This window comes from Cnephaeus nilssonii (genome assembly GCF_951640355.1).
Source record: "Cnephaeus nilssonii genome assembly, chromosome: 2".
Lineage (NCBI taxonomy): Eukaryota > Metazoa > Chordata > Mammalia > Chiroptera > Vespertilionidae > Cnephaeus > Cnephaeus nilssonii.
The window spans coordinates 76,977,461-77,200,983 of record NC_137073.1 but is presented as its reverse complement, the minus strand read 5'-3'; the positions used below and the strand labels follow the sequence as shown (position 1 = coordinate 77,200,983).

General features: G+C 41.7%; 3 protein-coding genes and 1 pseudogene across 4 annotated transcripts; all 4 read left to right on the top strand.

The window, feature by feature from the left end:
• Nucleotides 1–29,515: 29,515 nt before the first annotated feature.
• Nucleotides 29,516–149,692, top strand: FCHO2 (FCH and mu domain containing endocytic adaptor 2). The gene is made up of 26 exons (XM_079791560.1): nucleotides 29,516–29,652; nucleotides 48,827–48,918; nucleotides 57,296–57,370; nucleotides 60,705–60,846; nucleotides 60,930–61,082; nucleotides 68,818–68,922; nucleotides 77,439–77,537; nucleotides 78,503–78,599; nucleotides 93,924–93,968; nucleotides 96,714–96,786; nucleotides 102,148–102,172; nucleotides 109,212–109,272; nucleotides 109,733–109,905; nucleotides 111,790–111,801; nucleotides 112,168–112,192; nucleotides 113,913–113,955; nucleotides 118,754–118,845; nucleotides 123,671–123,774; nucleotides 125,727–125,856; nucleotides 130,280–130,391; nucleotides 133,839–133,994; nucleotides 134,353–134,485; nucleotides 137,801–138,000; nucleotides 138,734–138,798; nucleotides 146,854–147,018; nucleotides 147,296–149,692. The coding sequence occupies exons 1-26, from the start codon at nucleotides 29,620–29,622 to the stop codon at nucleotides 147,316–147,318; spliced, it is 2,433 nt and encodes an 810-aa protein (XP_079647686.1). The 5' UTR covers nucleotides 29,516–29,619; the 3' UTR covers nucleotides 147,319–149,692.
• A 12,537-nt stretch (nucleotides 149,693–162,229) lies between these two features.
• On the top strand, nucleotides 162,230–162,686 carry LOC307115321 (large ribosomal subunit protein uL23-like; annotated as a pseudogene). Its single transcript has one exon. The product of its transcript is annotated as a large ribosomal subunit protein uL23-like (transcript).
• A 16,767-nt stretch (nucleotides 162,687–179,453) lies between these two features.
• Nucleotides 179,454–189,841, top strand: TMEM171 (transmembrane protein 171; the record flags this gene model as incomplete). The annotated part of the gene is made up of 4 exons (XM_079780962.1): nucleotides 179,454–180,182; nucleotides 182,461–183,166; nucleotides 187,175–187,316; nucleotides 189,643–189,841. Exons 2-4 carry the CDS (start codon nucleotides 182,530–182,532, stop codon nucleotides 189,839–189,841), a joined length of 978 nt encoding a protein of 325 aa, XP_079637088.1. The 5' UTR covers nucleotides 179,454–180,182; nucleotides 182,461–182,529.
• A 22,681-nt stretch (nucleotides 189,842–212,522) lies between these two features.
• TMEM174 (transmembrane protein 174) lies at nucleotides 212,523–213,441 on the top strand (the record flags this gene model as incomplete). Its single annotated transcript, XM_079781068.1, has 2 exons — nucleotides 212,523–213,148; nucleotides 213,336–213,441. The coding sequence occupies 2 exons, from the start codon at nucleotides 212,523–212,525 to the stop codon at nucleotides 213,439–213,441; spliced, it is 732 nt and encodes a 243-aa protein (XP_079637194.1).
• Between the last annotated feature and the right edge of the window lie 10,082 nt (nucleotides 213,442–223,523).

Below are 223,523 nucleotides of genomic sequence, written 5' to 3'. Positions count from 1 at the left end.
GGGTCTCCAGGGGGCGTGGCCAGCCTGCAAACCACCACAGGCCCCTTGCCCACATTGCCCCACACCCTAAGGGAACCCCCACCCTGATCCGGGACACCCTTCAGGGCAAACCAGCTGGCCCCCACCCATGCACCAGGCCCTTATCCTATCTAATAAAAGAGTAATATGCAGATTGACCATCACTCCAACACACAAGATCAAGATAGCTGCCCCCATGTGGTCAAAGATCCTGCCCCCATGTGGACACAAGATGGCCAGCAGTGGAGGGCATTTGGGACGGACCAGGCCTGCAAGGGAGGGCAGTTGGGGGCAATCAAGTCTGCAGGGGAGGGCAGTTAGGGGTGACCAGGTCGGCAAAGGAGGGAAGTTGGGGGCAAACAGGCTGGCAGGGGAGCAGTTATACATCAATCAGGCTGGCAGGGCAGTGGTTAGGGCGTGATCAGGCTGGCAGGCAAAAGTGGTTAGGGGCAATCAGGAAGGCAGGCAGGTGAGCAGTTGGGAGCCAGCAGTCCTGGATTGTGAGAGGGATGTCCCACTGCCCTACAGGGGTCCCAGATTGGAGAGGGTGGAGGCTGGGCTGAGGGACACCCCCCCCATGCACGAATTTCACGCACCGGGCCTCTAGTATACTATATTCACCATTCTGGCATATTGACTGGTAAACTTCTCTAAGTATTTTTTACATTTTCACTTTGAAAGCAAATTTTTTCCATATATATATGTAATATATTTTTATTGCTTTTAGAGAGGAAGGGAGAGGGAAAGAGAGATAGAAACATCAATGATGAGAGAGCCCCCTACTGGGGATTGAGCCCCCAACCCAGGCATGTGCCCTTGATGGGAATCAAACCCAGGACCCTTCAGTCCACAGGCCGATGCTCTATCCACTGAGCCAAACCAGCTAGGGCCAAAAAAAATATTTAATATGTCTTCTTACTTATTTTCTTATCACAAGTGAGACATTCAGAAATTTAACTTGTGTTCAAAGGCCCACTCTTTATATGTAAAAAGGAAGGAATTGATGGTTACTAAACCTTTCTTCCATGTACACTAGGATTTTTACAAACACTTTTGTTTTTGTTAAGCTTCATCCTTTTTGTCAATTGTAGGCATACCCATTTTCTTTAAGATTCTTAGAATTTTCATTTTCTTGAGATCCTCTTAAGACTAATTTAAATTGTACTCGATGTACAAATCAAAATATTTCCACTAGATGGAGCCATTTACCTAGATTAACCCTGAAAGTATTTTTTAGTATTTTAGGAACATAAGGCATATGCATATAATGAACAGATTTCCACCGCTGAAGCTCAATTAACAACATTTTACATGAACATAACCTTGAAAATGTTTTTCTTTAGAGCAATTTTTAAATTTCAATGCCATTCTTCCTTAGAACACATGGTGTCTTCAAGATGTTTCCCTAAGTACAGGTACAGAGTTTATGATTTAAGCTGGACACCACAAACTTTAACGTGTACATGTCAGCTGACCATCTTGTTAAAATGCAGATGCTGATTCAGTCAGTCTGGTGGGGCCTAAATATGCATTTCTAACAGGTTCCCAGGTGATGTCATGCTGCCAGTTTATAGACTTGGAGTTAGCAAGACCTGGAGAACCTGAAGTGATATCAGGAATTAAATCATTTACATGTGTATTTTGCATTTTGTTTGCTTGAGTGTCTGCAGTGCCCTGAGCGATTCCTGAAACAAAAGTAGGTCTTAATAAATACTTGCTGAATGAATGAATGAATGAATGAGAACAATGTTTAAGTGCTTTATGTATATTAACTCATTGAACCTACCTGAGGACCTGTAAGGTCAGTTCTATTATTATGCTTGTTCATACAGGAAGAAACTAAAGTCACATGTAGTAGAATCAGGATTTGAACTCAAATAGTTGAACTTAGTCTGGCTCCAGAGATTATGCTTTTTTAAAAAGTCATTTTTAATTGTTCAATTACAGTTGACATACAATATTCTGTTCGTCTCAGATGTACACCCTAGTGAGCAGACACCATACAACTCTCCAAGTGATCATCCTGATAAACCCCACACTCATCTGACACCACCCATAGCTAACAGAACATCACTGGCCACATTCTCAATGCTGTGCTTTACATCCCCATGACTATTCAGTAACTACCAATTTGTACTTGTAAATCCCTTCACCTTTTTCACCCATGCCCCCAAGCCCTCTCCCATCTAAAAACGGTCAAAAGGTTCTATGAGTCTGTTTCTTTCTACTTGTTCCTTTATTTTGTTTCTTAGATTCAGTTGTTGATTGATCTGTATTTATTGCCATTTTATTGTTTATATTTTATCTTTTTCCTTCTTCTTCTAGAAGACCCTTAACATTTCATGTAATACTGGTTTGGTGGTGAGAACTCCTTTAGCTTATTCTTGTCTGGGAAGCTCTTTTGGGGGTGGGGGGAGGAAGTCCTTTATAAGTCCTTCGATTCTAAATGACAGCTTTGCTGAGTAGGGTAATCTTGGTTGTAGGTCCTTGCTTTCCATCACTGAATATTTCTTACCACTCTCTTCTGGCCTACAAAACTTGTGTTGAGAAATCAGTTATGAGACTATGGGAGCTCCTTTGTAGGTAACTAAGTGCTTTTCTCTTGCTGCTTTTAAGATTCTCTCTTTGTCGTTAACATTTTGCATTTAATTCTGATCTGACTTGGTGTGGGCCTCTTTGGTAAGGTGACCAGAGGTTCCGCTTTTGGCGGGACAGTCCCGATTTTTAACAATTTGTCCCGTGTCCCGCGGCGTTTTAAAAAAGTCCCGATTTTTGGAAAGAATGCACAACAAGCTAGGGAACGGCGGGAGAACGGGAAGGGAATATACGGTTTTCGGCGGCCGTGAGGCTATTTAGCCAGGATATGAGTTTTATATTATTTTTGTTAATTTTATAATGTTAAACTTTAATAATAACAAATAATTGTTGAGAACTGATTATCGAGAACTGCTTATCAAAGTTCGCATTGCTGATCAGTTGTTAGAATTCGACCACCATTGTTTGGACTTAATGAACAATGGCATTTTTTGGGATTGGCAACGACGAAAACATTTTGTAACTGTCTCTCAGACGATACACATCGTACTGCGTGCTAGTAAGCTAGTTAAACAAGTGATGTCATTACAAATCAGCTATTCAGATAATTTAGGTAAGTAATTTATGTATTTCATAAATACATAAATTTTCTTGAATTTAGCAGACAGTACTCGTATTATTTATATTTTATAGTGGCGGCAAAAAGTCTAGCGCCGGCCTTGAAAGTGACACGACTTACATTACGGCAAATTCATGACCTTTTAAACAACGACAGTAATCTACTAAAAAAAAATTCACTCAAATGAGAAATATGCCAAAGAATAAAATAATACTACACATAATTTTGTATTTATTATATTTGTAAATTGTACTTATGTTGAAATTTTAAAAATATATATTACAATACTATTTTTGCGTTCTATGAAAATTTTTGTTGCTCCATATAGACCAAATTTTTAATCAAGAAACGCCCCCCAACCCCCGGTCAATGGTGTCCCGCTTTACCAATGTTAAAATCTGGTCACCTTACTCTTTGGGTTCATCTCGTTTGAGATTCTCTGCACTTCCTGGACTTGTATGCCTATTTCCATCACCAAGTTAGAGAACTTTTTTGTCATTATTTTTTCAAATAGGTTTTTAATTTCTTGCTCGCTCTCTTTTCCTTCCGGCACCCCCATGATACCAATGTTGATACACTTGAAGTTGTCCCAAAGGTTTCCTACACTATCTTCAATTTTTGGATTTTTTTCCCTTTTTGCTCTTTGGTGTTTTTTGTTTCCTTATATTCAAATCACTGATTTGATTCTCAGATTCATCTAATCTACTGTTGATTGCCTGTAAATTATTCTTTATTTTGGTTAGTGTATTCTTAATTTCTGTTTGGTTCTTTTTAATGGTTTCTATGTCCTTTTTTATGCTGTTGTAGTTCTCACTAAGTTCCTTGAAGATATCACTAAGTTCTTGAGCATCCTTATAACCATTGTTTTGCACTTTGTGGACTCTGTGCGGGAAGAGGCACTCATAAAAGGAACAATGGGCTCTGCCAGCCCTTCTGTGTGAGAGAAAGCTGCCCCTCCAGCTCTTGCCCTAATTCCAAACAATTTAGTTCCTCCCCGTGTGTTCCTAAGGACTTCCATTCAGCTAGATTTCAGGCAGTTCTCAATAATGGTTGTTCTGCCAGGGCCGGTTTGGCTCAGTGGATAGAGCGTCGGCCTGCGGACTGAAAGGTCCCAGGTTTGATTCCGGTCAAGGGCATGTACCTTGGTTGCGGGCACATCCCCGGTGGGGGGTGTGCAGGAGGCAGCTGGTCGATGTTTCTCTCTCATCAATGTTTCTAGCTCTCTATCCCTCTCCTTTCCTCTCTGTAAGAAATCAATAAAATATATTTAAAAATAAAAATAAATAAAAAATAAATAAATATAGTTCAAAAAATAATAATAATAATGGTTGTTCTGTGGTTCAGTTTTGATGTGGTTGTGGGGGAAGTCTAGTACCACATTTACCTATGCTGACTTTGACCGGAAGTCTCCAGAGTTTATACTTTTAACCAAAAAACTATACTGTCACTCATTTTTAGGTAACTTGTCACCAACAATGAAACGAAGTCCAAGACTGATGCAGGCAGTTGTTTTCTAAAGGCCCATTGTATTTTATTTGTTTATTTGTTCCTGACAGATTGTGGGATTTTCTGTGCTACCATAGATAGTCCTGTTGATGGCAGTCAAGACTGCACATATCAGTGTGCAGTGCTTTTCTCCGCTTCCTGAGTTGGCTTACAGTTTGGGGTGGGAAGAAAATGAAAGACATTCAGCTAAGAGCTTATCAGGATTCTTGAAGGAACAATTAACCCCATTGTTTAATTGAGTTAAGTCTTGTAGCTTCATTGATCAAAGGAATGAATTGTCAGATCCCAAATTAGAGATGATCAATAAAGACAGAAGCTACTTAAGTGCTCCCTTGTCCTCTAGCCAAATGGAATTATTTAATATCTCTTATCTTGCAGGTCATTTGCTGGGTATCTCTGACTTCCTGTTCAGAATTTCAATTCCAGTTATATCATTACTAGAGGCCTGGTGCACGAAATTCGTGCACGGGGGGGGGAGTGTCCCTCAGCCCAGCCTGCACCCTCTCCAATTTGGGACCCCGTTTCGGGCAGTCGGACATCCCTCTCACAATCCAGGACTGCTGGCTCCCAACTGCTTGCCTGCTTGCCTTCCTGATTGCCCCTAACTGCTTCTGCCTGCCAGCCTGATCACCCGCTAACCACTCCACCGACAGCCTGATTGATGCCTAACTGCTCCCCTGCCAGTCTGGTCACCCCTAACTGCCCTCCCCTGCAGGCCTGGTCACCCCAACTTCCCTCCCCTGCAGGCCTGGTCCCCTCCAACTGCTCTCCCCTGCAGGCCCGGTCGCCCCCAACTTCCCTCCTCTGCTGGCCTGGTCCCTCCCAACTGCCCTACCCTGCTGGCCTGATTGCCCACAACTGCCCTCCCTTGCAGACCTGGTCCCTCCCAACTGCCCTCCCTGCTGGCCATCTTGGCGCAGCCATCTTGTGTCCACATGGGGGCAGCCATCTTTGACCACATGGGGGCAGCCATCTTGTGTGTTGGAGTGATGATCAATTTGCATATTACTTTTTTATTAGATAGGATAGAGGCCTGGTGCACTGGTGGGGGCCAGCTCGTTTGCCCTGAAGGGTGTTCCGGATCAGGGTGGGGGTTCCCTTGGGGCGTGAGGCAGCCTGGGCAAGGGGCCTGTGGTGGTTTGCAGGCCGGCCACACCCCCCAGCGACCCAAGCGGAGGCCCTGGTATCTGGGGTTTATTTATCTTCTATAATTGAAACTTTGTAGCCTTGAGCGGAGGCAAGCCTCCTGCTCACTCCGTGGCTGCCGCCATTTTTGTTGGGATTTATTTATCTTCTATAATTGAAACTTTGTAGCCTTGAGTGTAGGCCTGGGCTGGCCAGGGCAGCAGGGAAGCTTGGCTTCCTCCATTGCCGGGGAAACCCAAGCCTCCTGCTTGCTGCAGCTCCGTGGCCGCAGCCATCTTGGTTGGGTTAATTTGCATACTTGCTCCTGATTGGCTGGTGGGCGTGGCTTGTGGGTGTAGTGGAGGTATGGTCAACTTGCATATTACTCTTTTGTTAGATAGTATGTTGTCAGAAGAAAGTTTTAGTTTACTTTGTTTTTTCTAATCTTCTAGAACTAGCATTTGATCTTATTTACAAATCTGGTAAAAAGGAGATGGATCTATGAAATTTTTTTATCTACCAGAGTCCCTCAGAATTTAAATAGTGGTGGGAGGAGCTGCATTAATAAAGTTCACTTACTCTGACTTGAACAAACTTTATACAAGAAATTCTATCTTAGTTGCTTTCTGGATGAAACTTAAATTCTTATAGCTTTGCATTTAACATTGAATATTTCTTTTATTTTTTTAATTATTTTTTAATTTTTTAAATATGTTTTTATTGATTTTAGAGAGGAAGGGAGAGGGAGAGAGAGATAGAAACATCAATGATGAGAAATAATCATTGATCAGGTGCCTCCTGCATGCCCCCTACTGGGGACCGAGCTCACAACCTGGTCATATGCTCTTGACTGGAATCAAACAGAAACCCTTTAGTCTGCAGGCTGTCACTCTATCCACTGAGCCAAACCAGCTAGGGCATTTTGAATATTTCAGTAAAAAATATTTTTATTAAATAGTTTAGGAAGACCCATGGATATCTCAAAAGCTTCTATCTTAGGAAAAATAAAAGACAGGGCATGTATAAGTTCCAATTTGCATAAGACCTTTCCCCTTCCTTTTAGATGTTTTTTTCTCTGTGATCCCAAAGTCCCTGGAACATGTGTTCTCCAAACTCCTCTCCCATGATGAGTAATTAATTAGCTTACTCCAGTACTTTGAAGAAATACTTACATTTAAATTGCTTTCTTCCTATAGGTCTTTTGAGCCAAATCAAATTTTACAAGTTTTTGTGTCATCTGGCTTTTCCTACATCTCTCAGCTCACTTTCAACCTTTTTCTCAAAGCCATACTGAACCTCTTTGCTCCCCAAACACATGAAGTAGGGAAAGCCTTACAGTCTTTGCACACATGATTCAACGCCTGAACTATTCTCCCCATTTTATTCACTGGCTCCTTTTGGTTATTCAGATTTTAGTTTGAATATCACAGGGGCCCTTTGTCACCACCCAGCATAACCTACATGTAGTTTCCTGTCATATCTCAATTTCATTTTTGGGTATCACTCTTGTTTAGTCATCATGTCTCCTGAATCTCCTCCAATCTTTGACAGTTTTTCAGTCTTTCCTTGTTTTTGATAATCATGAGAATTTTGAAAAGTATTGTTCAGGTACTGTGTAGAATACTTACCCATTTCAAGGTGTCTGATGTTTTCTCATTATTAAACTGGAGTTATAGATTTTTTTGAAGCATACTACAGAGGTGAAGCATCCTTTTCACCGCATCGTATCAGGGGATACATGATATCAATGTACTTATCACGAGTGATATTAACTTTGGTCACTTTGTTAATGTGATATCAACTAGGTTTCTCTGTAGTAAAGTTACTATTTTTTTCCTTTCCATACTTTGTTCTTTGGAAGTGAGCCATTAATTCCAGCCCACAGTTAAGAGGAAAGGAATTAAACTTCACCTCCTGGAAGGAGAGTGCATACATATTATTATTTGGAAATACTCTCTAAAGAAGATGTGACCCTTCTCTCTTACTTATTTCTTTATTTAATCATTTGTATTCATATATTTGTGATATTTATATCAGTATATAACTCAGGATATTTGTTCTTTGGGTTATTGTTTATTTACTAGAAGATTCTTGCAAGAAGAGGCCTTCCTTCCCCTGGCTGCCGGCACCGCCTTTGCTCCAGCCCGGAGCCGCCTTTCCGCCTTCGCTCCACCCTGGAGCCGCCTTCCGCCTCTCGCCTTGTTGCATCAGTTTGCATATTCTCTCCTTATTGGCTGTGGGCACTGCCATCTTTGTCGTGGAGTTACGGTCATTTTGCATATTCCAGCTTTATTAGATAGGGTTTTATTTATTTATTTGTTTGTTTGTTTATTTGTTTATTTAAGAGTTATTTGTTATTCCACTTATTTATGCATTCATTGGTTGATAAAACCCAAGCCCTTGGTGTATCAAATTGGATGATGCTCTAACCATCTGAGCCACCCAGCCAGGGTCCTTGAGTTATAATCTAATACCATCACTATCTTGTTGCTCAAATTGTTCCAGCTTTGACCATTGGGAACACTTTCAGTTTGGTTTCTGTGTGCTTTTGACATGCCCCATCCTTTTCTATTTTTATTTTTAGCACTTCCTTACTTTCTGTCATTAAGTGATGCACCAGGCTCATCATCTATATCTCCTGCTCCAGTCCTAGAATCAGCTATTTCTCTAAGGAGCCCTGGTTCCTTTTTTGGAGAATGGCACTTCAAAACCAAGATCTGGGTGCTGGGTATGCTAACTGTTACTGGAATGTCACTGCTCCTGGCATCCTCCCGGACAGAGCAAGGAAATAAATGTTTGTATACTAACCCATGTTTTCCCACATATCTACATTTACAACTGAAGCAGTACATAAAAAGACGGCAGTTGGTGAGTTCAGAGTGACATCTCCAACTCTATGCTAGTCTTCGCCTCTGCCCCTGCCTTGCTTATTCATAACTTCTTTCTCTGAAAGGAATAAACCTGGCTCCAATGATCTTCAATGTATTTAATTGTTTGTTCAGCCCTTGTAAACATGTAATTTCAGAATTACTAATCCATACCCTATGAGAAGCAACTGACAGTGTTTATTAATGGTTCTCTTTGTCTCCTGCCTTACAATATCCCGTTAAAACATCATTTTACAAAGTTCACATAGGTCAACTTTTTTTTTTACCACCTCCTACAGTGAGGTTATGTCACACACTTGTCATACAATTAGAGTCACTTGTTTCCATTTTGCATTTCACACTTTGATCCCCACTCTCCTCCCCACCCCCCACCCTGACTTCCTGGTTCATTATTTTTTAAAGTTGCATACTGTAAAAGTTCTATGGGTTTTGACAAATGTAACAAATTATTTCTCCACCATTCCAGAACCATACAAAATAGTTCCATCACCCTAAAAAATTTTCATCATGGAAACCTTTGTAGTCCCTTCCTCCAACCTTTGACAACCATTGATCTATTTTCCATCCTTATGTTTTGCCTTTTCAATAATGTCATATAAATGGAATCATATAGCCTTTTGAGTCTGGCTTTTTTTCACTGAGCAAAATGCTTTTAAGACTCATTCATATTACATGAATCAATGGCTCATTCCTTTTTATTGCTATACTAGTGGCCCGGTGCATGAAATCCGTGCACATTAAAAGGGGATTAATTAGAGGAAATATTTTAATATTGCTATTTGCCCTTTCTCTATAATAGAAGTGTCAGAGATGAAAGAAAATTAGTAAAATGTATATGAAAATCTTCCTCCTGTCAGAGTCTGGGGCGCACCACGGGACCCAGAGTCAAGTCCCCGCCCACCCACATGTGCCTCGAAATCACGTGGGACCCAGACCCAGCCGGCCCCACCCCCATTGGGCTAGATCCAGTCCCGGCCAGTCCCACCCTTGTCAAGCCCAGCCGGGCAGGTGGTGCAGCCTCAGGTCCCTTGGCCCGGCGCCAGGCCAGGGGACCTCAGGCTGCGCCCCCGGCCCAACACCAGGGGGGGGGCCATACCTTGAGGACCCCTGTCAAGCCCTGTTGGGAGGGGGCCACAGCCTCAGGTCCCCCGGCCCAAGGTGGGGGGAGCAGCCTGAGGTCCCCCAGCCCAGCAACAGGGCAGGGGGCACATCTTGAGGTCCCCTGTCAAGCCCCGCCAGGCAGGGGGTGCGGCCTCAGTTCCCCCACCAAGCCCCACTGGGCGGGGGCGTACCTTGAGGTCCCCCGTCAAGCCCCGCCGGGTGGAGGGCGCAGCCTCAGTTTCCCTGTCAAGCCCTGCCGGGTGGGGGGCATGGCCCAGGTCCCCTGGCCTGGTGCTGGGGCGGGGGGTGCAGCCTCAGGTCCCCCATCAAGCCCCGCCGGGCTGGGGGTGCACTGTGAGGTCCCCCATCAAGCCCTGCCGGGCAGAGGGCAGGGCCTGAGGTCCCCTGTCAATCCCCGCCAGGCGGGGGAACGCAGCTTCAGGTCCCCCAGCCTGGCTCCAGGGTCGGGGGCACGGCCTCAGGTCCCCCGCCAAGCCCCATTGGGTGGGGGGTGCACCTTGAGGTCCCCTGTCAAGCCCTGCCGGGTGGGGTGCACCACCTCAGGTCCTCGGCCTAGCGCCAGGGCAGGGAGCGTGGCCTCAGGTCCCCTGTCAAGCCCCACGGGGGGGGGGTGGCGGGGGCTGCAGCCTCAGGTCCCTGCTGATTGCTCGTTAAGGTTCGTTACTGGAACTCGGCCTCTGCTGTGGGTGCAGCCATCTTGTGTTACGGAAATATGCCTCTGCTGTGGGCGCCGCCATCTTTGTGATGAGTACCGGTCAATTTGCATATTCCCTCTTTATTATATAGGATTGTATGGATATATAACGGTTTATCCTTTTACTTGTTGAAGAACTTCTTGGTTGTTGCCAGTTTTTGGAAATGATGAGTGAAGCTGCGGTGAACCTTGTGTGAACACCAGGTATTCATTTGGATAGAATTAATGGGTAAATGTTATTGTTGTTTAAGTCTCTAAGTTTGGGGGTAATTTATTACAGAGAAATAGGTAACATACTTTTTCCCCCTGAACCATTCGAGAGTAAGTTGCAGATGCCCTTTATCCATAAATACTTAAATATGTATGTCCTAAAATATTCTCTCATGTGACCATGGAAAAATATCAATATTAGGATCTAATTTGCATCTTTATTCAAATTTTACTCGTTGTTCCAATAATGTCGCTTATAGCTGAAGAAAACTCCCATATAACTCATTATGCTCAGGTGGCATGTCTCCCCTTCCTTAAAATCTGGTAAGATTCCGCCTGGCTGGCTTGGCTCAGTGGTTGAGCATCAACCTGTGAACCAGGAGATTGCAGTTTGATTCCCTATCAGGGCACAAGCCTGGGTTGCGGGCTCAATCCCCAATGAGGGGCATGCAGGAGACAGCCAATCAATGATTCTCTCTCATCATTGATGTTTCTCTCTCTCCCTCTCTCCTCCTCTCTGAAATCAATAAAAATACATAGATTTTAAAAATGTGATTAAGATTCCTCAGTCATTGTCTTTCATGACATCAACATTTTTAATAAACCAACTATTTTATAGAATGTCCCACATTTTGGGTTCATCTACTGTTTTCTTACTATTGGATTCAGAAATATGCATTTTTGGCAGAAATACTATTATATTAGGAGACACATTATACCAACTTGTACTGTTATTAGCTATGTCAATTTAATTAAGATGCTATCTACCATGTCTCTTAAATGTGTAGTTATTATTTCCCCCTTTGTAATTATGTAATAAGTATCTTATGGGCCAATACTTTGAAATTATGCAAATATCCTATTTCTCATTAAACTTTCATCCTCTAATTTTAGCATTTATTGATTATTCTTGCCTGAATCAACTATAACTATGTGGATTGCCAAATTGGTTTTTCTACATTTTTTGTTGGCATTGTAAGGAAGAGCTTTCTTTACCTACTTATTTATGTCAATATCAGTATGTGTATCCTTAAAGAATTCTGGCTTTATATACGTCAAATTAAAATTTGGTAATTTTAAGCATAGGTTTTTCTTTCATCCCCTTTTCTGCCTTTTTCCTCCCCATCTCTTCTCTCCCACCCATGGGCTTCAGAAGGCATTTATTTGCTTCAGAGGTGGGCTCAAAGAACTAAAGCAAATAAAAAATCCAGTTGTATTTCTGAATAATTTTTTTAACCTCTGATATCAACTGTACCTTGATACCTTGTATCCTAGGGATTTTTAAAGTATCTACCACTGATTTATCTTGTATTGATTAGCAACAGAAAGAGGTGAGAAAGAAAATTGGTTACTATATGTATTTTTTAAAAATATATTTTTATTGATTTCAGAGAGGAAGGGAGAGGGAGAGAGAGACAGAAACATCAATGATTAGAATCACTGATCAGTTGCCTCCTGCACGCCCCACACTGGGGATCAAGCCCACAACCCGCAGGCATGTGCCCTGACCCAGAATCAAACCATGACCTCCTGGTTCATAGGTCGATGTTCAACTACTGAGCCATGCCAGCTGGGCCTATATATATTAATAACAATGCAAAGAAAAGACCATGGGTGGCTGCTACAATAATTTTTCTTTTTTGCCACTTGTTAGAACACAAGTTCATATGTGTAACATCCTTCCTCCCCTACTCATCCGTGTTCTCTTTCAACTTGTACCTCGGCATGCTGGAGTTCTTCAGCTGGTAAGGTTAGCCATACTTCTTTTCCAAAGCTATATTCGGTAGTTGGTCAGTATAGCAAGGTACAGTTGGTGCCCACCCAGATCCTCTGCAAAACCAGTTAGCCATCCCCCAGCTGATGAAGTGTAGGCTGATGACAGCCCACGGTTGCATCCTTCTCCTGAGCATTGCCTTTGACTGATAAGCACTGCCTCACCCAGCACATGTCCCAAAAGAGCAGAATCCATGCAGCAGACCCCCACCCCATCACTCACAGTCACCCCACTTGGGGAAGGTGTGCTTCCTGTTCCAATTGTAGGCTCTGTGGATGTAGAGGTCTTGTTTCCCAGAGAGGAGTTACTTCCACAGGAAACCCAGGAAATTTCATTAAACTTAAAAGTGGCCACTGCTACTGAGTCACTTTAGGCTTTTCAGGCCAGTGGACCAGCAGGCAAGGGCACATGCCTTGGTTGCAGGCTCCATCCCCAATTTCTGGCCCTGGTGGGGGTGGAGGGCGGGAACATGAGGGAAGCAACCAATCCATGTGTCTCTCTCACATCAATGTTTCTGTCTCGCCCCCTCCCTTCCACTCTCTCTATAAATCAATGGAAAAAATATCCTCCGGTGAGGATTAGCAACAACAACAAGAAGTGTTATTTATTTGACTGGCCAATTGGTTCTGGCTGTTTGTTGCTGGGAGCTCAGCTGGGAACGTGTTCCTTGGGTCTCAGTTCCTGACTATATGAACCTCTCCATGGGCTACGGGCTACTTCCCAGCATGGTGGTTGGGTTTCAAGATCAAGTGTTCTGTTGTACTGCTTTTTATGAGCTAGCTTCTAACGTCACATAACATTATTTTTACTGTGGTCACAACCCTGCCCAGATTTAAGGAGGAAACACAGATCTCACCTCTCCTTGGGGAAAAATACATTCCATCACAAGGAAATAGGCTTGCTGTAAACTTGCCTCTTTCATATGACCTGCGACATAGTCTGCTGAGTTTACAGATGACCCTGCACACCTGGAAAGGACCTGGGGGCCATTGCCACCTGCTTGTTTTACGGTGCTTTGGGAATTTTCCATTAGAGGAGAAGTCATTGCATACCTGCCCACACACCTGCCTGGAAGTCACCACCACTACTGACTCATGACAACTGTCACCGAGTGTTCGGGTTTAAATCCTACCTCATGAACTTATGGACTGTGTGACCTTTCTGTGTCTCAGTTTCTTCAACTGTAAACTGAAGATAATAAAACCGGCTTGAGAAGACTGCATGAAGATTAAATGAGTTAATTCATGTAAAGGCTTAGAGCCTGCCACGTTGTGAACCTAAAGAGGATTCTACCCCAGGCACAGACTACTCTCCTTTGTGCCCATCTGCCCCTGTTTCTAGGAGGAAGTAAAATTGCTCCTGGCCAGAAAGGACCTTCCAAGTGTTAGGGTCCAAGTAGCATCAACCAAAGAGTCACATGGAGGGGATCTGGGGCTGACCATCCTCAACGAGGCAGCCCTCTCACTTGGCCTGTGAGACGGGAAAATGCTCACCTGGATCCTTCTGCCTCTGGCCACCTGCGGAAGACACGGGCTACGCCCTGCCACTCACTGTCCTCCATCCCGGAGGCAGGGAACCTGCTAGGCCAGTGGTCGGCAAACTGCGGCTCGTGAGCCACATGCGGCTCTTTGGCCCCTTGAGTGTGGCTCTTCCACAAAATACCACGGCCTGGGCGAGTCTATTTTGAAGAAGTGGTGTTAGAAGAAGTTTAAGTTTAAAAAATTTGGCTCTCGCCCTAGCCGGTTTGGTTCAGTGGATAGAGCATCAGCCTGCGGACCAAAGGGTCCCGGGTTCGATTCCGGTCAAGGGCATGTACCTTGGTTGCAGGCTCCTCCCTGGCCGGGGCCCCGGTCAGGGCTTGTATGATTGGCAACCAATCGATGTGTTTCTCTCCCATGGATGTTTCTCTCTGTCTTTCCCTCTCTTCCACTCTCAGCAGATCAATGGAAAAATATCCTTGGCTGAGGATTTAAAAAAAAAAATTGGCTCTCAAAAGAAATTTCAATCGTTGTACTATTGATATTTGGCTCTGTTGACTAATGAGTTTGCCGACCACTGTGCTAGGCTGCTCCTCTCTGGCCAGTGTGAATGGCCTCCATGAACAGAACAGCGTGATCCCCAAATGGAGCACGAGCAGAGAGGCAGACAGCCTCAATCAGTTATCCTCAGATGCCTCTCAGCAGCCAGGGACCCTGGTTAATCAAACCATCATTCAGGGCAATGAGCAAACCGGAAAACCACTGGCCAGAGGAGGAGCATCAACCCTGCAGATATAAGAGAAAGTGAATTCTAATGAAAACAAGGTATGGCCCTGACCGGTTTGGCTCAGTGGATAGAGCATCGGCCTGCAAACTGAAGGGTCCCAGGTTCGATTCCAGTCAAGGGCATGTACCTGGGTTGCAGGCACATCCTCAGTAGGGGGTGTGCAGGAGGCAGCTGATCGATGTTTCTCTCTCTCTCATCGATGTTTCTAAATCTCTATCCCTCTCCCTTCCTCTCTGTAAAAAAATCAATAAAATATATTTTAAAAAAAGAAAAGAAAACAAGGTATGAATAGGAGAGAGACGTCTGCTTTGCCCTTCTCCAAATCCCACTGATAGAGCCAAGCAATAGAACAATGAATTCAAAGCAGGAGAGGAAAACCAGAAAAGGTGCTTCCAGCAGACCAATATAGTAAGGAATTTTCAAAAAGATAAAAGAAATGGGAATCAACTGGCAGAGCAGAAGAACCTAAAAACCCTTATAGGGAATAGGGCACTTGAGCAGTTAACAAAAGAGAGAAACAATTGAGCCAAACCCCTAAAACCCTACCAACTTCCAACTCCTGGAGTTGCTTCTGCAGCAGCTGGCTCCGCTGTATGGGCTCCGATGACAGCCACAGGTACAGTGTTTGAATTAGTTGTTTATCACAGCAGACTCAGAGCCGTGGTGTGCTAAATCCAGGCTCCTGGGACTCTATGTGCACAACTCTTCCCAACTCCCATTCGGTGATGTTATGTTGCCAGCTTGAAACTGGCCAACGTAGGAGAATTTATACTACGAAATTCAGCAAACACTGCAAATCAAGGCTTCCTTCCGCCACTTCAGAGCTGGTTGTTAAATATTTACCAGCATATCACTGCTCCGGCGTTAGCTAAGATTAAAGAGAAAGGGCAATGCCCAAAGGGTCAGGGAAACCACGCGAAGAAGAGAAATTACCTACATAGTCTGCCTATCTCTCCACAATCCCATGAGGCAGATTCCTGTAACCAAAACATGCATTCACTGCCAGGTACACAGGAGTTCTCATCTGAAGTGAAGAAATGCATTCCAACTATGAACAAAGTCCAGTCTGGACTTGCACCTACAAATAGGAACAGAAAACGAAGAATCAACAAACATTTTTGGGAAACCAGGAGTATAGAAGGAAGCACCAAATTCAACAAACAGAACTAGCTCACACTAAAAACATATATAGAGTTAATAGAAACAGGTTAAACATAGCTAGTATCTTTATATTACTTAATATATTACAGAGTTACTTAAAAGCATATCACATCCAAAAAAATAGAGACAGCTGCTATGAAACAACCAGAATTGATGGAAATTTAAAAATGAGATTGGTAAACTGAATAGTTGGGCTGAATATGCAGTTATCGAGTTGGGAAACTGAGCTGAGAGATTCTTCCAAAATGGTATTTCACAAAAAGAGGAAGAAAGAAAAGAAAGGGAGAGAGAAGAGGTTAGGAAGAGAGGGAGGGAGGGAGAGAGGGAGGGGAAGAGAAAGAGAGAGAGAGAGAGAGAGAGAGAGAGAGAGAGAGAGAGAGAGAGAGAGAGAGAGAGAATATCAAGAGACCTGAAGGATAGATATAACTAAAATTGTAAATATAGAACTTATAAAGCTGTGAGACTAAAAGGGAGAAAAATTATCAAAGAACATTTCCCAGAACTAAAGAGGGACTTGGACTGAAAGGGCCTATTAAAGGCCAGGCAGAATTTGTGCAACATGATCTGCTGAACATATATAGATATTAACATGATCAACAAAAGTTAGGTCTTTCCTGCCTCTCCTTTTAGAAACCACCCATAAACAATAAGACTGAGAAACAGTAACGCCAGCTCCATAGCTGATGAACTAGAAGGTAACTGAAGCTCAAATAGGAAGGAGGACTGACAAAAGCAGTGAACGTCAGAGATACAGGGAAGCATGGAGCTCAGAGCTACAGGTCTGGGAAAAAGCCAGCAGAACCCATGACTTTAAAGTGCATGACTTAAGACAAAAATCAGTAATTTCTCTTTTGCAACAACAGAGTGACGTTCTGGTGGTGGAACTTCTCTGAACTTAGTTTAGAACTGAGAAAAAGCTGAGGAAGTCGATTTTAGCAAGAAATATCATAGACTAATCATTTTTTCAGGAAGTAGTCTGTTGTTCAGGGAGGGGGGAGGGGGAGGGAGACTGCATTGTGACATCCCTTCGAGCTGTCCTCAAGTGGGCTGCAGACAAGAAAAACAAAGGAACGGACACACACATAACCCTGGGTTCTGGGAGCCTTTCTGCTGACTGTGATTACAGTCCTGGCCTCTCCATACAAACTCAGTAGATAACAGTCTGGGGGTCGGGTGGGGTGGGGTGGAGGACTCACTTTATTTAAAGTTGAGTACCGGTAAGTAAACTTTTTTTTTTTTAATAGCTAGCCTAACTGTAAAAAAGAGACAAGAAGAATAAACGGGTTTAAAAAAAAAACAACAAGAGGCAAAACAAATGGCAGATGAAGAATGAAGAATTCTCACCACGGAGCAGATAAAAATTGAGACCAAACTGTCGTTAATTAAATATTTAAAAATTATCTCTGTAAAATTCATCTGTTTAAACAAGAGCACAAAGCAGAAATATAAGTGTTCAGGGATGGTAAGATAAAAATATGAAGACAGGTTTTTCTTCATGTGGATGAAACCTGAGACAGCAGGGCCCAGGGAGAAGTGATAAGGCAATAAAAATGGCAGATGTAAACATGATACTGCAAGCAGCACAAAGGAAAATAGGCATTGCTGAAAACACAGTGAGACAGGTGCTCAGAGGGCAGGTGATGAAAGAAAAAACAATAAAGTGAAAACATATTTTAAGCTAAAAAGGATCAGAGAGGAAAATTTTGAGAGACAAAAAATGAAAACTCTATTCAGGCCTGATTGGTGTCTTTTATTCTGAACACTAAAATAAGATATAAGCTATTCAAGTGAACATAAAAGAAATATTTAAAATCTAATTGAAATATTCCAGAAATAAAAGACTTGTAACAACTTATTGAAGAAACACAACATATCATTGACAAAATCGGCTTGTCCCATACCCAAATTTGTTCTTCCCTGCTTCCAAACAACCCAGACTAAGGCTAGAGTCCCTGAATCACTGTGTGGAGAAGTGTGTCCTATGATTTGGAATGTGCTATAGACTGTTACCCTAAAGAGAAATACATTCCTGTTTTGATGCTATCATTTCATTTGGGATCTATCATAATTGGCTATCCTGTCCTAACAGGGTCACAGAAAAAAATGGATGTGCGACATCCATAATAAGATATATTGTCATAAATTTATTTGACTTCAAAGAAAAACAAACAACATTTTTGGACAGGTGGGTTGAAAAAGTGATGTAAAAAAGGAAAAACCATTCAGGCTAGCTTAAGATTTCTCCACAGGTTATTTACTGTGAGGAGACAGTAGAACAATTCTATAAAATCAAGGAAATAAAGTATGACAATAATTACACACAATTGATACTAATCAAATAGTCATTGAAGTAAAAAAGACAACAGAAAAACATTTTATTTTATTTTATTTTATTTTATTAGTATACACATACTTTAATATCTTTGGTGCTGGCGTTTGTGTTTTCCCCAGTTCCACCACCATTTTTTTTTTTAATCCTCACCTGAGGATATTTTTCCATTTATTTTTAGAGAGAGAGGAGGGGAGGGGGAGAGATAGAGAGAGAGAAACATTGACATGAGAGAGACACAACAATTGGTTGCCTCCTGCACGCACCCCGAACAGGGCCAGGGATGGAGCCTGCAACCCAGGTACATGCCCTTGACCAGACTCAAACCTGGGACCCTTCAGTCCGTGGGCCAACACTCTACCCACTGAGCAAAACCGGCTAAGGCCCACCACCACTTTTTAATGTGTGGGTAAAATTCTGATTTATCCCATTTTAAATAGGTAGCACAATCACATGGAATGAAATTCAAAAAGTGGTAAAACCCATCTTTTTATTCCCATTATCTAGTTCCCCTATTCAAAGGCAATTGCACTCACTTCTCAAGATTAAATGCAAAGGCAGTCATAGTTAACAGTTTCTTACATATCTTTCCCAAGATAGCATATGCATACATAAGAAAATAAACATGTAATATACCTAGATTTATATATATATATATATATATATATATGTATAAAATATTTCTGTATCTATGTCAAATGTTTGTGACATATATGTTTGTATATATTCACAAACACACACAGATATAGTTTTACTAGAGGCCTGGTGCACGACATTCATGCACTGGGGGGTGGGGGGTGTGTGTTCACCTCAGCCCTGCCTGTGCCCTTTAGAAATCCGAGAGCCCCTGGACATCCTTAGCGCTGCTGTGGAGGCAGGAGAGGCTCCCGCCACCACCACTGCACTTGCCAGCCATCAGCCCAGCTTGTGGCTGAGAAGCACTCCCACTGTGGGAGCACACTGACCACCAGGGGGCAGCTCCTGCATTGAGCATCTGCCCCCTGGTGGTCAGTGAGTGTCATAGTGACTGGTCGTTCCACCATTCGGTCGATTTGCATATTACCCTTTTATTATATAGAATTTTTATGCAAATGGAAATATACCATACATTCTGTTCTATACCTTGCTTTCCCCCCTTATTAATATATTTTGAATGTCACATAGTAGTGTGCTGGTAAATATTTTATAACCAGCTGTCTTGCCCCTGTTATGTTCCACAGAGGAGCTAAGATGGTCCTTCTAAATATTATGCTATGACACCCTTCTACTGGGAACCCTCTGAGGGCCCCTTACTGCTCTTTGAACAACACCTGAAGGTTTCCTATGGCCTACAGGGAGGTGGCTGATCTGGCCCCTGACTTTTACCTTATTTCCTACAACTCTTACCCATTTGTTCTACTCAAGCCACGTCTACCTCATTGCTGCTTGATACTTCTTCCTCCAAACATCACATCATTTTCTCCTTTACTAGTACTTCATTCACCTTCTCAGATAGGCCGTCTTTGAACATTCTCTCTACAATAGCTCCTCACCCACCTGTCACTCCCTGTTCCTCCTAATAACATTAACAGCTTGCACTTATTGAATTTACTATATGCTAGGCACTATTCTAAGTGCTTACAATATTTTATATTTATTTTTGTATTTTAATATGTTTGTATTTATTTTAGAGAGAGAGAGGAAGGGGGAGAGAGAGAGAGAGCGAGAGAGCGAGGGAGAGAGAGAGAGAAAGAGAGAGAGAGAGAGAGAGAGAGAGAGAGAGAGAGAGAGAGAAACATTGATGTGAGAGGGAAATATTGATTGGTTGCCTCAGGAACTCACAACCTGGTATGTGCCCTGACCAGGAATGAAACAGGCAACCTTTCGGTGCATGGAACGACACTCAACCAACTGAGCCACACTGGCCAGGGCATAAGTGCTTTCCATATTTTTTTAATTTTTACTTTTTAAATTGATTTTAGTGAGAGAGAAAGAGGGGTGAGAGAGAAACATCGATGTGAGAGAGAAACACTGATCGGCTGCCTCCCATACACACCCTGACTGGGAATCCAACCAAAACCTGGGTATGTGCCCTGATCAGGAATCGAACCCAAGACCTTTCAGTGCCTGGGCAATGCTCCAACCAACCAAGTCACACTGGCCAGGGCGCTTTCCATATTTTACATTAGACAATCCTTACAACAACCCGTTGGGATAGGTGCTGTTATTATCCCCACTTTTCAGATGTACAAATGAGTCACACAAATTGTTAAGTAACTTCCCCAAAGGTCACAGAGCTCCTAAGTGTCAGAGCCAGGACTAAAACCCAGGCAGTTTAATACCAGAGCCATATTCTATATAATTTCTCATCTGCTATTTTTAAATACAATATTATACTGCCCTTCCCTGATTTTTTTTTAGTATAGTACTTATCAGTATACCATATTTCTACTGACATATATCAGACATTATACTATATATCTACTTATTTATTTTACAGTATTTTACTTTTGCCCATTATTCCTACTGGGCTGTAAGATTTCTTCTGAGGGCAAGACTTACCTGTTTTCTTCATTGCTCTATATCACACATCTAAAACAGTGCCAACACACAATATACAAGACACAATTATTGAATACGGTAAGTGAATGACGGTATGTATCTGTACATATCTACAGACACTTCCCCCCGAACCGCCCCCTCCCCCCAATATGGGAGCTCACGGATAAAGTGAAAAGTAGGAAATGATGTGATTTTAAGAATAAAGAAAGAATGAATTCCATCCTAACTACCAACCCAACCACATACACATGCAAAAATAAAAAATAAAACCAAGAAAGATGCTACAAAGAACAGTCTATAGCTTTTTATGGCAAAATAGAAACTTAATCTAAAGGATGGATCAGTGAATACAGAGGAAAAGAAATATAAGTGAGATTATGCAGAAGGTAACAGTGTAGCAGCTTTTGTTGTTGCTGTTGTTTTGGAGGAGATATATTTGGAGATAGCTTTGAATAAGGGAAAGGAGTGGTTTTAGTTGGCATGTGGGAAGTGGGAAGAAAAAAATAACATACAATTTTTTGGACCTAAATGAAAAAAAATAACTAACTGGTGACAGTTTGCTCTTGAAACACTTTTTAAAAATGTATATCAAGACAAATGTCATCCAGTGGAGTTGTAAGGCTAGAAATGAAGTTTTATTTCCTTACCTTTGGATCTGGCTAGTTTGGCCCAGTCCAATTGACTCCCTGCAAATAGTTCATCAGAATTTAGTAGTCTTTCTTTAGGATTTTGATAGAGAACATTGTAGTCATGTCTACAAGCTCACTTGGTTGTGTTTCCTTCTGCCTGTAAAAGGGGACTGGTTTTTAATACAATGACCAGATGTCCTGTTTAGGGTGGGACAGCCCTGGAATTTGATTAGAATCTGAGTTTTTAAACAATTATATTTCTAGCATGTTTCAGAACTGACAGTTAGGAGAAAGACTTTTTAAAACAGTAATATAAAAATTTTGCTTGAATTTTTTTTATAGGATCCTTATTAGTTAGGATTCATATCCATTTATAGCACCTGGCTTAACAGAGACAATAAACAAAGAAGGGACTTCTTTTGGAAAGAATGTGACAATTGATGAACACCAGACCACGTTTAAAAAACAACACACATAAATAAGAGCTCTGGGGTGGATGAATCTAACTTTCACCCTTGACCCTCATTTTCCTTTGACCTCCTCTCTTGCTAGAGTCCTCACTTACTTTCCTTTGTAACATTTTCCTCATGCCTTTGTTAACAGTTGTTTAATACTGTTAATGTTTACCACAAGTTAACAGTAGCTTAACAATTACTCGTTGTATGACCTTGGCAATTTACTTAATCTCCTGGAGCATGTTTTCTCATCTGCAAAAACTGGGATAATAATAGTAGTGACCTTATAGGGCTGTTGTGACGATTCACTGAGATAATACATAAAAGGTGCTTTTACCATGCAGAACTAAAATTATGCACGCAATTATAGTTATTTTTTCCAATGAATTGATCATCCTAGGGAGTTAGCTGGTCCTAGAAGTACTGAGCTTCAGAAATTGGTCTGTACTCCACTATACCTCATGGACTCCCAAACCACTGCACTAATTGAGGAAACTCCCAGTGAATCCAGGGTAATTTCCTGCAAAAAAAAAGAAAGAAAAGAAAAGAACACAAACTGTTTTGAGGTTATCGTTCAGAACAAACGATTCATTCATTTTTTGTGTGTAATAAATATTTATTGGTCACTAACTATATGTGAGTTATTCTTGTAGGTACATTATTTTTTAATTATCATCTCTACTATCTTCTTCATTATGGGTCCATATAGATTTTTAATTTATTTTTAAAAAATATGTTTTATTGGCGGGTGGGGGTAAAAGGGAGAGATCAACCAAAGGACTTGTGTGCATGCATATGAGCCTAACCAGTGGTTAAGGACAACAGGGGGGTGGGGGCATGCGTGGGGAGGGGTGTGGGATGGGAATGGGGGGATGAGGACAAATATGTGATACCTTAATAAATGAATTAATTAAAAAAATATATGTTTTATTGATTTCAGAGAGGAAGGGAGAGGGAGAGGGGGACAGAAACATCTATAATAATAAAAGCATAATATGCTAATTAGACCGGACATCCTTCTGGACGAAGCCGCTGTGGCGGGGAGCCAAGGCAGAGGCCAGACCGAGGTCCCTATTAAACTGGGCCCAGCCGAAACCAGTTTGGCTCAGTGGATAGAGCGTCGGCCTGCGGACTGAAGGGTCCCAGGTTCGATTCCGGTCAAGGGCATGTACCTTGGTTGCGGGCACATCTGTGCAGGAGGCAGCTGATCGATGTTTCTCTCACATCGATGTTTCTGACTATCTCTCTCCCTTCCTCTCTGTAAAAAATCAATAAAATATATTTAAAAAAAAAAAAATAAACTGGGCCCAAGATGCATGCTATAGCCCAGAGCCTTGGTCGGCAAACTACGGCTCGTGAGCCACATGCGGCTCTTTGGCCCCTTGGGTGTGGCTCTTCCACAAAATACCACGGCCTGGGTGAGTCTATTTTGAAGAAGTGGCGTTAGAAAAAGTTTAAGTTTAAAAAATTTGGCTCTCAAAAGAAATTTCAATTGTTGTACTGTTGATATTTGGCTCTGTTGACTAATGAGTTTGCCGACCACTGGCCCAGAGAATACCTGGACTGCTCAAGCATAACTTGATAAGAGGCAGCCACTGCAGCGGCGGGGCCGAGCCCCTTGCACAAATTTCGTGCATTGGGCCTCTAGTCAATGATAAGAGAGAATCATTGATCCGCACCTCCTGCACGCCCCACACTGGGGTTAGAACCTGAATCAAGCCTGCAACCAGGCATGTGCCCTGATGGATCGGGAATTGAACCATGGCCTCCTGGTTCATAGGTCAAAGCTCAACCACTGAGCCATGCCACCCAGGCAGATTTTTAATTTCTTAAGAGCAGAGACAATCTTTTCATTGTATTAAAGACTCAGTAATTGCCTATTGCTTGAATAAATGAAAAAGAGGAGAGAGTTAGTGAAAATCTTAAGGAAGATTTGGCTCAGTTATACTTATATTTAAACAAAAACAAAGAACAGTGATTGTTCTTTATATCTTACTATGTTATTACATTAAAATAAAATATAAATGTTTAATAATTGTCATACTCTCAATACTCTAACATATATAAATTTTCCCATGTTTCCTTTTCTCTATTTACATGCATATATTTACATATTTGTAATTTTAATGTATTTCCCATGCCACCCTCTGCCTTTCCACTTAATAGTAATGGCAGACATTATTGTAAGTTTTTACATTATCATCACCTTTATGACTTTCTGTAATTTAGAAATTTCTCTCTTCTGATTTTTGAACCCCATCTTGGGTTCCGTGCGATTACTAGCAGTGTAAACCCCTGAACATTTGTAGGTGTTTTTGTGCTTCCTCCATGGACAGAAAGGTAAGAGAGTCCCTGGTAAAGTACATCACATTCTGGAGGAAGAAATGATGCCACAACAGGGAACACACAGTCATTCCCAGGTGCTCCTAGGAGAGAAGAAAGGTGTGCCTAGCAAGCTGCTCTGAACCGAGAAGAGTGTGTGGAGAGTGGTCTTTAGCTCCATTCTGCAGTTTGATTAACTTGTTCCTCTCTCCCTCCCTGCCTGGATACCATCTGCTAAGCTTTTGCTTTTCTTTCTGTCTTGCATAAAGCTTTTGCTTTTAATATGCTGCTATTTGAGTAGGGAAAAACAAGAGAACACTAGACTTTAGGGATCTGCCTGTTTCTCTTCTGCCTTTCCACGGAGCTTAGGTCTTTTGCCATTTGTTATTGTCAATTGCAAGATGAGTACAGAGAACAACTACGGTGTCTGACACAGGATGCTGTACCTTGAAGAAATTAGCAGGGAGCAGAGGAGGTTTATAGGAGCATCTCCTCTGCCATATTCCTCTTGGAAACAAGTGGAAGTACATTTACAATGTTATGTTAAAAAGAATGGGAAAATGAGTTTTATTTTATTGCCAACTCTTCTGGAATAGAACTAGTTTTAAATGAAATAATGAGGAAATGACCTTTGTAACTAAATGTTCATTAATGTGTGGTGAGCTGTAAACCCAGAATTGGAAATGGGAGATCAAACTAAGGGATGAAAAGAGGGAAGTTCTCTGGGTGCTTTGCCCTCAATTCTTGGAGAAAAGCCATATTTTGTAAACTAGAGAATTTAGATTTAGGTTATGTTGTGTTAATGTCCCCTCTCTTATTTTGCTACCATTTATCAAGTTATGCTTGAGCAGTCCAGGTATGCTCTGGGCTATAACACACATCATGGGCCCAGTTTAATAGGGACCAACAGCATTCTCTGGAAGCCAACATGTTGATAGGTATAATTAGGGAGAGATTCTAAGAGGAAGATGAATCTGATGATGGAGGCACCCAAAATTTGGAGGCTAAATTGTTTAGGGACCCCTTCCAATAGAAGATCTGTGAGAGCCAATCTTGAATATTATTATTTCAATTTTATTTTTATTACAAAAGGTAGCTTATCCTTTACGAAGTATACTCAAGCCCAAAATAAATCTTTTGAAAATAGTTAAAGGAATGTAGAAAATTAAATCAAGTAGGATGCAAATAATAATATATATTTTAAAAATATTTTTCATTGCCAAAACCGGTTTGGCTCAGTGGATAGAGCATCGGTCTGCAGACTGAAGGGTCCCAGGTTCAATTCCGGTCAAGGGCATGTACATAGGTTGCGGGCACATCCCCAGTGGGGGGTGTGCAGGAGGCAGCTGGTCGATATTTCTCTCTCATCGATGTTTCTGGCTCTCTATCCCTCTCCCTTCCTCTCTGTAAAAAAATCAATAAAATATATATATATTTCATTGATTTTTTTACAGAGAGGAAGGGAGAGGGAGAGGGATAGAGAGTTAGAAATATCGATGAGAGAAACATCGATCAGCTGCCTCCTGCACACTCCCCACTGGGGATGTGCCCGCAACCAAGGTACATGACCTTGACCGGAATCGAACCTGGGACCCTTCAGTCCTGCAGGCCGATGCTCTATCCACTGAGCCAAACCAGCCAGGGCAATAATAATATTTTTATAGGTTTTAAGATCTAGCATCAATTAAAAGTATGAGTAAACAAAGAATGGATTTATTGTATATCTCAAGTGTCATGCACCTGGGCATTTCTATAATAGGCTCAATCATTCATCCATTCTTTCACTGGACATTTACTGAGTGACTGACTATTAAGTACTAGGTATTATAGGCAGTGAGTAGAACACTGCTGTTATCTATGTCAGTTTTTAATAATTTCAGAATCTCTTTGGATAAGCAAGGGTAAGTGTGTGTGGCACAAATACTTCAATGCAAATGAGTGAGCTACCCCTCAGGACCTTATCTATGCTCTGCCAGAGTATATGTGCATTCCTGGAAACCTTACTTGAGAGGACAGAAGGTGGCTGATACCACCCACATTCTTTTCCTACTGCTCCATCCTGTCTGAAGTTTAGTAACCTTAATAACTATCCTATATAATAAAAGCCTAACATGCTAAGTGTCCGGCCATCCAGTTGGCCGTTCAGCCAATCAAAGCGTAATATGCTAATGATATGCTAAGGCTGCTCAACTGCTTGCTGTGATGTGCACTGACCACCAGGGGGCAGACGCTCCGACCGGTAGGTTAGCTTGCTGCTGGGGTCTGGCTGATTGGGACTGAGCAAGCTGGGCTGGGCAAGCCCTGGAGCCCTCTCACAGACCCTTCCTGGCTGGCCAACCTCCCACGTCCCTCTTCGACCCTGATCCTGCACCTGTGGTGTCCCTTGGCCTGTCCTGCACCCTCTTGCAATCTGGGACCCCTCGGGGGATGTTGGAAAGCCGGTTTCAGCCTGATGACAGAACAACCGGTTGCTATGATGTGCACTGACCACCAGGGGGCAGACGCTCAACTCAGGAGCTGCCCCCTGGTGGTCAGTGTGCTCCCACAAGGGGAGTGCAACTCAGCCAGAAGCGGGGCTCATGGCTGGCAAGTGCAGTGGTGGTGACGGCAGCACTAAGGATATCTGACGGCTAAGGCCCACTCCCCGCGGTTTAGGCCCTAATTGGGGAGCGGGCCTAAGCCATCAGTTGGACATCCCCTGAGGGCTCCCAGACTGTGAGAGGGAGCAGGGACCCACCCCCCCCACACACACCCCAGTGCACAAATTTCGTGCACTGGGCCTCTGGTTTACCATAAAGTCCCACAATTTAAATACCAGGCAATTACAGCATATGGTGTTTTGGCCCCAATAAACCTTGTAAATAACCGAAATACACAGGATATTTGTCTTTGTGGCAGGCCTACCTGATATTTATGGGATCAGAGATAAGAGTACAAATGGAGGCCAGTGTACCACATGCAACTATTTGAATATGTACTACGGTAAATTGTTGGGAGCACAATTTGGAACACTAAGAGAAGGAAAATTTGTGCTTGACACAACTTTGCTTTGCAAAACAATCTTTTGCTATGGGAGAATCTATGGCATTCAAGCTGAGAGGAAGAATTTCACAAGTTAAATATTTGTCTTTTTTTTTTTTTTTTTTTACCTAAGCAAATTCTGCCTGAACTCCACAGCAGTTTATCTCTGAAATGGGCAGCTCTACCACCTACTAATTTTCAGTGCAGTTGGAGTCCCCTTTTTGATTTGAAGACACAAGGCAAGAGATACAAAGTTTTTCCCTGGGGCCAAATAGCTTTGGTTAGGGGAGAGGGTATTTATGGTTGTAGGCCAGTGTTCAACATTAGACCGGGAGTGGCAGAGGCACCCAAGTGTTTTTTAAATAAATATGCGCATTTGTGATATGTAAGGTTCTTGAAAGCATGGGTTCAGAATTAAGTGCTTAGTGATACAGGGAATTTAATGCCAACCTCATTTGCGTGGAGATCTAGATGGCTGTATTTTTTCTAGAATTTCTTCAGCATCATGAAGGATAGGGCTAGACTAATGGCTTAGAGAATTATAGCATATTTCTAAGTTTGACTTTCCCAAAAACTAGGTGTTAATGACAATATTATGAAGTCTTTCTAAAGGAAGGAAATAGCAAATATATTAAAAAAAGAGAACAGTATAGTAAACCACCATGTTTCCTTTACCTAGCTCCAACAATGGATAACTCATGGTCAGTCATATTTCATCTATACTCCTAGTCATCCCTCCCTCCCTCAATGAGTTTTTAAGCAAATTCTAGATGTCTTATATCATTATATCCTATATGTTTCTAAAAGATATTCTTTTAAAAAATTATTGGTTTTAGAGAGAGAGGAAGAAAAATGTGGATTTGTTGTTCCACTTAGTGGTGCGTTCATAGGTTGATTCTTGTATGTGCCCTGACTGGAGATGGGACCCGCAACGTTGGTGTATCTGGATGGCCTTCTAAGCAACGGAACTACCTGGCCAGGGCTAAAAGATATTCTTAAAAACAAATAGGCCCTGGCCGGGTAGCTCGGCTGGTTAGAACATCGTCTGGTTATGCCAAGTTTGCCCATTCCATCCCTGGTCAGGGCACACCAAGAATCCACCAATGAATGCATAAATAAGTGGAACAACAAATTGATGTTTCTCTCTCAAATTAATAGGAAAATTATATATATAAAAGATACAGTATCATTTTCCAATTATTCCCAATTCAACAAACACTTTATAGTTTCATCCATGTTACAGGCACCATGTGGTTTTTACTTTTACGGGTGAAAATAATTTCCAAAGAAGAAACAGCGTTGTGTTCATTCTGTTTGAAGTCACAAGATCTGAGGAGGTGTGACGTGTTTTTATGATTGAAGCTACACTAAATCTGTTTGTGGGGCTTGGCTTTAAGAGCTGCTGGCCTGGTGGTAGTGAATTAGAGACCTTTCTACAAAGGCTTAATTCACGCCCCCCCCCCCCCCCCCCCGCCCGCCCTTAACCTTTGGAAGCAAGGCGTGGGAAGGGGATTTAGTTTTCCTGTTATGCCGAGGCATGTTCAAACTTGTTTCTTTTTCCAAAATGTACAAGTTGCTAAGAGAGCCAGGGACTTAGACGAACAAGTCCTGGAAGAGATTTTTGGTGAAGCTGCCTGGGTCAGGGCACTGCGTGGCCTCTGGGTTTGTTCCTGCTGCCGGCCGCCCTGGCTGGCCAGCTCCGGGCGGGCTAGAGGCCGCGGACCTGGTGCCTGGGTCTCACTCAGCTCCAAAGGCTCTTTGGCGACGCTGGGCGTTTCCTCCCTTTCCGGCCACGGAAAGTTTTGTTTTGGTTCTCAGTTCCCGGTCAAGGAAAGGCACCCTGTGGACCAAAGGTTTCTCAGAGGCCCCTCCAGGTGGCTAACGGCCAAGTTTCCCCCATTCCGGCTTGCTCAGACTTGGCATCCACGGGGGGGTCCTCCGCGGTCCTCGAAGGCGGGGGAAGCGAGCCTTGGGGGGAGAAAGAGAGCGGGCAGCCAGGCTACCGGCTCTACTGCCGCCGGCCAGCCCCTCTCCCAGCTCAGTCGCTGGGCCAGTACCCATCGCACCGCAAAGGGTGCGGGCAGCCTCCCCGGTGACTCCGCACAGACCAGTTCTCCATTCCCAAGAGAATACTCCGGCGAGCCCCGCCCGCGCCAGGGCTAGACGAGGGGACTAAAACCCGGGAATGGGACGCGGGGCGCATGCGCGCCCTGGCAGCTGCGTCCCGGAGTTGGCCCCGCGTCGGCGGCTGCCGCTAGGTGGCGCATGCGCCCTGGAGGGTGCGGGCTGGGCTCTGGGAAGAAGGCGGTGGCGCTGAAAGGCGGGGGCGCCGTGGGGGCCGGGCCCGTGTTTACACAGCGGCGGGCGGGCGCGGACGCAGAACCCGGCGCGGCGGCTGCGGCACGATGGTCATGGCGCATTTCGTCGAGAATTTTTGGGTAAGAGAAGGATGCTGGAAATTGTGTGCGTTTCTGCGTCCAAGGCTTTCTGCGCCTGACCTCGGCGCGCTTCGGGCCGTGGCGGCGGCGGCGGCGGCGGCTCCGCGGGCAGGGCGAGTCCTCGGACCGCCGCCTGCTGGGTCCCGCCTGGATGAAGCCCGGCGGGCGACGAGTCGGCGGCTGCCCCGACTCGCAGGCTCGCAGCGCTAGCGGGGGCAGAGGGCTGTCAGCGCGGCCCCTCAGCCTGGGGCGGGGACGCCGACGAGCCGCCCGCGCTGGGACAAAGCGCCGGATGAGGCGGGAGACGGGAGCCGGCCCCGCCGGAGGCTCCGGGCGCCGGGCGTGCTCGCGGCTGGGAGGCGCACGACGGGCCCGCGGCGCGGCCGCTCCCAGCTGCGCGCGGAGGGCGAGCGCGGGCCCCAGCCGGGCGGAGGGAGCGCGCCTCCTTCCCGCACTGCAGGCCCCCGCCGGAGCCCTTTTGCCCGCCACCATTTCCACACGAAATCCCGTGCGGGCCGGGGCCGGCGCAGCACTTCCTCTAGGCTTCGCAGTTTGGCTCGTGGGTCTGCGCCCAGGACTTTGCCTCCGGGCCTGTTCACCAAGCGTATAAAAGTTGAATTTAATGTTACTGGATTCCTGGGGCTTAACTGCACCGAGACTTCCCCTTGCCCCGCGCTCCTTCCCTTTCCTCATTCTTTGCACACCCCTTCTTTTAGCTCAGGGTTAGCATTAGGTTCTTACTCGGGAAGGGCTTCCCCCTCCCTGTGGAGGGTGTTTGCTGCGGTTATTGTTTGCTGTCATGGGAAGTACATTCAGCCTTGTACAGGAAAGGAACATGTTTACTCCGGTATCTTGGGTGCATCTCACTGTATGTCTTGACAGTTGCAAGTATTTGCAATTCCATTTTAAGATTTAGAAATACTTAAAGGAGTAATCTTTCAGCGAATAAGGAATGTGCCTTAAATACTTAACTAGTATTTCTAAGCGTCTCAGGGGTGAACTTGCTTAGTAATCAAGTCAGTTCGTAGTTATTTGTTTTGTATGTACCTTGTTTTCCACAGCAACATAAATACTACACATAAGGTGTTTTTTTTCCCCCCTAAAACGTACCATACAATACACCCATTCAACTGTACAATTCAAGGATTTTTTTGTATGTTTATAGAGTTGTGCAGACATCACCACAGTCCATTTTAGAACAATTTTATCACCTCAGCAAGAATCCCTGTATCCATTAGCAGTCGCTACTCATTTTCCTCATACCTCAGCAACTAATCTATATATTTTTGCCTCTGCAGATTTGTCTATTCTGAACATATTAAATAAATGGGGTCATATATGTGGTCCTTTGTGACTGGCTTCTTTTACTTAGCTTGTTTCCAGATTCATCCATGATGTAGCATGCAGGTGTCAGTACTTGATTCCATTATATGGCTAAGTATTCCATTGCGTATATATATATATATATTATATGTAATACTTTATTTATCCATTACCAGTGATGGACATTTGGTTGTTTCTACTTTTTGACTATTATGAATAATGCTGATATAAACACTTCGGTACAAGTTTTTGTGTGCACATACATCTTCATTTCTTTTGGAAATGGGATTGCTGGTTCACATGGTAATTCTCTGTTTAATATTTCAAGGAGCCACCAAACTTCTCCAGAGTGGCAGCACTATTTTACAATTACACTATCAATGTCAGGGTTCCAATTTTTCCACATGCTGGACAATACTTGTTATCTGTCCTTTTCATTACAGTGGATGGATGTGAAGTAGTATCTCATTGTGGTTTTGATTTGCATTTCTCTGGTGGCTAATGATGTTGAACATCTTTTCATGTGCTTATTGCCCATTTATGTATTTCCTTTGGCAAAATGGTTAGATTCATTGCCCATTTTTAGATTGGTTTGTCTTTTTATTATTAAGTTGTAAGAGTCTTTTTTTATATTCTGGGTGCATGTCTCCTATTAGATATATGGCTTTGTAAATAGTTTCTCCCATTCTATGGGTTGCCTCTTTTTCATTTTCTTGATTGGTGTACTTTGAAGCACAGACATTTTTAATTTTGATGGTCTTGAAGTCCTAATTTTCTGTTATCAGTTATGCTTTTTAAAAAAATGTATTTTTATTGATTTCACAGAGGAAGGGAGAGGGATAGAGAGATAGAAACATCAATGATGAGAGAGAATCATTGATCTGCTGCCTCCCACACGCTCCTCATTGGGGATCAAGCCCGCAACCCAGGCATGTGCCCTTGACCAGAATCGAACCTGGGACCCTTCAGTCCCCAGGCCAATGCTCTACTCCCTGAGCCAAACCGGCCAGGGCCAGTTATGCTTTTGTTGTTTATCTAAGAAGTCTTTCCTAGACCAAGGTCACAAAGATTTGGGGGTAGGGGGTTTTTAATAAGAGTTTATTTCAGCCAAACTGGCAACATATGCTGTGGAGCAAGATCTCAAATACTCTCCAAGGTCACAAAGATTTAATTCTATTCTTCTGTGGGTTTTTATAGCTTTTGCTCTTATGTTTAGGTCTATGATCCATTTGAAGTTAATTTGTGTGTGTGTGGTAGGAGGAAGAAGTCCAATTTAATTCTTTGCATGTGAATATCTAGTTGTCCTAGCACCATTTGTTGAAAAGCATCTTCTTTTGCCCTAGCTGGTTTGGCTCAGTGGATAGAACGTTGGCCTGAGGACTGAAGGGTTTCCCGTCTCGATCCCCAGTAGGGCGTGCAGGAGGCAGCTGATCAATGATTCTCTTTCATCATTGATGTTTCTCTCTCTCTCTCTCTCTCTCTCTCTCTCTCTCTCTCTCTCTCTCTCTCTCTCTCCCCCCCTCTCCTTCCCTTCCTCCCTCCCTCCCTGAAATCAATACAAATATATTTTAAAAAAATGAAAGAAAAGCATCTTCTTTCTTCATTGAATAGTGTTGGCATCCTTGTCGAAAATTGTTGAGCATACATGTATGGGTTTATCTCCAGATTTTTAGTTGTATTCCATTGTCTTATGTTAGTACCACGTTGTTGTTGTTTTTTAAAAAATATTTTATTGATTTTTTACAGAGAGGAAGGGAGAGGGATAGAGAGTTAGAAACATCGATGAGAGAGAAACATCAGTCAGCTGCCTCCTGCACACCCCCTACTGGGGATGTGCCCACAACCAAGGTACATGACCCTAACCGGAATCGAACCTGGGACCCTTGAGTCCGCAGGCCGACGCTCTATCCACTGAGCCAAACCGGTGGGCAGTACCACGTTGTTTTGATTACTATAGCTCTGTAGTAAGTTTGGAATCAGGAGTATGAGTCCTCCAACTTTGTTCTTGTTCAGGATTATTTTGGCTACTCTGGATCCCTTGCATTTCCATATGAATTTTTTATTTAGCCTATCAGTTTTAGAATTTAGGTTTTACAATGGCAGTTAGTAATCATTTAAATTGACATTCTTAAAATGTTTTGCACATTTTTGATGCATGAATGTGTTTTGAAAGTTGAACTTAATTACAAATTGTATACTAGCATTTTAAAGTTATCTTTTGTTTTCTGTTAACTGAGATTTGAACATAGCCTTGTTTGATGTTCTTGGCTGTTATGAATACTTCTATAAACATTTTTGTACAAATTTGGTGTATGTACCCTTTTTGTCTCTCTTAATAGAGGAATACATTTCGCTATCTGAAACCTATAGCGAATCCCAAGTCTAATTTATGTTGCAGTCTTTGCCTTCATTTCACTATTGAGTACAAGTAGTTAAAATAGACTGTATTTTATTTTACTTTCAAGATTAGAATTGGGGCTGAAAAGCTCTAAATTAGAGCTTAAAAAGCTCCTAAGGAGGGGTAAATGAACTAAGAAAGTCTAGGAACTAAGTAACTTCTGATTATTTGATAGCTGTCTGTTTAAAACAACTTAAAGATTTACATATTTTAGGATCATTTATAAAATAATTTTCTAAAAATATTTTTTATTGATGAGAGAGAGAGAGAAATGTAGATTTGTTGTTCACTTATTTATTCATTCATTGGTTGATTCTTTTGTGTGCCCTGACTGGGAATGGAATGGGTAACTTGGGTGTATGGGAATGGTGCTCTAACCAACTGAGCTACTTGACCAGGGCTTAAAATAATTTCTTAAAATAGAGAACTTACAATTAACTTCACTTTTCTTTCCGAATGTTTAAAGTGACACTGTCAAAACAGAATAAAACTTGTCAGAATGAGAATCTTTAAAGTTTTAGATTTGTAACTAAACAACCTATTAATTGTTTTGTTTTGTTTTTTGTCCTACATGTAAAAAGACAAACCTTTTGTTGTGGCATTTTATTAGAGGAAAGTTTGAATCATTCAAGCTTTTTTGAAAGCAGCATATCCTGCCTTTAAGTCTTTAAAGTATGGTGTTTCTTAACTTAGAATATATGCTATGTTACAAATTCTTTTACTTAATATTATACTTTAAAGAGAAAAATATATTCGAACTTCCTACACAAACAGGTGTTTTGTTGCTGATAAGTCATTTTTTTGCCACAAAGTATAGTGCCATTGATAATCAAGCTGAAAATGTTTTTCTTTTCTATTAAAATTGGACAGCAAAAAATATTAATAGCAGATACTACACTATTGTCTTTAATATCAGTTGTTAGCTCATCAGAAGATTGTATGACTTAAAAAAGATATCGACAATTATTACAATTAGGAAGCGTCTTGATGTGCTGTTTCATTCTCTAAGAGTACCAGTTAATAATACTTTTGAGATTCTCTGTCAGCATTGTATTATAGTTATTAAATTAGCTTCATGTTTTTGTATAAATTAAGATTATTAAATTCAGGAGTTAAAAATTTTTTTAAGAAATGGATTTCATAGGTTATAATTATTTTCATATGTTTTTATTGATTTTTTTTAGAAAGGAAGGGAGAGGGAGAGATACAATCATTGATGAGAGAGAAACATTGATTGGCTGCCTCCTGCACGCCTCAATCCGGGCATATGCCCTGACCTGGAATGGAACTTGAGACCTCTTGAGGCATGGGTCTGAGCCATACCTACTGGGCATAGGTAATTGACAATTATTGAAGGGATAAAATAAGTAAGCACAACATACTTGATGAAATACCTTATAAATCTCATTTTACATAGTAAAACTATCCTATATAAGCTATGCCGTATTTTCTAAAAGACACCAAGTATTCTTTAGCATACATCACATTGTGGTAAACTGACATTTTTACTTAGTTAACTTTTTCCAAAGATTATCTCCAGTCAGCACATCGAGAATGAACAACAATTATCTTAGCCCTAACCGGTTTGGCACAGTGGATAGAGTGTCGGCCTTCGGACTGAAAGGTACCAAGTTCGATTCCGGTCAAGGGCATGTACCTTGGTTGCAGGCACATCCCCAGTAGGAGGTGTGCAGGAGGCAGCTGATCCATGTTTCTAACTCTCTCTCCCTCTCCCTTCCTCTCTGTAAAAAAATCAATAAAATATATTAGAAAAACATTATCTTAGGTATATTTATCCTGAAGTTTTTCCTTATTTCTTTTACTGATTAACCAGTACAAGAATTTCATTCCATTTGTCTGTTGATTTCACTAGTATTGTCATACTTAAGTTTTTAAATAAAATTGGAGCACTTGGTTACATATCTAAAATTTGATATGTGATTACATGGATAAACAGAGGATTAAAATGATTTTTAAAAACCTGGAATTGCGCCCTAACCGGTTTGGCTCAGTGAATAGAGTGTCAGCCTGCGGACTGAAGGGTCCCGGGTTCGATTCCGGTCGAGGGCATATACCTTGGTTGCGGGCACATTCCCAGTAGGGGGTGTGTAGGAGGCGGCTGATCAATGTTTCTCTCTCATCGATGTTTCTAACTCTCCCTCTCCCTTCCTCTCTGTAAAAAAAATCAATAAAATATATTTAAAAAAAAAACACGCCTGGAATTGCTATTAATAGGACATTGGAATGCAAACCATTGTTATATTTTTGCTTGATTATTTAATATAAATTTAGTATCTTAGATGGGAGACTAATAACCACATATATACACACACACATACACATTCTTTGGGGTTATTTAAAAATGTATGTCTTTAGAAAATTATTTGAAGTGACCATAGAAACCCAGGATATAGACTTTCTATTACTTGAACTTTCCAAATATTATAGTTTGGGGTACCTGCTTAGGATATGATCCCATCAGATGGTATATTAAAATTCAAAAAGTATATATGTATGTATATTTACATATCTACATTAACAGATTTGTGAAATTTATACAGTTTAGTATTCAAGTTACAAAAGGATATACAGTATTAAAAAAATGTCCTTTTCTTCTGTCATCAAGATCTCCCCAAAAACAATCACTGTTAACAATTTCTTATGTAGCTTTCCATAGATAACCTATGTATATGTAAGCAAGTAACATCCACTAAATTAAAATGTATAATTGTATAACAGCCAGTTAGCCATGTCCAAATTGTTTTCAACTGCAACAGGCTATGAAAATGCAAACTACAGATTTCATCTAACTAGGTTCAAGTAGACTTGACGGGCAAACATTATAAAATTACAGTATTTTAGATGGCACCAAATTTTGTGAGGCCCTTGGATTTTTGGTTCGGGATGGGGGTGGAGGGATGGTTATTTTGTAATTTTTTTTGCCTTAATCTAGGAGGAATTTGAAAGTAAGAAATTAATACTGATTTGGTCTGCATAAATTTAATTCAGGGGAAGGATTTTAGAGCACTGATACGGAAAGGATAAACATTTTCTGTCTGGGTTCTTTTCTAGCCCTGCACACTAAATCCTAAATGCTCTAATCCCTTCAGAACTACTTAAATTATTTAGGCAAAGGCGTGGGAGAACAGGTATGTTTTGTATCATCCTGCATATTTGGCTAGCATAAGTCCTTTGGAAGTAGTTTTTTTGAGTCATGGGGTATCTTTTGAAATGATGAAATCCATCCTGATTTCATAATTCTAGAACAATTAATCCTAAGAAATCCCTATAGAAATATGGTGTTATACAGGTTTATAAAGGAAAGGGAATAATGGATTGGCTTTCAATTTACCTACTATGGAAAAATTAAAAAATATTAAGAGTTTTAAGAATTTTAATAACAATTGGGTCCACAGAGTTAGCATACATTGGTCAGATATGGGGAGAAACAAAAATAGCAACTGAGATATATAGTTATATCTATTGATGAAAATACTAGAGAATGTTGCTGGAATGACCAGTCAGAGAAGATTATATTGGGAAGTGATTAGTGAACTGTGTGATGAAGATGAGGCACACAATTCCATCAGTTCATGAGGCACAAACATGTTTCTTGATGGAATTTCAGGATTAAAAATTATGGCTGGCGTGGCTCAGTGGTTGAGTGTCCACCTATGAACCAGGAGATCATGGTTCGATTCCTGTCAAGGCACATGCCTGGGTGTGGGCTAGATCCCTAGTGGGGTTGTGCAGGAAACAGCTGATGAATGATTCTCTCTCATTGATGTTTCTATCTCTCCCTAGCTCTCTGAAATCAATAAAAATATTTTAAAAAATATTATGGAAAATACTGACAAGTATGTTTGCTTGGCTTTAGGGAAGGAAGGTACAATATAAGTAAAGCAAATTGGTGGTACTGGGGTCTTAAAACTAAAAAATGTTAGTTTTTAGTTGGGTGAAACAACAGCCAGTGAAGATGGTTTTCCTTTTAATTATAACCATAATTATGATGTAACTAGAGGCCTGGTGCCTGAAATTTGTGCTCTGGGATGGGGTGTGGGGGGGTCCCTCAGCCTGGCCTGCACCCTCTTGCAGTCCGGTACCCCTCGCTCCTTAGCGCCTGCCTGCATGCTGCTATTTGCCACCGGCTTGCTGCTCCTTAGTGCTGCCGCCACTGCCGCTGCGCTCGCCAGCCATGAGCCTGGCTTCTGGCTGAGCGGCCCTCCCCCTGTGGGTGCGCACTGACCACCAGGGGCCAGCTCCTGCCTTGGTCATTGCTCATCATAGTGACCAGTCGTTCTGCGGACCCTTCTGCCATTTGGTCGATTTGCATATTAGGCTTTTATTATATAGGATAGGTAAAACAGAAGTAAAAATTACCTATAGCCTTTCCCTCTATCCTCTAAGGTACTTAGAAACATGAAATTTTAAATGGGTTCTACTATATACCATATTTTCCGGTGTATAAGACGACTTTTTAACCCAGGAAAATCTTCTCAAAAGTCGGGGGTCACCTTATACGCTGGGTGTCATCTTATAGGGCGGGTATATCCCAGACTCTATATTTTAACTGGAAAAGTTGTGGGTCGTCTTATACGCCCAGTCGTCTTATACGCTGGAAAATACGGTAGTTTTGTATCTTACAATTTCCAAATGATACCAAGCATTTTTCTCATGTGATTAAGTATTCTTGGATATGTTTTTAGTGACTCCATAGGTTTCCATGGAATAGAGTGGCCATAATTTTTTTTTTAAATCCCGCCCCTTTGGACATTTAGGTTTGTTTTTTCCACTTACGAATTATGAGGACTTGAAACTTAAGTATTAATGTATACAGCATGCCAGTTTAAGTGGTAGCCTTCAGTGTCTTTGTAAGTATAGCTTGAAGAGTTTTTGAGAAAGCTGAAATTGTTGTTTTATTATTTTCATTTTGAGAGTAATGAAAATTACATTTATTTACAGATTACAGAAAATTTGAAAGACATAAAAATGAAAATTATCTCACAACTGTTTGCATCTGCTATTTTTGTAGAATCCATATGTAATATTTATTAGATGACTTTAAGGATTTAACTGGGAAGAGGTAAGTTATAATTAAAACTCATCAGTCAACCAACAAATGTGTTTGAGTGACTTTTGCACCTGCACTGAGTAGTTTTGACTTCTGAGCAGTGCACATTCTACATACATTTTTAAAAATATATATTTTTATTGATTTCAGAGAGGAAGGGAGAGGGAAAGGGAGATAGAAACATTAGAGAATCATTGATCCGCTGCCTCCTGTATGCCCCTCACTGGGAACCGGAGCCAGCAACCTGGGCATGTGTCCCGACCAGGAATCAACCATGACCTCCTGGTTCATATGTCGATACCCAACCACTGAGCCACATTGGCCAGGTTCATTTTACATATTATAATCACGGGGGGTTTTTTTTGCTTTAGTGATATCTTGCCAATAGTTCTGCAGAATCCTTTTAGTGATTATGTGTGAAAAACTGCTTGAATATGTTTTTTTCTTTTTTTCCTAGCAGTTTTTAAGGCAAAAATGGTACTGGAAGGCTGTCATTGCATATTTGTTGAATTCCCATCAAAAGTGTCTAGAAGATTCTTCAGTAGAGGGGCCATTCTTCAAAGGAGAAAGAGTATCTTCAGAATTGGTTGAATGTTTTATTGTGTTTTTTCAGAGAAGTCAAATAAAGTGAGACCATCAGAAATGTATTAATGCTATACTTTGCAGTGACTTACCCAATGTTATCTAATAAATGTTGGTAAGAGTTAGAGTAAAAGGAGAATGTAGAAAGGTAGGAAGTGGTATTTATATTTAAACTGTCTGGAGGTCAAAGGAAGATTAGGCATGTTGTTATTCACATGACAGTAACTCCTGACCTTTCTCTTCCCTCCCCCAAAATACATATTTTTTTAATTGCAAAAGAAAATGGGTAAAATCAACTTTTTAATTCATACAGTCTACACTCTATCTTCTGCCTACTTTTCAGCTCTTGGACTCATCAAAATTGAAGTGTTTAATTTACTGTTGCCCTTAAAAGATTATTTGAAAGAGAAGTTTCACACCATTAACTAAAATCTGTGGGGTTTACTGTGGATGGTAGCTCATTTGGGTAGCTCAGTTGGTTAGAGCATCATCCTGATATGCAAATGTTGCAGGTTTGATCTCCGGGCAGGGCACACACAAGAAGCAACCAATGATTACATAAATACATAGAACAACAAATGGATGTTTCTCTCCCTTCCTTTCTCTCTAAAATCAGTAAATTAATCTGTGGGGTTTATAGCTTTATGCTTTTCTACTATTTTTGTGGTTCTTAAAACCTAGCTACTAGGTATACCAATTAATAATGCAGATTTTATAATCAAAGAAAACATGATAATTTCAAGAGAAACATCAATAGTGCTTTATGCAAAGTAATGTCCATCGCTAGCTACACATTTTCCCCATCTTTAGGTAATTTGTGGATACCATCCCAATAGAACTTTTCTTGTTTTGAGGCATCTGGTGAATACGGCGGGTGGGTTAATACTTCCCAGGCAAGATCTTTTAGCGTGTCTTTAACTGGCTTTGAAATGTGTGATGGTGCATCATCATGAAGCAAAATTACTTTGCCGTGTCTTCTGGCACATTCTGGTCATTTTACGATCAAAGTGTGGTTCAAATAGATTATTTGTTGTCGGTAGCGATCAGTATTAACGGTTTCACCTGGTTTTAGAAGCTCATAATACACCACACCTTCCTGATACCATCAAACGCAGAGCATTGTCTTCTTTCCAAAGCGATTTGGCCTTGCAGTTGATGTTGATGGTTGACCTGGATCAACCCATGATTTTGTGCATTTGGGATTCTCAAAATAAATCCACTTTTCATTGCCAGTCACAATTTGATGCAAAAAAGACTTTCTTTCCTGCCGTTGAAGCAACATTTTACTGATGACTTTTCGGTTTTCCATTTGTCTTTCGTTCAGTTAATGTGGCACCCATTTTCCTTTAAAATCTTTCCCATTGCTTGTAAACAACCAGAAATTGTTTGCTGAGCAATGTTTAATCTTTCTGCAAGCTGTTTTTGAGTTTGACATGCATCTTCACCCAATAATGCTTGTAATTGTTGGTCTTCAAACTTTTTCTGTTGACCTGGACGTTCTTTGTCTTTCACATCTAAATCATCACTTTTAAAGCATTTAAACTAGCGTTCACAAGTATCTTGAGATGGAGCATGTTCACCATAAGCTTCCCGAAGTATACGATAACTTTTTCTTCAAAATAAAGTAATGAATTATAACTTCCCGCAAATACTCTTTTTTTTGGCACGAAATTCGACATTTTTAAGTGTAAAAATATCTATGATGTTAACACCTTCAGCAAATTTGACATATGAAGTTTTGAAGCTTGTCAATACAACAAAATAGCACACATATCAAATCGCATATATATAAACATATGTGTAACTCCATCTAGTGAAAAAAATCCTCATTAATTGGTACACTTAGTATATGAGTTCCATTTTAGTTAAAATGGGAATTTCATAGCCTTTTAAATAGAGATACGCATTTCTCTTCAAGTGGAAATATGTTAGCTTGTATTTTATAATCTATTAAAAAACTTTAGGTATAAAGTTGTGCTATAAAATCAACCAGAAAAAGATAAAGGTGCCTTTGGGTTTCCAAAATAAGTTTGATGATTTATTTAAACTTTTTAATTTTATATTTCAAGGATGTCTTACTTGTAAACTGTATTAGGCTAGAAAAAAATCTGAACATGTTCAGTGACTTGGGACCTTACTTAGGTTATCTTTTCAGTTAAATTTCAGTTCAGATGATAATTTAGGTCTAAGACAATATGCATAGTAGACCTCATTTTCATATTAAAATGTAGCATGTTACTATATGTATGAGAAAAGGAATCTGGACTGATATACCTCAGACTGTTAACTGTAGTAGTCTTGGTTAAATTGGAGTGGTAAGAGGAAGTATGATTCTGGACTTTCATCTTCAAAGGATGGCAAAACTTTTTTTTTTACTTCATACTAGGAATAGTTATACAAACATTTAAAAAAAATAGGTTTTCATTGATTTCAGAGAGGAAGGGAGAGGGAGAGAGAGACAGAAACAATGATGAGAGAATCATTGATCCGCTGCCTCTTTCACACCCCCCTACTGGGGATCGAGCCCACAACCCAGGTATGTTCCCTGCCCTGGAAACAAACTCTGACCTCCTGGTTCATAGGTCAATGCTCAACCACTGATAACACTGGCCGGGCTATCCAAAGATTTTTAACACTTATTTATATTGGATTATAGGACAATTTTATTTGCCCCAGGTCGAAGGTAGGGGATGTTCTGTGAAAGTGATACCTCTTTGTAAAGTGCATTAAGATGAGCAGATAAAAGATCCTAGCCCTGGCTGGTTTGGCTCAGTGGATAGAGCATCGGCCTGGGGACTGAAGGGTCCCAGGTTCGATTCAGGTCAAGGGCATGTACTTTGGTTGCAGGCACATCCCCAGTAGGAGGGTGTGCAAGAGGCAGCTGGTTCTCTCACATCGATGTTTCTAACTCTCTATCCCTCTCCCTTCCTCTCTGTAAAAAATCAATAAAATATATTTATTAAAAAAAAAAAAGATCCCATCTTGTGCAAACGGTCTTAGCAATTGTTCTCCTTGGGCCAGCAATGGTGTTAATGTTTTTGTCGGTTAATACTGAAAAGTTTCTCTGCAAGAATTTATTGATTAAAGAAGATAAAAATGTTATTTACTGAACTTTTTGGATAATGTTATTGAGCTATATTTTACATGCCATGTGATCCACTCATTTAAAGTATACAATTCAGTGGTTGTTGGTAATATTCACAATTTTAATAATATTTACAACCATCATCACAGTCAATTTAAAAACATTTTCATTACCTCAAAAAGAAATCCTGTACCATTTATCATCCCCTACGTTACCCCCAACCCCCAAGCAACCTATTAATCTATTTTCTCTTTATTTTTTTTTTATTCTGGACTTTTAATATGAATGGAATCATTACAATATGTGGTCTTGTGTGACTGGCTTTTTTCTCTTAGCATAATGTTTTCGGGATTAATCAGTATTGTTGCATATATCAGTGCTTTATTCCTTTTATGGCTGAATAATATTCTAGTTCAGGGCTATATCACATTTTCTTTATTCATTTGTCAGGTAATGAACTTTTGGGTTGTTTCCATCTTTTGGCTATTATGATTAATGCTGCTATAAACATTCTTGTACAGATGTCTTTGTGGACATGTGTATTTACTTGTTAAACTAATGAATTAACCACCTGAAAAGAAGCTCATCACTGATTAGTAAATACCTACCGGTACTCTTAAAAATCTAGCCACAGGTGTACCTCATTTTGTGCTTTGCTTTATTGTGCTTCACAGATGTTGTGTTTTTTATAAATTGGAGGCAAGTCCCTCCACCAGCATAAAACTTACGACTTGCTTTTTTGCAATACTCAGTTTGTTGCGGTGGTCTGGGACTGAACACACAGTATCTCTGAGGTATGCCTGTATTTGGTTATGGGTTTTTTGTTTTGTTTGTGTGTTTGTTTGATTGGGTGGGTGACAATAATATTCTTTTTTTAAAAAAATATATTTTATTGATTTTTTTACAGAGAGGAAGAGAGAGGGACAGAGAGTTAGAAACATCGATGAGAGAGAAACATCGATCAGCTGCCTCTTGCACACCCCCCACTGGGGATGTGCCCACAACCAAGGCACATGCCCCCGACCGGAATCGAACCCGGGACCCTTGAGTCCGCTCTATCCATTGAACCAAACTGGTTTCAGCGACAATAATATTCTAACGATGATTGTGGTGATGGTTGCTCAACTCTATAAGTATCCTAAAAATTATTACAGTGTACAGATTTTAAATGGGTGAATTATATGGTGTGTGAATTATATCTAAGTAAAACTTGTAAAAAAAGAATAATTTAAAAATTTGAGCAGAAGGAAAAAAACAGTCATTTATAAGCAAGATTTGATATCAATAGTTGTGGTATACTTGGAAGAAAATTGCATTTTAAAAATGTCATGATACCTCTTAACTCTTCTATATTGAAGACTTGGTTTATTTATTTTTTATTGGAAAGTTAATCTATGCTCATTATTCCACTTTCCAGAAATAATTTGCTGTTAATAGTTTGTTGTATATGCCTTTGAGACTCCTTTTGTATAAGTATAAGGTGGGGCAGAGATTTACAGTTGTTCATATGGAAAATAATGTAATAATTAATAAATAATAATTTAAGATTAAACTGTGTTTTGCATACTCACAACTATAAACCTACTTTTGCCCCACCCTGTATATACAACATGTTATTTTTTTCAGAGAAAATGAAATTCGATTAGGGATACTGTTTTGCACCTTCCTTTTTAATTCAATTCAATTTACTTTTTTTACCTAAAAAAAGAAAAAGCAGTATCAGGCCTCCATAGAAGAATGGGTCATTATGATTTCTGCAGTCATCTGTTACCAATGAACATAAATAGCAACCATATCCAACTGTTAGGGAAAGCTGACTTTTCTAAGTGAATAAGATTTGACCAACTTAAAAAAAATCTTGCTTATATATAGAACCTTCCTGTCCATTTTCAGCCATTTCCTATAACTCTACAGATATTTCAAACTGAAATTTAAAAATATATTGCTCTTATTAGGAAGATACCAACTTTCAGAAATTGAGGTAGCAAGAACCAATTTGTTAAGAAAAGGTAAAACTACTCTCCAAGAGAAAAAGGGAATCTCCCAACTTCCCTTTTTCTTTCTTTCAAACAACATTGGGGATCGAGCCCACAACCTGGGCATGTGCCCTTGATCAGAATCAAACCTGGGACCCTTCAGTCCACAGGCTGACGTTCTGTCCACTGAGTTAAACCAGCTAGGTCTGTGTGCTGGTTTAAATAGCCCTTCACTCTCAGCTCTTCTCCATTTTGCCTTTAAATATGCATAATGCACTTTGGGAACTCAGGTAACCTGGGCTTGTTAGAATTATGTGCAAATGAGAAGTAGTAGGTATGTTAGGCAAGAAATTTGGGACATAAGAGCTTCAGACTTTGGATTTTAAGGTTTTAGATTTCAGGTTTGTTTCTTTCAGGGTTCATATTATGAGAGTTGGTAGGTCCTCTAATCATTTGTAATTTCTATATTATAGTCAAGTAATGGGATGAATCCATCAGAATCCATTTCAGGCCTGTTATTATTTATAATTTTATTTACTAATCTGCATGATGTTATTTTCACTTGCTATAGACTAGTGATAATGATTATTTCAAAAAATGTTCTTATTTTGGGTGGAATAAATTTGCATGCAAAAGCCAGGGAAAGTAAAAACTAGAATTAGATTATAAACTTTATCTTAAACATGAAAAAGTTGTAGAAGCCAAATGGATATGTTTGGACTCATAAGAGACTGTAGTTTATGACCAGGGCCAGGAATCGAGCCTGCCAACTGAGGTACGTGCCCTGTCCTTGAGCAGAATCGCACCTGGGACCCTTCAGTCTGCAGGCCCACATGCTATCCCTTGAGCCAAACCGATTAGGGCTAATGTTACATTCTTCCTGAAAAATGAAAATGGCTATTCATAATGTTAAGGATATTATCTCCTTACGAATATGACTTTTTTTTAAGCTTACAGCACCCGGTATTCGAATATGACGTTTTAATTGTATGTATGGCAAACTAATTACTTAGTATATTAGTTGACAAGTTTATTAGGGATCACGTCAACATAACTGGAAGTTCCTATAATATGTTTCCTGTTTTTGGCAAACTTTGGAAAAATTAGGTTTCAGGTTGCATAACACTTGCTTATGGTATTGCTTTTTATTTCCAGTAAATATATACTATTCTTTATTTTTCACTGAAGAAAAGTAACACTGACACTTGTGAAGAGAGTTGTTGAGCTTGGTTTATTGATAAAGTCTTTTATTTCACCTACTAGAGGCCCGATGCACAAAATTCGTGCAAGGGGGGTGTGTGTCCCTCAGCCCAGCCTGCACCCTCTCCAATCTGGTACCCCTCGAGGGATGTCCAACTGCCCATTTAGGCCTGATCCCGGTAGGATCGGGTCTAAACGGGCAGTCGGACATCCCTCTCACAATCCAGGACTGCTGGCTCCTAACTGCTCTGCTCACCTGCCTGCCTTCCTGATTGCCCCTAACTGCTTCTGCCTGCCAGCCTGATCACCGCCTAACCACTCCCCTGCCAGCCTGATTGATGCCTAACTGCTCCCCTGCCAGCCTGATTGCCCCTAACTGCCCTCCCCTGAAGGCCTGGTCACCTCTAACTGCCATCCCCTGCAGGCCTGGGTCCCCCTCAACTGCCCTTCCCTGCAGGCCCAGTCGTCCCCAACTTCCCTCCTCTGCTGGCCTGATCGCCCACAACTGCCCTCCCTTGCAGGCGTGGTCCCTCCCAACTGCCCTCTCCTGCTGGCTATCTTGTGGTGGCCATCTTGTGTCCACATGGGGGCAGCCATCTTTGACCACCTGGGGACAGTTGTGTGTTGGAGTGATGGTCAATCTGTATATTACTCTTTTATTAGATAGGATAGAGGCCTGGTGCATGGGTGGGGGCCGGATGGTTTGCCCTGAAGGGTGTCCCGGATCAGGGTGGGGGTTCCCTTGGTGCGTGGGGCGGCCTGGGTGAGGGGCCTGTGGTGGTTTGCAGGCTGGCCATGCCCCCCGGCAACCCAAATGGAGGCCCTGGTATCTGGGGTTTATTTATCTTCTATAATTGAAACTTTGTAGCCTTGAGTGGAGGCCAGGGCTGGCCAGAGCGGGCGGGAAGCTTGGCTTCCTCCATTGCTGGGGAAACCCAAGCCGCCTGCTCGCTACATGGCTGCAGCCATCTTGGTTAGGTTAATTTGCATACTCGCTACTGATTGGCTGGTGGGCGTGGCTTGTGGGCCTAGTGGAGGTACTGTTAATTTGCATGTTTCTCTTTTATTAGTGTAGATGACATTGGTATTTCTAATGTTTTCTTTGCTATGACTAGCTAAAACTTAACATTTATTAGATTAAATAACTAAAGGTTTTGTAGGATTGTGTAGTGGTCTGGTTCTGTTAATTTCCCATTAGTTGAGGACTAGCTAATAGACTGTTAATGCTCTTTTTAAAATTTTATCTACTTTCTCACTTCTCAAATTGCTTAAGTTTACTGAAAGACTCATATTAGCAATTATAAAGTATCTTGTGCATCGGGCTTCTAGTGATGTTATAAATATCCAAATGGCCCTTGGCAGAAAAAAGGTTCCCCACCTCTGTTGTAGTTTAATTATTATAACTTTTATTCATGTAATAAAAGTTATAATAATGACTTTTAAATTGTTATTATAACGTTTATTCATTAATCAATGCTTATATGATTAGTAATATGCTGTCTTGACTAAGATGTCAAGATTTAGTAATTTTAAAGTACAGACTTTTGAGTTAAATCAATGATTTTCAACCTTTTATCTGATGGCACACATAAACTAATTACTAAAATTCTGCAGCACACCAAAAAATAATTTTTTGCTGATCTGCCAAAAAATAGGTGTAATTTTGATTCATTCACACTGGATGGCTTTTGTTGTGTTGACTGTTGTCATTTTTTTAAATTTGATGATCTAAGGGAAAAGAGGGCAGTGCCCCTGACTAAATAGTCAAGTATTGTATGTTTTAGAAATTCTTGCAGCACACTGGTTGAAAATCACTGTGTTAAATAATTAGGGATCCCTTAATGCCTATTCAAGGAATTGAATTTTGGTAGTTAGTAATGTATTTAAAGAGGTCCATGGTTATCTTTTCTAAATTATACTACATATTATCCTACCTAATAAAAGGGTAATATGCAAATAACCATCACTCCGCTACGCCCACGATTGGGCCGGCAGGAGGCTGGGGGGCGGGACTCGGGGTGGCCTATCCTGCCGTTAAGAGGCGCAGGGGGCGGGCCTATCCGGCCGTTGAGAGGCACCGGAGGCTTTTGGCCTGGTGCACGAGCGGACACCCAGCTCCCCTGCCATCGAAAGCGGGGAGCTGGGTGTCCGCTCCGGCTCCAGGCCAAAAGCCTCCACTGGAGGTTTTGGCCTGGTGCACCAGTGGACCCCCTGCCATCGATTGCAGGGAGCTGGGGGTTTCTCCGGCCTGGTACACCAGCGGACCCCCTGCGATTGATCACCTGGGCAGGGAGCTGGGGGTCTGCTTTCAGCCTGGGCAGGAGCGGACCTCCTGCGATTGATTGTAGGGAGCTGGGGGTCCACTCCTGCCCAAGAGGCTTTTGGTCTGGGCAGGCCTGGGCAGGGGCTGAGCCGGTGATCAGAGGGAGCTGGAGAGGCCTGCCCAGGCCTAAAGCTTCGGCCAGAGGCTTTAGGCCTGGGCAGGGCCCAGCCCTCCATTGGTGTGAACTATAGAGGAAACACCTTTTCTGACTGCACATTGGCTAAGCTTCCTGTATGCCACTGGTAATATTCTTAGTAACTTGGGTAACAAGAATCCAAAAAGGTGATCTAGGGTTTTTCCACCACACTTCTGGAGAAAAAAAATGAAGGTCTGCTGCTGGAAGGCTAAGAAATGTCATATCCTGCCCTAGCCGGTTTGACTTAGTGGATAATGCCTCAGCCTGCAGACAGCAGGGTCTGGGATTGATTCTGATCAAGGGCATGTACCTAGGTTGCAGGCTCCTCCCTGGCCGGGGCCCAGATAAGGGCTCATGCAGGAGGCAACCAATCAAAGTGTTTCTCTCTGTCTTTCTCTTTCTCTTCCACATTCTCTAAAAGTCATTGGAAACATACCCTCAGGTGAGGATAAAAAATAAATAAAGAAATCCATATCCTATGAAAGACACATCTTGAAAATGCCTAAAGAAAGTTGTCATTTTTTCTTGGTGAATGGACTGGAGTCTGTGTTGATAAAAACTCCTTGGTGGCTGCGGTGACTGACAGTGGCTGCAGCAGTGGGGTGATGGGGCTGGTGCCTTCCCCTGACCAGCCCGGTTGCCTCCCACAAAGGGAGGCCAGACTGTGGCTTAGGTACGCTCCCTGTGGGGTGTGGGCCTAAGCCGTCAGTAGGACATCCCCTGAGGGCTCCCAGTATGTGAGAGGGGGCAGGTTGGGCTGAGGGACCCCGACCCCCCAGTACACGAATTTCGTGCACTGGGCCCCCAGTTCCTTAATATTTCAGACTTAATTTCATTAATGTACCTTTATGAGTGATTATAGAGTATGCATATATACATGATTGCATATATAATAAAAATAAACTTTATGAAACCTTACAATATTCATTTGATATAGTTTAAAGTCTTACAGTGAGCAACAATGGTTAAATTTAGGAAAGATAGCTTACCTGACTGTCAGAATTGCATATTTGTTAATGTTATTTTGATCTCTCTCTCTTTTTTTTTTTTTATTAAACTACAAATCTTTTTAAATTGTAGGGGGAAAAAAATAGTGGCTTTGATGTTCTTTACCATAATATGAAACATGGACAGATATCGACAAAAGAGCTAGCAGATTTTGTAAGAGAAAGGTATGTATTTTTTCATGTCATTTAACAATTTATTACAAGTTAAATTTTAGAATATAAATGAGAAAATTTTGATTGTATTCAAGTACAGTTGTTAAAAGTGTACTATAGTTATACTTTAAAGTAATATCTGTGATCTACTGAGGGCTAAATAGTGGCTCCAACTGGCATTGTTAAACTGATTTATGTATCACTGCCTGAAAATATTATCTACATATATTTCATTGAATGTGCTAGCAAGGTGATACAATAGAAAAATTGAGGAACTTTGAAGAATAAAATATTACAATTTCTTCTTTTTTAAAAAAAATATTTTATTGATTTTTTACAGAGAGGAAGGGAGAGGGATAGAGAGTTAGACACATCGATGAGAGAGAAACATCGATCAGCTGCCTCCTGCACACCCCCTACTGGGGATGTGCCCGCAACCAAGGTACATGCCCTGGACCGGAATCGAACCCGGGACCCTTCAGTCCGCAGGCCGACGCTCTATCCACTGAGCCAAACCGGTTTCGGCAACAATTTCTTTAAATAAACATGTCAGTAAAGAAAACGTACTAAAATAATTTGAAAAGACTAAGTTTTCTGAACTTGTAGTTAAGGGGTGGGGAATGTTCAGCCTGCGGGTTGTATAAGGCTTGTGAAATCATTTGGTCTGGCCCTGCCAAAGCATTGGGGGTGAGTTCATTAACCTTTTGCACTCGGATGTCGAGTGTGACTTGACACGGTTAGCATCGGTAGCAGCTCGTATGTCGAATTGTATTGAATGTATCAATAATTTCAAATATAAAAAAATCCAAATAAATAAGTTTGTATGAAAAGAAATTCCAGTTTTTTATTCTACTGCCGTGCTTTGTAAAATCTGGGGTATTTAAAAATTAAATCCCGAGTAGAATAAAGGAATTGAGAGAAAAGCAAGCGAATGCAAAGGGTTAAATGTTTGACCAAATATAGCAGGCTAATTTTTAAGTTGATAATTTGGCCTGCTAATCTTACCCAATAATAGACAAACATGTAAATTGACCATACCTCTGCTATGCCCACCAGCCAATCAGAGTGAGTATGCAAATTAACCCACCAAATATGGCGGTTAATTTGCATACACAGGTGCTGAGCGACAAGGGGGTAGGCGGGGGGGGGGGGGTGGGAATGGCGACGAAGCAGGGTTCCGCCCCAACCCTGTCTCTCAGGGCCTCTGGGCAGTGTGGGAAGGCAGGGCCGGAGTGGAAAGAGGCGGCTCCAGGGCCTGAGCGGAAAGGGGCTGGGCCTGAATGGAAAGGCAGTGCCGGCAGCCAGGGAAAGGAGGGCCCATTCTAGCACGAATCTTCATGCATTGGGCTTCTAGTCCTACCAAATAATAGACAAATATGCAAATTGACCATACCTCTGCCACACCCACAAGCCACGTCCACCATCCAATCAGAGCGAGTATGCAAATTAACTCAACCAAGATGGCTACAGCCACAGAGAGCAAGGTTTCCTAGGTAACAGAGGAAGCCAAGCTTTCTGCCTGCCCTTGCCAGGCCTAAGCCTCCACTCAAGCTACAAAGTTTCAATTATAGAAGGTAAACAAATTCAAACAGAAATGGCGGCAGAATGGAGCTTGAGAGAGCAGGCCAGGGTTGCTCCCGGCAACAGGGGAAGCAAAGCTTAAGGCTACAAAGTTTCAATTATAATCCCAACAGAAATGGCTGCCGGCTGCAGAGGGAGCCCCAGGCTTGGCTCCGCTCCAGGCTACAAAGTTTCAATTGTAGAAGGAAAATAAATTCCAGATACCAGGGCCTCCGCTGGGGTTGCCAGAGGGCGTGGCCGGCCTGCAAACCACCACAGGCCCCTCGCTCAGGCCGCCCCATGCCCCAAGGGAACCCCACCCTGATCCGGGACACCCTTCAGGGCAAACCAGCTGGCCCCCACCCCTGTACCATTATCTATCTAATAAAAGAGTAATATGCAGATTGACCATCATTCCAACACACAATATAGCTGCCCCCATGTGGTCAAAGATCCTGCCCCCATGTGGAAACAAGATGGCCACCACAAGATGGCCAGCAGGAGAGGGCAGTTGGGAGGCACCCGGCCTGCAAGGGAGGGCAGTTGAGAAGGACCAGGCCTGCAAGGGAGGGAAGTCGGAGGTGATCAACCCTGCAGGAGAGGGCAGTTAGGGGTGACCAGGCCGGCAGAGGAGGGAAGTTGGGGGCAAACAGGCTGGCAGCAGAGTGGTTAGGGGGTGATCAGGCTGGCAGGCAGAAGCGGTTAGGGACAATCAGGAAGGCAGGCAGGCAAGCAGTTGGGAGCCAGCAGTCCTGGATTGTGAGAGGGATGTTCGACTGCCCGTTTAGGCCCGATCCTACCGGGATCAGGCCTAAACGGGCAGTCGGACATCCCTTGAGGGGTTCTATATTGGAGAGGGTACAGGCTGGGCTGAGGGACAACCCCCCTCCATGCACGAATTTCATGCACCAGGCTTCTAGTAATAATAATAAAGTGGAACTCCATCTCTCTAAGTGTTGCTTGTTTTTTCTCCGGTCTTCTGTAACATTATGATTCCTGGTTAGGGTACATACCCAGGTTGCGGATTTATTCCCTATCCTCGGGGTGGGTATGGGAGGCAACCGATATTTCTCTCTCACATTGATGTTTCTCTCTCCTTCCCCCTCCCCTCCCTCCTCCACTCCCTCCCTCCCTTCCTCCTTCTCTCCCCAACCCCCTTTTTTCTCTAAAGCAATAAAAATATATTTAAAAAAGACGAGAACTGATAATTTATTTAACCAGCCCCCATTTTACTGGGGGCCCAGTAAAGGTTAAATAACTTCCTAAGTCAGCCATTCAGACTTTTTTCTTCCTTTCTTCCTCCTTTCTTTCTTTCAATAGCTTTATTGAAGTATAACTGACATACAGTATACTGTATATAGTTAAAGTATATAATCTGATACATTTTGACATATTCATACACTCATGAAGTTACCATAATCATGACAGTGAACATATTCATCATCCTCTTTGTAATCCCTCCCTCCTGTCCCTTCCCACCATCCCTAAGCAACCACTCATTTCCTTTTTTTTTTTTTTTAACCCCACATTTGCTTCTGAAATTTAGGTTAGTTTGTATTATCAGTATAAATTGAATCATGCAAAATATATTCTGTTGTCTGGTACTTTGACTCGGTATAATTATTTTGATCCCTACCCTTTTCAGTTCAGTGAAGAGAGCATTGGCCCACAGATCTGGTCCGGGTTTTATTCCAGTCAAGGGCACGTACTTCGGATACACATCTAGATACTCATATTTCTTGAAAGAGTTAATGAGAAAGAAAGTACAGGACTGGCCAGAGCCTGTGTGAGAGGCAACCAATACATCTGTCTCTCTCACATCGATGCTTCTCTCTCTCTGTCTCTCTCTCTCCCTTCCATTCTCTCAAAATCAATGAAAAAGTATCCTCACGTGAGGATTAACAAAAAAAGAAAAGAAAAAGAAAAAAATTATCTTGAGATTCATCCATGTTGTTGCATGTGTGTTAATAATTCATTCTTTTTGGCTGTAGAATAGTATTCCATGTATGGAAATAGCACAATTTGTTCATTCATCTGTCAAGGAAGTTGTACCTATTTTTTGAACTTTGTGTTAAGTATATCAATTTAATCATATATAGGTATTTTTTTGTCTGAGTCCTGTTACTCAGCAGTGTTTGTGAGATTCATTTGTATTGAGTTTAGTTTAATTCATTTACAGTACTGTTTAATAGCAAATTGTATAAATATGTCAAAATGTAATTGCCACTGTTTACAGAAATTTGGATTGTTTTAAGTTTTTTGCTCTTGTAGATAATATTGCTTTGAATATTCTTTTAAAAAATATATATGTATATTTATTGATTTTAGAGAGGAGAGAGAGATAGAAACATCAGTGATGAGAGAGAATCATTGATAGGCTGCCTCCTGCACGCCCTCCACTGGGGATTGAGCCCACAACCCGGGCATGTGCTCTTGGCTGGAATCGAACCCGGGACCCTTCAGTTCGCAGGCCAACGCTCTATTCACTGAGCCAAACCAGCTAGGGTGCTTTGAATATTCTTGCACATATGTCTTGGTGTATATATACACATATTCTATATAATAAAGAGGTAATATGCAAATTGACCATCACTCCAACACACAAGATGGCCGCCCCCATGTGGTCAAAGATGGCTGCCCCCATGTGGACACAAGATGGCCACCAAGGGGAGGGCAGTTGTGGGCGATCAGGCCTGCAGAGGAGGGCAGTTGGGAGGGACCAGGCCAACACGGGAGGGCAGTTGTGGGTGATCAGGCCTTCAGGGGAGGGCAGTTCGGAGGGACCAGGCCTGCAGGGGAAGGCAGTTAGGGGTGACCAGGCCTGCAGGGGAGGGCAGTTGGGGGTGACCAGGCCTGCAGAGGAGGGCAGTTAGGGGTGACTGGGCCAGCAGGGAGGACAGTTGGGGTGACCAGGCCTGCAGGGGAGGGCAGTTAGGGGCAATTGGGCCAGCAGGGGAGCAGTTAGGCGTCGATCAGGCTGGCAGGGGAGTGGTTAGGGGGTGATCAGGCTGGCAGCCAGAAGTGGTTAGGGGCAATCAAGCAGGCTGGCAGGCGAGCGTTTGGGAGCCAGCAGTCCTGGATTGTGAGGGATGTCCGACTGCCCATTTAGGCCCGATCCCACCAGGATCAGGCTTAAACGGGAAGTTGAACATCCCTCGAGGGGTCCCAGATTAGAGAGGGTGCAGGTTGGGCTGAGGGACACACACACACACACACACCCCATGCACGTGCACCAGGCCTCTAGTATATTTATATTAGTTATATGCCCTGCAGTAGAATTGCCAGGTCATAGAGTATGCATATGTATATTCTAGTAGATAAAGAATTTTCCAATGCTCTATATCCACTGAGCCAAACCAGCCAGGGCTCTTCTCATTTTCTTGACGTTATCTTTCTCAGAGTAGAAGTTTACATTTTAATGAAGTCCACCTTAATAATGATTTCTTTCACAGGTCATGTCTTTGGTGTTGTATCTAAAAAGACATCACTATGCCAAAACCGGTTTGGCTCAGTGGATAGAGCGTCGGCCTGCGGACTGAAAGGTCCCAGGCTCGATTCCGGTCAAGGGCATGTACCTTGGTTGCAGACACATCCCCAGTAGGGGGTGTGCAGGAGGCAGCTGATAGATGTTTCTCCCTCATCGATGTTTCTAACTCTCTATCCCTCTCCCTTCCTCTCTGTAAAAAAATCAATAAAATATATTAAAAAAAAAAAAAAAGACATCACTATATCCAAGGTCAGATAGGTTTTCTCCTGTGTTATCCTCTGAGAGTTTTATAGTTTTGCGGTTTACATTTTTGTCATTGATTTTCTGCAGTTTTACTAGGGTGTGACTAGGTGCAGATATTGTTTTATTTATCCTCTCAAGGTTTGTTGGGCTACATGGATCTATGGTTTGATATATCTTGTCAATTTTGGAAAATACTCCACATTTTATCTCTAGAGACATTTCTTCTGACACATCTGTTCCCTTTTTACACATGTTAGACTTTTGCTGTGTCCTTTTCCTTTATTTTTACATTCTTTTGTCTCTTTTAACTTTATTCCAGGAGATTATTCTCACCTCTCTTCTAGTTTACTAATTCTCCCTACCGTGTATTGAATTTGCTGTTGACATACGTTTTTCAGATACGGAATTTATATCTTTGTTCAAATTTGCTATGGTTTCCTCCACTTTTTTTTTTTTAAACAGCAGAAATTTATTTTCTCACAGTTCTGGAGTCTGGAATGTCCAAAGTCTATGTTATAACAGGGTTTGGTATCTGATGGGAGCTCTCTTCCCAGCTTGCAGATCACTACCTTCTCTCTGTATCTTTAGACGGCAGACAGAGCTGGTTTCCTCCACTTTTAAAAAATGATTTCTAGTTCTTTTTGGAAATTTTTGATTTAATCTACTGTCTCCTTAAACATAATACATAAATTCATAAGGTCTAATTTTTTTTAATCTCAGCTTTTAGAACATTGCCAGTTTGTTCCTGTTGGGTTTTGTTAATCATGCCTTGTCTCCTACTAGAGGCCCGATGCACAAAATTCGTGCAAGGGGCTCGGACTTTGCAGTCCCGGCTGCCTTGGCCGGCCCTCACAGCCCCTTGCAGCCTTGGCCGGCCCTCGCAGGCCTGGCTTCGTCCGGAAGGTTGTTTGGAAGGTCGTCCGGATGGTTGTTCTGCTGTTCGGTCTAATTAGCATATTAGCTCTTTATTATATAGGATATTATATAGGATGTGCCTGTGGTTTTATGAATGTGTATAAGCATCATGTAGGATCCAGTATCAGGATTTGAAAAGATATGGGTTGCAGTCCCTTTGCGGTTTTGTTTATTTATGGTTCATCCTTACTCTTGAAGTCTCAATTTTAAGGATTTGGGATTTCCCATAATTCCCCTTGACTGGTCTCAATCTATAGTTTTGTCTCCCGTGCCCTGTGAGGCTGTGAAAAGCGCTGTTCCACTTCTTAGTCTTAGCGGCCTCTTCTAGATGCCCCCAAGGGAAAAGCTGCCCTACATATCTGACTCAATTCTCTGGGTATTCTTCACTTGGATCTTGGCCTACTGATTCTTAACTGTCTCCTTAGTTCTCGGATGCCTTTTAGTCACACACCTCTTCCTCTGTGTTTTTCTAGTTTTCCTTATTGGGAGGTTTTTGTATCAATTCACTATTTCTGGAAATTGGACCACTTCTTATTTCTTGATGTTAAAACTTATCCATTAAGATATTAATTTTTTTTATGTATTAACTTTTTAGATGATCAAAGTACTACCTTTGTAATATAGTTTATTAAAAGGACAAAAAATTGAAGGAGCAGAAAAAAGTCACAGTGCCAGCAGTGAGAGGCAGATACTGTGAATAGTTCCTTTTTGTTGGCCTGTTAGGGGTGTGGGGTAAGGGAAGAGTTTGGAGATAAGCTTAGTTTGGATAATCTGAGTATGAGGTATTCAAGATATTTTAAGTAGAGTTATGCTTGAGGCATTTAGATATTAAACATGATTTGATGCAAGAGCAGTGTGGAGTTCTGGATTTGGATATTAAAAGCAGGAAGTTAGTTCAACCTATCAAAGTAAATGGAAGGGCAGTGGTGGTTATAGGCTGTTCCACTATTAAGGGTAGCACAGATTGAGAAGGGACAGGGTAATTACAGAGGTAAGATGGGACTTAAGTTTTGTAGTGTGAAGAAGGCCAATATATACAACAAATACTGTCTCATATGTTGTATATGTAGGTTATGTGTCTATGGGAAAAATTTTTTTACCTCATGCTTAATGGCTTTGGTTGATCTTTTTTTTAAAAAATATATTTTTATTGATTTCAGAGAGCACGGGAGAGGGAGAGAGAGAAACATCAATGATGAGAAAGAATCACTGATCAGCTGCCTCCTGCAGGCCCCACACCGGGGATCAAGCCCGCAACCCGTGCATGTGCCCGTGACCAGAATGAAACCTGCGACCCTTTAGTCCCCAGGCCAACGTTCTATCCACTGAGCCAAACCAGCTAGGGCTGATCTTTTTTTTAAAGCCTAAAATCCTATAAGCTGAACAGTAGTTATATAAGAAAGTATTACAGTAGGAAATACTTGTTTGTGTTTTAGATCTAATCACAAAACAGATTAAACCTTGAAGTTCAGGATTTCAGACATGCTAATAATTAATATTTAGTATTGTGCAAAAGACTGTTATTAATCTCTTGTTCTAGTAAATGTGTATAATAATGAAATCACAATGTTGGAAATAAACTATATTAAGTACACTAAGTAGGTATCCTATATAATAAAAGGCTAATATGCAAATTGTCCCCTCAACTAGGAGTTCGACTGGGAGTTTGACTAGCGGGCAGGGCCCACGGCGCCGGCCAACCACCCGCGGCCCCTCCCACTGGCCAGCTCCGCCCCCAATCGCCCCCCACACCCCGAATGGGGGCCGGGCAGGCCGGCCAATGATCGGGGTGGGCCAGCTGGACCCCACCCGTGCATGAATTCGTGCACCGGGCCTCTAGTTAAAAATAAATGACTTTCACACTGAATCAGTTTACAGAGAGAGAGAAAAATACAAGAAGCAGCACTCTTGCATTTCCTGTTTAAATAACCATTGGTACTAAAGGTAAAAAGAGTGATGACTTCATGTAAGTTTTGCTGGTGACCTAAATTATTTTATTTTATACCAGATTAGTTCTTTAAGTAGATGTGCACAAAGGGCCAGAAATTCATGACTACATACTTATCTTTAGCATATACTTGGAATTATCTTTTTGTTTCTACAGTTTTAATAGTATTTTGATAATTTTGCTAATGTGTTTGATAATTAAAGAAAATATTATAATATGGAAATTTTATTTAACAGAGCCACAATAGAAGAGGTGTACTTCAGGTCAATGACAAAACTAGCAAAATCTGCAAGCAATTATTCACAACTTGGGTGAGTTAATTTCTTTGGAGAACTCTTTTTTAATGCTGATTTAGGCAAAGTTCTTCAGAATATTAGATTTCATTGAGGCTATAATAGCTCATAAATGTAAAATATATAATGTACTTATTTATTGACTTGATTGAAAATATAATTGAGCTTGCTGAATTACTGAATACAGTCAAAGTATGTAAAACTTATTTTTTGCCCTTTATTAAATGACATAGTCATTCAGTAGTATAATTTGGAGATTATAAATATTAAGTGTAATGCATGTTATTCTAGTTTTCTGTAGGTTCATTTTTTCTCTAGCTTCATTTAAATTCTGCTAGATAGTGATCTTTAAAAACTCAAATGATTGAAATGTTAAAATTTGTTAAAAATGTTTATGATTTTTATAGACTAGCATTAAATCTTTTAAGGATTTGTATTGAAGAAGTGTATTTTTTGGAAAATGAATACTACTAATAAAAATATGTTTAAAATGAGATGGGTTCATAGCCATAACAACTCTGGGAAGAATAATTGTATAATTTGAAACATAACAATTCTGGAAGGAATACTTAGTCTGATTTAGTTATCTAAAGTTTGGGGAGAGGTATTTTAGCTCAGATGTGAAAATAATTTGTGGAACATTTATAAAGATTTTTATAGTGATATTTAGTAAAAGATTTCCTCTGTATATGGGTTTCTGATGCATCTGTGAATCCCCTGAAATTTAATGTAAAGTTTTGGGTAGGTATTATTAACTCATTTCTGATGAAGAGGGTCTATACCAGTTATCAGATTGACATATGGTTTTGCAATTCAAAAAACTGGTTAAGAACGATTATTTTATGAAAGTATTCTCTAGTGTCATTGAGTGAGTCTAAATAAAAGTCTCCCGACTTTGTGGCGTGGATAAAGAGGAGTTGTGCTTTTCAGTTCATCCAGATGGTAGTGACACTGTCCATTATATAAGTGCTGACATATGTATATAACTACTAGAGGCTCGGTGCACGAAATTCGTGCACGAAATTCATGCACGGGTAGGGTCACTAGGCCTGGCCGGTGATCAGGGCCGATCAGGGCCTTCCGACTGCCAGCCGGGCCTCCCTTTCCCGGCTGCTAGCTGCTGGCTGCTGGCCGGGACCTCCCTTCCCTGGCTGCTGGCTGCCGGCCTTTCTTCGTTCCATGCTGCGCCCTGGTGGTCAGTGCACATCATAGCAAGCGATAGAACTCCTGGTCTCCCGGGTGATTGGGCCTAAGCCAGCAGTTGGACATCCCCCTGCAATCCAGGATCCCTCGCTCCTTACTGCCCACCTGCTCGCTGCTCCTTGCCACTCGGCTCGCTGCTTCTTAGTACTGCAGCGGAGGCAGGAGAGGCTCCCATCACCGCCGCTGTGCTCGCCAGCTGTGAGCCCAGCTTCTGGCTGAGCGGCGCTCTCCCTGTGGGAGTGCACTGACCACCAGAGGTCAGCTCCTGCGTTGAGCGTCTGCACCCTGGTAGTCAGTGCGCATCATAACGACCGGTCATTCTGGTCGTTCTGCCGTAACAGTTGCTTAGGCTTTTGTTATATAGATTCATGTGTATTATTTAACCAGAAAAAAGTTGTATATATCAAGCTTTTGTAAATGGAATGATGTTTGAAATTCCTTAAAGAAACCTGTATTTAAAGAAATCTTATGTTGAACTGGTTTTCTCTGTAAAGAATCCTTTTGTAAAGTAAAGGGACACTTCTATCTTATCTGGTTTGTGAAATCTAGACTATCATCATGTATCAGGTTTACATGAAGTGATGCACAAGTCTTTTGATGCTGTTGTGAGTGGATACATTTTAGTGTCTTTTTTTTCTTTCGAAATTTTCCATCTACTTGCCAGCTTTAGGGCTGATGAGATTTTAAAGTGTGAAATGATATCTAATCAGAACAATCCTAAGTGTTTTCTTTTTAAAGTATATATTTATTGATTTCAGAGAGGAAGGGAAAGGGAGAGAGAGAGATTGAAACATCAGTGATGAGAGAGAATCATTGATCAGCTGCCTCCTGCATGCCCCCTACCGGCTATCAAGCCCGCAACCTGGGCATGTGCCCTTGACTGGAATTGAACCTGGGACCTTTTAGTTCACAGGCTGACACTCTAATCATTGAGCCAAATTGGCTAGTCCAATCCTAAGTATTTTAATAAGCCTCTTTGAACTTGTTTACTATTGCTTAAAATGAACATTGTTAGTTAGCTTTCCTACTGGGTAGGAAATGTAATAATTGGCACAGAGTATATATTAGGATAAGTAATTTCTTTTTCTGTTCTCTTGACTTAGTAATCATTGCTGCTATTTGCTTTGTGTGTTTTTTTATTAGAAATTTTGTCTTAAAGCAGATAATGTTGAAAATATCGTAGGGAGTACCTGAGGAAATTATAGGGTAAAATTATTCATAGATCATTCTCTATTAACCAAATTTAACATTGGCATTCTAAGTACTATCTAAGCTATTATAACATAGTAAGTAATTCTTGGAAGTACTTGAACCTGCTGAAAATATTAAACCCTCAATATTGAGAAAAGCTGGTAGGAAAGTATGTCATGCATCTTGAACTATGTAGTAAAAAGGGGACTCTCTTAGTGTTTGTTGAAGTACACAGATAGATAATTATAATGGCTCTCAAAAGGTTTCAGATAATAGTTTTAAAATAATCTTCTATATATATATATAAAAGCCTAATAAGCAAAGTGTCGCCTCAAGAGTTCGACCAGGAGACCGGGAGTTCGATCGCTCGCTATGATGTGCGCTGACCACCAGGGGGTGGTGCGGAATGAAGGAAGGCCCCAGCAGCCCTAGGGACCCTACCCGTGCACAAATTTCGTGCACTGGACTCTAGTTCTTATATAATTATTAATTAATGATGACACTAAAAAATCATGTGCAAGTTTTAACTTTTCCATGTTTAAATTCAAAGGAACTTTTATTTCTGATGAAGCATTTAAAAACTTTTTTGAATCCTCACCTGGAATTTTTTTTTTTTTTTTTTTTAGAGAAAGTAGAGGGGAAGAAGGAAAGGGGAGAGAGAGAGAAACATCAATTTGAGAGAGACACATTGATTATTGTCTCCTGCATGCGCCCTTGACCGGGGCTGGGGATGGAGCCTGCAACCGAGGTACATGCCCTTGATTGGAAATTGAACCTGAGACCCTTCAGTCTACAGGCCGACGCTCTAACCACTGAGAAACCAGCCAGGGCAGATGTTTAATTTTTTATCTTTTACCTAATTAAAATTGCTGAATGTAACATTATTAATTCCATTGGTTCTATTTTGGAGCCTTAAAATTTTTTTTAGTAAATTATTCCCATATTTTCTTTCCCTTAGAACATTTGCACCAGTGTGGGATGTGTTCAAAACATCTACAGAGAAATTAGCTAATTGTCACTTGGATCTTGTTAGAAAATTACAAGAATTAATAAAGGAAGTTCAGAAGTATGGAGAAGAACAAGTAAAGTCTCATAAAAAGGTATCAATTTTTTTTCGATAAAGGTCAGATATTGAGTGCTTTACAGCTTGATCATTTTTGATGAATCATTTCATACCAAACAGACTAAAGAAGAAGTTGCAGGAACTCTGGAAGCTGTTCAAACCATTCAGAGCATAACTCAGGCCCTCCAGAAATCCAAGGAAAATTATAATGCCAAGTGTGTAGAACAAGAACGTTTGAAAAAGGAAGGAGCTACACAAAGAGAAATAGAAAAGGTAATTGTAATAAAAATAAATCCTCTGTGATTTCAAAGTACTGTTAAATACAAGAATGCATTTAATAATCAAGAATGATCTCAGATTTAAGATGAAGACACTGTACCTCTGAGTATTAGTGATATACCTGAATGAAACAGATAGACTTATAAAATATGTTGTGTATGGTAAATAGATTAGCAAATACATAAAAAGGAATGATTTCTTTTTGTCTGTAGCAATTTACAGGATACTATCTAATAAAAGAGTAATATGCAAATTGACCGTCACTCCAACACACAAGATGGCCACCCCCATGTGGACACAAGATGGCCACCACAAGATGGTCGGCAGGGGAGGGCAGTTGGGGGGGACCAGGCCTACAAGGGAAGGCAGTTGGGGGCGATCAGGCCTGCAGGGGAGGGCAGTTAGGGGTGACCGGGCCGGCAGAGGAGGGCAGTTGGGGGCAACCAGGCCAGCAGGGAAGAGCAGTTAGGGGCAATTGGGCCAGCCGGGGAGCAGTTAGTCATCGATCAGGCTGGTAGGGGATTGGTTAGGAGGTGATCAGGCTGGCAGGAGAAGCAGTTAGGGGCGATCAAGCAGGCAGGCAGGCAGGCGAATGGTTGGGAGTCAGCAGTCCTGGATTGTGAGAGGGGTCCCAGATTGGAGAGGGTGCAGGCTGGGCTGATGGACACACACCCTCCCCTACCCACCCCCCTGTGCACCAATTTCGTGCACCGGGCCTCTAGTATATTTATAAAAGATAATTGATGAGATATTGCTTGGTATAAGATTTAACAATGAGGTAAAACTTTTTGAAGCAAGAAAGGCATAGATACTTGAAGATAAGCTTTAAATACAGGTTGTGGTCAATTTATTGCTGACTTTGAGTACATTTATGTAGTATTGTGGTAAACCACAACCCTTTCCCCACTTGTGTTTTAATTGAAAGTAGTTTTTTTTCCTCCTTTCAAAACAGTTTAACCATTCATTTGTTTGATGTGGTATAGTTTCTATTAGGAATGAGCCATAGGGAGTGACAGTTTTAAAAGCTTTGTAAAGTTTTGAAATATCTGTAAAAAAAGAAAACCAAATTTTAACCATATTACAATTATAATAATTATAAAAGTGTGCATACTTGGGCAGAAACTAGAAGAGAATATTGAAAAATCAAAAGAGTTGATAGAATTTGGGTTAATATATTTCCTTTATGTTGTGCAATAAATAAAAATTGGGAGAGGGAGAAAGATGAGGCATAGTAATTAACATAGGGATGCATGTAGTCTTTCAAATTAGTGTTTCAGGTTTTTTCATATAAATACCAGAAGTGGAATTGCTGGGTCATAAGGCAGTTCCATTTTAAATATTTTGAAGTAACTCCATACTGCTTTACACAGTGGCTGCACCAATCTGCATTCCCAACAGTGCAACAGTGCTCCCTTTTCTCCACATTCTCCCCAATACTTGTTGTTGGTTGATTTATTGATGATAGTCATTCTGACAGGTGTGAGGCTACATCTCATTGTGGTTTTAATTGTCATTTATCTGATGATCAGAGATGTTGAGAATCTTTTCATATGTCTATTGGCCATCTGTATGTCCTCATTGGAGAAGTGTCTATTCAGGCCCTTTGCCGCATTTTTTTAATTGGATTGTTTGTTTTTTTGGTGTTGCATTTTATAAGTTCTTGATATTAACCCTTTATCAGAGATATTATTGGTGAATATGTTACCCCATTCAGTGGGTTGTCTTTTCATTTTGTTGGTTTCCTTTGCTGTGGAAAAACTTTTTAGTTTGGTGTAGTTCCTTTTGTTTATTTTTTTTCCTTTGTTTCCCTTGCCTAAGGAGATCAGAAAAAATATTGTTATGAGAAATGTCTGAGATTTTACTGCCTATGTTTTCTTCTAGGATTTTTATGGTTTTGAGCCTGACATTTAAGTATTTCATGTTGAGTCTATTCTTGTATCTGGTATAAGAAGGTGGTCAAGTTCATTTTTTTTTTTGCATATATCTGTCCAGTTTTCCCAACACCATTTATTGAATACACTTATCTTTAGCCCATTGTATGTTTTTTCCTCCTTTGTCAAATACTAATTGACTAACAGCGTGGGTTTATTTCTGGGCTCTCTATTCTTTTCCATTGATCTATATGTCTGTTTTTATGCCATTACCATGATGTTTTGATTACTAGAGCCTTGTAGTATACTGGTAGTTTGATATCAGGCAGCGTGAGTCCTCCAACTTTGTTCTTCTTTCTAAAGATTGTTGTGGCTATTTGGGGTCCTTTGTGGTTCCACATCAGTTTTTGGAATATTCTAGATTTTTGAAATATGCCATAAACAACTATTTTTGAAAGAACATGATTACTTTCAAAACTAAGGTTGTCTAGTAGAAGAGACAATAAGCATTGCTATGGCAACAAAAGAAAATTATGACTTTACAGAGTAGAATGTTGTAGTAGATTCAGAGCAAAATGAACACTTTGACCAATCATTTTTCTGCTGTGAACAGCCTGGTCCAGCGAATCAACCTTTTGAATAGGTGAGACTCGCTCATCCTGGGTGGTGTTATTGGTGTCTATATTTTCCTATTACTGCTGAATGCTTTTCATTGATAGGACATCTCTAGGGACTTTAACGACTCTTACTTTCAGGCTGTGATCTGGAATAAGGAAAAGTAGGAAAGAGAAATTGACTGTCCTGATAATTAGCCTGACCATTAGGATTAATTCAAGACTGATAGTGATGGACTCTGACATGGTCAGGTTGAACTGAAGCCACAGTTTTTCTGTGCTGTTTTTTCTAACATACACTGTGTTCTGTTTTTAGTTTTGATCAAAGAAAGATCAGAAAAAAAAGATAATCACAAGAGTTCCACTCACTGTATCAAGCTATAGGTGGGGAAGAAAAAAGGCTCTTGGACTGCTAACTAGGGCTTTATTGGAAGTTGGGGTTTGGGGCATACAGTTTTGACTATGGTTCAGTCAAGCCAAGGAATCAATTCATGACTACTTTGGCCATATCCCCAGTATTCTTCTGGGGAAGTAATGAAAAACGACTTTCATAAGACTGATAGTAAACTGGGGCTTTGGAGGGCTGGCAGGAGATAACTTAAAAACTGCTGGATGGGAATGGGTGAGCGTAAGGATAGAACATAACACAATTCTAGGAGATATCATTTACATTGTATTCTATGGAGTTGTCCAGCAGGACTGATGGAGAGAGAAGAGGCGGGAAAAACAAGAAACCTCCCATTTGAAATGAGTAAACAACCAAATTTTAGAGCACATCTAAGAAATCTAATATTAAGACAGACACCAATAAATTTAACAGTTGGAATAAGAATGCACTCCAGATGATATTTAAATTTATAAGACAGATGAGCAAAAACATTTATGTGTGTCGAGATTCAAAGAGATAAGTCTATATAAACTTTCTAGAGGCCCGGTGCACAAATTCGTGCATGGGTGGGGTCTGGCCGGCCCACCCTGATAGGGGCATTGGGGTGGGCCAGTGGGGGGGCAGTGGCCGTGGGAGGTTGGCCAGCCCCGCCCCCAATGGGGGGAGCCGATCGGGGGCGGGGCCATCTGGGAGAGGGGTCACAGGCAGTTGGAGGGGCCAGTTGGGGCCCCCATTGGGCCAGCTGGCCGCTGCAGTGGGAGTCATAGCAACCGGTCGTTCCACCGTTCTGGTCGCTGGGCTTTTATATATATAGATGTTAAAGAAGATTAAAAAACTAAAAGAAGCATAATGAAATAAGATCTACTAGATAGGAAAATAGCTAATTATAAAACTTGGAACTGAAAAATGTGGTATTGAAATTTAAAAAAAAAAGGAATAAAGAAGACAAACTGGACTTGATATAGGCAAAGAGAATTTGGACGATATTACCAAGGGAATCCACCCAGCATAATACAGAGAAATAAAGATTACTAACATTCATCTAATAAATTCAAAAGGAAAAAATGGAGAGAATGGTGGGCAGATAGTATTTGAATTTAACAGCTGAGAATTTTTCAGAATTGGAAGAAATTCTAGAGGCCTCAGGTTTAAGTACATTTTTGGTATTGAGCATGTTAAAATAAAGATAAATTTAGACCTAGACACCAGAGGAAAAAGTTATTAAAAGCTACCAGATATTTCTTTTTTCCTCACATCTCTGAAATCAGAATGCATTTTCAGTCAGTGGTATCATATAACCACTGTTGTTAAGGTAGCCTTTGTGGTGTAGTTTTATTGCCCATGAGAACTTAGTTGTTATGCCAGGTGGCATGATTGGGCAACTGCATTACTTTGATGCCTCAGTTAACACATCATTTTAAGACCAGTTGAGGAAGGAATAATTCTGATTGTTGTGTGAAAACCTTTTGTTGAGACCTTTTGGTAAAATCAAGAAAATGTAAGCTCCAGTGTTTAAAAGAAAGTTTGGAGATATAGTGGAACACTTTTGCTCTTGATGATATAGAGGATAATATGTGGGAAAAAACAGATATCAGTGACCCCTGAATTGGAAAATAATTGAGGAGTCAGAACCTGAATATGAAGATTTAGGAGTATTTCAAATGATTCATTTTCCTTTCCTTCTTATTCTGTCATATAGGAGTGGTATAGAATAAAAATCTACCTCAAAGTAAGTCTAAAATAGCTCTTGGAATAAGTATAAAATAAAATTTTAAGTTATAAGAAAGCATTATTTCATGGTTTAATTGACATTTTTTATTTTATTTTAGTGGTACACAAGTAATGGTGTGCTTTACCGTTTTAGTAGTAGTCAAATATGTACATTAAGTGTAACTACTAAAATAAGTATAATAATACATCTCCTAAATCAACAAAGAGAAGAGGATATTAAAATTTATCAAGAAGAGAGAAAGGAAATAGAGAGCAAAGTAAAAGAATGGTACACCAAAAACTCTATAAGTTGTCAGAAATAAGTTTAAATATATAAGTAACCATATACATATAAAAATTAGATTTCTTTAATTATAAATAGGTTGATTGTCAGGTTGGGGAAAAATCTTATGTAAAACAACTTTAATGTTTGGCAGGAGGAGAATGTTTCATATAATGAGATTATTCAGCAGTTTAAATAAATGGGTAAAATAAATAAAAGGGTAAACTGATAGATATGGGAATTAAAATACTCTAGTAAAAGAAAAAATACTAGAGGGGGAGGAATGTATAGAATCTTAAAGTTAGGTTCATGGGAGTTATTACCCTTTATTTGTGTGTGTGTGTGTGTGTGTGTGTGTGTGTGCTAAAATTTCTATTACAAAAGTAAAAAAAAAAAAAAAAAAAAAAAAAAGCCAGAATGACCTGAATGGGTACATCTGAAAAGTATAATGTTGAGGGAAGAATATGTAGATTTTGATGCCTTTGACAGAGTCTTTAATGTAAGGGTTCTCTGTCAGAAAACCCTTTTTTATTTACTAGAGGCCCGATGCATGAAATTAGCGCAAGAGAAGGCCTTCCTTTCCCCAGCTGCTGGCACCGGCTTCCCTCTGGCACCCAGGACCCGGGCTTCCCTCACAGCCCCGGCTTCGTCCGGAAGATCGTCCGGAAGGACACTGGTCTAATTATCATATTACGCTTTTATTATTATAGATAAGCATGGGAACAGTAAACACTAAGCCACATGAATGGAATTACCTTTGCAGAACAAATGGAGGGAATGAGACTGGGAAAGAAATGGGACTGCATTTGTCTATGTAATATTTAATTTTTTCCAAAAATTTATAAAAGAATATGAACAAGATGTAATAAAAAGTTGGCATTTCAAAAAAAATTACTTAAAAAATTGTGAGCTACAGACCACCTGGTGTCACTCAGTGGTGGAGAGTTGAATTAGGAGGTTGCAGGTTTGATTCCCAGTCAGTGCACATGCTCGAGTTTTGGCTCGATCCCCAGTAGAGGGCTTGCAGGAGGCAGCCAATCATTGATTCTCATCATTGATGTTTCTGTCTCTCTATTCCTCTCTGAAATCAATAAAAAAAATTTAAAAAAGTGAACTATGGGAACATTTACCTATAGAATATTCTGTAACATACACATCAAACAGTGAATTGATATGATGTCCATGTCATTAATGCAAAAGTTTCCTAACTAAATTAGTTAAAACTTTTTGGAGGGTTAAAATACTTTGGGCTAAATACTGTTGTGTGTGTGTGTGTGTGTGTGTGTGTGTGTGTGTGTGTGTGTGTGTATGTATGTAGGGACCATTTGAAAAATATATGGTAACTAGGGATTATAAAAGAAATGATTGAGTCCTGGCTGGTTTGGCTCAATGGATAGAGTGTTGGCCTGCGGACTGAAGGGTCCCGGGTTCGATTCTGGTCAAGGGCACATGCCTAGATTGCGGGTTCGATCCTCAGTGGGGGTTGTGCAGGAGGCAGCCAATCGATGATTCTCTCTCATCATTGATGTTTCTGTCTCTCTCTCCCTCTCCTTTCCTCTCTGAAATCAATAAAAATATATTTAAAAAAAATGATTGAGCCTTGATATAAACCAGAAAAGGTTTAACATAAGGTAATAATTTAGATGAAATTAAGGGATTTATATTTGGTTAACATTTTGAACAAAGCTGTAGCATATAGTTGTGTCCAAAGGTTGTGAGTTCGTGGCTGAAATACAGCCTGTGGTTCACTTGCTTTGGTGGGGTCAACAGCTCAGAGGAAGGGTGCTTTTTTCTGATTGTTCTGCTCAGAGGTGATGTCATACTAGATGTGTAGTGGGTCTCTGATTTAGATATATTCAAATCCAAGTCTAAGTAAATAATTTATTTTGCCCTATAATAGATTATTATTATTTTAATCCTCACCTGAGGATATGCTTTCATTGATTTTGAGAGAGAGAGGAAGGTCGGGGGGAGAGAGAGAAACATGGATGTGAAAGAGACTCAGTGGGTTGTCTCCCACACAAACCCTGACCAGGAATTGAACCCCAAACCATTTTGGTATACAGGATGATGCTTCAGCAACTGAGCCACCCAGCCAGGGCTATAATATTATTATGAGCATGAATGTAGCTTAAAAAAAGTGTGCATAGATCTCTGAATCATTTTTCCTTTGGTAAATTTGAAAATAAATACTTACTATTATGACATAGTATGTGTCTTACCCTTACTCACAAACCTTTATTTTTATAAAAGACCATTTAGAAAGCACTCATATTTGTGAACTATGACTAAGTACTTATTTTATATGTCTATATTTGCTTCATAGGACTTTATTATAAAAATTATAGGCACTTAAGCAGAAATATTTTTGGTAGTATATCAGTAAATTTATTTACAATGCTCTAATGAATAAAATGAGTAAGATGTAAGATTTATTATCATAGGTAATCTGCTAAAACCCATCTTTTATTTATGAGAAGAAATGTAGCTTATTGCTTTTAAACAATAATTTCCTTATTTAAGAACAAATGCCCCAACTTCCCTTTTAGTAATGACTTTACAAAAGTGGTCAAGTATGTTACTACTAGGACATTTAGTTTCTGTAATTTTATTCTAAGAATTTATGGTATTTCTACGCATATGTACTATTTAGAAAGTTGTTTTTACTTAATATAGTATTGCTATTTGGTTGTTTCCTATGAAAGATGTTTCTTGCTTTAAAAAAAATAGATGTTCCCAGTACAATTATCTTCTAAAATTTGCCTCATCCCTTAACATGCATTAAATTGTTATTTCATTTTAACTTATATCAAGAAAGAAGAAAGTTAATTTTGTAGTTCAAAATGTTTTTGTTTTGTTACAGGCAGCTGTTAAATCTAAGAAAGCTACAGATACCTATAAACTCTACGTGGAAAAATATGCATTAGCAAAAGCTGATTTTGAACAGAAAATGACAGAAACAGCTCAGGTTGGTATTTTTAAGGCTTTAAATCTAAGATAGGATATTTATGTATATTGATTAAATACAATTTTTCTGTCATATACTTTTTTTAGTACTAGAAATGTTAAAATGCACATTGTCAATGTTTTAATAATGCTGTTTTAAAAATACACATTTTGTTTTGGAGATTGAGGACCAAGATGCAATAATTATAATATAATGGATTATTCAGAAGAGGCTATTTAAAGAGAATTGGGGAAAATGAGGACATTGATAAATGATGAATCCAGGCCTTATATATGGGTTTTAAAATTGACTCCTGCTTAAGAAGGAAACTGGAAATGACTCCATGCTGAGGATATAGCAGTTAACAAAACAAAACTCTCTGCTTTCGTAAAACTTCCATTTTAGCAAGAGAAGACAGACAATAAAAAAATGTCTGTTTTCCATAAGCTTGGGATAATTATATTTGATTTGTTGTTCTTAGAGCCTAATTAAAGCCTAGGTTTAAGATGGGTGCCTTTTATGAATCATTCCTAAAACTTCCATCCCCACCCTCTTGTCCTCTTGCGCCTCCCCCCACCGCCTTGCCCCATAGCACCTTTCATTATATAACATACCATGAATTTTATTTGTTGTATTAGTCAGGATAGGCTGGGTATGCTGAGGTAACAAAGAACCTCTCCCTCCAAATCTCAGTGACTTAGAGTAGCAAGGATTTATTTGTTATGCTACTTGTTCATCATGGTTCAGCTGCATCATCATCACTCTGATACTGAGGATGGTGGAAGAACCTCTTCTTAGAACATTATTCTTAGTCATCATGTCTGAGGGGCTAGAAACATGGTGAAGCACGCATACCTGCGTGTGTGTGTGTGTAAAAATATATATTTTTTAAATTTTGTCTTCCCCCACAAAAATGTAAGTTCTGTGAGAGCAGGTATTGACTTGTTCACTGCTATTTCCTCAGCACTTAAAACAGTTTTCAGATGATGCTAGGCACGCAGTAAGTGTGAAAGAAGGACTTACAAAATCTGACTTTTTGGACTCTAGGGAGTCTTCTCACTGGGAGTGGTGAAGGACTCACATATCAGAAACCAAAGGCTTGCTTGTGTGTAGGCATCCATCCATCCATCTTTACTTATCCTGTTGTGGGCACTGTGCTGGGTGTATACTGTATCTACTTAAATAAAACAAGTATCTCTCTGCTCTGGGAGTATAGAGGAGAGAGGCAGACATTAAATACATGCCTAAATATAAAGTTATAAATTATTACAGTGTTATAAGGGAAAAGAATAGGCTTCCATGAGATATAATAAAAGTGAACCTAATTTGGAGTAGGGAGTTAGGAAAGGCATTTTTTTGGGAAGTGACATTTAAAACTGAGATGAAGAATAAGTAAGAGACTCATTCTAGGGCCAGAGTGTTCCAGGCATTGGAGACCATATAGGTATGAAGACCCAGAGATGTAAAAGGGCTGTCACATTATAGAAAGTGTAAAATGCTTGCTAAAACTGAGTAAGGAGAGATGATGGTGAGGCATGAGGTTAAGGAGAACATAGGCAAGGACCAGGCTTAAGTAAGGGTTTGGTTTTCTTCTAAGAGTAATTTGAAGACATTGGAGGGTAGTATGCAAGTATGTGACATGGTCTGGTCCGAATTTTAAAAGATAATTCTGGCAGTTTTGTGAAGAATAGATTATAGTGAGGACAAAGGAGAATTAACTCTCCCTCTCCCTTCCTCTCTGAAAACAATAAAAATATTAAAAAGATAAAAGTCTGATCTTCTACATCCCTGCCTATGAATAAAAAATAATTGGGGAAAATAAAAAAGAGTCTGGTTTGGAAGGCAGTTAATAGTGAGGTGAAAAGAATGAGGGCCAATGTGGTGGCCTTGGAGAACGTGAGAAGTGAATGCATTTGGAGATGGCAGGAGTGGGGTGGATGGAAGAATTCTAGAGAGATCAAGATCTCTTCTGAAAAAAAAAAAAAAGATCTCTTCTGAGTGTTGGCTTGTAAGTCTGTATGGGTAGAGATGAATGGGAAAGACTAGATGAAGAACTATTGTTAGTTTGAGGAGTCAGAGGGGACCAGATGTTCAGTTTTGAACAGCCTATACCTAAGTGGAGACAACAAACGGGCAGTTTTGTAGGATCTAAGTAAGCTGGATTCCAAAAGCTCTGAAAACAAAAAGCGTTTTTCTATAATTCATTTTGCAGCAAAACTTGACTTAAACTGATGTGAGGCTGTTTCTATACTCTTTATTTATATTACTTAGACTAAATGTACATGTTTTCTTTTAGAAATACTGTTTTTGATAAATAGATGCCACTGCAGGTCCTGCTGGTAGTATTATGAAATATATGGTAATAGCATCATAATATCTTTATTTAAAAAATCCAAAATATTGAATTCCCAAACACCTGGTCCCAGAGGTTTTGAATAAAGGATTGTGAGCATGTATAAAATAGGGGCTTGTCAGCACACAAAGCCATAATGACATCACCTTTGGACAGAGTGTGGGGGAAAAAGGGCCACCCACACTCTGAGAGATTCATCATTGACAGTTTGATAGAGGAAGAGATGCTGAAACCCAAGTAGGAGAAGCCAGAGAAGGAAGAAAACTGGGAAGTATAATGTCAGGGCAGTTGGGAAATAATAATATTTCAAGGAGGGCTTATAGTTGTGTTAAGTTGAGGCTCTAATTCTGGTGAGATAAAAAGTTTTAATTTCTATAGCAACTAAGATCATTGTAGACTTCAGCAAGTGCCCTTTTGTCTTCTAAATCGGAACACTCATTTATAAGGCAATTATTGTTGACTAGTTAATTTTGTATTAAAATGACTAGTTCCTATCAGTGAAAGTATTTGCCTTTCCATTATTTGTTTGAAAAAACAGGAATTAGAATTTGCTAGAGTCAGGGTTTTTTGTTTATAGTACTTTATAAAAGTATTCCTTTCTTTTTTAAAAATATTTTTTTATTGATTTCAGAGAGGGAGAGATAGAAATATCTATGATGAGAGAGAATCATTGATCAGCTGCCTCCTGCACACCCCCTACTGGGTATCGAGCTGGCTGGCCTATAAAACTATTCTTAAAAGAATTGTTAGGCCGAAACCGGTTTGGCTCAGTGGATAGAGCGTCGGCCTGCGGACTGAGGGGTCCCAGGTTTGATTCCGGTCAAGGGCATGTGCCTTGGTTGCGGGCGCATCCCGAGTGGGGTGTGTGCAGGAGGCAGCTGATCGATGTTTCTCTCTCATCGATGTTTCTAGCTCTCTATCCCTCTCCCTTCCTCTCTGTGGGGAATCAATAAAATATATTTAAAAAAAAAAAAAGAATTGTTAGCATTCACTTTTTTCTTTCCTTATCTTTGTCTTTTGCTTTCTCATTATATTCCCCCCCCCCCCAAATTGGCATTTTAGTTGTTTATCCTGACATTTCCAAGATGGGAACATTAATTTATTTGATTAGATATATAAATAGCCATGCTGCTCTTAAATAAAGATGATGGTATACTGTGCTAATGTGTTCTCTCTCTCTCTCTTCTCCATCTCTCTCTCTGTCTCTTTCTCTCTGTCTCTTTCTCTCTTTCTCTTTCTTACACTGGCAGTATAGATTAACTATTGTTTGTTAATAGATAGTAGACTTTAATTTGGGTTATTTAGAGGTGAAAAGAATTATTGTACATCTCCAGTTTCCTTTTGTTCCAGCCTAAGCAGTTGACCTAAATCCCAATAGGAAGGAACCTGTCAGTCTAATGAGTATCAAATTTGGGTGGTAGGACCTATATTTACTAGTGGGGAAGGAAATTGAGTCCCTGGGGTGAAAAAGGTTAGAATGTACTTGGAGTATTTGTGATTTAATTTTTTTCATTTGGGGTGAGAATAAGCATGATTCAAATTGTGACTTTTCTTTGTGTTTATGCTTTTTACCACTATCAGTTAATGACACTTGAACAACTTGAAACAATATGGAGATTTTGTTCACTTTTAACAGTTTGATGGCTGCTAGTTCAAGAAGACTGAGATTTGTTTAAGCAGCACCCCCAGAGTAAGGTTTTAGAATTAGAGTGCTTCTCTGTAGATATCCTATATAATAAAAGGCCAGAGGCATCACAACCGAAACGACCAGAGACCAGACCACCATGGCCCCTTGCAGGCTGGCCCCGCCCCAAAGCAAGCAGTTAGGGGCAGGCAGGCAGACAGAGTGGTTAGGGGTGATCAGGTAGGCAGGCAAGTGGTTAGGTGTGATCAGGTAGGCAGGCCAGTGGTTAGGGGTGATCAGGTAGGCAGACGGCCCCTTGCAGGGCTGGTCCCGCCCCCCAGCAAAGAAAGAGGGAGGCCCAGGCCAGCCAAGCCATCGCACCCTAGCCTGTCGCCTGCAGAGGGAGGCCACCGGTGGCAGGAGAGGGGGGCAGTGCTGCACAGATGGCAAGCAGTGGCAGCGGCAGGGGTGGGGCCAGCTGCCTGCAGCCAGGGGAAGGAAAGCCCCGATAGACCCTGATCTCAGGCCAAGCCTAGGGACCCATCCTAGGCCAGGCCTAGGGACCCACTCGGGTCCCGGATTGTGAGAGGGTGCAGGCTGGGCTGAGGGACCCACCCGAATGCACCAATTTTCATGCACCAGGCCTCTAGTCTCTAGTATAACAGTACATAAAAACAGTGAATTTGAAAGGAGGAAAAAAATCTCATTTGTCCAAGAAAGTTCATTTATTTATATTCATTATTTAGTATATTCAAACACTTGAGAGTATATTTCCATTGCTGAATTGCTCTGAGTTTAGCAGTCACTAATTTTGAGGATATTTAGCAATGTCTACCCACCAAGAAAACGCAGCACAATTTCAGAATTGCATTTGAATCATGTGTTGAGTTTGTGTGTGGTTTCATGCTCAAGATTTTTCTAAATAATTAAGCATCTGCCTTATTCACTGTAGCTGTTTCAAAAGAGACTGAAAAGGTGGCACAATTTTCTTGGAATTAGGAGTCATCATACGCAGTTTTGACAAAGCTTTCCTGGATTTTGGTCTACCTACCTATGAGACAATCTCTGGTTCATTAAGTTACAGAAATTTAAGCTGAGGGTGACTTTTTATAATATGAACATAAAGTAGAATCATGCTCCTGCTGAATAGTCCTCAGTTCTTAAGACTAATTCAGGATCTTGCACTGTTGGTATTCTCATTGACTTGGTCAAAATTAGTCAAAACAAGCACTCTGTTTAATTCTGTTATTCCTCATGAATAAAATTGATTGAAGTGTTTTGATTATTGTTGTATTATTGCCAAAACTGTAATTGCACGTTTTTTAAGGTCAGAAGGTTAACACAAATATGGACATGATCATTTGGCTTAGTGATTTTTGATCATGGAATTCAATGTTGAAGAAAACTGGATATTAAATACTAGAGGCCTGGTGCACGAAATTTGTGCACGGGGGTGTGTGTGTGTGTGTCCCTCAGCCCAGCCTGCACCCTCTCCAATCTGGGACCCCTCGAGGGATGTCCGACTGCCCTACCAGGATCGGGCCTAAACAGGCAGTCGGACATCCCTCTTACAATCCAGGACTGCTGGCTCCCAACTGCTCGCCTGCCTGCCTTCCTGATTGCCCCTAACTGCTTCTGCCTGCCAGCCTGATCACCCCCTAACCACTCCCCTGCCAGCCTGATTGATGTCTAACTGCTTCCCTGCCAACCTGATTGCCCCTATCTGCCCTCCCCTGCAGGCCTGGTCACCCCTAACTGCCCTCCCCTGAAGGCCTGGTCACCCCCAACTGCCCTCCCCTGCAGGCCTGGTCACCCCCAACTGCCCTCCCCTGCAGGCTTGATTGCCCCCAACTGCCTTCCCTTGCAGGCCTGGTCCCTCCCAATTGCCCTCCCCTGCTGGCCTGATTGCCCACAACTGCCCTCCCTTGCAGGCCTGGTCCCTCTCAACTGCCCTCCCCTGCTGGCCATCTTGTGGTGGCCATCTTGTGTCCACATGGGGGCAGCCATCTTTGACCACCTGGGGGCAGTTGTGTGTTGAGTGACAGTCAATTTGCATATTACTCTTTTATTAGATAGGATAGAGGCCTGGTGCACGGGAGGGGGCCGGATGGTTTGCCCTGAAGGGTGTCCCGGATCAGGGTGGGGGTTCCCTTGGTGCGTGGGGCAGCCTGGGTGAGGGGCCTGTGGTGGTTTGCAGACTGGCCACACCGCCTGGCGACCCAAGTGGAGGCCCTGGTATCTGGGGTTTATTTATCTTCTATAATTGAAACTTTGTAGCCTTGAGTGGAGGCCAGGGCTGACCAGAGTGGGCGGGAAGCTTGGCTTCCTCCTTTGCCGGGGAAACCCAAGCCGCCTGCTCGCTCCGTGGCCGCAGCCATTTTGGTTGGGTTAATTTGCATACTTGCTACTGATTGGCTGGTGGGCGTGGCTTGTGGGCCTAGCGGAGGTACTGTTAATTTGCATGTTTCTCCTTTATTAGTGTAAATGGGGTGATGGAATTTAATTTGATAAACTAACCAGAGAAAAACCCCCAAAGCATTTAGACGTATTTCTTAGAACTGATTTAATTGGGGGGGGGGGGGGGGAGAGTAATCAGGCTTGTGCATGGAAATGACAAATGTATTTTTTAGTGTGTTTATTATTATTTTTAAAATTCATCTTTATTGTTGAAAGTATTACAGATGCTTCCCTTTTTGTTGTTGTTGTTTTCCCATTGACCCGATCCACTCCGCCCCCAAGCCTGATTCACCATATTATTGCTGTGTCCATGGGCTATGCATATATGCATATAAGTTCCCCAGTTAATCTCTCCCCTACCTCCCTTCCCTCTGAAATTTGTCAGTCTGTCCCATGGTTCTATGTCTCTGGACCTATTTTGTTCATCAGATTCCACATATAAATGTAATCATGTGATTTCTCTTTCTTATTTCGCTTAGTGCATAATATTTGACAAATGTATTTTGTTTGAAAATGGCTAGTTCGGCATTTCCCAAATCCTGTTTTGAGAAATATTGTTCTGTGAGATATTAATAGATATTCAGAGATGAAGAAAGACAAACAGGGTGGTTTGGTCAAAAAATTTTGGAAAACACTGGTTTAGGCAAAATAAAACAAATTTTGTTATGCAGTAATTTTCAGACTTTTTAATGTTTATTATGAAGCCAAGTCTAGCAATAGTTTTCTTACTGGGGAATAAATACAAGAATAACCTGGGAATTTTTTCCAAACAACATTCTCACCTCTTTTCACCCCCACCTCCAGGTAGTAGTGGAGGATCTGTGTGTTTTGTAGTTTGAAAACATTCCCCTGGTGATCTGATGTATCCTCACCTTCAGTTGAAAACTGCTAAGATAGAGTTTACAGACTTCCCAAATTTATTTGACCACAGAATATCTTTTGAAGACTACATATTAACATTTTGAGGATTAGAAAGACATTTTGAGAGCCTGTGGGCTAGATTGTAAAGTGTTTAGAAGTAAACTGCAGTTTTTCAGTTTTTGAAACACTTCTCCCTTGGTTTTTATGACAGGCACCCATATCTTCTGGGTCTCCTTATTTTCTGATCATGATAATAGGTTTTAATTTATGTTATGTTTAAACTGAAAAAGTTCATGTTTACCTGAGAAATGGCACAACAAAAAGTTAACTTTTCTCAGTGCTATATTTCAGTATTTTTCCTAAACCCATTTGTCTAGAAGCATTGCTAAATATTATATAACTAGAGGCCCAGTGCATGATTAAATCATGCACGTGTAGGGTCCCCTACACGCTTTCGCTTTCGATCACGGGGGGGAGCTGGGTGCCTGTCCGTTGGTGCACCAGGCCTTTCAGAAGCCTTCGGCGCGGTGGAGGCTTCTGAAAGGCCTGGTGCCTGAGCGGACAGGCACCCAGCTCCCACGCTTTCGCTTTTGCTTTCGATCGCGGGGGAGCCTGGTGCACCAGCAGATAGGCACCCAGCTCCCCTGCTTTTGATGGTCCGCGGCGGGACATGAGCTCGCTGCCCTAGAGGCCCCTTCTGTGCCACAGCACAGCCATGGCACAGACACTGAGCTCGAGCCGCCGCTGGCGACACGAGCTCAGCATCCCGCTGGCCCAATCGGCTACCTCGGCCACCCAGAGTCCTGCCCCCCTGCGCCTCCTGGCCAATCGTGGGCATAGCGAAGGTACGGTCAATTTGCATATTTGTCTATTATTAGGTAGGATGAGTAACTTGCTTAACCCTTTGCACTCGCTTTTTTCTCAATTCCTTTATTCTACGCGGGATTTAATTTTTTAAATACCCCAGATTTTACAAAGTGCGGCAGTAGAATAAAAAACTGGAGTTTCTTTTCATACAAACTTATTTATTTGGATTTTTTTATATTTCAAATTATTGATACATTCAAAGAGTATAAAAAGAGCTGCTACCGATGCTAACCGTGTCGAGTCACGCTCGACATCCGAGTGCAAAAGGTTAATTTGGTTAGCTGTACAGAGATAACTTCTAAAAGATCTTTTGATTTTAGTATATATGTGTGTATAAATATTTTATATATGTTACTTTTTGTATTTGTTACTCAGAAATTTCAAGACATTGAAGAAACTCATCTCATTCACATAAAGGAAATTATAGGATCCTTGTCAAATGCTGTAAAGGAAATTCATTTACAAATAGGCCAGGTAAGTTTTTACTTCATGAACTGATTCATGAACATTTTATGTTCATTTATGACTCTTTAAAAATCCCAAACTCATAACATGATACTGAATTATTTCAGATAAAAAATATGTATTTACAGCCCTAGCCAGTTTGGCTCAGTGGATAGAGCATCAGCCTGTGGACTGAAGGGTCCCAGGTTCAATTCTGGTCAAGGGCACATGCCCAGGTTGAGGGCTTGATTCCCCGTAGGGGGGCATACAGAAGGCAGCCTATCAATGATTCTCTCTCATCATTGATGTTTCTCTCTCTCTCTCCTTCTCCCTTCCTCTCTGAAATCAATAAAAATATATTTTAAAAAATATGTATTTACATGTATTAACTGTAAAATAAACTGAATTTTTTATTGGTCACCAGGGATGATAATTCAAATTAATTTTTAAAGTTAACTATGTTCAGTTCTCTTTACATTAAAATTCTGAAGTTACCAATTTTTTAATATATCTTTTTTGAAGTTTTACTATTTTAAAATTTACAACAGCAGCCGTAAGTTATAGAGCTTGTACTTAGAAATTTTCCAAAAATGTAAAGGCAGTTTAACAATCACAATTTCAGATGCATTGAAATATAGTAGAGAAAGATGAAGTCTGTTATACTTTATTATTAAAGATCTAAAATTTTAATTGTGCAATTTTTATTTATCATAAGGATTATGTTCCAGAACATTCCAAGAAACAAGAAGCTGCATTTACTTCTAAGGTTGTGCAGCCATATCTAAGGGGTTCATGTAAACAGTGATTGGTACCCATAGTTCTACTAACACTGTAAGATAGGCAACAGAGCATGTTTAGTAAATGAAAGTTCTTAAAGGCTCTGGCTCAAAAAATACACATTTGGTGTAATGAATTTTAATTGCTTTGTGGAAGTTTTGTCTGACAGTAAGAATATGTACAGAAAAAGAAAATTTATCTTTATCTCATTTTAATAGGTCCATGAAGAATTTATAAATAATATGGCTAACACTACAGTTGAAAGCTTGATACAAAAATTTGCTGAGTCAAAAGGCACTGGGAAGGAAAGACCTGGTAAGATGATAATCCCTGCAAGAAAATGTATTCACATTGCCCATCCAGCAACTAATGTGTTTGCCCTTAAATTTCAAAACTGCAAAATGGAGCTTGGGAGATAGCTGAAAATTTGTGTAAAATCTTAGGTATCATTTACTTTGTGTCTGATTATATATTAAAAATTTAAGATTTTTGTTTTAACCTTTAGTGGTTAACAATTTAGTATTACTTAAAATGTTTATTATAACATTTACTAAGTTAATATGTTGCAGTTTATATTTTTGAAAGTAAATTAGTAACAGAAGGCCATTTTAAAAACAGAGTAGAGTGCTAACAAGTATTCCCGGCACTGTTTACCGGTAGACACTGAGGATACAGCAGTGAACAAATGAATACAAGAATCCTGGTTCCTGTTTTATGAACAGATGTTTATAGGTATCCTGAATCTTACTTTTAATAAGCATGTTATGATATATCAAATATAATAAGTAGCTCATTCCCTTCTGCTGTTCATCATAGTCTTCCAGATTTCTTCAATCTGTTACTCTACCATATTGGTTTCACAGGTAAAAGTAATTCAGTCCAGTAAATAACTTAAAGTATGGTTTGGAATTCAGAAAAATAGACAAGTTATTTTTAGAGAAGTGCGGGAACTATTTTTCCTCAGTGCAGTTCACAGAACTAAGGTTTGAAACCTAAATTTTCTTTACTTTATTCTTCCCACATTTCATCAAGTTTCAAATCATATTAATTCAATTGTTAGTAGATTTTCCCTTCAGCCCTTCTTTCCATGCTCTCTCTACCTACCTGATTAATTGCAGCAGCAGGTTTCTTAATACTAGCACAGCAATCCACTTTACATGTTATAGCACATTCATGTTTTGACTCTACAATTTTGAACTCGTAATTGTGCTACTCATAAATCTTTGACTTTATTATAGACAGAATGAAACTTAGATTCTGGACTTGGATCCAAAGCCTTTCAGGATCAGGCCTTGACCAGTCTTCAGTCTTATTTTCCATTATTCCTTTTACAGACACCCTTTAGTGCAGCCAGCCTGAACTGTTTGCTGTTTCCTATACAAGCCCCTTCTTTTCTCTTGCCCTATGTCCTTACTCTAGAAAATGTTACATCCCACTCCTTTTCTACCCCATGTCTTCCCATTTATTTGTCTAAAGAAAAAAATTCTTAAAAAGTCAGGTCACATGTTACTTCCGCCATCAAAAGTGTCAGAGAACTTGAACAGTACTTTTTTTGGCATTGTTGCCATCACTTTAAATTTTATTTTATTAAATCTTTATTGTTCAGATTATTACAGTTGTTCCTCTTTTTTATCCCCATATCTCCCCTCCATCTGGTTCCCACCCTACCCCACCCCATGCCCTAACACACACACACACACACACACACACACACACACACACACACACACACACACACACACAACTGTCCTCATCTACAAGGGATCACCCATATGATTGTCAGCTGATTTCTCAACAGAAACTATGCAGGCCAGACGGGAGTGGCAAGAAATATTCAAAGTGATGAATCAACTTAAATTTTAATAGTTGTGTGCCCTAGCTCTTTGGCTCAGTGGGTTAGAGTGTTGGCCTCAACACCGAAGGGTTTAGATTTTGATTCTGGTCAAGTGTATACTAGTATATCTTGGTTGCAGGCTCGATCCCCGGCCCTGGTCAGGGCTTGTGCAGGAGGCAACCAATCGATGTGTCTCTTTCCCCCTCCCCCCTTCTCTCTCCCTCTCTCTCTTCTTCCCTTCCATTCTCTCTAAAAAATCAATTGAAAAAAATATCCTCGGGTGAGAATTAACAAAAAAAAATTTTACAATTGTGTGCTTGTGAAGAAAAGTTATATATTTGATTCATCTCTTTACCATATTTATGTGTAAATATTACTTTTTTTTATGAATTAATGACCAAATGGGTAAGTTTAGCATATTACAGAGGCTGAAATGAATGGATTTGCTGTTTGAAATGTCTTGGTGAACAAATAGTAAATTATGGTTAAAGTTTAGTGAGCACTTAACTCTGCTAAGTTAGCCAGGTACTGTGCTAACCACTTTGCAGGCAAACTGATCTGCAACAACTCTTTAAGGGTAGGTTAAGAGAAATGTTGAGAGGTTAAATGATTTACCTAAACTAGTACATGTCAGAGCTGGGATTAAATGCCAGGATTCTAGTTAGTTTACATATATAGAGAGAATAGGATGCTGAGATACATAACTATTAAACAATGAGAAACCCTAAAATTCCTTGAAAAGAGATTAAATTATAAGTGAAGACCAATTAAGAGAGTAAAAACAATTGGGGAACAAGTAGAATTTTATATAGAGCATTTAGAAGTGTTCATAGAATAAAAGCAAAGATGTATCAGCTGGTTAAAAATGCCTTAGACAGAAATCTAAACAAGATTGGTATCATTATCAGTATCTTATTTGCTACGTTATAGTGTAGTTTTGCAAAATGTTGTAGGAAACCAAGCAAAGGTGTACAGGGGATCGCCATGCATTTTTTTTTTTTTAAAACAACTGTATGTGAATCTACAATTACCTCAATAAAAATTTCAGTTTTCCTATTTGTGGTACAGCACAGTATTTAGCCCTGTAGTTTGTGGTCCACTCTTTACTAGCATTGAGATCTTTAAGCCTTAATGCCCTCATCTGTAAAGGGAGGATAATAATAGTACTTACCTCATGGGGTCATGAGGTTTACATGAGATAATGTTACATTTATTGAGTACTTAATAGCTGTTATTTTTAAAAAATTAATACATTCCTAATTAATAGGTAGCTAATAATGGATATTATTTCTTTATAAATTTAAATTTACTGGCCTCAAGATATACTAAGATGTAGAAAATTTCTGAAGCTAAATGGTGAGAGGGAGTCCAAGAATGGTGATGACATGGGCTTATCTAGAATCACTAGACCTAGAATTAGGTGACTATTTCAGGATGACTGTTGACATTGTGACTGACTTTCAAAAAGCTGGTCCTAATACTAACTTTAAAAAAGGAGGGAGAGTGTGGGATTTATTGGAAGGATAAATATCACTTCTCTAGTTGACTTGCTATGGGTGATTAGTTGCAGCTCTTACACATGTATTTGTTCAGTTTATGAACACATGAACAAACGAGTCTTGGAACCCATTGCAATGATGAAAATTTTGAGTTTCTCAAGAAAAATAGCAATCAATTTTACATGTGATTGTATGGAATTCATAGAGTTAAAGGATTTTGCTTTGTAATATGTATTCTAACCTTCAATTTGTATACTATTGATTGCTGTTAACATTTTTTTTTCTCCCTCTGGTGGATGAATTCCTTTTAAAATTAGTTTTAGTTCTGTGGATTACACATTTTAAAAAGAGGCCCAGTTCTTTTAAAATTTTGTAAGCCACCCTAGCTGGTTTTGTTCAGCGGTTAGAGTGTCAGCCCGTGGACTGAAGGGTCCTGGGTTGGATTCCGATCGGGGGCACACCTCGGTTGCAGGCTCAATCCCTGGCTCCGGTTGGGGTGTGTACAGGAGGCAACCAATCTAGGTGTCTCTCTCACAGTGATGTTTCTCTCTGTCTCTACCTCTCCCTTCCACTCTCTCTAAAAAAGAAAACGGTGGAAAAAATATCCTTGGGTGAGGATTAACAACAACGAAAAAGCTTTGTAAACCAAAATGTCATTTATCTTGTGCTGTAAAATGACTTTTTTTTTTTTTAGTCAGTTACCTGTTGAAAAATATAACTCCTAACTTTGTCTCCAGTTATCCTGTGTCAAACACTTTGAGAGCATTGACATTTTTTCCCTATTCGTTGAGACTATTTTATACTAATTATATGCAGTGACATTTTTGTCATTACTTTTTTTTATTGAGATATAATTGACATATAATATTGTATTAGTTTGTAATGATTTGATATATTGTACTTATTGCAAAATGATTACCAAAATAAATTTAGTTTAAATATCTATCCCCACACATAGTTATAATTTTTTTTCTCATGGTAAGAACTTTTAAGAACTACTTTCTTACCTTTCAAATATATGGTACAATATTGTTAAATGTAGTCACCATGCTTTGTATTTCATCTCCAGGACTTTTTGACTTTGTAACTGGAAGCTTTTTTACTACTTTCACCCATTTTTCTAATCCCCCACTTCCCACCTCTGACAACTACTAACCTGTTCTTTGTATTTCCTTTTAGATTCCACATATAAATAAGATTATACAGTATTTGTCTTTCTCTAACTTATTTCACTTAGCATAATACCCTCAAGTTCCATCTATATTGTCATAGAACAGACTTTTCTTCTTTGTTATGGCTGAATAATATTCCATTGTATATATACACCACATTTTTTTTGATTCATTCAGCTGTAAGTGAACATTTAGATTGTTTCTATGTCTTGGCTATTGTAAATAGAGCTGCAGTGAACATGGGGGGTGCAGATATCTTTTTGAGATAGTGATTTCATTTCTTTCAGATAAATACTCAGAATTGCTGGATCTTATGGTGATTCTATTTTTATATTTTTGAGAAACCTCCATATTGCTTTTGTCATTACTTTTTTTAGTATAGTACTGCCTGGCTCTTCTGGAATTTGAGTCATTGTAATTGGATGCTTGAAATATCAAAGCACCTCTTGTCTGAAAAGGTCATGAAAAAAACAGGTGTTTTCTAATTTTGAGTATCTTTTTATGTTCTAATAACATTATCCTAGTATTTCTACCTATTCTCATCTATGTTATTGCCAAAGGAGATTAAAATCCATATTTTGAAGTTTCCTGTTTTATAGTCATTCTGCTTCATTAATTAGTTAATTAATTAATGATTTTAAGAGTATGTTTATTAAAGCTGGGGACAGTGAAACAAGGAAGTGCCTAAGATAGAAGAAGCAACAGGAGAGAGCCTGGGCAGGGCTGCTTTGGCTCCCTAGAGACGTTATGGGAAAGAAGTGAGCCAACGTGGGCTGCTGTCAGCACACTGGAAAGTCAGAGAAAAGGGGGCCTTGGAGACAGGACCCAGGATGTTAGCCCAGACAAGCAGCCACTGCCCATTGCTCCCCTGGTTGCAAGTCTCATGGAGACCCTTAGAGTTTAGAAGAAAGAAAATTCACTTGAAAAGGAGATTTGTATGGGTGTGCCCCAAGGAGGGCGCGCCATCTTCCAGTAAAATTGTATATTGTTTATAATTCATAAAATTTAAGCAAGTTTTTATTTATAAGAAACAAAAGGGTAACTTAAAATGAAAAGTTGGTAGGCCAGTGCTTAATATGTTTAGAGAAAAGGTTATGTTGAAATGCTTATCGTATTTTCATTATATAGCAATATAGGTTTATAGCTTCAATTTTTTGACTTCCAGATATTATACTGTGTTTGAAGATATAAATAGGAAAAGCCCGAGAAAGATAGATATAAAAAATAATCAGCCACAAAGCAAAAGGGAAAAATGAGATTTCTGTGGTCAAACTGCTTAAATGAAATTGATTAGTTTAGATATTTGGAATATTTTTGCTTCTACATTAGGTGTATTAATTTTAAAGTATAGGGTAAAGCAAATAATTTTAAAAAAAAATCTAGTGATCATCTTTTTAGACCCATTAAGGATTTGGAATAATATCAAACCTGTAAATAGAACTTCTTACCACCTCCCTCACCATTTATTATTTTTTTAATCAGAGAAGCAGAAACCCTTGTATAGAAAGCAAAACTAAAAATAGCTAAGAGCCAGAGACCCATAAATTGTACCAGATATCCTGTGATTACTTGGTTTTTCTATTCGATAGTAAGGGGCAGTGACCAGGGAAAGAGGAAAGAAGAATGAATAATGATTAGGGGAGAGAATAATGTAGATTAGCACAAACAGGAGAGTAAAGGAGGAGAGCCCTCAAAGGAAATAAAATAGAAAAGCTCTACTCTGTGAAGGAGTACACTTCTACCTATTGTGTCCTAGCCACCTAGGGCAGAGGTGTAGAACTCCGCCCTGTGGGATATATGTGCCCTTTGATAATGATTCTTTTATATCTTTTAGAGCAGAAGTCGACAAACTATGGCCATGGAGCCATATTTAACTCTGCTTATTTTTGTAAGGCCTACAAGCAAAGAATGGTTTTATTTTTAAATGATTGGGGGGAAATTAAAAGAAGAGTAGCATTTGTGATATATAAAAATTAGAAAAAATCATATTTGAGTGTCCATAAAAGATTTTTTGAACACATTCACACTTGTTTGTGTATTGTCTGTGGCTGCTTTCACACTACATACAACAGTAGAGCTCAGTGGTTGTGACAGAGCTTATGGTTCACAGAGTCTAAAATATTTACTGTCTGACTCTACAGAAAGTGTTTGCCTACTTGTGTTAGAGAGAACATGTCTTGTGCAGTACAGTAGCAGAGATATTATAATACACTAGAGGCCCAGTGCACGAAATTTGTGCACTCGGGGGGGGGGGGGGCGTTTCTTCAGTCCAGCCTGCGCTCTCTTGCAGTCTGGGAGCCCTCGGAGGTTGTTCGACTGATGGCTTAGGCCCACTCCCTCCCTGTAGGGGAGAGGGCCTAACCTGGTAGTTGGACATCCTTAGCACTGTTGCGGAGGTGGGAGAGGCTCCTCCAGCCACTATGCTCGCCAGCCATGAGCCGACTCGGGGTTTCTTGCTGAGTGGCACTCCCCTTGTGGGAGTGCACTGACCACCAGAGGGCAGCTTCTGCATTGAGCGTCTGCTCCCTGGTGGTCAGTGCACGTCATAGTGACTGGTCTTCCCGCTGTTTGGTGGATTTGCATATTATCCTTTTATTAGATAGGATAGGATAGGATAGGATTAGAATTTTGTACCTCATAACTATACATAATCTTTCTTTAACAGCTGATTTTGCTGTTCTTTGGTTCAGAAACCATTTAATCTGACATTCTGCACCAGCTACATCTGCAGTCATATCACAGTAACTGAACCTCATAATAATAATCCGAAATTGTGAAGTAAAGATTAAACCGTTTTTGTGCAGGCTTTGTTTAAGGAAAGCTGAATTCTTGAATTTGAAATAGCTATTAACCTTTTGCACTCAGATGTCGAGTGTGACTCGACACGGTTAGCATTAGAATAAAGGAATCGAGAAAAAAGCAAGCGAGTGCAAAGGGTTAAAATGTTAAATATATAAACAGTGGCAACAAAATATTAAAAAGTAAGCTGATTATAATTTTTACATGTGCATAATAACAAGGACAGAGTTTTAGTTCTTTTTGCATTATGTAAAATAAGCTAACTCGAGCCAATTTGAACTTAAAAGGAAATTGATTGGAAACAAACCAAGGTATCCCAAGGATCCAAAATCAGGAATGGAGCCAGGCTGCAGAAAGAAACCCAGACCGATAGGCATACTAGGTGTCATTTTTCCTTTATTTACTAGTAATCGCTGCATTTCTATGGCTTTGTTTTTTTCTTTGCAGAATGGCTTTCTTTGCTTTTCCGGGCACCTCCCAATAATTTTTAGGTACTTTCACTTTTTGTTAATTGCAGCCACAGCTCAGAATTAATCCAGGTTTTTGATCCTTTCCAAATTTCTGGGAGAAAGAATCTGGTTCAAGAAATCTTGAGTCAGGTCATCTTTCTAGTCCAGTCAGTTCTGACTAGATCATGCAGTATAAGCATAGCTTCTGCAACACCTGTGGAGAAGGGGGAAGTGACTAGAGAAAAGTGAGTGAGTATAATTGCCCAAGGTTTTATCAGGATCATAGAGGGTGAAAACATGACTCAGTCTGGGGGTATGGAGGCATTGCCAGATTTTGGATATAAGAGGAGATTATATTTTAATACTAAGATTCTGTTTGGAGAACTAGATGAAAATTTGGAAGGTTTCACAGCGACTGAAATTCCATGGTTAAAATTCTGTTTCTTTGATTTAAGACCAGGGTTCTTAAGTTTGCTCATCACTGGTTCTTAAGCCTTGGGTACATATGAGAATCATTTATAGAAATATTTTCCCTTTTCATTTCTCTTTTCTTTCTTTTTAAAAAAAGTGCACTCTGGTTGGTGTGTTAAGTGGTTAGAGCATTGGCCCCATGCACTGAAGGGTTTGGGGTTGATTTCTCATCAAGGGCACATACCTGGGTGGTGGGTTCGCTCCCTATCCCCGATCTGGGTGGGAGTGTGCAGGAAGCAACCTTTCATTGTGTCTCTATAGCCTCTCTCTCTCTCTCTCTCTCTCTCTCTCTCTCTCTCTCTCTCTCTCTCTCTCTCTCTCTTTTCTCTCCTCCCCCTCCCCTTCCATCCTCCCATCCCACCTTCTCTTCCACTTTCTCTGAAAAGCAATGGAAAAAATATCATCATGTGAGGATTAACAACAACAAAATAAGTACAGACATACAGACAGTGCACTGTCCCAGAAATACTGATTTCATTGGTCTAGGATGGGCCTTGGTACCACTATATTTCTTAATTTCTCATCTGCTTGTAATATGCAGCCATTGTTGAGAACCTGGAGCATTACATCATTGGATGCTTGTTATAAATGTAGAATCTCAAACCCTACCCCAGTCCTACTGCATCAGAATCTGCATTTTAATAAGATTCCCCGGCAGTTTGTATTCACAGTAAAATTGGAGAAACACTTTCTAGATTTACTGAATATCTGGCAATGGACCCAGGGGTTCTCTAAGTCTGTAAATTTCAAAGTGTGATCCCAGGGCCATGGGAATTGGTTAAAAATGCATATTTCCAAGCACCAACCTAGACCTTCCAAATAGGACACTCTGGGGGTGGAGCCCAGCAGTTTGTGGTTGAACAAGACCTCCTGGTGATTCTGATGCAGGAAGCATTGTACTAGAAGGTTCAACTAGGAGTTGGGATTTGGAACCACTGGATTGAGGGAATTTTTTTACAAGCCCTTTATTAAAGTAAATACTCTTGAAATGAAGTGGCATTGATGTAACTTACTTGTAAATGACTTGGCAGGCAAAAAAAGAGAAAAAAAGTGTGTACTAGTAGGTATGTGTTGAGAGAAAGAGAAAGCAAATATGGCAAAAGGTATTATTATTATTCCTCATCATTTTTATAAATGATATGACTTAGGTTCCGAAAGGGGAGGTAACTAAACTAGTCCAAGGTAATCGACTAGTAAAACTAGAACTTGAGCCTCCATGCCCTTTGCATAACACCACAAGCTGGAGTTTGACGCTCCTTTTCATGTTAGCTTGCCCCATCATCCCAGGCATGTAGGAATGTGGCTGTGTTGAGTTGCACAGACCCAGGAGTAAGCCTGAGAACATGACTTTGACTCTCATAGTCACAGGTATCTTTCTCCTCCCTCTTTCCCTGCCCCCTTCACTGTCATTCTTTTTGTTAGATTTTGGGGTCTGTGCATGTTTGTTTTGCCTTCTAATTAGAACCAAGTGTTCTGTGGTTTTAGTTGGGGAATATGCAGGAACATGCTTGATTTGAGTAATCCAGATTTACTATTTGAGTTTTAAGGCTAGTTTTTAACTAGACAAAGTTGTAAACTTGCCCTGTTGGTGACCTGAGATTTAGAAATGATACCAAAACAATGGGAACTATTTTATAATTTTTTATACTTTCCATCATTCCACAGAATATTTGTCATGATTAAGGATTACTGTTAAATAAATTGTCTTTCTTCCTCTAGCATTTCTTAAAAGTTTTGATACAAGTTAGATTAGGATGAATTCTTTTTTTATTATAAGTACTTTATTTTTTTATTTAATTTAATTTTATTGTTTAAGGTATTACAAATAGTACATATGTCTCCTTTTTTTTTCCCCATTGACCTCCCCCCAGCCTCCCCTACCGCCCCGGCACTTGTACTCATTTCATTCCCCCCTCCCGCCCCGCAGTGTCTTGTGTCTGTTGGTTGTGCTTATATGCATGCATACAAGTCCTTCGTTTGATCTCTTACCGCCCCCCCCCCCCCCCCGCTTCCTTCCCGCTGTAGTTTGACAGTCTGTTCGATGCCTCTTTGCCTCTGTCTATTTTTGTTCAACAGTTTGTAATGTTCTTTGGTTGTTAACTTTTTTTATAGCAGTAATTTATTCCTACCTGGTTATTAAAGCATCATATGTAAGAATTGTTTTGCTTTAAATAGTTGACTTTTTGGAGGTCTGCCTTTAATTTTTTCTGACTTTAATTGATCTCATGATAGCATTTTTATTTTTTATTTTATTTATTTATTTATTTTTATTTTTATTTTTTAATTACTTTATTGATTAAGGTATCACATATTTGTCATCAACACCCCCCCCCCCGTTCCCTTCCCAAACCCCCCCACACGCATGCCCCCCTCCCCCGTGATAGCATTTTTAGATACTGTGTAAAAGAGGATCAGGAGACAGAGCCAAAATGGTCTTATTTGCTTTTATGCAAACTAAATTGCCCTTGTGGCCTAGCATAAAATCTAAGTGCTAAGAGCAGTTATTTATTTTGACAACAGAATTAATTGAGCCTAAAAGAGTTGAAATTCCAGTTATAGCAAATTATTCTTTCTGACTCTCAGTCTGGCTTTGGTACTGTCAAGAAGAGTAACTTGTTTTATGATTAAATAGCAGAATGATAGGCAGTGGACAGCATTTGAGGGAGGTGCTGAATAAATCGTCTATTTCTGAAACAGTTCAGAAGTGACATGCTGCAAGGGGGGTCAGAGCGTGTTCATTGATATCCAGCTGAGCTGTCAACTGGCACTGAGCCAGGCACGCAAAGCTTTGCCATGTGAAATAGCATGTGGAGCATATGCAATTTGAAAAGAAAATCTTTTTCATGCATGATTTAATGTATTTTTAAAGGAAGGGTATATTTAGTTTTATTAGACCACAAACTGTGTTAGTATTCGGATCTTTTATAGAAAACCTTATGTATACATGGTACTTATTTAAAATTTTTAATATTTTACAATTTGAGAGGATTTGGTATCTGATATTTTAAAAATGTCATTTTGAATAATTTATTTTATTGGACATTTTCGTATTTCAAATGAATTTGAAGGGATGTTTAGAAAAGATAAAGAGAAGAGCCATCAAGATATATCTGGTATAGGAAAAAGGTTTTGTGAAAAAATATATAGAATTTTGTTTAAAGGGATTAATTTTTATAGAGTTAAGGCATGTTTTTACTATTTTCACAAATGTAAAGCTATCCGAAGATTTTTTTTTAATCTTTATTGTTGAAAGTATTACATATGTTCACTTTTTTCTCCCATTGACCTCTTCTAGCCAGTCCCCACTCCCCACCACAGGCCTTCACCAACCCCCCCATATCTGTGTCTGTGGGTTATGCATGTATGCATACAAATTCTTTGGTTGATCTCTTTCCACCCACCCATCTTTTTCTGCCTTCCCTGAGATTCGACAGTCTGTTCCATGCTTCTGTGTCTCTGGATCTAATTTGTTCATCAGTTTATTTTGTTCATTAGATTCTATATATGAGTGAGATCATATGATACTTGTCTTTCTCTGACTGGCTTATTTCGTTTAGCATAATGCTCTCCAGGTCGCTCCATGCTGTCTTAAAGGGTAAGAGATCCTTCTTTTTTACTGCTGCATAGTATTCCATGGTATAAATGTGTACCACCGCTTTTTTATCCACTCATCTATTGATGGGCACTTGGGCTGTTTCCAGATCTTAGCTATTATAAATTGCACTGCTATGAACATAGGGGTGCATACATTCTTTCTGATTGGTGTTTCAGGTTTCTTAGGCTATAGTCCTAGAAGTGGAATTTACTGGGTCAAGTGGCAGTTCTATATTTAATTTTCTTAGGAAACTCCATATTGTTTTTCATGAAAATCTTAAAAGAACATCCTTATATAATAAAAGCCTAATATGCTAAGTGTCCGTTCGTCCGGTTGTCCGTTCAACTAATCAAAGCATAATATGCTAATGATATGCTTCGGCCGCTCAACCACTTGCTATGATGTGCACTGACCACCAGGGAGCAGATAGTAGACCAGTTGACTAGTCGCTATAACATGCACTGAGCGCTCAACCACTTGCTATGATGTGCACTGACCACCAGGGGGCAGACGCTCCGACTGATAGGTTAGCTTGCTGCTGGGGTCCGGCCCATCGGGACAGAGCGAGACAGGCTGGACACGCCCTGGAGCCCTCTCATGGTCCCTCCCTGGCTGGCCAACCTCCCACATCCCTCCCCGGCCCCAATCGTGCACCAGTGGGGTCCCTTGGCCTGGCCTGTGCCCTCTTGCAATCCAGGACACCTCGGGTGATGTCAGAGAGCCAGTTTTGGCCCGATCCCGCAGGCCAGGCCGAGGGATCCCACTAGTGCATGAATTCGTGCACTGGACCTCTAGTATACTATATTTGCAAAGGTGATATGGTAAAAGTCTTTCTAGACATATTTTTACATACTTGTAAATACTGCAATTTGTTTGGCATTCATGTTTTGTTCTTCTCTAGAGTAAGCCAATAGCCTAAGTATTAGAAATTCTGTAAATGGTTACTGGGCACAAATTATATGCTGTGTTGCTGTGTAGGAGAATTTTTGAGTAACCACATTTCTGGTTCTTCTTTTGTAAACTCTCAAATTTATTTGACAGGTGGTTATGTTCTCTCAAGTTTTATTAGTGAGTGATAAAGCTCATAATACATAATATAGCTGTTGGTAATTTAGGAGAGATTTTTTTGTTTTTATTTTTATTTTTTTAATATATTTTTACTGATTTCAGAGAGGAAGGGAGAGGGAGAGAGAAAGAAACATCAATGATGAGAGAGAATCATTGATCTGCTGCCTCCTGAATGCCCCACACTGGGATCGAGCCCACAACCTGGGCATGTGCCCTGATTGGGAATTGAACCCAACCTCCTGATTCATAGGTCAATGCTCAACCAGTGAGCCACCCTGGCCAGGTTTTTTTTGTTGTTGTTTGTTTGTTTTTTAAATCCTTACCAGAGGACATGCTTAGAGAGGGGTGGGGGTAGGGTGGGGGAAGGAAACATTAATGTGAGAGAGAAACATCTATCGGTTGCCTTCCATACATATGTGCCCTGACCAGGAATCAAACTGGCAACCTTCTGGTGCATGGAAAAATGCTCCAACCAACTGAACCACTCCAGCTGGGCAGATTTTTCATTCTTTATAATATTTACACCAAGTACAAAGTTGCTTATTATCAGATACACACACTAAAATTCTTTACATTTATTGATCTGCCAGTTCTTAACTCTTTATCAACCATTAACATAGGCCTTTAAAGGAATCTAAGAACAAGCTCATTACCCTTTCATTTAATGAAATCTTAGCTTTGCAGAGAGTGGATTTGTAATTCTTAAATTTTTAACTGGGCCATTTTCTGACTTGACTTAAGTTTATATCATAAGATACCCTAGTAAGGAAGGTATTGCTAATTAATTCATTAGGACCTTGTTTACCAGCTCACTTTTATGACTGTTTTATTCTGCTTATCACTAAATGTTAATCTGCTCTATTTGTATAGAGATGAACTGAAGAAGTAAACCTTAGATTGGGAGACATTTTAACCAATATTTTTAGATGCTCCTAGTTGCAGAGCAATGTTTCTTTCATAATGGAATGATCAATGAGAACTCTGATCATGAATTTGCACACAGTTATAGTTAAGCTTAATTTCTCAGAAGAAATAGTGGTGAAATCCTCTATTATCTAATCTTTACTTCAAACTCTATTTTTAAATATATTGTTATAACAGGTAATTCTTATAATAGAACCAGTCACCATTAATGAATTAAAAATTATTTCACAACAATGCTGGACTTGTATAAATGTATGTATTGTAAAACAGGGCTAAAATGATAACTTAATGGAAGATAATGTTTTAGTCTGATATTTAGCTTTGGGGATAGTTCAATAGAAGAGTAATTCATGCTTTTGCTACTTTCTCTACTACTTAACACGTTAAGCGCCCAGCCAGTTTTGTCTTTAGGACGGAAAGTATAGTGTCAGTCACCGGTGACTGACAGGGCGCTTAACGTGTTAAATAATTTGGTATTTATATATAAAATATACCGTATTCTATGGCATTTAAGGCTAGTCTCAGCAGACCTGTCATTTCAGGGCTATTTTAGTTGTTTTCTGATTTCTATTTTATCATCTCCCTTTCTACAATCTATCACTCATGCAACTACTAAATTAATTTTTCTATAAAACCTCTTTGCAGGGGTGTGTGTGTGTCTTCTCACATGAAAACTCTTCCTATTGCTTTCTAATTGCAGTTTAAATTCCTTGACCTGCTATGCAGTTAGACAAATGATTTTGAACCTTTTTCATCTCATGATATACAAACTAATTACTAACATTCTGTGGCACACCAAAGATATATTTTTGCCGATCTGACAAAAAATAAGTATAACTAATTCACACCAGACTGCACTAGCAGGGTCACATTCTATTGTTTTAATTTAACAATCTGAGGGGAAAGAGGTCAGGTTTTGCATTTAAAAAAAATCCCTGCGGCACACCAGTGTGCCTCTTACATATAGCACACCAGTTGGAAATAGCGGAGATAGAGAGATCTGGGTTGTAATCCCAGCATTACCACTTAGCTAGTATATAATTAATTAATTTGTTCAGTAAATATAGAAAACCTGTTATTTGCCTTTTACAGTGGTGAATGAGACAGACAAGGTCCCAAGCTTATATTCTAGTAGTAGTTTATCTTGGCCGCCTGTCCTTCCCATGAATACAACCGAGGATTCAGCAACTACCTCTTACTATGTTTTCTCTCAACTACGCTGCAAGCTCCTTGAAAGCAGAAACTGCATGTTAGATCTCTGTGTCTCCAGTTCTGTGATATCATATATAAAGGGCTTTCAGTAAATTGTCATCATCATAATAAACTAGTCACAATTATTTTCACTGTTAAGATTACTTGATTTTTAAAATCATTACTGATATTAACACTGAGATAACACTGGAACACATTTCAGAACATTTAAAAAGATACAGTTGACTCTAGAACAATGTGGGGGTTATGGGTGCTGACCTTCAGGCAGTCGAAGATCTGTATATAACTTGAGTACCCAAAAACTTAAGTTGTATCTTGGTATTCATGGGCGGATTGGTTCCCTGATCCCCACAAATACCAAAATCCACAGATACTCAAGTCCCCTATATAAAATGGAGTAGATCAGTACATGCAGCCAGCCCTCAGCATCTGCGAACTCCTGTGGATCAAAAACTATACAGGTATTTATTGAAAAATATCTGCATATAAGTGTACCTGCATAGTTTAAACCCATGTTGTTTAAGGGCCAACTTTTATTGTAATGTGATTTGATCTGATTGTTTTCTACCTTTTTCTAGCAGTTGTTTATATACATGCATATTCATATATTTTTTAGGCCTTATTGAATTTGAAGAATGTGACCCTGCTAGTGCAGTTGAAGGTAAGTTGACTAGTTGTAATGTGTGATAACTAGCTAATATCTTCTGTGTATTGAATAAATAAAGAGGGCTGCTGTCCATTGCCAGAGCTTGTTTATGGAATGATGTAAAAAATCTAATGTGGTTCGAAGGCTTGCAGAAACTCATTTTTACTTAATAAATAAACAGGTTAGTCAAAAGATGATTAGTGATTAGAATATATATTTTGAAAGATTAAATATAACATGTATTTCTTCAAATATACATTGAGATTGTTTTCTCCATTGACACCCATTTTTAAACATTCTATTGTCATAAATATGAAACTCATGTATAGTGCTTGTTCTGTAGTAGGTAATGTTTCAGTAATTAATGAGGTCATGCATTAATGTTAATATTAATCATTCAGAATGAGTAATGATTTGACTTGAGAGTCTACATATACTCTTTCTATTTAAATTGATCTTTTTCATAGTATGAAACCCAAGAGATGCCTGCTATTTTTGTCATGTTTTAGAAATCTTACTTTGTGAGGTACTAGAAATAATTTGAAAGCAAACTTCTATTTTTTCTAAGACCTGTGTAAGAATTTTGAGAAATGGTTTGCTGTCATGTGTAAGTTTACTATTGGAGCAGTCAGGAGCTCTGGGGCCTAGACTTCTTATGGTTACTACCTGTTTGTGAGCAGGAATGATTTAAATTCTCTGTGCTTCAGCTTTCTTTATTGTAAAATGTAGATAGTAAATACTACTCAGTGAGAATAAAACTGTAGTTGGTTTTAAAAATATAACATGATAAATGTATGGTTTAGGGAGTTCGTTTTGCTTGAATGCAAGTACATTATTCTAAGACGCCTGAATTCTAATCCTGGCTTTAGTATTTACTTAGTCATATAACACTGACTTAAAAAAACAAGAGCAAATAATACCCTTGAGTTTCTTCATCTATAAGATGAGAAGTTAGCTTAGGTGTGCTCAAGTTCTCAAAGAGGAAGCAGCTAAGCTTGAAGTGTTGAACTCCAACAATTTAATAGCACGACTGACCTTTAAAAATTAATTTGTCATGTAAGAAGAGGAGGAAGAACTGCCATATTAGTCAAAACAAAAATATTAGTTTCTCATTCATGGTAAGGTCCACTCATAACATTGTTTATATTAGAGATAACATATGGATGCCATATTATAAGCTTTCCATGTTATACTATTAATGGATATGTTGAATCATCTTTTTACTTAAAATAACACATTTATATTTTGTGACCTTCTATTTCCTTATATTTATAATAAAATCCAATATAGCAAATAATGTACTGACTTGGGGAATACTTAGAGAAGAAAAGAGAATTTCATTGATCAAGCGAATCTTCTAAAACCTTTTGGTGAATAATAGGCTACATTATCCTCTCTAATAAAATGGTAATATGCAAATTAACCATCACTCCGCTACATAAGCCACGCCCACCAGCCAAGCCACGCCCACCAGCCAATCAGGGCGAATATGCAAATTAACCCCAATCCAAGATGGCTACAGCCAGAGAGAGCAAGGTTTCCCAGGTAACAGAGGAAGCCAAGCTTTCCATAGCCGTTGCAGGCCTAAGCCTCCACTCAAGCTACAAAGTTTCAATTATAGAAGGTAAACAAATTGAAACAAATGGCGGCAGAATGGAGCTTGAGAGAGCAGGCCAGGGTTGCCGGCGGCAACAGGGGAAGCAAAGCTTTCCGCACACCCTGGCCGGGCTCACCCGCTTAAGGCTACAAAGTTTCAATTGTAGAAGGTGAATTAACTGCCACAGAAATGGCTGCTGGAGCCCCAGGCTTGGTTCCGCTCCAGGCTACAAAGTTTCAATTGTAGAAGGAAAATAAATTCCAGATACCAGGGCCTCTGCTTGGGTTGCCAGAGGGCGTGGCCGGCCTGCAAACCACCACAGGTCCCTCGCTCAGGCGGCCCCACACCCCAAGGGAACCCCCACCCTTATCTGTGATACCCTTCAGGGCAAACCAGCTGGCCCCCACCCGTGCACCAGGCCTCTATCCTATCTAATAAAAGAGTACTATACAGATTGATCATCACTGCAACACACAATATAGCTGCCCCCATGTGGTCAAAGATCCTGCCCCCATGTGGACACAAGATGGCCAGCAGGGGAGGGCAGTTGGGAGGCACCCAGCCTGCAAGGGAGGGCAGTTGGAGGTGATCAACCCTGTAGGAGAGGGCAGTTAGGGGTGACCAGGCTGGCAGAGGAGGGAAGTTGGGGGCAAACAGGCTGGCAGGGGAGCAGTTAAGCATCAACCAGGCTGGCTGTGGAGTGGTTAGGGGGTGATCAGGCTGGCAGGCAGAAGCGGTTAGGGGCAATCAGGAAGGCAGGCAGGCAAGCAGTTGGAGCCAGCAGTCCTGGATTGTGAGAGGGATGTCCGACTGCCCGTTTAGGCCCGATCCCACCAGGATCGGGCCTAAACGGGCAGTCGGACATCCCTCCAGGAGTCCCAGATTGGAGAGGGTACAGGCTGGGCTGAGGGACAACCCCCCGCCGTGCACGAATTTCGTGCACCGGGCTTCTAGTGTTAATATAAGTCTAAAGAGAATATAACTGATTTCAGTGTTAGGGTTTAGCAATAGATACATTCATTTCTATCATCCAAAATTAGTATCGACAGTTATGAGAAAATTATGTGTCTAGATATAAGATGCATTCATAAATTTAATATATTTATCAGGAACAGTTAATGTTTCTGTAACAATACACATTTTTAATACACATTTATTTTAAGGTATAAAACCAAGGAAAAGAAAGACTTTTGGCTTGCCAGGAATAATTAAAAAGGAAAAGGATGCAGAGTCTGTGTAAGTATAATAAATATTGTCAGAATACTTCTTTATTATAAATAAGACTTTTTTTGAATTTGAAAAGTAAAAATTCTTTTGTAAATAGCTCAAATTATATATGTCTAAGGGGTGAAAAATACTAACTTTTCTAAATGTATTTGCCAGCTCCTCTGGTTTCCTTTTTTTTTTTTTTTTTTTTTTAATATATATATTTTATTGATTTTTTTACAGAGAGGAAGGGAGAGGGATAGAGAGTCAGAAACATCGATGAGAGAGAGAAACATCAATCAGCTGCCTCCTGCACGCCCCCTACTGGAGATGTGCCCGCAACCAAGATACATGCCCTTGACCGGAATCGAACCTGGGACCCTTCAGTCCGCAGGCCGATGCTCTATCCACTGAGCCACACCGGTTAGGGCTCCTCTGGTTTCTTAAAAGTATTAAAAAGTATTCACTTATTTTAAAATTTAAGATGAAAGCTTTAGTGTCTTATAATTGAAATTTTAAAACTACTCTTATAAAATTAAATGCATATTTTATTTTTTAAAATATATTTTAAATGCATATTTAAAAAAATTAAAAATGCAGAGAAAACTATAAAATCTTCTAAGTCTTGATGCCTAAGAAAAACTTATAGTCAACAATTTGATGAAAATCCTTCTAGACAATTCTATGCATGTAGGGACATAGCAATTATGTACAGGTGCTACTCGACTTATAATGGGGTTATACACTGATAAACCTGTCATAACGAAAAATATCGTTAGTTGAAAATGCTTTTAATACTCCTACCAAACATAATAGCTTAGCCTTAAAGATGATACCTTAAACATGCTCAGAACACAATATCTGAAAAACACAGCAACACAGTACAGATGGACCCTGACTTAACAGTGGTTTAACTTAATGACTTTTCAACTTTACAATGATGCAAAAACAATATGCATTCAGTAGAAATTGTACTTCAAATTTTGAATTTTGGCCCTTTCCTCAGCTGGGGATGTGCAGTACGATTCTCTCTTGTGGTATTGGGCAGTGGCAGCCCCCATGATTATGAGGTTAAACAACTGGTAATCTACAGTGTACAATGTTGCCAGTGTTTTTTGGATATTGTGTTTTGTGTTTTTGCGTCCCATTATATCTGTAAAACTCCCATCTGTGTCTCCTGCTTCTGGTGAAAAGAGGAAGGCAAATATTCTTGAGATGAAACTCAAGACAATTGCACAGCTGTAAGCTAATGTAAATATTCTGAGCACATTTAAAGTAGGCTAGGGCTAGGCTAAGTAAACTATGATGTTTGGTCAGCTATTGCATTAAAAGCATTTTCAACTTACAGTGGGTTTATCAGGACATAACCTAATCGTGAATCAAGTAGCATCTCTGCCCTGTTAGGGTATCGGTCTACCATTAAGTCGAACCATTGTATGTGGGGACCATCTGTATGCATACATGGAAAATGTTAAATGTTGGAGAAAGAAAACCCTAACATGTTTCAAACATTTACACCAGTCATTATTTTTAGATGGAGATGGAGTATAAATTCAATTTACCTTTTTTAAAAATAAGAAATTAGTATGCAAAGAATATATAATTTAGCATGTAAGAATTTCAACTAGGTCCTGGCCAGTGTGGCTTAGTTGGTTGGACCATCTTCCCATGCACCAAAGAGTTGCGGGTTCGATTCTTGGTCAGGGCACATAACCAGATTGCAGGTATGATCCCTGGTCTGGAATGTGTATAGGAGGCAACCGATTGATGTCTGTGTCTGTCTGTCTCTCTCTCTCTCTCTCTCTCTCTCTCTCTCATCCCCCTCCCCCCTTCTCCTTCTCTCCCTCTCTCCCTTCCCTCTCCCTTCCTCTCTCTAAAATCAATACAAAAGTATATCCTCAGGTGAGGATTAAAAAAAAAAAAAGAATTTCAACTAGTATTAGCTAAGTGAAGTTTCTACCTTGACAGCACATTTGAACTACCTGGGAAATTTAAATATATCTGTGCCTGGCCTTATCTCAGACCAATTTAACCAGGTTCATGGTCAGGAGGCCCCAGTATAGTCTTTGTTTTGTTTTAAGCAGCCTATGTAATTGCTTATATATATCGGGGTTGAGAATCAGTGAGTTTTGATTAACCAGAGACAAAGTGGAATTAAAGAAATCCTTCTTTCGCTGAAACCGGTTTGGCTCAGTGGATAGAGCGTCGATCAGTGGATTGAGGGGTCCCAGGTTCGATTCTGGTCAAGGGCATGTACATTGGTTGCAGGCACATCCCCGGTGGGGGGTGTGCAGGAGGTAGCTGGTCGATGTTTCTCTCTCATCGATGTTTCTAGCTCTCTGTCCCTCTCCCTTCCTCTCTGTGAAAAATCAATAAAATATATTTTTAAAAAAACCAAAAGAAATCCTTCTTTCTGTAATTACTCAAACCATGTAGATTGAAGGACACTAATTAAAAGTCTTAAGTGGTTTGTTGACCCAGTGACATTGGCTGAAAATTTGTTTAAAATTCTTCTCTACCATAATCAGAACTCACACGAGATTTAATATTTTGATGGGCACTCATATTTGCGGTACAAGAGAACAATTTGTGCTTTGGGTGTTTTTGCCTACTAATTCTTATCATCTGAGTTTTTCAGAATTTCTGGCCATTCTAAATGTCTGTTTCATCCTCTCATCTAAGTGGTATTTGGTTAACAAATTAAGACAATTACAAAGTGCTTTATATCTATAGATGACATTTGCCATCTCTCCTACAAATGTCTTTTTTGAACATTTATGAAAGGGGTATTTTGCTAAGGGGATGGAACCTAATCTCTTTTTATAACATTGGAAATACATTTTGAAGTCTAAACAATTGATTTGTAAGTAAATTTTTAATGCAGCCAGTTCATCTGTTAGTGACTATATTATAAAAAGTAATGGCCATAGCCCTGGCTGGTTTGACTCAGTGATTGGAGCGTTGGCCTGAAGTGTTGCGAGTTCCATTCCGGTCAAGGGCCAAGGAGTAACAAACAAAAGTAATGGCCATAAATTAAATATTTTTATAATGTGTCCTTTTCACAGCAATTCATTCAGGGAGCTTACAATATTTTTGTATATCTGTGTTTTTATATATTTATTTACTTTTAGTTATTCATTTTTAATCCTCACCTGAGGAAATTTTCCTTTTCTTTTTTGTGTGTGTTTTTCTTAAATATTTTTATTGATTTCAGAGAAGGGAGAGGGAAAGATAGAAACATCAATGATGCGAGAGAATCATTGAGTGGCTGCCTCCTGCATGCCCCCTACTGGGGATCAAGCCTGCAACCCGGGCATGTGCCCTGACTGGAAATTGAACCCTGACATCCTGGTTCATAGGTCGATGAGCCACGGCAGCTGGGCCAAGGAAATTTTTTCCATTGTTTTTAGATAAAGTGGAAGGGAGGTAGGGGGAGAGAGAGAGAAATATCTATGTGAGAGAGAGACACATAGATTGGTTGCCTCCTGCTCATATACCTACTGGGCCTGGGATCAAGCCTGCGATCGAGTTACATGCCCTTGACTGGGAAGAGAACCCACCACCCTTTGGTGCTCAGGCCAACGCTCTAATCACTGAGCCAAACCAGCCAGGGCTATATGTGTGTTATTAAATACTTTTTCATGATGAGTAATTTCTCAGTATGATCAATAGGCCATTTGGATATTATAATATTTTTACTAATGAGAAGGCTAGAGCAGAAAATTATCCTCAAACCATTGTACCATGATTGCCTTCTTTCAACACTTCCTGGCAGAAAAAAATGTTAGAATTCGCTTTGCTTAAAATGCCCAAGGTTCTTGGCAGACTTATTCTCATAGCCTCAGGCTTTTGAAATGCCAGCAATTGTGGAAGAGGGTCCTGCTTAGAGTATGCTCTTCCTGGGGCTTCATCCGCAGGTCGCTTAGAGCCCACTGTGAAGGCAAGCAGATGAGTACTGTGACATAAACACCGAAGAGTTCTGCTTAAAGCCAGAGGATAAACTGTTTGGAAGTTGTACCCTTGCTTTTATATTTAAACTGTACTTTTTAAAAAAGGTAGAAAGTAGAAATGTTCTAACATCTTAATTGATTTGATTCTGTAGAGGGATTGAATTTATAATGACTGCCTTTTCTGGTGGAACATTTCCTCAGAGTATACTTAAGATTCCTCATTTACCAATAATAAGGAAGTTCTTTTCCAAAATTTGTGATTTTAAGTGGATATAAAGACATGAGATTTGTATTTACCCTGTCCCTTTGGTGCCTCAGTTTGGATTAAGAGCTGTGTAGTCATTCTACACTGTTTTCATTTATTCAATATATTCCACTATATCTTCCTGTAACAAAAATTTTTAATTTGTATATGTTTCTGATTTGTGCTTACTCTTTGGTTAGATAGAGATTATCTGTTTATCCTGTATGTTAATTTAGTGCTTTTTATTGTTCATTTGGTTCTTAAGGTGTACTTAATGCCTATATTTTCATTCTGTTAAAGTGGCACATCTTGATATTATGTGCATTATCTGTCTCAAGCCCAAGAATATGTAACTAATCCAAAAGCCTTTTAAATATGCACTCTAATTTTTATTTATGAATTTTTTAAAGAATGCATACATAGAAATTTTTCTAATCTTATTCCTCATGGCTTCAGTGTCTTTAATTTTACATTTTTAGGTTAATTGAGAAGATTGGTTTTTGTTTAGTTTTATATTTTAAGTAATAGTTTTTGCTTATTTATATCCAAAGTCATATTTGTATATCAGTTAAATGATAAAATATCAGTTCTGAACTACATACTACATTAGACTAGAAAGTTAATGGAAGTCTAACCACTCACTTAATGAATTGGGAGAAAAGTCGTTTTGAAACTTTTTATATAGACTAACTTATAGAAAGTACTGCACTTTGAAATGTCAGTTTTGAAAATATAGACTTTAAAAAAAGTTTTAAAATTTTATTTTAAAATGTTTTTTACCATTTACTAAGAAATATAAATGTGAACTTCTTTTTTAAAAGCCAGGCTTTTTTCTTCGAAGGAAACTTTGTTTTGCACTTTCTCTCCCTGAAGAATGAAATGCCACTACAAATCTTCGTAGGACTGACAGCTTACTTGATATGATTCATGTGTATGTTCAAGGAAAAGAAGTACTTTTGAAAGTAGTTTAAAACCACTTGTGTTGTTTTATTATGTCATAGGTTATGGGTACAGAAATGCCTTCTTTTGAATTTAAAAATCATTTTTAAAAATCTTCATGAGATAATTTCTCTAAGTATTTTTGTAGAGTTTAAATAAAAGTTATGCTTAAATACCACGGTAGACACTTTTAATATTGCATTATTAACAGATAGTTCTAATAGCTTAATGTTTCTAATCCTTCGTTTGTCTTAATAGGGAATGCCCTGATGCAGATTCACTTGTAAGTAGATTTTTACTTTGATATAAACAACTTAAATGAGCTTTTTTTTATTAGGAAATACCCAGCATATTTGGGTTAAGTTGTTTACAAATCTTTTCAAGAAAAATACTAATGTTATTATAAATCCACTATTAAAATGATTTTACAGATGCATATTTGGCTTTATATTGTCAGTTGCTTTCCTATCAAATTGAAGGTGTTTCTAATTACCTTTAAAAAATGCACATTTTACTTTTAAAATTGGAGTAGTAGCATAGCATATTGCTTTTTTGGGGGGAAGTATGTCAGAAATCAAATCTGCTTTATTTTAAAATATGGTACTGTTATTAATTTATTCTTAGATCTCTTAAAAATAGTACTTTATCGTTCATGTATTTAAGTTTTATTTAAGAGATTGTCATTTTAGAAAAAATAACCATGGTTCATATTTTTATGGTTTTTTTAAATTTGTTTTTATCTCTTATATTAGTATATTTCTTTAGATATCAAATGGAGCTCCCTGTGGTTACAGTGGGAGAGTAGATTTACCAAATGGTATATGTAGTATGTAAACAGACACATTTTTCAAATTGCTCTTTAAACTCTGGTTATGTTAAGTGTAGTAGAGCCAAGTTTTCCATCTCCTCTACTTATTGTTTTTGCTTGCATAACTATTGTTTCTTTTGGCCCAAAAACAGTTTGATCTGTTACAGCATAATGATATATCAAAATAAATAACTAGGTATTTTGTGAAACATTGTGTTTTATATTAAGATAAAATTAGTATTTTGTTTCATATTTCAGCTTTAAAATAAGAAAACTATCATTTGTTAATAAATTTATAGTGAAAATAATGAATAGACTCCTAATGAGCTCTAGGAATCATTAGTGTTTTTAGAGTTATAACATTTACCTTACCACTTACTATTTTGATAACCTTGGTTTATTAATTAATGGAAAAGCCAGCAGATGTTTGACATTTACTCATGCATTTTATTTCGGACTTAATTATGTATAGTATTTGATGATTGCAACATTGCATGAAATCCTTTAGTACTTAATGTTTTATTTTATATATATTCCCTTAAAACATTTTTATTTTTTAATACATTTTTAAAATATATTTTTATTGATTTCAGAGAGGAAGGAAGAGGAAGAGAGAGAGAGCAATATCAATGATGAGAGAATCATTGATTGGCTGCTTCCTGCACGCCCTCTACTGGGGATCGAGCCGCAACCTGGGCATGTGCCCTTAACCAGAATCAAACCTGGGACCCTTCAGTCCGCAGGCCGATGCTCTATTCACTGAGCCAAACCAGTTAGGGCAAAACATTTTTACTCATTGATACTATTCTATAATGATCACTATGAACCAATTTTGAACTTTAGTCAGTACTTGCCTGGAATTAGAAAAGGACTTTTAAAGAGGACACAAAATTCTTATGCCATATAAGAAATGATTGATAAATTTGATTGTGTAAAAAAAATGTTTTTAATTAGAAAAAAATACATCATAGAAGGATTTGAATAACTAAAGATAAATTGTTAATGTATTTGCAAGACATGTAAAAAGGGGCTAATTACTTTCCATTGTAAAGTTTTTATACAAATTCATATAAAAGGTAAGCAAGCACCCAGTAGGAAAAGGGCATTAAATAAAAACAGGCAATTTTCATAAGAAATAAAAATGGTGAGTAAACATAAGAAATGTTCGAAATAGTAGTCTCATTCTGATGCAAATTAGAATGAAATTACTGTGTTCACTATCATGTTGGCCAAAATAGGAATGCATTGGTGGTATTTCCCCAAATAAGAAATACATGTTCTTTTGACCTCGCAATTCTAGTGCTTGGGGTTTACTGTTATGACTATGTTCACAAACTTATATGTGATTCATCAAGATATGCATAAAAAGAGGGGGAGGTGCCCTAGCTGGTTTGGCTCAGTGGATAGAGCATCGGCCTGGGGACTGAAGGGTCCCTGGTTCGATTCCAGTCAAGGGCACATGCCAAGGTTGTGGGTTCGATCCCTAGTAGGGGGAGTGCAAGAAGCAACCGGTTGATGATGTTTGATCATTGTTTCTATCTCTCTCCCCCTCTCCCTTCCTCTCTGAAATCAATAAAAAATATATTTAAAAAAAGGGGGAGGGATAGAGGTAGAGATAATTGTTTATATTAGAAAAAAGTGGAAACAAACACATCCGTCAAGATGGAACTGGTTAAATAAATTATTAAACATTCACCTGATGAAGTAACATATTATAGTTACCTTGCTCTGTGTCTGCTGACATGGAATGAGTTTACTAAATAAATAAAAGCAAGTATGAACTTTTAAGTAATTGCTATTTTAAAATATGAATGTGTGGGTACAGAAGTCCTTCCCATCCATGATTTTGCTTTCTGCGGTTTGAGTTATGTAGTTAATTAAAGTCAGAAAATAATGGAAAATTCCAGAAATAAACAATTCATAAGTTTTAAATTGTGTGCCATTTGGAGTAGTGTGATGAAATCTCATGCTGTCCTGCTCCTTCCCACTTGGGATGTGAATCATCCCTTTGTCCAGCATATCTACGTTGTACACACTGTCCACCCTTTAGTCTTGGTTGTTATCAATTTGTAGCTGTCTTGTTTATCAGTTTGACTGTGATAGTATCACTGTGCTTGTGTTCAAGTAATCCTTATTTTACTTAGTAATGCCATATTCATATAACCTTTATTGCAGTATCTATCCATCTATATAAAAAGAGGTAATATGCAAATTAGCCAGGATGCTGTAACAGTCACAACCGGCTCAGGAGGAGGTTGCGCGTGCAGATGGGTGGGAGGGGACTGCTTGCACTGTGAGGCAAGCCATGGATGGCTCAGCCCCAGAGCAGAGAGGCAGGGGGGGGGGGGGTGCCCAAGCTGCGGTCGCTGCCTGGTCCCAGCTTAGGCCCGGGAGCAGAGAGGCAGGGGGGCTTTCCCAAGCTGTGGCCACTGCTCGGTCCCAGCTCAGGCCCAGGAGTGGAGAGGCTGGGGGGCTTGCCCAAGCCACGGCCGCCGCCTGGCCCCAGCACGCCCGCCTCTGCGTGTGAGCTGCAGAAGAAACACCTTTTCTGACCGCTCATTGGCTAAGCTCCTGGTATATCACTCACAGTGTTCTTGGTAACTTAGGTAATAAGAATCCAAGAAGGTGATCTAGGGTTTTTCCACCTCACTCCTGGAGGAAAAAACGAAGGTCTGCTGCTGGAGGGGCTAAGAAATGTCATATCCTGCCCTAGCCGGTTTGGCTCATTGGATAGAGCCTTGGCCTGCAGACCGCAGAGTCTGGGTTCGATTCTGATCAAGGGCATGTACCTAGGTTGCAGGCTCCTCCCTGGCCAGGGCCCAGGTCAGGGCTCTTGCAGGTGGCAACCAATCGAAGTGTCCCTCTCACATTGATGTTTCTCTCTGTCTTTCCCTCTCTCTTCCACGCTCTCTAAAAATCAATGGAAAAATGTCCTCAGGTGAGGATAAAAACAAAGAAAGAAAGGTCATCTCCTATGAAAGAGATATCTTGAAAATGCCTAAAGAAAGTTGTCATTTTTTCGTGGTGAAGGGACTGGAGTCCGTGTTGATGAAAACACCTTGGCAGCCGGCAGTGGCAGCAGCAGTGGGGTGATGGGGGTGGCGCCTTCCCCTGATCAGCCTGCAGAGGGAGGCCAGACTGTGGCCGTCAGTAGGACATCCCCTGAGGGCTCTCTCTTACTTTGCCTAAATTAAACTTTATCATCGTTGTTTATGTATAGGAAAAAAATGTGTACATAGTATTTGGTACTATCTATGGTTTCAGGCATCCACTGGGGATCTTGGGATGTACCCCCTAAGATTTATTTTTTGTGGGGGAACTAGTGTATATGTGTTCTCTTTTTAAAAGAGAATGAGTTACAAGACACTTAATTGTGATTATCTTTGGGGAGAAGGATTACAGTGGTGCTGAGCAGGGAAAGGAGGCTTTCTTTTTTGTTGTTTCCTATTATTTATAGCTAGTCTTACTAATTGCTTGTAAAAATATTAGTAGGCTACCTTGGAAGGGAAATTGTTTATTTTCTTTTTGGTTTAATGTCTATATAATTTAAAAAATTATTTTGAGGTCCTGTGTATTTTGAAAGTTGACCAAGGAAGTGTGACTTGCTCTTTTATTTTGTTCAATTGCCCCATTTCAGACAGAGAGATTGAGAAACATTCCATTGACTTGTGAGCTCTATCCAAATATATATAAATGTATTTTTTTAAAAAATGTTTTTATTGATTTTTAGAGAGAGAGAGAAGAAAGGAGAGAGAGAGAAACATCAATGAGAGATCCTGTGTGCCCCATTGGGGATTGAGTCCACAACCCCAAGCATGTGCCCTCACCAGGAATTGAACCAGTGACCTCTTGGTTCATGGGTCGACATTCTACCACTGAGGCACACCGGCCAGGCCCAATATATTTTTTTTAACTCACTACCATTATCAACAATCCACCAAAACTACCTTTAAGATTAGTGAGGGAAGTAAACTGCTCTTTTCTTCTTCATACTGCTTTTGATTTAGTGCTTTGCCTAAGCATTGTTGGGCCCTAATAGAGAAATTACGGGTTGAATGGACCAAGGTGCAAACAAGGAAAGTGTTAAGTTGTTGTTTTTTGTAATTGAATTTATTGGGGTGCAAAACATAGAAGTTTTATTGTGCAACTCAAAAAAACAAAACAAAACAAAAACACATCCTCTGCAAATCCCAGATAGAAGAACCTCTAGGAAATTAAATATCTGATATGTTTCTAGAGTACTTGGGATTAGAGATAAAGTATTTTGGAAAAAATATATATTTTGATTTCTAATGAATCGACATTTGGCCAAGTTTATTTTTAAAGTATTTTTAAGTGTTATTTGCATATTAGCAAGCAATATATAGAAATAAAGAAAGTGCTCTGTTTTTAGGGTCATAACTACATCACTGGTCATATTTTTATCTATGTAATCTGTTCTTTACCCTATATTAGATTTTTTACTTCTAGAGTTTATATCTAGCCTGTTAACTCACTACGGGCTACAGCAGAGTGTTTATTCTGCTTTTAGTTCTCCTTGATCTTATGCTATGCCTGACTCAGATTAGCAATCCTTTGTATTCCTCTTGCTGAGGTTTTAGCAAGTGATTGGAGAAAGAATGGCAAACTTTACCAATAGAAGGATATTGGCTGCCCAATGATATCTCATGTCCTGGCATTTCTTGACAGTCTTCTTTTTTTTCCCATTTTAAAAACTTTTATTTTGAAATAACTTCTAGTTTACAAAAAAATACAAGTCTGAATAGTACAAAGAACACTTGTATATCCTTAACTTTTTACTTACTAATTTGTTTTAACATTTGCATTCTCCCTACATATGTACATACATTTATGAATGTGAATATATTTTTCTGAAAGTAGAAATGTTCTTACCCAATTACAAAAGCATACTTAGAGAAGTGTCACTCCCTTCTGTATTCGTTCTACTCCATTGCTCTGCCTTGTAGATGACCAACTTTGTGTTTTGATTTATCCTTCTGGTGATTAAAAAAAAAAAGATTAGCAGGTATGCATGTTTTTTAATTTTCCTTTTTCTTACTTAGAATATATTACACTATATATATTCTTTTGTACTTTTTTTTTTTTAATTCTCACCCAAGGTGTGAGGATATTTTTTCCATTGATTTTTAGAGAGTGGAAGTGGGTAGCGGGAGAGAACCATCAATTGACCTGAGGGTGGGAGTGGGTGGGGTGGGGGTGAAGAGGAGGAGAAGGATGGAACCTGCAACCCACCTATGTGCCCTTGACTGGAATCTAACCTGCGGCCCTCCAGTGCGCAGTCTGACACACTAACCACTGAGCCACCATTGCCAGGGCTCTCTTTTTAAATAGCTGTATAGTACTGTTTTTGTGTATGTACCACAGTTTATTCAACTATGCTTTCCAATAATATTTGAGTTATAATCTTTGATGAATAATTTTGTTGTATATGTATTTTTAAATAGTTGGGGTGTATCTTTGGGGAAAATTCCTTGAAGTGGAATTCCTGAGTGGAAGAGTAAGCACATATGTATTTTTGTTAGATATTATTAAATTTCTCTTTATAGAGGTTGCAATACAGTAAGTACTCCATGTTGTTGATAGGTCCTGCGACCTTAAGTGAAACTATATAACTAAATCAGTTTCACCATAGGTTAATTGATATAAACAAGAGTTAAGTTCCCATGGCATCTAGTCATTGTTAAAACAAAATAATCTTATTCAAGGACCTGCAGTATTTTGTATTTATAACAGTAAAGTATAAGAGTACATTTTCCCACAGCTTTGCCAACTGTTTTGAAATTCAAAATTCAAACTTTTGAATTTTTGCCAGTCTCATAAGAAAGAGTAGTATTTTAATACAGTTTTACTTTTCTTGATAGTCTTTTATTTCTATTTTTTTGTTCTCTATTTTTCAATTAACTTAAGCTGTCAGTCCTCTGATTTTATCACTTCTCTTCCCCAGACACACACAGTCTTGTGCTTTATTTCCTTACTTTGAAAATTTGGGTGAATATTGGTTGTCTACAGAACTGCTAGCATTTTTACCTGAACACCTGTTTGATTCCTTTCAGTGTTCCTCCTGTTGGATTTTGCAGTGCTTTTCTGTTTCAGACATCTGAAGCATGGAGTGTGATTTGAAGCTAATTAAAAAGACATAATTTCCCCAGAGTGTTAGAATTTTGTTAACCTATTGACATTTGATATATGATATAGCACCTCAGTAATAGTTAAGACTATTTTGCTAATCCTATATAATAAAAGCCTAATATGCAAATTGTCCTCTGGACTGGAAGTTTGGCCAGGGGGCGGGGCCGACAGCGGCAGGGGGAAGGGAGGCGCCCCTGGCTGGCGGCGGCAGGCAGCCAGGGCAAGGGAGGTGCCCCGACCGGCAGTCAGCAGCTGCTAGGGACCCTACCTGTGCACAGATTTTGTGCACTGGGTCCCTAGTCTCTAATAATATTTTTGTAGTTGGAGTCATCATTACAGAGTTTTCTTTTTCTTCTTTCCATAGAACATTCCTGATGTAGATGAAGAAGGCTATAGTATAAAACCAGAAGCAAATCAGAATGATATCCTTTTATCATCTGGATATTTTTAATGGCTTATAAGTAGACAGTCAAAATAATCCTTATATAATAAAGAGGTAATATGCAAATGGTTGTTACGCCGTGACGCGTAATGACTGATCACCAGGAGGGCAGAGCAGCAAGCTACAAGTGGGGGAGAGCTACAGGAGGGCGGGGAAGAGAGCTACGTGCAGTGGAGAGGTACAGCGGTGGTGGGCGGGACGGCCAGCTGAGGCAAGTGGCAGTGAGGGGCCACTAGTCTATTTAATAAACAGTCTTCAAATTTTTAATTATAATAAAATGACTCCATATTCTTCATTTGACATGTTTTTATTAATAAAAGTTGTTATATTTCTGTTAAAGTCTATTTTATCTCTTAAAGGTTTTTGTTATTTTTAAAAATATGTAAATATGATTATGCATTAAGACAATTTAAAAACTAAATTTTTTAACTGATACTCACATACCAAAGAGAACCATTTCTACTCATCTAGTGATTCTGATTCTGAAGATGAAGAACCAAAGAAGTATCGGATAGAAATTAAACCTATGCATCCAAATAACTCACATCATACAATGGCTTCCTTGGATGAATTAAAAGTATCTATAGGAAATATAACGCTCTCTCCAGCAATATCTGTAAGTAAGAAAATGAGCAAGTTTATACTTATATAGAAGTCTTTTTTTTTTTTTTAAATACCTTGTCTACCTGCATCTGGTTAATTTTAGGAATAATAAAAAGTAAGACATCATTTAGCAGTATTTATGCATGTTGGATGAGGAAATATTTAATTTATATATTTTTTCTTTTTATTCATCTTTTTTGAGGAATATAGTCTATAATTTTTATACAGTCAAATGAACTGTGAGTTTTGCTTAGGTTAGCTTTCTTTTGAAAGTGTATTACAAAGGAAGCAAAAATGTAGAAAATCTATTTCTGCCATTTGTTTTATTTTGTAAATACTGCTGTGTGTCTCAGGCAGAATTTTGTGAACTAGCAGTATTAATCTTTTCCTCATTGAATTTTAAAGTTTTTGTCCATGTTTTGTGAACTTTATGTAGAAGGGACTTTTTTTTTTTTTAATATATATTTTATTGATTTTTTTACAGAGAGGAAGGGAGAGGGATAGAGAGCTAGAAACATCGATGAGAGAGGATCATCGACCAGCTGCCTCCTACACACCCCCTACCAGGGATGTGCCCGCAGCCAATGTACATGCCCTTGACCGGAATCGAACCCGGGACCCTTCAGTCCGCAGACCGACGCTCTATTCATTGAGCCAAACCGGTTTCGGCGAGAAGGGACTTTCGTAAAAATGAATTTAAAGAATAAATGATCTCTGCATTTTTTTGTCTATCACAATAACATTTGTTTTCTATACTTTTCATAGAAGGAAAGGGAAGATAAGAATTTTTCGTTATAATGATTTATTTCTCAGTTCTAAGATACCATAACTTAATATCTTTTGAGGGAGAAAAAAATTATAATACATCCTTCCATTGTTGTCTTACTCTAAATTTAAAAATGTTAAACTATGGGGGGGAAAGCATGTTTTGTTTTTTTTAGTATATTTGTAGTTATTCATAATTGTTTTTAATCTGTTCATCTTGATAATAGAGAATAAAAGTTCTATTTCATTTTGTTATTTAATTATATATTTTAAGTAGTCTGTATGCATTCGTTTAGCTAAAAGTTTTTTTCTCTCATTCACTTTTAGAATTTAATTTTAGAACCTTTTTCCCAACTAAAAGACAGATTTCTGAAGTGAAGTTTTATTCTACCGTTACTAGTGAACATTCAGATTAATGCCAAGGTTAACATATATATCTGAAATAGAAAGTTGTGCAACCATTCATCATTTTTTAAAATGTATTTTTATTGATTTCAGAGAAGAAAGGAGAGGGAGAGAGAGATAGAAACATCAATGATGAAAGAGAATCATTGATTGGCTGCCTCCTGCACGCCCCCCATTGGGGATTGAGCCTGCAGCATAGGCATATGTCCTTGATCAGAATTGAAGCCGGGACCCTTCAGTCTGCAGGCTAACGCTCTGTCCACTGAGCCAAACCAGCTAGGGAAACCATTAAAATTTTTTATTTTGTAAGAGCATAACTGATTTAAGATATATATATAAATAAATAAAATAAAAGCCTAGAGAAATATGTATCAAAATGTTAAGCATCTATCGCTGAGTTGTGAGCTCATTGATGATTTTAATTTTCTCTTTTGTGCTCTTCTTTCTTTTATATCTGTTATAAAACTGAGCACATTAATTTCATTCTCAAAATAATCATAAAGTTTTTAATTATTAATATTGATTGTGAAAAGAAGATATTGTATTTTTTTTTTGCCCAGTTTGCTCAGCTAGCCTAAGTATTTCCCCCCAAACAATGTATGTGTTTTAAATTGTATAGGTTTTAAGTATGCTTCAGAAAGGAAGAGACAAATTATTAGAGTTGGGAAATAGGATATTTTAAATTCTAAAATGATTGTCTTTTTTTTTTCTTTCCATGTACTACTAGAGACACAGCCCAGTAAGTACAAGATTTTACCTATTGACTTTAAAAATAAGCACAGCACATAGTAATGTTTGAACATTGATTTTCAAAATATGTGTTAAATTTTTTAAATTAGCAAGTCATAAGTTGTTTTAGATATTTAGTAGTATAATATTTTAAAATATTTTATTGAATGTTAAAAGTACATGTATAATTTTACTATAAAACAAAAACTACTGAAAGTTTTTCTGTATATCTTTTTATGTAAATACAGTTTACAATTGAGCAGATATACTAAAAACAATTTAAAATTTTAGGTTCCCAGTATTAACATTTTATGAAATACTTCATTGCCAAATTAAATTATTTAATGGCACTTGGTTTTTTTCATTTCTGTTTTAGGTACAGATGAATCGGAATTCGTCTAGTAAGTTTGACATTTTAAGTTGGTTATTTTATTTCTGTTAAAATTTATCAGGCAATTGCTAAGCTTGTAGCCTTATATATTTAATTACAGAAATAGTCTTTTCTCATCATGAGCCTTCACAACAGACTAAAAGGATACTTATTTTTAACAGAAGATAATTTATATTATCTCTTTTAGCTTTGAGACATGTCATAAACTTTAAAACCTGACTACAATGTGTTTTGGTGTTTGTTTTTTAAAAAAATATATATTTTTATTGATTTCAGAGAGGAAGGGAGAGAGATGGAGAGATAGAAACATCAAGGATGAGAGAGAATCATTGATTGGCTGCCTCCTGCATGTCCCTTGCTGGGGCTGGATCGAGCCCGCAACCCGGGCATGTGCCCTTGGCTAGAATCGAACCTGGGACCCTTTAATCTGCAGGCCAACCCTCTATCCACTGAGCCAAACTGGCTAGGGCAACGTTTTTTAGAAATCAGCAAAGCTAGAGAGTAGCTTCTGATTAAAAATGTTAAACTGTTTAATTGGTATAACTCTGCCTCATGAGCTGGAAAGCCTTTATAAGATGAGTAATCTGTAGTTTTACCTATTTTTAAGTCAGATCACAATTGCAATTTTTATTACATGGTTTTTAGGATAGCACTTTAATTATATTAAAAACATTTTGGGGGTGTTAATACCTTGTGCAGAACCATGCATAAAAATAAGGGTGTGGTGAAGAGTTTGGGCAGCACAATCAAAAGCTATGCAATTTTGTAAACACAATGCTTAATAAATACTTCAGCATCAATCCTAATAAAAATTCTAGCTCAATTAAAAATACCCACTAAATTTATAATACATACTAAACAGAAAGTAGGATTTTATTTTAAAAAAAAAGAAATGGCGAGTAGCTTGATGATAGGGGATTTGAAGAAAATGAGGATAAAAGGGGACTATCGCCTTAGAAAGATGAAGTCAGTTTGCAAAAGGATGGAGAATAACAGCACAATAAGCACTTTGAGGCAAAACAAACTCTAAACGGAGCCAAATGGGAGAAGGTGGCGTGAATGGGCATCATGTACAGTGAGTTGTTCCTCATAGTTTGTTGCAGTTTCCCATGTTGATGTATTTTGTAATCTTCTATTGTTTAATGATGCAAAACATTGAGGTGCACTGAAGGTTTCTTATGAACCAACATGACTTTTGCATTACTGATGCCTTTCCTCTATGTATTAGTTCTTATGAAATGATTCATGTTACAAAGGTAGCAAAACAGACTGTCTTACAGAGATTTTTGCTCTAGGTTGTTATACAAATTTTAGTTTTTAAAAATAGGATGTTTTTCAAAAGTTGGGAACTACTTTTGGCCAATAAAATCACTAATGATATTCTTAGAATTTGAAAAATGCTTTCATGATCCATCAATTAAAATTCTTGAGTGATATTTACATAAGTATTTAAACATTTGTTCTAATCTTTAAAGTTGCAGCCCATATTTTTCTTTTCAAAAGCCATTTTATTTTAATAATTACAAGAAGTTAGTTGATTTGACTTGTCATTTTTCATGAGATATTAGAAGAAATAAAGATTTAGCAGAAGCTCTAAGTCTTATTATTTTAATATTCTTTACAATAGAAAACTTGTTAAAGGTTTATTTTTTCTTTCTATAATTGTTTATATTTGTTATTAATTCCAGAATTTTTAAGTTGTTTATAGTAATGAGATAATTTTTAATTAGGTGAAGAGTTAACAAAATCGAAACCATCTGCTTCATCCAATGAGTAAGTCCCATGTTTAAATTTTTTTAAAAATCTTAATTTTTTTAGAGCAATTTTAGGTTCACAGCAAAATTGAATGAAAGGTACAGAGTTTTTGCATATACTCTGCCCCCACATAGGCTCAGCTTCCCCCATCAAATTACACATTATTATAACCCAAAATCCATGGTTTACACTAAAGTTTACTCTTGGTGTGATACATCCTTCGAGTTTTGACAAATGGATAATAGTATGTCCACCATTGTGGTATTCAGAATAGTATGACTGCCCTAAAAGTCCTATTTCCTCCACCTTTTTATTCTTTCCTTCCCACTACCTTTAAAGTATCCTTTGTCCTGTTTTCTAGAATTTTATTATCTCTGCAGTTTCAATTCCAGTATTGTGAATTACCTTGTTTCTTAAGCTGTCAGATGCCAGGTGGAGTTTTTCATTGTTTTAATTATTTCTCATTTGACAGTAATTTTTTATAATAATGTAAAAAATCCATTCAACTGTATTTGGCCTTGATGGCTTAATTGCTTCTAAATAATTGATAGTCTTCCAAGTTCATACATATTTGTATTTCAACTAGTTATTCTCATGAAAAATTTCTTACTTTTTCCCTTCAATTTTGGCTGTGACCTTGTAAAACAGACTGTATACTGCATGAGCTTCAAAGTAAGGAAGTGTCTCAAGTTGAAAAAGGAGAGGTTAGAAGGAATGTTGCCAGCTGTTAAAAAGAAAAAATAATTTAAGCCAATGTGGCATGGGTCTTTTTTCACTTCTGTATCTATAAATAAGAATACTTTCTTTTAATGCTTTTTGCATGAGTAAAAGTTAAATAATAAATGGATAGTTTAAAATTATTTTATACTTTTCAAGCTAAGCACTAGTTATATAAGTTTTCTAAACTGTGTTTTTAGGAATCATATGCAATTGTAATTCTAGGCTTCATCATGCAAGATGTAGTATGTCCATGTAGGTGCATGTTGAGATACAAGATATGTGGCTGTAGATCACTGTAATGTTTTTATTATATAGTGGGCCTGTTTTCTAAGATTTTAAAAAATATTTAAGAAAATAATGGCAGTTTGATACATTAAAATATTTTTTTATGGAGATTATTCTTTTTTTACACTTTAAATACATACAATTTTAATGTCAAGCGTACCTCAATAAAGCTGGAAAACATTTAAAAAGGAGGTAGTGGCTAAGTAGGGCTGCTTCAAGACTAGAGGCTAGGAGAAACCAAGATGGCGGCATAAGGTAAACACCTAATTGTTGCCTGCCACAACAATTTTGAAACTACAACTGGAAAACAGAGCGCACACCGTCCAGAACCACCGGAAAGTTGGCAGAGTGGAAAACCTACAACTAGAGAAAAAAAGAGACGGGGACACTGAGCCTCAGGAGCTGTGGAGGTGCGGAGATCCGTGAGCGCGGAAAGGGCGGGCGGCTGAATACACCACAGGCTTGCTCCAGCGGCGCGGAGAGGGAGGGCAGCAGACGCTACGTGGCTTTCTCATTTGGGAGAAAAACAAAACCTCCCTACTGCACTGAAATCCAGCTGCGGTCGGGGAGAAACTGGTCTGTTTGGCAGCGGAAGAGGCTCGAAAGCTGCCTTCTCTCAGAGGCGTGCAGCCATTGATTAGGGCACGGAGAAACCTGCCCTCTTAGGGCAGCGCGGACGGAAACCAAGTTTGTCTGCACCATTCTGAGACTCCGCCCCATCCAAGCTGAGCACAGCCCTCCCAGTGGCTGGATTTCACGTTCGGGAGAAAAACAAAACCTCTGGTCTGCACTGAAATCCAGCCCCAGCTGGGGAGAAATTGGTCTGTTAGGCAGCGGGAGAGGCTCGAAAGCTGCCTTCTCTCAGAGGCGCGCAGCCATTAATTCGGGCATGGAGAAACCGCCCCTCTTAGGGCGGAGCAGACGGGAAACCAAAGCTTGTCTGCGACACCCTGAGACTCCGCCCCATCCAAGCTGAGCACAGAAGCTCTCCCAGCGGAGACACTGCTGATCCTCACAGCCAACTGGCTTGGAGATCAACTCCTGCCAGTGATACCAACAATCCCAACCACTCTGAACTCCAGTTTCTGGGGACACGTGGGGGACTCAGACGCCTACGGGACTCTCGGCCATCGGTCGGAGAGTGAGAGTGACTTTTATGTCGGTGTGGACGACACCAGATTTCAACCACTCATAAGGGACACATTCAAGAGGCAGACTCAGTGAGCACCAAAGCCCTACTGTGTCTCCAGCACAGCAATTCTTCCGTTATAGACACAGCAGGCCCTCACAACCAATTGGACTGGAGGTCAATTCCTCCCAGTGTACCAACAGTAATCAGGGCTTTTAACTACACCAAGACTTTCCACTCAGCCCACAAAGGGGAGTACCAAGAGCGACCACCTAGGGTGATTGGGGAAGCTGAGCTACCGGCCCCTATAGGTCACCGACCACACAAAGCCACTCCATCAACACAGGGAGGCAGCCAAAATGTGGAGACATCGCAGTATGTCACAAGTAGGAGAGATAGATGAAAGCAAACTAATGGACAACACAGTGTTCAGAACCATATTTATAAGGTTACTCAAGAATCTTCTAAAAACCACTGAGAAACTTGAAGAGACCTTCAAGGACCTAAATGAGAATACCAAAAAAAATGGAAAAGGACCAGTCAGAAATTATGCATACACTGTCTGAAATAAAGAATATACAGAGTAGACCACCGCACCCAAAGAGTCAAACCAAAGATCTGGAATATGAGGAAGAAAAAAACACCCAACCAGAGAGGCAGAAAGAAAGAAGAATCCAAAAGTGTGAGGATAGCGTAAGTAGCCTCCGGGATGGCTTTAAACGTACCAATATCCGAATTTTTGGGGTGCCAGAAGAGAGAGAGCAAGATACTGAAAACCTATTTGAAGAAATAATGACAGAAAACTTCCCCCACCTGGTGAAAGAAATAGACTTACAGGTTCAGGAAGCGCATAGAACCCCAAACAAGAGGAATCCAAAGAGGACCACACCAAGACACATCATAATTAAAATGCCAAGGGCAAAAGACAAAGAGAGAATCTTACAAGCAGCAAGAGAAAAACAGTTAGTTACCTACAAGGGAGCACCCATACGACTGTCAGCTGATTTCTCAACAGAAACTATGCAGGCCAGACGGGAATGGCAAGAAATATTCAAAGTGATGAATAGCAAGAACCTACAACCAAGACTACTCTACCCAGCAAAGTTATCATTCAGAATTGAAGGGCAGATAAAGAGCTTCACAGATAAGAAAAAGCTAAAGGAGTTCATCACCACCAAACCAGTATTATATGAAATGCTGAAAGGTATTCTTTAAAAGGAGGAAAAAGAAGAAAACAGTAAAGATAAAAATTATGAACAAATACATAGCTATCAACAAGTGATTCTAAAAATCAAGTGAATTAAAAATCTGAGGAACAGAATAAACTGGTGAACATAATAGAATCAGAGGCATAGAATGGGAGTGGATTAATAATACTCAGGGGGAAAGGGGTGTCTGTGTGGGGGGTATGGGAAGAGACTGGACAAAAATCATACACCTATGGATAAGGACAACGGGGGGGGGGGAGGGAACCGGGTGATGGGGAGAAATGGGGGGAAAAAAGGAGAAACAATTGTAATAATCTGAACAATAAAGATTTATTAAAAATAAAAATAAAAAAAGACTAGAGGCTATCCTATATAATAAAAGGCTAATATGCAAATCAACTGAATGGTGGAACCGGTCACTATGATGTGCACTGACCACTGGGGGCAGATGCTCAACGCAGGAGCTTCCCCCTGTGGTCAGTGCGCTCCCACAGGGGGAGCACCGCTCAGCCAGAAGCCAGGCTCATGGCTGGCGAGCGCATTGGGGAATGGGCCTAAGCCATCAGTCAGACATCCCCTGAGGGCTCCCAGACTGTGAGAGGGTGCAGGCTGGGCTGAGGGACACCCTCCCTACCCCCGCCAAGTGCACGAATTTCGTGCACCAGGCTTCTAGTATTCATATAAAAGTTTGTATTAAAGAGCAAGGTGTTGAATCCAGAGAGTAACCAGTACAATGCATTGATTCCAAGAGGTCAGTGGAAGAAAACTTCGGTTATGCAGCACATAGTTTTTTGAAACTAGAATGTTGATTCCCTTGATGATTTTGTCCATGGTTTTGATTATGTCTCAAAAAGGCAGGTCTGCCCCAGATATTTCACCAGGCTGCTTTAGTGTCTCAGGCAGTGGCTTGTCCAGGGAGAAACCCTGCCCTTGCATGATCTACTGCAGTGATAAGATCTTTGAAGTTTATATCAAGTGTTGGGTTTACTTATGTACATGAGAAATACTTTTTAAAAAACCCTTTCCTCTTTTTCTTTGAAAATAAGTATGATCTTATAAAATTTCTGATTTCATATCACTTAAGACCTGACATTGTTATAGAATTAAGTAGCTGTGCGTCCTTAAGCAGCTTATTTAGAGACTCCATGCTGCTTTTTTCATTTGTAAAGCTGAAATCATTATTTCCATTCGGACAGCTCCTAAGATTGTTAAGAGTATAACAAGGTGCGATTGTTGGGGATTAATCTTCTATCTCTTTCTATCATCTTCACACAATGTTACTGTAGATCCTGCATATAATAGTTAACAAATTGGTTTATTACATTTTTAAAGTTTCTTCACATATTCCAGTGGCAGAACATTAAACTTTTTAATCATATATGTTGAACTATTATAATTCTGCAAAATGATATTGACTAAATTTTATATTAATAAAATATTCCTTTATTAAAATATTTTAAAAATATTATGGTAGGAAAGGAACCAGTGATTTACTTGCTTGGGATCCCCTGTTTGGTGGACTTTCTCTTGATTCATCTTCAGCTTCACTAACTTCATCAACATCAGGTAAATATATATACATACATATATATTTTAAACTGAGGAATTCAGTAATTTTTCTAATTGATTTATTCATTACTTATCGTTATACTTAATGATCAAAAATGTTTTAACTTGTCCTCAGATCATATTGCCAGATAAAAGTGATTTTATACTGTTGTTTTTTTTTAACTTAGCGTAAAGGGCCTATGGTTTAAACCATAAAAATTTAACATATTAGTGAGAAAAAAAACCTGTTATTTGTAGGCATCAAATAATCTTATTGTTTATAGATAAAATTCAACTGTATACATATGCATTAATGTAAACCAGTGCTTTCTTGATAGACATTTACATTGGATCTAATTTTCTAATATTATGAATATTCATCAATATAACAAGTTTTGTGCACATGTCTCATAGTATCCTTATAATAATTTTTCAATATATGAATTATGAGTTACAAGGTATGCTCATTGCTACTTATTGCCAAACTGCTTTCCAGAAAGGTTTTAGCACTTCCCAAGCAATTCCCAAGTCTGAAAGGACTTGATGAATCCTTTTTAATTGTTTTGGCAATAATATGTTAAGCTTCTCTTTTCTTCAAAATAAAAAATCCCATTTGCCAACACTCAAAGCAGGCATCAAAAAAACGCATCCTATATAATAAAAGCCTAATATGCTAAGTGTCCGGTCATCCATTCAACCAGTCAAAGCACAATATGCCAATGATATGCTAAGGCCACTCAACTGCTTGCTATGACGTGTACTGACCACCAGGGGGCAGATGCTCCCACTGGTAGCTTAGCTTGCTGCTGGGGTCTGGCCAATCGGGACAGAGTGAGACAGGCTAGACACGCCCTGGAGCCCTCCTGCGATTCCTCCCCAGCTGGCCAACCTCCCGCATCCCTCCCCAGCCCCGATTGTGCACTGGTGGGGTCCCTCCGCCTGGCCTGTGCCATCTCACAATCCGGGACCCCTCAGGGGATTTTGGAGAGCCGGTTTTGGCCCCATCCCACAGGCCAGGCTGAGGGACCTCACTGGTGCACGAATTCATGCACCGGGCCTCTAGTGTTTAATAAAATCACTGCTTGTTCAAAGCAAGGAAATAAAATTTCTCTAAGTTGCTCTTCAACCTTCTCTGGGATTTTAGAAATGTCATTAACATGTAGTATTGGGGGTTAAGGGAGTGCTGAACAGTGGGAAAGAATTTGAATCAATTGAGATTCTGCTATATCACTCTGCTAGGAGTTACATATGTGTTATTTACTTTCACTTCATTAACTGCTGCATGAAGTTGTTTTTATTGTCCCCATTTTATAATATCAGGAACTTCTCTAAGATTATATAACTAGGAAATGATGAAGCATAGATTCAAACCTGGGTCTTACAAATTCTAAAATCTTTTGCACTCTGGCATTATTAACAAAACAATAAGCCTTGTTGAAACATTTTACTATTAATAATAAAACATTTTACTATTAACAGTAAAACAAACACTAGTATTTAGATTGTTTAGAAATGAATATTTATTTAAAAAACATTTTTGTTTATTTCAGAGAGGGAAAGATAGAAACATCAGTGATGAGAATCATTGATCAGCTGACTCTTGCATGCCCGCTACTGGGGATCAAGCCCACAACCGCAACCGGGCATGTGCCCTGACCGGAATTCTTGGTTCTTGGGTCGATGTTGGCTTAACTACTGAGCCACACAGGCCAGGCTAGAGACTAATATTTTAAAACAAATTTTTTAAAATTGTGTTTTAGGCAACCTGAAACTGAAACAATTTGGAATTTGAAGGGAAAGTCATCTGTACCTAATTTTTGTAAAACAACAAGAGATAGTCAATAGATAGTTGGACATACTCTGAAGTGTCATTATATCCTTTCTGAATGGGCATTTGTTACTAATTAGTTTTTTAAAAATAACCTTACTAATAGGTTGTCTAAGGAAACTAAAATCGTACAGGAAAAACTGAAGTTGTCGTTAGGTCTTCCTTTTGGTTAGTGATAATGTCAAAATGGTGTTTTGTATTTAGAATGAAGAGGGTCCTAAGCAGTGTTTTTCAATTTTTTAAATATTCTTTCATAAATTATTTTTTCAAATCTTTAATAAAAATCTTCACATTGGTATCCCAGAGGCTTTAGTTATGTATGTAACTCTGCCCTTTGTTTCTCACTATTTTCTTTAGCACAGTCTCTTCATTTTCAAAAAAGCTCTTTTCCTCTTGCTACCTGTCTAAAGAATGTTTTGCCCATATCACTTTCAATTTCAGGTAAAAAAAGTATCATTTGATATTTAGTAGCTAGGATATGATAAAGCATTTATTAACCTTCGATTAGTTTTAAAATGAACTTTGGTATGTATTTTTAACCTTCCTATATAGTCTGAAAAATAATGTCATAAATTATTTGCCCTTCAAAGAATATTAGTGATATTGATAGAGATAATTATTGTTTCACAGTAATTAATAGCACCACCAGAGAACACATATTGTTTCACAGTAATTAATAGCACCACCAGAGAACACATATAAGTTTCCTTTTGCTTCATGGTCACAAAGTCAGTGGATTTCCTTTATTGATGAAGTTGTTACAAGTACATCTCTCCAGTGTAGCTCAGACAGCATTCCAGAGATTGCGTTGGAAAGCTGAACATCCCTTTGGGTTTCCTGATGCTTTGGATGAGAGCTCTTCCAACACCCGCATTTCTGCGGATCAAAGTGGCCTTTGCCATAATGTCACATGTCCTGAAAAATTACTGACAGAAGCTGACAGTGTTGCTGATTTTTCTTTTGCATCTTCATCATTGCTTCTCGAGTCTAGATTAGTATCTTTCTTTATTCAGGTAAAGAATGGTATGGAAAACATGCCTTGTCTATTCTCTTTAGGCATTATCAGAAGGTAGATTAGCTCCTGTCTGCTGTTTCTATCCTTCTATCCTTTACAGGCCACTTCTTATTTCTTCATATACTGTATCTAATGGGTATTTCTTGGAAGTGAGCTTCACCATCATCACCACCACTACTACCAAAAATCCACAATTAAGACATGTAAGCTTGTAAACAGTTGTAGTAATCTCCTTCAAAGGCTTCTGGAAGCACTACCTAATTGGCATATGCAGGTAGATTCATTTATAATGTATAAATTTATTGTTAATTTATAATTAATAGATTCATTTATAAACAGTTGTGTTAGTTTTATTGGCTTTCCTCAAACATCAATTTCTGATTATTTGAAGCTGAACTTAACACTTTTATTAGGTTTAGTTTTGAGTCAGTCTGAATGCCATTTGGAGAAGCAAATGATTAGTCAATAATGAAGTTTCAGATGTAAATGTCTCTTATGTTAGGCTCTCTCACAAGTTTGAAATAACTTGAGTATTGGCCAGTGCTGGTTTCATTAATAATGAACATGTCTTTAAAGCAAATGTGTCTGCCATAGCACAGGGAAGAGAGATGGTCTCAGGTTAGTGCACATTTCTCCCAGTGTATAGCTTAACGTAGGAGTGCAGCATGAAAGAACTGCTGCTGACTGGAAACAGGCAGCAGCCTTAGAAACTAAACTTGATTTCTTACCAGCTTTCTACTGTTTTTCTTCAAGCAACCTAAAAGATGCCTGTATATGTTATCCCTTCATATGATAGGATTAGATAGCCCCATCGCATTTACTCTGTCCTGTGTCAACTACCTTTTTTCTTTAGGTTGCTTCCTGTCACCTCCATGTTCTTCCTTTTCATGCCTCCATTCCTCCATTGCTGATCAAGGGCCTTCAGCTTTACCTGTTGTTTCCCCATGCATATGCTTAGACCAATTCACATATTTTTAACTTTACACATTTGTAAACTTATTAAAATATGTTTCTTCCCATCCATATTATATTCTTCAGTTTCTGAATTATGTTACTTTTGATGATGTATACTTGAATTCCATTCATTAATTTCTACCATGATGAGTTATTTTTAATTAGGAATACTGAGGTTAGTATTTTGATTTATAAAATTGCAAAATTTGCAACTGGTGTTGAAAAACAGTGAACATTAAATTTATATAGGATTTAGGGAAAGTTAGATTATTTTCAGTACTTAACAAAAATGAATTAGAATGATTTAGGGAAATTTTTATTTTATTATTTATTTTTAAATATATTTTTATTGATTTCAGAGAGGAAGGGAGAGGGAGAGAAAGATAGAAACATCAGTGATGGGAGAAAATCATTGATCAGCTGCCTCCTGCATACCCCCTACTGGAGATCGAACCTGCAACCCGGGCATGTACCCTTGACAGGAATCGAACCCAGGACCCTTCAGTCCACAGGCCAACACTCTACCAATTGAGCCAAACTGGCTAGGGAAATTTTAAAAATAAAGATAATTTTAATACTTTTATCACAAAAAAATGTTAAAATGTGGTTCAATTTAAAAGTCAAATTACAGTTTTAAAGGTAAGTGTTTGATTTAGAGTTCATATTCCTATTTTGAAGGTGTTTCAAAGGCTTGGTCTTTCATTACTATCTGTAAAGTAGGTGTATGGGCAATAAACTAAAGACCTTAGGCCTTAAATTGTTTATTTACATCAGCTATTATATGTATAAATAATTGAAACAGGAATATAACTTATGTGTGTCAGTTTTCTTGAAAATTTAATGATTTTTTTTCCAGGAATAATATTGGTAGCTTCAAAAAGAGTGTATTTCATTGATAGGCTCTCAGTATTTCACCAAATATCTTTTTTTTTTAAACTCCTGAAAAATGAACTTTGAATCCTAACAGTTACCTATAAAAGAATGTCTTTATGTCAGGATTGCTACATACTAATAATTTTCTTCAAATTTTCTTTTCCCCCCACCAGCCAGGCCCACAACTCCTCTTTCTGTAGGCACCATTGTCCCACCTCCAAGGCCTGCTTCCAGACCAAAGCTTACTTCAGGCAAACTCAGTGGGATTAATGAAATAGTATGTACTCAGGTGTTTCTCTTTCTTAAAAAACTATAACTGTTTTGATTTAAGATGCAAATGATATCTTTCTTTATGTCCCCTTTACAGTTAAATGCTTGGAATTTTCTACTGGAGTTTTCAAAGTATAGAAGGGTTTTCCCAAACAATAGTTCCTTCATTCCTCCATCTTACCTCATTATCATACCTGTGGATCAAGACATTAAGACAAAAAAATTTTCTGAGAAAGTTGGCACATTATAAAAATACTATTCAGTACCCATTGTTTCACAGCCGAGAAGCTATTTTTATGGAATTCTCCTTGGTTCTTAGACCTTAGAAGTATTGCCAGGAAAGTCCTAGAGGGCATCTAGTTCAGCTTTCTTTATTTTGTATAAAAGGATACTAATTCACATCATTCAATTGACTTCTTCATATTAAATACATATTGCTGTAAAAGAAGAAAAGGAAAAAAAGCATTGGTTGTCGGATAGTGAAAGAAATTTTATGGGGTCTAGTCAGAGTGAGGCTCTCCCAAATCAGTCTTTTTGCCTCTGATCTAATTGCCAGAATTAAATTTCTGAACGTCAAGCTTAATCTTTTTCTCCTGATATACATATCCAGTATTTCATGTGATTGAATATTTTAGCTGCATGTACAAGGCTTTCGATGAACTGCCTGCATTACCAGACGAACTGTCCAACTTTCTCTTCTTTGCAGCCTAGGTTCCAGCCACTTGAAACTTTCCACTGTTCCCCAAACACATCATGCTCTTTTATACATCCATGTCTTATTATGCCACCTATATCTGAAATGCCCCTCAGTTTTCTTTTAGATCCTGTTAAATATCACCACGTTAGATAAAGCCCTCTTTGATCATTACTTCTCCCCCGGTGGATTTAATCATTCTCTTTCTTATACTCATATTCTGCTTATGTTTCTCTTAGTGCACAAATCACATTGTATTTCTCTTCCTCCCCCTCACGAACCATACTTTCTTTGTGTGTGCCCCCGTTACTGGACTATGCCATAGTCAGTTTCATATCCTTAATACTTGCATAATGCCTGGCCTATTACAGAGTATTCCATGACTAAATGAAAAGGCTTGAGCACCAAGTGTTGAAATGGTGACATCTTTCTTTTATAACCCTATTCCCAATGAACAGACTTAGTGGAAGTGAAATGAAGGACTAAATACCAGCTGCTAAGGAGATGGTTATTATTTAAGTGATAAAAAATTGTTACATCTTAACATGGATGTTTTCCTGATTACAAAAGCAATGCCTGATCATGTTGTAAAATTTGGAAAATAGAGAAAACACAAAGAACAAAAAATTCCTTCTGTATTTAAAACACAAAGAACAAAAAATTCCTTCTGTATTTACCACTCAAAAGAGTAACTGCTATTAACATTTATATATACATATATATGCTTTCATAATTTTTTGAATGCATAGGTACTTATTTATTCAGAGGTAGTAAAATATAGTTGTTAAAAGCACACCTTTATCAGCCATTAACTACCTGAGCAACATTAGGTAGTTTATTTATCTCCTAAGGCCCATCCATTCATTGTTGGCAAGGGTGCAGGGAAATATTTTCTTGTATTTATGAAGCAGTAAAGTCAGTAAACCTTTTGGGAAGCAGTTTGGCAGTAAGTGTGGAAAGCCTTCATACTGTTTAAATTAATCATTTGACTTCTGAGATTGTATCTTAAGCATACTTTTTGAAATACAGAAAATGCTTTATGTACAAAGATTCTCTTGACAGCATTACTTTAAAATAACCTTTTCAACTTTTAATACAGCCTCAAAAATTATTTGATCTATGCATCTCTAATTTTGAGTTATAAGAAATTCACATTATAAATTTGATTTAAGTATATTAAGTAAATAAACCTGATACCTAATAATATTTTTCTGATAATGGAGGAATTGTCTTACCATTTTGATAAATAACTCTTTGTTTTCAAGCCCAGGCCATTCAGCCCACCTGTAACTTCCAATACCAGCCCACCTCCTGCTGCTCCTTTAGCCCGGGCAGAAAGTTCTTCTTCTATCTCATCTTCTGCTTCATTGAGTGCTGCCAATACTCCCACAGTAGGTAAGGGATTTTCATGGATTACATGTGAGACTGGCATCCAAAGTATGATCAGGCTGAGGGTTTGTTGTTGTTTGTTTAATGGGCTGGTGATGACTTTAACGTTAGAAATTTGGGTTTCCTGGAAACACACCTGGCATTATCAAACTAGTTACATTTTTCTTTTCTTATTCATAGTTTATTATCTAAATAGGAGACTTTTAACCGTGGTTAACACTGTTAATGCATCAAATTTACCTAAAACGAATACAAAATAACACTGAATATAAACTGTAATTGAAAAAAAATGCATCAAATTTATAAACTAACCAATATAACTACTGTAGTTGACAGCAAAATATAATGTAGCCCTTTCTACCGTGACTGATACTTGCATTCTTACGGAAGTTTGTATTTTAAAAACAATCGATTCAATGAAAAAAAGAAGTGGGGAGGGGGCGTTTATGTTTGCAATGAATAATTTTTTTTCTATAAGAATTTAAATTACAAAGATTTATAAAAGTAGGTATTAGGGCATAGCCATACAAACCTAAACCTCACTGAACAAATTCAGTAGTACATTTAAATGTTGCTCAAGAGTGATTTGTTATACCTTTATCCAATTTCCCCTGCAAATTCTTATTACCTTTCTCACCTACTGTTAGTACAGTAAACAAAGCACAAAGCCACTTAAACAAAGGAGCTGTGTTTTGGGAGTAACAACTTCTTATCAAAGTTATAACTGTCCCCCTTGCTGCTGCTTCTAAGTAATAATGGACTTATCCTCGATAATGTACATCACTGATTTGTACTAACTGAACATAAGTTAGTAGTGCTCTAAGTGTGGTCCTTGGACCTGCAGCATCTGTCTGTATCACTTGGAAACTTAATAGAAACTAAAGGCCCAGTGCATGGATTCGTGCATCAGTGGGGTCCCTCAGCCTGGCCTGCGCCCTCTCGCAATCCGGGACCCCTCGGGGGATGTAGTAGTGCACGAAGCAGCAGGCTGGGGAGCGCTGCTGTGGAAGTGGGAGAGGCTCATGTCTCTGCAGCTGTGTCAGCAGCCCTCAGCCTGGCGTCTAGCATTCCTCAGTCAGCTGAGCGGTGCTCCTGCGCACTGACCACCAGGGGGCAGCTCCTGCACTGAGCATCTGCCTCCTGGTGGTCAGTGCATGTCATAGCAACCAGTCAAATGGTCATTCAGTCGCTTAGGCTTTTATATACAGACATTTCTCGGGTTACGTTGGACTCGCTGTACATCGTTTTGTGGTTACGTCGCCATCATTTATTTATATATATAAAAAAAAGTTCTGTCATTTCGATGTATGTACATATGTCTTTGTTTTTTATTATTTACCACAGGTAAAGGTCAGGAATTCTTATCTTTTTCTTATCTTTTAAGGTGTTTTTTTTTTTCACTTCATTACTGCTGTGTATGTGCTCCATGTGAGTGACGTAGGTGCTTATGTAGGTGGGTTCCGACTTACGGCAAATCGCGTTGCGTCACGCCATAGGAACAGATCTCCGATGTAACCCAAGGAACTACTGTATATAGATATAACCTTTTAAATCAGAAATGCTGAGAGTAGGGCTAGCAGTCCTTGAACAGGCCTTCCAAATAATTCTGATGCATGCTGATATGAGAGTCACAGCCCGAAGTAAGCCGATTTAAATATGTCTAATCAGATTTTCAAAACATAGGAGAAGTGCCTTTGTGTCTGTGGCCATTGTAAAAATGGCATAAGTAATATAGGCTAAAATGAGATAAAAAATGATTTCTAAATGTCTGAACATGATGTTAACCATCTTATTTTATATACCTTTGTGAATATAGCATTTTTCCCATCTTTTAACTTTATGTAAACACAATATGTCTAACAAGTTTGTCTTTGCTATAACAGCAATTTCTTATATTTTTTTGTATATGTGGTTTTGTTAATTTGTTTCTGCAGACTCTATATTTTAGTCATAAAATACATAGAAATCAGGCAGGTGGTCTGTACCAAAATTAGTTTTAGTTCTTTTTCATTATCCCTAGATTATTCAAAAGGTTTTCTCTTTGTGACAAAAACTTTAATTTTGATTGAGTTGGTACATAGTTTATAGTTTGACTCAGTGTGGCCAGTAGAACCACAAGTAGGTAAGTGACTATGATGATGCAGGCAGGATGTGTGTGGATTTTGTACGACAAAGGTTCTTTAAGGTCTACCTAAAAATTATCTTTATTATGATGCTTATTCAATTCTTTGCTTAGATATAAATTTTTGATTCTTACTGTTTCTTGAAAGTATTTTCTTGCGATATTTTGTTTTATTTAAATATGATAGAAGATGATAATTTGATTGGGACACTCTCTGAAATTGAAAAGCACTGTGAGACTTCACAAGGTATTGTATCAAAAGCAAATGTATATGTTAACTAATGATCCTAAAGTGTATCTAAAAATACTTCGTTATCTAAAATTTTCTTTTCCAGCATTGTATGGTGTCTCAGAAATCAAGAATAACTCTTAAGGTTTAACTATCTCAATTTTGTACTAATAATGTTCAGTTGCTATACAGGCTCCATTGATATCAAATTCCCGATGATAAAAACACAGTATTTTTGCATTATCTTCCATCTCCCTGTTCTCTCAACATTGAGAAATATCAATAAGTCTTAACTCTAAAGCTATCGTAACCACAGAAAAATTAGAAAAGAAGCAGAAAGAATATGTCAGTTTTAAGGCATTATTTTTCCATGCCTCCTCAGTGTCTGGCCCATGTTAGTGGCTAGTAAAATAACTAGTGTGATTTTTGTGATAAATTTTTATATTATTGGATTTTTAATTTTCATCTGGAATTTTAAGTTGTCTTATTTGGGTGGGGAGTTACTTTTCCTAGTGACATAGAAGCAGCAGTTCTTGTTGCCAGGTATTTTTCTAACTGAAGAACTTTCTAAGGCAAAATTCCTTCAAATCCTTGAATATCACAAAATCTTCCTGGCCTCTAAAGCTAACAAAAGATCTTTCTTACTATTTGTAGGATCTCAGTTTTAGTTGTGAGGCAGAGAAAGCCAGTACTGATTTTTGTCAGAATTGATCCTCGCCCTAGCTGGTTTATCTCAGTGAATAGAGCCTTGGCCCACAGACCGAAGGGTCCTGGGTTCAAGTGTGGTCAAAGGCACATACCCTGTACCTTGGTTGCAGGCTCGACCTCCGGCCCCAGTTTGGCCTGTGCAGTATGCAACTAATCGATATGTCTCTCATAGTGATGTTTCTGTCTCTCCTTATCTTTTCCACTGTCTAAAAATCAATGGAAAAATATCCTCGAGTAAGGATTAACAACAAAAAAGTAACTCAGTCTTTCACTTGGGTTATCAGCTCTGAAATGAAAAATATCTAATGGCTATTAACATTGTGCAACATTTGTATAATAAAAGCGTACATTCAAATTTCAGAGCTATAGGTTGACCTAGGTTACTCATTTTTTAAATAAGAATTAATTATTTTAATTATTCTATCGACTTTTACAAATTGCATCACTTTTATTTATTTATTTATTTTTAAAATATATTTTAATTGATATTTTTACAGAGAGGAAGGGAGAGGGATAGAGAGAGAGAAACATCGACCAGCTGCCTCCTGCACACCCCCTACCGGGGATGTGCCCGCAACCAATGTACACGCCCCTGACCGGAATTGAACCTGGGACCCTTGAGTCCGCAGACCCAACGCTCTGCTCTATCCACTGAGCCAAACCGGTTTCGGCTTCCATCACTTTTATAAATTGCATCACATTATATATTAAATGAAGGATAAGTGGGAAGAGGACTCTAGTAAGGAAAAAATAACCACAGTGCACTACTTGGTGTGATTTTTCTATTAAAAAAAATTGAACACATGCATAGATTTAACTTTGTTACACTTTATTATGCTTTTAAAACACTGCTTTATTATGATTTTATCCTAAAGGTATCTGAACTTTGTCAGGAAAGTTATAAAAATGTTATTAGTTACATTTATCAAGACAAGGTAATGTGGGAATATAATACAAGTATAGAGAAAGAAGGGGTAAAAGAAAATAATAATACAAAAATCCAGTTTAATGCCCTGATGTATATGATGGGTAGAACCTGAAAAGAATGTAGTATCTGAATGATTTTGAAGCCATATTTTAGTAATCTTAGTTCTTCAGATAAAGGACTTTACCTTCTGACATTCTTTAACCCAACCCTTCTGTGTCTTGACATTTAAAAGAAAAAGTCATTGTGACATGTTTTCCTGATTTTTTGTTTTGGTCCTTTGTATTATTTTATGCTATATTTTTAATCCCCAGATTTTACTTGGGGCATCTTTGAAACCAGTAATCGAGTCATTTGTGACAAGCTAACATTGTGAATATACTTGTCTTGGTATTTAATAAATGTTTTTCGGCAGGATTTAACAAGTGAATTGTCTGTATTCTAGGTGTGTCACGAGGTCCCAGCCCTGTCAGCCTTGGAAATCAGGACACCTTACCTGTGGCAGTCGCCCTTACAGAATCTGTTAATGCCTACTTTAAAGGAGCAGATCCCACCAAGTTAGTCTTAAAAAGATACAAATATACTAGTGTGTGTGTGTGTGGGGGGGGGGGGGGGAGAATGTGGTGGTCAATTTTAAGAGTTAAGTTTGAATCTGTAAGTTAGGGTTTTCTATTTGTTTTACCTGTTTTTTGCTATCAAATATAGTCATTTAAGGATTGTCTTTCCAATAGAAAAATCGCTATAATCAGCAGTAGTGATTTTTCCCTCAATTAATATTCTTGCCCAGGCTTTATGACCAGTATGACACATCTGTTGCTTTACCTATCCGTAGAGCAGGATGATGTTTTAGATGGGGTTAGAACCTTGGCCTAATATATATCTTTTGTGAAAGTCTGACAATTGCAAGAGAGCCCTAGAATGTATGTTTAATATCTGAGACCTTATTTTAAGAAAATGATATTTGGATGAATGACCATCTCTACTTTTCATGGAACATTATTCATTCATTAAATATTTGAGCACCTATTATATATAAGACTGTTATAAGTTTGCATTATCATGAGAGAAACAGTTTCTTTATTAGTTTTCTCTCACAACAATGCAAGCTTAGGAGAGAAGAACTAAAGTATCCTCAGCACAGACACTTTTACACATAGTAGGCACTCAAATACTAGTATTTGATGACTGAATATATATGGAATGAATAATGTTATATTAGGGGTATTGATATTTGCTATGAAGAAAAATAAACCAGGGTTGGACAATTGCAATAGATGGCTACTATTTTAGATAGAATGGTCAACGAAACCCTTTTAAACAGATATTTGAAAAACATTGAGGAGTAAGCCATGCAGGTATTGGAAGGAAGAGCATTCCAGTGAGTGTAAGGGACTGAGGTAAAAGCATGCTTGGCGTATTTAAGAAACAGCAAGGAGAGCCATGTCATTGAGTAGAAGCAAGCAAGGAGGAGAGAAGTCAAGGATAAATCCATAGAGGGACTAGTTTAGGTTGGGCATGATGGACGGTAATGAGTTTAGAATTTATTTTACCTTATTTTTAATTTTTTTTTTTAATTAATTTCAGAGAGGAAGGGACAGGGAGAGAGAGAGAGAAACATCAGTGATGAGAGAGAATCATTGATTGGCTGCCTCCCTCACACCCCCTAATGGGGATCGAGCCCACAACTCAGGCATCTGCTCTGACTGGGAATTGAACTGTGACCTCCTGGTTCATAGGTCAGTGCTCAACCACTGAGCCATACTGGCCAAACTGGAATTTATTTTGAATGAGGTGGAAAGCCAGTGGAATCTTTTAAGCAGAGGAGTAATGAGGTTAATGTTTTTTAAGGAGCCAGAGTAGATGCAGAGAGAGAGTTAACCATAGAAGTTCAGGTGAGAAGATGGTGGCTTCTATATATGAGTATTAGTAGATGAGATGCTGAACAGAAGTAAGATTCTGAATATATTTTGAAAACAGTTGTCAAGATATAATGAGTGAGTAGACTGCTAAGTTTGAAGTACTAAGACAACTTAGCGGAGATATTAAGTTGATAGTCAAATGCATGATTCTGGAGTTCAGGGCATAGATTTATGTTAGAGATAAAATGTCTAGTTGTCATTAATTTGTATATAATACTTAAAACCAGGGGCCTTAGACAGTAGAGAAGATACCTGATGAGAACTAAGTCCTGGTACCCTCCAGTGTTTAGAAAACAGGAAGATGAGAATGATCCAGCAAAGGAATTAGAGATAGCATACAACAAGAGAGGTGAGGAGAGAACCAGTAGAGCAGTGTCCCAGAAACTAAGGGAATAAACCCTTTCATGAAGGATGGTTGTGAAGCTATATCTGATGCCACTAACAGGTCAAAAAACATTGACCATTGACAATTTGGAGGTCACTGGTAACCTTCACAAGAACAATTTCAGCAGAGTGGTAGAGATGAAAGCCTGTTCAGGAGCAAAAAGACACCTATATACAGGAAAAGCAAATGCAGACAACTCTGAGGATGTTTTGCTTTAAATGGAAGCAGGAAAATGGGGTAGAAGCAGAAGAGAGATAGTAGAATTAGAGGAGGATTTTTATTAATTTAGTGTTTTTTAAGGCTGTTGTTCATTTTAGCACATCTGTATGCTAATGGGAAAGATCCAATATTTATGGGGAAAATTGAACCTTCAGGAAAGAGGGGACAACTGCAAGAGTGAAATCCTTCAGTATGTAAGAGAGGCGCTTCAGGGCACAGGTGATAGGATTGGCCTTGGGTGCATAGACTCATCAGTTGAAATAGGAGAGAAAGCAGAAGGTATGGATACAGAGTCAGATAGATTAGAAGTTCTGTAGTGAGAGTATGAGAAGGTTCTTTAAATTTCACTGAAAAATAAATCAGCAAAGGAAAGTGGCTGTGAATAGGGGGAGGGAACGTTACAGATTAGAGGGAAAGGGTGAAGGTAAGAAAAGATGTAGGCATTGTAGTAGAATTGTCAGGTAACAGTAAGAGGGCCCAGTTAGGAGTTTTGGCTCTAGTAATGTTCAGCTCTATAGATTTAGATGAGGAGCTGAACTTAGCAAAGACTGTGTTTTGCCAAGTAAGCATGATCAAGTGAGAGAGAAGACAGGGAGGACTTATGCATATGAGTGTGTGTAATGATGGACCGGGACATTCCAAGATGGGAGGAAATTCGGATAAGAAGTAATGAGTGAAGGTTAGTGAAAAGGATGGTAGGAATAACATTTTGGAGGTTTTAATGAGGTTGGAGAATTGTTGGAAATGCCATACTAGACAGGATGAGTTGGGGGAAAAAGAAAGTGGTGATTAGATAAGTGGGGATTTTAAAGTTGAGATTATGGAGGTGCTGCAGCATAGCTGAGGTGGACTGGAAGACAGAATCATTTGAGGTGACAGGCTAAAGAACTAGGGGACCAAAATATTATAAGGATTATCTACGTGGATATTGAAATCAATAAGAATTATGATGGTCTGTCTGTACCAGTACTTACTAATAATAGGCTAGGAGCTAAAATTTTCAGAAAATGAAAGGGAGTGAAGATGACTTGAAAGGGATGAACTAGTGAGTAAGGGATGGACTAGTGAGTAGTATAGTTCAATGGTATGGGTTTCAAAGGAAGCTGGTGGTTTTTGGAAGGAAGAAGGAACATAGAGTTGGAAGAGGCAATGAGGAAAAGGAGGACATTTACCACGGACTGCCACCCTGAGGACGTTATCTGTGGCGGTTAGAAGGATAAATCGCTGCAGTGGGGGTAGTGTTACCTTCCAGGACGGCCAGGGGGTGGTTTTGGTAAGCAAGAAAAGGAGTTAACAGTGTGCCTACATTTGTATTGAGTATGCCATTTCACAAAGGATCATTTAAAAAAATTAAACTGAAAAAAATTCATTCATAATTATGATAAATATACATAAAGTCCTTTTTAAACCAGATATGCTTTAAATGGAGATTAAAGTGCCTTACTTAAACTATTCAAAATTTTCAAAATCTCCAATTTCAGGTGTATTGTGAAGATCACTGGTGACATGACAATATCATTTCCAAGTGGGATTATTAAAGTCTTCACTAGCAATCCATCTCCAGCTGTGCTATGCTTCAGGGTGAAAAATATCAGCAGACTAGAGCAAATTCTTCCAAATGCGCAACTTGTGTTCAGGTTTGTGTACTTGTGCTTTAAATGTGGAATTTCTTTTTAAGAACATTTTCTTGCTTTTTTGAAGCAATAATAATTTAATTTGAAGACAATACCAAAATTATTTATGATTGAACAGCTTTCTGCTGTCTTTTTATTTTTGATAGTGGTAGTAATTATTACATTCTTACATCCTTTTCTGTCCATCATCTTTCAGGCAAACTTCTGGTATGTTTTATTCTTTATTCCCTAACTTTAGCTTTCCTTCATCCCATCTTTTGGTTCCTTTCTGCTAGTTTTTCCCAGGTCACCAAATTGTTACACAGAGGCAAAGGATAAATAAAAGTCAAATAAATAACAAAAATATTTCTTATACATGCAGTGATCCATCACAGTGTGATTCTAACACAAAAGATTTTTGGATGAACATGCAAGCCGTTACTGTCTACCTCAAGAAACTATCAGAGCAAAATCCAGCTGCCTCTTATTATAATGTAGATGTATTAAAGTATCAGGTGAGTGTCCTGTCATTGAAAAAAATCCTAAGTCTAAAATAGTAACAAATAGAATATTGTAGATCATTAAATGAATATGTCATACCAAATGAGGTTCATTTCAGGAATGCAAGGATGTTTCGAAATCAGAAAATCTGTTAAGCCTATGGAGATTGTGACCATTTGACCAGTAGCATTTCAAGACAATGTGGACTCATATGTGGGATATAATGATCAACATAATTTGATGAACAAGAATAGATCCAGAGACAAATGGGGGGGTGGGGGATTAGAGAGCAACCAAAGGACTTGTATGCATGCATGTTAGTGTAACCAATGGACACAGGACTGGGGTGGTGGGGGCTTGCCCGAGGTGGGAATGGTTTAGGGGAGGGGGTCAAGTGGGAAAAAAGGAGACATGTAAAACTTTAGACAATAAATAAATGGTATTGATTATCAAATTCATCATCTATTTCTGGTTAAAATTTTGAGTAAATATAAATACATGAATGTGTCCTTAATCTGAAAAGACCAGCAGCATCAGACTTAATAAACGACCTAAAGCAATTAATCAAAGTCAGGAATGGCTAAGACAACATTATTTCTATTAGGATATAAGATTTTTCTGGATGTGTTAGTACAGTTAGACGAGAGAATGGAATAAGTAGTAATAAGTATTGGAAAGCAGAAACCAAAATTATTATTACTTACAAGGAATCCATTTTTCCTGGAAAACTCAAGAAAATCAAGTAAAAAACTTGAATATAGGAGAATTTAGTAAAGTGATCAGTTTAAAAATTAATAGATTTCGCCGAAACCGGTTTGGCTCAGTGGATAGAGCGTCGGCCTGCGGACTCAAGGGTCCCAGGTTCGATTCCGGTCAAGGGCATGTACCTTGGTTGCGGGCACATCCCCGGTGGAGGGTGTGCAAGAGGCAGCTGATCGATGTTTCTAACTCTATATCCCTCTCTCTTCCTCTCTGTAAAAAAATCAATAAAATATATTTTAAAAAAATTAATAGATTTTAAAACAATCAGGAAAACTAATGCAGCAAAACATTCACAATAAAAAATAATTAGGAAGAAACAACACAACCTCTACTGATTTGAATATAGTTAGAAATGAACACTTCATTCATTTTCAGAAAACTAATGTAAAAAAGTTTAACTTTCTAAATTAACAAATTTAGTATATTCCTAATCAAAAACCCACTTGAGGTGTTTATGTATTTGTGTTTAGAGACTTGAGAGTTATTTTCAAGATATTTCTGGAAGAATAAAGTTAAGTGCTTTAAACAGTAATGTGGAGTAATGTTTTAGTTTTAATGGGAAAATTATTATAAGGCAACAATATTTAAAATAGTTTGCAACTAGCACAACAGTAGATGGCCAGATGAGTGGAACAAATTAGAGTGTCCAAAAATCTAAGAATAAATGGAAAATTGTTTATATGACAAAGTAGCATTTTAAGGCAATGTGGAAATGATGAATTTTTCAATAAATGGTATTGGGGCAGAAGGCTAGATATTTGGGAGAAAATTTAAGCTAAATTCCTAACTCCAAATCAAAATAAAATCTACCTGTGTCAAAGGTTTACTAATAAATGAAACCATAAAGATACTAAAATAAATTATGGGTGAATATATGTATACTTATGGGTATATGTGTGTATATATGTATAATATCTATTAATATTTAATCTTGAAGTATGGAAGACCTTTCAAAGAATGGTACAAAACCCAGAAGCCATGCAAGAAGTGAGTGAGATATTTGACAGATATTTGACACAAAAATAAATTTGTGTATAAAATATTTAGCTAAAACAAACCCTGAACAGAATCAATATTTAATTTGAGGGAAAAGTATTTGTAATATATAAGATAGACCAAAAGGCTTACTCCAAAGAGGCTTTATAAATTAGTAAGTAAAAGGTGAATAACTCAATAGATAGTTAACTTATGGACAGAAGTGCCATGCCAGTAGAAATGAGAACAGTGAATATTTTTTTTTTATTGTTTAAAGTATTACATGTCTCCTTTTTCCCCGATTGACCACCCCCCCCCCAAGAGCAGTGAATATTTAGACAACAATGAGATACTGGTTTTAGCCCATCAGATTAATAAAAAAAAAGATTGCTTTATTAAGAGTGTGATCACTTGTTAGTAGTACAAATTAATGGAATCTCTTAGAAGGCAGTTCTATTTTTTTTTTAATTTGTTTATATTGGTGTTTAGAGAGAGAGAACAAATAGATCAGTTGCCTTCTGCACACCCTGCACTGGGGGCTCTGACCCAGAATCAAACTGTCGACCTATCAAACCAGTGATCTTTTGGTGCATGGAACGACACCCAACCAACTGAGCCACACTGGCCAGGGCAGATTTAACCTTTAACTCAACAGTTCCACTTCCAGAAATTTATTCAGAAATCACACAAATGGGCGGGAAAAAAGAACATAAAATACAAAGGAAACCACTGAAGTACACATCCACAGAGAAAGAGATTGATTACATGAATTACAGCTATTTAAAAGAATGAGATGTCTCTATGTTTGCATATGTCTAAAAAGTCTATAAGGATATGTGTACTACGATGCTAACAATGAGGAGTAAGACTGCCAAGGGATTAATTTCCTGTTGCATATACTTCCTATACTTCTATATTGTTTGAATTTTTAATAGAGTAATTGTATTTAAATAGCTTGTGTTTCTAGGAAATAAATACCTAAAGAGTAAAAAAGTGCTGCTGCCATTTAAGTTAGCTTAAAGTTTATTCCAAGTATCAATTTATCATTCATCCAACAAACATTTATTATTCAGTGCTTGCTAATTGCTGAGAGTTGGATGGGGAGATAGACAGTAAAGAAGTAAATAATGTGTTTGAAAATATGTGGTATGGAAAAGTAAGAAGTGTGAAAGATAAGCTCTGAAAAATTGTATTTTCAATGTAAATTTATACAGGGTGATCAGAGTAGATCTCATTGAAAGGGAGTCCTTTGAGCAAGGAACTAAAGAATTAGAATTTTACCGTTTACTATGGGTCATGTGATTAAAATTAGCCATTTGAAGTTGAAAAATATTCTAATTCCAGACTTGCAGAACTTCATGGTGACACATCCATTTCTCTTTTTAAATCTAAGTTCTTAGAATTCTAAGATTCTTTATGAATTAGAATTCTAAGATTCTTTATGAATTATATGTGGAATGATGAGAGATATTCAAACATTACAAGAATAAATAAGAATCACTGGATAACAACAGATTCTGTGAACTTATATATGTCATTAACTGACTTGTTTACTTTTCAGGCCAAGTAATTATTTGTTTTTCTCTTTAAAGGTATCATCAAATGGTATTCAGTCTACACCTCTAAATCTTGCAACATACTGGAAATGTAGTGCTGGCACCACAGATCTTAGAGTGGATTATAAGTACAACCCAGAAGCTATGGTGATACCAAGTGTGCTTTCCAACATACAGGTGGTGGTACCTGTGGATGGAGGGGTCACAAACATGCAGTCCCTTCCTCCTGCAATATGGTAAGTTTAGGAGATTTCTGAATTCCTGCTAAATGTGTTTTAACCTCCAATTTTTAGAACCTAAGTTATGAAAATTGTGTAAGTTTGAAAAGTTTTGGTGCATTTTCCCATAGAAACTATGCTATAAAAAGATGTTCATTTTACTAGTTAAGCCACAGTAGCCTCAATCCAAAATAAACAAACTAGTTTTGGTGTCAATATCCAGACTTGAATGATTCAAGACTTTTTTACCCTTAGGCAAATTGCTTAGTCTCTCTAAACATTTTATTTTTAAAAATAAAGATCATAATAATTATTTTACAGGATTAAATATAACATCTGGCATACCTATAGGAACACATACTTGATTAGTGTTTAGTAGTATTAGATATTCTACTCTCAACTCTTAACTACCTCTCTTGTGCTCTCTATTAATATTAGTATAGACTCTAACCTTTTAATAAAAGTGTGTTTATCTTGAGTACTGAACTGAGCCATCTACACATTGTTTTTCTCTAATTAGTGGGAATGAGAATTACATAATTTAGTAAAAATTCGATTAATTTAATAAAAATTTCATTAATTGAGAAAGATATAACATATATCAAATATTTTCCCCAGGTGATACTATTGAAAATAAATTTGATATTATAGTTGTTCTAGTGAAATATTTAAAACACATTTATTTATTGAGTGCTCTTTATGAATAAGGTGTAATACTAGCCACTTAATCTGAAGATATTTGTTATTATAGGAATGCGGAACAGATGAAGGCCTTTTGGAAACTGTCTGGTGTTTCAGAAAAATCAGAAAATGGAGGTAACTGTGTGCTTGTTTTTCTCTTTCTAAATAATGTGAGGTCACAGAAAATGGACTTTTTAAGGCATGTTTATGGAAAGTTTTTTCCTGGAATGTCATGACTTCAGTTCTAGAATTCACCACTAGGTGGAAGTTAATACCTTAAATAAGGGTGGACCAGTTGAGATTCAGGACGGATTTTTCCTCTACATTGAATATGCTTTCTCTGTAAGGAAGAACTTTATAAATGTTAAGTAAATGCTTCTTATGTTCACATGTTAACATTAAATTTATGTTCACATGTTAACATTAAATTTAATTCATTAGGTATTTTCTCTTAAAGAGATAAAACTGTTTATTCCAGCTAGGTAACTTGGTAACTAATTGAAAGTGATTTAACACACTCTTTTGCGCACTGTTAATGGAGTCCTCCCGGTCTCCCAGAAATCATGTAGAAGCTTTCAGGCTTTAAAAAGCCCCTTTGTGAAGTAAAAGCAAAAATAAATGAATGGGACTACATAAAACGAAAAAGTTTTCTGCACTGCGAAAGAAATCATCAACAAAACAAAAGGCAACCAACTGAATGGGAGAAGATATTTGCAAACAATACCTGTAATAAGGGGCTATCTATAATAATAAAAGTGTAATATACAAATTGACCAAACGGCCCGAACAGCGGAATGACTGTCCGAACTACCACGCTATGACACCCACTGGCGCTAGGCCAGCCAAGGCAGGTGCAATGCAGTTGGTCAGGCCTGGCCATCGCCCTATGATTGCCCCTGCAGAGGGAGGCCCAGGCCACCCACCAGCGGGCAGCGGTGGGTGGGCACGGCCTCCCTCTGTGAAGGGCGATACATCGCAGAGCCGTGGGCAGGGCCTACATCTTTGGGGCAACCGCGATCAATTGCCCCAAAGAGGGAGGCCCAGGCTACCTAGCCAGCGGCGCTGCGGTGGGTGGGCGGGGCCTCCCTCTGTGGGGCGATCGATCACTCCCAGACTGAGAGAGGGTACAGGCCGGGCTGAGGGACCCCTTCCGCCTCCAGTGCACAAATTTCATGCACCAGGCCTCTAGTTATTCATAATATATAAAGAACTCATACAACTCTGAGGGACATCTGTAATGCTCTCAACAATAAAGATAAATAAGTTTTTTTAAAAATAATACAACAAAAAGCCAAGCATTCCGATTAAAAAATGGGCAGAGGACCTGAATAGACAACTTCACAAAAAGACCTGCAAATAGCCAAATATGTATGAAAAGATGGTCAACTTCGCTAGCTATAAGGGAAAGGAAAATAAAAATCACAATGAAATGCCACCTCACATCTGTTAGAATGACTAATATCAACAAGACAAGAAATAGCAAGTGTTGGAAAGGATGTGGAGAAAAAGGAACCCTTATACCAGGTGTACTGGTTAATAATGCAGTTTTTTTTTCAATAGATGGAGTTACACATATATTGATATAGATGCATTTTGATATGTATGCTGTTTTGTTGTATTGACAGCAAGCTTCAAACCTTCTTATGTCAAATTTGCTGAAGGTGTTAACATCATAGATATTTTTACACTTAAAAATGTCGAATTTTGTGCCAAAAAAAGCATTTGCGGAAAGTTTTAATTCATTATTTTGAAGAAAAATGCTGCTGAAAGTTATACCTCAGGAAGCTTATGGTGAACATGCTCCATCTCAAGATACTTGTAAACGCTGGTTTAAACGCTTTCAAAGTGATAATTTCGATGTGAAAGACAAAGAACATCCAGGTCAACCAAAAAAGTTTGAAGACCAACAGTTATAAGCATTATTGGATGACGATGTGTGTCAAACTCAAAAACAACTTGCAGAAAGATTAAATGTTGCTCAGCAAACAATTTCTGATCGTTTACAAGCAATGGGAAAGATTTTAAAGGAAGGAAAATGGGTGCCACATCAACTGAATAAAAGACAAATGGAAAACCAAAAAGTCATCAGCATCAGTAAAATGTTGCTTCAACGGCATGAAAGAAAGTCTTTTTGCATAGAATTGGGACTGGTGATGAAAAGTGGATTTTATTTTGAGAATCCCAAATGCACAAAATCATGGGTTGATAAAGAAGACAATGCTCTGCGTTTGGTGGGATCAGGAAGGTGTGGTGTATTATGAGCTTCTAAAAACAGGTGAAACCGTTAATACTGATCGCTACCGACAACAAATAACCAATTTGAACCACACTTTGATCATGAAATGACCAGAATGTGCCAGAAGACACGGCAAAGTAATTTTGCTTCATGCTGATGCACCATCACACACTTCAAAACCAGTTAAAGACACGTTAAAAGATCTTGCCTGGGAAGTATTAACCCACCCGCCGTATTCACCAGACCTTGCTCCTTCAGATTACCACTTGTTCTGATTGATGGCACACGCACTTTCTGAGCAGCACTTCAAAACGTACAAAGAAGTGGAAAATTGGGTCTCTGAATGGTTTGCCTCAAAACAAGAAAAGTTCTATTGGGATGGTATCCACAAATTACCTAAAGATGGGGAAAATGTGTAGCTAGCGATGGACATTACTTTGAATAAAGCACTTTTGATGTTTCTCTTGAAATCATCATGTTTTTGTTGATTACAAAATCCACATTATTAACTGGTACACTGCTGGTGAGAATGTAAACTGGTACAGCCACTATGGAAAGCAGTATGGAGGTTCCTCAAAAAATTAAGAATAGACCTACCATATGACCCAGCAATTCCTCTTCTGGGTACCTGCCCAAAAACTTGAAAACATTTATGCATAAAGACATGTGTGTACCCCTATGTTCACTGCAGCATTATTCACAGTAACCAAGACATGGACTCAACCTAAGTGTCTTCCAATGGATGATTAGATAAAGAAGATGTGGTACATATATACAATGGAATGCTACTCAGCCATAAGAAAGGATAAATACTGCCATTTGTGACAACATGGATGGATCTTGAGAGTATCATGCTAAGGGAAATAAACAGAAAAGGACAAGAACCATATGGTTTCACTCATGTGGGATATAAAACAAACTCCTAGACACAGACAACAGTATGGTGGTTACCAGAGGGGAAGAGGAGTGAGGGAAGGACAAAGAGGATAAAGGGGGTCAAATATACGTATAGTGTTAGGAGGATACTAGACTTTGGGTGATGAGCACACAATTCAAGTATACAGATGATGCATCATAGAATTGTATACTTGAAATTCAATGTTATTAACCAGTGTCACCCAGTAAATTTTTTAGAAGCCCCCTTGCCTACTCCATTTCCCTATGAAAACCTTTCCTGGTCATTTCCCCTTATTACAACTAAACATGATAGGCCTTCAATTCTGTGATAATTTTTTTAAGGAGAAGTTAATTGCCTCCTCCCACCAAGTCTGTGTTTGTGTTCTCGATGCTAAGGAAAAGTCAGTGCTAGCTGATCACTCCTGGTATCTCCCCTAACTTAATTCAGAATATAATTCCCAGGACAGTCAAGTCTTTAGGATTAATTATTTTCATTTTCTCTTACCCTGCCCTCTTGAACGCCTAATTAACCACCAATAACTTTTCCTGTTAAGTAGGTTTTGTTGAGCTTTTCTGAATATTTTAAGAGTAATGTGATCAAAACACGAAAACATTGTCAGTTTTTCTCTTAGGTATTTCTGCATAAAGGACGAGGAACATACCTATATTGTCTATTTATTTATATGTGCCATGATGAATCTGACTTTTACCAGAAAACCACACATTCACTGGGTGAAATAACCCAAAAGCTAACTGCAGTTCCTTTGTTGCTTTTTGGTACTTAAAGGTAGTCAACTGTACTGACTTTTACTCTAGTTATTGAAACGAAGTAAGCTAGAAATCCTACTTAAATTGAGGGCTTAAAACCAGTTAACAAGGAAGAAAAGGATGTATTTTCCCATATCATGAAACTATACTATTGTAAATACTTACAAAAAAGGGGAATTGGTTCTCTCAAAAATGTAGAACAAATATTCCAAAAATTCATATGGAACCAAAAAGGACCCTGAATTGCTTCAGCAATCTTGAGAAAGAACAAAATTGGAGGTTATTACAATACCATTATCAAACTATAGTTCAAGGCCATTGTAATCAAAACAGCCTGGTATTGGCATAAGAACAGGCATATAGATCAGTGGAACTGAACAGAGAGCCCAGAAATAAACTCATACCTCTGTGGTCGATTAACATTTGACAAAGGAGGCAAGAGCATACAATGAAGTAAAGACAGTCTCTTCAATTAATGGTGCTGGGAAAATTGGGCAGGTACATGCAAAAAAAAATTAAACTAGACCACCAACTTACACCATACACAAGAATAAACTCAAAATGCATAAAAGATTTAAATGTAAGTCTCAAAACCATAAAAATTCTAAAAGACAACATAGGCAATAAAGCCTCAGACATCTCTCATAGCAATATTTTAGTATATCTCAGGCAAGGGAAACAAAAGGAAAAGGTAAACAAATGGGGCTAAATCAAACAAACGCTTCTGCACAGCAAAGGAAACTATCAACAAAATGAAAAGGGAACCTGCTGAATGAGAGAGATTTGCCAGTGATACATCTGATAAGAGGTTAATTTCCAAAGAATTTGTACAACTCAATACCAGGAAGACAAATAGTCCAATTTAAAAATGGGCAAAAGACCTGAATAGACTCTTCTCTAAATAGGATATAATAGATGGCCAATAGACATATGAAAATATACTTAACTAGTGACCTGGTGCACGAAATTCGTGCACATTAAAAGGGGATTAGAGGAAATAATTTAATATTGTTATTTGCCCTTTCTCTATAATAAAAGTGTCAGATGAAAGAAAATTAGTAAAATGTATATGAAAACCTTCCTCCTATCAGAGCCTGGGGCATACCATGGGACCAGAGGGCGTAGCCTCAGGTCCCTGCTGATTGCTCGTTAAGGCTCCTTATGGGAACTTGGCCTCAGCTGTGGGTGCAGCCATCTTTGTGATGGAGTGATGGTCAATTAGCATATTCCCTCTTTATTAGATAGGATGTGAATTAAAACCACAATGATCTGTCACCTCACACCTGTCAGAATGGCTACATCAATAAATCAACAAACAAGTGGTGGCGAGAATGTGGAGAAAAAACCCCTCATGCATGCTGTTGTTGGGAATGCATGTGGAGAAAAGAAAACCCTCATGCACTGTTGGTGGAAATACAGACTTGTGCAGCCACTGTGGAAAACAGTATGTCCTTTAAAAAATTTAAAAATGGAACTGCATTTTGACCCAGTGATCCCACTTCTGAGAATGTATCCTAAGAATTCTGAAACACCAATCAGAATATATACCCTATTTTCCGGTGTATAAGATGACTTTTTAACCCAGGAAAATCTTCTATACGGAAAATCTTCTATGCCGGAAAATACGGTACACCCCTATTTTCATAGCATTATTTACAATAGCCAGGATCTGAAAACAGCCCAAGTGCCCATCAGTAGATGAGTGGATAAAAAAGCTGTGGTACAGTTACACAATGGAATCCACGTGGCTGTAAAAAAGAAGGAACTGTTGCCTTTTGTGACAGCATGGGTGTACCTGGATATTATTGTGCTTAGTGAAATAAGCCAGACAGTGAAAGACTACCATATGATGTCACTAAATATGTGGAATTTAATGAACAAAGTAAATGACAAAATAGAACCAGAGACATAGATACATGGTATAGACTGACAGCTATTGAGGGGAGGTAGGCGAGTCAGAAGGAATGAAAGGAGGTGATAGCCAAAGAACATATACACTGAGTGGCCAGATTATTATGATCTCTGAACGCATAATAATCTGGCCACTCAGTGTATATCCTATATAATAAAAGGCTAATATGCAAATTGTCACCTTGACCAGGAGTTCGACCAGCAGGCAGGCTGGCCAACTGCCCATGTCCCCTCCCCCTGGCCAGGCTGGCCAGACCCCACCCATGCACAAATTCATGCACCGGGCCTCTAATATATATATATATATATACATACACACACACACACACACACTCTCTCTCTCTCTCTGAGTGGCCAGATTATTATGCGTTCAGAGATCATACTGTATTTTCGGGCGTATAGAAGATTTTCCTGTGTGTTAAAAAGTCATCTTCTATGCTGGAAAATACGGTAATAATCTGGCCGCTCAGTGTATGCATAGCCCATGGACAAGACTACTGTTGGTGATGGCCAGAAGCAGGGGGGCAGGGCTGGGTGGAGGTGGGTAAAGGGGCAGGGGAGGGGGAATAGGAGGCATCTCTTAAAATGTCAACAATAACTTTCTAACCAGATATTTTAATAGTTTCCCTCTGCTATTCAGGTGTCAGGTTGTCTATGTGAGGAAATGGAAAAATCTTATAAATGTGGTTCTGATTGGGTTAGTCCAGTGGTCGGCAAACTCATTAGTCAACAGAGCCAAATATCAACAGTACAATGATTGAAATTTCTTTTGAGAGCCAAATTTTTTAAACTTAAACTTCTTCTAACGCCACTTCTTCAAAATAGTCTCGCCCAGGCTGTGGTATTTTGTGGAAGAGCCACACTCAAGGGGCCACAGAGCTGCCTGTGGCTCGTGAGCTGCAGTTTGCTGATCACGGGGTTAGTCAACCTTTAAAAAGAAATATCCAAATTAGAGTACTGTAAAATAGAGATCTGTTTCTATTCTGGCTTTCCCAGAAGAGGGACAGGAAATAATTCCAAAGTTTAAGGATTGCCAAGGTCGCTGCTCTTGGCCTGTGGTAGAACTTTGTTACAGATTGAATTGCAAGTCAAGAATTGTATATGTTTAAGGAGGGCTTGGACAATGGTTAAGAATTAGGTAGCAATTCATCTTCCCCACTGGCAAAATAGTATAGGGTGGATCAGTGTTAGGACATCTTCCAGATTTTTCTCTGTAATATTCAATTTCTGTGTAAGGAATCACAGAATGTGACTCCTGCTACCTAGCAATTCTGCCCACTTTCCCCAGCCAGAAACCTGGTAACTTCCTAGTAAACTCTTCCTTTCTCACCTCTTGAGTCTAACTCTTAAATATATATCTTTCAAATGCATTCCTTTCCTTTCCCTTAGCCTAGTTCAGATTCCTTTTTCCTGTCACCTAGAGTCCTAGACTATTTTATTGACTTTCAGTTGATCTCCCTACCTTGCATCTTGTGCCCCCCTCCCTAAAACATTAATCTGAAGTGTTTCTGTCTTTCTTACCTTTCGTGGTTCCCTATGGTTATTTCTTATCTTGGCATGTAAAGATATTTAGAGCTTGTTCCTTGCTATCATTCTAGTCTCATCTTCTGCCATTCTCCTGCTTTCTCCGACTCCTCTGGTATAGAAGTAGTTCCCTTAAATGCATCATGCTCTCTCCAGTCTCTCATCTCTGTAGTTCCCTCTGCCTGAATACACACGGGCATCCCCACCACCATTTTATGTGCTTTTGGGTTCCATGGCTCCTGAGATTTCTATGGCATTTACCATATTCATCATAATTGTTTGGTTTACTGTTTCTGCCATGCTATTAGGCATGAAGTGTACTGAATAAATGGTTATATTGAAAAGGAAGCACCTCAGAAGTATCTATTTTGCATGATGCTTTAGACCTGTTAAATTTTTTAGAGAGAGGTGAATAGAAAATAGTAATGTTGATAAGAGTTTTCCCCAGTCTTAGCTGTCTTTCCTTTTTTCCCTCTCCCACTCCCATAAGATAAACATTTCCCTTTTACTTTATTCCTACTCATATTCCTCCTAGGGCTTCCCTCTGACCTACCCTCACTGACTTCCTTCTCTTTTGACTCAGTTCAGCATGCATATAGCATAGGAACCTCAGTAGTAAACAACTCATATTCATATTAAGTCAAAGAGGAGCATGGGTTAAGATTATTTACTTAACAAAAATTCAGATTCACTGAATGAAGTCTAAATTTGGAAACAGGATCATGATTCGTTTACTGTATACATGTCATGAATTTGGCATAGGACTGATAATAGTTTATCTTATGTGCTCATTTGATTTTTTTGGTATGAAATGTATATTACCCTGTGTAAATTCTTTATTCTTTTCCTTGTAGGTTCTGGGACTCTAAGAGCAAAATTTGATCTTTCAGAAGGACCCAGTAAACCGACAACACTTGCAGTGCAATTCCTTAGCGAGGGAAGTACCCTCTCAGGAGTGGATATTGAACTTGTAGGCACTGGCTATAGGCTTTCCTTAGTAAAGAAGCGGTTTGCCACTGGTGAGTTGGGAGATTAAGTTTTTCATGTACATGGGAAACATTTGTATTATAATCTAAAGGCATGAAAGTATATTCTTTGGTCTTTGGCATAAGGTGCCAGGTAGAGAGACACCTGGGAAAGAATGCCCATGGCCAGTATAGCTGAACACCTGTGATCTAATTCTAATATATTGTAAACAGCAATTGGGAACTGGGATTCTATATCTGTAACCACAATGAAAGTGTATTTGAGTTCATTTGAAATTATAATCACAAAGCTGTACTTGGTGTTTTTCAGGACGATACCTGGCAGATTGTTGATGGACGACCTAAGCAAAGTGGTTGGCTCAAGGGAGTAGTACAAACCTGCCATTCTGCATTATCTGTTCTTTCAAACACTATTCTAACTTGTAGTATGTCTTTAAAGCGTAGACATATTTGAGAGCTGACTGTAAATATTAAATTGCACCTTTGAAGTGAGTCATTGAAAGAAATAGCACTGAAATTATTTCAACGCTGTAAATGATCAACTGCAATATTCAGGAAGCACATTGATTCAGATTCTCAGTAAAAAGTTTTCATAGGCTGAAATTTTAAATTATCTTCAGTGTCTATATTGAAAAAGGGGGTTATAGTATAATATCAGGCCTAAAATTTCAGGAAAGCAAGCACAAAGTAATTCAGCTTTCCATAAATTTTTTAGTCAGATAGTTTTAAATTTCATAAGTTTGATGTTAAATGAATATAAACAACATGAATTCTAAGTTTTGGATAATGTTAATTTAGAACACTCAATCAAATTGAGTTATGTGCCATAAAGTAATCAGACTACAGTCCGGGTTGTATGCAAAAAATTTATCATTTGATTTTTTTTAAACATATAAGTGGTGTTTTATGATTTTTTAATCCTCAAGTGCAATGTGTTTTAAAATAAGCTTGCAAAAGACAGCAGAGAAATTTACTTCTGCAGTTAACTTTATAGAAGTTGTGATTGTTTTGATGAATTAATGCTGTAGATTTAATTTATTTTTATATGGATTGCATAATGTGTGCCTTTTATAATAACAAAAAACCAGAAATGTGCCTATCCAGTTTGTGTTCATAAATGTGCCTCACTTTTTTTCTCACAATCTGGATCTTCTGTTCAGAGTCTTAAGTGATCAGGCATTTTTACAAGATAATTACAATTTTTATAACTTTGGCGGGAATTCGGGATAATTAAATAATTTATACTTAAGAACCCTGGCTCACTTGTTTAGTGAAACACTGTAGCCACTAGAAAGACAAAGAGCTACCTAATGGCTTATGTTTACAGGGGAGAAAAATTACCTTCAGATATTGGACCATAACCTATCAAAAGTATATAAATCTTAAATTCTGAAAAACTAAGTTCAATTAGTAACTGGGATTTTAACTCTCAATCTAACATTTCCTTCTACTCTGTTTACCATTGGGAATTTATACATTTATTTACTGAATGTGTTGTGAGCATGAATTTTGTAGCATTTTGTGAGGAACACATTATAGAAAAGATTAGTTTTGGCATTAGAGAAGTCTGCCATTTGTTTTCATTTCAACAGTTGGAAAAATTACCAATTTGTATGTTTTTAAAGTAATGGATTGGGTTAAGCATTTCTTAAACTACTAATATTAAATAGTAAAAAACCTAACTTTATGGCAAATCCTAATTAATTGAAGGAATTAAATATTTTGGACAAAGTTTCATAATTTAAAATTGGAAATTTTATTTATAAGGATAAATACCAGTGTCCTGCATTTCGAATAGTAGAAGTGATAAATTGTGTTATATATGATAATTTATATAAAACCACTAATTGTTCTGTTAAGCTTTACAGAAAATAAAACTCCTACTAGACATTTATGTAACATCTTACTAAATAAAGCAGAAAATCTACTTGTTAGCAATATATATATATATATGTATACATATATATATAACACAGTATGTGCTTTTTATATATTCAGTGTTAGCCCAATTATAAATTTAGATTTGACTAAAGTAATACATAAAATAATTTACTGAAATGTTCATCTTTACTAAAAAGTGATCAAAATTAGAAATTCTAACTCATATTGTGCTCTTAAATGCCAATTACAGTCCCTTACTGAAATCATAACTGTTAACTGCATTGCAGTCAAACTCCTCTTATTGAGCCATTGAAATTCAGACACCATTATATTTACAGTATTTGTTTTTAATTAAACATTACCTTAAAGTGTACCAATTAGTGAAATGCTAAAATTTCTGCACTTTCTTAATTACCGCAAAGGGTCAATACATAAATACGTATTGGGTGCAGGTTACAATTTTGAAGCCATATGAGTTTATATTGATTTTGTTTTTCATTTAAAACCCCACTAATGTAAAAAAAAAAAAAAAAAAAAAAAGACCAGTAGATTTTCATGGGAAATGTATTTAGCAAGCTGGTTCTTGCTTATGTATAGTGGTAAACTTTCTAGCTGTCTCTTTAACCAAGAATTTGTAAACACAGAACTCTAACAAATGTGAGTTTTTAAGAATTGTTATTTACTACTTTGAGTTGTAATTAGAACAATGCAAATCTATCTTACAAAATTTTGTAAATATTTTTGATTTTTTCATAAAATGTAAATTTTACATAAAAGTTGTACCATTAATAAACATGTAATATATAATTTATCAGTTAGTTTATGTGACTTTGTACTCCTATTGATAGTAATAGTCTTGTCATAGATGTTAGGACAAGGCAAACTAGGTAAGTAAGGAAGAAGTAATTGATTTTGAACTTTGTATCACTGTTTGGATAGGCATACAGATCTGTGCCTTATTATCTAAAACTAACAGCCCTTGCTATGACTTTCAGGTTTTATTCTGGTACTTGAACTTAACCTTAATCACACAAAACTATTAAACTCTGGCCTGCACCATTTGTCAAACTTTCAGTAAGCCAGAAATCATCATCATTATTATTAGAAATGTATTATCAAAATCCATTTCTCATTTTCAAACAAAAATCTCAACACTAATCTCTGACCCAAAGGGCCTAATTTTGTTTTTTCTTTTTTCATTAAATAAAGTAACTTGTAATAAAACCGTATACCAATAAGCAGTGATCAACCAGTTACAACAACCAATCAAATTCCATGGCTATGTAATGCAGCTACCCCTAAGCCTTCTCCTGAGAAGTGCCAGAATCTCCTAATTCATTAAATTTAAATACAGTCTTCACCTCATCATTCTTCAAAATATATCAAACAACCATAGTCTCCATCAACAACCCCAAATCAAATAGTCCGAAGACAGTTATTAGAAACTCAAACTCAGGATAGTCCTCAGTAGCCATAGCTATTGTATAACCAAACACTGCCAGCATTCCCCGCAAATAGATTTTAAAACTACTAAACCTAAAAAAAAGACCTAACAAAATTTATAATACCACAACCAATTCTACTTATGGCCAACCTTAAACCACTATAAATAAAGATCTTGAAGAGAAACCTACAAAACTTAACTACAAACATAGTTAAAATAAATAAAATATAGGTCATCATTCTCACATGGGATTTAACCATAACTAATGATGACATGAAAAATAATTGTATTTCAACTGTAAGAATATTAATGGCCAACATCTGTAATTCCCACCCACTAATTAATAACTCATTCATTGATTTACCAGCCCTATTAAATATTTCACCATGATGAAACTTTGTCTCTCTTTTAGGAATCTGCTTGGTTTACATCTATACATCACATACAATAACTACCTTCTCCTTCATAACCCATACCTGCTGAGACATGAACTATGAATGACTTACTTGATACCTACATATCAACAGAGCACCTATAGTATTTACTTGCTTATTCTTTCACTTAGGACGAGGCCTGTATTATGGATCTTATCCCTCCCTAGAAACATGAAACATTGGAATCATCTTATTCACAATAATAGTTATAGCATTTGTAGGCTGCATTCTACCATGAGGTCTTCTGAGGAGCCAACAGCTATAAAATCTCTCAGCCATTCTCTACATTGGCACTAGTCTAGTCGAATGCATCTGAGGAGGATTCTCAGTTGACAATGCTATACTCACACCTTCTACTTCATCCTTGCATTTGTTATTTCAGCCCTAGTAATTATTCACCTACTATTTCTTCATGAAACAGGATAAAATAATCCATCAGGAATTTTATCTGACAGACAAAATTCCATCTCACCTCTACTATACATTCAAGGATATTCTAGGACTTTTATTTTTCCATACTAGTCCTGTTATCTCTCAATCTTCTATGCTAGGAGATCCAGACAATTGCATACTTAATAATCCACCACACATTAAGCCAGAATGATACTTCCTATTTGTATATGCAATCTTATGAACCCTCCCCAATAAGTTAGGTACATATTAGCTCTGATCTTCTCTATTCTAATTCTAGCAATTATTACAATACCTCTTACATCAAAACTACAAAGCATAATATTCTGATCCCTCATCCAGTGATTATTCTGACTACTAGGAGCAGACCTACTAACATTAACATGAACTGGAGGATAACCAGTTGAACAGCCATTTATCATCATTGACCAACTAGTATCAGTCTTACATTTTCTTCTTATTCTTGTACTTAGGCCACTCACAAGCTTAATTGAAAATAATCTTCTAAAATGAAAAACCTTTATAGTTTATTACTCTGGTCTTAAAACCAGAAAAAGGTGAAAAATCTCCCTTGGTCATCAAAGCAGCAGCTCCAGTGCCACCAACAACAGCCAAAGCTGAAATTCTTAAACTGTTCCCTGAAAGTTGCACATGAACAGTGAAACATGATCACATGATATGTCAGCACTAGAAACAAATTCTAAAGTAAACACATTGCTATGTACTTCATGCATTAAATTACCTATCCCATTACAATGTATTAGTACCTACATGCTTGATCGTACATGACACATACTACATATAACTATAACTTTACCCCATCCCTATAAGCAAGCACATCAAACTGAATATTATATACTACATAGAACTGTTTATTGTATGTAAAATTTCTTCCACGTGGCTAGTCATAAACCAATAGATATAATTGATATTATATGGGACATTTTTTGTGAGTTAAAACAATTTTTTTTTAACTTATTTGCTCACAATTCTACAGGTCAATATTTTTTTAATTTATTGGGGTGACATTGGTTAATAAGATTATAGAAGTTTCAAGTATACAATATAATATATCACCTCTATATTGCATTGTGTGCTCATCACCCAAAGTTTAGTCTCCTTTCATCATATATTTGACCCCCTTTCAGAGGGCATAATAGTACCAATTGTATATACCCTATTAAGTCAAATCAACTCTAGTCACTATGCTTATCACGACCAACAACTTTCCTTAATCACCAAGTTTTGGGAAACCAGCAATGCATTTACAAATGGGCCTCCTTGTATTCTAGGCCCAGCACATGGGTTGTTTTTTTTTTTTAAGAAAAACTGTATCTGGCATTTGGTTATTTCAGGACCATCTCACCTAACATCACCACTTTTTCCTCTTAAATAAGACATCTTGATGGACTAATCATCCCATGTTCACACATAGCTGAGTTGTCAGACATTTGGTATTTTTTAATTTGGGGGAGATGCTGAGACTCAACTATAGTCATCCAAGACCTTAACATAGTCAAACAACTTATAGTTGGGCTTTTATTGAACATCATTTACCAACATTAAACCAAAAGGTGGTATTTAGTCTATGTTTACAGGACATAATTTTACATGTATAGTAGTCCCCCCTTATCCATAGGGGATACGGTCAAGACTCCCAGTGGGCACCTGAAATTGCAGATAATATTGAATCCTATATATACTATGTTTTTTCCTACCCATACATACCTATGATAAAATTTAATGTATAAATTAGGCACTGTAAGAGATTAACAACAATAATAAACTAGAACAATTATAACAATACTAGAGGCCCAGTGCACGAAATTCATGCACAGGGGGGGAGGAGTGGGGAAGGTATCCCTCAGGCCAGCCTGCACCCTCTCCAATCTGGGACACCTCGAGGGATGTCCGACTGCCCGTTTAGGCCCGATCCTGGTGGGATCGGGCCTAAACGGGCAGTCAGACATCCCTCTCACAATCCAGGACTGCTGGCTCCCAACTGCTCACCTGCCTGCCTTCCTGATCGCCCCTAACCGCTTCTGCCTGCCAGCCTGATCACCCCCTAACCACTCCCCTGCCAGCCTGATTGATGCCTAACTGCTCCCCTGCCAGCGTGTTTGCCTCTAACTGCCCTTCCCTGTAGGCCTGATTGCCCACAACTGCCCTCCCCTGCTGGCCATCTTGTGGCGGCCATCTTGTGTCCACATGGGGGCAGGATCTTTGACCACATGGGGGCAGCCATCTTGTATGTTGGAGTGATGGTCAGTCTGCATATTACTCTTTTATTAGATAGGATAGAGGCCTGGTGCACGGGTGGGGGCCAGCTGGTTTGCCCTGAAGGGTGTCCCGGGTCAGGGTGGGGGTTCCCTTGGGGTGTGGGGCAGCCTGGGTGAAGGGCCTGTGGTGGTTTGCAGGCCGGCAACGCCCCCTGGCGACCCAAGCAGAGGCCCTGGTATCTGGAATTTATTTACCTTCTACAATTGAAACTTTGTAGCCTGGAGTGGAGGCCTAGGCCAGCCAGGGCTGCAGAAGCTTTGCTTCCTCCATTGCCAGGGGAAACCCAAGCCTCCTGCTCTTTCCAGCTCAGTGGCTGCCGCCATTTCTGTTTGGATTTGTTTACCTTCTATAATTGAAACTTTGTAGCCTTGAGTGGAGACTTAGGCTTGCAACAGCAGGCGGAAAGCTTGGCTTCCTTTGTTACAGGGGAAACCCAAGCCTCCCTTCTGCTCTCTGTGGCTGTAGCCATCTTGGTTGGGTTTATTTGCATATTTGCTCCTGATTGGCTGGTGGGCATGGCATGTGGGTGTGGCGGAGTTAGGGTCAATTTGCATATTACTCTTTTATTAGGTAGGACACTGTAAAAAATTGTATGAATGGCTTTGGGGCCCTTATTAAATAAAACGTTAAGCAAAGCACTGCGGTACTACAACAATGATCTGATAGTTGAGATGGCTACTGTGACTAACAGGTGAGTAGTTTATATAGTGTGAATGTGCTGAACAAAGGGGTAGGATGGGATGCAGGGGACAGTGCAAGGTTTTTTTCATACTGTTCAGAATGACAAACAATGTAAAACTTATTTCTGGAATTTTCCATTTAATATTTTTGGACCACAAATAACAAATCAAGGAAAGCAAAACCATGAAGGGGGACTACTGTTCACGTATACATGTGTTTAGAAATAAAAATTAACTTAGCAAACCTTCCTTACCCCCTGTAGACCTTAAACCGTATATATTTATTAACAATCTTGGCAAACCCCCAAACAAAATTAAAATATAACAGTACATAAAAGTGTACTTACCCTATCCTACCTAATAATAGAGTAATATGCAAATTGACCGTACCTTCGCTATGCCCACAATTGGCCAGGAGGCACGGGGGGGCGGGACTTGGGGTGGCCAATTGGGCCGGTGGGACGCTGAGCTCGCGTCACCAGCAGCGGCGCGAGCTCAGTGTCTGCGCCATGGCTGTGCTGCAGCACAGAAGGGGCCTCTGGGGCAGCGAGCCCACATCCCGCTGCCGACCATCAAAAGCGGGGAGCTGGGTGTCCGCTCTGGCACCAGTGGACAGACACCCAGCTCCCCTGCGATCGAAAGCGGGGAGCTGTGTGTCCGCTCCGGCACCAGCGGACCCCCTGCCATCAAAAGTGGGGAGCAGGCTGCTAGCAGTGTCCACGGAGCATGCTAGGCTTTGCAGGGCAGTGGATATGGCCTGGATGGCAGGTTAGGCCTAGGGGACCCTACACGTGCATGATTTAATCATGCACTGGGCCTCTAGTTCTATAATAAATACCTAATTGCAAATGAAACTAAGACACATTTTAGCCAAAATCCTTAACTAAATAAAAATTTCAAACACCAAAATTCTAATTTTGAAATCTATGGACTAGAAAAACTTACTTCCCCAGTACTTGAAAACACTTCCACTAATGCTAGCATGCTACTTAAAATTCACAACATTTCAATGGACAGGGAGTCCCTTGTCTTTATGTTAATATAGCTTCATAGATAAAGCAAGACACTGAAATGCCTAGATGAGTTTACTAATTCCACAAGCAGGTTTGGTCCAGCCCTTCCATTCATTTTTAATAAAATTACACTTGCAAGTATCTGCATCCCAGTGGCAATGGCCTCTAGCTGACCAATGATTAAAAGCAGCAGACACCAAGCACACTAACAGCTCATAATGCCCCCCACATCCCCACCAGAAATAGCAGTGATAAAAACTAAGCCAATTGACGAAGTTAAACTTAATAGGGTTGGTATATTTTGTTACCAGGCACCACAGGCATTATGATAAACTAAGATTTTTTTGCATAAACTGTGTTAAAGATATTTTCATAACAAAGGTAAGTTTTAATTAGGCCTTGAAAAGCTACAGATAAAACAAATAAATTATGAAAGTGGCTTTGTTATTCCTATTTACCTAATAGCTAATATTCAAACTGGGATTAGATACCCTACTATGCTTAGTCCTAAACCCAAATAATTATAACAAAATTATTCAACAGAGTACTACTAGCAAATACCTGAAGCTCAAAGTACTTGATGGTGCTTTATATCCCTCTAGAAGAGCCTGTTCTATAACTGATAAACCCCAATAAGCCTCACCAATCTTTGCTAGTACAGCTGATCTACCATCCTCTTCAGCAAAACCTAATAAAGCCTAACAAGTTACCCTAGGGATAACGGCTGATCTATTCTAGAGGTCACATTGACAATAGGGTTTATGACCTCAATGTTGGATCAGGACGTCCTAATGCTGAGGTCGGCAAACTGCGGCTCGCGAGGCACATGCGGCTCTTTGGCCCCTTGAGTGTGGCTCTTCCACAAAATACCACGGCCTGGGTGAGTCTATTTTGAAGAAGTGGCGTTAGAAGAAGTTTAAGTTTAAAAAATTTAGCTCTCAAAAGAAATTTCAATCGTGGTACTGTTGATATTTGGCTCTGTTGACTAATGAGTTTGCCGACCACTGTCCTAATGGTTCATTTGTTCAATGATTGAAGTCCTACAAGATCCAAGTTCAGGCCACAGTAATCCAGGTCAGTTTCTGTTTCCTATTTCTCCTAGTGTGAAAGAACATGAGAAATAAGGCTACTTTACAAAAGCACCTTCAAATTAATAGATGATATAATCTTAATCTAATTAACCTATACCAACCCTGCCCAAGAACAGGGTTTGTTAGGGTATCAGAACTTGGTAACAGTATAAAACTTAAAACTTTATAATCAGAGGTTCAACTCCTCTCAACAAAATGTTTATAATTAACCTTTTATTAATTATTTGCACTTTACTCATCATAGCATTTCTTACACGAACTGAACGAAAAGTACCAGGCTACATTCAGCTCTGTAAAGGACCAAACACTGCTGGACCTCATGGCCTGCTCCAACCTGTTGCCAATGCCATCAAGCTATTTATTAAAGCACCATTGCAACCATTACCATCATCAATGTATGTATTATTGCACCAATCCTAGCCCTCACTTTGGCCCTAACAATATGAATTCCATTACCCATACCATATCCATTCAGCATAAACCCAGGTGTACTATTCTTTGGTTGGGTTGAGTGAGCCTTAAATGCAAAATATGCATTATTTGGGGCCCTACAAGCAGTAGCACAAACAATTTCATATGAAGTAATACTAGCAACCATTTTATTATCAGTTCTATTAATAAATGCATTATTTATACTCTCAACATGAATCGCCACTCAAATATTTATGACTAATTTTCCATCTTGATCCCTAGCCATAATATGATTTATCTCAAACTTAACAGAAACCACTAAGCTCCATTTGGCCTAACAGAAGGAGAATCGGAACTCATTTCTGGCATCCACATTATGTATGCAGCAGGCCCATCGGCCCCATTCTTCCTGGCAGAATATGCCAACATTTACTACTACTACTATTACTACTAATACAACTTTATTCATAGGAGCAACAATTTTATTCCTTTTTCTATGAATTTAAGCATCTTGTCCATGATTCTAATATGACCAATTTATACATCTTCTATGAAAAATTTCCTACCATTAACACTAACCCTTTGTATATATGATGTGTGTCATTATATCAAGCATCTCACCACAAAGAAATATGTCTGAAAAGTTACTTTGATAGAGTAAATTACAGATGTTTAAATCCTCTTATTTCTAGAATTAATCTACTCCTAAGGATTGAAACCTACTCCTAAGGATTGAACCTACTCCTAAGAATAAAAAAATCTGTGATACCGCGTTCTACCATTCTCTATAGTAAGGTCAGCTAAATAAGCTATCAGGCCCGTACCCCAAAAATATTGGTTTATATTCTTCCTGTACTAATCTCATTTTTACTATCATCTTACTATCTATCATTTCAGGGACTGTGATTGTTATAGTAAGCTCACAGTGATTAATAATCTGAATCAGCTTTGAAGTAAACATATTAACTATTATTCCATCTACACTAATAAAAGAGAAACATGCAAATTGACAGTACCTCTGCTACACCCACCAGCCACGCCCACCAGCCAATCAGTAGTATGCAAATTAACCCAACGAAGATGGCAGCAGCCACAGAGCTGGAGCGAGCAAGAGGCTTGGGTTGCCCCTGGTGATGGAGGAAGCAAAGCTTCCTGCCCATCCTGGCCGGCCCTGGCCTCTGCTCAAGGCTACAATGTTTTAATTATAGAAGATAAATAAATCCCAGATACCTGCTTCCAGCAGGCCCTGGCCTCCGCTCGAGGAGGCACTGAAAAAAGAAAAGAAAAAAGGAGGGGCTGGGAGCCTGGATTGCAGGGGGGTGTGGCCAGCCTGAAAACAGCCCTCAGCTCCTCACCCAGGCTGGCCAGGCACCCCAGCGGGGACCCTCACCCCATGAGGGTGTAGCCGGCCAGCAAACTACCACAGGCCCCTCGCCCAGGCCGCCCCACACCCCAAGGGAACCCCCACCCTGATCTGGGATACCCTTCAGGGCAAACCAGCCAGCCCCACCCATGCACCAGGCCTCTATCTATACTTATAAAATGCTAATTAGACTGGGAGACCTTCCAGGAGACCTTCTGGATGATGTTCTAGACAAAGCCCTGGTGGCGGGGCCGAGGTATAGGCAGTTAGAGGTCAAGAAGGGAGGGCAGTTGTGGGTGATCAGGCCAGGATGGGACGGCAGTTGTGAGTGATCAGGCTGGTGGGGGATGGGGCCATTGGGGGTAAGCAGACCAGCAGGGGGGCCAGTTGGGGGTGAGCAGGATGTCAGTGAGGTTCAGTTGGAGGTGATCAGGACAGCGTGGGGGGCAGTTTGGAGTGAGCAGGCCAGCAGGGGGGCAGTTGGGGGCAAGCAGGCCAGTGGGGAAGGAAGGTGGAAGTGAGAAGGCCAGCAAGGGGGGGGCAGTTGGGGGTGAGCAGGCCGGCAGGGGAGACAGTTGGGGGAGAGCACACTGGCACAGGGGACAGGGGTGATCAGGCTGGCAGGGGGGGGGGGCATTTGGGGACGAGCAGGCCGTCAGCAGGGGGGCAGTTGGGGGCGAGAAGGCCAGCAGGGGCAATTGGGCAATTAGGCAAGCAGGCAGGCAGGTGAGTGGTTAGGAGCCAGCAGTCCCGGATTGCTAGAGGGATGTCTGACTGCTGGTTTAGGCCTGATCCCTGTAAACTGGCAGTCGGACATCCTTCGAGGGGTCCCAGATTGGAGAGGGTGCAGGCCGGGCTGAGGGACACCCCCCGCCATGCATGAATTTTGTACACCAGGCCACTAGTGTTTAATAAAAAAATATCAACCAATGAGCCATGGGAGAATCCACTAAATATTATTTTACACAAGATCTATACTTTTAATAATAGCTATTATTGTTAATCCAATATATTCTGGCTAATGAACAATCACAAAAATTTTTATGACAATAGCCTCCATTATAAAACTTGGACTTTTCCCATTCTACCTTTGAGGACCCAAAGTTACACAAGGTATTCCACTAACATCTGGCCTAATTTTAACAACATGACAGAAACTTGCACCACTATCAAGTTTATATCAAATTTCACCATCCATTAATCTAAATAGGCTACTAATTAGAGCTATTTTCTTTTTTTATTTTTAGAGAGAGAGAGAGAGAGGAAGGGATAGGGATAGAGACATAGAAACATCATCGATCAACTGCCTCCTGCACACTCCACACTGGGGACCGAGCCTGTAACTCGGGCATGTGCCCTGACTGGGAATCGAACCGGTAACCTGGTTTATGGGTTGATACTCAACCACTGAGCCACACAGACCAGGCACAACTATTTTACCAGTTATACTAGAAGAATGGGGAAGACTCAACCAAAACCAATTACAAAAAATCATAACCTATTTATCAATTGCTTACCTAGGTTGAATAACAGCTATTATAATTCATACTCCAGCTATAATAATTATAAACTTATTTGTATCATAACACTTGCTACAATTATTTACATACTAGAGGCCTGGTGCATGAAATTCATGCACGGTTAGGGTCCCTAGGCCTGGCTGGCAATCAGGTCCGATTGGGGTCTTCCAGCTGCCAGCCAGGGCCTCCCTTCCGCAGCTGCCAGCCGGGGCCTTCCTTTATTCCATGCCGCCCCTGGTGACCAGCACATGTCATAGCAAGTGATCAAACTCCTGAGGGGACACTTTGCATATTAGCCTTTTATATATATAGATAATTCATGCACAACAGCACTTTTACTCTCCCTATGTATGAAATAAAACACCTTAATTGCTATATTTATTCCCACTATTGTATTATTAGGAGGCCTCACCACTTTCAGGGGTTTTACCTCAGTGAATGATTATTCAAGAAATAAAAAGAAAGAGACATCAACAAGATGGCAAAATAGGTCGTTCCTGAACAAACACACAGGGAATTCATCACCACAGGAACTGCCTTACAAGAAATGCTAAAGGGAGTTCTTTGAGTGGAAATAAGATATGCTAATTATCACAAAAACATAAGGCAGTATAAAACTCACTGGTAATGGTAAATAGTCAAAGTTGGATTTTGTAATATGGTAATGGTGGTGCAAATCTACTTACAACTCTAGTTTAAAAATTTAAAAACAAGCAGAGTAAAAATAACCATAACTATAATAATCTGTTACTAGTTAACACAATATTAAAAAATTTATAAATTGTAACATTAATAACCTAAAATGTGAGAGAAGGAGAAGTAAAAATGTAAAGCTCATGAATTCTAGTTGTTATTAATTTAAAGTAGGATTTTATAATTTTAAGATATTTTATGTAAGCTTCATGTTAACCACAAGGGAAAAACCTACAATAATTACATAAACATGATAAAGAAATCAAAACATACTAATACAAGACATCAAAGCACACACAAAGATAAGAAACAAGGAACAAGGATAAGACAATGAGAAAACAAAATGGCAATAATTAACTCCTTTTCAATAATTAAACTTTAAGATTAATTTATTCAATCAAAGAACATGAAATAGCTAAATGGCTTTTTTAAAAAAATCCAATGATATGCTGCCTACGTTCACCTTATAGACTGACAGTGAAGAGGTAGAAACGATATTACAGGCAAACGTAATAAGAAGTGGGGGGCAGGATAGCTTATATCACACAAAATGTACTTTAAAAATGATAAGAGATAAAGGTTATATAATGATAAAGGGATCTATCCATCAAGAAAATATAACAATTGTAAATATTTATGCTCCCAACATCAGAGCACTTATATACATAAAGCAAAAATTAACAAAACTAAAAGGAAAAATTAACAGCAAGTGTAATAGTTGTTAATACCTCACTCTCAAAAATAGATAATCCGGACAGAAAATCAGGAAACAACAGATTTGAACAACGTTATAGAAGGAAGGGACCTAACAGATATATGCAGAACATTCTGACAACAGCAGAATACAAGTAAGTGCACACAAAATATTTTCTAGCATAGACCATATGTTAGGCCACAAAGCAAGGCTTAGAAAATAAAGAAGATTGAAAATTATACTAAGTATCTTCTCTGACAATGGTATGAAACTAGAAATCAACAATAAGAGGAAAACTAGAAAATTCATGAATACATGGAAATTAAACATTACTCTTCTAAATGACCAATGGATCAAAGAAGAAATTAAAGGGGGGATTTTAAAAGTATCTTAAGACAAATGCAAATGTAAACACACATACCAAAACTTATGAGATGCAACAAAGGCAGTTGTAAGAGGGAAGCTCATTGCTACAAATGCCTACATTAAGTAAGAAAGATTCCAAATAAACAACACAACTCTACATTTTAATAAACTAGAAAAAGAAAAATAAACTGAGCCCAAGGTTAGAAGGATAGAAATAATAAAGATTAGAGCAGAAATAAATGAATTAGAGAACAAGAACACAATAGAAAAATTTAACCGAACTAAGAATTGATTCTCTGAAAAGATAAACCAGTTGACAAACCTTTAGGTAGATTAACCATGGAAAAAAGAGAGGACAAAAATCAACAAATTATAAATAAAAAAGGAAACATTACAACTGATACCAAAGAAATACAATAAATCATAGACTGATTTATGACTATGAACAAATATATGCCAACAAACTGGACAATCTAGAATAAATGAAAAAATTCTTAGAAACATATGAACTGCCAAGACAATCAGGAAGAAATAGGAAATCTGAATCAACCAATTACAGTAAGGAGATTAAATCAGTAATCAATCTCCCATGAAGAAAAATCTAGGACCAGGTAGCTTTACTGGTGAATTTTACCAAACATTCAAAGAATACAATTAATATCTCCTCCAAAAATAAGAGGATGGAATATTCCCAAACTCATTTTACAAGGTCAGCCAGATACTAAAACCAGAATAAGACATTACTAGAAAATAAAACGGCAGAACAATAATCCTGATGAATACAGATGCAAAAATTCTCAATAAGATACTAACAAATCAAATTCAGCAGCACATTAAAAGGATCATTCATCATAACCAAGTGGGATTTATATCTGGGATGCAAAGATAGTTTAACGTATGCAAATCAATCAATGTGATTATCACATTAATAGAAAGAAAAGAATCATACAGCTTTTCACCAAGATGGCGCCAAAAGTGAAGGAAGCTCCTGCCCTTCCCAAAGTAAAGGCTTTGAAGGCGAAGAAAGCAGTGCTGAAAGGCATGCACAGACACGTGCAAAAAAAATGATCTGCACACCACCCACTTCCAACAACCCAAGACACGGGGACTCTGAAGGGAGCTCAAATATCCTTGGAAGAGCACCCCCAGGAGAAACAAGCTTGACCACTATGCCATCATCAAGTTCCCCCTGGCCACCCAGTCAGCCATGAAGAAGATGGAAGACAATAATACACTTGTGTTCATTGTGGATGTCAAGGCCAACAAGCACCAGACCAAGCAGACTATGAAGAAGCTCTATGACATTGATGTGACCAAGGTCAACACCCTAATAAGGCCTGATGGAGAGAAGAAGGCATATGTTCAATTGGCTTCCAACTATGATACTTTAGACATTGCCAATGAAATTGGAGTAATCTAAATTGAATTCAGCCAGCTAATTCTAATATAAAAATGTTTTACTGTAAAAAAAAAAATCTCAATAGATACAAAAAAAAAGCATCTTAATAGTTACAGGAAAAGCATTGATAAAATTCAACATCTGTTCATAATGAAAAACTTAAAATTGGCTATAGGAGAAATGTGTCTCAACATAATAAAGACCATATATGATAACTCCATAGCTAAAATCCATCTAATAATAGACAAATATGCAAATTGACCATACCTCCGACACACCCACAAACCACGCCAACAAGCCATGCCCACCATCCAATCAGAGCGAGTATGCAAATTAACCCAAACCAAGATGGCTACAGCCACAGAGAGCAAGGTTTCCTAGGTAACAGAGGAAGCCAAGCTTTCTGCCAGCCGTTGCAGGCCTAAGCCTCCACTCAAGCTACAAAGTTTCAATTATAGACGGTAAACAAATTCAAACAAATGGCGGCAGAACGGAGCTTGAGAGAGCAGGCCAGGGTTGCCGCCGGCAACAGGGGAAGCAAAGCTTTCTGCACACCCTGGCCGGGCCCACCCGCTTAAGGCAACAAAGTTTCAATTATAAACCCAACACAAATGGCTGTGGGCCTCGGAGGGAGCCCCAGGCTTGGCTCTGCTCCAGGCTACAAAGTTTCAATTGTAGAAGTAAAATAAATTCCAGATACCAGGGCCTCCGCTTGCATTGCCAGGGGGTGTGGCCCACCTGCAAACCACCACAGGCCCCTCGCTCAGGCCGCCCCACGCCCCAAGGGAACCCCACCCTGATCAGGGACACCCTTCAGGGCAAACCAGCTGGCCCCCCACCCCTGTACCAGGCCTCTATCCTATCTAATAAAAGAGTAATATACAGATTGATCATCACTGCAACACACAATATAGCTGCCCCCATGTGGTCAAAGATCCTGCCCCCATGTGGACACAAGATGGCCAGCAGGAGAGGGCAGTTGGGAGGCACCCGGCCTGCAAGGGAGGGCAGTTGAGAAGGACCAGGCCTGCAAGGGAGGGCAGTTGGAGGTGATCAACCCTGCAGGAGAGGGCAGTTAGGGGTGACCAGGCCGGCAGAGGAGGGAAGTTGGGGGCAAACAGGCTGGCAGCAGAGTGGTTAGGGGGTGATCAGGCTGGCAGGCAGAAGCGGTTAGGGGCAATCAGGAAGGCAGGCAGGCAAGCAGTTGGGAGCCAGCAGTCCTGGATTGTGAGGGATGTCCGACTGCCCGTTTAGGCCCGATCCTGGGATTGGGCCTAAACGGGCAGTCGGACATCCCTTGAGGGGTCCCAGATTGGAGAGGGTACAGGCTGGGCTGAGGGACAACCCCCCCTCCGTGCACGAATTTCGTGCACCGGGCCTCTAGTTATTAATATAAAACCTCCGGCTGTATCTCAGTACCAAACATCACTATTTGTTTAATTGGTCCTATAATGGCTGTGCTATTACTATGGTCACTCCCAGTTCTAGCAGCTGGAATAACTATATTATTAATAGACCACAATCTCTTTTTTTAACCAAAGATGATTTATTTGACCAGCATAGTTCTGAAATTTAGTTTGACAACTTTTAAAAAATTGGAAGACCTTCATAAAATAAACCCCCACTAGATTTCTGGTTTCTCCTGGCTGGGGGGCAGGGGGGGCGGGGGGCGGGCGCGGAATATTAGACAATGTGGCAACACTAGGCCCTTCTGCATGGCAACAATTGGCCAGAGCTGGGTAGTACCTGCCTATTTATTTATTGTAGAGAGAGAGGAAGGGAGAAGAGGAAGAGAGACAGAGAAAAGGAAACATCTATGTAGCAACATCAACACTGATTAGCTGCCTCCTGAACAGCCCCTGCTGGGGATCAAGCCCGAAACCCAGCCTTGTGCCCTGATTGTGAATCAAACCAGGACCTCTTGGTGCATGGGTTGATGCTCAACCATTGAGCCACACTGGCTAGGTGGTTATTTATTTGTAAATTAAAAAAAATTTTTTTTGCGGGGAGAGCACCGTTTATTAAGAAAGATCAAGACAAAGACCACAGGAGGGTCCCTTCTGGACACAGAGGCCAGGCGTCCTGACCCAGCATCTGGGGAGCTACTGGTGGGGAGGGTGCTTGCCCCCAGTTGGGCCCTCAGGTTCCCACAGATGGGGCAGGGGTGTCATGGCCCCTTCCTGTCCCTCCGTCATGAGTCCTGGCTTCCCCCACCTAAGGCACTCGCTCTTTCCAACCAGCACCCTCTGCCCCCCTCCCCCCATATCCCTTGGGCCTTCACTTCCAGATCAGTGGGGGGATGTGGCGGAGCCCTCTCAGTGCTGGGCTCGGCCTGCTGCAGCTCCTGGTAGGAGCTGGGGTGGTTTCCCTTGTAGCCCCTGAGGGCGGGGGCCATGGAGTAGGTGTTGGGTCGGGGGATGCAGACCAGCTGGTCAGGCAGAGGTGAAGGTGGAGGGGGGCTAACAGTCAACATACAGTATTATATTAGTGTCAGGTGTATAACAGTGATTAGACATTTATGTAACTTATAAAGTGATCACCTTGATAAATCTAGTACCCCTCTGACACCACAATTATTATAATATTATTAACTATATTCCCTATGCTATACTTTACATCCCTGTGACAGACCACAATATAAATAACACTTTCTTTGATCCTGAAAGAGGAGGTGATCCAATTTTATAGCAACATTTATTCTGGTTCTTTGATCACCCAGAAGTTTATATCCTTATTTTACCTGGCTTCCATAATTTCACATAAAATCACATATCATTTCATGGGGCGGAAAAGCACCTTTCAGGTATATAGAATAGTCTGAACCATAAATCTATTTATTGGCATTAATTGTACACTCTCACCACAAATTCACAGTAGGAATAGATGTTTATACATGAGCATATTTTACATCAGCTACTATAATCATGGCTCTCCCACAGGAGTAGAAGTATATAGTTGACTAGTAACCCTCCATGGAAGCAATATTAAATGATCACCAGCCGTATTATAAGCCTTAGGTTTTATTTTCTTATTTCCTGTTGGAGGTTTAATAGGAATCGCTGTAGCTAATTCATCCTTAGACATTGTCCTTCGTGATACATACTACGAATCCTCCTACCATTTACCATTATAGGAGGATTTGTCCACTGCTTTCCATTATTTTCAGGCTATACCTTCAGCTCAACCTGAATAAGATTTCATTTTACCGTTATATTTGTGGGCATTAATATCACTCTCTTCCCATAAGATTTACATGGCCTTTCAGGAATACCACAATATTACCCTGGCCATCCGGCTGCATATGCAACAAGAAACACCATCTCATCCTAGGTTCACTCATTAACAGCAGTAATACTAACTAATAATGTTTATAAATTGAGAAGCATTTGCATCTAAACAAGAAGCATCCGTAGAATTAACAAACTAGTAATGTGAAATGATTGCATGGATGTCCCCCACCATATCATACATTTAAAGAACCTACTTATTTAAACTTAAAATAAGAAAAGGCACTGAACCGTCTGCAAGTGGTTTCAAGCCAACCTCATAATGACTACATCTTTCTCCATAAGTAAGATAATAAAAATTAACATAACTTTTTCAAAGTTAAAGTATTATAGTTTATATCTCCACTAGAGTCCAGGTGCACGAATTCGTGCACCAGTGGGGTCCCTCTGCCTGGCTTGAGGGATCGGGCTGAAACTGGCTCTCCGACATCCCCCGAGGGGACCCGGATTGCAAGAGGATGCAGGCCAAGCCGAAGGAACCCACCGGTGCATGATCAGGGCTGGAGAGAGATGCAGGAGGTTGGCCAGCCAGGGAGGGACTGCAGGAGGGCTCCAGGACATGTCCGGCCCATCTCGCTCAGTCTCGATCAGCCAGACCCCAGGAGCAAGCTAACCTACCAGTCAAAGCATCTGCCCCATGGTGGTCAGTGCATGTCATAGCAAGCGGTTGAGCGGCCTTAGCATATCATTAGCATATTACACTTTGATTGGTTGAATGGACGACCGGATGACCCGACACTTAGCATATTAGGCTTTTATTATATACCAGAGGCCAATGCACGAAATTTATGCACGAATAGGCCTTCCTTCCTTCCCCCGGCTGCTGACACAGGCTTCCCTCTGGCACCCGGGACCTGGGCTTCCCTCCGGCCGCCGGCAGGCACCTGGGACCCAGGCTTCCCTCGCAGCGCTGGCTTCACCCAGAAAGACGTCCCATCTAATTAGCATATTAAGCTTTTATTATTATAGATGATGGCATATCCATTCCAACTGGGAAATTTGTTTATAGAAAACAATTTTACGCTTCACGATTATACACAAACCAGTGACCCAGTGCATGGATTCATGCACATTGAAAGGAAATTAATTAGAAGTTGGCTGGTGGGTGGGACTGGGTGAGATGGGCCAGACAAGCCCTGGAGCCAACCTCCCGCGGTCCCTCCCCAGTGTCTGCGGAGTGAGCAGGGTCCCTCTGGCAGGTGGGGTCCCTCAGCCTGGCCTACGGGGATCGGGCCGAAACTGGCTCTCTGACATCCCCTGAGGGGTCCCGGAGTGCAAGAAGACACTCTGCAAAATTGCTGTCGTACAGGGTGTGGAAGGCAAACGCAAGTGTGCAGCAAACCAGATTCAGGGCCAACAGTGCCCAGCAACAACAAAACCCACAGTCGAAGGTGCAATTGCACGGCCCCGTGAGGAATCGGGCTCCCTCCTCTCTGGTTTTGGGGTGCGTCACCCAAGAACTGCTGCTGCCAAGTCACTGCAGCTTGGCAGCTTCTGCGTTGAGCGTCTGCCTCCTAGGGGTCAGTGCGCGTCATAGTGACCGGTCGGATGGTCAGACACTTAGCATATTAACCTTTTATATATATATAGATAATTGTTTTTTCTGATTAGTTCTTTAGTCCTTTACATCAATTCATTAATTTCATTAATATTGACAACTAAGCTCACACAAGTACAACAGATGCACAAGTAGAAACAGTTTGAATTATTCTGCCCATTATCGAATTTTAATTGCTATAGCATTACAAATTCTTGATACAATAGACAAAATAATCTTCCCTAACTGTACAAACCTATCGTCACCAATGTTATACACATACTACGAAGATCTATATAATTCCTACAATAGGTCAAAAGCCAGAACTATGGCTAGTAGAAGTTGATAATGAAGTAGTCCTACCTATGGAAGTAACAGCCTGAACACTAAATCTGTCCAAATGTGGTCTACACTTATGAGCTATTCCCTCCTTAGGCCTAAAGACAAATGCCATTCCAGGATATTAATCAAACAACCCTAACACGATCAGGCTTATACTATGGACAATATTCAGAAATTTGTGGGTCAAGTCATATCTTTATGCCTATTGTCTTCAAATTGATTCTATTAAAGTATTTCAAAGAATGATCTGCTTCTGTAATATAAAAGCAATAAAAAAACTAAATAGCATTAATCTTTCAAGTTTAAGACAGTTTCAACCTCTTAACGATATGCCACAACTAGATACATCAACATGATTACATTATATCAATAATTATAGTACTATTCATTATATTTCAATTAAAAATTTCAAAACATTCTTATCCTTCGGCTCCAGAACTAAACAATTAAAACATCAAAACATTATACCCCTTAAGAAACAAAATGAACAAAAATGTATTTGCTTCTTTCACTACCCCAACAGCAATAGGATTACCTGTTGTTAATCTATTTCCAAGCATTTTATTTCCCACATATAACAAAGAACCGCTTAATTTTTTATTCAGCAATGATTAATGCACTTTACATCAAAACAACTAGTAGCCACTCAAATTATAAAGGACAGACCTTTTCTCTAAAACTCATACCACCAGTCCTTCACCACATTCACTTACACCTACTACACAGATCTCAATAAATTTAAGAATGGACATTCCCCTATGAGCCAGAGCAGTAATTACTGGTTTCTGCCACAAAACAAAAGCATCTTTAGCCCATTTTCCACCCCAAGAGACACCCACCCGCTTATTCCATATTAGTAATTATTGAAACCATCAGCCTCCTTTCTCATCCAACAGCCTTAGCTGTATGACGAACTTCCAACGTTCCAGCTGGCCACCTACTAATTCATTTCATTGGAGGAGCAACCTTTGCCTTAATAGGCATTAGCCCTGTCAAGGCTTTTTCAATGTTCATTTTTTAAAATCTCACTCTTCTTGAATTCGCACTAGCCTTCATTCAAGCTTACACATCTACAACACCAGCAAGTCTTTCCCTACGTAATACTCACGGGCCCACCAGGGTTTTTTACAAATTGAAGGTAAGACCCTCCCTGTCAGCAAAAAAGATTACGACTTTGCTTTATTGCAAGACTCACGTTATTGCCAGGTCTGAAACCGAACCTGTGATATCTCTGCGGTCGGCTTACAGTAAATCACAGTCCAACCACTTACAGGACCCCTACCCTTACTGGAACCCTCACTTTGAAGGGGTCCTGGCGCTTTTCCCTGCGTGGCAGAGTGGCTGTAAAGAAAGTTGAGCTTTCTGCCACCAGCCCCATTTCAAAGGACTTAACCCAGTGGTCGGCAAACTGTGGCTCGAGAGCCACGGTTTGCCGCTCTGTTGACTAATGAGTTTGCCAACCACTGACTTAACCCCTTTCCAGACTCCCCACCCCCGTCCCACGGGACCTCCCTTTCCCTCTTCCTTGGGAACAGGTGGACTCATTCCTCCCTCAGGAGCTGGTCCTCCGGGGCTGGGGCTGAGGGGGGTTCCCTCACCCCTTCTTGCTTACCTCCGGCTGCCTCCTCTGTCGTCTTCCCACTTTCTTCAGCCGGAGAAGACCTCTGGACAGTTCCCAGTTTGTGTTGGCTTTCTCGTGGGCCAGCTGTGTGGCCTGCCCGCAAACGGCTTCCCTGGGCCTCTGTTTCCTCCTGCGAAAAAGAGAAAGAGCATGACAGAGGGGGCCCACAGAGCATGACAGAGGGGGCCCACAGAGCATGACAGAGGGGGCCCACAGAGCACAGGCCAGAGGGGGTCCACGGAGCAGGCCAGAGGGGGCCCACAGAGCCGGCCAGAGGGGCCCACAGAGCCGGCCAGAGGGGCCCACAGGGCAGGCCAGAGGGGGCCCACAGGGCAGGCCAGAGGGGGCCCACAGGGCAGGCCAGAGGGGGCCCACAGGGCAGGCCAGAGGGGGCCCACAGGGCAGGCCACAGGGGGCCCACAGGGCAGGCCACAGGGGGCCCACAGGGCAGGCCAGAGGGGGCCCACAGGGCAGGCCAGAGGGGGCCCACAGGGCAGGCCAGAGGGGGCCCACAGGGCAGGCCAGAGGGGGCCCACAGAGCCGGCCAGAGGGGGCCCACAGAGCCGGCCAGAGGGGGCCCACAGAGCCGGCCAGAGGGGGCCCACAGAGCCGGCCAGAGGGGGCCCACAGGGCAGGCCAGAGGGGGCCCACAGGGCAGGCCAGAGGGGGCCCACAGGGCAGGCCAGAGGGGGCCCACAGAGCAGGCCAGAGGGGGCCCACAGAGCAGGCCAGAGGGGGCCCACAGGGCAGGCCAGAGGGGGCCCACAGGGCAGGCCAGAGGGGGCCCACAGGGCAGGCCAGAGGGGGCCCACAGGGCAGGCCAGAGGGGGCCCACAGGGCAGGCCAGAGGGGGCCAACAGGGCAGGCCAGAGGGGCCCACAGGGCAGGCCAGGGGGGGGGGGGCCCACAGGGCAGGCCAGAGGGGGCCCACAGGGCAGGCCAGAGGGGGCCCACAGGGCAGGCCAGAGGGGGCCCACAGGGCAGGCCAGAGGGGGCCCACGGAGCAGGCCAGAGGGGGCCACAGGGCAGGCTGTGCTTGGAAGGCCAGCCCAAGCTTGGTTTCACACACTGGGCTTTCCTGGCACGGCTGAGCCCGAGGAAAGGGTTTTAGGCTGAAAAAAGACTTTCTACACCCGGGCCTGGCCCTTCCTACTCCAGCCCCCGGGCGTCCACGGTGGAGTGGGGACCGGGGTTCCTTCAGAGGCTCCGCTCCTTCCTGTGCGAGGCCAGCACGACCGTGCCCCTGTCCTCCCCTCACAGAGTTCCAGTCCTCAGCCCACACACGGAGGCCCACGCGTGGGTTCGCCTGGCTCACCTGCAGGCCGCCTGGCCCCTGAGCGCTCCTCCTGCACCAGGAGGCTCCTGTCTCGCGTGGCCTCCGGGTGGGCAGATGAGGAAACCGAGGCATAAGAAGAAACAAGCAGCCTGGTTCCGGCTCAGGGCCAGGATGAGATTTGGGCCTTCCGGGTCCCCGTCCAACTTCCTTTTATTGGCCCCGAGGAGAACCCACGTGTAGCTGATGCTCCCCGGCTGCATCTGCTAAAGGGCTTTCACGTGGGAAACCAAAGTGTCTCCTAAACGGAAAATGCCAGAAAGATCAAAGCAGGTTAAGAGGAGCCGAGGAGAGCAGGCCCTCCGGCCGGGCTGGAGGGAGAGTGCCTGCAATGAAACTCATCTGCTTGATAAGCAGACCCTTCGGCAGGCCAGGGCCCGGGAGAGGTATCCCATCCCGTCATTGCAGTGTATGCTGCTCCCTGAGCGGGAGGCTCCGTGTTCTAAGCCCCACCTCCCCTTAAACTTGGAAACACCCCAGGATCGGGCCTGGAGACGTCCTGAGGACGCGCTGCCCCGTTATTGGGTACCTCCCAGCAAGGGGAGGCCACCGCTTCCCCGTGGCTCCTGTGGTCCTTACTTGGCCTGCCCTGTGTGGAAATGTTCCCCGTGATCACGCCAAATCGCTCAGATGTGGCCTCAGCAACTTCCTCCTCGAGGTCTGTGGGGAGAGCCAGCATCCACCTGGCACTGTGAGCCAGCTGTGTGGGGCCCAGGCCCGGGCAGGCGTCAGGCTGACTCGCTTTGCCATCCAGCAGACCTGGTCTCGGATCGCAGGAAGGATGGATGGGAAGAGAGCGCTTGCCCTGCCTGAGGGGTGATGGGCAGCAACTGCTGTGGGGGAGGGGAGGCATCGTGGGGAACGGGCTCACTGGGATGTGGCCTGGTGCGGCTACTTCCTCCCACACCACACCAGGGGCCCATGCTCCTGAGGGCCGGTGTGTTCAGGTCTTTCCTTTTCCTTCCCTCACAAAACCCACCTCCCTGAATATACACCAGGGTCTCTCCTCGTTGTCGCTGTTCACTGACCTGGCCACCCTGCTCATTCTATGGGGTTTTAGCCCCTGCACTGCTGCCTCCACTGAGGTTACAAATAGTGATGCTCTGCTCAGAGGACTTGGATGGAATATTCATCAGCCTCCCTTGGAATAGTTGAGAGTTAAACAGATGACTTACTGGTAATAGCCAGCTACTGTATCTCTAAGAATTTACCTGATGGGAAACCCACCTCATCTACACATACATTCTCTTTGAATGTGGCTGTATCTCTATTTAATCCATTTATGATTTGTGTTGTAAACAGGTACCTTTCTTTGGTATCTTTCAATTCTTGGATGTTGAGAGAAATGGGTCTAATTACAAACAGATTTGAGGGTAGACTTTTCTTTTGAGTAATAATCAAAGATTGGATGGAAATAAAACTCATTGCAACTCTGGAGTTGGTGACGGGAAGTCAAGTTTACTAATAAACTGTGAAGTTGTACAATTATTTTCAAGATGCTTTTCTCTATCTTTCCGTCCTCCTGGCTGGAGTCATAAACAGCACAGTTGGCTAGCCAGGAATATCAGAAATATGGGCCGATTACATTTTCCTGTCTCCCAGCTAGTGAGATAGCAGCGTCTGATAGACACACACCCAACCTAACAGCGGAGTGTGTTCTTCGCTGAAGTCGCTGTGTTTTCTACCTGGTCAAGCCTCCTAGCTGAGCCAGCAGAAGGGGATCAGGAGCACCCCACCCCCGCCCGGCTCAGTCCCCGGAGGCCACGGGCACGTGTGGACAGTCCACCAGCGTCAGACACTGTGCAGACAGTGGTGGCACTGACTGCCTGGGAGGCTGCGGGGGCTCCCTGGGCACTTTCCCCAATTCCCTGGCTTAGAATCTAAAATACACACGAAGGAAGTGAAGAGAGGGGAGGAACGTCGACTGGTGCAAGCAAAGGGGCCAGTTGGGAGTCAAGGATCGTGGCAGCAGGAACGGTTAGATGAGCGAGATGGAAGGCTCCAATTCCTGCTCTCGCAGGAGGAGCCGTTTCAGGCCATGGCTGGCCCCGACGGAGCTGAGGGAGGGGCCCGCTGAGGTGGACGGAGAGGAAGGGCTTGCCGAGGAGAAGGCCGGGTGTCGGCTGGGTCATCCCTGTGAGGTTGAAGGCATCCAAGATTAAGGCAGGGTGTGAAGTAGAAGAGACTTGAGCCCTGGGTGCCCACACCGAGCTGGGAGCTGGGGGATCTGGGAGATCATTGATGATAGGGACACAGTGGTTTAAACAGCAAAGGGTGGGACAGAAGTGGCCTCCAAGGGCTGATAAATAACTATGCTTATGATTAGTGCCCTGAGCGAAAAATACCAGGTGCTCTGAAAATAACGGGGGCGGGGGGGGGGGGGGTGTTTTGAGGGGGCAGGCCAGGGCTTATTTAGATTAGGAGGTCTCTCTGGGGAAATGGCATTTAATTGGAGAATTAAAGAGTGAATGGGAGTTTGTTAGCTTGCCCTTGAATGACTCTAAACTGACACTGGAAAAAGAGCCCTCGCTCCCTCCCACGTGCAGTGGAAAAGGGTGCTTCAGGCCGGCTCCCGCGGGACTGGGAGAGGCTGGGTGCTTCCCATGCAGCTCGGCCACACCCCGGCCAGGTCAGGCAGAGCCGCCGCCTCTCCGTGTCTGCAACACGGGCCCACAGCAGTACTTACCTCTTGGGCTTGTTAGGAAATGCAAACGAGTGAGACATACATCACCAAAAACACACACGAGGTTTTATGGAGGGCTTACCTGCTGCCGTTATTTAGGATAAAATATTTCTCCTGGAATTGCATCCAGGCACAAATCTCAGCAAGACTTTCTGTGTTCATGGAATCCTCCCAATAACCCTGAGAGGTAGGTGAGCAAGAAAAAGCCCCAAAGAAGTTTCCTTTTTCTTCTCTCTCAGTCAGCACTGCCCGAGCCCTGGCTTCACCTGCATTCCGTGGCGTGACAAGGCGCCTTTTGTTAAAATCTGGGGCGTTCGGGAGGTGGCTTCCTGCCAAACCGCCTTTTAATCTATCAGACGCTCGGCTCTCAGGTGTTCAGGCTCTTGTTGCTTCGCTTTTCAGGCCAGCGGTCGCTGTGAGAGAAGCCAAGTGTGTGACCATGAGGAGATGACCAATGCACCCCGCCCACCAGGCCCCCAGCTGGGCGCGGAGGTCCCCGCATACAGCACCACAGCACCTCAGCTGTCTGGGTCGGGCTGTTTTGAGAGCCGTCTCCAAGAGTCTTAGGTTACCACATCGGATCCTAAAACAGGTGCGTCACCTGTATGGATAACGTCCAAATGTTTTTACCCCACCCTGCACTTTACCAGCAAGCTGTTCGAATGAGGCAGCAATGCTGTCAACCTTTTGTTTCTTTTTCTCACTTATTTTTTTATCATTATTTCACCTTGCTGTATTTCTGAAGCACTGTAAGCTGACTTGAATCCTTTTTGGAATCGTAAGTATCAACCAGGAAGCACAGGGCCAGAACCAAAGGGGAAGTGATGGGGTGAAGGCAGGCAGGTGAAACCAGAATAGGTGAGGCAGGCGGAGCCCTGAACCCTGGCTGCTGACTGGCCCTCACAGACCTCTCCAGACGCCGGCAACAGCCAGGCGCCTCGCAGTTTTGGTGGCTGCAGGTGGGGGCGGAGCAGAAGGAGAAGGAAGGTAACGCAGGGTAACCACTGGGACAGCCAGTTTTTGCCATCATGTGATACACACCTTTGAGGACGCCTGGAAATACCTGGGAAACGCGCTGCAGGGAGAAGCCAGGTGTGCTGGCAGTGGCTCAAATCACGGCCAGCTGAGCACTAGAAGTCAACACGGCCTCGTTCTGTTCTGAGAACCCCGAGTTCCCGCTTCTTGACTTCCTCCGTGGACTCCTCAGGTCCACCTTCCCGAAGGAGAGGAGCCACCGGTGCAGGATGAGGTGAGTAGCCAGAGACCGAAGAGAAACACATTAACCAGTGCCTGCCACGTGCCAGGAATGCGCCCTTCAAGACGCCCTCTTTGGTGGGTGTGCCGAGTCCCATATTCCAGATGAGCACAATGAGGCACAGAAAAGTTGTTTCCTTGGCCAAGGTCACCCAGCTAGTGACAAAGCCAGGTTCTGAACTCGGTCTGTCTCGTCCCCGTGTTACATGCTGTAGAGAAATTAGTCATTCTTTGGGGCCCATTTAGTGGTAGGTGTTTGATGAATCCAACACAAGATGCCAGGAGGTCACTACATTTCCGTAAACTCTTACTATCAACATGGTCTCCTCTAGCCTGCTGTCAGATGCTGGCGCCACTGTGGAAGTGGCAGCTTCCACGGCCACGCGGAGGCCTCTACCAACGAGACCACGTGAGCTCCAGGCAAACCCTCACTCTCTCTGAAACAACTCCTTGCATCGCCTACCCCTGGCTCCAGCCAGCTGCACTCAAGCTGTTTACAAATCTTGCAAAAACAACTGCACCATCCGAGGCAATAAAATGATTGCAAAAGGTTAGTCTTTGCACTGGGCGTCAGCTAAGGGGTCAAATCTACACCCTCTCAAGCTTGTCAAATCAATCTTACTCTGGACATGTGTCTCAGGCCCCTGGGTCTAAGTCCAACACAGGGTGGGGAGGAGGAAAATGCCCCAGGAACCCTGGCCTCCCCTCACCCCAGCACCCGTCGCAGGAGAAGGCAGCCAGATGGGGCGCAGCTAGGTTCGCGGGCATTGCTGGCAGTCCTGGGGAGATTAGTTGAGACGCTGACCCAAGACTGAGCACTGGAGGGCAGATTCCTGTACACCAGCCGCAGTGCGGTCTCAGCAAGTGTCCGGAATTGGCGGAGGGGAAAGCATGCTCTGGGTGCTGAGGTGACCCGGGGGCAGGACCGGTGAGAGACTAAAAGAGAAACTAGAAGCTGGCAGACTTAATGACTGACTGCCATTCTGTAATCTCCTGAATTCTGAAAAAGTGGTGATAGGTATTTTACAAGCCCAAACACACCACTTGCCCAGAACTTCTTTTCCGGGTTGGCAGTGCCCTGAGGAGTGCCACGTGGCCAGTGCGGAGGGAGGGAAGGAAGGAGCAGAGGGGCAGGAGGCCCTGCCCCAGCGGAAGCCCATCCCTCCCAGCGGCGCTGCCCCTCTGCCCTGGAAACACCTGAAACCCCCGCGTCGGTTGGCACCAGTCGCCCTTGCTTTGTGCCTTCTTGGAGGCCTCAGCAGCAGGTGTAGCCACATAGGCACGTGCCAGCTCTTCCAGAGGAGGGGCCAGCCCTCCTGATTTTGTAATCAACATCACCGACAGACCACAGCGAAGTATTCCTTCCAGAATTCCTGAACTCCAGGCTTGTATATTCAATCGCCTACTCAACTTCACTCCGATGTCTAATGGACATCGCAGGGTTAACATGCCCCAAACTGAACTCCGAAATGTCCCCTTCCAACTTGGCCTGCCCTTGGCTTTCTCTTCCCTGTCTTGGTCAATGCCGGAACCATCCTCCCATGTCCTCAGGCCAAAAACCTTGGAGTGAAAACCCACATCCAGCCCATGGAAAATCCTGTGGACTCTATCTTTGAGATACATAGGGGAATCCAATCATTTTTATCACCTCCAAACACAAGCCACAGCCCTCTCTCTCCTGGGCTATTACAATAGCTTCCTAAATGGTCTCCCTCCCCTCTACTCTTCCTCCTCCTCAGGCTATTCTCATCCAGAAGCCACTGTAGTTTTTTGTGTTTTTTTTTTTTAAAATAAGTCAGCTCACATCACACTCTGCTAAAAACAAAAAAAAAACAAAACCAACCCCAAAACCCTCCAAAGGCTTCCCATCTCCAGTACAACGGCCCACGACAAAGCCCCACTCAGCCTGGTGCACGTGGCCACACACACACTTTCCCTCCTTGACCCCCTTTCCCACTCCCCTCCCTCTTGCTCACCCCGCCCCCCCCCCCCCCCCCCAGGCACCTGGCCTCTTGTTCTTCTTTGAATACACCTGCTCCTGCCCCAGGGCCTTTGCATTTACGGTTTCCTCTTTGCCAGGGCTATTTCCTTCTTCCCACCAATACCATGGTATTTCTCTGTGATAGTTTGAAAATATGTTCCAATTCATAGTTTTAAAATATATCCAATGCTTTGATACTCCCTCCCTCAAGAGGTGGAGCCTAATCCCTTGACTTAGTGACTCAGTTCCGGGAATAGAATGCAGGAGCAGTGGTGGTGTTCAGAGACTGCGTCACAAGAGGCTCTGCCGTGTCCACCTTATTTGCTTTATCTTGGATCACTCGCTCCAGGGGAAGCCAGCTGCCATGTCCTGAGGACATTCAGGCTGCTCTGTGGGCAGGTCCACATGGCGAGAAATTGAGGCTTCCTACCCACAGCCATGGAGTGAGCTACCTTGGAGCCAGGCTCTCGGGCCTGCAGATGAGGTAGTCCTAGCCAACTGCTTGACTGAGAGACCCCGAGCCAGAACCACCCAGCATTACAGGCCCCAAACTGAACTCTGAAACGTCCTCCTCCAACTTGGCCCGCCCTCAACTTGGCCCTCCCAGTCTTGATTCATAGTCCCAGATTCTGACCCTCAGGAACCGAGAGAATAAATCGTAGTTGTTTTAAGCTTCTAAATTCGGTGGCAATTTGTTATGCAATAATGGTTTATCAATATGCTTGCTTCCTCATTCCCTTCAAGTTTGGCTGCAATGTCACCTTCTGGGAGCCGCCTTCCTTAACCACCCTATTGCAACTGAAATCTCCCAGCCGCCCTCTGGGGTTTCTGACTCCCCACAGCACCGAGTGCTTTCCAATACTCTGTATAATGTGCGTGTTCCTTTTATTGCCTTTCTCCTTAAATTGTAAGTTCCATGTGAGCAAAGGATTTTCTGTTTTGTTTACGGGCACACGGTCAGCAATCAAATACCTGCCGCGTGGATCAATGAGTGCTTGCCTTGGCTTAACTCTCTGTCTTGACTTCCTGAATTCAAGGTTCGCCCGTTTTTAAAAGCGTGTTCTGAGGCTGCTTTTCGAAGGATTTTGTCTGGGCTTATCTCTTGTTCACAACCACGCAGGCAGGAAAGGCCTCTTGGTTTCAGGTAGAGACGGGTCATGCCTTCTCCTTCCTAAGAACGGGTCTGCTCCCGAGACAAGCACCTCGAAGGCTGGTGGGTATGTCTCTCCTACTTGACCCAGGAGGACTGGATTCCACGGAATTTAATTTAGTCAAACGGGCTCCAAAAGACACAAACAGCCCAAGCGGCAGATATTCCAGGTGGAAGCTAATCTGATTGTCCTTGATGCCAGTACATTCGAGTCTGTCATGTGTGGCCAGCCCGCAGTCATGTGGCACCGGAGGGGCAGCTGTATCAACAGGCCCCTTGCAGGTCCGCACACAACTCTGCTAGAGAGTGTGCTTTAAATGAGGGAGAGGGGGAAAATAAGGAAGGGAGAGATAGAAAGGCTCTGGTACAAGGAGTGGTTAGCAGGCCCGTTGCGCAGTCCCCACGGCTGGTGACCTGCTGGTTAGCCAGCTGTACTTTGAGGCCCTTCTGCATCAGAAGGGGGTTTATCCTGACACTTTGACCAGGATTATCTCCACCCTCCACACGGATTGCCGCAATGTCCTTGAGATACAGTATCTATATTGTTATAATGATCGAAAAGCCATGTCATAAAAGCCCTTTTTTGAGTTTGTGGCATTGTGTGTCCTCTGGGTGACAGGTGTACAACGGGTGACAGAGGAACAATGAAGAGTCAGTCCATGGGGGTCACATTAACCAGCTGTGGACTAACGTTATGTCTCTAGGTCTGTTTTCTCAGATGAAAAATGGCTGTTTTAGTTCACCTGTTGCCTTCTGGCTGCAACCTTATCCGAGGTCTGTAACGAGCCACAGGCTGCAGGTAAAGCGGAACACGGAACCTGGCAGGCCCATGGGGTCATGAGGTTAGGATCCTTCACTAGAGTCATAACCAGCGTTCCTCCCTTAGGGCAGAGCTTTGCAGAGGGGAGAGCATGTGACTGTGGAAAAGGCCCCCCGCTGGCCCCTGAGGCAAGTGCCCCCAGCACATGCCCACGCTGTAACTGGTCCGGATGCCTCCCTGGGAAAGCCCCATCTTACCGCCCAGGGGTCCAGGCCTCAGAGCCCAGCTAACAGCCATCCCTCTTTGCCTCCCTCTGACCCCTTCCTCGAGCGTCACCTCACCTCTGTGACATGCTTGACCCTCAGGGAGAACTACTGGGAACAGCTTGCTATGTTCGGTCTGCTGAGTGTTTGTACTCTAAAAAGGTTAATGCAATTGGTGTGAACTTGTGACTGAGTGTCAGGCAAAGTGGAGGGAAGCTGGGGAGAAGTGGGGGAGGGGGGGAAGTCCCCAGGGCTCCTGGGGCTTGAGCTGAGCCCTTCACTCACCTTCCCCAGCGCCCTGACCTCTGGGGTGTGGAAACTGGCACAGCTGAATCTGAGTCACGTGTCACGGGGCAGGTTACAAATAGCACGGGGATTAGCAAACCCATCCTGAAACTCCTGGTTCAAGGGCAGGGAAAGTTACCAGTTTAATTCCAGCAGGTCGTTAGCGACTGAGAACTGGGAAGGGGGTTCTGGGGCCAAGGAGGGCTGTGAGCACACCCGGGAGGAAGGGCACGGGCCCGCCAGGGGCCTGCTTCGCGCTGGGAGCGAGGACCTCACGTCTGACCGTCTGACCGTCTGACCGTCTGACCGTCTGACCGCCTCGGGTACGGAGCCCCTTCTAACGGCGCGTCCATTTCTGTGAGCCGGTATCCCCGTCACCTGTTCGTCGGGGAGCTCTCGGCGAGGACTGGCTCCAGGGACCCAAAGGCAAAGTGTGCCGAACGGCAGGACACTGGGTGGACCCTCCCCAAGCCGCGCGGTGGTGGAGGGCGCAGCGGCGGGAAGGCGGCGGCCCCACGCGGCGGCCACGGGGTGGGGGTAGACGCTCCCCTTTCGCACGCCCCCGCCCCGAACCCGGAACCCAGCCCCGGAGGACACCGCCCCCTGCCCGCTGCGGGGTCTCGGCGGGCGCAGCGCGGTTCAGCCAGCCAGGAGGAGACCTCCGATCGCCGCCCCGACTCCCCTAGGGATTCTCCTCGGACTCCTCGTGCCCACGGTCACGGGCGCGGAAGCGGCCAGGGCTGGCGGACCCCCGCCCTGCACCCCCAGGCGTGGGCGCCTTCCGCCCCGAAGGGAGCACCCGGTGGCAGCCAGCTCCCGCCGGTCCGCCCTGCCCGGCCCGCGCCCGCCGCCGGCCGCCGCGCCTCCTGGCACCGCCTCCCCCTGTAAATACAGCGGCGGCCCGCCCTCCGCGCCGGGACCCGCAGGTGGGAGTGTGGAGCGCACCGCACACCCCGAGGCCAGAGCCGGGCTCCGAGGAGCGCCCCGCGGCAGGCAGCGCGCACGCGGGACCGCGTCTCAGGTAAGCGACCCGGCCCGGCCGCGCCTCTCGCGTCCCAGGGCTTCCGGCGAGGCTGGGTGCGCAGAGCGGCGCCGGCGCCAGGGGTCCCGCACTGACCTGTGCCCGGGGAGACGGGGAGACGCGCACGCAGGCTCCCTAAAATCCACGGAGCTATTCCCCATAAAACACCGTTGCCTCTCCTTGCCCGGATCCCCAAACAGGACCAGAGCATTGGAGGTAGTTAGGGGCTGCTGATTTGGAAATGTCCTTTGGAAAACGGACAGCGTTAGGGAGGCGAATTTGGCTTTGGGAAATTAGGGGTAGGTTGGTATTTAGAAAAGGTTTACTTTTCTCTTAGTCTGTGTGTCCGATCGTGGGTTCGTGTACGAGAGAGAGAATAGACAGGCTGACTGACCCACTACCCACACACCATTTTGCATCAGCGATGAACGCAGATGCCAGGTACTTAATCCACTGGCCCTGGGGAAGAAGCTACAAATCCAGTTTGGGGCTTCTATTTCCTTGGCTGGTATTCGGGAACTTGCCTTTAGATGGTTGAAGCCTTGTCACTCACTTCAGATTGGAAGGCGTCAGGAACACAATGAATTCCTGAGAGGACTTTGTAGCAGAGACTCACCCTCATCTCTGGGACCAGCAAAAGGGATTACATGATTCAGAAATGTAAAAAAAAATAATAATAAAAAAAAATTAGTGCAATCCTTTAAAGTCTTTGTCTCCGCTTAACTGCATCTTCATAAATAGTTCTTCCAAGTTTAAAAATGAAAACATGCATTGCCTTCTTTCTTCAACTTCCTTTTGATTCTATCATATTTTTTCCTGGAAAATTACTTCCTCGTGGAAGACAGAGCGTTTGCTTTCTTTACCTAAACTGACCCTACTTGGTCATGATTTGGGTTTGTCAAGATGGCCCTGGCTTCCGAGCCGCAGGCTTGAGCTCCTTCCTGAGACCACGGATGCAAGGGGCACAAGCTATTTGAAAAGGTTTTCTTTCCTTGAGCGGTGAAGACAGTCTTCACACTCAGATTGTCCTTTCGAGTGCCCCGACTTGAATATCCCATTCATTAGAGCAAACAAGATAAGGGGATAGCAGTCTGCGTAAACCAGACCACTCTTCAACAACGGCTCCGGCATTCAATACGTGATACCCTTGAAGAGCAGGGCTGGGGTGATCTTGTGCAAAGTGCTTTCCCACTTGATTCACTTGCACTCTTCTTTCAAAGTCAAGCTCTATTGCTGTTTGACTGGTGGTTTTATCAGCTGCTTATTTTTAACAGCCTCAGCCTCTTTGTGGAAGTGGGTGGCACCACGAAGGAGGGTGAGCGTGAGGCCGCCTGGCCACCTGTGAGGCAGGGCTCCGCCCGCCGGCTGTGCCGCGCTCCCTGGGTTCATCCCAGGCCCACACAGCCAGGCCACCAGGTTTCAGGCCCAGGAAGCCCCCGAATGAGAACTCAAGCATCGCCTTTTCGACAGAATTAACTTAATATCCACTAAACTCACTGCGTTCCTGAACTGCCTTCCCAGTCCGTGGACACTGCTGAACGTGGCTGTCCTGGAGATGTAGTCTGAGAATGAAGCATGGAATGGAAAGTTGCTGCGGGTCTAGAACAGGAAATGGAAAGTTAGTGACTGAACAAAAATTTACCGGCATGGAAATGCTCAGAGCAGCTGTGGTGAAATGTGGGATGCCTGTAAATCTGCAATAATCCCTGTGGTTCTTCCCTCACTCACCATTGTTTGTTTGCCTGGGTGAGTGAATTTGTAAGACTCAGAACAGGAAAAGCCACACCCAGTTACTTTTGCTATATGGGTTTTTAAGAATTTTATTAAAATAATTTAAAAAAATTACGGTTGATATTCAATATTATATTAGTTTCAGGTGTACAGCATAGACATTTATATAGCTTATGTAGTGACCCCCCCCAATAAGTCTAGTACCCCCCTGACAACATACATGGTTATTATAATATTATTGACTGTATTTCCTATGCTGTACTTGACATCCCCGTAAGGAGTTTTATTTTTTTTTAAGATCCTCTTAGGTGCATGGTAATTGCATTTCTTCTTCTTGAATATCTTCATAAAATTAAATATTCAGGAGTTTCTGAATGCCCGTCCTTCTGACTCATAAACCAACTCATTGTTCTACGGTGTAGCAGTTGGATGAAGTTCTATTCCCCATGACTTCATCTTGGTGTGATTTCTGAAATGGCCAGCAAAAGAACAGGTGGGTCAGGAACACCTGTGCCCGCTTTAATTTGGTGTTTGGTTCTGTTTGCAGAGCTGTTGAGACCACTGGAGGGAAGGAAACACGGCCCACCCCTCTCCGGGGAGGGGGCCTCTTCTGGCCATGTCTCCTGCAGCAGCTGAACCAGATGGGGTCCAGCGAGACAGGCATGTCAGCATGCTCATATTCTTCCTTTTCGTCTTTGGTGCCATCCTGCTGTTTGTGGGAGTCCTGCTCTCCATCTTTGGGTTCCAGGCATGCCAATACAAACCCCTCCCAGACTGCAGCATGGTGCTGAGGGTCGCCGGGCCTGCGTGTGCTGCGGTTGGGCTCGGGGCTGTGATCCTGGCCCGCTCCCGGGCACTACTTCAGTTCCGGCAGGGGCGCCGTCGAGGCAACCGGGCGGACCCTGACCGACCCTTCATCTGCGGAGAGAGCCGCCAGTTTGCCCAGTGCCTCATCTTTGGATTTCTGTTCTTGACCAGCGGCATGCTCATCAGCATATTGGGCATTTGGGTCCCTGGCTGTGGCTCAGACTGGGAGCAGGAACCACTGAATGAGACAGACACTGCCGACGAGGAGCCCCAGATCTGTGGATTCCTGTCCCTGCAGATCATGGGACCCTTGATTGTGCTCATGGGACTGTGTTTCTTCGTGGTCGCCCATGTTAAGAAGAGAAACAACTTGAACGAGGGCCAGAATACCTCTGAAAGTGAAGAGAGACAGACCCAGAACACGGAGCCTGTTCAGGTCACTGTAGGTGCGTGGCTTCATTCCTGTGCGTGCTCATATCACAGTGGATGTTCATCAAGGCTTCCCTGGCCTACCCTGGGTCTGGCCTAGGTTCTCTCTCTCTCTCTCTCTCTCTCTCTCTCTCTCTCTCTCTCTCACACACACACACACACACACACACACACACACAGTGCTGCTGCTATGTAGGCCCCAAAGAAGTCCATGTATACATCATTTTGCCCCAGTAATTCCATATTATTTAGCAAATGCTTTGGGACATTAAGTGGTAACCTTGAGTAATGTCACAGAGCAAATTTAGGGGAAAGTGGAAAGAATCTCAAGGACAGCCTGCAAGTCCTCTATCACCTTAGGGACCTGCCAAGCGACCCTCCTCCCCCTGTTATTCTCACACTAAAACCTGTGGCACTTCGCATTGCTGGACGCAGGAGTTCGCATCCCTGACTGTCACTGGCTGACTGTCCTTGGTTAAGTCCTTACCCTCTCATGACCTTGGTTTATACATCCATAAAGCGAGCATTTCTAAGATTCCTTCCAGCACTAACTTGCCAGGATTCTGAGTCTGTCCCAAGCCTACCGGTCTTCTATGTGTCGAGGGGCCTTCTGTTTTCTGCATTGTTCTTTGTTTTCTGTAACTTCAGGATTAGGGCAAAGTTGGGAAGCAGTGGCATAAATGAAGATGAAATGTGGCAACACCTGTCCCTTCTTTCCCCCATGGAATGCCTAGTAATTCCTTTTGGGCCCCTTGGGTTCTGCTGAATGGATGGATTACCATTTCCCAGAGTCACCCTCCCCCGCAAGGACAATGTCAGTAACTTTGGCCTCAGCGTCACACAACCAAGAAAAAACCCCATTGCTACTCATTTATGCAAATTCCTGTACTGTGGTTTTTCCTCAGTCTCCTTTAGAAAGCTCTGAAGCCACATCCTTGACCTCTAAAAGACTAGGCAAGGAGAATTGCAGAGCAGAAACCATGGCGGGAACAGAGGAGGAGAGTGGCGAGTGAGAGGCCCCTTGTGTCCGGGGCTGTCTGCGGGGGCAGCAGTGCTCCCAGCAGAGACTGGGCGGCCCCGGGGCTGCGGGCCCTGCAGGGCACCAGCCTCAGAGGGGAGGGGCAGATGGACTTATAGACAGTCCTTGCATTGAGCCAGGGTTGATGCTCCCAGCTTATTTCATTGTGTATTTATATACTACCGTGACAACACAAATATTAGTTATCTATTAATAGCAGCTAACACATACGTAAAGCTTATTTATTCCTGTGCTAAACACGCATCTTAATGTTCTTCAAGAGCCTATTGTGTGAAATTCCTTCACTTCCACGAGGACCAACTGAGGCAGATACTCTTAGTGGCTCCATGTTAGAGATGAAGAAACCGAGGCCCAGGGATATTAAGTAACTTGCTCAAGGTCACAAGGTCGCAAGGTAGCAAGCGGCAGAGCCAGCATCCAAACTATGGCCCTTGTATAGCACCTTCCCCGGGGCACGGGGTTGGAGTCCTGTTTCTGCTGGTTTTGTCTTCACCGAGTGTTCTGGGTAGTTGTCACATGACAACAGGGCTCACCCAATGTAGACGGTCTCAGTCCTTTCGGGAGCACAGTGGGGTCCATGTGGACACCCTCATGGGATGCTCCGTGTTCACTTAGCTGGGGACATTTTGAGGTGTGCCCTTTGGATTTGCTATCAGGAGAGTTTGGGGGCAGCCTCTGTCCTGGTGGCTGGAATGTGGGGGGCAGTGGATAGCGGGGCTCTACCCCCTGGGCAGTTCTGTCCTGCTGTCTGTCGGCCCTGCATAGTTTAAAATCTTAAAATCTTTTCTGCTTAACCCTTTAAATCCCATCAAACCTGTGAAAATCGGGCACCCTAACTCCTTGTTTTTCTCTCCTTTGATATGATGGCATGGGGTTTAAATTTTTAGAAATCAAGACTTCTAGTACAATCGATAAGACTCTGGACATTGTCTCTAATGGTCGGTTCTGCCTTATGAGGGAAACGGGGGTGATAAGAGGCAGTTCTTGGCTCAGTCCCAGAATTCAGCTCTTCCCCCTACACCCCCTGGGAGATAAACCAATGATGTGCTGTCTGTGAACATACTCAGTGCAGGACCTGGCCACACAGCTGTGGCCTTGACGGGTATATGATTCCAAGTCACGGAGGACACCAAGTCCTGCAGGGCCTAAGTGACAGGGAAACCCGGGGTGGACTTTTTTCCTGTTGAGAGCAGATTGTGAGTGTGGGAGGCTGGGAGCTGACTGGCAGATGGACTAGCCCAGAGATAACTGTTGACTTTGCACATTTCCTTGTTTGTGTTTGATGTTTGATAGGTGACTGGCCTGCTTTAGAGGCTCATTCCCAAGTCCTATGTCCTACAATGTGTAATTAAAGTGAACACCTAACCTTACTTCCTCTGACCTACTCAGGCCTTCTGAAGAAAGTGAAAAGCCAAGCATTATGCTTTATCGATTTAGGTCAGCAAGGTAAGCCCCAACAGCTAGGAGCGGTGGAGTTCATGCACAAGGTGCGGAGTGGAACCACTTGCCAGGACTGCCAGTTGGGAGTGTTTCTTCAGACATGCAAATAAGTGCCACAGGCTGGCGGAGTGTGAAGAACGCAGCTGGGAGGGCGTGGGACAGCTGAGAGGGCTCGCTCTTTGCCCAGCCCTGTTTTAATGGCTGCACGTGAATCCACTTCCTCCTACCTGCCCCGAGGCAGGTTCAGTGATGGCCTGCAATTGACAGATGCGGCAGCTGAGGCCTAGAGGGGTTCAAAGACTTGGTCAGGGCCGAGCTGGGTTGGTAACTGGCAAATGGAACCCGGGAGCTCTCAAGAATCCTGTCCCTAGCTAGGCAAGCATCAGATCTGCTGCCCAGCACAAACCCGGCTCCTTCCACAGAGAGGGCCTCTCTCCTCCTTCATTCTTCCAGAGCTCGAGGGTGCTGCCAGCTCTCCAAGGTCGCCTCAGACCCCTGAGCAGTGGTGCTTGCCTCAGGGCCAGAGTGCTCTCGGCAACTCGTGTGGCGCATTTGTTTTGAAATGGAAATGCAGATTAGAGTTTGAGTCTGGTCCCTCGGTTCTCCTCCCCAAAACACAGGTGCCCGGCTAGAAATGCTAAAAACAAGCTTTCCTTTTAGTTTGACTTTGTCTTTCGAAGCTTGGTGAAATATTGGTAGGTAAAGACTCTACAAGAGCATAAACCACAGCTATAGCGATGCCAATGATGGGACGTAGGGTAGCTAATCTGTTCAGAGGTGAAACTGCATTTGAGGAACAAGGCACTTGATCCAACAGCTAACTTTTGATGAATTAAAAATGTAAGTTAAGCCCATCTGGTGTGGTTTAGTGGTTGAGTGTTGACCTATGAGCCAGGAGGTCATGGTTCAATTCCCAGTCAAGGCATGTGTCTAGGTTTTGGGCTTGATCCCTGGTGGGGAGCGTAGCGTGCAGGAGGCAGCCGATTGATGATTCTCTCTCATCATTCATGTTTTTCTCTCTCTCTCCCCCACTCTCTTCCTCTCTGAAATCAATAAAACAAAAAGAAAGAAAACAAATTGTAAGTTAAAAACAAGAAAAACTTTAAAGCTGTACACATCCCAGGGGAGGCACACGGTTAGAAAATGCTTCACTGAAATGCTTTAGCTCAGACTTGCAATAGGCCTACTATTTTTTTAAAAATTGTGGTAAAATATATAGAACATACATTTTTACCATTTTGACTTTTTTTAAGTGTATGGTGGCATTGAGTACATTCACAATGTTGTGCAACTGTCACCACTATCAATTTCCAGAAGTTTTTCCTCATCCCAAACAGAAACTTGGCACCCATTAAACACGAACTCCATCTCCCCCTGCCTTCTGTCTCTAAATCTGATCAAACCACTTTCTGATGCTGGAGTTGGCATAGGTGTTTTGACTATTTCAATAGATGAGCCAACTACGTACTTAATTTGTTTTGCGCATGCTAATTTGTTTGCACTTATTACTTACCCATCTTCAACAAGACATCGTGTGTTTCCTTAGGTGACGCCGTGATAATATTCCCGCCCCCTCCGCCTCCTTACTTTCCTGAGTCGTCAGCTTCTGCCGTGACCAGAAGTCCAGGAGCAGACAGTTTGCTTCCAAATGAAAATCCGCCTTCATATTACAGCATTTTTAACTATGGGTAAGACTTCGCCTTTGAACTTCAAGAGGAGCATTTTCATCTGTGCGGGCCTGTCCCTCATTTTGGGCCAGATGAGCTTGAAGGCTGCAGTACAGGAGTAGTAAACATCAGAGGGTATCTTTTCTTGCTGACGTCATGTCAGGATTATTGCCTAATATTATCAGTACCTTTCAGGAAACTTTGGGCAGCACATAAGTTAAAAATTTTAAAAGTGGCTGTGCCCGGTTAATGTGGAGCCTTCTCCAGGCATTTTCCTGTGCTCCTAGCAGGGCTGACCCTCACAATGTTTAACAACCCGTCCGCCAAACTGAGCCGGGCTCCGGAGGCCCCTGCTTGCTGCTTCAGATTGTAGGGAGGCGTGGGGGTCCCAGGGCACCTCCGGTAGGTACAGAGGGTGTTAGTAACTAATGGACGTCCTTGAGTGACCGGCTAAAGTCACCTGCACCCTGACCTGACCACGCTGCATTTTCCCTCCAATATTAAGTTGTTCTCCGGGCCTCAGAGCCTCTTGGATTAACTGAAGAGACATGTAAGATCCCCCATCCCCATGCTCCCCGCGTGCCACAAATTAGGAGACGTGCATGTGATCAGATTAAAGAGCAGAAATCTAAGAGCTTTTCCTGTAGGCCCGTGGTCGGCAAACTGTGGCTCGCGAGCCACATGCAGCCCCTTGGCCCCTTGAATGTGGCTCTTCCACAAAATACCACGGCCTGGGCCAGTCTATTTTGAAGAAGTGGCGTTAGAAGAAGTTTAAGTTTAAAAAATGTGGCTCTCAAAAGAAATTTCAATCGTTGTACTGTTGATATTTGGCTCTGTTGACTAATGAGTTTGCCGACCACTGCTTTAGGCAGAGCGATGGGCTCCGAGCCGTTGGTTAGCACAGTTCACAACGGGAAAGGCTGGCCGTGGCCAGACCGGTAGGCGCCGAGTCTCATGGACAGGCTGAGGTACCAGGAGCCAGACTGTGGCGGTGAGTGGGGCGGTGGGGGGGGGGGGGGGGGGGGGGGGACCTGGGATGGAGAGGACAGTGAGGCGGAGCAGAGATTGTCATGTAAGGGGAGTGACAGGGACAGTGGCTGTCCCTGGCAGAGGAGGAGGTGGGACTGAGCTCAGGGTAAGCGGGAGAAGGTGGTGCACAGGCTCGTGCACAGGTAGAGGGGCAGGTGGACTGAGAGGCTAGGCCTGGACAGAGAGATGGAACTGGGAAGAGGTTGCTGAGGCAGGAGGGCAGCGGCTTAATGACCTGCGGAGGATCCATGGGGGCAGGCATTACAGGAAGGAGTCCTGGGAAGTGCCAGGGAGGAGCAGGGCTGGCAAAGGCTCTGGTACCTTCTGAAGGGGCGACCAGGATGCAGGAGGTGAAATCTTTGCTGCCAGAAGGTTTTACAGGGCAAGGTGAGTGGGTGAGCAGATCAGTGACAGCTGACTTCCGAGACATGGAGCCTGCATTTTTGAAAGCAGCGGGACACAGGGCACAGGAGCCCCTGGGAGCCCGCGGGGACGGGTGCTGCCTGGGCTGGTCACTCACCTCTGAGGCACATGTTCTTGTGCTGCAGACGGGGCGGTGAGCTGGAATCTGACCAGAGACGAGTGTAGGAACTGCCCTGCACGGATGAAGGGGCGGTGAGGGTCTGGACATTTGTAGAATTCTGTTAGTGACTTTTTCCTACTCTTTTCTCCAATGATGAACTTCTCCAAGCCCTAAAGTAAATGTCTATTAACTTAAAACATCAACAACAAAAAACGACTCCCGCTGCTGTGATGGTTTCTGTGTGCCAGAGGCAGGCTTTTCTTGCATTGCCCCGTATAACCCTCATAGTCTCGGGCGGTCTGCACCGTGATCCCCATTTTACAGATGAGGAACCGAGGCTTAGCCATCACACAGCTAGAAAGCAGCAGAATGGAAATTCAGATGAGGTCTGCCTGGTGCTAAAGCCCACTCCGTTAATGACTATACCTTCCTGCTTCCTTCAGGTTTTTGGCCTAATGATTTAATTTTCTATTTGCAGTCTACCTTATGTTAGCTGCCTCAGAAGACGCAACAGCAGAGAACAGTAACTGTGTGCGTGCGCTCTTTGTGGGCGGCACCTGTACATTTGCACTCCAGGTCTTTTCAATGACAAAGCAAAGGACAACAGGAGGGAGACGGTCCTGATGTTACCATCAGCTCTAAGGAAAGAAAGGGGCAAGGAATGGAAACATATGTATAAATAACAGAATGTGAAAAAATTACTCCCTAGGTCCTTGCACATTTGAAAAGAACCTTCTCCTTAAGGCGTGTTACTCTTTCCCTCTCCTCCCTCTCATGTTCTCTCTCTCTTTTCAGCAGGACCCCAGCTCCTGAGGGCCAAGGTGCAGCCCCTGAGCGAGAGCGTGTATCCATCTACACCATTTCGGGGACTCCTTCGTCCTCTGAGACCTCCCACACTCCACATCTCTCGTCTGAATCGCCTCCCAGATACGAAGAGAAAGAATCTGCAGCAGCCGCGTCCTTGTCTCCCTCTTCTCAGCCTTCCCCACCATGAACTAGTGACTCTGGTTCGATTTTATATAGAACCGATCACTATTTTATTTAATTTGTTTTTTTAATAAAAAGTACAATAGCATCGGCTATGTTCTGATTTCCCTGGTGCAGCATCAATATCAGTGACAAACCTTCACATACATGAGAGGGTCAGAGACGGAAAGTTAAAATGAGGCATATATGGCATTCTGAGCTAAGATGGGGTAAGGCACTTTGGGGGCTTCAGGGGGTCATTGCAGGATTAGAAGAGCAGATATTCAATAATTAGTAGTTTGCCCTGCCCTATCCTATATAATAAAGAGGTAATATGCAAATTAACCCTCACACCCTCACAAGATGGCTGCCTATGACCAGGCCAACAGGGGGGTTAGTGAGGGACAAACAACTGAACAGCAGGCTGCATGGGATGACCAGGCCAGCAGAGGGGGGCAGTTGGGGGCAACCAGGTCAGCGGGGGTGGGGGGCAGTTGGGGGCAACCAGGCCGGCAGGGGGGCAGTAGAGGCAACCAGGCCAGTGGGGGGGGGGGCACTTAGGGGTGACAAGGCTGGTGGGGAGGTGCAGTTGGGGGCGACCAGGCCAGCAGGGGAGGCAGTTGGGGGCAATTAGGCTGGCAGGGGAGGCAGTTGGGGGCGATTTAGGCTGGCAGTGGGGGCAGTGAAGGGCGACTAGGCTGGTGGGAGGGCAGTTGGAGGCAACCAGGTTGGCGGGGGGGGGGCAGTTAGGGGTAACCAGGCTGGCAGAGGGGAGCAGTTGGGGGTGACCAGGCTGGCAGGAGGGGCAGTAAGGGGTGACCAGGCCAGCGGGGGGGGGGGGGGGCAGTTAGGAGCAACCAGGCTGGCAGGGGGGGCAGTTAGGGGCAATCAGGCCGGCGGGGGGGGGGGGGGGCAGTTAGGGGTGACCAGGCAGGCAGGCAGGTGAGTGATTAGGAGCCAGTGGTCCAGGATTGTGATAGGGATGTCGGACTGCTGGTTTAGGCCCAATCCCAAGGATTGGGCCTAAACCAGCAGTCGGACATCCCCCAAGGGGTCCCGATTGGAGAGGGTGCAGGCTGGGCTGAGGGGACCCCGTCCCATGCACAAATTTCGTGCACTGGGCCTCTAATAGGTAGATAAAAAAAGTTATCTCTGATAATTTCTTATTATGGGCAAGACCCCTAATTCAAGTTCTTGTAATCTAGGTAGTTAAAGAGAGAGAAGGGCAGAAGTTTCTCTTGAAGTGTTTTGATTGCCTTTAGCTCAAAATAATTTGCATACCACAGAGGCACTTCTTGGGGTGTCTCATGCTGAACCCCCCCACACAGGTTAAGCTGTTAGGGCCTCACACCCCGGGAGAGGCAAAGTGCCTCCAGCCGGCACAGACATGGAAGCAGGTTCTCTCACTTAGGCCTCTATTCCAGGTGCTCGGTGGGATCGTTCCTATTGGATGAAGAAGAAAAGGCTCAGAGAAGCTAATTAACTCATCGAGGGTCACACGCTTCTAAATGGAGAGGTAGGGCTTGAACCCATCTAGATGGTTTCTGAAAGCCAGGCGCACGTGTCAGGACCCTGTGCTGTCAGAGGCCAACCAGAGCGGGTGTTAATGTTCAGCTCGGTCCATTCTGCCTCCAGTGTTCATTGGTTCTGGGGCCAAGAAACCAGATTGCTCTCTTAATTTCGTTATTTCTTCTTCCTCCTCTTTCCCTTTCTCTTCCTCTCCTTCCTCCTCCTCTTTCTATTCCCTTTTTCTTTCTCTCAGTTAGAAAGAAAGTAATCAGGGTAACTAAGTAATTTACACTGGGGCAGTTACCAGTATGCCGACATCCTGACGCCTCCTTACAGTGAAGTGACACTTAAAAAAACCCCAAAACATTTCTCGGGATACTTTGGGAGCAAGAGTCCCCTGGAGAGGTTGGGGCAGGAGGTGCCTTTCTGTATTACCACAGCCCGGTGCCAAACTGTCTGGACGACTTTTGTTCTCATAAGGCTACTGCTGAACAAAAACTTTTGTATAGTTGGGTACAATGATAAAAATATGTATTTAATTCTAGATGACATAAAGCTTAAGAAATAATCTCTAAGTATTAGCAGTTCTGCCTGGGAGAAACTGATTTTTTAAAAAATATATATTTTTATTGATTTCAGAGAGGAAGGGAGAGGGAGAAAGAGATAGAGACATCAATGATGAGAGAGAATCATCCATCAGCTGCCTCCTGCACGCCTCCCCCCGCTGGGGATCAAGCCCGCAACCCGGGCATGTGCCCCTGACCGAAATCAAACCTGGGACCCTTCAGTCCTCAGGCCAACACTCCATCCACTGAGCCAAACCAGGTAGGGCGAGAAACTGATTTTTAAAATATAAAATCGGTAGTAACTTAGCATTTTGTGTAACAAAATTTGATGTAGCAAAAATGTGAACTTTTTATGCCTTTTACACATGCCAAATCCCCATTAAAAATCAATATTACCCAGCATGTAGGTGCCTGAAAACAGAACTCCAGGGCATTACTGCTCCAGGAGTTGAGCTGAAGGAATGACTGCTCCCGTGGGAATTGCTGCCGCCATGAATCAGGCCAGCAGCCTGCTCCAGCAGTGCCCATCCAGCCCTAAATTAGACATTTATTGGATTGAACTGCCCTTAACATTCTGCACCTTTTCCTGGAAGGTTAATTATTCACGTTTTAAAATTAGAACAGAGGGCAGTTTATCACCACTTCCTTCTGCTGTTATTTATTTATAATGATTAAGCCGAAACTTCTAGGTAGAATTAGTTTTAAACATTTATGAGTTCTCCTATACAATCAGGAGCCCTTTTCATGGCTCTGAGCTGGGGTGTGACAGGAAGTATTCTACCTTTGTATGCTAATCAACCTGAGTAAGCTTTTAGAAGTGCTTAGGTGTAAGTTTGACCTTCTGGTTAAGGAAGGCTATTCTATTTCCATGAGTCTCTTCGGTACTCAGCAAAGTGGGGGCTGAAGCCACAGCATAGAAAGAGGTCCCAGTGGGAGGCTGCTAACCGCAGGACTGACACCCCAGGCAGCAGAGCTGGTGTGAATTACACGTTTGGTCAGAGAAGATGCGGCCTCTGCCTGCCAAGGCTCCGGCAAAGGCTGGCAGCATCTGAAAACCCACCTGGCTGCTGTTATGTCTTTTTTTCCTTACCTGTTAACATTTTGAAAAATCAAGGTGAAATTCACATGCAGGCATACCTCGTTTTATTGCACTTTGCAAATGTTGCATTTTCTTATAAATTGAAAGTTTGTGGTAACCCTTCAAGGAGCCATTCTACCGGCACCATTTTTCCAACAGGCTCAGATGAAGGTTAGCATTTTTTTTTCTTCTTTTTAGCAATAAAGTACTTTGTGTAAACAGAGCTTTTATATGCATTGGGAAGCAAATTTGTGTGGCTCCCTTTATGGCAATATTCCCTTTAGTGCGGGAGTCTGGAGCTGAACCTAAGTATCTACAAGGTTTGCCTGTACCACAACATTAAGCGGTTCAAAGTGAACAGTTCAGTGCACTTAGAACATTCACATGTTGTACAGCCACCACCTCTCTCGGGTTCCAAAACATTTTTATAACCCCAAAATAAAACTCACTCCTTTTAAACTGCCACTCCCATTCTCTTCCTCCCTCCCACCAGCAACCACCCATCTGTTTTCTGCTTCTATAGATTTACCCTTTTGGGGTATTTCATGTAAGTGGGGTCATGTCATATGTGACCTTTTGTCTGCCTTCTTTCATTTAGCACATGTTTTTGAGATTTATCCACATTGTAATATGTATCAGTGCTTTTTCCTTTTAGAGCTGAATAATAGTCCATTGTATGTATGTGCCACAGTTTTGTTTATTCCTTCATCCATTGATGGACGTTGGGGCTGTATTTGACTTTTGGCTGTGGTGAATAATGCAGCTATGAACATTCGTGTGTAAGTATTTGTTGGAGTACCTGTTTTCAATTCTTCTGGGTATATACCTAGAAATGGAATTTCTGGATCATATGCTAACTTGTTAAAGATTTTTATTGATTTTAGAGAGAGAGAGGAAGGAAGGGGAAGAGACAGAGAGAAAAACATCAATGTGAGAGGGAAATATTGATCTGCTGCCTCCTGTACACCCTTCTGGGGATCAAGCCCACAACTCCAGGCATATATGCCCTGATCAGGAATCGAACTGGCAACCTCCTGGTTCACAGGACAATGCCCAACCAACTAAACCACACCGGCCAGGGCTCATGTGCTAACTTTAGTCTGAATTTTTTAAAAAATAAATTTCTTTATTAAGATTAAGGTGTTACATATGTGTCCGTATTCCCCCACTAACCCTTCATCCCCCCAACTCATAGTCTGAATTTTTGAGAAACTGTAGTTGTTTTCCAAAGAAATTGTACCTTTTTTTTTTTATATTCCCACCAGCAATGGATAAGAGTTCCAATTCTTCCACACCCTTACCAATAGTATTTTATTTTTTAAATTAAAATTATATTATAGCCATCCTCGTTAGTATAAAGTGGTAACTCATGGTTTTTATTTGAATTTCTCTAATGACTGATAATGTTGAGAGTCTTCTCATGTATTACTTGTTTTTTGAATATCATTATCAGTAGCCTAAGAAATACTAGAATTTCTCCAGAGTCTCCTCCTATGGTGTTGGATGGTGTGATGGACTCACCTCATAGAAAATACTAGTGAGGAAGTCTGCAAATCCAAGGGAGGCTACCCACACAAGGCGGGTGGTGCCGCCATGCTGCCGCTACACTGTGAGCACCCCTTCTGGTGAATTCTCCATCCTCCCTGGGTCCGCTAAGGAACTGACCCAATCAACCAACTCCACTGAAACTAAGGCAACTTTTGACAAGGGAAGGTACCTTTGGCATTTCTTCAATTCATGGACTAAGGAGGAATGGGGCAGGCCAAGAGAAACAGGTCTCAGAGAATGAGAGCCCAGGGGGAAGGTAAACACGTGTCCACACAGTTTCCACCTGAGAGGTGGGATTGGGGTGGGGAGAGGGACAGGAGGAGTTAGAGTGACCTCTGTGGCATCCTCACGTGGTGTGACTGTTGGTCTCCTGGCATCGTTGCTGTGCGGAGGACTGGGTTTCCCATCGTTCCAGGGCAGGTTGTAGGAAAGGAATGGATCCAAGAGACAGGAAATCAGCCTTGGCAGCTGGCTTCACGTGGGCAGAAGAGGGATGGTGGGTAGTCTGGATGGATCTTTTGAGGACCCGAGATGATAGGGACTATGACAATTATTGAAAAAATTACATTCCTGAGTCCCATTCTAAACTCGCCCAAAGAATCCAGATCTCCAGAGGGGACAATGTTTATCGCGTGAGAAACCTGGGAAACACTGCCCGTGGGAATAATAGAAACTGCAGAGGCGACAACAACCTGTGGGCTCGATTATCTGGGTGATGAGCACCTTGTAATCTGTAGGCCCTCTGGGAGTCCCGTTTACACCCCAGCCTGTGCTAAGGGTCCTTACGGGAAAGATGTAGGTTCACAGTCGGCCCCCAGTGGTGATGGCTTCACACAGCCGCCTTGACCCAGCCTCCTAGCAGCTCTGTTGGGGATTCATGTGAGAGCCACCAGCGGGAGGGGAAACAAAGTCTGAGTTGCGTCCCCTGCTCTTTCCTCTCTCACCCGGGGAGTTCTCCTATGTTTTCAGACTGGAGGACCTTGAACTCACTTGTTAAGGAAGGCATGGTTTTATCTTTGCTTCTTTGTGTTGGGAGACAAGATTGCTGCATGTCTACATGACCCAGATGAAGGGAACATAGTTGGGTTCAAACAGAAGATGCTCGAGAGTGTGCAGGTGGGGAGCAGTATGAGCATCGCCCCTGCGGTCCTCTTGGGGACTCCCAGCTCCAGTGAACCCAGGTGAGAAAGTTCCCCCATCAGTGTGATGGGCTGGGCTCTGCCAGCTGCCATTCTGGACACAGAAAACCTGATCATTGAGCCTCTAATGCAGGAGCTTCTCCGAGGAGAAGGAAGTCAGGAAGCACACTGTGGAGGTGGTGGGAGAGCTGGAGGGGAGAAATGTCCTCTGACTGTTGGTGGGGAACCACGCATGGCCAGTCCCAGCCATGAACCTCCTGGGACCTTGCATACCTGGGATTCCTGGAGTAGCATGCATGCTGCCACCAACCCGAGTACCCCAACGGGAACAAAGTGGGAACAAAGTGGAGGGCCTGGATGCAGCTTTCCCTAATAAGGAATGCTTTGGGGGAGAGTGGGGAGATTCCAGCTGGATGAAGCATGTGACTGCTGGAAAGTGCTGTCTGCCCTTCACCTCACTCAGGAGGTGCCCCAGCATCTGGCTGAGGTGGGGCAGCGTTGGGAGTGCAGAGTGACTTCATCCCTTCCCTGTCCGAGGGTGGCAGACAGCAATGCGGTGAGGAAGGCTGGTGGGCAGTGTTCTCCTGGAGGCTGCTCCGGCCTGAAGGAGCCGGAACTTGGGTGGGGTGTGTTTGGGAGGCTGGATGAGCCACCATTGCTCTCATGTGCAAAAAATCACTCATAGGACTTTTCCTTAAAGGCCTTTGAACTAGCGAGTGAATCCAGCCTACTGGTACTAGGTGGGCCAAATGGATTATTTATCAGGGGCTTTTGCAAAGCAGGAGAGCTGTGCCTCTTCTATGAGATTGAGGGGCCAGGACCCAACATTATGGAAAGGTCCTGGGCTGGCCCTGCAGGGGCTTGGTTCTTCCTCAAACTCAGAGTCACCCCTGTGTCCTCAACCCCCCGTAGGAAGTGGCCATTTCTCTGTTTGTCAGGTCTCCTGGCCTGGCAGACACTTCCTGTAGGGCCCAGCCTTCACCCTAAGGTGCCTCCAAGACCCCCTTCTGCAGGCGCTGAAGCTCTGCCCCTCCTCTCGGAACTGGGCAGTAAAGCTGCCAGCACTGCTCGCTGTCTTCCTGGCAGGCTGGAGTCCCCAGAGTCTGCAGGCTGGGGTGAGAGCACAGCTCTGACAGGTGTCCCGGCCGAGCTGCTTCTCTGCTGTGTCCCACTGACCCCTCCCTGCCGCTCTGGGAAAAGGAGCAAGTGATTGTAGGTCCCACGAGTGGGATCTGGCAGAGCCTGATGTCCTTCGCCAGGCCTGTGTCCTTCACGGCTGTGCACTGGGAGGGGACCTTAGTGCCAGTCACACGAGGCCGCAGGCAGGTCACTGTATTCCCATCCCTGCCCATCACTGAGCTGTCCTTCCCTCCGGAAAGGAGCTAGAATTGCGGTCCAGCTCTTATGAAGGTCTTCTCTTTCTAGAGTAGGTTGCTGGCTTTGGAATTCTTCCTTTCTTTGAGTTACAATGTAATAGTACTACTAATTAAACTGATTAAAGTAAAAGATTTTTTGAATTTTTTTAAAAACCTTAAGATGTATCTCACTAAGCACCTATGTACAATTTGAGTAGTATGTTGAAAGTCATTTAACGAATTGCTTTTATATTACCAATCTGATATATAATTAGGGTCATTTATTCCCATTTATACTCAATATTAAGGTTAATATTGTTTTTAATTTAATAAATAATTATTTTTTTTTATTATTTTAAAATAATTTTTTATTTTTTAATTATGGTTGACATACTATTTTGTATTAATTTCCAGTGTACAACAAAGTACTAGACATTTATATAACTTATGAAGTGATCACCTTGATAAGTCTAGTAACTGTCAACGAAAGAATGACCAGCCTATGAAAAAGTTTTATAAGAGTTTATTTGAGCCAAACTGACAATTGCCAGGATGCCAAATCTCAACAAATTGAGAAAATGCTCTGGAGAATGGCAATTTTACAGCTTATTTTATACATTAAAATCGAAAGAGGAGATGTAAGGAGGGTTACCTGAAATCCATTGGTGGTGGATTAGGGAGGTGGGAGAAAGCAAAGCGGGGAAATCTCTGAGGCTGGATAAAAGGTAAAATGAGACACATATTTCTTCTCCATCGGTGGTGCAGGGAAGTTAACATTTACAGCACACAGACATGGCATGTGGGCAGCAAGATAACAATGTGGTCTTGTGCTCTGGTGCCGGCGGTTGTGCCGTGGAGGGTCTGGAAGAGAAGCTTACTCTGACATTTCAAAGGGGTGTTACCTTAGATGTTACCTTAGAATGACAGCCGACATTTTCAACGTTAAGCCTTTTGCACTCGGATGTCGAGTGTGACTCGACACGGTTAGTATTAGAATAAAGGAATCGAGAAAAAAGCAAGCGAGTGCAAAGGGTTAAAGATTGGCCTTTGTCAAGGAAGCTACAGGCTTAGGACTTGACTACCCACCATGACTTGCTTCTAGTTAGGAATTTTATGTTCAGACCACCCTGTGCGATGACTTTGGTTTCTGGGTTTGTAAGGCCCGCCAAGCGGGCCTCTCCTGAGCTTGTCAGGTTTGGTATGTGGCCCCTTTTTTGCTGTTCATCTGACACCATACATAGTTATTACAATATTATTGACTATATTCCCTATGCTACTTTACATCCCTGTGACTGTTTTTACAACTGGAATTTGAACATCTTATTTTAAAATGTTTTTATTGATTTCAGAGGGGAAGGAAGAAGGAGAGAAATATGTCCTTATTCCTAGGAGATGTGCACAGAAGTGTTTAGAATTGAAATGTCATGATGTCTGCAACTTATATTCAAATGGTTCATTAGGAACAAAAATATGTATACAAACACACATAGAGATGAAACGAATCTGGCAGATATTAATAACTGTTGAAGAAAGTAGGGGGTATATAGATTTTCCTTGTACTTGCACCTTTTCTCACTTCAACATTCCCCAGCAACTTTCTGAAATAATAATTGGGGTAAGGAAAGTCAGTCTTGAGGTATAATGGTTTACCCTGAAGTCTGAACATTCTTCCTAAGAAGAGGACCCTTATAAAGACATGGCCATAGTTATTTTCTCCCAATTCTTCTGAGTGTGTTTGTGCTTTTGAACAGAATCCCCAGAACAAAGAGCATTCCCTGGCTGCAGCTCTGCTGACCCGGCTTCCTCGGCAGCTCGCTGGGCCGGGGAGGGTCTCAGAACACACTGTGTGAGGAGCACCAGGGCAGGGGCCACTTCTCTGCTGCCCCTGGTCAGAGGCAGGTGAATGGCTGACTAGCTGCCCACCCTGCATGCTGAAGTGTTCTCTGAGCCTGCCCAGGTCACCCCCTTGCTCAACTCTGCCAGCCAAGCTAAAAGTCTCATCGCAAACGCACTGAAAAGAACAAGGCCCAGGTGGCCCTGTTTGCGGAAGAGTGAAAATCAGGTTTACACAGGCACCTTACAGAAGGCTACATTTTTTTTGCATAAAAATGTCTCCCCTCACACCCCAAACCCACTAATGCCGTGGAGACTCTGCCTAGAGCCTGGGGCAGGTGAGGTCTTGGGGATGGTGAGAAGGATAGGAAATCCTTCAGCAAGGTGGGGGCGAAGCCAGTGGAGGGAGGGGCTGTTGAGTCTGAGGCCAGGAGGAGAAAGGGACGCAGTGAAGTCCACACCTTGATCAGGGAGGGAACTGAGTTCAAGGCGCCTGAGTGTAGACCATGCGAAATGTTACAGAAATGTCCCAAAGTTAAAGGCGGAGAAAGATTCCCTGGACATGGCTGCTCGTGGGCTGGGGATCAGGGCCACGATCTCCTGGGGAAGGGTGGGAGGATATGGAGGCACAGGTGCAAACAATTTTTCCAGAAGTTTGGAGCAACACTGTGATGGCCGTGGAAGAAGCAGGGAGAGGGAAGAGGTTTTCAGTGGCTGGAGCCCGAGTGTGCCCCGGACTGCACTGACAGGCTGCGACCCCGACCCGGAGACAGGAGAGTTAAGAGAGGAGAGGGGAGGGGTGTGCTCATACTCCTGCGGTTTGGCAAGAAGAGACCTCTTTAGATGGTGGGAATGTGAGAGGGGGCAGAGAGACATGGGAGGGAGGGTGGACGTTTTGAAGTCCTGGTTAGTGTTCCCACTGTGCATTCAAATTTCATGTCTTTAAAAATAAAGAGTGACCATCTTTACAACCGTAGTGCGTATTTGAAAGTTGCTAAGAGAGTAAATCTTAAAAGCTTTCATCACGAGAAAAGAAATTTGTAACCATATATGGTGATGGATGTTAACTGGACTTACTGTGGTGATCATTTCATGATATTTACAAATATCAAATCATGTTGTACACCTGAAACTAATATAATGTTTTGTCAATTATACCTCCAAAACAATAAAGAACCTCTGTAGATCTAGGCCTACTTCTAACAGTTAATTCAGGAAGAAAGAGAGAGAAATGAAGAAACCAACAGATATGTAGGGAGTCTGAGATAAGGGGGAAAGTCAAGCCACCAAGTGATGGAAAGAGAGGCAAAGCAGAGAAAGATACAAAGAAGAAATCACATAAAAACCCACCAGGAGATGGAAAGCTGGGTCCCACACAGACCCGCTATGGGAAAGAGATCCGGATTGTCCCCCTGGGTGACTCATTGACTTTCACATGGTAACACCCTCCTCGAGGGTCTTTTCACTTTACTTCTGCTGCTTTCCTGCATCTCTAGGGAAAAGTCACATGGTCGGTAGCCATTATACCCAATTCAAGTATTTTGATCCAATAGATCTGTTTTAAATTTTTTCTAACTTGATTGGGATCCATTCTCATTTGGAGGAGACTGACAAAGAAGGTAGATCAAATTATATATATAAAAGGCTAAATGACCAACCATCCATCTGTCCTACCAGTACATATGATGTGTACTGGCAATTTAAAAATGAACATTGACTTACACATGCACAATACATATAAAGCTCTCGCTGGCGCTAATCACACACATGTGTTTCGATCTGTCATTGTCCATTGTGAATTGCATTGACACTTCTATTATAGAGAAAGGGCAAATAGCGATATTAAAATATGAAGACAAGTGGTTTCTTGTCATTCCTGCAGCCATTTATCATTAGCAGGCCCCTGTGGTGGCTGCCATAGGTATATAACACAACAGTTTTGCTATCAATGTTTGGGGCTGTAATTGGGCTTCCTTTCAGAAATACACCAGTTGGAAATAATATTATCTTCTGAGAGTTAATCCTGAATAAAATCAAGTCAATACATAAAGGACAGAACAGAGATAAGCAAATTTACCAAAAGAGACAGGATGTTCCTACATATGGCAGAGAACAGACGTGAGTCCTCAGCAGTGTGTGCCTTTTGCATGTTGTTCCCTCTGCTGGAATGTCTTTCCATGCATCCTCTAGCTACCCAAATGCTACCACCACCCTTGGAGACTCAGTGGAAATGCTACCACCCCATTTACCTTTCTTTCCTGATCCTCTCAAAAACAATACTCCCTTCTCTACACCAAGCATGTCAAACTCGTGGCCTGCAGGCCACATACCTCGTTTATTTGGCCCGTGTTAGCCTTTGAGTTTGACATGCTTGCTCTGCACTCTAAAAGTGTGTGTTTAACTTCATTGTCAATTCATATTTTCTTCTCTCCTGGAGTAGAGTTAGTGGGTTATATGTAAGTTCCCCCTACTCCAGTATAAACTCTTTGACCACAAGAACCAGGTCTTATTCCACACTCTATGCATATCACGGGTCAATAAATGTTAAATGAAAGGCTGAGTAAATGAATGCATGTGAGATAACCACTTGACTATGCATTGAAAGGTCTGAAAACCAATCCCAGTAGAACACATTGCTAGAGAGAATGCATTCTTACTAGTAGCTAATTACATAAAATCACACACAGATTTCAATAAATAGTGCACAGTTGTTACTTACCCCAGGAGAAGTCTGGGATGGGGAGGTTCTTATCCACGTGACATGTTGAGGAAGCGCTCTCCAGGAAAACTAGTGAGGAAGAAGGAGGGGGTGGGGGCACCCTAAGCAAGGCCGTGTCTCAGCTGGAGACCAGCGTCAGCCTGCTCCCACAGAGCACTGGAGCGTGAATTGTGCTCCTGCGTTGGCACTCCGGGAAGCAAGGAGGCTGGCCTTTGGCACCCCCATGTCAGCTTGGCTTTGGCTGAGGTTGCCTTGGAGGTGGGTGTGATTCCTAGGAGAGAAGGCCCCCATTGGCCAAGGGTAATGATCTGTATTGGGAACAGCTGTGAGCCATTAGCAGCCTAGCTAGGGCGTGGGTGCCAGAGCTTGGGTAAGAAAGCCAGGCTGGGATATTCAATCCATTTAGAGTTCATCGTTGATAGTCCACAGGTGCTCCCCTTCCCTGGTCTCCCTTTTTCTTCCCTTTCTCCCTCTCAGCCAGCCCTACAAGGTCTCGGTTCCAAGCAACTGGGACCATGACTGGTGCTACTGACAGGGCCACAGGGCATTCATGCAGCTGGTGGTCCCGTAAGGCTCAGGTCCAGTTCTGTGGAGAGGCACACCCACAGAGAAAAAACATTTTAGCCACTAATAATATTCACCTGTCACACTGTAACCCTGACGTGTCCTTCAGCTGAAAGATCTCTTCCTACCAGTGGTGAGGAGGGTGGGGAATGCCAGGAACAAAAGAGATGAGCAGACTCTACTGTCACCCATGTGAAGATGCTAGCTTAGAATTTCCCCTCTTTGGTAAAAGGTGATCATTCCTGCAACCTTTGACACTGGTTAGGGTTCGATCTAAGTGGCTATAACAAACAGACCCCAAAGTGTTAACTGAATAAGACAGGTGTATATTTGTCTCTCACAAGAATAGGCAGGAGGTAGATGCCTGTGGGCTGGAGAGATGGCTCTGCTCCTGGAGGTTGTCCAGGGACCAAGGACCAGGGACAAGAACCAGTCTGTATTGCTGCATTGCCCTCCTCGATATGAAGCTGTGTTGCACTGTCTGACGGCTGCCCCCGCTCTTGCCATTGTATCTATATTGTAGCCAGAGGAGGGGGAAAGGGCCAGAGAGGGACATTTCTTCTATTTGTTTATTTGTTTGTTCATTCATTCATATAGTGTTAAAATACACATAAAATACAACTTCCCATTTTAACCACTTTTAAGTGTACAGTTCAGTGACATTAAGGACATTCACATTGTTGTACAACCATCACCACTGTCCATCTCTGGAGCCTTGCTCATTTCTTTTATGGGCATAATCCAGAAGTGGCATATATCACTTTCACTCACCTCCCCAGAGCCAAAAATTAGTCATGTGGCTATACCTGTCTGAAAGGTTGAATGGGGATAAATGGGTTCTCTACCCAGACAGTTATATGCCCTGGAACTTCCCCCGTTAAAGGAAAGTGCACAACCCTAATACCCCCTCTACCTTTCATCCACCTGGAGGCTCTGTTCCTGTGCCTGTTCTTCTGTTTAGTCTATCATCTGGATGCTCTCTGTGTGTCTGCTGCCACCAGGGCTGGCTGCCTGGGGTTCTGGTGTCCAGAAGACACAGAAAATGGCTGCATAGATAAAAGAATTGTGTATAAATCATTTGGTGAAACAAATAATTATTTTTGGGGGTGTTGGCCACTCTAATCTGGTATTCACGCTAATGTGGAGTCATATTCCTCGCGTGGTGTGGGCTGCCAACTGCACTTAGCTAGGTGCTTCTGGTCCTGCTGTGGCAGCCGTGGTTCTGAGGCCATGGGTTTTATCACCTCTTCAAGGCCAGCTGCTCCTGGTATCTATTTATGTGTAAAAGTCACACCCAAACTTAGTGGCTTAAAGCAACTAAGATCATTTTATTATCTCTTATAAATGATGGGTCTGTGGTTCAGGAATTAAGGAAGGCTTGTCTGGCCACTTCCAGCTCAAGGTCTCTCATGCAGTGTAATCACAAGCTAGCCGGAGTTGGAAGAGAGCAGGTCAGAAGGAGCTGGGGCTGGCCAGGCACCTGTTTCTCTCTTCATGTGGTCTCAGGACCTCTCCGGGTAGTTTCCCCATGTGGAATAGCTTGGGCTTCCTCATAGCATAGCTGCCCCGGGCAGTCATAGTGACTAAAACTCCCAGAGAGAGGGCTCCAGTGAGCAAGGCACAAGCTGTGTTTGATGACTTAGCTTTGGAGGTCATGTTGTGTTGCTTCCACCATACTCATGGAGACAGTCACAAAAGCCCACCAGTTTCAGGGGCAGGGGAGATAGACCACCTCTTAATGAGAGCAGAGTCAACGTATCCATGTAAGATGAGAATGAGCAATATTGGCACAGCTATCTTTGGGAAAAACAATCTCCTACCTCAGCTTTGGCTGATTAAGAGCGTCATGAGCTCCAGAAGGTGGAAGGGGGAAATCCCTTAGAGTTATTCTTGGGGTTCCCAACTTGAAATGTCTAGGTGTCCTAGACTTGGCTTACTTCTTTTTAATTTAGAAGAGAAGAGTCTTCTGTTGTACCCTCTCCATGGCAGTGAAACCAGCAGCAGCAGCAACAGCAAACAGAAGCATCTGGAAAGAGTCTCCACGGGATCTGCAATTGGCCATGGTGGTTTTTAGGGAAGAAGCTGCTGAAGTCAGTTTCCTAATATAATCAATGTCCTCTACTTGTTCATACTTTCTGCTCTTAAGTTTTGTTTATATGTGACCAGTATGGCAGCTCCTCAACTCTCTCTGTCCTCTTTCTATATCAGGGCACATCCATTGCAGCCAACAGCCTCAATCTTCTAGTTTTCTAGTTTCTAACTAGAAATCTGATTTCCCATGTTACAATTTTCCACCTGGACACACAAGTCATAAGTCCCTCCCTGCTGGAGTGACTAGCCTGTCCTAGTTGGCTCAGGACTTTTCCAGCGTTAGTACTGAAAGTCCTGCGTCCTGGGAACCGTCAGTCCCAGGCAAACCTAGATGGATGGCCACCCTTCCCCCCATCTACGGAAGTGCTGCTCTTGCGTCAGATGCCCACCTCAAGCGGAGGAGAGCTGGGTCACCAGGTGTCCAGCTGGGCCACTGTCTTTCAGGAGCATGGGGTAGCTTCTCTGAGGATGCGGTATGAGTTGGGCCAGCAATGATCAACCTCTCTAGTTAAAACTAGACCTGGATGAATTACTCATTGGAAAGGAAGGAACTAAGGTATTATAAATACACGTGCAGCAGTTTGGCATCGTAGGGAGAGTAGTGAAGTAGGACTCAAAATACCTGGTTTCTGCCACTGACTTCACCTTCCTGAGCCTCAGTTTCTCCATCTGCAAAATGAAAGGATTAGACTAGGGCTTGATTCGTTTTTTCCCCTCTTGTTTTAGAATTTCATTCTAGAAGGTAAAGCTACTCATCCTTCTCAAGACAAGGTCTGCTATTATCAATGTTAGAGCAAACTTCTCCCCTCTGCTCCCCTCTTACCCTTCCCTCCTCACTTCTTGATTTTACTCAGCATTATTTTAAAAATATCCTCATGGTGCTGGGCATTGGTCTCTAATCTTCTTCCCACAGTAACATTTGAAGAACGGTGTTTTAGGATTGCAGAATGCTCTGTTATCCAGAGTTCTAGCCACCTGGTACCAAATTATTGGTGGGCTTTCTAGAGTGGCAGAAAAGAGAAGAAAGTATCTTTCATTCTTCCCCAAATTGTACCACTTTGATCTACATGAGGGGACCGAATGGGTTGATATGTGGAGCACATTAAGGAAATGAATGAGGTGCTGAGTGGCAAGAGCAGTTGTGAACGCATCTTTGGGCCTCTAACTCTCTGAGCTTGAAGCCTCCTCACAACCTCCCAGATCTGCAGTCCTAGGAGCTCTCGCTGGACGAGTTCACCGCCTGCATAAAGCTGGTAGACATTATTCCTGGGGAGGCGAGAAGGCGCGTTCCCTGGCTCTGGCTCTTATTTCACGAGGCACGGAAAAGTACCGCAGCTACTTAAGGCCTCAGCCAGAGATAGACCCCCAAGTAGCACGTACATCTGCAAGCTCCAGCTCCTCTTCCCCAGGCCGGGAGAGATCCTGTGGTTGTTAGTGGTTATTAGCAGAGCCATGTGTCACAGGCTGAGACGCTCTCTTGGTGGCATTGAGGCTAACGGAGCCATGTGGTGTCTGGGAACCAGCTGCAAGTGGGGAGCAGCTGTGGGGACCGGCCCCTCATGTCGCTGCCTGCCTAGGCCTGGGAGGATGGGTTCCATTTCAGGCTGCAGTGATTCACGCTGGGTGGCCTCTGCCCTCCCTCCCAGATCAGCGTCACTGAGAACTACCCAGAGGGCTGAGAAGGGCGCAGCTCTCCTTGGAGAAAGCAGGCCCTGCTGAAGGGCCCTCCTCTCTCCATGGATCTGGCTCAACAAGGCCTTAATCTCCACTCAGGCCTCTCGGCAAGCTCAGGCAGTCCCTGGAGCTGGACTGGTGAGGCCCATTGAAATCAGAGTGGGTTGGGTTGGGGGGGGGGGGCTTTAGGCCCCCCAAGGGACACACTTTCTCACCTAAACTTCATACAGAGACACATCTTGACTCCATTCCAGGCCTTAACTATTTTTGCTCCTTCCAAGATGCAAAACAAAAAGAACAACAAAATACAAAAAGAAAAATAAACAAGTAGATACACACATACACTCAGCAAAGGCCTATGGTTCCCACCGAGGGGTTTTTGAGCCTCTCGGAGGAGGAGATGAGCGCATTTACAGGATTATGTACATACTTTACCTGAATGTCTTTCTCTGCAGCGATAGGACTTAAGCTGATGCTAGAATCAGAGAGGGGTCACCGTGGCCTTCAGGCCTGGTAGCCCAGCTCCTCGGTACCCAGGCAACAGTTTCAGGGGCCTCCTGACAAGGGCCTGGCTGCTCCGTACCAGGGACCCAGCTCCTCAAGTACCCAAGGAGAAGGCTTTCAAAAACAGGAGGTAAGATAATTACAGCTTGCTGTGCTGCGTGCTCTCTATATCATCTCACTGGATCTTCATGCTCTAAAGAAGTAGGTACTACTCTCAGCCTCTCTTATAAATGAGGCTCAGAGAGTCGAAGCCGCTGACCCAGCCACACAGCTAGTAATTGGTGGGGCCAGGATTTGATGGCAGGAAAGATTCCAGAGCCTGAGCTCTCAACCACGATGCATGTGTAAGCTCACATACATGCTTGAAGGCGCATGCAGGCACCCTGTGGTTTAAACAGTGTCATTATTTTATAATATCTACAGAATCATAGATGACTGGGAGTGGAAGTCACCCTAGAGATGACGTATTTGACTCCCTTCCCCACTTTCGATTTCACACACAAAAACCAATAAAAGGAACTGAGGACTTGCCTTAGAGAAATACTTCTCAAGTGAGCAAGTTTCAGAATCACCTGGTTAAAGCACAGATCTCTGGATCCACAACAGGGCATCTAATCCAGCAGCTCTGGGATCCTCATTTCTGCAAGATCCCAGAGGCTGCTGCCACTGCTGGTCCTGGGACCTCGCTGTGAGCACCGCTCTTGACTGTAAACTGGACATGTTAGGCCCATAAGACCTTCTGCAGTGCTGTTACTTAAGCATTCCCGGGAAAGCCTGGACAAACACATTCCCAAGGGGGTCATTCTTACCCGAGTTACTTGTTCTTAAATAACTCTCTTTGGCTCCCAGCAACAGAACCAGAAGGCGGTGGGCAGAATTCTAAAAATGCCCTCCTCCAAAAAAGGGTCCACACGCCTCATTCCCCCAGAACCTGTGAATGTGATAAGAATATCACTCCCGTGACTGTGTTGTTATAAGGTACCGTTGATGTAAAAGAGGGATTATCTGGGTGGGTAGATTTTAATCACACAGGTCCTTAAAAGCAGAGAACTTCTATGGCTGTCACAGAAAAATAAGGTGGGAGGGGAAGGTAGAAGGGGAGGCGAGGAGATCTGGGTTTTGAGAGTGACTCAGAGTGTGCAGCCGTGTTGAAGGTGGGGAGGGCCACGGGAGAAGGAAAGTAGGTGACTGCCAGAAGCAGAAGTAACCTCTGCCAGGAAAAGGGGCCCGCAGCCCTACTCTGCACAGGGCTGAATTGGCCAACAATCAAAATGAGCTTAGGAATAGTCATCCCTAAAACCCCCGGCTAAGACTGACATCTGATCTACAGAACTCTGAGCTAGTAAATGAGGGTTTATGGTCATACCATAATAGAAATCAAATATACAAGTACACAAACCCCTGAGTTCAGGAGGGAGCCACTGCCCAGTGCCGACCCACCCCGTCCAGGAGATCCTCTGACCATGAGCTGGGCCCCTGAGAGGCTCACTTTGTTGTTTGCTGAAAACGTCAGTGCCTGTGACCTACATTCCATCTCCATCAAGGTAATATTCAGTTTCATCTAAAAAAATAAAAATTAAAAAATATAAAGGTTGTCTGAGAGAACACCTTGAGAACGGGCGGCCCCAGTGACCCTCAGCAGACACAGGCTGGCCCGAGACCACAGACAGATCCCTCATCAGCAAGCATGTGCCCTTCATGGAAGAGCAGTTTGAAAACAGTTTAGCAAAACAGATTGTCCTCCTGCACTGCTGCTCGGTCACATAACATCCTTTCCTGTTTCTGCGATTAATCATCTATAGAGCTGAGCCCTGTCCCTCAGCAGGATGCGAGGAAACTCAAGCGAGAGGATGGGATGAATGCGCAGGGTCGTTCAGCAATGATTCCTGCACCCCCAAATATTCTTACGATTCTTGCAACAAAGTCAAATGCATGAGGACAGTTTTGGTTCTCAGCATGACCATAGCACCACTATGATAGTACTAGAGGCCCGGTGCACAAAATTTGTGCATGGGGGGAGGGGGGGGGCTTGTCCCTCAGCCCAGCCTGCACCCTCTCCAATCTGGGATCCCTCTCACAATCCAGGACTGCTGGCTCCCAACCGCTCACCTGCCTGCCTGCCTTATTGCCCCTAACTGCTTCTGCCTGCCAGCCTGATCACCCCCTAACCACTCCCCTGCAGGCGTGGTTGCCTGCAACTGCCCTCCCCTGCTAGCCCAGTCACCCCTAACTGCCCTCCCCTGTAGGCCTGATTGCCCCCAACTGCCCTCCCCTGCTGGCCTGGTTGCCCCTAACTATCCTCCCCTGCAGGCCCAACTGCCCTCCCCTGCAGGCCTGGTCACCCCTAACTGCCCTCCCCTGCTGGCCTGGTCGCCCCTAACTTCTCTCCCTTGACAGCCTGGTTGCCCCTAACTGCCCTCCCCTGCAGGCCTGGGTCCCTCACAACCGTCCTTCCCTGCAGGCCTGGTCCCTCCCAACTGCCCTCCTCTGCTGGCCTGATCGCCCACAACTGCCCTCCCCTGCCAGCCATCTTGTGTGTTGGAGTGATGGTCAATTTGCATATCACCTCTTTATTATATAGGAGGATAGCTATGGTCCAACCACTATGTCTTTTTACTCTAAAGGTGAATATAACTATCTGCCACCATAGTCAGATACAATTCAAGTAAAGGGAACAGGTAGCAGTGGATAATCCCTACTATTGAGGTTTTCCCCCAACACCTCCCTCCAAATGACAGATAGACGCCAGACATTCACTGAAGTGCAAGTTCATGTCTCAGGGCCAAGGTGCCACATCTGTTCCATCCGGGCCCTTCCCAGATGCATCCATCCTCTCACCACAAGTCCTGGTGGGGCAGCTGAGCAGCACATGGAACCTTGCTCATGTTCCCCGCAAGCCTGCAACCTCTGCGCACTGCAGGCACAGAGCTGGTCAGGCATGGCTTTTGGACCCTCTCCATGACAGCTGCCCGATTTGCTGCTTTAGCCCTGGTGACCAGCCATGCCAGGGAGGAAGTACCTGCCTAGTGCAGGGCCCAGGACCAGTCTAGCTCCTGGATTCCCAAGCAGAGCCAGGAGCTGTGCGTTCTGATATTTTCCTCTCACAGTAACTGGATTCAGAGTTGAATCCAAGGACCAGCTTCCTTGACCGGATCATACCCTCCTGACCACTTCTGCTTTTGTTGATTTTCTCCCCGTTGCGAACGATGGTGGCCAGTGACAGGGTTCTGCTGTGCAGAGCAGAGAACCCAGCCCCCTTCCTGCGGCTTTGTTCTTTCCCCCCAGCCGCCTCTCTGGGGCTCCCCCGCCCACAGTGTGCGAGGGATAAGGGGAGCCAAGCAGTGTCATTTCTATTCAAATGTTTGGGAAGAAATTCTTTTTGAATTCTGGAAATCTTGAAGGGTTTTGAGCCACATATTTGAAAATAGAACTAGCAGATCATTGTTTTTCCATGTTGTCCAAGCTCATGGTTTTATTTTATTTTGCTTTTTCTGTGCTTTGAGTGGTTGAGATATTTGGTACTTTTTTTGTTACTGGAGACCTGGTGGTATTTCATGTGTGGTCAGATCAAGTGGGTATGGCCCACACCGCTGTGAAACAGGTTATAGTGTAGGATCATGGTCGGAGCGCGCACACACACACACACACACACACACACACACACACACACACGACCTCCACAAAGCAATTTACTTCCTACCATGACATATTCAATCAACTGTTTTGCTAACAAATACAGGACTGTGCTAGTTTCATTTCCTGAGAGTTCTCTGATAAGCTCTGAAAACTCTGTTTTTGTGGTTTTAGTGTCACTTTTCATTCATCTCTTTGAACTGTCATCATTTCAAGATTACAACTTTTAACTAGGAATGTGGACTGGGGTTAAAAACAGGAGGTTTGATATGCAGGTCTGAGGAACAGTGAAAATATACAAGAAACTCAGGAAAATTCAGAACGTGACATTCTTGATGGCTGTGACAGAGTGTTGCCCCCACGGGTCCCATCAAGAACTGGCCAGTAAATAAGAATGAGTGAGTGAGGACACAACACGGTTGATCTAAAGTCTTGGGACACCCTTGCATGTCCACACGGACAAAAATTCAAGCAGTATCACAGACTAAACAGTGACAAGTCAATCAACACTCCTCTGGGCAAGATTGCATTTTCCAGAGAGTGGCAGTAATATCTCCTATCCCACAGGTTCTTCTGCACGGTGACCTTGACATTCCTCCCAGAAAGGAAGAATCTAATTTCCTTCCTTTAGTATCTGGCCTCGCTTAGTGACTTGCTTAAGCAATAGACTGAAATGGGGGAGACTGAAATGGGGGAGACTCCAACTGCAACACTCTCCATCCTTGCTGCTCAAAGACATATCTGGGAAGATACCTGAGGGGGTCATCTGCTTGGTTTCCCATCTGGTTGGCAGTGAAGTTGGAGGTTGCAGGCTTTGTCCTGTAGCAGGAAGAGAGGCATTTTGGTGGAGAGAAAAGTTCCCTGGTCTCCCAAGAGCACTTGGGATTAACTTGGAGTCCGGTTTCCTAAGATTCCTGTTGACAAGAGCCACCTGGGGCACTATTCTCCCCTGGAAATTTTGGTTCTGTTTTCCTGAGTTGGGAGCTCTGATTTTACTTTTTTAAAAAGTGGCCGGGATGATTTTTATCACCAGGGAAGTTTGGGAAGCCTTGACTTAGGACAAGAGAGCAATTCTTTTCCTTCTGCTCAATGTTGCAAAAAAAAAAAAAAAAAAGAGCTGATATAATAGTTAACCACTGAAGAGAGACATCTGCTTGCATAAGCTCTGTCTGGGAAAGAAAGAGGGCCGCAGTTACCATTCTGAGGAGGAGGAGATCCGTGGGGTTGTTTTGAAGAGGTAGTTATGAATGACAGGTACTGTCCCTGAAGATGGGGCTTTCTTCTCTAGATGAGCTTGGGTTTGACTGCAAAACACAGAAGGCGTGATAATGCAGCTGTTTACTTCACCCCGAGGCCAGGGACTGTGCTGCCACCGTGGAGCGAGGGTCTGAAGCATGTGTCCCCTGATGCTAGGTCATGCCTGATGCTCATTCAGCCTCCGCCAATGATGTGGTGCATGGGGAGGTTTCCGGTGGCACCCCTCCTCTCCTGAAGCTGGAATCAGTCCCCAAAGGCTGAAAGCAAAGGCACATGGGAAGTGGGGAGGAGTACACACAAGGTCAAGTCTGCCCATTTCTGTTTTTTTTTTTTTTTTTTAATCCTCACCTGGGGATATTTTTACATTGATTTTTAGAGAGAGGGAAAGACAGAGAGAAATATTGATGTGAGAGAAACACATCGATTGGTTGCCTCTTGCATGCGCCCTGACCAGGGCCGGGTCTGGGGAGGAGCTTGCAATCGAGATATGTGCCGTTTGACTGGAATTGAACCCGGCACCCTTCCGTCCGCAGGCCAACGCTCTATGCACTGAGCCAAACCAGCTGGGGCAAGTCTGCCTATTTCTAATGAGCTGACACAGCAGGAAAATTGGGGTTGACATACCAAGGGACCTGGATTGCCATTTCTACAATCCTGGTTTGGAGGACACAAACAGGGCCTTGGAACAGTGCCTAAGTGTCTAGAAAAGTACCTCCTAGCACAGTGGTCGGCAAACCACGGCTCGCGAGCCACATGCGGCTCTTTGGCCCCTTGAGTGTGGCTCTTTCACAAAATACCACGGCCTGGGCGAGTCTATTTTGAAGAAGTGGCGTTAGAAGAAGTTTAAGTTTAAAAAATTTGGCTCTCAAAAGAAATTTCAATCGTTGTACTGTTGATATTTGGCTCTGTTGACTAATGAGTTTGCTGACCACTCTCCTAGCACAGAAGGCAGCTCAATAAACACGTTGTGAATGAGCGAATGAATGAATGTGAATGAGAGAGAGCTTGAATTGCAAAACAGAGACCTTCAATTATTGACAATTATGAGAAAACTTCAGGCTTCATTTCTCAGACCTTTATTCTTCTACACAAAGTTCAGGCCTCTGCCTGTTCTACTCTGTTAACCACAGAAGCCCAAAGTCCTCCCATAACTAATCTGAACCTGTGATCGTTTGCTCTGCTCTTAGAAGCTCTCACACTCCCTTTCCCTTCTAAGGAACGGGTGATTGTGTGAGGACGATGGAGCAGGGCAGCAGGCCCTTGGAGGACTTCCCGGTCAACGTGTTTTCCGTCACTCCTTACACACCCAGTACCGCGGACATCCAGGTGTCCGACGATGACAAGGCAGGGGCCACCTTACTCTTCTCAGGCGTCTTCCTAGGACTGGTGGGGATCACGTTCACCATCATGGGCTGGATCAAATACCAAGGGATCTCCCACTTGGAATGGACCCAGCTCCTCGGGCCCATCCTGCTGTCGGTCGGGGTGACATTCATCCTGATTGCTGTGTGCAAGTTCCAGATGCTCTCCTGTCAGTTGTGCAAAGAGAGTGAGGAAAGGGTCCTTGACACGGAGCAGACGGCAGGAGGACAATCCTTTGTTTTCACTGGTATCAACCAGCCCATCACCTTCCATGGGGCTACTGTGGTGCAGTATATCCCTCCCCCTTATGGCTCTCAAGAGCCCATTGGGGTGAACGCCACGTACCTGCAGCCAGTGGTGAACCCTTGCTGCCTCACACCACCTGGAGTGGTGGCCGCTGCCACGCCAAGCCCTCCTCAGTACTACACCGTCTACCCTTCGGAGAACTCTGCCTTTGTTGACGACCAGGACTACCCCGCCTTCGTGGATGGCGGAGATGACAGGTACGGTGTCTGGGGTGGGGATCCTCCCCTTCCCGCGGTCTCAGCCTCAGTCGATGGCTATGTTTGGTCTATAAGGAAGTGGTGGGCAGATGCAATCTCTGTGCGGCCTATTGCCAGGCGGGTGGTGTTGGTTCTGGGAGTGGTGCTGTGGGCTGTAATGCATCTGTGTTTTCCGCTCACCTTTCAGGTCCAGCCCTGATGCTGAGCTGCTAGAAGAGACACAGCGGGGAGGGGAGGACTCTGCCGGCTTCTCTCCTCCCCCCTATGAGGAGATATTCTCCCTCCCTCGATAGAGACGAATGCCGAGGGAGTAGCGCTGAAGTCATGGTTGCTGACAAATGAAGTGTTCTGTGCTGCAACCTTCAGGAGGCAGACAGCAGAGCAGCGCTGGCAGCCTGACAGACACCATTCAAGGCGGGTGGGAGGTGAAATGTCTCAAATTGGTAAAAATTAGGCTGGGGTGGATAAATTACCTTCTGATACAACGAGGGATCCCCTGCCTGCAGCGCACCAGCAGCATGCGTACCAGCAGGAATCTCAACTGTTTATCCACAGCAGTGAGAGTGGGGTGGGAGGGAGGCAGGGAAGAGAAAACTGTGGCTTTCCCAGGCCCTTCTTGGTTCCCAGGGTAGATTTGCATATCCCATCAGGTGTCCCCGAGGACTCTGGGTATCTTAAAGGCTGCAATAAACAAACAAATAAATGGAATAAGAAATAAAGAATATCTTCTGTTAGGATATTAGATAGGTGTCTGAACCATACACAATAAGTAAGAACAGGACAATGATGTCATTAAACACTTAAGTTATCATTGGGTCGCAGCGACTCTTGGCTGCTGATGCTCTTGTGGGAAAGTTTAGGCTGGATGTGTCCGCCCAGGTTGGGATCAGGGCTGGGCATGAGCTGCCTGGGCGCAGTGCCGGGGGAACCCGGGGCTTCTCTCAGCACCTCACAAGAGTTCCGTGGAGTTAGACAGAACGGAGCTGCCAGGCCAACGCCTGGGAAATCACGGTTCATGGAAACAATCGTTATAGCCAAGACAAGCTCCTCTCTTTTATAAAGAACAAAACAAAACACTGTTGCCCTTAATTTCCATGAATCTGGACTACATAATAAACAACCTAAACAGACTCACGGACTTTGGAAGAGACAGTTAAAATCATCAGGTTTTAAAAGAAAAGATTTTCCTTAGGCTACAAGGGGAGGCTTCCCCAAACAGACAGGATTTAGCTGTCCTTTAAAGTTTTGATGCTATTTTTATCAGAAATATCTAGTTTTCCAAGGATATGATTCACATAGGCCATGGTATATTATTGTGATTTGTATTCTATCTCGGGAACAAAATCTTTTCAGATGAGAATTCGTTTTCATGTTCGATGATTGGATGTGATGGAAAAATACAGTTGGGTTCACAGAAACCAGCTTTATTCTCATTTCATGAAATACAGGACTCCTAGCTGAGGGCCATGGACTCTGGGCAGGAAGTGGGGTGACGGGGACATGGTTGAGCATCACCAGCAGCGTGCCTACCAGTAGTGACACTCAGAGGCCTGCATGCCCGCCTCCCTCACCCCGGTCCCTCCTCACTCTCACCCGCCCTGCAGCTTTATATTCCTGGGCTTGGGTTTGGCATGAAGAAATGTTCAAATGGGAAAAAGATGTTAGGAGAGGATGTCTCTGTGTGAAAGCTGGGAGGGTAGGACAGCCAATTTGTCTGGGTGACGCCAGGAGTCCCATATGCAAGGAAGTGGCCCCGGGGGAGTTTGTAGCTCCAGACAGCAGCAGCTAAACTGCCCCTGTACTAAGACAGTGAAAAAGTGCTAACTGTAGAGGTAACTGATGCTTCTGAGGACAGGGCGTCAGCGCTAACCGTTTCGTGACCTCAAGGTGGGAGGCTGGCCTGCAACCGTCGGGGGTCAGCAAATGGGAATGTGTTCATTCCGTCAATATCTGTTGACGGAGCATCTCCTCTGTGTCAGGACCGGGGCCAAGGGGGATAGGACAGTGAAAAACCAAACCAACAGAAGAGCAGATATGGCTCTGCCCTTGCAGCGCTTCCCTGATCATTATTCTCTGACACCGAAGAGGGGTCCTGAACTAGCCAGGAGAGTCACAGAGTTTGCTTGGGGAGTGCAGTCAAGGCCCTCGCCACACCTCGCCCCAGGGAGTAACATTTACAAGGGTAGCCAGGTGGCTGGCGTTCTGTGCTCAGAGGATGTCCTGGGAACTGAGCAGCCGATAGCTGTACAGGAGGAGGGCACGCCTGCCACACCCCCTGAGTGGGAGAGGTCGCAGGGCTGCTCTGCAGGCGGTGTGAGCCTGTGTTTCACTGCTCCCCCGCCCTCAGGCAGAGCTGCCTTCCAGTGCCTGGCCAGTTGCACCCACCAGCTCTCTGCCTCAGGACAATCCCACATGCTCTTTCCGTCTTTGTGTGGGGGCTGCAGGGGCCAACGTGACAGGAAGCCCCGAGTGGCCCCTGAACTCGGACACCAGGTCTCTGCCTGGTCTGTGACCAGCGAGGGCGCATTCCTGGCCGAGTGTCTGGTTTGCTGTCTGGGTGCTGCCATTCTCTCTCCTCTCAGCACCTTACCGGGGCGAATGGAGAACTAGGATGTGGGAATGATGGACTGGACTTCGGCCCAGCCACGCTATCCACCCCGCGGTTACGGTGTGGGAAGGGCCCAGCCGGGGCCCACGTGCTCGAAAGCTCAGTGTCCAGGCCAGAGCCCGGGGCCTCGTCAGCCTTGTCAAACATTTTGGTAGGTGTCCGCAGGGCAGCTGGGAAGCCACAGAAGGGTTTTAATAATGCCCATGACCTGACTCTGAGCACTTACTCACTCTGGGCCAGACACAGAGGCCTAGAGGGTGTGACATTGGTCTTGCTGGCAAAGCTCAGATCTAAGTGACCTGAGCACCAGTGGGCGTGGGCCTCCTCCACCGCAGCCTCCATGGGGCCACGCGGGTAGGCACTTTCTGGTGAGCTACATGGAATTCAAAATAAAGCTAAACGATCTTGTTCATCAAAGGAGACAGGTTTCTTCAGAACTTGAGGTTCTCTGGAAACCTCCTGCCAGCCCCTTGGGCTCCTCTTGGCTGGAGAGACTGCAGACAGCTGACAACCCTGATGGAACGGGGAAGGGACCGTCCAGGCCTGGGAAATGAGGCCCAGACGCAAGGGGAAGACGCTCTCATGAAGCTCTTAGCGCTCCTCTCTCCCCTGGGGCCAACGTGTGGCCTGCACCCGCCCTTGGCAGGCCTCCGAGGTCTTTGGGGGACAGAGAACTTCCCAGGGACTGCGGTCGCCTTCTCTTTTGCTTCACGGAGCCAGGCACGGGTCTACATTTCAAATGCGCAGTAGCTCTCAGCGACAAAGCCAGCCCTTTTGCTCTACCTACTTTTTCGGGGTGGGGCGGGGTACAGTATGAAAACAAAGACTCCTGTTTGTGAAGAGCTGGCCAGGGGTGTCTGTTTTCAGCTTCTGACCTCCGGGCCTCCGCCTCGGCGTGTTTACTGTTGGATCAGTGGAGTAGGGTTGCCGCGAAGCCCCACACCCCTGGGCAGCTGGTGTTTCTCCTCCAAACAGAAACTCCTCGCAGTGACCGAGGTGGGTACCTTCCTACCAACTGAGAGAAGAGAGGTTCACACACATCGCTGAGGTGACTGCGCCTAGCGCTCAGGAGGGCGCCCGCCTGCCCGGTAACCAGGGCACGGTCTGCAGTGTCTGCAGCTCCAGCACTCAGCCCTCACTGAAGGCCTCCTTCAAAGCCCTCTACACAGCCCACGCTCGTGGTGCCTGTTGAATAACAAATGTAAAATGGGCAAACGAACTCTTCAAATAGGTAAGGACCGTTCTAGCTCAACTTAGCTGTTTCATTGTTTCCTACATTATGAAAAATTTCAAGTAAATACAAGAGGAGAGAGAATAGTATATGAAACCTATGTAGCCATCACCTAACCTCAACTCACGGGCAATCTTGTTTCATTTATACCCTCAACCACAGTCCCTCAACTGGAGTTTTTTTTTTTTTAATATTTTATTGATTTTTTACAGAGAGGAAGGGAGAGGGATAGAGAGCTAGAAACATCAATGAGAGAGAAACATCGACCAGCTGCCTCCTGCACACCCCCTACCGGAGGATGTGCCCGCAACCAATGTACATGCCCTTGACCGGAATCGAACCTGGGACCTTTTAGTCCGCAGACCGACGCTCTATCCACTGAGCCAACCGGTTTCAGCTCAACTGGAGTTTTAAAGCAAATCCAAACCATTAAATCATTTCATTCTAAAATACTTCATGTGTATTTTTAAAAGATAAAGATTGAAGAAAAAAAACAACACCATTATTACACCTTAAAAATTTACAATTCCTTAATGTCATTAAATATCTAGTCAGTGTTTAACTTTCCCCAATTTTCTACTTAAAAAAATGTTTTCATTGATTTTTAGAGAGAGAGGAAGGGAGAAGGAGAGATAGAAACATTGATCAGAGAGAAACATCCTTAATGGGCTGCCTCCTACATGCCCCCTACTGGGGATCGAGCCTGCAACCTGGGCATGTGCCCCAACTGGGAATCAAACCAGTGATCTCTTGGTTCATGGGTCTACACTCAACCACTGAACCACACAGGCCAGGCCAGGCCAATTTTCTACTTTTTATTTTTTACCTCTTTGTTTTGTTTGAATCAGGATCCATTCTGCTAATAATGCTACATTTCTAGCTGTAGTACACTATGTTTTGGGAGGTAGACAGTTGGCACCCTATTCATGGTAGCAGATCCATATTTATTAAATTTCACTTTCCAAACAAAAATGTTTTTCAAGATTTTTTTACTCCATATCTCCTTCTCTGTCAGTTCCCTGAAACTCTAGGTATCCTTTGGAATTGGAAACTTATTTTTCCCTACTTTTAGCATATTATAATATTTTTCTAAATACAGGCCCAGAAAAACTTATACATGAAAAGAAAAATATCTTTAAGTGAGTGTTTAGTTGAGAAATATCTGTTGCAGATTAGTTTCAAAAGTATCAGAAAACGCTGACAACCTTTAGCATTTTTTGGCTTGGTCAGTAAAACGTTTTAGAAAAAAAAAATGTTTTTTTCCTCCAGAGACCAGAAAAACTCCTTTGAACATATCTAAAGTGGGAACTAGAGTCTCCTCCTTAAGAAATACAGGGCAAAGCCTCTTGCTCTGTATTATAATATTACCTGCTGTAATTTAACTTCCAGAGGTTATTGACTGTGGGCCTCTTACCAATAAGTTCTCAATTCTCAAGTTAAAAGTGAATCTATTTTCTGCATATGCCTGCAACTCTTCCTTTGAAGGTGAATGTGTGTGTGTGAGAGTGTGTGTTTGTGTGAGAGCACATATGTGATCCCCTACACTCCCTTCGTATAGTATGTGATTTATGGATTTCTTGCTCACTTACTACTTGTAAATCATCAGGAGTTTTATGTCCCAAGCAGTCAGCAGTTGGTTATAAAATCAACAGCGAGCTGAACTAAAGAAACCCTGACTGGCTTACTCTCAGAACTGATGACAAATCAGAAAGTGAAGACAACGCCACAGAAACAGTCTCACCTGCCTCTGGGAGGCCGCAGAGGTCTCAGATAGGGGAGTTTTATTTGTCTTGAGCTTTTAGGAAGATTAATAACCAGATGAACTGGGAAGGAAATCCGTTTTCTAGATTCCAGAAGTTTTTCTTATAACAAAGAACTTGTCCTCCGGCATAAAACCAACACGTGTGTAAATCATAGGCATGTGCGCTGGAATCTGTGCCTACACACCAGGGGCTGCACATGAAGATGAAGGGAGAAGACAGAGATTTTTCCTATTAACCCTCCCATTCATTCGTTTAAAAGAACACCTTTTAGAAAGGGGGATGAACGTGTGTATTCTATTTGAACATACAGAATATCTCTTGAAGAATGCACAAGAACTGGTGATAATCATTTCCGGGGCAGAAGATAGGAGACTTACTCTTCATTTTACTCCATGCTAATGAATGAAATTTTTTTAACCAGGTTCATATATTACCTGTTTGTAAAATTATTTTTAGAATAGAGGAAGGAGGAAAGGAAATGATCTTAACTCTATGCACTTTTACTGTTAACATCATCTTCTTGGTCCTAAAGTAAATAATGTTCATTGCCACTGCTGCTTCTCTATGTAACAGGTAAGCATACGTAAGGCATACAGATACTAGTGTGGTATGTACACATACACCCATGTGGACAAATACACTGCCATATGAATATCACTTTTACATTTAACATATACATGTTGTTGCTAAAGTCCTCTGCTGGCTAATGTCTGACACTAGGTAAACACTGACCAGTATCAATGATATCAACCTAACAGCAGCACACAACAGAGTCATGAGTCAGATTCCACATAGTTCTTTTCTTTGAAGTTTTTCTCAACCCGGCCTCCACCTTCACACCTAGAAAACAGTTCACAGCAAACAGTAATTCGCTTACCAAAGAGCCACCACCTTTGAACCTTCAGAGGTGAAACCAGGGGAACCCAAGTAAACTCCTCAGAGCAGCTACAGGGGTCAACTTAGCAGCGGTCCCCACTCTGGACAAAGGGGTGTGAGAGAGAATCAGTGCCCCTTCCCCGCAGGTGCCCCCTGCTGCCGGGCCAGGCCAGGGCTCCTCCTGCTGGACCTCAGGGGCTGGTCTGATCCCACTTCAGCCAGGAGGGAGCCTCGATCCCTCATCAGCCAGAACAGGAGCCACACAAACATGCTTGGAATTTTTCAGAGGGAAAGTACACTGCAGAGGGAAAACAAATAGCCCTGTCTAAAAGCTCCAGGCGGACGACAGGTTTAGATTAGAGTGTGTCTGCACCTCGTTTGCACCCCGGAGAGGCCACTGGGGACTCACTGGTGGGGGGTCACCTTTCTGGTCCCTCTGCTCAAGTAACACCCTGACTTCCCCGCTCACTCTGTGGTCCTTGAAGGCCTGTGGCAGGAGCCAAGTTGGTTATGGAGACTTAAGTTTTTGGCAGACATTTTCTCAAAACTGAACAAAATCAGCCCATTACTCCAAGGGAAATAACTGACAGCATTTGTTGCCAATGATAACATTCAACATTTTAAGTGAAAACTGAAATTCTTGAGAACTTATATTTGTCATCATGAGCTTGACAACATCCCCCAAAGTGGACTTTTTCTTTTGAGATCTGTAGTGGTATTTTTTTTTCAAAACGTGATTTAAAAAGCTTTATATCATAAAATATATCAACATTTGAAAGGTCTGCATAACTCAGTGAACAAATATTTTCCTCATGACCACGACACAATATTACAAAACCATGCTCAGGTAAAAAATCCCTTCACAGTGCAAGATAAACCAATGGGTTTTAATGTAAGAGAAGACAAAGTATTCATTGATATGATTTCAGGTGTCACATTGCAACTAGCCTTTAAAAAACAACTAGGTGAGTTTTGGTATAGTATCAAAGAATAATATCCACAATTATCTGAAAAGCTTTTAAAATAGTTCTATATTCTCTAACTATATATCTGTATGAGGCTAGATTCTCTTTATATAATTCAACCAAACTCTGCAAGTGCAAGATAGCATAAAGAAGAATGCAGAAGCAAATATGAGAACCTGGCTGTGTTCTGTGAAGTCAAATATTAAAGAAGTTTGCAAAAATGGAAAACAATAACACCTTTCTAACTTTTTAAATTTTTTGCTTTGGAAAATATATGTTATTTAACATGTGAGTGTTTTATAGTTGTAATTTTAATTTAATTTTTAAAAATTTTGGAGGTCTTAGAGCTGTTTGTGTGTGTGTGTGTGTGTGTGTGTGTGTGTGTGTGTGTGTGTGTTTTATTGAGGTATAATTGACATACAATTTTAAGGTATTTAAAGTGTAATGAATAAATATTTTATTTGGTTTTAATTCCTAACATGGTAAATACTAATAGATGTTATTCACATAAATAATAGCATTTGGGGCTCCTCAATAAATTGTAAGGATATAATGGGTTCACAAGACCAAAAAGGTTGAGACTTCTGGCCTATATTATTGAGGGGGAGGGAGAGTGGCAATGTTTCTAGTTAAAAGTCTATTTCCCAGACTCCTTTGCAGCTAAGTTTGGCCATGTGGTTAAGATCTAGATCATTGGAAGTAAAAAGTTTTCAAAGGGGGTTTCCTGAGAGACGACTGGAGAAGAGATAGCTGGGAGTGGATTCCTTTTTGACTTTCTGCTTTTTCTCATTCTTGAACACTAGAACTTGTATGTGACTACAGAAACCCCAGCAGTCACCTTGACCCAAGAGGTGACCTTGAGGATTAAGGCTACTTGTTACAAAGATAGGCAGAAAGATAAAGGCTGGGTCCCCAATGACTACGAGGCTGCCTGACTCCAGATTTCTTTTAAATGAGAGAGAGGTAAACCTTTAAATCTTGTATAAGCCACGATTATTTTGCTTTTCTGTCACATGTGGCAGAACCCAATTATTCTTCCTTTAAGTGTGATAATATGCCAACACGCAAACTACAAAAGGTCCAGCTTTATGTGGATTATGTAATTATTCAATATGTATTTCTAAGATTGGTTTTTATTCTATGTCAACCACTGTCTTAAGGTGTGCTGTTACAAAAACATTATTCGGGGTTACTATTATAAACACCCAGAAATTTGTTCAACTCTTTGAGCAACAAGCATTTAGGAAGCCCATCGTATTGGCAGGCGGGGAAGCCAGCACTGGGTATACCTGCCCTCAGAGCCCTGGTGGTCCAGGAGGGAACCGCCTCACTCCAGGGCCTAACACTGTCCTCACAGCTCTGCTGTGGGCCCCACATTAGGATAACAGACTATGCTCAGCATCTAGAGAGAAGCAGACAGCTTGTCGCTTAATTGGTATTTCTGGGGTAGGAATTAAAATTCTCTTGAGTACATTGTATTGTCACCCGCACTCAGTGAACCAGAATGGCCCAAATAAACAACGAGGCTTCCCTCTCCCCGCGCCCCGCTCCTTAGCTTTGGTGGGCTGACCTATCTCATTTCCCCGATTATCCCTGTCAGTCGTTGAATGCTCTCTCATGTTACGGTATCGATAAAGTAACTGGCTGGCTTTGGAAGGATAGTTGTAGGAGGCCAACAAGTCTTGCCCATGGAACTATCTGTAATTAAAATCCTCTAAGCAAAGGTAACTTTCTGCTGAAACTTGAGCTGTCCCTTCCTTCCTGTTACAGAGTCTACTTCCATTTATTGGGGGCATCGTAGGTGGGGGTTGGATGAAGGTTACACAGAAGCCTCACTTACAAAGGCCAGCACATTCCAGAAGGGGTAGCATCTTTGGAGTAAGCAAATCTCTCCCGGGCTCCTTGGGTTTGGGATGGACTCAGGCCAGACCTCACCACTGCACAGCCTGCTGAGGATCAAACATAAAATGTTGTCGATAAGAAACTGCCAATGCCACAGAGCTGTAGTTATTACTCATGCTCACTTTATAGGGAAAGCAGGTTCAAGTGAGAGCATAGGCTGAATTAGAATTCTGGCTCTGTCACTTGTTAACGGGGTGACTTTAGGCAAGTTGCTTAACCTTGCTGAGCACAAGAAATAGTTATTTACAGTTTTTTCAAATAATGCTGTTCACTCCAGCAGATGGACTAACACGGGCAAAAATGTCTAGTTTGAGGAATGACTTTTCTATTAATTTTACTCTACTATAATCTATCACTTAGAATTAGATTTGTTTTCATACAACGAAAAGACCCAAATAACTTAAACAAGTTTACAGTCAAACCTCATTTCTCGCATGTCTCCCATCTCGAACAATTCATTTCTCAACCCGATAAACCTTTCATGCTGATACCTGTATGATTAGTCATGCGTCTCTCAGGCAACAAACAAAAGAGAGAATGTCCGAGTATGAGTCACTTTACCGCTGTTAGCATCTCAGGATATTGTGCTGTGAATATTTTCATGGTGTTTTTTTCGTTTTTTATTTGTTTTTTGCTTTTGTTGCTGCTTATTATTAAATTTTCATTTTTTTTTACTGTGCATTTCTTTTCCTTTTTGTTAAATTTTCATTTACATTTCATGTCCTCTTTGTTTTTAAAGCGTTTATTTATAGACTAGAAGCCCAGTGCATGATTCAATCACGCACGTGTAGGGTCCCCTACACGCTTTCGCTTTCGATCACGGGGGAGCTGGGTGCCTGTCCGCTGGTGCACCAGGCCTTTCAGAAGCCTCCGGCGCGGCGGAGGCTTTTGAAAGGCCTGGTGCCTGAGCGGACAGGCACCCAGCTCCCCCGCTTTTGATGGTCCGCGGCGGGACGTGAGCTCGATGCCCCAGAGGCCCCTTCTGTGCCGCAGCACAGCCATGGCACAGACGCTGAGCTCGAGCCGCCAC

Coding starts and splice junctions, on each gene's coding strand:
- FCHO2 (XM_079791560.1), top strand. CDS start 29,620: ATGGTCATGGCGCATTTCGTCGAGAATTTTTGG. Junction 133,995..134,352: donor AATGCGCAACTTGTGTTCAG/GTTTGTGTACTT, acceptor TTATACATGCAG/TGATCCATCACAGTGTGATT. Junction 147,019..147,295: donor AAAGAAGCGGTTTGCCACTG/GTGAGTTGGGAG, acceptor GGTGTTTTTCAG/GACGATACCTGGCAGATTGT.